The 203182-nt window shown below is 46.3% G+C and overlaps 2 protein-coding genes and 1 pseudogene across 7 annotated transcripts; 1 reads left to right on the plus strand and 2 right to left on the minus strand.

Annotated features, from left to right (window-relative positions):
- Positions 1-4053: 4053 nt before the first annotated feature.
- Positions 4054-37218, minus strand: SLC15A4 (solute carrier family 15 member 4). 2 transcript variants are annotated; one of them, XM_030821673.1, is made up of 8 exons: positions 36633-37218; positions 25744-26039; positions 21027-21195; positions 20476-20553; positions 19868-20036; positions 11983-12138; positions 10395-10553; positions 4054-5193 (listed from the first exon to the last, which is right to left on the minus strand). In XM_030821673.1, the coding sequence occupies exons 1-8, from the start codon at positions 37170-37172 to the stop codon at positions 5033-5035; spliced, it is 1728 nt and encodes a 575-aa protein (XP_030677533.1). In that variant the 5' UTR covers positions 37173-37218; the 3' UTR covers positions 4054-5032. The 2 variants fall into 2 exon arrangements, with proteins under 2 accessions (XP_030677533.1, XP_030677534.1); XM_030821674.1 differs by lacking the exon at positions 4054-5193 and adding an exon at positions 9651-10170 and having other exon boundaries at positions 36633-37217.
- A 27012-nt stretch (positions 37219-64230) lies between these two features.
- Positions 64231-201333, plus strand: GLT1D1 (glycosyltransferase 1 domain containing 1). Of its 5 annotated transcripts, none has more exons than XR_004032093.1 (13): positions 64231-64461; positions 88013-88161; positions 100673-100778; positions 111367-111418; positions 125273-125309; positions 127774-127830; positions 139165-139260; positions 139932-139981; positions 157689-157732; positions 159663-159783; positions 169852-169950; positions 195248-195544; positions 201314-201333. XR_004032093.1 is itself a non-coding variant. In XM_030821677.1 (13 exons), the coding sequence occupies exons 1-13, from the start codon at positions 64394-64396 to the stop codon at positions 195407-195409; spliced, it is 1089 nt and encodes a 362-aa protein (XP_030677537.1). In that variant the 5' UTR covers positions 64231-64393; the 3' UTR covers positions 195410-197289. The 5 variants fall into 5 exon arrangements, 4 of the variants coding, with proteins under 4 accessions (XP_030677537.1, XP_004089543.1, XP_030677536.1 ...); XM_030821677.1 differs by lacking the exon at positions 201314-201333 and adding an exon at positions 119694-119741 and having other exon boundaries at positions 195248-197289; XM_004089495.3 differs by lacking the exon at positions 201314-201333 and having other exon boundaries at positions 195248-197289.
- LOC100589452 lies at positions 156620-157569 on the minus strand (annotated as a pseudogene).
- Positions 201334-203182: the final 1849 nt, after the last annotated feature.

Genomic DNA, 203182 nt, shown 5'->3' on the forward strand with positions numbered 1-203182 from the left:
GCTGAGGTGGGCAGATCGCCTGAGGTCAGGAGTTTCAGACCAGCCTGACCAACATGATGAAACCCCGTCTCTACTAAAAATGCAAAAACTAGCTGAGCATGGTGGCGGGCACCTGTAATCCCAGCTACTAGGGAGGCTGAGGCAGGAGACTCGCTTGAACCCGGGAGGCGGAGGTTGCACTGAGCCAAGATCGTGCCACTGCACTCCAGCCTGGGCGACAGAGTGAGACTCCAACTCAAAAAAGAAAAAAAATAGTCACTTTACTCCGATGCCAGACTTTCAGGAAGAAGCCTATTTTCACTTCTCCATTCTTAAAAGTGGAAACCTCCCTTGCCCTGCATTCCTCTTTCCTGTGAGTCCCTTGAGGGCGTCTCCTCTCTCCTCCAGCTGTCTGCAACCTGTCAGGACCTCACACAGAGCTCAGCTTGCTGGCAGGAGCCTGTGACACATGGTCCACCCCGTCCTCTGGAAACACTCCCTTCACTTGGCTTCCAAGACACCTCCTTAGCCTGGGAACCTCAGGTCCCTACTCCATCAACAACCAGGCCCTCACCGAGCTCACCCAAACTCAGGCGACAGGTATCTACCCGCAGGTGACTCCAAATGCATCCTTCCCAACCCCAATCACTGCAATCAGACGTGCAGAGCCGCTTTTGGACATCTGTCTGGAGAAGCCCTTTAGGCTTGAAAGAAGGGATTCGTGATTGACTCGAGAGTTCCAGAAAAGGATTAATATACCAATACGGTTTTTTTTTATTTATTTATTTTTTTGAGACGGAGTCTCCCTCTGTCACCTAGGCTGGAGTGCAGTGGTGCAATCTGGGTTCACTGCCATCTGCACCTCCCGGGTTCAAGTGATTTTCCTGCCTCAGCCTCCTGAGTAGCTGGGGTTACAGGCATGCACCACCACGCCAGGCTAAGTTTTTGTATTTTTAATAGAGATGGGGTTTCACCATGTTGCCCAGGCTGGTCCCAAACTCCTGACCTCAAGCAATCCGCCCTGACAGCAGCTCTGATTAAGCAACAGGGAGATGTTAGGGACGGGTAAGGGGAGTTATGCAATGGACCTGCCCAACTTCAACTCCCACCATCAAAGCCCTAGAGGTCAAGGAGCTCATCCTGCGTTTCTGGGAAATGCCGTGCTACCTGCCGGCCTCTTCAACTCCCTATGCGTTCTGTGGCTGAATTCCGATGTCACTAGAGACACAGCCCAGCACAGAGACCAGAACACAGGTTTCTGTGCCGTCCTCACCACTGGGAGGCTGTGACCAGGCCTAGTCCCTGAACATCTGGGGGCGTCTGCTCATCTCGTCTCGAGACACGTCTCTCACGATGCATTGGTTTGGGATTAGGTCAAACAGAGAAAAAACAAGGTCCTTGGCACTGGGCTGGCTTCCTCTCCAAGCAGCCCTATGACAACCTGAGCATGCTCAGCTCATTTGGAAACCAGCAAATGCTGAGTTTTCTTGTTACTATCCAGCGTTCCATCATTCGGCTGCTTTTCCTTTCACCCTTTACATTCTGTACTTTTCATTTGCTTAATAGATTCTAGTCCAACAAATCACTTTGCAGGCATTATCTCCTTTAAAAGGCCCTATTTCCAAAAGAACAACATGTGAGAATGAACATTTTAAAATATTTGCTCAAGTGACTTCATTGTTTGGGAATCCCCGTTAACGTATGTGGCCCGTGTTAATAATGGTGTGTAGCACTCTGTGGCACACAGCAGTTTCACGTTATTGAAGCATTCCGCTCCTGCTTGATGTGCTTTTTTTTCCAGGTGATGGGATTTTGCACCAAGTGAAATAATTGGTAATATTGAGGATCATCCATTTTTTATTACCTAGAATTCAGAAGTGATCAGGACGGGCCTGGTGTGACTCTGAGATGCTGGGCTGTTGGGAAGTGTGATGTGATGTGGTACTGTGCGCTCTCCAATCCTCCAGGAAGCAGCATCTCGGCCCCCGGGGGTGGGGGGCATGAGGCCAGCCCCAGGGGCCCTGCACTTGTACAGCCTGTCCACAAATTCAGGCAGGACATGTGGCCATAGTCTCACCCTGGGATCACTGACCACAGCGATGGGTCCCTGTCAGTCTTAAAAACTTTTTCTCCCCATCTGCCTGTGACACCGTGGAGAAATGAAAAGCTCTGTCCTGCCCAGCTTCCCCGAAAAGAAAGTTGGGGTGAGCATCTTCACATGGAGTGAGAAGACATTTGCTTCATGAGGCCAACAAAAGCCAGTTACACACACACCAAAGTCTTCAGGCCAGACACATGTTTTGTGCTTATTTATTCAATCACTGCTTCACACTGTAGGGTGAACCTGATCAACGACTATCTAAATTCAGATGAAAATGTAAAAAGTTGTCTGATAAAAAAACAGCCTTTACTCTCACAGAACACTTCTGACGCAGGATGGGAAGCGGCTTTCCTTCCCCACGTCACACGATGCTCCGGCAGACACCAAGCATCCTATAACATCCTGGCATGTGCCCTGCCACCACCCACCCGGAGGCAGCATCAGGATCCCAGGGCTGAGGGCTCAGGCCCACAAGGCTGCCCCCCACGGCAGATGCCAGGCGCAAGTAGTGGGCCGTCACCTACGCTTCTGACCAACTACAAAGCAGGAACTCCCTGTCCAGGTTCAGCTGATTCGCCAGAGAGGCTCTGAGCTCGGGAAACGCTTTACTCACGTGTGCCCGTTTATTATCAAGGCTGTGACAAGGGCACAGAGGAACAGCAGGTGGAGGTGTGCAGGGTGAGGTGTGTGGGAAGGGGACCGGGAAGCTCCCATGCCCGCCGGGTGTGCCACCCTCGAGGAACCCCCATGAGTTCAGCAACCAGGAAGTTCTCAGAACCACAGGCCTCTGGGGTTTTATGGAGGCTTCATTACGTAGTCATGACTGATGACACCACTGGCCACTGGTGATCGACTCCACCTTCTACCCCCACCCCCACCATTTCCTGGAGGTGGGGGAGCGGGAGGGCTGAACGTCCCCCCACTCCAATCACCAGACTGGCTCCCCGAGCAAGCACACCCCCCCTCCTGAGGCTGTCCAGGAGCCACCACAGATGGCCTCATTAGAACAAAAGATGCTCCCATCACCCAGGAAATTACAAAGGCCTTAGCAGCTCTAGGTCAGGAGCTGAGGTCAAGGGGTCAAAGAGCAAATAGGAAAATGTGGGCTTCTCCTAGTGCCCTATCTACAGGGGTTGCAGGAGTTCTGTCCCAGGGATTTAGGGCCCAGATCAAATCCGTTTCTTATCTCATCACAATATCACAGGCTGGTACCCTGATGACTCTGTCAACCCTCCAACTGACTTTCTGGAGAGAATTTCCCTTGTAACATTGAGGGTGCACCTAGCTCGGAGTGGGGGCTGGCGGGACAGACGGAGCGGACGGATGTGGTTGCTCACTCACTGTTCACACAGTCCGGGGCATCAAGGGCACAACACACAGGAGGAAGGATCCAAGAGCTCTCCCGATGCCACCTGCCTTTCCCCTTTCGTGCAAAGGCCTTATGAAGAAAATCTGTCTGACACCATGGGTTATTTTTACATGTGATATATCCTGAAGACATGAGTTCTGTCTCCGGAAAGTGGTATCCTTCGTAGCACAAGGCTTTTCGAAACCTGCTCCGCTTTTTTTTTAACCTGGGCTCACACCTCCAGCCCCTCTGAGATCCAGTGATACCATGAGTGTCATCTGTCTTCACTCTATTCTACCTCCACTGGTTGAAATTTCCTTGTATTTTTCTGTAGTTTTTCTGTACTTTGTATTACACAACAAACAACAACGTGAGGGTTTTTTGGTTTGTTTTTTGTCTTCTCCAAATGCTGAAACTACCCTTCCATGCAGAGGAGGCTGCAGAACCAGGAGACGCGCCAGATCATCGGAGGGCTGTGCAGGAGCGCACTTCCCCACCCTCCCCTCAGTTCCCGACTCGGGAAGCTCTGCGCCTTCTACACAACACCGTGTGCGTACGCCACACCAACAGCGACTGAGGACAAACCACGCAAAGAACCGGCTCATGGATTTCGAATTTGAGATGCTTTTTATAATAAAGTTATGCCAAAAATACAGCAACAAATACAGAAAAAGTATTAACAAACATAGAAGCCCCAGAAACATGTACAGTAACGATACAAAAATGTGACTGGTCAAACAGCTCAAGTTCACATTTAACACTTTCAATTATTTTTAATTACACTATTTCTGTTCAAAAGAATGTTTTCCTTCCATACAACCATGGTCGGTCTTTAGTCTCAATCGTACCAAAATAAAGCTATATGTAAGCACTGACTAGGTAAGGTGTGAAACACCCCGTGAGTTGCTCTGTGGCTTGACGTGGGACACATGGTCTCAAATGACTCTTATGCATGCCTTGCCTTAAGAAAGAAAAGTAATGTTGATGGTTTAAAAAGTAAGTACTTTTTGAAGCAGCAGATGAAATGTGTTTACTACCAGCCTAAATCAAAGAACATGGCAAGAGCAAGATTGTTCTCAGGAAGGAAACCATAAATATGGCATTTATGTAAAATCCTTGCAGCATCTGACCATGCTTTTATCTTTAAAAAAAAAAAAAATCCTCACTTTCCTAAATATAAGTAACAGTTTATTAATTTTTTTTTACAGTGAGATATGGCTATGGGAAGCGGGTGATACTATTTGTTTAAGAAACTGGGATGCCAACTAACATGTGTAGTTCCCCAAGACTTTGCAATCTCCATTTGTGGGTTTTTGTAAAAAAGGGAACCCAGCTAGAGGATTCACAGAGACCTTGAATGACAAGCGACATACTCGAAATCTGCAGCTCTCCTCCCGGAGGGCCCAGCGTGCCAGGAGACACGCCGCAGTAAGGCACTTACCTAGCTCCTTTGGATAGAGGGGAAGAAGAAATCAATCCAGGCAACATGCAAGTTTCAGTGAAGTCAGACATTTTATGGGAATTTAAAGTCTTGCCTGTTCTCAGTGCATCCCGGTCAGTTACTGACATGTCAGCCTCAGAAACCGCACATGGCCTCAGGAAGGTCAGGCCCTCCCGCTGGTGGGCACGCCATTGGCTCTTGATCGCTGATGGTCTCGATGATAGTCATATTTCACAGAAACAATGAGGAAAAGCAGGAGGGTAGCTCCTTGAATAGCAGCCAGAAGAAAAAAGTAATAGTTCAAATAGCAGCCGTTAATATTACCTGGAGAAAACAAAAGGAAAGCGGCAGGTAAGCTGCACTGCTACAGGTATTTTTTCAAGACTTTACTATTTAATCTGGTTCCCACTAAGGTTTAACTGGAGTCATAAAAAAAGAAACAAATGGTGTCTCTGTAGTCCAAAATGCACACGTATCTTGCTTTCAAAACCACTGGAGAAGCTCCCTGAAGTTAGATACATCTCCAGCAGGGGCTCTGGAGGTGGGATCTCTGCAGTCCCCCACCTGCCCCTAGCAGCCCATCCCTCTCTTCTGTAAGGTAAAAGGAGGAGGTTCCCTGAGAAAACTAGAAAAGGTAGCTCCCCAGTACTCAGGAAAATCCCTGCGTGGCCTGCAGACACACATGCGGTGGTGAAGGGGACAGTGTCGACGCAGAGTGTGCCTGAGGCCGCACGACAAGGCTGCAAATCAGGAGCAAGGGGAAACCTGCCAACCCAGCCTCCTGTGACTGCTATTCCCCCCACACCAGAACATCTGGGCAAAGTAAAAAATTACCTTCCTGTTTTCTTGCCACCAGAAACAAGTATTGGCCGGTCTGGTGTTATCTCCTTCCTGCCTTTTCTGAGGCAGTGTTCCTCCCCTCAACTACTTCAGGGGAACTTCCTCCATTCATAGTTATGATTGGCCTGGAACTGTACTGTTGAGGAAGGCAGACGCGAAGATAACGAAAGAGCACCTGACTATCTCCTTATTGAATTCTGAGGTGAACGTCTTTATAACTTGGCTATAGAACCTGTGCGCTTTTGGCCGGGTGCGGGGGCTCACGCTTGTAATCCCAGCACTTGGGAGGCCGAGGCGGGCGGATCACGAGGTCAGGAGATCGAGACCACGGTGAAACCCCGTCTCTACTAAAAGTACAAAAAAATTAGCCGGGCGTGGTGGCGGGCGCCTGTAGTCCCAGCTACTCGGAGAGGCTGAGGCAGGAGAATGGTGTGAACCTGGGAGGCGGAGCTTGCAGTGAGCCGAGATCGCGCCACTGCACTCCAGCCTGGGCGACAGAGCGAGACTCCGTCTCAAAAAAAAAAAAAAAACCCTGTGCACTTTTTAACTTTTTAGCATCACAGATTGCACTATGACACAGCCTGAACATCGCGAATTCTGGATTCACTGCATGGGTCACTGCGGGAAACAACACACCCAACACACCAGGGCCGACAGCTGGGCAATGTATCAAAGGAAGAGATGAGCTGGTTTTTGAATGTGTCTTAAACATGTTCAGGTTTTAGCATCCTCAAACTGACACAAGCAGATACCTCTGCATACTTTAATACAAAGAGTTAGCATACACTGAATACCCAACCCAGTTCCGGGCACTATGGAGGCATTTTACGTGCAACGTTTGCGTCCCAAGCAGGCTGGACAGCGCAGAGGCTAAGGTCATGGGCCATGCAGCTCAAGCGATAAGGCTTGAATCCGGCCTCTGAGATCTCTGTGCTCAGTTTCCTCATCTGTAAAATGGGGAAAGCACTGAGGAGCAGCATTTCAGAAAGGCACTCAAGAGGGAGCCGGGACGCGGTGAGGGTGCTAGCACCATGTGCCACGGGCATAATCCCCCTTTCACAGAGGTCTGGAACTGCCCACTCCGGAAACTGGCAGTCTCTCCACCGGAGAACAGAGTTTAGCCAGCACCGGCTAACATCACCACTCAATGTGCAGACATGGGAACGACGTGTGAGCAGAAAACAGCAGGACTTTAGCTCATCATGACTGATCATCCAGGCCAAGCCGAGTGTCGCCCTGTGCTCTCCACCACAGCTGCTCCTGCCACCATGGCCGTCCCTCTGTCTCCATACCATGTACATCACCTGCCACCGGCTGGAAAGCACTGCTGCACGTTTCTGCACAAGGTCGCAGGCACATGTGGCCGGCAACATCACGAGGGGAGGGAGTGCTTTGGAATCAAGTTGCTCCATTTTCTGCTCCTCTTCAAAAACACTTTCTCATTTGTTTATTTTAAAAAGTGAGACTTCCTTTCTTCTGAAGACCTTTTTAAAGCTGGGTTATTCTGGCACTTCCTTTTTCTATCTGAACATATATTGCATGTTCAACAGTGCATTTGTTAAATAAACACAATATAATACACGTCTGGGCCGGGTACAGTGGCTTATGACTATAATCCCAGCACTTTGGGAGGCCAAGGTGGGTGGATCAACTGAGGTCAGGAATTCAAAACCGGCCTGGCCAACATGATGAAACCCCGTCTCTACTAAAAATACAAAAAATTAGCTGGGCATGGTGGCTGGCGCCTGTAATCTCAGCTACTTGGGAGGCTGAGGCCAGAGAATCGTTGCTTGAACCCGGGAGGTGAGAGGTTGCAGTGAGCCAAGATCATGCCACTGCACTCCAGCCCGGGCAACAAACGTGAAACTCCATCTCAAAAAAAAAAAAACAAAAACAAAAACAAAAAAAGCCATACATCTGTATGGTAAGATCTCACACATTTTTAAAGAATGCTCATTTACGCCAATTAAAGAAGATAATTTCCTGTGTCTGATTTAGAAAGAGAGCTGCTAATACCCTGAATTCTACCAGACTAAAGCTTTATTTTTTACAACAGATGTTTTACACTATTCATTCAATCCTTATGACTTACCAGGCTCTGTCCTGGGCAGTCAGTGGAAATGCAAACCCCAGCTTCCTGAAGCCTGGCACTAGCTGTCACTGATGTCCCAACACTGGCATTTGATGCTACTGAGACGAGGTTGTCATCAAAACATCAATGACATCATTTTATGTGCCTATTTTGAAATACGAGTCTCCCCAAATGTACCAGTCACTGAAAACTTCCCGAGCTAAAGCTGGCAGGCCACGTGAACTGAAGGCTGAGGCCACATGAACTGAAGGCTGCGTGGCCCTGCGGGAGTGGAGGTGCGGTCCGAGCCCGCAGGCAGACACACCACGCCTCATCAGGGTCTGTCTCAGGGTGGCATTACACAGGGTATTTGGAAACGCCTAAGTCGCCTGGGAGAAAACCTCCCATGCATTCCTGGGCCTCTTCACAGACAGAAGGATATTTACACAGGAAGATGGCAAACACTAGGGTTTTGACATTTGACAAGACAAACTCTTGGGCCCCCGAGGAATGAGCGCACCTGCCCCCCAGGCTCAGAGGCAGGACAGGTATTCACAACAGCCCCACACTGCCAACATCCGGGCACCCACCGACAACAGCATGGATAAATGCCTCGTGACGGCTCGTACGAAGGAGCAGTACTCAGAAGTACAGGGGAGACGCTCACAGACAGAAGTGCTAAGTGAAAGGAGACAGCCACAGCCCAGCACAGGACAGGGGAGGGTAACCTGTGGGGGCCAACGCTGGAACAGTACAGGTTTACCTTCTGGGGGCGGCAGTAAACTAAGGAGAGAAGCAAGGAGGGCTTCCAAAAGTTCCTCCACTGAGATCCAGACTGCAAACACAGCAAGCTGTGCTTAAGACTAGGGTATGCACGTTCTCCCCAGCTTAAATAACACTAATAAAAGGAGCCTGCTGGGAGGTCGGTAAGAAAAAAACAATGTAACAAAACTCTGGGGACTCTCCCTTCACAGTGCTGTGACTTTACAGAAAGCTATTTCCTGTGTCAGTCACGAGATGCTGAGGCAGGGCCAGGGATAAGGGTGGCACAGACACCCCGGAACCTGGCCTGAGAGCTGCTGCTCCTTCCAAGGACACACAAATTCAGGGAGAACTCTCTCTGAGGAGCGGGCTTCCTGTGGATTTCCCATGTCACAGCCTTTATTTCTCCACCCAGGACGCCAAGGGCTGCTCGACAGATGAGCTCCAACTCTCCTTACTGGTGTGAACCAAGGAGGCTGCCATGCAGCCGGGGGGGCACAGCCTGGGGGCTGCTGGCAAACACGCCTCCTTCATGAAACACTTCCCATTCCTGAAAACAACAGATCCAGGGCCATCCCCAGCACACTCGCCCTGAGTGCACCAATGCAGGGCAAGTCCACAAACAACCTGTCAGACAGAAATGATGAATGAAAGGTCAACTCTGAGATGTGAAATTAAATTAAGAATGAGGATTAAATGACTAGAAAGCAACGAGAATGACCAGCCAATCCTTTATGACACATTTAAAGATAAAACAAAAACCAAGAACCAGAACCTTCGTCTTCAGAGCTATGGACTTCGGTCTTTCTTTGAAGGAGTCTGTCCCATGTACCACAAGAGGATCTTACTCCTCGGGCTGTTCATCTTCAGAAGGCGGGAATGAAACGCGAGCCCCAAATCCACTTGCCCTCCTCAGAGCAAGCAGCCCTGAGCTGGCCACGGAGGTGGCACCCACAGCCAGAAAACATCGGTGACAAGTGTCCAGGGCACATTGGCGGCTTGGAGTTCTGGGCCTTACATTAGGACTCCACAGGCCTATACTCATGGAAGGACTCTGGGAATTCTGCAATTTCTGCAGAAAAGTCCCTAAACGTTCATCAGATTCTCAAGGGGATTTGTAAGCTAAAAGTGGCTAAGTACTACCAGACCAGAGCAAATGCCACATGATTATACAAGAAAAAGTAACAAGGTTGTTTTTGCAGATAAAATATTTTTACAAAGGAAAAGAAAGAAGAAAGCTTCACTTGCTGGGTCCATTTAAAAGCATCGTAAACCTGGAGAAAACAAAACTCATCTTTTGTGAGTGGTTCTGTTCAACACTCAAGATGCCACCTACAGGTATTAATTGTAAAAACCCATTATGATTGATCATGAGTAATATGTTTATTTTTAAGTAAGTAACTTACTATCTATCTTGTCTTTTTCATATCAGAAAAGGTAGTTAAGAAAAGAAAACGGAAGTACGCCACCAGGTTAAAGAAAGGGAAGCTTGGGGTGCAGATTCAGCTGCCTCACGAAGACTGCGCTGGACGAGGGTGGAGAAGGTGCCTGTCCGTCAAGGACATCCCCATAAGGAGTGGTGGCTGCAGCAGCTGCTCGCCGGGCTGTGGCCAGGGCAGGCTTGGCCCCTGGGATGAGAAGAGAGACTTGCTTGTCTCTTGAAAACCGTTCATGATGTAAGGAAACAAAAGTGATGCAAGCAGCACAGAGCAGTGCTGTGGAAGGAGCGGCCGACAGGCAGCTCGGGCAGGCCATCCACGTGAAAACACCTCCGCTCACTCAGCCATCTCCTGAGTGCCCGCGCCTCCCCCTCACTGGCTATTTTCAAAAGGGACAGGATGCTGGCTCTTACCAAAGTCTGTGTGGCTGCTCATCCATCCGATGGCTTTGATAGACACCAGCGCCAGCAGTCCAGAACCCACGAACGACCCGACGCCAGAGAAGAAAAAGAACAAGCCCATTATGGCACTCTGCATGGACTTGGGGGCAGCTGAGTATGCAAATTCCAGGCCTGAGGAAAGAAAAGGGAGGGTCGTTTTTGTGAAAGGGGCACTTTAACACATGGGATCAATGCTTTCACCTAATATAGCAGAGGAAGCGTGGGGTCTCCTAGGGACTGAGTTCTGCAGACAGGCACCACCTCTTTTCTACTAGGAGGATGATGCTTACTAGCGATCAAGAAATCAGTGGCTACGGGCCAACTGTTCATTCTCCTAGCCATTAGGACAATTCCTAATAAATTCAATGAGCAGAAAGTTAAACTCCTTGCTCTCAAGCTTAAAAGTAAGGTCATTTGTTGGCTCTGAGACTTGTGTTCCTTAAAGAGATTAAAGAAAAAATTTTCCTATATTGTCAAGGAATGGGAGTTTGAAAACAAAGTACACACGCTAAACTGGGAAATCTACATAAGGATTCTATTTCAAAGGCAATATACTTTATCTTTTTTTTTGTTGAGACAGAGTTTTGCTCTTGTTGCCCAGGCTGGAGCGCAATGGCACGATCTTGGCTCACCGCAACTTCCGCCTCCCTGGTTGAAGCAATTCTCCTGCCTCAGCCCCCTGACTAGCTGGGATTACAGGTGCGTGCCACCATGCCTGGCTAATTTTTTGTATTTTTAGTAGAGACAGGGATTCACCATGTTGGCCAGGCTGGTCTCGAACTCCTGACCTCAGGTGATCCATCCGTGTCGGACTCCTAAAGTGCTGGGGTTACAGGTGTGAGCCACCGCGACAAGGGCAATATACTTCAAAACTATTTTGGCAGGCCCATCTATAAATTTAGATTTTTATAACTAGACACGGAGATTTGTAGTGTATTCTAAATAGAAGTCTATTCTGTTGTGATTTATTCCCTTTACAAATTCATTAGCCAATTCTGGATGAATTTTCTAAAGTGAAAACCACCACTGACGACTTCCCACACATCCATCCACCTCTGCATATCACTCATTTTCTCTTCTCTCTCACTCTCAGCAGCTGGACAGATCTGCCCAGAATACACTTGTTCAACCACTGCAGGACTCACTAATAGGAAAAGGGAGGCCTGTGAGAACATGTTTCTAAAAATTAGATCTGCTTCTTTACGTACATCTAAACGAAGCGCACTGAGAGCTGTGAGCTCAGCCCAGCCACCACGGCAGCATGGCTGAGGCCTCCGCTGGGAACTATCCCACCGCGAATGCTTTCTTCTTCTCTGTCCTGTGGCACTTATAGGGTAGTTAACAAATTGTCATGAAAATATTTTGCGATACTGTTTTTACATAAAGAAAGGAGAACCTCAGCACTGGTGTGTTTACCTAGCGATTCACATTCTAAACCACACACTGCCAAAAACTACAGAAGTGCTGCGCTATCCTTGTCTCAACATATTCCAACAGCACAGTCAGAACGCCAGAGCGCTCATGCTTGTACCTGGACACCTCCGGCACTAAAGGTCCTCACCTGCGATACTTGCAAATATCTCGCTGATCCCAATCAGCAGGTACTGCGGCACCTGCCACCACAGTGACAGATCGGCAGCATGGTAGACAACATTGCCGATGGTCTGATTAATGGTTTTCTCTTTAACAAGGTTCAGCCTTTTACTCTCCAAAATTCCTAGAATTCAAAAGTAGGTTAGTGTAATATTCATTTATTAACATTTACAGTTAATCTAAAAATCTGATGTTTGCCGCAAGACTTCGTAGTGAACGTGATTCTGATGCATGAAAGGACCAGGTCTAATCACAGCTTCCCCCAGGACTAATAGGCCCCCAGCCTTCAGCCTCCTAAGCAGGCTGAGTGGAGGTCATGGCATAGCACACCTACTTCACTTCAGCTTTTTACAGCATTTTATATAAAATCAGATGTTCAATATGTTTCATTTAATCCTCAAATATCTGGATTGCTCACCCATACCTCATTTGTCTCTTACAAAGGGGAGTAGGAGAAAGTTAAATAGTCCTACTATAGAATTAACAGTAGCGCTATTTTACCCAACAGCAGGTAATGCTGAGATGTTCTTCCAATCATAGTGATGGACCGAAGGTGATCTACTGATTTATTATTATAACAAATGACGATAATAATGACGATGATGATGTTGGTTTCCCTGCATAGGGTAGGCTTAATCTTTGCAACAAAGTAAGCTGACTTCACAAATCAACCTCTGCTTTCAGCAACACTGAGATCTCACTGCAGGTGCAGGCTAAGTTACTGGTCACCTATCAAGAGTAACAGAAAGACATGAGAAAAACAAGCAAGGGCAGCAGCTCCTACTCTACAGACAAAAATCAACCAACGGAAACAAAGTGTAAAAGCATCTATTTGCAGGTCCAAGTCCTTAGGTTAAAGATACCACCGAGTTTCATTTTATGAAGAATTCTTATTGCAAATTAGGTCACAGGCCTTAATATTTAAAGCGTATGTAAAGATATGTTTATTTTAAAACATGAGTATGACGAAAGGTCTGGTCAGAGGGCAATGGAATGAAAATATTAAAAATGTTCCTTCTAAAACCTGAGCATGAGAAAGGACCAGGATATGATTCACAGGGCGATGAGAAGACAAACTCTGGAATTTCCACCTCAAATCTCAACTGAAATGCCAAGCAAAGTGAAAACATTCTCCAGGATCAAGGTAGAGACAGACCTTCGAGCCAACCCACAGCTTACTTCCATCAGAAAACCTGCAGCCCCACCCTGGAAGAGTGTCAAGGGAAACCCAATCCTTCCACTCTGCCCTCCACGGGACAAACATAAACGCAGACCCAGGCAAGGACAGCAAACTATTTAGAGCCTTAGTTGCTCTGGAAAGGGCATCTGAGGGCATCTCAATCAGGCGAGGCTGGTAGTGACAATAGGGATTGTCCCCAAATGACAGCCTTCCTCCCCGACAGGGCAGCTGACAGCAATCACAGTGCTGCACCCCTAGCCCTGGCATCAGCGCCTTCAAACACCAAGAATGAACTGTGCGGCAATGGCTTCCCCTAGACACCCAAGGTCCCCAGCTCCCGCCTGCTGCCTGGGACCGTAGCTGACTACACTGGTTCCCACTCCTTGAATGGGAACAGAACCTATGCAACTCAAGCAGAAATCCAGGTCTATTTTGGAAATAAACACGAAAGGTGAGTAACACTTTTCTCCTTCACAGGAGAGGAGGAGAGCCTTAGGACGACACCAAAGTGTCTGCAGGGGGCGGGACAAGGGAAGGTTACTCATGCGGAGGACAATAAGTAGATTTTATAACCTGAATGGGAAAGATACTACTATTGCTACTGGCATAGTTCCACCAGAGAACTTGTCTTATTATTCAAGAAAACACGGACTCTGAAGACTAAGGATGAAAAAGGTAACAGAAATTAAGGGGACGTTGGCTTAAGAGAGAAACAAATGATGAGATCAAGAATTAGGAGAAGAGAAAATGAGAAAACAAATAAGCCTGATTATTGGTGAGGCTGTTAGCACAGAGATGAGCAGCGGCAGAGGCGCACGCACAGCCGACACTGCGGAAACCAGGATCGGGAGGGGTGCCCCAGTAACGAGGGATGCGGAGAGGCAGAGCCAATGGGGAAAGTGACCCTGCCTGGGAACAACTGAGAGCCCTGGAGAGGCTGGGACCGGCCGAAAAGCAGCAGGGTTCAGGCTGAGTGACAGTGACATGGCAAGGGGGCACCCAGTAAAAACACGCATGGGATGCGACGCTGGATAATCAACACCAAAGTCAGGATAAATGAGCCAAATCCTTCAGATAAAAGTCATCCAGTTTCATCAGTTTAAAAAACAAACAAAACTGAGTATTACGGTTAACACACAGAACTAAAGCACAATATAACCCAAAGACTGCAAATAAAGGAGAGGACAGGCCAGGATGTATCAGACAAACAATCATAAAGGGAAGAGGTGACAACAAAAATACCAAGAAGAGAGAAAAAGAATCAAAACCCAAAATAACCAATAGGTGCCATGTAGGAATTGTTCCTTGTGTGATGAGCCGCTTTTGTTGACGGATTCACAGACAGCACCTCATTTATTATTCACAGTAAGCCAGGGGGAGAAATAACGCAAGCTCATTTGAAGATGAGGAAAATGAGACTTGGAGACAAGTGGCAGAGCTGAGGCCAGGCTTCACACCCGGCTCTCAACGATGCCACACGCGCTACCTTCCAACTGAACGGCTGTTTCACTATGAATGACACACAAATCATGAACTTTAATGTGAATTAAAATATCATCCGGCTGCTAGAATCTCACAGGAATACACTTCTTTTTGTCCTTGTCAGAATAAGTAGACGAAATAAAAAATACAGCTTTATTTGGCATAAAGTTTACAAACTACAGACACAAATAGAAAGCGAGGCCCCAGACCGACTTCATGACAACAAATAACTCCTGAGGCCTACAACATGTCCGGGACGACACGATGAATCGGACAGACACAAAGATCCGGGTCCGCGTGGAGCTCCGTTCTGACAGGCTTATGTTTTAAGCCCTGTCTGTGCCTTCCCATTCACCACAGACCCACTGTGTTATTCTTGGACCACACACTCATCCACATGGCCTCAGGCCCACTGCCAGTATTGGAGTTTAGGACTCCTGCTGTAAAAGACCTAATTAATATCATTGGTAGTATTACAGTACATGAATCATCCTATTCACCTACAACAAAGAGAGTGATATTTGGCCATAAAGGAAGCCTTGAAATCCCCAATGCAGGAATTATAAAAGCCATAATCTCTCCTGACTCAACAGAATTTGCCATCATTAACAAAAGTATAAACAAAAACATCAATATTGTAAAACTTAAAAATTCTCTGAAATTAGTCTTAGATCAAAAAGAAGACCAAAACCGGTTTCAATATTCACAGAAAACAAGAAAGAGAACATTAAAACAAATCAAAGCACACAAGAACTGACCAAAGTAGTAATAACAAGCAAATTCATAGCATTATCTTTTCATTATTAAATAGAATGGAATAAGTAAAAGTGAATGAAAGCCAGGCCTAGTGGCTCACGCCTGTAATCCCAGCACTTTGGGAGGCCAAGGTGGGCAGATCACAAGGTCAGGAGTTCGAGACCAGCCTGGCCAATATGGTGAAACCCCATCTCTACTAAAAATCCAAAAATTAGCCGGGCATGGTGGCAGGTGCCTGTAATCCCAGCTACTGGGGAGGCTGAGGCAGGAGAATCACTTGCACCAGGGAGGCGGAGGTTGCAGTGAGCTGAGATCACGCCACTGCACTCCAGCCTGGGTAATGGGAGGGAGACTCTGTCTTGAAAATGAAAAAGTTATCAAATTTCCTCTCAGAGAGGTCATGGACTCAAGATGACTTCAAGCTAGGCAAATGCTTGGAACTCCTTGAGACCAGAAAGATAATTATTGTCCCCTTAAAATATTTTCCTGCCTACAAAGAAAAACAGAGTATACCAGCTCTTTTTAAGAAGCTATATTACCCCACCGAAATCTGCCAAAAACAACCATAGACCGAAGTCAATTCTAGATACAGATGAACACGCACTCAATGATACAGCAGCAGAGTCAGGTCAGATGATCAACATCAGCCTCTTTTAACAAACAGGGTTTGTTTTCTAAAACGCAGGAATAGTTAAATATCAGGAAGCTAATACAATGATATAAATAAAATACATGAGAAGCCAAAGGCAGCCGGGGGGGAGATGTAATTATCCTTGGATACCCCCCAAAAAAAATCCAACATTCATGCTGGCTAGATGTTTAATGTCATCACAAATATCTGCTTTAAAAGGCAATGATAAACTTTCAACTTAACTGTGAGCTACTAGTGGCAGTTCCATTAAAATCAAGGATGAGACTAACGTTGAATCAAAGAAAAAGAGAGAGATATAATTATTACAAAGACAGAAAAAGAAACTATATTATTTGAAGACAAAGAATGACCATTTGAAAATGGTTCACTGAAACTCACAGAATTTTATAAAATCCCATATATGAGGAACTGAAAATACATAAAGTAGTTAGGAATAAACCTAACATAAAAGGTAGAGAACCTAAAGAAATGTATAAAACTTTCCGAGGTTCCATAAATAAAATTATAGGAATTTTTTTTTTTTTCTTGAGACGGAGTCTCACTCTGTTGCCCAGGCTGGAGTGCAATGGCACGATCTCGGCTCACTGCAACCTCCGCCTCCCGAGTTCAAGTGATTCTCATACCTCAGCCTCCGAGTAGCTGGGATTAAAGGCATGTGCCACCAGGCATGGCTAATTTTAGTATTTTTAGTAGAGATGGGGTTTCACCATGTCGGCCAGGCTGGTCTCAAACTCCCAACCTCAGGTGATCTACTCACCTTGGTCTCCCAAGGGAAAATGTTTTAAATGGGAAAAAAATCCATAAGCTAAGAGATAAAAATTTGAAATCCTTAAATAATCGTGATCTATTATGTAACAACACAAAAAAAGAAAAACCTGGCCAGGTGCGGTGGCTCACACTTATAATCCCAGCACTTTGGGAGGCCGAGGCGGGCAGATCACGAGGTCAGGAGATCGAGACCACGGTGAAACCCTGTCTCTACTAAAAATACAAAAAATTAGCCGGGCGTGGTGGCGGGTGCCTGTAGTCCCAGCTACTCGGAGAGGCTGAGGCAGGACAATGGCGTGAACTCGGGAGGCGGAGCTTGCAGTGAGCCGAGATTGCACCACTGCACTCCAGCCTGGGCGACAGAGATTCTGTCTCAAAAAAAAAAAAAAAAGAAAAGAAAAAGAAAAAGAAAAACCTATTAGAAAAATGGGTACAACACAAATTGTACACAGAATATAACCGGTACAGTTATATTCTGTGGGGATCCAGGTAAACCATGACCCACCTAAGATGACAGAGTTTGATAAATTTTGGGAAAGAATCTTAAATGTCACTAATAACATATGTTAAAACAATAATATACCATCTTTCAACCCTTCGGCTAAGAAAAGATTAACAGAAAAAAATCATTTATTATGGGTGTAGATTTATTACGGGTGTAGATTTATTATGGGTGTAGGTGGTAAGCTATAAGCAAAATCAAGGTTCTTTCCCATTAAAATTTTGGTTTGCTATGATGGTTTCAAATCTCTACTCAAAGACCATTAACATCTCTAAATAATACTCACTAGAGCTGGGAATGAAACCGCATCAAACATGGGCAGGTGTTTTATTAAATTTAATAGATTGTACTCATGTCAAGTTATAAGACATATGTAACTCTTTCCAACTACTGGCAGGTAAAGCTTCTTTCCAACACTGGGTCACTTGAGAAAGAACGCCTCGTTCAGAACGCACACACGCTGGGAATTTTCCACTTCATGTCACCAATTCAGAGGCTCTGGAGCTGCTGCCATCACACTAGGTCAGAGCGCATGCCTCCCCACAGGCGCCAGCACTCAGTAAGAAGGCAAGCACTGTGCAGAGGCTGCCTGACTCCGGTCAGTACGTACTGGACTTCATGTACTGTGGATTTTGCTAGCGCTTTTTTTTTTTTTGAGACAGAGTCTTGCTCTGTCACCAGGCTGGAGTGCAGTGGCGCGATCTCGGCTCACTGCAACCTCCGCCTCCCGGTTCAAGCGACTCTTCTGCCTCAGCCTCCCGAGTAGGTGGGAATACAGGTGCCTGCCACCATGGCCAGCTAATTTTTGTATTTTTAGTACAGACAGGGTTTCACCACATTGGCCAGGCTGGTCTCAAACTCCTGACCTTGTGATCCACCTGTCTTGGCCTCCCAAAGTACTGGGATGACAGGTGTGAGCCCCTGCACCCGGCCTGCTAGCGCCTTTTAAAGACAGAACTGACGGAGTGCAATGGGGAAATCTCAACAGTGACTAGTCTGGCACTTGTATCCTGTACAAACACATATAGAAACCACCAGAATGACCTGCATGGCTCTCAAGGCAGCCCACAGAAGTGATTCAGCCATTTATGAAACTGAAAGAGAGGATGTTAGGAAAGGAGCCCAAACCAAGTATCTACTGGAAAAGCCTCCGGAAACCAAGGACGTCTCCTTTCCCGCAGGGAGGGAACGAGGACTCCCTTCCTTGGCATCAACCAGTGTGGTGACGGGGCACAGCGAAGGCACTCCAGCCCCGGAGGGAGAGAGAGATCTGAGGCCAAAGCTGAGCCTGCGCTTTGGGGAGGTAGGACAGACAGGCAGACACAGCCTCCAGTGCAAAGACTTCCTGCAGACAGCCCTTCTGCGTGCACACTCTGCTGAACTGCAGCCTGCAGCTAGAGCCCTGCAGCGATTCAGTTCTTCTCTGCCCATGCTTATTTCCCCATGTGCCACAGCTCTGGAAGAGAAGCTGAATTATAAAGAAGGCACAGCAAAAACTTCATTCAGACACGACCTCACTTTAATTATCTATTTGAACAAAAGAAAATGCAATAGTCTTCTAAAATGTCCCAGTCTCTAGAATAGAGATTTCTTAAGCCCAGGGACTAATTTCTTTAAATCTATTAAGTACTATATCAATACATTCAGTCTGGCAAAAGTAGATGAAGGCTGCTATGAAGGCAGCATTGTTTGAGAATATTAAATTCCATTTCAGCAGTGCTTAACACTGAATTCCTCCTAACAGCAGATAATACATAGTTGGTTCAAGAATATCAACTTTTCTTATTATGTAACTAAGCTGTTTTATCATTCAATAATTTTCAAATATTAATGAAGGGAGAACTCCAAAAGAATTGAGAAAGTCAGCAATACCCAGCTTTATCAGCAAAAGATAAACAACTCATTTCAGCACATAAAAATAATGAAAACAGAATGGAAACCCTCAAAAGGATAACTCTCCTCATCAGAGTCTAGAGACTTAGGCATTTGTTCTTACCAGGTTTATTTGTAGGGGGAGGAGATGCTGCCCATGAGCCTATAACAATCTAGAAACATTTTTGTCACCAGAAAAATGCACACAGAATTTTACATAAAAAATTCAAAGGACTCACAGGCACCCTGACACTTGTTACTAAACCTAAGGTTAGTAATCTGAAGGTGGAATTCTCATCCTTGAGAATGATATAGTACCTTTAATTTACAAAAATTCATCTATTCAGCATTCAATAGCCTAATTCTAAATCAGTAGGTAGAGAAAAACCTCCCTTTAACTCAGTCCAAACGTCACTTTTCAGAGCAACCCAATGGTTTTAGTACCAGAAGAAAAATGACGTATCCTTAGGAAAATAATCTTAAACTTTAGGATTAGTGCTGTAAAATAACTGACACACATCCTCTTTTACAGACGTGCACTTCCTGAACAACCTGGGGCATGACTGGGTGTGAACACTGTATTCTGAATCCACAACTGCTGCAGTGGGGCCTGAGGAGGAACGGAGCAGAATGCCTCTCACCTGCAGCAAAGGCCGAGCACATGACAAAGAACATGCCCACGGCGATCCTCTTCAGGGAGGATGGGAGCAGGCCGTGTCTTCTCAAAATGGGATCGACCAGTTTGTCCTTCAGAGGGATGAGCAGGAGGATGAGCACAGCATCAAACATGGTCAGCCAGGCTGCAGGGAGCTGCGGTGAAACACAGGAGGAGGCGTTTACTCCCCACAATGCAGGCCATCACCTGTCTTGAGAACCAGCGTCTCAATGGGAGAAACGCATGTAAAGAACAGTTCCTCTCCACAAGGTACAACCTCTTCAGTTTAGAGACAACGAAACAGGGAAAAGATTTCCTTCTAAATGAATCTGCATTTGCTTTTCTGTGTTTTGAGGGGAAAATAATCAGTTGAAAAATACTAAGTAATGTTGAACTGATGTTAGTCAACCTAAACTAGCAAATGATACAACCAATGAAAAAATATTCTCTAAAATAAGTAAAAACTCTATTTCAATAACAATGCTTTTGTGTTGGTGCCGTTAACATTTATAAAACATTTACAGTTGGTAGAAGGAATCCATTTATTACATAAGCCCAAAATGACAATTTTCAGATCATTACAATTGTTCTTACCGTGTGAGGAGTGGTTGTAATATTTGAAATTTCTGGAATCCTCAAATGAAGACTCTGTAAAACATACGTTGTCTGCATCTACGTATAAAAAACAGTATCATTATATGTGAACCAACTGTGCCCTCAAACACTCTAAGCATCCTGCCCCTCCCCTAAACTAGACTCTGAGATGCGACACAGCAGTGACTCCCAGAAACAGACAATGGCTCAAGTTTGCAAACAGACAGGTCAATGATTCGGTCATTGTAAAGTCCTCTGGAGATCAATTTTGAAAAAGAACGGCCAGTTATCCAAAGGAGAAATTACATTAACAAGAGGGGCCTGAAAAACCAGAAGCATACCTGTTCTCAGCTTCTTTTTCAGAGAGGCTTTAAACATAGTTAGAGCAGCCAAAATGACTCCATAACTAAAACCAAAAATTCCAAGATTCTGTAGACTCATGGAAAAAAAAAATCACCTAGTCCTAACTACTTTAGAAATGGCCAAAACAAGTGCTAGGGTAAGACTTCATAGGAAGATAAAGGAAATTAAACCTGTTTGTCACCACTCACTTGGAAATACACTGTCCAGTAAGGTATCAAAGCCAAGAAAACAGGGACAATCTTGACCAGAGCTTTCACATCTTCCACTTTCTCTTCTGTAAATGGCCCACCATGAGACATCTTACATGAATCAAACAGACTTTGTTTAGAAGATTGCTGAAAGACTCCAATGCCTTCACTTTGGGAAATAAAATGAAGGAATTAGTTTTCTTCCCCTCCCAGCAATCAATTATTTGGTCACAAATTAAGTTTGGAGGTAAGAAACCAGCTCACTGTATTGAATCTGCTTCAACTCATTCCATCACTTACTAACTGTACACACCCAACACAGCTACCTAAATTATTTCTAAATGTCACAGAATGTACTGAAACAGCTGACAAAGGGACTTTCTAGTCAAAGTGCAATTGGGCTACTGTAATTTTAGCGTGGCTGGAAGATCTGTGATGACAGTGTGAACCACAGCTGAGCTGAGCCCCAGCGTAGCTGCCAGCTCGGCAGTCTCCGAATGGGGAGAGTCTGCAGCTCCACCTGACACTGGGACGGACACTAGCTACGCCACTGGATAGCATATGAAAAAATGCACTGGACTGTGTGAATTTTTAATCAGCTAATTTATCAAACATCAAGACCTGACAGCCAATACCAATGCTGTTAATAAAATCCTGCTGGTTAAACTGAGTCACTGGCAGGACTGAGGCAGGCTTCTATTCTCGGAGGAAAGCTGTCAGCTCTTGGATTAAGGAAGAGCTGTGGGAGAGGGCAGTGCTGGTGGTGATGAGAGGACGATGTCCCTGGCTCTGTCCCCTGACAGTAGGAAACAGTGAGTGCCCAGTGCACCGCGTCCCATGTGCTCCCTCATTAACCATGTGGTGTTAAAACTCTTCAGGGCCCTATTGCACAGAGGAAGATGCCTGGGCACAGACAGTGAGAAGGGTGCCCGAGGTACAGCCAGGACTTGGACCCAGGCAGTCTTGGCTTTACAGCCTGAGGCCCTGACCCCTGCAGGACACCACTGCCCCTCCACTCCCTGCCACTGCCCTCACATCTGCTGGTCACAGCAGGAACATGGACCTGGCATTCCCAGCTCTTGTACTAACGAGTTTCACTTACTCGCTCTGGGCCTGCTTCATGATTTAGAAAATGAACAGGCCCCACTAGACAGCTCCACACTCTCTCCCAGCTCCAAAACACTCTAATGGGGAACGGGCACCAAGGATCTCAGGGGTAAAACAGGAAAACAAAGTGCACACTATTCTCTAAAGCCAGAAGTACCAGGAGAGAGTTAACTCCCATTAAGATTGTGTTTAACTGTGGGAAGCCAACAGAAATGGCACCTGTCAGCTTTCTAGTTTATTAACTCAGGTCCCATTTTACTATGGTGCTGGTATTTTAAATTCTTTCTCTTATAAAGTCAACATTTTAAGTCTGGACATTCAGAGTGGGGAAAAATGGAAGCGCTGAAAACTATAATTTAATATTTTAGCCAAATTTTGGACAAGAAAACTAAGTTCGATTCAACAAATACTGATCGAGTACCTGCTGTGGGCCCTGCATTGCTCTATCTGGGGGCTAAAGGAGAGGGCTCCTGTCCTTATGGACTTAGTCTAGTGGGGGAAAATAATCAGAAACAAAAACACCCAAAAGTGAAAATAAATTCCAAAGACATTATAAATACTTGCACTAGAAAACATTAACTTCTTCAAGTACTACTTCTTTTCAAAAAGGAAATGAAAAGTCCTTTTGTACCTAATACAGATACTATCAGTGGTTTACCACATCATATTAAATACGTTTCACTAAAAACATTTAAATAATAAATAACAAATCCATTTTCACACAAAGAATCATTCACACGGGTTACTGGTTATATTACTTTCGCTTTACATAATTAAAATATTTAAAAGCTGTGAAATCAGTATGCATCTGAAGCTTTACTGGGTTATACATATTGTTAGGTGCACTATTTTGCAACATACAAGGGTCCAACACGAAGCCACGGTCACAAGTGACACCTGAACACCCACAAGAGCCCTCTGCTCCTCCCTCAAAAGTTGACGAGCTCCAGTTTCAGGACGCCTGTGCCCGAGTCTCTGTGAAGGCCGCACGTACGTGTGTGTGTATTCTCCAGGGAGAGAGTCCACTGGTTCTCACAGATGCTCAAAGAAGTATGTATCTCAAAAAGCTGTAGAACAATTTCTACTCTGGTCTGATGAGTTGAACAAATACACCTTCATTTCTCATTTAATATCAAGCACTATATTATCTTCAAAACACAGATCAACCTGGATTGAAACTGAGATTGGGCCAGATGAAATTAAGTGTCACGACTGTAAAAATGCTGGGTATGTCATTCTTCCTCAGGCTTTGGAGGCCCCAACTTTTTTTTTTTTTTTTTTTGAGATGGAGTCTTACTCTGTCACCCAGGCTGGAGGGCAGTGGCGCGATCTCGGCTCACTGCAAGCTCCACCTCCCGAGTTCCCACCATTCTCCTGCCTCAGCCTCCCAAGTAGCTGGGACTACAGGCGCCCGCCACCACGCCCGGCTAATTTTTTGTATTTTTAGTAGAGACGAGGTTTCACCGTGTTAGCCAGGATGGTCTTGATCTCCTGACCTCATGATCTGCCCACCTGGGCCTCCCAAAGTGCTGGGATTATAGGTGTGAGCCACCGCACCAGGCCTGGAGGCCCAACTTTTTTAAGGCACTCTCGTCACAGTGGTCACCACTGACAGGGCCCTTATTGTGTGCCTGGCATCCTGCTGAGGGCCTTGCATACATCACTGTGCTCAGGCCCCACAGTGATCCCATGAGATGAATCCATCTCCGCTGTACAAAAAGGAAAGCTGGGTTTTGCAAGATCAGTAACCTACCCAAGGTTACAGAGCCCGTTCATACAAACGGCAGAATTTGAGAATTTTCAGACCATCAACTTTTCTGCAAGCTAGCCGTCGCTTCTTTTCCCTTATTTTTGCACAAGAAGACTTTCAAAGACAATCCTAAGAGGAAATCAGTTTCCTAAGTAAAAGTAACTCCAAACCCTCTCCACGCTGCCATTTGTGCGTTAAAACCCAAATATGTCCACAAAACAATGCTGTTCTCCTGCAGAAATGTCTATGGGCTACCACCCACACAGATACTAAAACTTTAAGGGCTGTTCCTGAAAAGGACTTCTAGGATCTGAAACACTGCTTTTGTCTAATCAAATATGGCCCTGGCAAAAGACTAGTGTCAGCTAAGATGGGGCTACCTAATTTTTTTTTTTTGAGACAGGGTCTCACTTTGTCACCCAGGCTAGAATGTAGTGGTGCAATCATGGCTCACTGCAGCCTTGACCTGACCTCCTGGGCTCAAGCGATCCTCCCACCTCAGCCTCCTGTACTTTAATTACTAAAAATTCTTCAGCGTGGTCCCACCATTTGTAGTTTTGAATTATGTGTCTGAATGCCACAATGACCCACTGGCATTTCCAATAGGTCATCTAGACTGGTGAGATCTGCCAAAACTCCACACAGGGACAGCTGGAGCAATCAGAGACATCAGGAGCAAAGAAGTAGACGCACAGGGCTATTTTGGTGTAGTTTCAATCTACCACGTGGAAGGAATATTAGACACATTCGCTATGGCTCCAAGCACAACAGTAAGACAAACACAGACAAGCCGCAAGCAGGCAGACGTGTGAGTGGGTCCGCAGAAGAATGTCCAGCAAACAGTGCCATGCCACAATAGGGTGCACGGCTCCCATTGTGCACTCCACCCAGCAGCCTCCAGGCATTTCTACGTTGATCAAAACATTCCATGAGGGGACTGACTACAAAAGGTCCCAGAGACTTCTCTGGAATGATGGAAATAATCTATGCCTTGACTGCACTGGTGGTTACACAACGTGAGTAAGTTTGTCATAATTCACAGACCTGTACAGATATGAGGGGTAAATTTTACTATCTGTAAATTATTCCTCAATAAAGAGTAACACAAACATTTCTGAGCTCTCTTCTTGGGCTTAGTTCTGGACTTTATTAACTGGCATCTAACATCACCAAACATGAGTCATAGTTGGCCAGTGACTTGGAGGGGTTCTGAGGACACAGGCCTTTCTGTTTTAACACCTCAGTTCATGGGACTTTGGTGCTAACACCGGGTAAGTCCCATGAGATCATCTGGTTACCCTCAGTGCATCTTGCCATTCTGCTACTGCACCTTCCTGGCAGAGTTACAGACCTGACCGCTGCATGATGGACCTGACCGCTGCATGATGGGGCCCACGCTGACCTTTAGGTAAGAGGCAGTGGCTTACTTTTTAAAGAGCAGAGACAGGTACTGACGGCATAAGCAACTGCTTAGCTTTTCATTCAAATGTATTTCAAAGCTTTTTAAAATAAAAAGAAACATGCATAAAGCATGTCTTCTGTCTCCTCGATGCCCTCCACAAATTTCTACCTTTATAATCTGGCACCAAAGGAGTTTCCGTCTACATTAGCAGTGAGAGAAAGTGTAATGTGGGGTTAAAGCATGAGCTCTGGAATCAGGCCACTGGCCTGTCTTTAAGATGGGATAATAAGACCGCACTCGTTTCCCTGGGGAAATGCAATGTTAAAGGAGAGAAGACATGTAAAGCACTCAACCCGGGCCCAGCACACAATAAGCACGCAACAAACCTCAGCTAGGATGTTAATAAAGAGATCGATAAAGTCCTTTCAAACAGCCCGAGATGAGAACTAAGTGCTTACCCATTACTCTGGCGCTCTCCACTTTGCTTCTGGGAACAGCAGGAATACGTCAGTATCTTGAACATGTCAGTGAAGGCACTGCCATCAGGAGGCTTGGTGATGAAAACGCTCTGGCCACAGAGGAAGACCACAAAAGCAAGGCCGACGCAGACAGTGGGGATCGCATAACCAGTGACAAAGCTGATGTTCTGCTGAATATAGGCAATGCCACCTAACGACAGGATCGCTCCCAGGTTAATGCTCCAATAAAACCAATTAAAAAATCTCCTAGTAGCTTCCGGACCTCGATCTTTAACCTAAAATAACAGGGAGGAAAGACACTTGAAGATATATGACAGTCTTCAAGGATGAAAAACATATACAGTCAAGTGGTTAAAATTACCGTTGTCATCACAACCTTTAAGAAGCGCAACACAATCAAAATGGTGTTTAGAGAAACATTCACGGATCTCGACAAAAACATACCCCACGCTTTTAATTACTACAGGTGCTGGGTAGGTTTCCCTTAATTACACTAAAGTCCAACTAATCCTAGAGACTTTTTCCGAGTATGTGGACCACTTGCTATAGAATTTTTCTAAGTACCTGAACCACTTGCCTTGGATTACCTGGAATGCTCTTTAAAAACAGAGTCGGCTGGGCATGGTGGCTCACGCCTATAATCCCAGCACTTTGGGAGGCCGAGGCGGGTGGATCACTTGACGTATGGAGTTCGAGACCAGCCTGGCCAACATGGTGAAACACCGTCTCTACTAAAAATACAAAAATTAGCCGGGCGTGGTGGCGGGCACCTGTAATCCCAGCTACTTGGGAGGCTGAGGCAGGAGAATCGCTTGAATCCAGGAGACGGAGGTTGCAGTGAGCCGAGATTGTGCTACCGCACCTGGGTGACAAGAGCGAAACTCCATCTCAAAAAAAAAAAAGCAAAAACAGAGTCACAGGACCCATGCTCCAGACCTACTGAATCATGGTCTTTGGGGCCCAGGCCCAGGAATCTGCATTTCAAGTAACTTCCCAGGTGACTTCTACTCACAGGTAAGTTTTAGAACCAATGTTACAAAGCTCCACGCCTTACTGAGCTACATGCAAGTACCATGAGGCACCCCGCAAATATGCTTAGGCCCCAAAGAGACTGCAGGTGACATTTGTTCAGTGAGGCCAAGCCACCACCCACACCAATTGTATCTGGTCTCCTGAGAATCAGAGATCTCAGTAAACTTGAAGCAAAGAGGAAATTACAGACTAAAGATAAAACCACATGCTATTTTTAGATTAGACAGGCTATCAGTGGAATCGGAGAAATTCTGATAAGGGTGGGATTTCCAAAAGGCTCAAAAATCACTGACTTCCTGGACTCAAACAAAAGCACTGAGGTAATCATGCAACGTGTAGGCTTACGGAGTTCACGAGGCTACCTCAATGGAGCCCAAGCGGTGGGAACAGGTCATTTGGGGGCAGACACACCAGAAGCCTTCTCTGCCCACCTGGATTTTTACCTCTAAATAAGACACTGTGCAAATGAACCCTGTACTAGACAGAGACATTTCTAGTGAGTTTCATTTCATAAATTTGTTTTTAACAAACTTATGAGAGGCTGATACTGGATCTCATAAAAAGACTCTCTTGCTGTCTTAAAAACTTCTATTCTACTGTATCACTCTTAAGTCACAGGTTATGAAAGTTAGAAAATTCTTATTCCAATAACAGATCTAGTTTCTGGATCCACAGAACAATCAGCTCTACTGAATAACAAATTCTCAATGGGGCCAAAACAACCAATTATGGCTGGGCATGGTGGCTCAGGTCTGGAATCCCAGCACTTCGGGAAGCCAGGGCAGGCAGACTGCTTGGGTCCAGGAGTTTGAGACCAGCCTGGGAACACAGAGAGACCCCCATCTCTACAAAAAATTACAAACATCAGCCAGGTGCAGTGGTGTGTGCCTACAGTCCCAGCTACTTGCGAGGCTGAGGTGGGAGGATCCCTTGAACTGGGGAGGAGGTGGCAGTGAGCTGTGATGGCACCACTGCACTCCTGCCTAAGCGACAGAGGCCCTGTCTCAAAAGAAAAAAAAAGATACGGTATGCAATAAGCACATGCATCTTTTTAGCAGTCATATATTTGATATGGTATTTTAAGCTCTATTTTTTAAAGATTAAATCAGGGGTATAAAATTTATAAAATTGTGTGCACCTCTCTAAAGGAAATAGAGCAAAAGAAAAAAAAAAAACTGTGTGCTCCTCAAAAAGAGATTTGTTTGAAGTCCAAAGATTAAGCATAGCTACTGTGGTGGCAGGTCATTTAGTTATATATAGTAACACCACTTCAAACTAAAAATCTAAGTTTAAAAGAAAATCACATGTTCTCAAGAGTTTAAACTCTTCTCCTATCTATGACAATACTGAACAGAGGTCCTAGACCAAATGCAGACATCTCTACCGAATAAAGAGTTTGAGATGAGAACTTTTTAGACATCTAAGACACTTCCTCACTAGGACACAATGCATTTAAATATTGCTCAACAGTGGACACCAATTCTCATGCTATACTAGACATGGACCAGGAAGAAAAATGAAAAATGTGAGCAGAGAAATGGTTACTGAGAAAACAAAACTAGAAGTGTAAAAGCAAAAAAAAAAAGTAATTTTTTGACAAGCATAAAAGAGGCCAGTAAACATAGTATCTAAACTTAATAGAGGCACAAATGATTTCATAACTGAAATGTACTTGGACCTTCCCATTACCCACAGTGACACTGCACACACCTTCCCACGGTCTCACTCGGACCTTCCCATTACCCACAGTGACACTGCACACACCTTCCCACGGTCTCACTCGGACCTTCCCATTACCCACAGTGACACTGCACACACCTTCCCACGGTCTCACTCGGACCTTCCCATTACCCACAGTGACACTGCACACACCTTCCCACGGTCTCACTCGGACCTTCCCATTACCCACAGTGACACTGCACACACCTTCCCACGGTCTCACTCGGACCTTCCCATTACCCACAGTGACACTGCACACACCTTCCCACGGTCTCACTCGGACCTTCCCATTACCCACAGTGACACTGCACACACCTTCCCACGGTCTCACTCGGACCTTCCCATTACCCACAGTGACACTGCACACACCTTCCCACGGTCTCACTCGGACCTTCCCATTACCCACACTGACACTGCACACACCTTCCCACGGTCTCACTCGGACCTTCCCATTACCCACACTGACACTGCACACACCTTCCCACGGTCTCACTCGGACCTTCCCATTACCCACAGTGACACTGCACACACCTTCCCACGGTCTCACTCGGACCTTCCCATTACCCACAGTGACACTGCACACACCTTCCCACGGTCTCACTCGGACCTTCCCATTACCCACAGTGACACTGCACACACCTTCCCACGGTCTCACTCGGACCTTCCCATTACCCACAGTGACACTGCACACACCTTCCCACGGTCTCACTCGGACCTTCCCATTACCCAGTGACACTGCACACCCCCCCCACCCCTTCCCATTACCCAGTGACACTGCACACACCTTCCCACGGTCTCACTCGGACCTTCCCATTACCCACAGTGACACTGCACACACCTTGCCACGGTCTCACTCGGACCTTCCATTACCCACAGTGACACTGCACACACCTTCCCACGGTCTCACTCGGACCTTCCCATTACCCACAGTGACACTGCACACACCTTCCCACGGTCTCACTCGGACCTTCCCATTACCCACAGTGACACTGCACACACCTTCCCACGGTCTCACTCGGACCTTCCCATTACCCACAGTGACACTGCACACACCTCCCCGTCCACCGACCTCCCATACCCACAGTGACACTGCACACACCTTCCCACGGTCTCACTCGGACCTTCCCATTACCCAGTGACACTGCACACACCTTCCCACGGTCTCACTCGGACCTTCCATACCCACAGTGACACTGCACACACCTTCCCACGGTCTCACTCGGACCTTCCCATTACCCACAGTGACACTGCACACACCTTCCCACGGTCTCACTCGGACCTTCCCATTACCCACAGTGACACTGCACACACCTTCCCACGGTCTCACTCGGACCTTCCCATTACCCACAGTGACACTGCACACACCTTCCCACGGTCTCACTCGGACCTTCCCATTACCCACAGTGACACTGCACACACCTTCCCACGGTCTCACTCGGACCTTCCCATTACCCACAGTGACACTGCACACACCTTCCCACGGTCTCACTCGGACCTTCCCATTACCCACAGTGACACTGCACACACCTTCCCACGGTCTCACTCGGACCTTCCCATTACCCACAGTGACACTGCACACACCTTCCCACGGTCTCACTCGGACCTTCCCATTACCCACAGTGACACTGCACACACCTTCCCACGGTCTCACTCGGACCTTCCCATTACCCACAGTGACACTGCACACACCTTCCCACGGTCTCACTCGGACCTTCCCATTACCCAGTGACACTGCACACACCTTCCCACGGTCTCACTCGGACCTTCCCATTACCCACAGTGACACTGCACACACCTTGCCACGGTCTCACTCGGACCTTCCCATTACCCACAGTGACACTGCACACACCTTCCCACGGTCTCACTCGGACCTTCCCATTACCCACAGTGACACTGCACACACCTTCCCACGGTCTCACTCGGACCTTCCCATTACCCACAGTGACACTGCACACACCTTCCCACGGTCTCACTCGGACCTTCCCATTACCCACAGTGACACTGCACACACCTTCCCACGGTCTCACTCGGACCTTCCCATTACCCACAGTGACACTGCACACACCTTCCCACGGTCTCACTCGGACCTTCCCATTACCCAGTGACACTGCACACACCTTCCCACGGTCTCACTCGGACCTTCCCATTACCCACAGTGACACTGCACACACCTTCCCACGGTCTCACTCGGACCTTCCCATTACCCACAGTGACACTGCACACACCTTCCCACGGTCTCACTCGGACCTTCTCATTACCCACAGTGACACTGCACACACCTTCCCACGGTCTCACTCGGACCTTCCCATTACCCACAGTGACACTGCACACACCTTCCCACGGTCTCACTCGGACCTTCTCATTACCCACAGTGACACTGCACACACCTTCCCACAGACTCAGACCTATGTCCCCTTCAGGTGAAGCATGAAAAAATCAGCATTTGATTAGTCTGGGAAAATCCTAACCTTAAAATGCCATTCATCCTCATTTCCTGTGTAATTGTGGTGGTCAATTTATTTCAACTCCAAGAGTAATCCATCAAAATTACTTTATGAACCAAAATTACTAAGCCCTAAATAACCACACAGCAGGCATTTCTGTACCAAGGGAAGCTGGCTGCTGTGAAGGGACATCACATGCTTCCCCGCCCTGGTGAAGAGGTCACGGCCTCCCTGCCCATCGTTTGCATGACATCACTGTGTGAGCAGCAGCCACATGCCCCACCAAGGGTAAACAAGGTTTTCACATGACTGGTCAAAAGATACCACCAAAATCAATTTGGAGATGAAAAGCTAAAAGAATAGAATTGTGTACAGCACACTAAACAGTTGGCTGACAGAAAAATTCCTTAAAATGGAGAGTGTCAGTTTTTCCTCTAGAAAAAAAAAAAATGCACCATTTGCTCTGTTTATCTGTAACATAAGATTTTCATCTTTCAGGTCACTATTTCAAATAATCCATCCGCCAAGAATGATTGTGACCTTTGAAAAAGGTGAAGCACGGCGGGGGAAGATACGGGGCTGACATGATTTACACGAACATACATCTCCGTTGGACTCACAGCTCACACATCCTCTTTCAGAAGCCAACTGGGCCTCCTTCTCAAAGCTATGCAGCCTCACCCCATCGTCTCTTCTATCAGAATGTTTCCCAGAGACTCTACCTGGGAGATGAAGAGGTAAGTGTAAAAGAACCATAAAAAGCACCTTAAAAATACAAATAGGTTTCCTCTAAATGAGAAGGACCAAACCAGGACAAATTAACCCTCGCCTGGGGCACAGCAGAGTGTACTTCAGGCCTGCACACCTCAGGGTCCCCAGCCAGGCCTCCTGCCATGAAACAGCCGCACCTGGAGAGGGACCTGCCACCTGGTCACGGGCAAGCACCCTGGCATAAGGGTACTTTTCCCCTCAAATGTTTTTTCACTATGATTCACATACCATAAAATTCACCCTTTAAAAGTGTACAATTCAGTAGTGTTTAGTATATTCAGAGATGTACAGCCATCACTGCCATCCAAGTCCACATTCTCATCACACCAACAGGAACTCCTGTTCCCTTTAAGTCACTCCCACGCCCCTCTCCTGGTCTCCTGGCCCCTGGCAACCCTTAATCTCCTCCCAGTCTCTGTGGCCTCGCCTCTTCCGGGCATTCCGCATCGATGGAATTGCACAACTGGGCCTTATATGTCTGGCTTCCTTCACTCAGCGGAATGTTTTCAAGGCTCATCAGTACTTAATTTCTTTTTTAATGGCTGAAAAATATTCCACTGTACAGATATACTACATTTAGTTCATACATTCATCAGTGAACATTTTCTTACCTTTCATTTAAAAAAATTCCAAATGTATAGAAAAGTTGAATCGCAAAATGCACACTTCTCTACCCTTCACTTGGAGCCTCAGCACTCTTTTTTCTAAACATAAAAAATACTGGCCGAGCGCGGTGGCTCACGCCTGTAATCCCAGAACTTTGGGAGGCCGAGGCGGGTGGATCACCTGAGGTCAGGAGTTCGAGACCAACCTGGTCAACATGGTGAAACCCCGTCTCTGTTAAAAATACAAAAATTAGCCAGGTCTGGTGGCTCACACCTGTAGTCCCAGCTACTCAGGAGGCTGAGGCACGAGAATAGCTTGAACCCAGAGGCAAAGGTTGCAGTGAGCCGAGATCGCACCACTGCACCCCAGCCTGGACAACAGAATGAGACTCGGTCTTAAAAAAAAGTACTTCTGGGTGATCTATTTACAAATACACTCCAGCAACCTATTCCGCCCCCAAACTTTCATCATGAATCTCCTGGAAATAAGGACATTCTTTTAACGGCAGTGAGATTACCACACCTAAGAAAGGCAACATTGGTCCATTATTAGCTAATGGGTGGTCTACAAATTATCGCAAGCATCCAAGAAGAACGGCCAGGAAAGCAGCCGGGATCCAGTCACTCAGCATGCGCTGCAGGGGGCGGCCAGGCCTCTCGAGTAGCCTTTCATCCACAAGGTCCCCTTTTCCCGTGACAGCGTTACATGGGAAGAGATCAGGCCGGCTATCTTGAGGAAGAAGCCACATCTCCTTTCAACATCCTCATTTAATTATGGATGAAAAAGCGCATATTCTGTCAGATTCATTTGAGATAACCGAGCACCATTTCCTCCTCATTTTAAGAAGTATCAATTACTCGCCTGTTATCTCCCGGAGAGCACCAGCTTTTAAGTCAGGCTGCCAGGGCCCCTAACCAGCTCCCCTAGGCACTTGCTGTGCAGCCTTGGGAGCCAGCCCTCTAGGCCTGTTCCCTGTATAACAGGCTTAAGTGCAGCACATACACCATCAACTGTTGCGAGGCTTAAATAAGATCACGTGGGAAAGGCACATGTAAGAGGCACAGTGGAAGCTTTCGAGTACACCTGTGTGGTGTGGCCAGGTCTTTAAAAGATAGAGGCTGACTGTACTACTGGCCCCGTTCTTTCAGGAGCCAATGGCGCCCCAAGGCCAAGAGCCTGGGCCTTGAGATCCAGCCCTGCAGAACCATTACGGAACGCACGCGCACTGGGCCCATCTTAGTGCAGAAGCTAAAAAAGAACCAGAGCTGGAATGAAGTCCAGCTTGACCACTCACTACCCATAGGCAGTAAGAAAGTGATCTGTTTTTGTGCCTGTTTCCTCATCAGTAAAATGGGCTCACATCTAAGACTCCTGTGAAGTTCGGATTTGGTCATGTATGTGCCACTGTACCAAAAACCCAGTTCCAATCCAGTACATTAGAAGACTATCATTTCTAACATCGTTCTAAGGTATCTCCTGACTGTAACGGATAGCCTCACACAGGCAGAGTGAAAGCTCACACTCAAAGGACAGGCTTTTGAATCCTGGCTCAGTCACATACAAGCTATGTAACTTTGGGCCAATGATTAAACCTCTCAAGCCTCAGTTTCCTCATCAGTAAAATGGGCACCGTACGTGTCATGTAGACTACCCAAGTAGTCTTGCAGACATGTAGACATGTAGCATACGTGTTAGTGGACTAACCAGATACTGTACTTAGCAAGCACTGGGCCTGGTGCACAGTAAGCTCTCAGTAAATGTTCCTAAAAAACAGGCACTCACAGATACTTGGGCAAAAGCATAAGTGCCGCCTTCCCTACTGCTCACATGCCATGGTTTCAATGTCTGACCCTCCAAACTTCCTGAAGAAATGTGATCCCCAGTGCTGTTTGTGGGGCCTAGTGTTTGAGTCATGGGGACGGATCCCTGTTTGAGTCATGGGGACGGATCCCTGAAGAAAGGCTTGGGGCTTGGCTGTCGCAGTTAGGAGTGAACTCTCCTATGAGAGAGGTCATTTACAAGCCTGGCACCTCCCTCCCCTCTCACTTCCTCTAGTGCATGTGATCTCTACACAGCTGGCTCCCCGTTCACAAGGCCCTCACCAGTGCAGATGCTGGCGCCCTGCTTCTTGTAGAGCCTGCAGAACCTTAAACCAAAAAAACATCTTTTCATTATAGATGACTGAGCCTCAGGTATTCCTACATAGCAACACAAACAGGGACTAGACAACCCGCCAGTACTTCCTGCCCATTCTACTTCCATAGCTGAACTCCATCCATCCACTTCACCCACCTCCACTGCCTCCACTCTAGTTGGGAGAGACTCCCACCTCATGTCCCTAATGTCACCACTTCCTACACAATCCATTTTCTACAACAAGCATCCGCACACTTCTGTGAAGGGGCAGGCAGTTTACATTTTGAGTTCTATGAGACATTTTCATAAAATTTTCACTCGTCACAAATTATCCTGTTTCCAACCACTTAAAAATGTAGGAACCGGATGGGCGCCATGACTCAAGCCTGTAATCCCAGCACTTTGGGAGGCCGAGGCAGGCAGATCATGAGGTCAAGAGATCAAGACCATCCTGGCCAACATGGTGAAACCCCATCTCTACTAGAAATACAAAAATTAGCTGGGCATGGTGACATGCACGTGTAGTCTCAACTACTCAGGAGGCCGAGGCAGGAGAATCGCTTGAACCCAGGAGGCGGAGGTTGCAGTGAGCTGAGATCGCGCCACTGCACTCCAACCTGGCGACAGAGTGAGACTCCGCCTCAGAAAAAAAAAAGAAAATATTAAGAACCATTCTTAGCTTGTGAATCCTCAGAAAACAAGAAGTAGACCTGACCTGCTACTCCAGCTGTAGTGCTTGCTCTGCACATGACATAAATAGTATCACTCCCTGCTAGAACCCAGTAAAGCTCAGGACTGTATCCCAAAGCTTTAACACTCCTCACATGATCCGGCCCCAGCCTTCCACCTCACTCCCCACTTTTTTTTATATTTTCTGAAATGATCTGAGTTTGCTATTGCTCTTAAAGGCGGCCTATTCTGCATATAATACTTGGTGGCCATGTCCTTTCCCCTCCTGAAGAGCTGCAGTGGTTCCTCCCTCACTTCTTGGCAGTTACAGTTGCAGGGGGCAGCTTGATGCTAACTTGACTCAAACTCATTTTCATCTGAGCTTTCCTACCCAACCTAGCCCAAAACTCCTTTAAAGCCACAAAGACGCAATGTGAGTGTTTTCCCACTTCTTTGTAAGGGAAGCTAAGGCAACAGCAGGGCCTTCCCCTTCCCTCAGCTTCCTGGCCCAGGGCCCTGCACCTGCGAATCCCCATGTCTGAAAGCTCCTCAAACAACTGCCCTTTCCTAGCCTTCTGGTCCGAACTTACACGGCCTAAACATAGAGAGGGTCCCTTTCATTTATTTATTTTTTTTATTTGGAGACAAGAGTCTCACTCTGTCGCTCAGGCTGGGAGTGCAGTGGCACGATCTCGGCTCATCACAACCTCTGCCTCCCGAGTGCAAGCAAGTCTCCTGCCTCAGCCTCCCGACTAGCTGAGATAACAGGTGCCCGCCACCACGCCCGGCTAATTTTTGTATTTTTAGCCAGGCTGGTCAGGCTGGTCTCGAACTCCTGTTGACCAAGCTGGTCTCCAACTCCTGACCTTAGGTGATCCACCCACCTCGGCCTCCCAAAGTGTTGGGATTACAGGCGTGAGCCACTGCGCTCAGCTTATTTTTTTTTATTTTTTTTTTTTTGAGGTGGGGTCTCACTCTGTTAACCAATCTAGAGTGCACTGGTGTGACCCTAGCTCACTGCAGCCTCCGAAACTCGTAAGCTCAAGGAATCCTCCTTTCTCTGCTAGGACTACAGGTGTGCGCCTCCACGGCCGGCAAATTTTTAAATTTTTGTAGAGATGAGGTCTCACTATGTCGCCCAACCTGGTCTCAAAGTCCTGGGCTCAAGCGATCCTCCCGCCTCGGCCTCCCAAAGTGCTGGGATTACAGGCGTGAGCTACCGCGCCCAGCCTCTCTTTTCTTTAAAGCCACTGCGGCCATCACTGTGTGTGTGTAGACCTCACCCTGCCCCAGGCAAACCCCCTCCAGCACCTATCACACCGGTCCCTCCGGTCTTGGCCCAGCTGCTGGCGGGATTCCTCTGCACCAGACAGAAGCCCCGCGGAGCAAGGGGCTCCCTCCGCGGTCAGAGGCAAGGACTGGGGCAGGGGAAGAGGCTGGGGCTGAGCAGGGGCTGGACAGGGACAGGGACAGCGCGAGGGCGCGGCTCACCTGGTCCGCGCCGAAGGGCGTGATGTTGGCCTTCACGGTGGCCACGCCCAGGCCCACCAGCACCAGCCCCGCGAAAGTGGCCGGTGCGCAGCAGCGGGCGGCGGCGTCGGGAACAGGCGCCGTGCAGTTGAGCAGGCGCGCGGAACCGCAGAGCGCGGCTCGCGTGGCGGGCGCGGCCAGCAGTGGGAAGGCCAGCATGCCCAGCAGGTAGAGCGCCAGGCTCAGCAGGATGGCGTGCGCCCGGCCCAGCCGCGCGTCGGCCAGCCAGCCTCCGAACGGCGAGCCCAGGTAGGTGAGGCCCATGAAGAGCAGCAGCGCCTCGCTGGCCTGCGCGCCCTCCCAGCAGAACGGCGCCCCGTTCAGGAATAGCACCAGGTTGGACGTGATGCCGTAGAAAGCGGCGCGCTCCAGCAGCTCCGTCAGCAGCACGGCCCCGCACGCCGCGCGCCGGCCCGCGAACGCCCCAGCCGCCGCCGCCGCCGCCCGCCGCGCGCCGAGCAGCGGCGCCCGCTCGCCCGCACCGCCCCCAGAGCCCTCCATGCGACGCCGCCAGCTGCCTCGACCCGCCGCCGGGTCACCTGTCCCAGAACCCGGGGGCCGCCGCCCTTCTCGCGAGACTTCCGGGCCTGGGCCGTCCCTATTGGGCGGGCTCGCCGCTGCTCAACGCCCCACTCGCGGGAACTTCCGGCCCCGCCCCGAACACAAGGCGAGGAAGTGGCTGGTATTCTGGGTCGCTGCGTGTCTTGGGGAGCTTGGGATTCCGCAGCTTGGCCGCCAAGAGCCTTTTTTTGCCTTTTTTTGCCTTTTTGAGACAGGGTTTCCCTCTCTCGCCTAGGCTGGAGTGCAGTCATGCGGTTACGCCTCACTGCAGCCTCAGCTTCCCAGGATCAAGCGTCCCTCCCACCTCAGCCTCCTGGGTAGCTGGGACCGCAGGCGCTCGCCACTGCCTGTGGCTAATTTTTAAACAGTTTTTTGAAATGGGGTCTCGCTTTGTTACTCAGGTTGGTCTCGAACTCCTGGCATCAAGCATTCCTCCCGTCTCAGCTTCCCAAAGTGTTGGAATTACGTGCATGAGCCACTGCATGCAGTCGGACTGAGGGAGTTTAAACAAAGAAGCCGGAGCCTGGCCCTCTTCCGGCTTCAGTGGGGCCCAGTAGGCAGCCAAAACTCACACTGAGACGGCGGCTGCTCTCCAGGCGGGTTTGCTCAGGCTGCCCCCGTGCTCCCTGCCCTGGGCTTCAGTCCTGGAGAGGACCCGGTTTCTCAACCCGGGCATTGTTGGCACTTTGAGCGACGGGACTGTCCTGTGCGTTGCACGACGTTCAACAGCAGCTTTGGCCTCTGCTATCCACTAGGGGCCAATTCCACCCCCTAGCACCTCAAATTAACAACCGAAAATGTCAAGACTTTGCCGAAGGACCCCTGGAGGCAAACACGCCCCCATTGAGACTCACTGGCTTAGAACAAGGCAAGCTCCAGCCTGTTTCAGGCTTTCCCAGAGACTGCCCCTACACCATTTATGGTTGCATGACTGGCTTCTTATCCTTCAACCTTCCACCAAAGTGTTGACTTCAGAGAAATATTTTTTTCACCAGCCCGTCCAAGGCCCGAGTATCCCATTCCATCATGTTACTCTTTCTCTTTCTTACCTGTTACATTTTTTAATTTATTCGTTTATCTCCCCAACCTGCATGTGTTCACAGGTGTAAGCTTCCTGATGGCAGGATTCTCTTGTGTTTTGTTCCTCACTATGCTCCCTGCCTCTGGGACAGCGCCTGGCACATAGTGGAGTGAAAGAGTGCCGCCCAAAAATGGCCCTCAGCATGGCTTCAGAAATTGAGACCCCGGCCTCGGATGATGGCTCACGCCTGTAATCCCAGTACTTTGGGAGGCCGAGGCGGGCAGATCACGAGGTCAAGAGATCGAGACCAGCCTGGCCAGCATGGTGAAACCCCGTCTCTACTAAAAATACAAAAATTAGCCGGGTGTGGTGGCACGCGCCTGTAATCCCAGCTACTCAGGAGGCTGAGGCAGGAAAATCGCTTGAACCAGGGAGGCAGAGGTTGCAGTGAGCCGAGATTGTGCCACTGCACTCCAGCCTGGTGACAGAGTGAGACTTCGTCTCAAAAAAAAGAAAAAAAAAAAAAAAAAGAAATTGAGACCCTGGCCTGGGATGATGGCTCACGCCTATAATCCCAGCACTTTGGGAGGCTGAGGCAAGAGGATCACTTGAGCCCGGGAGGTAGAGCCTGCATTCAGCAGTGAGGGCATCACTGCACTCCAGCCTGGGTGACAGAGTGAGACCCTGTCTCCAAAAAAAAAAAAAAAAAAGAAAGAAAGAAAGGAATCGGGATCCACAGCTGCTGCAATGATTCAATTAGTGTAAGACAGCCTCCTCTTCCTTCATCATTCCCTCCAGCTAAGATGAGGGTGGAGCCAGTAGCTGGGAAGTTGGCTTGCCAGTAGGTCATCTGGAGAAGTAATCCTGCCAGTAAGTCTTGAAGTTGCATGCATTCTCTTTTTGGAAAACTTTTTTAAATGTCCGACAGATAGACTGATGGTCAGCACAGTGCTGCCACACAGGAGGCAATATATATTTAATGAATGTCTAATGAGAGAATAATTGAGTGCCCGAATTGGACCTTTGCCACCTATCTGTTGATGCTTGTCATTTCCAGCCGTCAGCTCAAATATCACTTTCCTAACCCTGTCACACTAGATTAGCTCCCCGTTTTTATGGCCTTGGAACTCCCTATACTTTTTTCCCACAGCACCGGTTATAATTTATACTTATTTTGTGCAACTGTTGAATGCCTGTCTTTAAAGCTGGGATGGCCGGGATCTTTGTTTTAACCACTATTGTAGTTCTAGAGGCTAGCACAACACTTGCCAATGATAAATAGGTGTAGATTTAACTGGATGAGTGAATGACTGACCATTTGTTGAATGTAAATGATGCAAGTCACCTTATGTTCTCATATATGTGTGTGTATACACATATATACATATATGTACATATATGTATATATGTGTATATAAGTGTGTATATGTGTGTGTATACATGTGTATATGTGTGTGTCTATACATGTTCAAGGGCATATGTTAGTATTTTAACTTATTATTGGATACTAATATATGTCCTTGAACATGTAGATACGGACACACACACATACATGCCAATTTTTTTTTTTCTTTTTGAGATGGAGTTTCGCTCTTGTAACCCAGGCTGGAGTGCAGTGGCACGGTGGCTCATGCCTATAATCTCAGCACTTTGGGAGGCCGAGGCAGGCAGATCACTTGAGGTCAGGAGTTAAAGACCAGCCGGGCCAACATGGTGAAACCCCATCTCTACTAAAATTACAAAAATTAGCCAGGCGGTAGTGGTGCACACCTGTAATCCCAGCTACTCAAGAGGCTCAGGCAGGAGAATCTCTTGAGCCTGGGAGGTGGAGGTTGCAGTGAGCCAAGATCATGCCACTGCACTCCAGCCTGGGTGATAGAGCAAAACTGTCTCAAAATAAAAAATAACAAAAGAAAGCAATAGAACTCAGACTTCAATGAAAGGCTTATATCTAATTATGAGTCCAGTGCTGCTTCCACTTTGCAGTTGGTAGATGAGACAGAATCTTTGAGTATTTGTTCTAAGACTGATAGGTCTGACGCTCAGGCAAAGCCTAGAGTAAAATTAACATTAAACATGGAATGAAAGCAAAGCAAATTACTTGAATCATGTGATAACCCAGTGTCCAAACAGTGCTCAACACACTCTGCCATTTTTGGATGATAGTAAATTAATCCAGTTGCATTGCCTCATTTGAGAAAACTAAAGCTAAGTTAAAAAAAAAAAAAAAAAAAGTGAACCAAGACCACGTCTTGCAAGATCACATTTATATGCAATGGCCAGAATAGGCAATAGGCAAATCCATACAGACAATGCAAATTAGTACAGTTTCCCGGTACTGGGGGAGGGGAGGGGAAGATCTCTGTGAATGTACTAAAAAGCCACTGAATTCTACACTTTATATAAGTGAATTATATAGTATGCGAATATGTCTCAATAAAGCTGGTACCAAAAGAAAGTGAACTAATAGTTATAATTTGAAAGGTTTCACGTATAAATTTGGATGCCTTGCTATTTGGGGAAAATAAATGTGAGCTCTGGCAATGCTGGACTTGTGATTACCTGTTACATTAGTATGATTCCATCACTTTCAACCATGCCCCATAGTATTCAAGCCTTTATGTATTCCTCAGAGATCATGCCACAGGGCCTGTCCTGTGACCTGTTTTGACCAAGAGAATACATCAAAAGTGTTTCTAGGCCTGGTCTGGGCACAGGCTTAAAGTCTGACACCTTCCATTTTCATGACTGGGGTCTCCTGAGCCATCATATTAGAAGTCCACCTACCTTCCATCGTATGTTGAGGAGGAGTCTGCAACTATATGGAGAGGGGATTCTCAGCATTCCAGATGACCTGCCCACTGAATGCAGCCGCGTGAAGACCAGCAGAAGAACCGCCCAGCTGAGCCTCAGCCCAGATCACAGAATTGTAAACAAATAACATGGTTGTTCTTTTAAGCCACTAAATTCTGGAGCAGTTTATTGTGCAGCAACAGGTAATAGAAACACATTTGCTTCCCCCTGTAGCCACTATCTGCTGACACTGAGCAGCAGCCACTGTCTTTAGATGGCAGACACTTTCTAGCTTTCCTAAATCCTCCCCACTCACTATTGTCTTATTTTTCTTATCATGGAGAAAATTCTCCATATCTGCATAGTCCAGTGCAGGAGCCATTAGCTATGTGTGGCTATTGAAACGAGTTAAAATTAAATAAAATGAAAAATTCTGTTTCTCACTTACACTAGCCATATTTCAAGTGGTTTGTGACTAGTGGCTACCATATTGGACAGCATGGTCTATTTCAAACCATCACTGCAGTAACTTCTATCAGCAATCCCATTCTTTTTTTTTTTTTTTTTTTTTTTTTTTTTTTTTTTTTTTTTTTTTTGAGACGGGATGTTGCTCTGTTGCCCAGGCTGAAGTGTGATAGTGCCATCTTGGCTCACCATTACTTCCCCCTCCCAGGTTCAAGTGATTCTCCCACCTCAGCCTCCCAAGTAGCTGGGATTACAGGCACCTGCCATCATACCCGGCTAATTTTTATATTTTTTATAGAGATGGGGTTTTACCATGTTGGCCAGGCTGATGTTGAACTCCTGAAGTCAGGTGATCTGCCTGCCTTGGCTTCCCAAAGTGCTGGGATTACAGGCTAGAGCCACCATGCCCTGCCAGCAACACCATTCCTAAAATGTAATGGATATGATTGACTAATAAGCCAACATCCATACTCTTTCTTTTTCCAAACAATCCTGATTCTCTTCAGATATTTGTCTTCCTCAACCCACCCCTGCCCCCACTAGCTTCCCATGTAGCTCAGGAGAACCTGACTTCATCCTTGTTCTCAGATGGAACTAGCCCACACCAGTACTAGTCTCATGCCTCTTCATGGTGACTAGTTCAGGAACGCAGACTCTAACCTTTCAGGACACGAAATTTCCCTGGTGCCTGTGGTTACTGACCCAGGAGTGGACAAATGAGGCAAGTTGACCCAGTCAGACTAGAGGCAAGGCCACTCATTGGCTGACGGTGGGCGAGGCACATGCTCCCAAACTGGACATGAGTTAGGAAGCCTGCAGCTCTAATAGCTCCTGATGGCTGTTGACAACCGTGAGATGAACCAGCTTAGGATGAGACTGACTTGGGGGATGGCACAGGAGACTCAGGGAGAAGTGAGATAGTCTTAACGTTGTTTAAGCCACTGTGTTGGGTTTTCTGTTATTTGTATTACTTGTGGCCCCAAGCCACCTATCATAATCCTATCAAAAATGGAAAAAATAAAAGAACTGGGAGGCTAGGGCAGGAGAATCGCTTGAACCCAGGAGGCGGAGGTTGCAGTGAGCCAAGATCGCACCACTGCATTCAGCATGGGCGACAGGGCGAGACTCCGTCTCAAAAAATAAAAAATAATAATAATAAAAAAAATAAAAGAACAAGAGAGGCCAGCCTGATTTTTTTCTCATGCCTGACCCATGAGTTTTCTGCCTGGCTCCTGTAATAATTGGATTTACAGCCCCTGTACTGAGCCCCCCAGTGATGGTATAGCTAAAGAATTGATGTAACGTGATTCCTCCCACTTTATTGGATATGCTTGCAATATACTCCTGCCCCAAAAAGTGATCCTATGAGGCTCTCCTTTGCAGCTAAAATTAATAAATGACCTAACCCATACAGTAGGCATCTAAGGGATAGGTAACCGTGTCTTCCAAAATAACATTTTTGTCTATTGGCTCTTCACCTCAAGGGCCCTCTGGGAAAGGGGCAAGGACACTCTTTGCAAAGGTGCCTGTGGTGTGGACTAGACTTGGAAACACAGAGTTCTCCCTTCTCTGGCACCACCTTGTCTCCTGACCCTCACCCAGTGCGGAGCTCGAGTGGGTGTGATTTGAGGCAGTGAACTGAGAAACCATCAGAGACAGGACATTCAGGGGACTGCCTGACTCCTCTGGCTGTTTCATGACATACCTGCTGTAGTTTCACATCTCTGTTGAGTTGCTGACTCCTCACTGCGGGACAGTTGCCTCTCCTTACTCACAGTTTCAGCTTCTTCAAAACTTCGCGTTAGAAGCAGCCGTCATAGCCTTTCTGTGCCATCCGTACGTCACTCATTCACTGAACAAACAACTGCTGAACGCCTGCCCCGAGTCATGACAGCTCAGCCTCAGCTCAGCTCAGCCTCAGCACTCACGGCAAGTGCTTCAGCTTCTCCGATTTCCAAGTTCCCCAGGGAGGGACTCTGATAGCCCCCCCCGCCACCCATCTTCATGCATCAGGCCACAGCATAAGTCATTGGCCGTAGTGCAGCCACAGGCCATGCCATACATCTTTCGAATCTCCTTGGGTACAGAGAGTGGCCATAAATTCTATTTACTTCAAGGAGTCGCTGTTGCAACCATTCTTTCTGGCTACAAATAATCTTGATAGAAGCAGAAGGTATAAAAAGTGAAATCAATAAAAACACAGGCAACCAACGGAATAGAATCAGGTGTTAAATCCTTGATCCTAAACCAAAGCCACACTAATCTACTTTTAGTGTGAACTAATTCAGCTCCCAGAATGGCTTGCGTTTATTTTAACAGAGGATGTGAGAGTGTACGGTAAGGGAGCTGGTTTTGATTTGACTTGTTTCAGGCACTCATTTTATTTGACCGTTGCAAGTAGCAACGCCTCTTTCTTGGGTACTTTTCCATCTGTGTTTAAAAAACCCCCAGGACGAAGTGAGGAGCGCCACTGCCCGGCCACTGTGCAACCTTCCAAGTGTGAAGTGACAGCCTTCGTTGTAGAATGAATGAAGACACTGGCTCTGATTATATAACACCTTGGCAGCTATCTGAAGTCGTTGATGGTGGAGGTATTGGAATTATAGAAGAAAGCAAACTCACAAATTTGACTGAAGGCGATTTTGTGACTTCTTTCTATTGGCCCTGGCAAACCAAGGTTATTCTGGATGGAAATAGCCTTGAGAAGGAGATATATATATGAACGTATCTGATTTTTTTCCCCATATAATTCTTACTTTGTGCATTTGATATTCAGTTGTGTTTGTAATCACGGAAAAATAAAAGCATATATTTAAAAAAAAACCCCAAGACATTTACAAAAGTTGGGCTTCGCCAATAGAAGCAGGGAGGTGAAGAGAGAGTGAGAGAGTAAGTGAAAGAAAATGAACTTCTACTTCCTTCTATTACAAGAAGCGCAAGATGGTGTGACCACAACTAAGATCCTATTTTAACCACCACTTTCACAATTCCTTGTAAGCAACCTTAGCCTAAACTGTAATCATATAATTGTTCATTGGTAATTATAAGTGTTATTTGTTTTCTAGATGAGGCCTTACAGGAAACATCAAGGAAGATGAATACAAAGAACAAGAACAGAAGCACTAATACAAAATAACTGATTGTATGAAGTGAAATCAGCCAGGCACAGAGAGATACATACCATATGCTCTCACTCATATATAGAAGCTAAAAAAGTTGATCTCATACATGTTTCAAAATCCTACCTTATGCCCTATAATTATGAACAATTATTATGTCAATTAAAAATAATAATGAGGCCAGGCATGGTGGCTCACGCCTGTAATCCCAGCACTTTGGGAGGCCAAGGCCAGTAGATCACCTGAGGTCAGGAGTTCACGACCAGCCTGGACAACATGGTGAAACTCTGTCTCTACTAAAAATACAAAAATTTAGCCAGCCGTGGTGGCAGGTGCCCGTAATACCAGCTACTCTGGAGGCTGAGGCAGGAGAATATCTTAAACCCGGGAGGCTGAGGTTGCAGTAAGCCGAGATTGCACCATTGCACTCCAGCCTGGGCAACAAGAGTGAAACTCCATCTCAAAAATAATAATAATAATAATAATGAAAGCCTGCCTGGCACGGTGGTTCACGCCTGTAATCCCAGCACTTTGGAAGGCCAAGCTGGGCAGATCACTTGAGGTCAGGAGTTCCAGACCAGCCTGGCCAACGTGGTGAAATCCTGTCTCTACTAAAAATACAAAACTCAACCGGGCATGGTGGCAGGTTCTCGTAATCCCAGCTACTAAGTAGGCTGAGGCCAGAGAAATGCTTGAACCTGTGGAGGTTGCAGTGAGCTGAGATTATGCCACTGCACTACAGCCTGGGCAAGAGAGCGAGACTCCATCTCAAATAAATAAATAAATAATAAAAGCAAAAAAGAAAAATCTCAGTGTATGATAATAAATGGATCCCGTTGGGTGTGGTGGCTCATGCTTATAATCCCAACACTTTGGGAAGCTGAGGCAGGCAGATCACCTGAGGTCAGGAATTTGAGACCGGCTTGGCCAATATGGTGAAACCCCATCTCTACTAAAAATACAAAAATTAGCCTGGCATGGTAATGCAAGCCTGTAATCCCAGCTACTATTCAGGAGGCTGAGGTGAGAGAATCACTTGAACTTGGGAGGCAGAGGTTGCAGTGAGCCGAGATCGCGCCACTGCACTCTAGCGTGGGTGACAGAGCAAGACTCCGTCTCCAAATAAAAAAGATGGGGTCGGGTGTGGTGTCTCATGCCTGTAATCCCAGCATTTTGGGAGGCTGAGACGGGCAGATCACGAGGCCAGGAGATTGAGACCATCCTGGCTAACACGGTGAAACCCCATCAATACTAAAAATATTAAAAATTAGCCGGGCGTGGTGGTGGGCGCCTGTAGTCCCAGCTACTGGGGAGGCTGAGGCAGGAGAATGGCATGAACCCGGGAGGCCGAACTTGCAGTGAGCCGAAGTTGCACCACTGCATGCCAGCCTGGGCGACAGAGTGAGACTCCGTCTCAAAAAAAGAAAAAAAAAAAATCAGTAATTCATCAATTCATGGGGAAAGGATGGATTGTTAAAAAAATTATGTTGGAATGAATGTTGAAACATGGGGGAAAATAGGCTTCGTATTTTGTACCAACATAAATTCCAGATGGATTAAATATTAAAATTAAGAAACTAAAACTATAAAAGCACTAGGAGAAGATATTGGCAAATATATAATCGAGAGAAAACGGCTTCCTAAGCCTAACACTAAAGGCAGAAGGCATGCAGTAAAAATCAGTTTGACTACACAAAGATTTAAAACTTATGTGTATAAAAAATAATAATTGCTGTTGAGAGCACACAAACTGAGAAAAAAAATGGAAATACATAAGACAATGTTCTTTTTTTTGAGACAGAGTCTTGCCACCCATTCTATAAACTCTCTTTCAGCAGAACTTTTCATATCTCCATATTCCTGAGTCCTATTGATCCTATTATAAGTATGTATGGAATGACAGTCTTTCTATAATATGCCTTTATTTTATTTATTTAATTTTATTTTTGAGATGGAGTCTTGCTCTGTCACCCAGGCTGGAGTGCAGTGGCACAATTTCGGCTCGCTGCAACCTCTACCTCCTGGGTTCAAGTGATTCTCCTGCCTCAGCCTCCCAAAAGTTAATGTTCTTATTTTATAAAGAGTTATAAAGAATATTATGAAAGGATAAGCACCCAGCAAATAAAATTGGCCCGGTGAGTGGCCAGGCTCTTTAGAGGACAGCTGTTGTTGGGTCCTATTCAGCATCCATTCTCCCTTCTGGTGACCGCACCTTGATTTTCCTTAACTAATCAATGCTCCCTGTGATTTAGGTCAGGCGGTTTGACCCTCCAGTCCAACAGCGGGCAGCTGACCTACGTCTGTCCAATCAGCAGTATCCCACCTATTGAGCTGAAGCACTTGGTTCAGGTCGGGCACAGTGGCTCACGCTTGTAATCTCAGCACTTTCAGAGGCTGAAGCGGGCAGATCACCTGAGGTCAGGAGTTTGAGACCAGCGTGGCCAACATGGTAAAACCCCATCTCTACTAAAAATACAAAAATCAACCGGCCACGGTGGCACGCGCCTGTAATCCCAGCTACCTGAGAGACTGAGGTAGGAGAATCGCTTGAACGCTGGAGGCGGAGATTGCAGTGAGCCGAGTTCATGCCACTGCACTCCGGCCTGAGCAACAGAGTGAGATTCTGTCTCAAAAAATAAATGAATAAACAAAAATAAAGTACTTGGTTCAGAGATGGACAAGTGATCCTAGTTGGTCAAAGGTAATCCCAGAATTTACTCTGGAATGAGCAGGAAGAAGTGATTCTCTTTTCTGTTGAGTTTGAGGTTGTGGAGATATAAGCTTGGGGTTGCCAGAGGCCGTCTTGTGAAACCAGAGAACGAAGCATGCCAGAAGGAGATAGAGATGAGAGAAACACTTGTTTTCAAAAGACATTTTAAATCCCAGAATTTTGGAGGCTGAGGCAGGTAGATCACCTGAGGTCAGGAGTTGAAGACCAACCTAGCCAACGTGGTGAAACCCTGTCTCTACTAAAATACAAAAATTAGCCAGGCTAATTATGGCGTCTGCCTGTGGTCTCAACCACTTGGGAGGCTGAAGCAGGAGAATCGCTTGAACCCGGGAGGGAAAGGTTGCAGTGAGCTGAGATGGCGCCAGTGCACTCCAACCTGGACAACAGAGCAAAAGAAAAAGAAAAAAAGAAAAAGGACTGTTTATAGATCTTGGTTCTGATCATAGCTAAAAGTAGCCTTTTCTTTAAAATTAGACATTTTAATTGTGAGTCCATAAATTCTCCTTTTGGTTAAGCAAATGTGACATTCTGTCAATTGCAATAGAAAAAGTCCCAACCAGCCAGGTACAAAAATCAAATCAAAATGGATTAAAGACTTAAATCTAAGACCTAAAACTCTGAAGCTATGACAAGAAAACACTGGGGAGGGCCAGGGCACGGCAGCTTATGCCTGTAATCCCAACAGTTTGGGAGACTGAGGCAGCTCATCACCTAAGGTCGGGAGTTCAAGACCAGCCGGACCAACATGGAGAAACCTTGTCTCTACTAAAAATACAAAATTAGCTGGGCGTGGTGGCGCATGCCTGTAATCCCAGCTGCTTGGGAGGCTGAGGCAGGAGAATCGCTTGAACCCGGGAGGCGGAGGTTGTGGTGAGCCGAGATCACACCATTGCACTCCAGCCTGAGCAACAAGAGCAAAACTCCATCTCAAAAAAAAAAAAGAAAAGACGGGGAGGCCAGGCATGGTGGCTCATGCCTATAATCCCAGCACTTTGGGAGGCTGAGGTGGGCGAATCACTTGAGGTCAGAAGTTTGAGACCAGCCTGGCCAACATGGTGAAACCCCTTCTCTACTAATACAAAAATTAGCCAGCCATGGTGGTGGGTGCCTGTAGTCCCAGCTACTCCGGAGGCTTAGGCAGGAGAATCTTTTGAACCCTGGAGGCAGAGACTACAGTGAGCCAAGATCGCACCACTGCACTCCAACCTAGGGGACAGAGGAAGACTCTGTCTCAAAAACAAAACAAATACCAAAAGTGGGGGGAACCCTCCAGGACATTGGTCAGGGCAAGGATTTCTTGAGTAAAACTCCACCACAGGCAAAGGCAACCAAAGCAAAAATAGACACATGGGATCACATCAAATTAAAAGGCTTCTTCACAGGAAAGGAAACCATCAACAAAGTGAAGAGACAACCCACAGAATGGGAGAAAATATTTACAAACCACCCATCCGACAAGAGATTAATAACCAGAATATATAAACAACGCAAATGACTCAATAGGAAACATTCTAATAATCTCATTTTTAAAATGGGCAAAAGATCTGAATAGATACTTCTCAAGAGAAGACACACAAATGGCGAACAGGTTATGAAAAGGTGTCCAACATCATCAATCATCAGAGAACTGCAAATCAAAACTACAATGAGGCCGGGCGTGGTAGCTCATGCCTGTAATCCCGGCACTGTGGGAGGCCAATGCAGCCAGATCACTTGAGGTCAGGAGTTTGAGACCAGCCTGGCCAACGTGGCAAAACCCCATCTCTACTAAAAATACAAAAATTAGCTGGCCATGGTGGCAGGCGCCTGTAATTTTAGCTACTCAGGTGGCTGAGGTGGGAGGATCGATTGAACCTGGGAGACAGAGGTTGTAGTGAGCTGAGATCATGCCACTGCACTCCAGCCTGGGTGACAGAGTGAGACTCTGTCTCAAACAAAACAAAATTGCAATGAGATATCATCTCACCCTAGTTAAATGGCTTTCATCTTGGCCAGCGCAGTGGCTCACACCTGTAATCGCAGCACTTTGAGAGGCCGAGGTGGGTAGATCACGAGGTCAGGAGTTCGAGACCAGCCTGGCCAATTGTTGGGAACAAGTCCCCCAAAATCTGGCCATAAACTGGCCCCAAAACTGGCCATAAACAAAATCTCTGCAGCACTGTAACATGTTCATAATGGCCCTAACGCCCAAAACTGGCCATAAACAAAATCTCTGAAGCACTGTAACCTGTTCATAATGGCCCTAACGCCCACGCTGGAAGGTTGTGGGTTCACCAGAATGAGGGCAAGGAATACCTGGCCTGCCCAGGGCAGAAAACCGCTTAAAGGTATTCTTAAGCCACAAACAATAGCATGAGTGATCTGTGCCTTAAGGACATGCTCCCGCTGCAGTTAACTAGCCCAACCTATTCCTTTAATTTGGCCCATCCCTTCGTTTCCCATAAGGGATACTTTTAGTTAATTTAGTATCTATAGAAACAATGCTGATGACTGGCTTGCTGTTAATAAAAACGTGGGTAAATCTCTGTTTGGGGCTCTCAGCTCTGAAGGCTGTGAGACCCCTGATTTCCCACTTCACACTCTATATTTCTGTGTGTGTGTCTTTAGTTCCTCTAGTGCCGCTGGGTTAGGGTCTCCCCAGCTGAGCTGGTCTCAGCAGCCAATGTGGTGAAACTCCGTCTCTACTAAAAAAAATAAATAGGCCGGGCGCGGTGGCTCACGCTTGTAATCCCAGCACTTTGGGAGGCCGAGGCGGGCGGATCACGAGGTCAGGAGATCGAGACCACGGTGAAACCCCGTCTCTACTAAAAATACAAAAAAAATTAGCCGGGCGTGGTGGCGGGCGCCTGTAGTCCCAGCTACTCGGAGAGGCTGAGGCAGGAGAATGGCGTGAACCCGGGAGGCGGAGCTTGCAGTGAGCCGAGATCGTGCCACTGCACTCCAGCCTGGGCGACAGAGCGAGACTCCGTCTCAAAAATAAATAAATAAATAAATAAATAAATAAATAAATAAATAAATACAAAAATTAGCTGGGCGTGGTGGTGCACGCCTGTAGTCCCAGCTACTCAGGAGGCTGAGGCAGGAGAATCGCTTGAACCTGGGAGGTGGAGGTTGCGAGGTTTCAGTGAGCTGAGATCACACCATTGTATTCCAGCCTGGGTGACAGAGTGAGAATCCTTCTCGAAAAAAAAAACGTCTTTTATCCAAAAGTCAGGCAATAACAAATGCTGGTGAGAATGTAGAGGAAAAGAAACCCTTGTACGTCATTGGTGGGAATGTAGATTAGTACAGCCAGTGTGGAGAACAGTTTGGAGGTTCCTCCAAAAACTAAAAATAGAGCTATCATATAATCCAGCAATCCCACTGCTAGATATACAGCCAAATGAAAGACAATCAGTATATTGAAGAGATATTTGCACTCCCATATCTATTGCAGCACTGCTCACAATAGCCAAGATTTGGAATCAACCTAAGTGTCCATCAACAAATGAGTGTATAAAGATAATGTGGTACATATACACACTGGAGTACTAGCCAGCCATAAAAAGAATGATATCTTGTCATTCGCAACAACATGAATAGAACTGGAGGACATTCTATTAAGTGAAATGAGACCGACACAGAAAGATAAACTTTGCATGTTCTCACTCACTTGTGGGAGCTAAAAATTAAAACAATTGAACTCCTGGAGATAGACAGTAGAAAGATGGTTACCAAAGGCTGGGAAGGGTAGTAGGGGGAAAGGAAGGAATGGAGATGGTTAATGGGCACAAAAATATAGTTAGATAGAATGAATACGATCTAGTATTTGATTGCACAGCAGGGTGGCAGGCACCTGTAGACCTGGCTACTCAGGAGGCTGAGGCAGGAGAATTGCTTGAGCCTGGGAGACAGAGGTTGCAGTGAGCCAAGATTGTTCCACTGTACTCCAGTCTGGGGAACAGAGTGAGACTCCATCTCTCAAAAGAAAAATAATAATTAATTAAAAAATAAAAAAATAAAAGCAAAAAACAAAAATCTCAGTGTATGATAATAAAGAGATTTGGCTGGGCATGATGGCTTACACCTGTAATCCCAGCACTGTGGGAGGCCGAGACAGGTAGGTCACCTGAGGTCAGGAGTTTGAGACCAGCCTGGCCAACATGGTGAAACCCTGTCTCTACTAAAAATACAAAAATTAGCCGGGCGTGGTGGCAGGGGCATGCAATCCCGGCTACTCAGGAGGCTGTGGCAGGAGAATCACTTAAACCCAGGAGGCAGAAGTTGCAGTGAGCCGAGATCGAGCCACTATACTCCAGTCTGGGAGACAGAGTGAGACTCCGTCTCAAAAAAAGAAAAGAAATGAAAAGAAAAGAACTCATGAACAAATCTAGTATCTGATAGCACAGCAATAAACAACAATTTATTGTACATTTTAAAATAATTAAAAGAGTATAATTGGATTGTTAATAACACAAAGAAATGATAAATGCCTAAGGGGATGGAGACCCCATTTACCCTCATGTCATTACTACACATTGCTTGCCTGTGTCAAAATATCTCACGTGCCCCTTAAATATGTACACTTACTATGTACCATACAAGTTAAAAATAAAAAATTTAAAAATTTTTTTAAAAGTTCAAACCAATACAAGCATACACACTCACAGAAAACAATACAAATGCCTTTCATGAAAAAAAGACAAATTACACGAATAATTTTAAAATGCAAAAAGAGGAGACATGGTTTGTCACTCGACCTGAAAAATAGCCCATGTTGGCTATGTTCTGGGAAGTAAGTACGCTCATAAATGACCAATGGAAAGTAAATTGGTGCAGCTTTTCTGGAGGGCAATTAGTCACTTGCATCAAAAACATATTGGCTTACACTTTGAAGGTGCAATTCCACTTCCAGAAATTAAAGAATGTGTGCCCAGACTTACCAATAAAATGTTCATTACAATGTTGCATAAAAATCACAAAATGATGGTAAGTGGCAAAGACGTACAACAACAAGGCAGAGATCAAATCAGTTCTAGTGCATGCATGTACTGGAATGCTATGTCGTTATTCAAATGATACTGCAGATGTAGGATTATGAGTTGGAAAAGTATTCATGACATATTATTGTATTAGTTTTCTATTGCTGTGTAACAACCACTACTTTAGCAGCTTAAAACAACGCCCATTGATGAGTTCACAGGCTTCAAGAGGCTGGAAGTCTAGGCGTTGGCATGGCTGGCCTCTCTGTCCAGGGTCTCACAAAGCTGAAATGAAAGTGCTAGCCAGGCTGAGATCTCACTGGGAGGTCAGGGCTCTCTTTCGTGCTCATGTGGTTGTGGCAGAAGGTGGTTCCTCGAGGAGATGGGTTGAAGGGCCGTTTCCTTGCTGCCTGACGGCTGGGGGCTGCTCTCAGTTCCTGGAGCCGGCCTGCCTCCCTCATCACGCTGTCCTCTTCATCTTTGGAGGAGCAGTAGAGAATCTCCCTGACATCAAGTCCCTCTCACCCTTTGAATCTTTCTGACCTGAGGAAATGCTCAGTCCTTTCAAGGAGACAATTATTAAGTGAGGCTCATCCTGCATAATCTTCCTATTTTAAGGTCAACTCATTTGGGGATTCAAGTCTCATCTGCAAATTCTCTCCGTGCCAGCCCCTGGATTGACGTGTGATGGAACTGGGAGGAGGTATGTGTGCACACCATTGTTGGGAACTCTAGCAGGCCCTGTTAGAATTTTGCCCACCACAGTTATTAAGTAATAAACAGCATAATACCAAAAATATGTAGGGTGTTTCTATTTCTTGTAGCAAAAATGAAAAACACAAACAGAACAAGAACCAACAAGAATACTGTGTCCACACAGCAGAGCCAAGGAAACACTGTAGCGTTTCCACTGCCTGTATTACCTACTGTGTCCATACAGCAGAGCTGAAGAAGCACTGTAGCGTTTCCACTGCTTATATTACCTCTGGGAGGCATCGCACCTTCCTGTGTCTCCAGCTCTTCGTCTGTGAAATGGTAAGAACAGTCCCCACAGTTTAGGATTCAGGAGGACTCACTGAAGGACGCTGAACAGTTCTTAGAAAAATGTTAGGCTCCTGGTGCACACCCAGTAAAGCGGACTATTACAATGATTGTATGTCAAGTCAGGAAAAACTGGATGCCAAAATATTAATAGTAGTTATCTCAGGGAAACGAAATTTTGTGGGTTTTTTTTTTTAATGGAGTTTTGCTCTTGTTGCCCAGGCTAGAGTGCAATGGCATGATCTCGGCTCACTGCAGCCTCCGCCTCCCGGGTTCAAGCGATTCTCCTGCCTCAGCTTCCCGAGTAGCTGGGATTGCAGGCATGCACCGCCACATCCAGGTAATTTTGTATTTTTAGTAGAGATGGGGTTTCCCCATGTTGTTCAGGCTGGTCTAAAACTCCTAACCTCAGGTGATCCGCTCACCTCAGCCTCCCAAATTGCTGGGATTCCAGGCGTGAGACATTGCCCCCAACAGTGTGATTTTTACAATTGTTTTTTGCTTATCTGAATTTCTTAAACATGTCTTATTATTTAATAAAAAATAAGTTAAAATGTTAAAAGAATAAATGTGGGTCTCCACCCACAACAGGTTGCTACTGGAAGTGTTCAAATGCAGCCCATCATCCCCTGAGTAACCTCTGATCCTTATGACTGTGCCACGCGCTGTTAAGCTCATGGTCTCCTTTGCAGGGACGACCATCTTTGGGATGAGCAGCTTTGTGCTACAAAGTTAAGAATTGGGTCTGCACTGTCATCAGAACAGCAGTGGGAATTGAAACCCTGATTTCTTGCCAAAAGCTCAAAGGGAAGAAATCATTTATTTCTGGTTGGTTGACTTCATCATGTTCATTAAACAACCCTCGCAGGAACTAGACACTTCCAGAATAACAGATTTTTTTTTTTTTTTTTTTTTTTTTTTTTTTGCAGTTGGTCACTTTCAAGTGCTGTTAATAAAAGTCAGGAAAAGGAAACATAACTAGGGCAAAGAAACCACAATTCCACATGCACCTGCTTTATTCAAATGCAGATTTCTCTTTCCTCCCTCTCTTTTTCTTCCTGTCTCTCTATCTCTATCTCTCTCTCCATCTCTCACCCTCCCTCTCTTTTCCCCCTGTCTCTCTGTCCTTGTCTGTCTCCTATATCTCTGTCTCCCTCTCTCTCTCTCTTCTTACCCGTCTCTTGTCCCTGTCTCTGTCTCTCTGTATCTCTCTCTCTCTCTCTCTCTCTCACACACACACACACACAACATTCATAGTTTGCTGTACCATGGGGAGAAATGATGGTACAAAGACTAAAAACTCTGATAGAAACAGAGAAACAGGGTGCCTTTCTTATTAATGCTCTAAAGGAAAAAAAGGAGAGAAGTTGTGTTGATTTTTCTCACAGAGCCACTTCTAAAGTCAGTATGCCCTCCATGCTTTCTCTTGAAAATGCTATCATTTTTATACAGGGTAGATAATAAAGTTTTATTTTCCCTGGCGCTAGGAGCTAGAAAAATAGTCTGAGCAAACACTATGATCAAAGAAAAAAACAGATTTTGCTTTATATTTATTGTAAGACCCTTATGTCAGAAGCATCTGGAGAAATCTTGAGAGATGTCTACAACTTTTTCTGTTCTCCTGCTCTCCTCCTCGCTAATTATTTCTACATTATCCCATAATACGCATTGCCTTTGTATCCTTTTATGTTACCTACTGGAGAGAATCATAAAAGACTCCATCAAAAGAACTAATTAACTATGATATTGTTTATCATTTTTTTTCTTGTTTTACAAATGGGTAAACTGAAGCCATGAATGTGTAAAGTAATGGGTCCCAAAGGAGATGTGAGAATATCTTACCTTGTGGAACAGATGTATTCCAGAACAACCAAATATAAGTGAATTTCAGCTCAGCAAATCCCCTTGTAACACTGACTCCCATTAAAAAGTCAGAAATGGGCCAGGCGCAGTGGCACACACCTGTAATCCCAGCACTTTGAGAGGCCGAGGCGGGTGGATCACTTGAGGTCAGGACTTTGAGACCAGCCTGGCCAACATGGTAACACCTCATCTCTACTAAAAATACAAAAAATTAGCTGTGCATGGTGGCATGTGCCTGTAATCCCAGCTACTTGGGAGGCTGAGGCGGGAGAATCACTTGAACCTGGGAGGGGGAGGTTGCAGAGAGCCAAGATCGAGCCATTGCACTCCAGCCTGGGTGAGAGAGCGAGACGCCATCTCAAAAAAGTCAGAAATACATTCTTATAGGAGTAAAATCTTGTAGCAATGCACATTTAAAGATTTGATGAAACTCAACAAACATTGATTGACTGCCTTTACCCAGGCATGTCACTGTCCCAGGCAAGCAGAGGTTATAGGCACAAATGACTTGGCTGTCCAGGAGGTCACTATCCAGTTGAGGGGAAGGGGCTGACTGCTCCATGGCTAAATGCAGAATGGGATCAGGACAGGAGGCAGGGCCAAAGAGCCTCAGGGTTAGGGAAGGTGAAGAATAGTCCCAGATGAGGCGATTGGGGGCCTTCATCAATGCAGTCATCTGGCCAGGCGTGGTGGTTCACCCCTGTAATCCCACTTTGGGAGGCCAAGGAAGGCGGGCAGATCACTTGAGGCCAGGAGTTCGAGGCTAGCCTGGCCAGTATAGCGAAACCTCATCTCTACTAAAAATACAAAAATTAGCCGGGCGTGGTGGCGCGCACCTGTAGTCCCAGCTACTTGGGAGGCTGAGGCAGGAGAATTGCTTGAACCTAGGAGGTGCAGGTTGTAGTGAGCCAAAATTGCACCACTGCACTCCAGCCTGGGTGACTGAGTGAGACTTTATCTCAAAAAACAAACAACAACAACAACAAAATGCAGTCATCTTTGAAGAGGGATTTTGTGGTGGTCTGAAGGGTGGCCCCAAGAAAGAAATGTCCATATCGTAATCCCCAGAACCTGTAAATGGGATGTGCTCAGTCCATGTGTGCTGCTATAACAAAATACCATAGACTGGGTGATTTGCAAACAATGGAAATTTATTTCTCACAGTTCTAGAGGCTGGGAAGTTCAAGATCAAGGCACCAGCAGACCTGGGGGCAGGTGAGGCTGCTCTCTGCTTCCACAATGGTGCCTTGTTGCAGCATCTTCCAGAGGGGATGAACGCTGTGTCCTCCATAGCGGAGGAGGTAGAAGGAATGAACTCAGCCCTGAAGACCTTTGATAAGGCACTAATCATATCCATGAGGGCAGAGCCCTCACAGCCGAATCACCTCCTAAAGGCCCCACCTCTTAATGCTGTTGCATCAAGGATTCAGTTTCATCCTCAATTGTAGAGAGGACACCATCATTCAAACCACAACGGTAGCATTATGAGAAAAAGTAATTTTTGTTGTAACTAAAATAGGGATCTTAAGATGAGGAAATCAGCCTAGATTGTCCAGGGTGCCCTAAATCAAATGATAAGCTCCTTCATAATAAACTTACAGGAGGCTGGGCATGGTGGCTCACGCCTGTCATCCCAGTACTGTGAGAGGCTGAGGCAAGCAGATCACCTAAGGTTAGGAGTTTGAGACCAGCCTGGCCAACATGGTGAAACCTCATCTCTACTAAAAATACAAAAATTAGCCAGGTGTGGTGGTGCTCACTGGTAGTCCCAGCTACTTGGGGGGCTGAGGCACGAGAACTGCTTGAACCCTGGAGGTGGAGGTTGCTGTGAGCCGAGATCCCGCCACAGCATTCCAGCCTGGGTGACAGAGCGAGACACCGTCTCAAAAAAAAAAAAAAAAGAAAGAAAGAAACTTATAGGAGGAGATGCTCCAGCAGAGAAGGAGGCCATGTGACCCTGAAGGCAGAGACTGCAGTGATGGGGCCACAAGTCAGGAAGCACCAACAGGCTGGACCCCATGACTCACGCCTGTAACCACAGCACTTTGTGAGGCCAGAGCAGGAGGATTGCTTGAGGCCAGGAGTTTGGGACCAGCCTGTGCTACATAGGGAGACCCTGTCTCTAATTAAATTAAAAAAAAAAAAAAAAAAAAAGATGAAGAAAGAAAAAAGAAACAGTAGCCACCAGAAGCTGAAAGTGCAACTAACAGGATCTCCACTAGAGGCTCCAGAGGAAGGGCCCCTCTGCTGACACCGTGATCCCAGATGTCTGTCTTCCAGAGCCAGAGGAAGGGCCACTCTGTGACACCGTGAGCCCAGACGTCTGTCCTCCAGAGCTTCCAGAGGAAAGGCTTAGGCCACGGAGGAGTCCGTGGTTCTTTGTTATGCAGCCCCAGGAAGCCCTGAGCGAGGGAAAGGCCAGTCTGGAGGAGAAGGAGGCCATGCCTAGCGGTAGAGAACTACTTCCATTTTAGAAAACAAAAAAGTGGCCGGGCGCAGTGGCTCACGCCTGTAATCCCAGCACTTTGGGAGGCTAAGGCGGATGGATCACAAGGTCAGGAGATTGAGACCACCCTGGCTAACACGGTGAAACCCCGTCTCTACTAAAAATACAAAAAAATGGCCGGGCGTGGTGGCGGGCGCCTGTAGTCCCAGCTACTGGGGAGACTGAGGCAGGAGAATGGCATGAACCCGGGAGGTGGAGCTTGCAGTGAGCCGAGATGGTGCCACTGCACTCCAGCCTGGGCGACAGAGCGAGACTCTGTCTCAAAAAAAATAAAAAAAAAAAAAAAAAACAAAAAAGTATTCACCGTGTTTGTTCCTCAATCATGAGGAATTAACCGTCACCTATTGTGGTGAATTTTAGGTGTCAGCTTCACTGGGAGCATGGGGTGCTGTATTAGACCATTCTCACACTGCTTTAGAGAAATACCTGAGGCCAGGCATGGTGGCTCACACCTATCATCCCAGCACTTTGGGAAGCCAAGGCGGGTGGATCACCTGAGGTCAGGAGTTTGAGACCAGCCTGGCCAACATGGTGAAATCCTGTCTCTACTAAAAATACTAAAATTAGCTGGGCATGGTGGTGCATGCCTGTAATCCCAGCCACTCGGGAGGCTGAGGCAGGAGAATCACTTGTACCTGGGAGGCGGAGGCTGCAGTGAGCCAAGGTCACACCACTGCATTCCAGACTGTGTGACAAAACGAGACCTCATATCAAAGTACACAAACCAACCAACAAACACACAAAACAGAAATAGCTGAAAGCCGTGTGCCGTGGCTCACACCTGTAATCTCAGCATTTTGGGAGGCTGAGGTGGGCAGATCATCTGAGGTCAGGAGTTCGAGACCAGCCTGGCCAACACAGTGAAATCTGATCTCTACTAAAAATACAAAAATTAGCAGGGCATGGTGGCACATGCCTGTAATTCCAACTACTCAGGAAGCTGAGGCAAGAGAATCGCTTGAACCCAGGAGGTGGAGGTTGCAGTGAGCTGAGATTGTACCACTGCATTCCAGCCTGGGCATCTGAGTGAGATCTTGTCTCAAAAGGAAAAAAAAAAAAAAAAAAAAGAAAAGAAAAAGAAATACCTAAGACTGGTAGTTTTTAAAGAAAAGAGTTTGAATTGGCTTGCGGTTCTGCAGGCTGTACAGGAAGCACTGCAGCTTCTGCTTCTGGGGAGGCCTCAGGAACCCTCCAATCGTGGCAGAAGGCGGATGGGCAGTGAGGCGCCTCACATGGTGGGAGCAGGGGCAAGAGAGTGCGGCGAGTTCACACTTGTAAACGACCAGAGCTGGTGAGAACTCGCTTACTCTCACGAAGACAGAACCAAGGGGATGGCACTAAAGCATTCATGAGAAATCCACCCCCATGATCCAGCCACCTCCCACCAGGCCCCACCTCCAACACTGGGGGCTACAATTTCACATGAGATTTGGGTGAGGACACAGATCCAAACCCATATCAAGGGCCCACATTGGACATAGTTTCAGGGTGGACCTGGGCGGGTGTTTCCAGATGAGATTTGCGTCCCTGAACTGAGTTGAGCAAGTGCCCTCCCCAGTGTGGCTGGGCTTCATCCAATCTGTTGAAGGTCTAAGTAGAGTGAAAAAGGTGGAGGAGGCCGGGGGCGCGGTGGCTCATGCCTGTAATCCCAGCACTTGGGAGGCGAGGCTGGCCTGAGGATCACTTGAGGTCAGGAGTTCGAGACTGCCCCGGCCAAAATGACAGAAGCCCTGTCTCTACTAAAAATGCAAAAATTATCCAGGTATAGTGGTGTATGCCTGTTATCCCAGCTACTCAGGAGGCTGAGGCAAGAGAATTGCTTGAACCCAGGAGGCAGAGTTTGCAGTGAGCCGAGATCCCACCACTGCACTCCAGCCTGGGCGACAGAGTAAGACCCTGTCTCAAAAACAAAGGAGGAGGAAAGAGGAATTTGCCCCCCCTTCCCCACCCCCCTCCATTTTCCCCACTGCCTCACTGCTTGAGCTGGCCCATTTCATGTCATCTTCTCAGCCACCACCCCCATCATCCCCCTCCTCCCTCGAACTGGGATTTACACCATTGCTCAGGCCTTCAGATTGGAACCGAATTACATCACCAGCTTTCCTGGTTCTCCGTATGGCAGACAGCAGATCAGGGTACTTCTCAGCCTTCATGATGACATGAGCCGATGCCTCATAATAAATCTCCATTTACGAATATGAATCTCCCATTAGTTCTGTTTCCTCGGAGAACCCTGACTAATACAGGTATCTACTGGCATTTGGGGAAGAGCATTTTTTCTTTAGGCAGGGATGTCCTACACGTTGCAAGGTGTTAAAACTTCCGGGCCTAGTTGTGAAATATTGATGACATTCCTTAATCATTCTGACAACAAATTTCCTTTTCCATCCCCAAATTTCTAAAAGTCCTCTAGAGAGCAGTTCTGCATCTGGTTCAACCACTCACAAGCTGTAGAGAGACTAGAAAAGAGATAATCACAGTCACGCAATTTTTACCTGCAAGATTTTAAAAAGCAGAGTTTTTAAAGTTCTTCGTAGTGTCTTCTATTACTGAATTCCTTCCTTCCTACCTTCCTTCCTTCCTTCCTTCCTTCCTTCCTTCCTTCCTTCCTTCCTTCCTTCGTTCCTTCCTGCCTCCCTGACTTCCTCCCTCCCAGTCCCTCCTTCCTTCGCTTGTTCCTTTCTTTCTTCTCACTTTTATTACTTCTTTTGTATCACCAAGAATGAGTGTTGAATCCTACTGAATGTTCTTATTCCACCCACTGAGAGGGTCATATGTATTTCTGTTACTGGAAAGGGGTCCTATCCCAGACCCCAAGAGAAGGTTCTTGGATCTCACGCAAGAAAGAATTCAGGGCAAGTCCACAGAGTAAAGGGAAAGCAAGTTTATTAAGAAAGTAAAGGAATAAAGAATGGCTATTCCATAGACAGAGCAGCCCGAGGGCTGCTGGTTGCCCATTTTTATGGTGATTTCTTGATGATATGCTAAACAAGGGGTGGATTATTCATGCCTCCCCTGTTTAGACCATATAGGGTAACTTCCTGACATTGCCATGGCATTCGTAAACTGTCATGGCGCTAGTGAGGGTGTAGCAGTGAGGACAACCACAGGTCACTTTCATTGCCATCTTGGTTTGGGTGGGTTTTGGCCGGCTTCTTTACTGCAAACTGTTTTATCAGCAAGGTCTTTGTGACCTGTATCTTGTACTGACCTCCTATCTCATCCTATCACTTAGAATGCCTTAACCTCCTGGGATTGCAGCCCAGCGGGTCTCAGCCTCATTTTACCCAGCCCCTGTTCAAGAGGGAGTTGCTCTGATTCAAGAGCCTCTGCCATTTCCTCTTTTAATCTATTACTTTAGATTGCTATGGCAGAGGTGACTTACTGCAAACCTATTCTGCCACTTTAGTAACCACGATTGTCTTTAGGGGGCAGTGTACTCAGTTAATAGACTGCATGTCTCAGCCTCCTTGGATGCAAGAAATGGTCACGTGGCCAATATGATAAAGGCATAGGGCTGTTTGCATTTTTCGGAAGACCCTTAAATAAAATACACCATCTGGAGTGCACCACTTTTGCCTTTCCTTCCTTCCTGCTGCTTGGAATGTTGATGTGATGGGTGGAGCTGCAGCAGTCCTACTCCTTGTCAATTCCTTGATAAGGTGATCTTGACACTAGAAGCTAAACACTAGCATGACGGAGTAGACAGAGGAAAGTCTGGGTTCCTGGTGATGGTACAGCCACTATATTAGGCTTGGGCCACCTACTTCTGAACTTAATTTACATAAAAATAAACTTCGATTTTTTTCTAAACACAAGAATACAGATCGAGGTTATCAAGGAATTGAAGTGAGCCTTCAACCACTGTGTGAAACAGCGCATTCAGATTTCATCTAAAGTAGGCAGCTGCTTCCCAGCTTCAGTCAGCCACAGGATGGTGGCTTCATTTAATCAGATCTCTCATTTTTCAACAGATATCAGAAATTCCAACTTCTATATGAAAGCTCCCAATTAAAAAATGGCAGCTTGGCCAGGGATAGTGGCCACGCCTGTAATTCCGGTACTCTGGGAGGCCGAGGTGAGTTGCCTGCTTGAGCCCAGGAGCTCAAGACCAGCCTGGGCAACATAGTGAGACCCCACTTCTACAAAAAATACAAAAAATTGGCCCAGCGTGGTGGTGCACATCTGTGGTCCCAGCTACTTTTTTGGGAGGCTGAGATGGATCACCTGAGCCCAGGAGATGGAAGCTGCAGTGATCCATAATCACACCACAGCACCCCAGCCTGGATGACAGAGTGAGACCGTCTCAAAACAAACAAAAAATAATAGCTCAGCTTTTATAAAAAAACACGTTGCCGCCTAAATACATCTAAGGATGATATTGAGCCCACAGGGCTGCCAGTTCCACTCTCCTTAGGGAGGTTCCTTTCTGGGCTCATGCTGAAGTCACCTGTGTAAAATCAGAAATGTGTCTGTTCACATTTAGCTTTTAATATCCCATGGGCAAGGTGAAATACGGGAAGATCATGGGCAAGGGCTCCCCCTCTACTTCTGTACACCACACCAGACACCGCATTTTATTGCCTCTTCTTGGTGTGTAGCAAATATATCAGGAGTCCACTCAAAACTTATTTATTTATCTAACACTGAGTCTTGCTTCTTTATTGCCTAGGCTGGAGTGCAGTGGCATGATCGCGGCTCACTGCAACCTCCACCTCCTGGGTTCAAATGATTCTCATGCCTCAGCCTCCCAAGTACCTAGGACTACCGGCGTGTACCACCACGCCCATCTATTTTTCTATTTTTGGTAGAGACGGGGTTTTCCCATGTTGGCCAGAGTGGTCTTGAACTCCTGGCCTCAAGTGATCCACCCACCTCAGCCTCCCAAAGTGCTGGAATTATAGGAGTCAGCCGCTGCGCCCAGGGTCAAAACTCTTTTTCTAAAATTTTGTTAGAAGGGGGTTGTGGCAGCTCTGTGCAACTTGTCCCCTTTCCTGTTTCCCTGTGTAATTCTGTTGGAAAGTATTAAGTTCTTTAGCAGAATGATAATATTTTCGGATTGCTTTTGTCCTTAAAAAAGGATGTGGCCTGCCTGCCCGGTGCCTGGGAAGCTGAAATACCAGGAAGAAGAGCAAAATCCTGGGTTCTTTTTTGAGAGTGAGAGGAGGACAGGATTTTGATTGTTCTACAATGATATAAAACCCTTCCCTACTGCATGCCACACTGAGAGACAGAGTGGTGGATCTAACTGGGAGAAGGCCTGCGGAGCTGAATGTGCCCTCCAGGATGGACTTTTACGTCTTGATAAGCCTGGGGGTCACCAAGCTGCATAGTGAGGCTGGAGACCTGCCACTGATGGTGGTTATCACATGTCATGGCTTTCTTCATTCCCACTTTCCCTTTTTGAGGCTGGAAGGTATTTGGGGGATGACAGGAAATCAAGTTTGAAGGTAAATGAAAATATTGGGCACCCACTAGAATGTTCCACATCTGTAAATATGCATGCATCTTTGTAAACACTTAACAGCTGTTTTGGGGGGTGCTTGTTTAAATCCACAGATGGCATTTTGCCAGAGGCCTCCTTCAGTTCCCTATTTCTCTCACTCAGGGTATTCTAGTTTGGAGATCCAGACCAGGTGCAGCCCATGTACCCTGATGAACCCCAGGTTCCCCTCTCCAACATCTTTCTCACCCGACAGGTGCGGCCCTGAAATGGGTTTCTACTGTCTGCTCACACAGTCCCCATGTTCCCCTCCTCGGGTTAGTTTTAGGGTAGTCAGGCCTGGGAAGGAATTTGGGACTGATCATGCCACGTCCCCTGGAATGGGACTAGAAAGGAATCCTGGGCTTCATGGGGACCAAGGCACCACTCAGGTTGTCATGGAAAATCAGGCTGAGTGCCCCTCTCTGCAGCACCCTGTGGGACAGAACCCGAGGTCTCCGCTGGTCCCGGTGGGCACAGACCCGCGGCCATCTCGGTGCTCCCTGAAGTCCCTACTTCCCAATGAAGCCCATGGAAGCCATCGCTGGTTTCCACGGGAGCGGACCATGGCCACCCCTGCGCCTGTGCCCTGTGGGAAAGGACCAAGGCCACCCCTGGTCCTGGTCACTGTGGGAAGGGACTGTGGTCCCCGCTGGTCCTGGTCCCCTTGGGAGGGACTGTGGTCACCGCTGGTCCTGGTGCCCGTGGGAGGTACCGTGGTCACCGCTGGTCCTGTTCCCTGTGGAAGGGACCGTGGTCACTGCTGGTCCTGGTCCTCTTGGGAAGGACTGTGGTCACCGCTGGTTCTGGTCCCCGTGGGACGGACTGTGGGCACCGCTGGTCCTGGTCCCCGTGGAAGGGACTGTGGTCACCGCTCATCCTGGTCCAGGTGGGAGCGGACCGCGGCTACCCTGGTGATGGACCCCACGGGGCACACCCGCGCCACCCCGCACCCAGAGCTCGCGCCGCCCAAGGCCCCCGGATCCGGTCCCCCTCCCCGCCTGGCGCCGGAACCTGCGAGCTCGGGCGCGGCCTCGGGGAGGGGCGGGCGCGGCCTCGGGGAGGGGCGGACGGGACAGACCCAGCCACCCCGGCTCCCCCGCCGTCCGCGTCTGCGCCGGCCCCGGGGCCTGGTCGGCGGCAGCGGGGCCGGTCGACTGCCTGGGCTGCGGCGGCGGCATGCGGCTCCTGTTCCTGGCGGTGCTGCGGCCGCACACCGGCAACGCGGTCACGGCCCAGCGCGTTCGGTAGGTGCTGGGCGCCGGGGCCTGCGAAGCCGGGGCCGGGGTCCGGGGTCCGGGGGGCGGGGACGCGGGACCCGGGGACGCGGGGCGCTCAGCCAGGCTCCCTCCAGCCGCGCCGGGGCCGTCCCGAGCCGCGCGCACAAACGGATGGGCCGGTGCCGCCTGCCGGGCGCGCGGGGGTCGGTGCCTCCTGCGTGGCGCGCGTGTCCCCGGGTCTCCGTGCGGCCGGCGCGTTGGCCTCGCGCTCTCCGGAGGGGACTGAGCAGGTGAACAGGCCCGGAGTCGCTCGCGGAGGGGCCCGGGAAGGCCTCGCTGCGGAAGCAGGATGGGAGCAGGATCCGCAGGAATGCGCAGCGGGGTTCGCGGAGCTCCCGGCGGAGGCGCGTTTCCAGGCCGGGGACCGCGGTGCCAGCCCTGCCCTCGCGGATCGGGTCTCGGCTGTGTGCCGGCGTCCGGGGTCCTGTCCCCGAAGTCCCTTCCCCACCTCCCCTCCGTCCTCTCTGTTCTCGTCTTCCTGGCTGGTTAGCTCCTTCACACTCATCTTTTTCTGCCTTTGTCTTGTTTGCTCGTTGGTCTGTGTTCTGGTGGCTGGAACGCCAGCCCAGCGGGGGCCCGGAGAGGGGCTGCCGCGTTAATCCCGCCGCCTCCCGCCTGCACAGCGGGCGCTTGGCCTGTATTAGCCGGATAAACATATTCCTTGAGGCGAAGCCTGGGAAGTGCCAGGATTAGAGCCTGCAGCTTAACAGAAGCCGTGTGTGTGTGTGTGTGTGTGTGTGTGTGTGTGTGTGTGTGTGTAGAAAAACGGACTTGCTTCATGAAATTTCCCGATTTATTTCCCCTCTGTGGGCCTGTTTCCTCATCAATTTAGTTTTTTGAAATGGAGTCTCCTGGCGCCCAGGCTGGAGTGCAGTGGCGCGATCTGGGCTCATTGCAACCTCCGCCTCCCGGATTCAAGCATTCTCCTGCCTCAGCCTCCCAAGTAATTGGGATTACAGGTGCGCACCACCACGCCCAGCTGATTTTTGTATTTTTAATAGAGATGGGGTTTCACCACGTTGGCCAGGTTGGTCTCGAACTCCTGACCTCAGGTGATCCGCCTGCCTCGGCCTCCCACAGTGCTGGGTTTACAGGTATGAGCCACTGTGCCCGGCCTCCTCATCATTAAAATGAGCAATCGAGACTCCACCAACACTTTCATGTCCCTTTCCGCTAATGTCTCCTAAAGATCATAAGCAGAAATGACCAAGAGAGGATCCATCAGTTTTCTGAAATTTGCTGGAAAATTTACACTCAGGTTTCATGGTGCATGTTTCTATTAAGTAGGTCAGTGATGCTCCGCTTGGGTTTAGCAGTGAGGAGCCCTTTGTGTTCCTGGCTCTGCTGGATGGACCAGCATCCCAGTACGGGAGAGGAATGAAGGAAGTGATTTCACATAGGGATTGGTGCTATTAAGAAAGCAAAACTAGGAGGCTGAGGCAGGAGAATCGCTTGAACCTGGGAGGCAGTGGTTGCAGTGAGCCAACTGATCCGGGATCACTCCACTGCACTCCAGCCTGGGTGACAGAGCCAGACTCCATCTAAAAAAAAAAAAAAACCTAGGGCGGGCAGGCATGGGGGCTCAAGCATGTAATCCCAGCACTTTGGGAGGCTGAGATGGGAGGATTGCTTGAGCCCCGGAGTTAAAGACCAGCATGGGCAACATGGCAAAACCCTCATCTCTACAAAAAATAATTTAAAAACTAGCTGATGTGGTGAGTGCATGCCTGTGGTCCCAGCTACTCAGGAGGCTGAGGCAGGAGGATCGCTTGAGCCCAGGAAGTTGAGGCTGCAGTGAACTGACATTGCACTGCTGAACTCCAGCCTGGGTGGCAGATCAAAACTCTAAAAAATTAAACAAAACTGTTACCGGAAAGAGGTCCTGATCCAGAACCGTAGAGAGGGTTCTTGGATCTTGCACAAGAAAGAATTCAGGGCGAGTCCTTAAAGTGAAAGCAAGTTTATTAAGAAAGTAAAAAAATAAAAGAATGGCTACTCCATAGACAGAGCAGCCCCAAGGGCTGCTGGTTGCCTTTTTTTTTTTTTTTTTTGAGAAGAGCTTCACTCTTTCACCCAGGCTGGAGTGCAATGGCGGGGTCTCGGCTCACTGCAACCTCCTCCCCCGGGTTCCAGTGATTCTCCTGCCTTAGCCTCCGGAGTAGCTGGGATTACAGGCGCCTGCTACCACACCCAGCTGATTTTTGTATTTTTAATAGAGACAGGGTTTCACCATGTTGGCCAGGCTAGTCTCGAACTCCTGACCTCAGGTGATCCATTGGTCTTGGCCTCCCAAAGTGCTAGGATTACAGGCATGAGCAACTTCGCCTGGCCTTGGTTGCCCATTTTTATGGTTATTTCTTGATGATATGCTAAACAAGGAGTGGATTATTCACGCCTCCCCTTTCCAGACCATATAGGGTAACTTCCTGGCATTGCCATGCATTTGTAAACTGTCATGGCGCCGATGGGAGTGTAGCAGTGAGGACAGCCAGAGGTCGCTCTCGTTGCCATCTTGGTTTTGGTTGGTCTTGGCTGGCTTCTTTACTGCATCCTGTTTTTTAAGCAAGGTCTTTATCACCTTGTATCTTGTGTCAACCTCCTATCTCATTCTGTGACTTAGAATGCCTTAACCATCTGTGAATGCAGCCCAGTAGGTCTTAACCTCATTTTACCCAGCCCTTATTCAAGATTGAGTTACTCTGGTTCAAACGCCTCTGACAAAACTAGATAAAGTGATTGAGAGGCATGATGATGGCTGAGATGCTTTAGAGAATGTGGTCCAGGAGGCTGTCTCAGGAGGTGGCATTGAAGCTAAGACCGAAAAGAGGCCATCAGTGAGATCTGGAGGGATGGTCCCAGGAAGGAATAATAGCGAGAACATAGGCCCTGAGCTGTGTGAGAAGCAGAAAGGCAGCCAGGGTCACTGGACTGTAGAGAGTTTGGGGCCAGTGCTAGGAATTGAGTCAGAGAGAGAGGCCAAATCTGGCTTGTACATGTGGTGAGGAAAACATTTTGTGCTTAAGAAGTAATTACCACTAAAAAAAAATTAAAAAAAACCCCAAAAAACATGGTGAAACCCCGTCTCTACTAAAAATAAAAAAATTAGCCAGCTGTGGTGGCACAGACCTGTAATCCCAGCTTCTTGGGAGGCGGAGGCTCAAGAATCGCTTGAACCCACGAGGCGGAGGTTGCATGAGCCAAGATGGCGCCACTGCACAACAGCCTGGGAGACAGAGCGAGAGTCCGTTTCAAAAAAAGAAAAGAAAAACATAAACAATGTTGAGTGACCAAAGAACCTGAACGGGCACAGAGTTAAAAGCTTCAGGCAAAAAAAAAAATTACCTGTTATTTAATATTTTGCTCCTAACTTGAGCTGTAAACCGACGTCTTCCAAGGGCCCGAACTCACACTCACCCACAAGGTCATGTTACTTTTGTCCCAACTCGGAGGTGAGTTAATAGAAAAAATAACTGTGTTAGCTGCTCTCCTGAGATTCACTCCCCCATCATTCCGTCGATGGTGCACTTTTGAAATTGCCTGTCTTGCTAGGTGTTGGGGCTACGAAGGGGAAGGAGGCAGGCAGGGTTTATGCAGAAGGTTGACTTCAGCTAAACTGGAGTGGAGGGCCATTTAGTCACTTTGTTCTTTCTTTTCCTGGCTGTGCAGAAGCAGAATAAAGGCTGCTATTCATGCTTTGATGTTTATTCAGACCAGGCGTTTGTTGTCCTTCACCTCAGGAAGGATTGCTGGGGGAAGAAAAAGAAAAAAGCAGAAGTTGCTTGAAGACATCTTCCGCCTTGTGAAAGCTTAGGCTCCTTGAGGAAATGCTGCTGGTGTCCTGGACGGGCGGGGAGGGAGGTTCCCTTGGTGACTGACAGTCTCTGTGAGCTAATCAGCAGTGAGCAGTGAGGACTGGACGTTCTCCTCCAAAATCTCTGCCGAAGACCCCGGAGACCACCCTCAACTGACCCTGGACCCTTGGGGAGGGAGTTCCCCAAATGCATAAATCTGGAGTTCCCGTCAGCCTGGCAGAATAGGAGGTCAGAATTAGGTAAGACTGAATTTAAAGAAAAAAAGAAGTGGTTCTATTCTTGCACAAGTTGGTCATTGTAAATCAACACCCCATATATAAGTAATGGTGCTGAATCCTCATGAATGTATTGGCCTGGAAAGCACAGGATCTTTTGGGGACATATAGGTGGGGACTGATGCCAGATCAGAGGTCAGGGAAAGCCTTCTGGTGCCTTCCAAGCCCATTCCCTGCTGAAAAATGGCAAGGTCCAGACCAAGTTTGCTTTGTGGCTCAGTGTTCTTATTCACAATGAGGATGCCAATATGGGTTGTGAAAGGAATTAAATGAGTTAATACACTTTCAGCGTTTTTAAAGCAGTGTCTGGAACATAGTGAGGACTAAGCTCTGATTGTTTTTAATCTCGCCCAAATTCCTGTCTAAGGGGTCTGGGAAGTCATGCCCTACAAACCATAAATACCCATCAGACGGGTTTTATTTGGCACTATATATCGTGACTTACTTTCCAATCTGACTCTGTCATAACATTATGAGACAAGAAAAAAAATCAAAATATTTAACCCCAAAACATGCTTCTGTGCCATATCTTGAAATGGCCCTGCAGAGCCATCTTTTGTGGGAGGAAAATCTGCGTCTGTAAAGAATCTCTGCCGGGTGTGGTGGCTCATGCCTGTAATCACAGCACTTTGGGAGGCCAAGACAGGTGGATCACTTGAGGTCAGGCATTGGAGACCATCCTGGCCAACATGGTGAAACCCCGTCTCTACTAAAAATACAAAAATTAGCTGGGCATGGTGGCTCACACCTGTAATCCCAGCTACTTGGGTGGCTGAGGAAGGAGAATTGCTTGAACCCAGAAGGCAGAGGTTGCAGTGAGCTGAGATCACACCATTGCACTCCAGCCTGGGCAACAGAGGGAGACTCCATCTCAAAAAAAAAAAAAAAAAATTCTATTAGCATAGCTAGATCTTTTTCTTCCAGGCCCTCCCAATCCTGAAGAGATTAACTAAAAGTCTAGCACCTTTTAAAGATCTGAAGAGGAAAAATTTGTCATTTTATTGTTTCTAAGGGCAGCCACTGTAAGACTTCAAAGGAACGTTGGTCTCCACAGTCTTTTATCTTAACTTGAACATTACCTTTCTACGGATCCCAGGTCTTAAGACAAGCCTCAACCACTTGTCAGCCAGAAAATCTTTAAATTGACCTGTAGCTTGGAACTGCCCCTCCACCCCACAACCCCCCTTCTTTGAGTTGTCCTGCCTTTCTGAACCAAACCAATGTATTTCCTAAATATGTTTGATTAATGTCTCATGCCTCCCTAAAATGTGTAAAACCAAGCTGTACCTCGACCTCCTTGGGCACACATTCTCAGGACCTCCTGAGGGCTGTGTCATGGGCCATGGTCACTCATATTTGGCTCAGAATAAATCTCTTAATATTTTACAGAGTTTGACTCTTTTCATCGACAATAGTTGTGAGCTATTAATCAGCATAATGGGCCTTAGTTAGTAAGGTGGGAGAATGGAGGGGGAGGTATCTTAGGCAGAGGGTCAGCCAATGGGATGGGAAGAGACCATCTCCTCCAGAGCTGAGTCACGCAGCCTTCACAGCATAGAATCCTGTAGATCAGCGACTCTCCCTCCGGAAGAGCGTGGGGCACAGAGGATGTGCGAAGGAAGGGGAGCCATTTTGCCCCCAGGGTCATTGGGCAAGGTCTGGAGACGTATTTCGCTGGCACCACTAGTGTTGGGGGCTACTGGCATTGAGTGGGACGCTCCACACCCGGTAGTGCACAGGACAGCCCCTCCCTAAGAGTGACCCCGCTGGACATGTGAACAGGGCTTTGCTGATGAACCCTTCTCTAGGTGGGGTCAGCAGATGTGGCTGGAGAGGGAGACAGGGCCACGCAACACCTTCAGTTTTGTGCCAAAAACAGGATTGCACCATGAAAGGCCGTGAGATTTGTGTGTAATTGAAAATCATGTATGCATTTGGGTTAGGCACATTTAAGAAGTAAAAGGATCAGGCCTTGGCAGTTGAGTGTGGGGAGTGAAGGAGAGAAAAACCCGTGGTTTCCTTCATGATAGAGGGAAAATACTGGGGGAAAAACACAGGAAAATCTAAGGCTTCTGCTGTCTAGTAGTTTTTTAGAAGATGTAGGTGATAGAATGGAATAATGTGTTTCTTGGGCAAAAACTCTGGGGGATCAATAACTCGAGAATCGATGTTACATTGTCTGTGTGTCACGTTAAACATTCTTCAGTATAAAGCGTTCAGGGTGTGTAAGTTTCCTTTAAGCATAACCTGTGAGCTGCTAGTGAGTATTCTGAGTACCCTAATGTGACACCTACACTCTAGAGATATCTCCTAAGCACTGTAACATTAGCAACCCACATCAGAAGATTCGTTCATTAGCATAAAGCATTTCAGAAATTAGGCTGGGCGCGGTGGCTCATTTCTGTAATCCCAACACTTTGGGAGGCCGAGGTGGGCAGATCACCTGAGGTCAGGTGTTCAAGACCAGCCTGGCCAACATGGTGAAACCCTGTCTCTACTAAAAATACAAAAATTAGCCAGGCGTGTTGGCTGGCGCCTGTAGTCCCAGCTACTTGGGAAGCTGAGGCAGGAGAATCGCTTGAACCCAGGTGGCAGAGGTTGCAGTGAGCCGAGATTGCACCACTGCACTCCAGCCTGGGCAACAGAGTGAGACTCTGTCTCAACAAAAAGAAATTAGTGGTGTCTAAGATATGTGGTTCACTGGGAAGATGACACAGGCTTTTGACCAAGAAGTCAGGGAGCCCTCACCTGCTGGGCAGCCCTTGAGGTTGCCAGCTCTATTTGGTCTTGCGTCCCTGCCATAACCCTCTGTCATCTGGCTTAACTAGATTGGCTAGTGTGGCTGCCAGTATGGTCCAGTGTGGAATCTACCCTTCGGGCAGGGTGCTTGGAGAACACAGAGAGTTCTGCAACCCAGCAGAATAGACTGTTTTGTGTGTGTGGCTGAATCTGGAGTGAGAGTTCCTCTCATTGTAGGGCACACCTGGTGGTGAGGTTGGAAGGAAGAGGTCAGAAGGGTCCCTATCCCCCTCTGATCCCCTGAGAATGAACATTTGCCAGGAGAGCCAGGCCGTCCTCACGGAACTGGGGAAATTGGTCTAGGTCAGTTTCTAACGGTGAAGTTCAAAATTAAAAGCAGCTCTGGTAAGTGAAAAAATAGAATCTGACACCTCGAGAACCAAGTTCATGTCACCTGTGGAGGGGGATAAACTGCACAAGGAGTGGATGTAAAAAATATTCATGCCGAGAGTAAGTCGTGGAGTTGTTTCAAAGGGTGCCCCCTGTTATGCTAAAATAGGAGGCTAGTCCTCGGAAACACTGAAATCATCTAAAACCAGGGCGACAAACTGCTGCCTGCCCAGGGGTTAAACGCAGCCTTCCCGCCAGTTTTGTAAATAAAGTTTTGGTGGCCCCAGCTATACTATATATGCTTACGTGTTGTTCACGTTTCTGCTTTTGCTTCCCAGGGGCAGAATGGAGTAGTTAGAACAGAGGCCCTCTGACCCACAAACCCAAAGATATTTCCTCTCTGTCTGCTTCCAGGAAAGGCCTTCTGACCCGTGCTGTACATCATGATATCAGATATTCGCTAGATGACTGAGTTGCATGCCTAGTGTACTGTCTGCAGAGCTGCCAAGGGTACTGGGGAAATGCACGAAGATGATCGTGGAAAGAGAACAAAATAGAGCATTTGGGCTTCCTCGGCCCAGAGCCGGGAAGCCTGAGGGGCGGTTCAGTTCAGCCAGGAGTGTGTTGACATCAGAATGGTGGCAAATGTTGTCACATTCATAGCTGGACTTGGTGCACCAGGGTGGCGACTGTGTGTTTATTCTGTTTCTCCATCTGGAACGGAGAGTGCAAAGGTGTGTTTGTCAGAATGAGAAGCACTTTAGATAATGGGGGAGATTGGAGCACTAAAGGACACGGACCAGAAAGGAGAGAAAGTGAAGGAAGAAACACAAACATCCTTTGCATCCAAGGCAGTACTTTCCCTTCTAGGCCCGGCTACTTTCTGGCCGCGTCATTCTGAATTCTCTGTGATTGCCAAGCATTTGGGAAGAAAAAAAAAGTATGAGGAAAAGTTTTCAGGTTTTCTAGATTTTCTTTTGAGGAGTCAAAGGAAAGTGTGAATGCAGATGAAGTTCTGACAAGGAGGCTATTTTATGTTTTCCACCTTCTTTTGTTTTGTTTGTTTTTTAAAGATCTTGTTACCAATTTTTCCACATTCAAAGATAGCCATTGAGGCCGAGTGCGGTGGCTCACGCCTCTGATCCCAGCATTTTGGGAGGCTGAGGCAGGCAGATCACTTGAGGTCAGGAGTTTGAGACCAGCGTGGCTAATAACATGGTAAAACCCTGTCTCTACTAAAAATAAAAAAAATTAGCTGGGCATGGTGGTGCATGCGTGTAATCTCAGCTACTCAGGAGGCTGACGCAGGAGAATTGTTTGAGCCTGGGAAGCGGAGGCTGCAATGAGCCAAGATTGTGCCACTGCAGTCCAGCCTGGGTGACAGAGTGAGACTCTGTCTCAAAAAAAAAAAAACAAAAAAAACCCACAAAGATAGCCATTGAAAGTTGTTGCTGGGCGCTGTGGCTCACTCTTGTAATCCCAACACTTTGGGAGGCTGAGGCAGGCAGATTGCTTGAGCTCAGAAGTTTGAGACCAGCCTGGGCTACATGGTGAAACCTCATCTCTACAAAACATACAAAAATTAGCTGAGCATAGTGGTCCCAGCTACTCAGAAGGCTGAGGCAGGAGGATCACTTGAGCCCAGGGAAGTTGAGGCTGCGATGAGCCGTGATTGCACCACTGCATTCCAGCCTGGGCAGCAACAGAATGAGACCTTGTATCACACAAAAAAGAAAGTTGTTGATGTCTTCATTCAGCAGATATTTTTTGAGCGTCTCCCATGGGCACAGTGCAGTGTAGGTGCTACACAGAGAGCCGGCGTCATGCAGTCCCTGTCCTCAGGAGGCAGCCGCTCAACCACAGAGAGCTTCTGCGCATCAGCTCCACGCTAAGCATTGTCATTTGGAAGATAAACCTAGCATTCTAGCATGGAAGACAGACACAAGCATGTAATTACCCAAACATTTGTCTGATTGTGATACGATCAGTGCTATGGCGGAGAAGTGTAGGGTGATGACAGAGAGAGGACTCTGAATAGAGCCGACATAGCTCCAGAGGGCGTAGGGTCCAAGGAAGAGCTTCCCTTTCCCCCTCTGAAGGTTCACTGAAAACCAACTGACCAAAGACAGATTCATAGGAGACACAGCACACACCTGTGTTGGTCATAGTTTTACATGACATGGGAGCCTTCAGAATGAAGACCCAGAGACACGAGAGATTGGCCAGTTTATGCTTAGGTTCAGCAAGGTACAGACAGCCACATGGAAATAGGATGGGACGAATAGGGTCTGATCGAACACCGATAGACTGCCTGGGGAGGCCCAGCAAGGCGAGTCTGTCTGGATTCATCTTGGCCCCTCTGTGCAGCCTTCTTTCCTTCTGGTACAAGGCAGGCCCTCTCTGGAATGGCGGCTTTGTGACCTACAATCAAACAAGGTAGTTTGGATAATTTCTTTTTGTTTGTTTGTTTTTTGAGATGCAGTTTTGCTCTTGTTGCCCAGGCTGGAGTATAGTGGCACGATCTCGGCTCTCTGCAATCTCTGCCTCCTGGATTCAAGTGTTTCTCCTGCCTCAGCCTCCCAAGTAGCTGGGATTACAGGCATGCGCCACCACACCCAGCTAATTTGGTATTTTTTCGTTTAGTAAATAGAGACGGGGTTTCACCATGTTGGTCAGGCTGGTCTTGAACTCCTGACCTCAGGCGATTCACTCTCCTCGGCCTCCCAAAGTGCTGGGATTACAGGTGTGAGGCACAGCACCTGGCCTGGCATAAGTTCTTTATGGTCAGGTTTTACACAGGAAGGCAGGGGAAAGTTAGAGTAATAATTTTGGGTTTATGGCTGGCTTTGGGGAGAAGGAGTTCTGGTTTCCATGAACCGCCGTGGGGAAGAGGAATTGTAGTTTCTCTGGTTAACCTCTGGGGAAAATGAGGGGCCAGAGACAGGAGGGCTGGAGAGGGTCAGAAAGAGCTGCCGAGGCCTTCATTTTGGGGTTTTTTTCTGAGCCCCAACCAGGGTCTGGGAAGACTTCTTCAAAAAATAACATTTTATTTCCCATATAGTTTATTTTTATTTTTATTATTACTTTTTGAGACAGAGTCTCTGGCCCCCAGGCTGGAGTGCACTGGCACAATCTCGGCTCACTACAACCTCTGCCTCCCAGATTCAAGTGATTCTCCTGCCTCAGCCTCCCGAGTAGCTGGGATTACAGGCATGTGCCACCATGCCCAGCTCATTTTTTGTATTTTTAGTAGAGATGGGGTTTCACTGTGTTGATCAGGCTGGTCTCGAACTCATGACCTCGAATGATCTGCCCTCCTCGGCCTCCCAAAGTTCTGGGATTACAGGCGTGAGCCACCGCACCCGGCCCCATATAGTTTTCGAAAAAATTGAGATATAATTCACATACCATAAACTTCGCCCTTTTAAAGTATACACACCAGGGATTCTTAGTATATTCATAAAGTCACGCAACCGTCACTCCTATCTAATTTCCGAACATTTCCATCACTCTCAGAAGAAACCCGTATCCGTTAGCAGACACTCACCTTCCACTCCTTCCCCCGCCCCTGGGAAATGGTCGGCTTCCTTTGGTCTGTAGGAATAGGCCTATTCTGGACGTTTCGTAGGAATGGGATCATACACCATGTGGTCCCCTTTGCAGGTTGGCCCAAAGTGTCAGTCCTTCATTCCCATGTGGCTGAGGAATACCCCATCGGCCGGATGGACACTTTTGCTTGTCCACTCCTCAACTGGAGAATGGTTGGCCTTTGGGACATTTCCACTTTGGGGCTACCCTGAGTAGTCTGCTGTGAGCATTTGCGCATGGGAAGTAACTTTTTCAGCCGGGGCCACCAGGGTTAGCGAGGGGAGAGGCTGGGAAGTGCATTCTGGGCAGAGGGAACTGTATGTGTGGAGGACGCCTTGAGCCAGGAAGGAGCTTGTGAGACCCTGCAGAGGAGTTGGCTGAGGACCTGAGTGGGCAGCTAGGGGGTGGAATCCAGTCACTGTCACTGTCACCTTGTGAATTCTGGGTTTAAAGCTGTCAGGATTGAAGGATGAGGGATGGAGGTTGCTGCTTTAAGAACAAAGAAAGTGTATAGATCTGCCAGGTGTGGTGGCTCAGCTGAATCAGCATGGGAGGCGAGGTAGAGATCATGAGTAGATGAGACACCTGCAACAGGTGAAACCTGTCTACTAAAATACAAAATAGCCAGGTGTGGTCATGCCTGTAATCCAGCACTGGGGGAGGGAGAGGCGGGTGGGGAGTGGGGCAGGGGGGAGGGGGGGGGGGTCATGCTGTAATCCAGCACTTGGGAGGCAGAGGGGGGGATCATGAGGTCAGGAGATTGAGACCATCCTGGCTAACGTGGTGAAACCCCGTCTCTACTAAAAATACAAAAAAATTAGCCACACGTGGTGGCGGGCACCTGCAGTCCCAGCTACTCAGGAGGCTGAGGTAGGAGAATGGCGTGAACCCGGGAGGTGGAACTTGCAGTGAGCCGAGATCGTGCCACTGCACTCCAGTCTGGGCGACAGAGCAAGACTCCATCTCAAAAAAAAAAAAAAGTGTATAGATCTGAATACTATCTGGAAGGACCCTGTGATGCTATGGCAGTGGGGAGAGAAGAGCACTAGGGGGACTTCCAGGGGCCTGGCTTGTGCCGCTGTGTGCACGGTGGGCAGGTCCCTGCACATGGAATACTGGCTGATGCCACCTTGGCTGGGGCAGGAGAGTCTTAACATGCTGACTGTGAGGTGCCTGTCAGATGACACACTGTAAGTTTTTGTTGAATTAGGGCAGTTGGAACCCATGGGCACTCAGAGAGGCTTCCGGGCTGAAGATGAGAAGCTGAGTGTGGGATGAAGTTTGCTTAGTCCTGCACTAGGGGTGGGGCAAACTGGGATATAACATTATCAGAAAGGAGACAGGCTGGGAAGGCAGAGGGCCCCGGAAATCCAGAAAACTTAGGGAAGCCAAAGAAGAGGAATTTCCCAAGCAGGAGGGCTGGTTAGCGATGCTGGATGTTGCTAACAGGTCCATCTGCTCAAGACGTCAAAGGGGCAATGAGGGTTGGCACCTGAAGGTCCGTGGAGATCTTGTCTGATCTTGTTCTGCAGGAGTAGTGGCAGGTGGAAGCCCAGGAGTGGGCAGGCACCGGAGATGGAGATGGTGAATGTGTGCCACCCTTTCATTTCCAGAAGTCCTTTTGTGATGAGCAGGGGAGGAGAGAGTAGAGCCTGATTGGGCGAGGATGCTGGGTTGCTGGGGAAACCTTCTAAGGGGCTCAGGCATATTTGATGCTGCCTGAAGGTGAGTGGGAAGAGGAAACAGGGAGAAGCATGACTGTGGGGTGGTTAACTCCTGAGCTGTTGGGGAGGGGTGAGCTGGAGAAGGAGTGTGGCCTCTGCTGGGACCTCACGGAGAGGCCCAGAAGCCTGCAGGTGCCAGAGGGATGGGCATGGTGGGGGGCACTTGACGGTGTGCCTGTCTTGCAGCTGTGATTTTCTCTGTAGAGGAGGCAAGGCCATGAGCTGCTGGTGGCAGGACAGATAAGGACCTCAGAGGCCAGAGGAGAGGGAAGGTGTCACCACCCCAGCCCTCCCTGGGTCATTGCCAGAGTCTCTTAGCTTGTCCCTTTTCACTTTCAACACAGCAGTCAGACTGAGTCTGGTGAAATGCTCAGCCAGATTGCGTCTCTTCTCTGCTTCACATCCAACACACACCAAGGCTTCTGCCAGGACCTGCTATCCTCTGCGCTGTGGGCCCCTCAGTGACGTACCCTTCCCAGACCCCTGTGACCTCCCAAAGCCCAGCACGTCCCACGTCAGGCCCGTAGCACCTGCTTTTCTGATATTCTGATATAATACCCACTGATGTTATTTTTTGTTTATTTGAATTTATTTTTAAAATTTACATTGTTACTTTTAGTTTGACAACTAGTAATTGTATATATTTATGGGATACCATGTGATGTTTTGGACTATGAATACATTGTGGAATGATTATATCACGGTAACGAACATGTCTATCACCTTGAAGACAGTCAGTATTCCGTATCTGTGGGTTCCATGTCTGCAGTTCCAAGCAACTACAGATCAAAATGTTAAAAAATATATAGAAGTAAAACACAACACAGGCTGGGCCCGGTGGCTCACGCCTGTAATCCCAGCACTTTGGGAGGCCGAATTGGGCAGATCACCTGAGGTCAGGAGTTTGAGATCAGCCTGGCCAACATGGCAAAATCCATCTCTACTAAAAATACAAAAATTAGCCAGGCGTGGTGGCATGTGCCTATAATCCCAGCTACTCGGGAGGCGGAGGCAGGAGAATTGCTTGAACCCGGGAGACAGAGGTCGCAGTGGTGAGCCGAGATCACACCACTGCACTCCAGCCTAGGTGACAGGGCGAGACTCTGCCACAAAAACAACAACAACAACAGCAACAACAAACCCCAAAAACCAAAAACCCCCCAAAACCCCAAACAATACAGCAGAACAACCATTGACATAGCATTTCCATTGTATTAGGTATTATAAGTAATCTAGAGAGATGATTTAAAGTATACGGGAGGATGTGTGAAGGTGATATGCAAATGCTGTGCCATTTTATATCGGGGACTTAAGCACCCTTGGATTTTGTTATCCACAGATACCCAGGGGTGATTGTACCTTTTTTTTTTTTTTTTTTTTTTTTGAGGCTGAGTCTTCGCTCTGTCGCTCTGTCACCCAGACTGGAGTGCAGTGGCGCAATCTCGGCTCACTGCAAGCTCCGTCTCCTGGGTTCATGCCGTTCTCCTGCCTCAGCCTCCCGAGTAGCTGGGAATACAGGAATACAGGTGCCCGCCACCACGAGTGGCTAATTTTTTATATTTTTTAGTAGCGACCTGGTTTCACCGTGTTGGCTAGGATGGTCTCGATCTCCTGACCTCGTGATCTGCCCGCCTTGGCCTCCCAAAGTGCTGGGATTACAAGCGTGAGGCACCGCGCCCGGCAATTGTACTATTATTTTTTGTAGTGAAAACATTTAAAATCTTTTTTTAAGCAATTTTGAAATATAGAGTATGTTATTATTGACGATCGTCACCATGTTGTACAAGCTATTCCTCCTGCCGCCCCCACCAAGCCCCCAGCAGCCTCTGGGAACCACCATTCTGTTCTCTACTTCTGTGTGCTGGACTTTGTTAGCTCTTCATCTTTTCCCCCACAGTATCCATGTGGTTCGCTGCCTCATCACCTTCAGGCTTTTTTTTTTCTTTCTTGAGACCGAGTCTCTCTCTGTCACCCAGGCTGGAGTATAGTGGCACGATCTTAGCTCGTTGCAACCTCCACTTCCCCGGTTCAAGCAATTCTCCTGCCTCAGCCTCCTGTATAGCAGAAATTACAGGTGTGTGCTACCACACCTGGCTAATTCTTATATTTTTAGTAGAGACAGGGTTTCACCATGTTGGCCAGGCTGGTCTCGAACTCCTGACCTCAGGTTATCCACCCAATTCGTCCTCCCAAAGTGCTGGGATTACAGGCATGAGCCACTGCGCCAGCCACCTTCAGGTCACCTTCTTTAGCGGGACCTCCCCTGCCCACCCTTCTCAAATGGCAGCCCCTTCCACCACACACTCTCTCCCTGTCTCCCTGGGGCTGGTGGTTTTCCTCCCGAGCAAAATCCTGCCTCTGACATAGAGGAGATTTGGGATTTTCTGGCTCATTGACCTTTTCCCTGCTCTAGAAAGTTGGCCCTTGGGTGCAGTGGCTCACACCTGTAATCCCAGCATTTTGGGAGGCTGAGTCGGGCGGATCACCTGAGGTCAGGAGTTTGAGACCAGCCTGACCAACATGGTGAAACCCCATCTCTACTAAAAATACAAAATTAGCCGGGCGTGGTGGTGCATGCCTGTAATCCCAGCTACTCGGGAGGCTGACACAGGAGAAATGCTTGAACCCGGGAGGCAGAGGTTGAAGTGAGCCGAGATCGCACCATTGCACTCCAACCTGGGCAACAAGAGTGAAACTCCTTCTCAAAAAAAAAAAAAACAAAAAAGAAAAAAAAAGAAAAAAAAGAGAGTTGGCACCTGGAGGGCAGGGGTTTGTGCATGTTTTGTTCCTTACTGAACTCTTGGTGCCCCGACGGTGCTGGGCATACAGCAGGTGCACTCCGTCACTGAAAATGCATGAGAGGTGCCGACGCAGTAATGAGCAACTTGGGGTCCCATCTCACAGATCTCCACTTACTGTCTGCCTCGGGGTGTCCCCCAGCAGGCACCAGTGCCCGGGGCTGCCATGGAGAAAGCTGACCTGGAGACTCTCCAGGGCTGGCATTGTTCCAGATGCTCACACGCTTGCTACAGAAAGACTGGGGGACGGGAGTGGTTAAGGTGTTGACAAGAAAGTAATTGAAATGGCGGAGCATGGAATCTCCCCAGAACTGGGAGAAAAGCCTGGAGGGATGTGGGTCCGAGGGGGCAGAGGTCAAAGGTCTGGAATTCCGAGGAGGCCAAAGGACTCATACTGGAAGGATTGAGGGGATGAGAGACTGCGATGGATTGTGTATAAACTAACAATAAGGGCGCTAAGCTATTATTGTGGTGTGGCTTAGAGATCTTCAGCCTTGAGTAATTGAATTGAAAGCTAAGTTGAATTGAAAACCCAACTTAAATTGTCTTAGACAATAAAGGGAATGTACTGGCTTTTGCCATAAGAAGGCTGGAGGCAGGGCCTCCTTGGGGTGGTTTTCCAGTAGAAGACAGGGACAGGAGTCCACTTATCTCCATCTCCTGCATCCGTTTCCCTCTCCTGGCAGGATCTTCTCACCCAGCGTCTCCCGGGGCTCCCTGCAACCCAGGTCAGGCCCATGGAGAACCTCCGAGGTTGAATCTCTGAAAACACGACCCCAGGTCCCAGAATTGAACGTCTAGGGGTGGGTGTGTGGAGAGCCAGATGTTTTGATTGGCATGAGCCTGCAGGAGCACCCTTGGATCTGGAGGTGGGGCTTGTCCTCCTCAAATAAGTGCCAGGGAGGGTCGAGGTATTAGGAAGGGGCGTGTGGGAACCGACACTGTGGAGGCAACACCCCGCCCAAAAGCATCCCTTGTCCTTATAGAGAAGGGAAATGGGAAATGCAGGCCTCCGGGAACTTCTGAAGATGTAGAGGAGTAACAGGTGTTGTGGACCTTGAAGGAGGAGAAATACCATTAGGGAGGTTGGAATCGGGGAGATTCTCATAGATGTTGAAATGCCTGGCTTCTCTGGGTAGATTGGTGACCTTGAGCAATGAGTAGCTCCTCGATCGGCTGGGTACCGACTGCCAGAGCCAGTGGGGTCAGATCTCGCGCTCTCGCCTAGAAGCATAACGTGAGCCCCATGGGTCCTCTCAGATTTTCCAGTAGTCACATTAAACATAGCAAAAAGAAACAGATCAAATCAACTTTAATATTATATTCTCTTTCACTCAACATATCTAAACATGATTTTGATCTGTTTTGTTTTCTTTCTTTTTTTTTGAGATGGAGTCTCGCTCTGTTGCCCAGGCTGGAGTGCAACGGCATGATCTTAGCTCACTGCAACCACCGCCTGCCGGGTTCAAGTGATTCTCCTGCCTCAGGCTCCCGAGTAGCTGGGATTATAGGCATGTACCACCACGCCCAGCTAATTTTGTATTTTTAGTAGAGATGAGGTTTCTCCATGTTGATTAGGCTGGTCTCGACCTCGCGACCTTAGGTGATCCACCCGCCTCGGCCTCCCAAAGTGCTGGGAATACAGGCGTGAGCCACTGCACCCGGCCTCGTTTGTTTTATTTTTTTCTTTGACAGGGTCTCACTGGGTCGTCCAGGCTGGAGTGCAGTGGCACCGTCTTGACTCACTGCAGCCTCGTCTTCCAGGGCTAAAGCCATCCTCCCACCTCAGCTTCCCGAGTAGCTGGGACTACTACAGGCGTGAACCACCACGCCTGGCTACTTTTTGTATTTTTTGTAGAGACAGGGTCTTGCCATGTTGCCCGGGCTGGTCTCTAACTCCTGGGCTCAACCCATTCACCTGTCTTGGCCTCCTAAAGTGCTGGGATTATAGTTGTGAGTCACCATGCCCAGCCCCATCTATTCTGAAATAAATTATATATTTGAAATATTTATGATATAAATAGAATATTTATAAAACATATTTGAAATACACATTATAAATATGTGTATACATATAATTTATGTATTTATGTATAAGTAGTAATATATATTATACATGTGCATGTGTAACCGAGCTGCGTGTGTCTTTCACACTGAGTGCCTTTCTGTTTGGATTAGGCACAGTTTTACTGCTCAGCTGCCCCAGGTGGCTTTCTTTATCTTACTGGACTATAGGGGCCTGACCCTGCAGATGGGCGTCCCCTCCTGTTCGGTGCAGAGCTCATCCTGTCTTATGATTTCACCATCCTCACCTCCAGTTCATTGATTTCACCTGATCTCAATTGACATTTGAGTTCAAGACACTTCCTGATCTAGTCACTTTGCCTGTTAGGTGATTGAATTTTTGCATTCTTTTAAAAAAGAGTTCTTTTGTGTATTCTATTTTTTTTTTTTTTAGGCAAAGTTTTGCTCTGTCATGGCTTACTGCAACCTCTGCATCCCAGGTTTAAGCAATTCTCCTGCCTCAGCCTCCTGAATAGCTGGCATTACAGGCATGCACCACCATACCCGGCTACTTTTTGTATTTTTAGTAGAGACGGGGTTTCACCATGTTGGCCAGGCTGGTCTCAAACTCCTGACCTCATGTGATCCACCTGCCTCAGCCTGCTGGGATTACAGTCACTCCAGCCTGGGCGACAGAGTGAGACTTCATCTCAAAAAGTAAATTTGCACTCCAGCAAATATTTTTGAGACTCTGTCTCAAAAAAACAACAACAAAAAAACAAAGCCAAAACACAGAAATGACCAAACTCTACACTCAGGTAAAGAGTTTGGCTGCCGGCCGGGGGGCCACAGAGTGTCTGTGAATCTTGAGTCAGGGACGCACACGTAGGCTTCTTCTCTTTGTGGACCTGCCAAGTGCCCAAAATCTCTATGGGAGATGCTTTTGTTTTCAAGAAAGCCTTTTTAAATCAAACCAGAATTATTTGGGCTTAATAGGTGCTCAGTGAATTTATTAGTTGAATTATTACTTGACAGAAGGAGAGAGCATAGATCAATTTAAAGGTGTTGCAAGTCAACCAGAAACAAGGGTACAATTTTAGTTCATGAATAATTTAGATTAGACAAATTTATTTAGAATATTTATGAGATTGCAAAGTTAGTGTCAAAATGCCATTTAAAAATATGCTTAATAGGCTGGGCACGGCGGCACATGCATGTAATCTCAGCACTTTGGGAGGCTGAGGCAGGCGGATCACCTGAGGTTGGGAGTTCGAGACCAGCCTGCCAACATGGTGAAACTCCATCTCTACCAAAAATACAAAAATTAGCTGTGCATGGTGGCGCATGCCTGTAATCCCAGCTATTCTGGAGGCTGAGGCACAAGAATCGCTTGAACACGTGAGGCAGAGGTTGCAACGAGCTGAGATTATGCCACTGCACTCCAGCCTGGGCCACAGAGGAAGACCCTGTCTCAAAAACAATCAAACAAACAAAAACACCTCAATAAATCAGGAACTACTGATTGTCTCTATGTAACCACCTGCATTCCACGCACTCTGCTGTATCGATTCTGCATAAGTCATGAGTCCCTCAGGAATGGACTCTCCAAGTAGAATTCAGCCCCTTTTCCATCTATCAGTGTTGATTTTTTGGTTTCTTATTTCTTAGAGCTTTACAAAGAACACAAAATAGCAATTATTCACCCATGGTCAGAAGCATGTTGAATCCTTATTTTTGTGTGATGTATTTTATATTTTTTTAGGCTGAAGCGAGCTGATAGCTTGACTGCTGCAGGCATCTTTCCTGGTTCTGCTGGTCAGTTACCTTCAGCATTTCCAAAGGATGCTAGGTTTGGTGGGGACAGAAGGAATGTTACTGACCCACAATGACTGGATCAAAATTAACAGTGAAAATGGTAGGCTCAACATATACGATGCACTTCAGTAGGTTAAACCAACTTAACTCTCAAGACCCTAGTTATTCTTTATTTGCACAGTCATGTTGTGACACTTTATATTACGAAAAGGAAACAGAAGGAGAGAGAGAGGAAAATATCATCCACATATTAGTACAGTGTAGAATCTCACCGTATGCCCCAGGGTCAATGTGAGCCAGATGATTTCAACCTAATGTTTCTCTATGGCTCCCACAGTCCTAGCAACTTGGTCATTTTATGATCACAGTGTTTAAAGACTCTAGACCTCCCCCTACTTCCTCCTCCTCTCGTCTTTGTCCCCCTCTTCTTTGTTTTACTCATGATTTTGTGCAATATTGCCCCTAAATGCACACCAGTTAATTCACCTGGTGTTCAGCTGAATTAATAACTATTTCATTGCTGGAATTGAAAAAATAAAAGGCTAGGTTGGACTTGAACTTTGTTCTGGAGTACTGTCTGGATGATTTAAGAGATTTTCAAGGGTAATTTTTTTTTTTTTTTTTTTGAGTTGGAGTCTCGCTCTGTCTCCCGGGCTGGAGTGCAGTGGCGTGGTCTCGGCTCACGGCAAGCTCCACCTCCTGGGTTCAAGGAGGCTCTCCTGCCTCAGCCTCCCAAGTAGCTGGGATTACAAGCACGTGCCACCATGCCCAGATAATTTTTTTGTATTTTTAGTAGAGACAGGGTTTCACCATGTCGGTCAGGCTGATCTCGAACTCCTGATCCGCCTGCCTCAGCCTCCCAGCATGCTGGGATTACAGGCGTGAGCCACCGCGTCTGGCCGATTCAAGGGCAATTTTAAGTGTACTTCATTTTCATGTATGTGCTGATTTTGTAATCATTGCCCCAAGTAAGCTGTGACTCCATCTTCCATATAAATGCAGTGCAGAGGGGTTATAACAGAGATAGGCTCAAAACGAAATGGGAATTTTGAGAGACTGTGGTGTGTAGGAACTGGGGCTGTCAGGAGAGTTCTCTGGAAGGAGCTGGCACTAGCAAGTGTCATGTCAGTGGCGTGGAGACTCAAGAAGGGAGCGTGATGTGCCAGAGGTCCTGCCGTGGGAGGGTGGTTGGAGTGGAGTGCACTTCTGCCATGCAGGGTGAGCTGCGTCTGGGCTGAGGCATTTATCCCAGAGACACGCTCAGCCATTAGTTGATTCCCTAAGCAGGATAGAAATGGTCCCCATTCTCATGCCGCTGACAGTTGAGCTGAATACGGTGAGCTCTTTGCAGGTTTTAATCAGAAAAGAGACCTGGTCCCACTTGTTGTGTATCTACACGCACATGCACGCTCACACACACACACATACACACCTCGAACAATTTAAAAAGATAATATATGCATGTGGTAAAAACTATCCAACAATACAAAAGCTCGTGTGTCTCTTTCTTTCTTTCTCTTTCTCTTTCTCTGTCTCTCTCTGTTTCTTTCTTTCATTTTGAGACAGGGTCTCGCTCTGTTGAGACACAGGCTGAAGTGCAGTCACGTGATCATGGCTCACTGCAGCCTTGAATTCCTGGACTCATCGATCCTCCCATCTCAGCCTCCCAAACAGCTGGGATCACAGGTGCATGTCACCACACCCAGGTAATTTTTAAAATTTTTTGTAGAGACAGAGTTTCATCATGTTGTCTAGGCTGGTCTTGAACTCCTGAGCTCAAATGATCCTCCCACCTCTGCCTCCCAAAGTGCTGTGATTACAGGTGGGAGCCACTGCACCTGACCTGATTCTCCTCTTTGGGCACAATCATTGTTATCTCTTTTTAATGTATTCTTCTAGAGACATTCTATGCACACACAGTGTATATACCCAAAAGTATTCTTCACTTTGCTCTGTTTTCATTAATAGTGAATCTTGGAATTCATTCTTAATAATTCATAGTGATCTATTGCATTCTTTTGATGGCAAAAGAACATGATTAGGTCCATCTACCACAATATAACAAGGGCCCTGTGGATGCATGGTGAGGTAGTTTTTTAGTCTTTTTGCTACTTCACAACTGCAGCGCATATTCCTGGGTGCATGCTTTTGCACATATATCCAAGTCCATGTTTGGAATAAATTCCTAGAAGTGGAGTTATTTGGTCACAGGATTTGTGCATTTAAAATTTTCTAGCTGCTGTTGCATTGCCCACTAGAGAGGTTGTACCAATTTGCTCTCTCACAGATAATGTATGGGAGTGTTTATTTCAGGAGGCCGCAGGTCAACTTTTTAATCTTTACAGATTTTCTGGATTAAAAAGATGGCTGATGTTGAGCATCATTTTCTTTGTTCAAGAGCCCAGTTGTATTTCTTTTTCTATGGACTGCAATTTTGTGCCCATCTCTATTTTTCTTTTTCTCTTTTCTTTCCTTCCCTCCTTCCTTCCTTCCTTCCTTCCTTCCTTCCTTCCTTCCTTCCTCCCTCCCTCCCTCCCTCCCTTTCTCTCTCTCTCTCTCACTCCCTCTCTTTCTTTCTCTCCTTCCTTCTTCCTTTCCTTTCCTTTCCTTTCATTTCCTTTCCTTTCTTTTTTCTCTTCTCTTCTCTTCTCTTCTCTTCTCTTCTCTTCTCTTCTCTTCTCTTTCTCTCACTCTGTTGCCCAGGCTGGAGTGCAGTGGCACGATCTTGGCTCACTGCAACCTTTGCCTCCCGGGTTCAAGTGATTCTCGTGCCTCAGCCTCCCCAGTAGCTAGGATTACAGGTGCGCACCACCACACCTGGCTAATTTTTGTATTTTTAGTAGAGACAGGATTTCACCATGTTGGCCAGGCTGGTCTTGAACTCCTGACCTCAAGTGATCTGCTTGCCTCAGCCTCCCAGAGTGCTGGGATTACAGGCTTGAGCCACTGTGGCTGGCTTTTTTTTTTTTTTTTTTTTTGAGACAGGGTCTTGCTCTGTCACCCAGGCTGGAGTATAGTGGCAGAGTCACGGCTCACTCAGCCTCGACCTCATAGGCTCGAGCAGTCGTCCCATCTCAGCCTCCCAAGTAGCTGGGACTACAGGTATGTGCCACCGTGCCCAGTGCATTAAAAAATATGTTTTATAGAGATGGGGTTTCACCGTATTGACCAGGCTGGTCTCAAACTCCTGGGCTCAAGCGATCTGTCTGCCTTGACCTCTGAAAGTGCTGGGATTGCAGTCGTGAGCCACCTCACCCAGCCCTCATCGCCGTTTTCCTATTGTGTTGTTAGCCTTTCTTCTTTATTGATTTATGAATGCACTTTATATATTAAGCAGATTAACTTTTTTCTGTAGTAAGAGTCATAGATAGTTTTTTCCCCAGTTTCTCATTTGTCTTCTGATTTTGTTCATGTTGTTGTCACTATTGAAAAAATTTCTTTTTTGTTTATCAGGTATTTTATATTTATGTTACCAGGAACTGAAATTAAGGTGGAGAGAAAGAGAAGAGACATGTTTGAAAGACATAAAGATTGTGTGTGTGTGTGTGTGTGTAGCAGGTAGAATGGAAAGACCAGGAAGTATTTTTTGAAGCTATGATAATAGGTGACTTTTGAAGTCTTTTCAAAGAACTGAGCAACAGAGGCCCCAAAACAATCTTTAGATACCACAATTCAGGGACAGGAGAGAAAATGTGGAATTAAGGAAATAGAAAGGAGCTGTCTGGTATGGCAAATGCCACTGGAGGTGGCAGTGTGTGCCCCATGTCTGAAGGCTGTCAAGGCCTCCTGGGTCAACCTTCCTTCCAATGGTCTCGGTCCCAGCCACAGTCCTGGGTATCTGAGACTGGCAGATGAATGGTTAATGTCATTGATTCTAGGCCTTCTCTTGTATTTTAAGGCAGGGTGCTTACAAAGGGTGATTCAGTAAATAAGTCATCTTGTGGAATTCATTTAAAATATTAATCATAGTGGCTGAGCACAGTGGCTCATGCCTGTAATCTCAGCACTTTGGGAGGCCAAAGCAGGTGGATTAGCTGAGGTCAAAAGTTTGAGACCAGCTTGGCCAACATGGTGAAACCCCGTTTCTACTAAAAATACAAAAAATTAGCCAGGCGTGGTGGTGCACACGTGTAATCTCAGCTACTTGGGAGACTGAGGCAGGAGAATCGCTTGGAGACCCAGGAGGTGGAGGTTGCAGTGAGCTGAGACTGCACCATTGCACCCCAGCCTGGGCAGCAAGATTGAAACTCTGTCTCAACAACAACAACAACCAAAAAAAAAAAAAAAAAAAAAAAGTCTTAACTGTAGCAGCAACCTGTTACATATTAACATTTTCCCCTCATCTTCTCCTTTCTCTGTATTTTTTGATAAAGGGCCCATCTAGAGGCTGCAGGGCACGTGTGCGTTTTGAAAGATGCCTTTGACTTTAAAAGCCCATCTGAGATTGCGAACCTCATCTTGGCTGAGAACTTCGAGGCTGCCCTGGCTCTTCATCTCTATAGGGGAGGCAGGCTTTTGCAAGGTAATCCTCTTTCTCTTCAAAAGTAAAACACTAGAAATTCTGAAAACCAGAAGTGCCTGTAATGTGCAATAATACGGGAAACAGTGTCTCCTGTTTATCCAGTTCAGAAATGGGAGACATGCAATAATCTCTTTGGTTTGCTTTCTTAGTGCACAATTTTCTAAAATGTTATAACAGTCAAGAATGGATGTGTATTGAAACTGTTTTTATCGTATTAAAAGTATCATCCTTAATTTTTGTTTGTTTATTTATTTGTTTTTTGGGACAGGGTCTCACTCTCACCCAGGGTGGAGTGCAGTGATACAGTCTCGGCTCACTGCAACCTCCGCTTCCTGGGCTCAAGCAATCCTCCCACTTCAGCCTCCCAAATAGCTGGAACTATGGGTGCATGCCACCATGTCCCCTAATTTAAATTTTTTTTTTTTTTCAGGGATAGGGTTTCACCCTTGTTGCCCAGGCTGGTCTTGAACTCCTGGGCTCAAGCAATCCATCCTCCTCAGCCTCCCAAAGTGCTGGGATTGCAGGCATGAGCCTGGCCCTGAATTTTTTCAGTGCATATTTCGTCTTTCAAAATATATTTTTTTTGAAAGAATTCTTTTACAAATAGAGCACTTATGAAAAATGTTGTTCAACCTATCAATTTATGAGGAAACTACTAAGATGTTAAAACCAGTTTAAAGCACATTTGAGCAACTAGAGTTTAAATAAGCAATTTAATAAAGAATATCAGAGTAAATTCACGAGGTTAGTTGCAGAACTGATTAACATCCAAGAAGGCAATGGGCCCCAAGCTTTGGAAGTATCTTTTCTACTGGGCAGAAATGATTTACATCTCTACCTGACACAAAGCTACAAATGGCTTAATGTAACTTCACAGAGTATGAGCTTTCAATTAATAGTATATAGTGAAGTCAAACAACAATACACTCTCAGAAAATGAGTCTTTAGAGGACCCTTTTAATTATGGCTTCCTAGAACATTGCAAGAAAATGCATGTGGACCTTATTTATTCTTATTATTCTTGACCTTATTTTCAGGTTGTGGAAAATTTTTCTTAACACTCGCAAGACCCGTCTGACTTTACTTAGAGTATAGCAGCCACCAAATAAAGGCAAGACAGATATTTTTGTTATTGTCCGGCCTGAGTGACTTTCCTCAAACGTGAATTAAATGACATAGTAGTGGTATCATTTGTGCTGCACCATTTTAAGGGATAGTAATAGCATGTCATTGGAGGATCAAAATTTGCTCCAATTATCATCACATCAGGATTAAATTTTGGTCAGCAAAATGTGTCACACTTTCAAAAATTTTATAGGTTTCTTACTGAAGGTGATTTTTTCACTTTTCCACATTGTATCAAACCTTATTTAAACTCCAGCTCTTTTTCCTGCCTCCTGTTCCACAGGAATTTGAGCCCTCTATGAACACTCTTCATATACGGACACATCTTACTATGTGTTCTTTTTTATTTTTTCAGGTAATACATGAAAAATTGCCCTGGTGTAAAATGTAACTGAGTGGTATAGTATGAAAAGTAAGCCTGTCTCCCACCTCTTATCCCCGCCGTATTATTTCTCATTTCCAGAGGTAACCGCAGTTACCATTTTCTTGTGTATATTCTCCTAGAAGTATATGTACTGTATTGATTATCTATTATTACATAACAAATTACCCCCTGCCCCAACTTAGTTGCTTATCACAGTACATTTGTTATCTAATAGCTCCTGTGGGCATTCAAAAGCAGCTTAGCTGGGTGGTCTGTCTCAGGGTTTCCCATGAGGCTGCAGTCTCATCTGGTGGCTTGACTGGGGCTTGCTGATGTGCATCCATTATAGTGCACTCATAAGGCTGTTGGTGGGAGGTCTCAGTTCCTCACCACATGGTCCTCTCCATGGCCCTCTTGAGTGTCCTCATGATGTGATGGCCAGCTTCTCCCTGAGAGAACCATCAAAAGAAAAGCAAGTTGGAAGTTGCCTTATTTTTCATGACCCAGGCTCGGAAGTCAATACAATATGAATCCCACAATATCCTTCTGATTACACAGGTCAGCACTATTCAGTGTGAGAGGGCACTACACAGAGCGTGCACATGAGGAGATTCACGTACACCCATGCATGTATTTATATGTACCTCCTCCCCCACCTTAAACACACACACACAAATGGAAGCCCACTGCCGAATATATATTCAGCATCTTCCTTTTCACCACTCAGCCACACATCTGGGAACTTTCTCCCATAGCAGCACATACATAGATCTATCTCATCCATTATTCGGAGATGCCATCATTTAAAGTCTTCAATTAATAAATGTTTACGTTGTCTTTAATTTTTCTATTTCACCTATTAGAATGCTTGTCTCTGTACAGACATCATAGCATATGAACTTGGGAGAATATATCTGTATTTCCATATTTTTGCATCTGTGCCTGAACAATCTAAACGAACTCTTTTCTGTATATGCGGACAGTGTTTCTGAAAGTATTATTTCTAGAGAGTTATTTTCTGCTGAACAAGTATATGACTTCGAATTTTTTTTTCTTTTTTTTTTGACACAGGGTCTCACTCTGTTACCCAGGCTGGAGTGCAGTGATACAATCTCGGCTCGCTGCAACCTCCATTTCATGGGCTGAAATAACCCTCCCCCCTCAGCCTCCCGAGTACAGGCATGTGGGACTACAGACATGTGCCACCACGCCTGGCTATTTTTTTCGTATATTTTTAGAGACAAAGTCTTGCCATTTTGCCCAGGCTGGTCTTGAACTCCTGGACTCAAGCAATCCACCCACCTTGGCCTCCTAAAGTGCTGAGATTAAAGGCATGAGCCACTGCACCCAGCCTTGAATTCAGTTTTAAGTGTAGTGAAATACAGTCTGAACTTTGTCTCTGAATGTGAAAGAAGTGTAGAGTTTAACTTTCCTTATAGGCCAAGATGAAGTTCGGAACCCCTGATAGCTCAGTAGGAACCTTTGTAAGGTTGTCACTGATTGTTGCAACTCTTTTATGCAGTCACAAAGCCTCGGCCCTGAGTTTAGTGGTTCTGTTGACTGTGAGTTGTGTAGTTTTCTTTTTTTCTTCAACTTTTAAGTTCAGCAGTACATGTGCAGGATGTGCAGATTTGTTACACAGGTAGACGTGTGCCATGGTGGTTTGCTGTACGGATCATCCCATCACCTAGGTATTAAGACCAGAATCCATTAGCTATTCTTCCTGATGTTCTCCCTCCTCCCACCCCACCCCCAACAAGTTGTCAAGTTGTGTCATTTTCTGTAAAGTGATATTTATTATTTTTTTCTTTCTTTTTTTTGGGGGGGGGGTTGGGGGGCAGAGTCTCACTCTGTGGCCCAGGCTGGAGTGCAGTGGCATGATCTCAGCTCACTGCAGCCTCTGCCTAGCAGGCTTAAGCAATTCTCGTGCCTCAGCCTCCAGAATAGCTGGGATTACAGGTGCGTGCCACCATGCCCAGCTAATTTTTATATTTTTCGTAGAAATGGGCTTTCACTGTGTTGGCCAGGCTGGTCTCCATGTCCTGACTTAAAGTTATTTGCCCGCCTCGGCCTCCCAAAGTGCTGGGATTACAGGCGGGAGCCACCAAGTACGGCCGGCCCCTATTATTTCTTTATAAATGTTTTACACACATATGTGGAACATTTTATTCCCACAAGTGGGATTAGGTCTGTATATTTAACTCATATCTTAGCTACTTTTCCAAATCCACAAAGCTACATCTATCTTATTCTTTTTATTGGCTGTGAGGTATTCCACCGTGAGAATGCACCATACTTATTAAAAGTCTCTCTCTTGGTTTTTTGCTATTCCAAGCAAGGCTGAAGTATTTTCGATTACATTTCTTTACTCCATTGTATGTGGATGTTGGAAATATAAATTCCTAGGAAAGCCTGTGGGCCAAAGGGCTGTGTAACTTTTGTTTTGATTGACAGTGAGAAAATGCTATATGGAAAGGTTATTCCAGTTCATATTCTACTAACAGATGGGCAAGGACTTATTTCTCTTCTAGTCAGTTTGCTGGGTTTTTGTTTTTTCCTTCAAACTTACAGTTCTCAATTTTACCATGCTTGACCTCTGCTTCAAATAAACACAAAGTCATCTGAAGTTAGGTTTGCTTCTCCTAAGAGTTGAAGGAGGAGAGGAGCGAGCCCTCTGCAAAACCAAGCTGTTGCCCAGAGGAAAAAATTACATTGCTCAATCTAATAAATATCGAGAACTGAAGCCATGCTTACTTTTAGTAAATGTGGTTAAACTTTTACTTGTTCATTCCTGGTTGTTGTCCATATGGAAATTAAACAGTATTTATTCCTCAGGGTTATGTTTTTGAAGGTTAAAGTCTCTCTGTGTAGCATCATGTGTAAAAAGCACCAGAACCATTGTCAGTAAGAAGAGCTGTCCCTGTGCACCGTGAGGTTTTCACTTAACAAAGTATCTGGGGACCTTCTCTGCACCAGTTGCAGACACTGAGTTGCCCTACCCTGTCATTAACTGGCTGTGTGATACTTCATTCTGTGCATACACTACACATTTCGTAGCCTTCTATTGATTAAACTGTATTTAAAAATATATAGTACTTATTGATTTTTAAATTACTTATGGAGGTGATTTGGAAACTATGTAAAAATACAAAGAAGAAAATATGGCACCTGCAATTTTGCCACCCAGAAATGACCACTGTTTGTGTGTGTGTTTTTGGTTTTATTTATGTTTTTATTCAAAATTAAGTTTGCAAAAAAGATATACTTTTACAATTAAGCTTGCAACTTCTTTTAAAAAATATTTGTAGTCGGCTGGGCACGGTGGCTCATGCCTGTAATCCCAGCACTTTGGGAGGCCGAGGCGGGTGGATCACGAGGTCAGGAGATCGAGACCATCCTGGCTAACACGGTGAAACCCCGTCTCTACTTAAAATGCAAAAAATTAGCCAGGCGTGGTGGCGGGCGCCTGTAGTCCCAGCTACTCGGAGAGGCTGAGGCAGGAGAATGGCGTGAACCCGGGAGGCGGAGCTTGCAGTGAGCCGAGATCGCACCACTGCACTCCAGCCTGGGGGACAGAGCAAGACTCCGTCTCAAAAAAAAAAAAAACCAATATTTGTAGTCCAGGCGCGGTGCCTCACACCTGTAATCCCAGCACTTTCAAGGCCGAGGCAGGCAGATCACTTGAAGTCAAGATTTCAAGATTAGCCCGGCCAACATGGTGAAGCCCTGTCTCTACTAAAAATACAAAAAAAATTATCTGACCGTGGTGGCGAGTGCCTGTAATCCCAGCTACTTGGGAGACTGAGGCAGAAGAATCGCTTGAACCCGGGAGGTGAACATTGCAGTGAGCTGAGATCATGCCCCTGCACTCCAGTCTGGGCAGCAGAGTGAGACTCTGTATCGAAAAAACAAAAAACAAAAAAATACATATATATATTTATAGATATAGATACATAAAATAAATATATATTTATATATCTATATAAATATATATTTCTTATATATAATATATAAAAATATGTATTTTTTGTGGAGTATTTAGTATGAGCTAAGCGCTTTGATAAATGCTTTGGATGCAGAGATATTGCTGTATCTGACCCTTGCTCTGTAGTTGGCGTGTATATTTTAAAAATTGCAATCATATTATACTTATAATTTCGTAACCTATTTTACAATATGTTAGAAATAGATTGTATATATTTCCTCTGTTGTTGAATGTTCTTTTGCAGCAAGTTATGAATGGTCACGTCCTATTTCCATTTTCTCCCCTCAGTTTTAAACAATATCGTGATGAACAGCCTTCTGCATAAACCTTTGGAGCCCATTTCCTTTAGGATTTTCCAGAAATAACATTGCAGGATCAAAGGGTATATGCATTTTTAAAGCTTTTCATACATATTGCCAAGTTATAACTAGTCACATTTATGTAACTGTGTATATTAAATATTGCTAAGTAAAACCTTAACAGCTTGGACAAGTGGAAGTTTGCTTTTCTGTTTAAAATCAGTATTTGCTGAGCAAATAATTATATAAAATTGCTAAGTAGAATATGCAAATAATGGAAAATAGCACATTAACAACATTAATACACATTACAGATATATTGCAGATGTAATGCAATTTTTTTGTTTGTTTATTTGTTTGTTTTTTTGAGACAGAGTCTGGCTCTCGTCACCCAGGCTGGAGTACAATGGCAAGATCTTGGCTCACTGAACCTCCACCTCCCGGGTTCAAGCAATTCTCCTGTCTCAGCCTCCCGAGTAGCTGGGATTACAGGCGCCCGCCACCACGCCCTGCCAATTTTTGTATTTTTAGTAGAGATGAGATTTCACCATGTTGGCCAGGCTAGTCTTGAACTCCTGACCTCAGGTGACCCACCTACTTTGGCCTCCCAAAATGCTGGAATTACAGATGTGAGCCACCACACCCAGCCTGGAAATGTTTTAAAGAACAATATCAACTTTAATTCCTTAAGCTATGGACCAATTATTATATGAACATTAAAGTAACACATTATATTTGTTTCTCCCTCTTGGGCATGTCTGTAAAATATTTTTGACATGCATACCAATCCATCGTTTCAAGTGTATGAGAACAGAACTTTACAGGTGTCCTTAACTTAGATGGAATAGAACCTGTTCCCAGGTAGTATGCTTTCTGGACTCTTTCCTATATACCCTAAATGGCATACAAGGAAAAGCTTAATTTGATGCTGGCCAAGAGTGTGTTAATGAAGCTCCTTGTGTTTCTTTCTTTCTATTTATTTATTTATTTATTTATTTATGTTTTTATTTTTTGTTTTTTTGAGACAGAGTCACACTCTGTCGCCAGGCTGTAGTGCAGTGGTGGGATCTCGGCTCACCACAACCTCTGACTCCCCTGGTTCAAGCAATTCTCCTGCCTCAGCCTCTTGAGTAGCTGGGATTACAAGCACACGCCACCACGCCCAGCTAATTTTTGTATTTTTAGTGGAGACGGGATTTCACCATGTTGGCCAGGCTGATCTCGATCTCCTGACCTCATTATCCGCCCGCCTCGGCCTCCCAAAGTGCTGGGATCATAGGCGTGAGCCACCATGCCCAGCCGTGTTTGCTTTAGGCTTGAGCCTAATAAGGAAGCAGATAGGGGTAGGGTGGCTGATTGAGAAGCCAAGTGTAGGGCCGGGTGCGGTGGCTCATGCTTGTAATCCCAGCACTTTGGGAGGCTGAGGCAGGGGGATCACGAGGTCAGGAGTTCAAGACCAGCCTGGCCAACACGGTGAAACCCCGTCTCTACTAAAAATACAAAAATTAGCTGGGCGTGGTGGCGGATGCCTGTAATCCCAGCTACTCGGGAGCCTGAGGCAGGGGAATAGCTTGAACCCAGGAGACGGAGTGTACAGTGAGCCGAGATCACGCCACTGCACTCTAGCCTGGGCGACAGAGCTAGACTCCATCTCAAAAAAAAAAAAAGAAGAAGAAGAAGCCAAGTTTAGGAAGCTATGATTTTCTATTTTTCTCAGCAGATTACTGGGAGAGACAAACCTCTAGCACAAGCACTGATTTAAGAATAAGACCCTTACGTGGGTGGCTCTGAGTCAACCCACTTGGAAAATAGCTTGTGTACCACTCTTCATTCTCAGTGCATTTCAGCAAGTGCTGTTTGAGGACCTAACTTTGAGTGCCATCACATTAGAGCAAGGGGTGCAGATGTAAATAAGAGAATCTTCTAGTCTACAGATGAAACCCAAGACCTTATGATACATGGCATGACATAGAAGGGAAAGGATTTACTTCTGAGAGACCTGGAGAAGATTTCAGAAACAAGGGGATGACTGAATAGGGTTTTGAAGAGTGAATAAGAGTTTGCAAATATATCCTCTAAAATGAAAAATAGAACTACCGTAGGATCCAGCAATCCCACTTCTGGGTATATGTGCAAAGGAAATGAAATCAGTGCGTGGAAGAGATATCTGCAACCCCATGTTCACTGCAGCACTATTCAAAATAGCCAGGACAGGGAATCAACCTGTGCCCATTGATGGTAAATGGATACAGAAAATGGGGTATATATATGTAGTGGAAAACGAAGGATATTCTGTCGTTTGTAACAACATGGATGAGCCTGGAGGACATAATGCGAAATACAATAAACCAGGAACAGAAATACAAAAACCACATGGTTCTCACTTGTATGTGAAATCCAAATAGTCGAATTCATAGAAGCAGAGAGTAGTAGGATGGTTACCAGGCGCTCAGGATTGTGAGCGGATTAGGGAAACGTTGGTCTTTGAGCACAAAATTTCAGCTAGGAGGAATACATTCAAGATTTATTGCACAGCGTGGTGACTGTAGTAAATAACAATGTATTGTATACTTGAAAATTGCTAAGAGGGGGGCCAGGGCTGGTGGCTTATACCTGTGATCCCAGCACTTTGGAAGGCTGAGGCGGGTGGATCACTTGAGGTCATGAGTTCGAGAGCTGCCTGGCCAACAGAGTGAAACCCTGTCTCTGCTAAAAATACAAAAATTAGCTGGGCATAGTGGCGCTGCCTGTAATCCCAGCTACTTGGGAGGCTGAGGCAGGAACATCACTTGAACCTGGGATGTGGAGGCTGTGAGCCAAGATAGCAGCACTGCACTCTAGCCTGGGTGACCAAGTGAGACTCTGTCTCAAAAAATAGAAAAAAAATTGCTAAGAGAGTAGTAGGTTTGCAGTGTTCTCATCACCAAATAAATGATAAATATGTGAGGTAATACATATGCTAATTAGCTTGTTTTTTTTTTTTTTTTTTTTAAGAAATGGGGTCTTGCTGTGTTTCCCAGGCTGGTCTCAAACTCCTGGGCTGGAGCAGTCCTCCTGCCTTGGCCTCCCAAAGTGCTGAGATTACAGGTGTGAGCCACCATGCTTGGCCTAATTAGCTTGATTTAGCCATTCCACAATGTATACATATTTTAAAACATCATGTTGTATACCATATATGTGTACAATAATAAAAAGAGTTTGCAAAAATATTTTATCTACATCATGCTACATCATGTTATAGCAGAGGACTTCCAGAATTTTTCAATTGCAATCATGGGTGAATTTATAAGAGTCTTATTTTTTTGAGACAGAGTCTCGCTCTGTCACCCAGGCTGGAGTGCAGTGGCACAGTCTTGGCTCACTGCAACCTCTGCCTTTCAGGTTCAAGCGATTCTCCTGCCTCAGCCTCCTGAGTAGCTGGGATTAAAGGCGTGTGCTACCACACCCAGCTAATTTTTGTATTTTTAGTAGAGATGGGGTTTCACCATGTTAGCCAGGCTGGTCTCGAACTCCATACCTCAAGTGATCCACCCACTTTGGCCTTCCAAAGTGCTGGGATTACAGGTATGAGGCACCATGCCTGGCCCCTCTCTTAGCAATTTTCAAGTGTACAATACATTGTTATTTACTACAGTCACTGAGTAGCTTGGCCAAAGTCATGCCTGTTCTAGGTGGAGAAGCAGAATTCTAACCTGGGGCTGTCTGGAGTGAAAGTCCTGTGATTTCTCCAGATAGGTCAAATTAGCTTTGACATATATGAGTTATTGCTGCTGGTCTGATTGAGTAAGAAAGGGCTGTCATCTTAAGTACTAAATATGTTCACACCTTTTAAACAACCTCGTTGATAGCGCGTATCTTTTAGGTGTCTATTTTTCTGTCTTTGGGAATTTCACTGAAAATGACTTTCCCACTGTTTTACTTAGCCTCCTTTAGTAGCAGTTTTTATTGGGGGAATATCCCAGATATGGTTTGGCTGTGTCCCCATCCAAATCTCTTCTTGAATTATAGCTCCCACAATTCCCGTGTGTTGTGGGAAGGACCTGGTGGGAGGTAATTGAACCATGGAGGCGGGCCTTTCCCGTGCTATTCTGATGATAGTGAATAAGTCTCTTGTGATATGATGGTTTTATAAAGGGGAGTTTCCCTGCACACGCTGTTTTCTCTTGTCTGCCACCGTGTGAGATGTGCCTTTCACCTTTTGCCATGATTGGGAGGTGTCCTCAGCCACGTGGAACTGTGAGTCCATTAAACCTCTTTCTTTTGTAAATTGCCCAGACATATCCAATTGCCATGCCAGTTGCGTATGTCTTCATCAGCAGCTTGAAAATGGACTAATACAGTCCCTTTGTGGCAATAGGGTGTATCAGTTTCCCACTGCTGCTGTAATAATTTACCACAAACCCAGTGGCTTCAGACAACAGAAATTCATCACCTGACCTCCAGTTCTGGAGAATAATTGCTCCCAGAGATGTCCACATCCTACTTCCCAGGACCCCTGAGGCTGTGACAGGGGAGCCTGTTCTGGAGGTTGGAAAGCTGAAGCGGATCTCCTAGGCTGAAATTCAGGTGTCAGCAGCTGCGCTCCTTCCTGGAGGCTCTTGGGGAGAATCTGTTTTCTTGTCTTTTCCAGCCTTGAGGGGCACCCACATGTCTTGGCTCATGGCCCTTCATCTCCAGAGCCATCAGGTTGGTGAGGTCTTCCTCACTCTGAACTGGACTCTCTGGCCTCCCTCTTCCACTTGTAACGACCCCTGTGGTTATGTTGAGCCTGCCTGGATAGTCTACCGTAATGTCCCTCCCCTGTCCCAGCCTCATGGGTCCTGAGAATTAGGATCTGGACATCTCTAGGAGCAATTATTCTTCCTACCACAGATTCATGTCCTTACCGTATGAGAAAAATCTTCACTCTGTCCCAACATCTCCCAAAGCCTAAACCCATCACCCGTGGTGAACCATCTCTACTAGGCAGGAGTTTCTATGTCTCTCTGTATTTTTGGAAAAGTTCTTACAGGTCTATAGTAAGAAATTCAAACAATACAAAATGTTACAGAGTGAAAAGTAAGTCTCACTCCCAACCCAGATATATATATATATATATATATATATATTTTTTTTTTTTTTTTTTTTGAGGCAGAGTCTCACTCTATCACCCAGGCTGCAGTGCAGTGGCGTGATCTCAGCTCACTCCAACCTCTGCCTCCCGGGTTCAAATGATTCTCATGCCTCAGCCTTCGGAGTAAGTGGGATTACAGGTGTGCCCCACCACACCTGGCTAATTTTTGTATTTTTACAAAAATAGAGACAGAATTTCACCATGTTGCCCAGGCTGATCTCAAACTCCTGATCTCAGGTGATCTGCCCACCTTGGCCTTCCAAAGTGCTGGCATTACAGGTGTGAGCCACCACGCCTGGCCCATCCCAGATCTGTAGCCTTCCAGGTCTCTTTCCCAGAGGTGACAACAGTTATTATTTTGTGTAGTGTCACAGATGTTCTGTGCATATAGAAATGTGTGTTTATGGCTTTTGTTTTTGTGCAAGCATCTTTTGTTCACCAATATGCGTTTTCTGTTTTTTTGTTTTTTTTTTTTGCCAGTCTTTCTATGTGAGTACACACACACACACACACACACATGGCTCCAAGAAAAAGAGTTGGTCTTCACCAATGCACAAGTAAGTTGCTTCTCAAATTGTGCTACTTTTAGCAGCCTTGCTGGTATTATTATTGTTCAGCTTAATATCTAGAGGCTGAATTCACAGCAGTGGAATTCTAGGGTGAGAGTGACCTAGATAGAGAGAAAGAAGATGGGATCTGCTAATTTACATGACAAAAACAATTCAAAGGCCAGTAAAAGGAAAGATCAGTATCTTCTCCTTTAAATCTCTTGATAGAAATAGCTTGCTTGGGAAATCTAACTGGGTGAACTCCGGTTAGATCTGGTCGGTTGGGTGATTTGTAGGCCATAGTCTCTTTGAAATTTTTAGTTGACCTTTGGGAGTCCTTTCGGGGAGTCGCTTTTGATGAGCACGTCATTCAGCCTGAGACGGGCAGGGCTAATGCCCTGTCCTGCCCATCTGCGCTCATGGAATGTTCATCGAGGAAGCAGGGAGTGGACTCACACATTGCCTCCCATCCGCACAGGACCCATCACTCGGAATCTACATACTCCCTTTGCAAATTCTTTCCCACTTTATGCCCTCAGCACCTTGTGTTATTTTGGCCCTCATCCTAGTTGTGCCTGTCATAATGTATCATCCCTGCTGTACTGAACAGTTCTTGAGGATATCATCAAGGTTGTCTGTACCTCTCTCTCCCCTGTTTTCATCCCGAGCTAGCACGGTGCCTGTTGGTGTTGATGAACAATAGGACTCAGTTTGGAGAGCCCCTTTTTTTTGTCATGAATTTTGATGAGGCCAGATTAGCCCATTTCCTAGGAATGATAAGCTTGGCTTTGATAGATGATGGCTACCAATATTTTTTATTTGCTAAAGTTTAAAACGAATTAATTGAAAGATAGCCCTGACAACAGAGGTTGGGGCCTCCCGTGATTCCTCTTGGTGTTGTGTTTATCGTAGTGATACCTATTCTGCTATCCAGGAGAGGTGGATGCAGCTAAACATACAGCAACACACAGCTCCTGTGTTCCGGGAACTTCAGTGTTTAAGATCCTTGCTTGGGAATGGTTGGTGAAGGCTGTTTTTAGGGCTAAATTCTGCTTTGTGACTCTCATCGTTTTGCAGGCCACCGAATCCCTTTTGGAGTCATCTTTGGTGGAACGGATGTAAATGAAGATGCCAACCAGAGAGAAAAAAACGCAGCCATGGGCAGAGTTCTCGAGGAGGCCAGGTAACACCTGCGAGAATTTCACCCTTGCCAGACATTTAAACTGTGTGAATGGAATTAATTGAAACCAAAGACTGAGGGCACCAATTGTCCGGAAGGTTTACATCTTAGCACTTAAAACCAATTTCATGTAACCTTTTCTTTCATTTGGTACATTTTTATTTTGCCACAAATAGTCATTGCTAACAGGTTATTGCACTTAAGTCTTCAACTACAGTTAATAGTAGATAAGCCTCTTTAGAATGGTCTGCATGGAGCCAGGCATAGTGAGGCACGCCTGTGGTCCCAGCTGCTTGGGAGGCTGAGGCAGGAGGATCACTTGATGGTGAGGCACGCCTGTGGTCCCAGCTGCTTGGGAGGCTGAGGCAGGAGGATTGCTGGAGCCCAGGAGCCCAAGGCTGCAGTGTGCTGTGGTTGCAATCCAGCCTAGGTGGTAGAGCAAAGCCCTCTTCTCAAAAAAAAGGTGTTCTGGATGTAGAAAACACGGATCACAGGCAAACTCCAGCCTTAGCAGCGCACAAATTGGGATCTAGTTCGCATCAGGTTTGCCCAAGTAGACTGTCTTTGGCATGGGTCTTATCTATGTAGCTTTCTGAGCTATATATGCCATTTGCACGAAGGGCCACCAACAGGATTTCTAAACTGTGGCTCAGGCCTTTTGCTTGGGTGTGTCCCTCTAGCTGTCCCGGGGACCTGAGAGGTAGCTGCTGTGAGAAGTCCCACTCAGCTCTACATGCTCTGAGTGGGACTTCTCACAGGGGTCACTGTGATAATCCTGGGGGCTGCCCTGCACGTCTCTGATCCCGGATACTAATCATGGGCAGCAGCCTCCAGGTACCACAACTACCTTAGTATGTCTCCCTATAATTCTAATGCCCCCAGGGTGGGGGAAGTTATTATCCCCAGTTGAGAGTTCCTTCCAGCACTGTACTTCCCAACTTTTCCATGTCGATGTGGTGAAAGGAGGTTCATCGGAGGCTGTTGTTCTGGACTGGCCCCTGCACTGTGCCCCAGCAGACCAGCCCAAGACAGAAAGGAGTCACTTGTGCTGGGCGCTGTGTAATCAAACTGAACTTTGAAATGGGTCAGTCTTCTTTCTCTCTTCTCTCTTCTCTTCTCTTTTCCTGACAGAGTCTCATTCCGTTGCCCAGGCTGGAGTGCAATGGCGTGATCTTGGCTCACTGCAACCTCAGCCTCCCGGGTTCAAGGGATTCTTGTGCCTCAGGCTCCCGAGTAACTGGGATTACGGGCACCTGCCACCACAGTCGGCTAATTTTTGTATTTTTAGTAGAGATGGGGTTTCACCATTTTGCCAGGCTGGTCTCAAACTCCTGGCCTCAAGCGATCCACCTGCCTCGGCCTCCCAAAGTGCTGAGATTACGGGCATGAGACACCGTGTGCAGCCTGAAATGGGCCAGTTTTCTAAAAAGCAAGAAATTCTAGCCAACTTCAGTCAGCAGAATAGGGAAGTCTTCTCTGCTTTAACCCTGTAGGGAAAGTAACTCTGAAATGCCCCATCTGCTTTTTGTTTTCTGTGTCTGCTTTCTTCAGCCCGTGTCTGTCTGTAAAAAACGCCTCCTCTGCGCAGCTCATCAGAACACTCATTCTGTTTTGTGGAATGAGGTGCTGCCCAATTCTAGAATTGCTAATAAAAGCCCATTATAATCTTTGAACTAAATTTGTTGTCATTGTGTCTTTTGACAAGGCATACTTAGAAAATTATCATATTTGTATAGCAATTTAAAGTGGATTGAAAGGCTTGATTAAAAAAATCACTCCCATTTCTTTGTCTAACAAATACAATAATAAGAATTAAAATAATGATAAAAGCAGGCCAGGCACGGTGGCTCAGGCCTGTAATCCCAGCACTTTGGGAGGCTGAGGCAGGTGGATCACTTGAGGTCAGGAGTTCGAGACCAGCCTGGCCAACATGGTGAAACCCCATCTCTATTAAAAATACAAAAATTAGCCGGGTGTGGTGGTGGGCGCCTGTAATTCCGGCTACTTGGGAGGCTGAGGCAGGAGAATCACTTTAACCCAGGAGGTGGCCAGGTGTGGTGGCTGACACATGTAATCTCAGCACTTTGGGAGACTGAGGCAGGTGGATCACCTGAAGTCAGGAGTTTGAGACCAGCCTGGCCAACATGGTGAAACCCCATCTCTACTAAAAATACAAAAATTAGCCGGACATGGTGGCCTGTGCCTGTAGTTCCAGCTACTTGAGAGGCTGAGGCAGGAGAATTGCTTGAACTCGGGAGGCAGAGGTTGCAGTGAGCTGAGATCACGCCACTGCACTCCAGCCTGGGAGACAGAGCGTGACTCCATCTCAAAAACAAACAACAGCAGCAACAACAACAAAAGAACCTGGGAGGTGGTGGTTTCAGTGAGCCGAGATCTTGCCATTGCACTCTAGCCTGGGTGACAGAGCGAGACTGTCTCAAAAAAACAAAATTAATTAATTAAAAAAATAAAAAATAAAATAAAATAATGATAAAAGCAATACGAATCTTCCATGATCATACGAAAATTGTGAAAAAAAGCAGAAATTAAATCAAAAGAACTAACTATACATGCATACCCAAAACAAAGAACTTTTCCGATCAGTCATGAGGTGCTCAGTGGGCTTCCCCGGGGTTTGCCCGGACAGTCGATGGGGTTCTGTGCAGTTTGTCCTCCCACATGTTCACTGGCTGCTGGTGTTAGAAGAAAGCCTCACCTGTGTCTGGAATAACCCTGAAATCACAGTTAACAGTTGACCCAACAAGTACTGCCTAACTATCCCTTCAACCCTTTTAAATCTTTGAATCATTGTCAAAAACAATACAAAGCAAAACTGATCATTGATTTTATCCCAATAAATCACCAGCTATTAATTTTCTGTGGCTCACCTCATGGCTGGGAAGCTCTGGCCAGGGAATTTGGGACAATTCAAGTCTTTATGTAGCTGGATCACCCTATTCCATACTGGGGACAGCATTCAAAGTTCTGTCCGGAGCCTCAGATTCCTTGTTTGGTAATGTAGGTGTCAGTCTCGCTTCTGAAAACCAGGGTTACTGAGAGGTATCACTGCATTTAGGACCCTAGTCCTTCCTGAGGACCCCTGATCATATGTTGTGGCAATGCAAGTGTGGACCCAGAAAACCCGAGACAGGTCTCAGTTACTATTTAGAAAGTTTATTTTGCCAACGTTGAAGACACACACCCATGACCCAGCCTCAGGAGGTCCTGATGACACGTGCCCAAGGGGGTCAGGCACAGGTTGGTTTTCTACGTCTTAGGGAGATGTGAGACATCAATCAATATATGTAGGAGGTACACTGGTTCGGTCTGGAAAGGCAGGACAACTGGAAGCAAAGGCAGGAAGACTCGAAGCAGGGGGCGGTTTTCCAGGTCACTGGTAGGTGACAGACAAAAGGTTGTATTCTTTTGCATTTCTGATTGGCCTTTCCCAAGGAGGCAATCAGATATACATTTATCTCAGTGAGCAGAGGGGTGATTTTGAATAGAATGGGAGGGAGTTTTGCCCTTAGCAGTTCCCAGCTTGACTTTTCCCTTTAGCTTAGTGATTTGGGGGCCCGAGATATTTTCCTTTCACACCACCTTATCATAATAGAGAGCACACGTGTGCGTGTGCATGTGTGTGCGTGTGTGTGTTACAATAAAAAAAGGCATTAAAACATGCTGGGGTTACCTTAAAAGGGGATCTTTTATTACAGGTTTTCTTATTGTTGTTGTTCTTACACTCTGCAAATTCATTACCTTTAGATTCCTGTAGTTGGTAATGCACTGCCTTATGGAAGGAAAATAATTCTGTTTACTAGAAACAACATTGAATGAATCCATCTTACAGTATTATCATTAGTATTATTCATTGCGTTGTTATTAAAGCAAACACTGATTTCTATTTTGGGGGGTTATTGATCGAGGTTAGTGGTCAGGAAAGCTGCATGAAGCAGATTCTTTGTCCACTACAGGATAGCACACGTTTCTGTAAAAGAAAGTATTGAACTTGTCTAGCTTTATAATGAGTATTTCATTTTTAATCAAATGTTTTTAAATAGTTAAATTTTTCCTATAGGGTCTGTTTTTGAAGTTTTTTTAGTATTTAAATTTTTTTCTACATTATATAGTATTTGAATTTAGCTTCAGCTTTTTGGCTTATAAATATTATAATGTAATAAGTACTTGATAATTATCAATATCAAAACTAAACGAAGAGTATGTGAAACCTATGGAAATTGTTTGGTGAAGGATCATCCAGGTACATATTAGAAGAAAATATGCTTGGCCAGGCGTGGTGGCTCACGCCTGTAATCTCAGCACTTTGAGGCCGAGGTGGGTGGATTACTGCAGTCAGGAGTTTGAGACCAGCCTGGCCAACGTGGGGAAACTCCGTCTTCACTAAAAATACAAAAATTAGCTGGGCATGGTGACACATGCCTGTAATCCCAGCTACTCAAGAGGCTGAGGGAAGAGAATTGCTTGAACCTGGGAGGCAGAGGTTGTAGTGAGCTGAGATCTCGCCACTGCACTCCAGCCTGGGCGAAAGAGGGAGACTGTGTCTCAAAGAAGAAGAAGAACAAAGAAAGGAAGGAAGGAAGGAAGGAAAGAAAAGAAAATATTATTGTCAAGCAAATGAGCAAAAGAGTTTGTATAAAATGAAACACCTCAAAAATAGCCTCATAAATAGGAAATATATAGCACACTATAGGTTAAACGCGGTGAATTTGCTATTTTGTAGGCATAAAATGGCTGAATATTGGTAGTTTCGTAAGTTTTAAGCTATAGATATTTAAGCCCTAAAATATTTTTTACAAGAAAAATCACATGCGAAAGTGAGTGAATCTATTTCAAAATGGCAATGTTCAACTAAAAGTGCAAAAATGGTAGCTTTATATTTCTCATAAGAAATGTGTTTTTTTAAAATTTAATTTAATTTTATTATTTTTTTGGAGACAGAGTCTTGCTCTGTCGTCCAGGCTGGAGTGCAGTGGTGCGATCTCAGCTCACTGCAACCTTCACTCCTGGGTTCAAGCGATCCTGCCTCAGCCTCCTGAGTAGCTGGGACTACAGGTGCTCACCACCACGCCGGGCTAATTTTTGTATTTTTAGTGAAGATGGAGTTTCCCCATGTTGGCGAGGCTGGTCTCGAACTCCTGACCACAGTGATCCGCTTGCCTCGGCCTTCCAAAGTTTTGGGATTACAGGTGTGAGCCATCGCGCCCCACTGATTGTTCAATTCTTAAGTTTCTCAGTTTTGAAGGTTCCCGGCAAAGGAAGGTTTACACACTCTCCTGAAGGGCCCGTTGTCAGTCAATTGTTATTTAGCTACTTTTCTTTCTTTTTTATCTTATTTTCACAGGATAAAGTCTATTCCCCCAGATACAGTTTCTTTCCACCTCTTGTTAGTTTTCAGAGCAAATGGAGAGCTTCTCATAACTGAGGCCAGCAGAACAACCCGTGCTGGGCTCGAGCCTCCTTCCGCGTCACACTGTGTGGTACTTGGATTATGAAAGTGGGCCTTGGTGGGAAGTCCGGCGGAGCTCCTCCCCGTCCGTCTTTCCTTACTTCTCCCTTCAGTAGGGGACCTGTGATGGAATGTGCCTCCACTAGTGACAGGGTTGTAGAGGAGGCAGAAAGGAAACCTCGGGGCAGACACAGGCAGGGGAAGCGGGGCCTGCTGGAGGAAGAATCTGCCATTTCTGGGTCCTGCTGCAGGGAAGGAATCGTCCTTTCCTGATTCTCGTCTGCAGTGATTATTCCTGTGGTATTTGCCTGATGGTGATTTTTCCATTTGCACTGCATCTTGTTTATTAACTGGAATTCTACCTTACAGAAGACTTTCCCCTTTGATCCGTCTCGTGGGGGCCGGGCATGGTGGCTCAGGCCTGTAATCCCAGCATTTTGGGAGGCTGAGTTGGGTGGATCACTTGAGATCAGGAGTTCGAGACCAGCCTGGTCAACATGGTGAAACCTCATCTCTACTAAAAATACAGAAAAAAAAATTAGCCAGGCATGGTGGTGCATGCCTGTAATCCTAGCTACTCAGGAGGCTGAGGCAGGAGAGTTGCTTGAACCCAGGAGGTGGAGGTTACAGTGAGCTGAGATTGCACCACTGCACTCCAACCTGGGTGACAGAGCAAGACTCAATCTCAAAAAAAAAGAAAAAAGAAAAAGAAAATAATATATATGTATAAATAAAACATGGACTCATAGATATTTATTTTATTTTCCTTTACAGGTTATCTGTTACTATTTTTGTTTATTTGGTTGCTCAAATTGTCCCAGATTTGCCCACAGGAGATGCTTTGAGCTGATGCCTGTGTTCTTTTGACACGCTCTCATCATTCGTCATTTTCTGAGCACTTTTCTACTTTCTGGCATCATAAAATGTTCCTGATTCATCTCCTGTCTACCTTGTCCTACTTCTGGAAATGGTTATTTCTCAAAGGAGTCCTGGTTCCTTTATTATTTTTTTTGTCTTTTTAGAGAATATTATTTAGAAACTAAGATCTGTGCTTGCTGCTTACTCAGTGTCATTTCTTGTAAGCCCTCTTAGACAGAGCTTGGAAATAATGTATGTATATATGCACATATACAACTATATGTATTTTTATTTCATCACTAGAAATATGTTCTCATTATTTGACATTGGTATGAAGCTTAGGGTTTGTATTAGGCGTCTGAATGGAGGTATAAAGTAGGTAGAAGTTTGGGCAAGTTAGGGGAGGGGTCAGGAGTTTGTTGGTCAATATACAGATGCTATTTTTTTTTTTTTTGAGACGGAGTCTCGCTCTGTCACCCAGGCTGGAGTGATCTTGACTCACTGCAACCTCCGCCCCCCGGGGTTAAGCTATTCTCCTGCCTCAGCCTTTTGAGTAGCTGGGATTACAGGCATGCACCACCACGCTGAGCTAATTTTGTAATTTTTAGTAGAGACGGGGTTTCTGCATGTTGGTCAGGCTGGTCTCGAACTCCCGACCTCAGTTGATCCTCCCGCCTCGGCCTCCCAAAGTGCTGAGATTACAGTCGTGAGCCACTGCATCCGGCCTTACAGATGCTATTGAAAACTGGAAACTGGTGAGCTCACCAAAGGAGTAAGTGCAGATAGAGAAGAGAAGCCCAAGAACTGAGTCTTGGAGCAGCCCGTTTTTGAGAAATGAGGAATTAGTGAGACTGAGATTGAGTGGCCAGTTCGATGAAATGGAATGGTATGGCAGAAACCAATGAAGAAGCATTTCAAGGAGGAAGGAGAGAGCGTATGTGCCTGTTGCTATTGATAGGTCAAGTAAGATGAAGACTGAGGATGGGATCATTCAGCTTACCAACATGGAGGTCATTCGTGACCTTGAGCGCAATTTCAATGGTGCAGTCGGTGGAGCTGCCTGGAGTGGTTTAAATGAGAAGAGAGGCATTGGAGGTGTTGAGCCAAGGTAACCCTAGGGCTTTCTTTGTCAAGGAGAAAAGGGAAAAACGACAATAATTGAAGCAGGGACTGCGGGATTAAGAAAGTCGTTTTTAAGATCAGAGAAATAATAGCATTTTCATAATGAGTAGAGGAGAAAATAATGATGTGGGAGAAAGATAGGAGGATATATATTATCTACAGAAAGTCTTGAAAGATTGAAAGTCCTGACTTTATAAAATATTTTAAGAATTTTCTTTCTAACTAAAAAAAAATGGCTGTCCCAATGCAATGTAGAAATTTTGGAAAGTACTGAAGAATCCAGGGAAAAGCAGGTTACCTAATTTTTTTTTGTATTTTATGTGTACTTTAACTATGACTAGCTTTTTGGTAGGTGATCTTTTAATTACTTATATTTGTATGTCTATGACTATATTTTCATTGTTATTATTTTTGAAAATTTGGGCTGAATGACACATCCTTTTTGTTTGTTTGTTTGTTTGTTTGTTTTTTGTTTGTTTGTTTTTTGTTTTTTTGAGATGGAGTTTTGCTCTGTCACCAGGCTGGAGTGCAGTGGCACGATCTCGGCTCACTGCAACCTCCGCCTCCCAGGTTCAAGCGATACCCCTGTCTCAGCCTCCTGAGTAGCTGGGACTACAGGCATGCACCACCACGCCCAGCTACATTTTTGATAATTTTAAGGTTCCAAACATGGTTCTAATGGCTGCATAGAATTCTATCATAAATTCTGTAACCGATTCTTTGAGATTGGGCATTTATATCTTTATTATAAACAACACCACAGGGAACAATGTGTTTCTGTCTTTGTGTACTTGTCTGATTGTATTGATTGTGTCTTTAGGTTGAATTCCCAGAGGTAGAATTGCAAGGTCTAAAGCTACGAACATGTGAATATATTGATGCAGTTTCTCAAATTTCTCTTCAGAAAGAATATTTGCATTTTAATTCACCAAGTGGGTGTATGTTTTCATTTTCTCACCTTTGTCAACATTGGGCATTTTTATTTTTAAAACTGCCAATCTTATATGTGATGCAATTCTTTCCTATTGTTCTAATTAGATTTATTTTGTTATTAGAGAAATTTCACTTTTCCTCACATTAGATGGTCCCTTGTGTTTACTCTCACGTGAATGTCCCGTTTTTCCCATCCCTTTTCTCCCTTGGGATGTTTGGCGTCCTTGTTAATTTTGAAGAGCTCCTAAGTAAGGATATTGTTCCTCTTTTCTCCATGTCAATTGCACATGTTTCTTCCAAATTGTTATTTTTGTTTTAATTTGTGGTATTTCAGTAGTTTTTTAATTTTAATATAATCAAAGCTTTTTTATCTTTAGAATTAATTTCATAGCTTTTTTCTTTCTCCTTTTCATACCCTGCCTGTGGTACCCAATAATGGCGTAGCTTTTGATGCTCAGAAAACCTTTCCCAGGCTGAGGCCAGTTGCTCGTTCACTTATATCATTCCAGACTTCTCTTGTAGTCTTACCTTTTTTTACTTAGCTCCTGAACCACCTTTTCAGATATGTGATATAAGGTAGGAAACTAACTTTTTCCATGTGTTTAACCACTTCTCTGACTTTATGCTATGTCAAATTCTTTTTTTTTTTTTTTTTTTTTTTTGAGACGGAGTCTCGCTGTGTTGCCCAGGCTGGAGTGCAGTGGCACCATCTCGGCTCACTGCAAGCTCCGCCTCCGGGGTTCACGCCATTCTCCTCCCTCAGCCTCCTGAGTAGCTGGGACTACAGGCGCCCGCCACCACGCCCAGCTAATTTTTTGTATTTTTAGTAGAGACGGGGTTTCACCGTGTTAGCCAGGATGATCTCGATCTCCTGATCTTGTGATCCGCCTGCCTCAGCCTCCCAAAGTGCTGGGATTACAGGTGTGAGCCACCACGCCCGGCCTATGCTATGTCAAATTCTTAAATGTATTTGCGTCTGTTTCTGGCCTTGTATTTGGTTTTGACCTTTCTATCTTTTCTTCACTGCCAACACTGTTTTAATTGTTATATTTTTAATATGTTTTGATATCTGTTAATACATATCTCATCTTTGAATTCTTCTTCTTCTTCCTCTTCCTCTTCTTCTTCTTCCTCCTCTTCCTCCTCCTTCTTCTTCCTTCTTCCTTTCTTCTTTCTTCTTCCTCTGTCACCCAAGCTGGAGTGCAGTGGCACAATCATGGCTCACTGCAGCCTTGACATCCCAGGCTCAAGCGATCCTCTTGCCTCAGCCTCCTGAGTAGCTGGGACTGCACGTGTGCTCAACCGTGCCTGGCCAATTACAAAAACATTTCCTGTAGAGATGGGGTCTCCCTATGTTGCCCAGGCTGGTCTTGAATGCCTGGGCTCGAGTGATCTTCCTGCCTCAGCCTCCCAAAGTATTGGGATTACAAGTGTGAGCCACTGTGCCTGGCCTGAATTCTTTATCAAAATTTTCTGATTGTTTGTCACCCAATTATATGTATAGGTAAACTTTAAAATTATTTTGTCAAATTTCAATAGAAATCCACTTCTGGATTTTATTTGAATTATTGATTTTGTCACGTAATTTGGTAAAAATGGACGTTTTGATAGTGTTGGAGGCTTCCCATTGAAGAATGTGCTCCACATTTCCATGGAAAATATCTCTTAATCCCCCTGCACTTCATGGCAAGCATAATGTTTATAAATAGATTACCTTTGTTTTCTTAGTTTTGAGATCCCTTGTGCATTTCCTAAAGAAGCAATTGAAAGGAGGGAGATGATAACAGCACCCGTGTGTGCATTCAGTAAATGGTGATCGTGTCCCCATAGTCTTCCCTTGGCAGAGCTAGTGGAGTGGACAGGCTGCCCTTGAATGGTCAGGGTGGATTAACCAAGCAAGTTCCTTGCTTCTCTCCTGCATCTCGATTTCTTGCTTTTGATTTTATCCCCGCCTCTCTGAACTTGCGTGGAAGGAAGAGAAAAAATAGGAAGTTTTGGGCTTCATTTGGTTTACTTCTTGCATATACAACTTTTTTTTGATGTGAGTTGAGATTAAACCTAATGGCCAGTGACCACAAGTAATAAAGATTGATTGCATTTTAAATTTAGTGTCTCACCTTGTCTCTCATAGTTTGTTCCAAAGAGCTGCTTCATAGTTCTTTTAATTGAATTCTGGCCTAATTGTTTCTATTATTTTTGTTCATTTACTAGATTTGCTGTCGCTTTCACAGAGTCAATGAAGGAAATGGCACAAGCACAGTGGGTATGTGTTTATCTGGTGTTGTTATTTTGGTTGTGCTGATGAAATTTGCAGAATTCGAGAACTGAAAGGCAGCCTTACTGAGCTGACACAGAGTTCCCATGGACGGTGCCTGTCGTGTATTATGTTTCCCATAGATTGATTTTGTATGTGTAGATGCACCTAAAACGTCCCCGATATTTTTTGATGTTGTTATTGAATGACAAAAATAGCCCAGTAATGTGTTGTCTGTGTTTTGTTGTTGTTGTTGTTGTTTTGTTTTGTTTTGTTTTGAGATGGAGTCTCGCTCTGTCACCCAGGCTGGAGTGCAATGGCGCAATCTCAGCTCACTGCAACCTCCGCCTCCTGGGTTCAAGCAATTCTCCTGCCTCAGCCTCCTGAGTAGCTGGGATTACAGGTGCACACCACCACACCCAGCTAATTTTTTTGTATTTTTAGTAGAGATGGGATTTCACCATATTGGTCAGGCTGGTCTCGAACTACTGATCTCAAATGATCTGCCTGCCTCAGCCTCCCAAAGTGCTGGGATTACAGGCATGAGCCACCAAACCTGGCCCTGTTTCCTTTTTATGTTCTCAGATCGGCTGATTTATCAGCTGCACTATAAATGTTGCAGCAACCTTGTATACATGAGAGTAACAATCTCTTAGGTGACAGAGGTAGTTTCCTGGGTTGGACCATTTATTAGAAGAGCTTTAAGCAGTCAAGAGTTTGTAGATCCACAAGTTAGTTCATTTATTGACTCTGTATTCATGATGACTTAGAGGGCAGGTGTATGAGCTGGTGGGAGCCTAACTGAATTCCCAGTAAGGAGCTATGTGAATGTACCATGGAGCTGGTGCCTGCAAAACTAAAGAAAAAAGCCAAAGGTCAGTTTCCCTTTGGTGGGCAAGGCTGCTGTGTCTGGCAGTGGGAACTGCATTGAGCCTGCTCCACCAGCATTATTAGCGCTTGTGTTCCACCAGTTCATCTGCTGTGCACAGGGTGTACGCCCTGATCATTTGCAGGCATTATTCCTGTTGGCTGGGGGGATCAAGGAACAGGGCTTATGCCCTGATCATTTGCAGGCTCTGCCCATTCTTTATGGAATTGCAATTTGCAAAATGGTGGTACTTGGAAACTGCTGCATTGGCACAAGGGCAGAACCCAGTCATCTGTGGTCTCTTCCGAAAGCTCGGGATGCTAGACATACGTGAATGTGAAGTTGCACACGCCCTGACTGCCCATAGTCTTACCCTTTATATCAGACTTTTCCCAGGCAGAGCATGGAGGTTGTATTTCCTAGTGCAATTTAATGACTTGTCAATTTCAGTATTAGAAAACCCAACAGGCATCCTGGTTTCCAGTTTTACTGTAGTACCTAACTTTTTTTTTTTTTTTTTTGAGACAGAGTCTCACTCTGTCACCCAGGCTAGAGTGTAATGGTGCTATCTCAGCTCACTGCAACCTCTGCCCCCCAGGTTCAAGCGATTCTCTTGCCTCGGCCTCCTGAGTAGCTGGGACGGCAGGCATGTGCCACCACACCCGGCTACTTTTTGTATTTTTAGTAGAAACGTGGTTTCACCATGTTGGCCAGGCTGGTCTCAAACTCCTGACTTCAAGTGATCCACCCACCTCAGCCTCCCAAAGTGTTGGGGCTACAGGTGTGAGCCACTGCACCTGGCCTACCTGTTGGACTATCTATCTGCCTTCTTAAGGTAGTTTTCAAACCAGTGGTTACCAAAATGGGGTCCCTGGACCTCTGAGATTCCCCGGGACTCTTTCAGGGCCTCCACCAAGTCAAGCTTTTTCTACATAATAATGCAAAGCCTTTTCTTTTAGCTTTTCTCGTGGTTTAAAATGCAATGATGAGTAAAATGCAGCTGCCTTAATACTAATGAAGGCAGTGGCCCCATCTGTGCTAATATTCGCTGATTAGTCACCGCCACCCACTTAAGCCAGTTTCACTTAAAAATGTCCTTGATGAAGAAATACAAATTATTATCTTTTCAAATATTAACCTTTGAATACATGTTGTTATTGTTTTTTTAGTAGAGATGGGGTTTTGCCTTGTTGGTCAGGCTGGTCTTGAACTCCTGACCTCAAGTGATCTGCCTTCCTCGGCCTCCCAAAGTGCTAGGATTACAGGCATGAACCACCGCGCCTGACCTTTTCTCTCTCTCTCTCTCTCTTTGTTTTTTTTCTGAGATGGAGTCTTGCTCTGTCACCCGGGCTGGAGTGCAGTGGCGCGATCTCGGCTCACTGCAAGCTCTGCCTCCTGGGTTCAAGCGATTCTCCTACCTCAGCCTCCCAAGTAGCTGGGATTACAGGCGCCCACCACCACGCCCTGCTAATTTTTGTATTTTTAGTAGAGACGGGGTTTCACCATGTTGGCCAGGCTGGTCTCAAACTCCCGACCTTGTGATCCACCCACCTTGGCCTCCCAAAGTGATGGGATTACAGGCGTGAGCCACCATGCCTGGTCCTTTTTTTTTTTTTTTTTTTTTTTTTTGAGACAGGCTCTCACTCTGTTACCCAGGCTGGAGTGCAATGGTGCAGTCATGGCCCACTGGAACCTCGAACACCTGGCTCAAGCCCATCCTCCTGCCTCGGCCTCCCAGAGTGCTGAGATGACAGGCATGAGCCACTGGGTGTGGCCAAATTTGAATTTTCAAGTAAAAATTAGAATTTTGGAAAGCCAGCATGAGGTGGTCAGTTTCCCAGTATCTGAAGGCTTTCCTGATGAAATCGGTAGTTCTACCAACAAATCTTTTTTGGGTGTTGTATAATGAAATGTTTATTATTATTATTTTTTTAATGGAGACGGAATCTTGCTTTGTCACCCAGGTTGGAGTGCAGTGGCACAATCTTGGCTCACTGCAACCTCTGCCTCCTGGGTTCAAGCAATTCTCCTACCTCAGCCTCCTGAGTAGTTGGGATTACAGGTGCCCGCCACCACGCCCGGCTGATTGTTTTTTTGTATTTTAGTAGAGACAGAGTTTCACCATGTTGCCCAGGCTGGTCTCGAACTCCTGAGCTCCGGCAATCCACCTGTCCCGGCCTCCCAAAGTGCTAGGATTACAGGCCTGAGCCACTGCGCCCGGCCGAAATGTTTAAACATTTGAAAGATCTCCATGACTCAGTGAACCAGTATGTTTTAAATGACCAATATGTGACCTATAGAATCAAGTACAGGTGAAAGATCAGTTCATATTACCAGGTAGACCAATGGACTTTAATATAACCGAGTATGAAAAGTTTGACCAGGCGCAGTGGCTCATGCCTGTAATCCCAGCACTTTGTGGGGCCGAGGTGGGCGGATCACCTGAGGTCAGGAGTTCAAGACCAGCCTGACCAACATGGAGAAACCCCGACTCTACTAAAAATACAAAATTAGCCAGGCATGGTGGTGCATGCCTGTAATCCCAGCTACTTTCGGGAGGCTGAGGCAGGAGAATCGCTTGAACCCAGGAGGTGGAGGTTGCAGTGAGCTGAGATTGTACCATTGCACTCCAGCCTGGGCAACAAGAACAAAAATTCTGTCTCAAAAAAAAAAAGAAAAGTTCCCTGATGCAGCTAAACTTTAAGAAATTGCCACTTGCTGAGTTTGGGTGCAGTATCCAAGAATAATGCCTACAGTGATCTGAAAGGCTATTAAAATACTCTTTCTTTTCCTACTACCTGTCTGCAAGAGGCAGGATTTTCTTTATAGACCTCAACCAAAACAACATATTGCAACAAATTAAATGAAACGGCAAATGTGGGAACCCAACTGTGTTGGTTAAGACAGACATTAAAGAAATAATTGCCAGGCATGGTGGCTGACACCTGTAATCCCAGCACTTTGGGAGGCTGAGGCGGGCAGATCACCTGAGGTCAAGAGTTCAAGACCAGCCTGGCCAACATGACGAAACCCTCTCTCTACTGAAAATACAAAAAATTAGCTGGGCATGGTGCTGTGCACCTGTAGTCCCAGCTACTCAGGAGGTTGAGGCAAGAGAATTGCTTGAACCCAGGAGGCTGAGGTTGAAGTGAACAGAGATGGCGCCACTGCAAGAGTCCATCTCAAAAAAAAAAAAAAAAACAGAAAAGAAATGTTTTACCTGTGGAAGCGTGCTCCTTTTCCATGAATTCATTGCCCTTTTCTCCAACTTGTCAGCCTTCAATATCATCCTCCAGCATAAATCCTTCCTTGACCCTCCGGAATTGGCATAGATGAGTTCCCTTCCTCTGTCAGTTACCTTTTGCTGCTTAACAAACCAGTTGCCTTAAACACACAGGGTGGCCTCATTTCCATGCCTAGACCTTAGCTGGGATGGTGGGGACCCCCTGAGGCCTGTCTCCGTGGGGTCTGTCATCCTGTTTTAGGCTCAGCAGGAAGAGAGAACAGGCCTCAACTCACAAGCACATTCCAGGCCTCTGCCTGTGATACGCTTGCCTCCTTCCCATTGACCAAAGCAACTCAGCAGGTGGAGATACGGTCCCTACCTCATAGTGAGAGGATCTTCAATGCTGCCTTACAGGGGCACGGATGCAGGGAGGGGGAGAATTGATGGCCTCTGTAACCATCTGCCATGCTTTGTGCTTGTCTGTAATGAGTATAACATGTTTTACTTTCTTCCTCGTGCTTCTCAAGTGGTGAGCTTCTTGAGAAAGGGACGTGATATGGTCAGTCGTGCATCCCCGGAGAATAGTATACTGTCTCAGGCCCAGTGAATATCCGTTAAATTGATTGATTAGGAATGACTCTTCCTTTAGAACCTTTTGTTTTTTATTTATTTATTTATTTATTTGTTTGTTTGTTTGTTTATTTATTTTTTCGAGATGGAATCTTGCTCTGTCACCCAAGGTGAAGTACAGTGGCGCAATCTCAGCTCACTGCAACCTCCACCTCCCAAGTTCAAGCTATTCTTCTGCCTCAGCCTCCTGAGTAGCTGGGATTACAGGCACCTGCCATCATGCCCAGCTAGTTTTTGTATTTTTAGTAGAGACAGAGTTTCACCATGTTGGCCAGGCTGGTCTCGAACTCCTGACCATGTGATCCACCCGCCTTGGCCTCCCAAAGTGCTGGGATTACAGGCATGAGCCACTGTGCCCGGCCAGAACTTTTAATTAAAGAAATTTTCAGGCATACGTAGAAGTAGCAAGAATAGTAGAATGAGCCCTTTATGTGCCCCCGACCCAATTTATTCCTCAATTCTTATTTGCTCTACTTCCTCCTGAATACACACACACACCTACACTCACACACACACACACACAATGTTTTCTAGAATAATTTGAAAAATTACCAATATCATGCCATTTCACCTATAATTATGTGCCATTTTACCTGCAAATGTACTTTGATAAAGACTTTTTTAAAAAAACATAAACACCATGGTACAGGTAACTTTTGTATTGGCAGACCACAGTCAGTAAGGAAGAAATAAAGAGAGGTTTAAGAGTATTCATACAATCTAACATTTTTATCAATATGGTTTGGAAGAAATCAAGGAATAGAATTTGGAGGGGGAAAAGGAGAGGAACTGAATCATTTGGTTCTGGATGTATTGACTTAGCGACAAATATTGGACTCGGGTGAATATCCAGAATAGAGCTGAGAATGTAGGACTGTCCTCAGAGGAGGGCACAGTTGGGGACACAGCCATGTGAGTCACTGGTGTCCAGGTGATGGTTAAAGCATGAAAACAGTCTTTTTTTTTTTTTTAGACAGAGTCTTTCTCTGTTGCCCAGGCTGGAGTGCAGTAGTGCGATTTTGGCTCACTGCAACCTATGCCTCCCGGATTCAAGCGATTCTCCTGCCTCAGCTTCCTTAGTAGCTGGGATTACAGGTGCCTACCACCACACCCAGCTAATTTTTGTATTTTGAATAGAGATGGGGTTTCACCATGTTGGCCAGGCTGGTCTTGAACTCCCAACCTCAGGCGATCCACCTGCCTCAGCCTCCCAAAGTGCTGGGATTACAGGTGACTGCCACTATGCCTGGCTAATTTTTGTATTTTTAATAGAGACTGGGTTTCACCATGTTGGCCAGGCTGGTCTCGAACTCCTGACCTCAAGTGATCTGCCCACCTCATCCTCCCAAAAGGCTGGGATTACAGGCATGAGCCGCGCCTGGCCCATTTCCCACCCTAAACAAACACTCTGCTGTCAGGTATTATGCCACTTACGCCATTTCCCAGAAGCTAAGGGTGCAGGTCATGCCTCTCTTTGGTCAAGGCCGAATTTCCTAGTACACACTCACTATATTCCAAAATATTATCTCAACATGTCATCAATATGAAAGTTACTAATGACATCATATTTTACCTTTTTTTGTATGAAGTCTTTGAAATCTGGTGAGTATTTTACACTCACAGCACATCTTAACTCAAACCGGCTGCCTTACATGTGCCCTGGATCAGCCACGTGGCCACGTGTGGCGAGGGCTGTTGTGTGCCCAGGGCAGCTCTCTTTTGGGATTTCTGAAACTTACTCACACGATATCTGATCCTGGAGGACACATGAATGGACATATGCCCAGTGAGGGTTAGTTTGTAACTGGTGAGTGAACTTCAGCCCCCAGGGCTGCTCTTATGGAAACGCTGTCTTGGGAGCTGGGTTTATGATTGCCTACCTGTCTCTGGCTGACCCTTCACAAATTAGTTTGATTGGATTTCAATAAAGATGGTTTTATCTCTTTTAATTTGAAATGCCTTTGTTTATGCTCGTCATTATTTTTTAGTGTTGTTTATATCAGCCTTAATTTGACATGGTACCTACTTTGTAAAATATACAATCCTAGTGAGCTCCTCACCAGGTCAGCATGCTAAGCTGTTAATGCCTAGCGCACATGATTAACGTAGGTCATGTTTTGGGATGGCATTGCTATGTCGGTTTGTGATATTATAATATATCTTTTAAGTGTTTTTTTTTTTCTTTATTAAAGGGGTCTCACTCTGTTGCCCAGGCTGGATGGAGTGCAGTGGCATGATCATGGCTCACTGCAGCCTCAAACTCGTGGGCTCAAACAATCCTCTCCCCTCAGCCTCCCGAGTAGCTGGGACTACAGGCCCATGCCACCACACCTGGCTGAAATTTTTACTTTTTTTTTGTCATTGTTGTTGTTTTTTTTTTTTTTGAGACGGAGTCTTGCTCTGTCGCCCAGGCTGGAGTGCAGTGGTGCAATCTTGGCTCACTGCAAGCCCCACCTCCTGGGTTCACACCATTCTCCTGCCTCAGCCTCCCGAGTAGCTGGGACTACAGGCGCCCGCCACCATGCCCGGCTAATTTTTTGTATTTTTAGTAGAGATGGGGTTTCACCGTGTTAGCCAAGATGGTCTCGATCTCCTGACCTCATGATCCGCCTGCCTCGGCCTCCCAAAGTGCTGGGATTACAGGCGTGAGTCACCACGCCCGGCCCCCCTTTTTTTTTTTTTTTTTTTGTGGAGATGAGGTCTCACTGTGTTGCCCAGGCTGCTCTTGAACTCCTGGCCTCAAGTAGTTCTCCTGCTTCAACCTTCTAAAATGCTAGAATTACAGGCGTGAGCCTCTGTGCTGGCCAGTTTCTGATATTATAATATTGATTTGACATTTTCAAGAATTTGATTCACTTCACATTTCTGATCCTGATATATGCGTTGTGGAAAGTTTGAAAATATTTTATGTAGGATTTTGATTTCTTGCTACAATATGTAATAGATATTCAGGATGCAAACTTGAGTACTTCTAGTTCTAGTCCACGTTTAGAGCGCTTTGTCTAAATTCATCAGAATTTCGCCGGAAAATGTAAAAGTTTCACCAAAAAGAAAAAAACACCCATGAACAAATTAAATGTGTCTCTTAATGGACGCTTCTACCAGGAGAAGCAATGGTTATGGTTTAATATGTCTCCATTGGTCTCAAAACCCCTCATGCCTGTTTTCACACTCTTTTCCTAATAAGCATTCTTCTAAGAGGACATTATCTAAACTCAAATATTTGTTTATGAGCTATATTTAAAAAATCCTGTTTGAGTAAATATTGCTTGAAGCCATTATCATATTCAAACAAAAAAAAAGCACAGGGCCGTTCGTAATGGCCCGTCAATATGCTTTGCAAAGGCTGTTTTCAGGTGTTACCTTTCGAGTGAGGTTTTTCTCTTTTTTTTTCTGGAAACTTTGAGTCACCACCTTCTGGGGCCTAATTTATCTACTTTGCCCTGGCACTCGTTAAAGAAAAGTAACTTCTTGAAGTTGCTGTATTAGGCAAAACCTAAAGTGTAATTTTACTTTGTGTACATTTACTCATCAAAATTCTTTTGGAAATTAAAACACAGAAAGCAAGACAGATCTCATTGGCTGTCACAAGTGCAGTTCCCATACAGGTGAGCTCCACAAGTCAGTGCAGATGTTAGCGCTGGCCTAATCAGAATGAGCTGCGTGTCTACTTAACCCTAAAGTCTGCAGTAGAAGCATGTTGTCTTTTGAGCTACTTATTACTTCTCCCTCTTCCTGCATGGCCCCATTGCTTTATGTCTGATTATCTCGGAAAGTCATCTTGGCAGCAGCTGAAACTACACAGACCACACCTTTTATTAGAGTTCCCACCCTCCTGGAAACATAAAAATGCATTGAGCACGTGGGTTTCACCTCTAGACTACCTCGTTTCTGTGCCAACCCTCTCACCTCTGTAGGAGAAGCTCCAGGGATTGATCATGTCCCAGGAAGCTAATCATTTTTTTTTTTTTTTTTTTTTGAGACAGAGTCTCGCTTTGTTGCCCAGGCTGGAGCGCAGTGGTGCGATCTCGGCTCACTGCAAGCTCTGCCTGCTGGGTTCACGCCATTCTCCTGCCTCAGCCTCCCAAGTAGCTGGGACTACAGGTGCCCGCCACCACACCTGGCTAATTTTTTGTATATTTAGTAGAGACGGGGTTTAACCATGTTGGCCAGGCTGGTCTCGATCTCCTGATCTTGTGATCCACCTGCCTCGGCCTCCCAAAGTGCTGGGATTACAGGCGTGAGCCATCGCGCTTGGCCGCTAATCATTTTTAATAGCTTCTATGAAGGTGAGCCTTTATTGGAGATTTCTGGATGGAACTGCAAATGTTCTTTATGTCTGTGTGGGTGTTTTTTGTTTGTTTGTTTCCCCCCATGTGAGATCCTTGGGAACTGAGAAGTTTGAAAGGAACTCAGAAGTATGAAAACTCATCCATTCCAGAGCATAGATCTTGAGTTTACTTTTTCCATGACCCGGGGCTCAAATGTGTGGTACCATCACAAGTATTGTTTCTAATTCATGAAATTGCCAAGGCAGATCATGGTAGGGGAATCTTCTGAATGAAATGAATAATCATTCTGAGTTTACTCCATACATTTGTTTAAAAAAAAAAAATCTTCTCTGGAAATTTCCTGTTGATGTTCCTGTTTCTTGAGTTGCCCCACTAGATTGGGTGCCACACTCTCATCCTTTGATTTTGTGAAGGGTCACGGGTTGTTCTTTTAAATTTATTTAACTATTTATTTTTTAGACGAGTCTTGCTCTGTCCCCCATGCTGGAGTGCAGTGGCGCGATCTCAGCTCACTGCAGCCTCCGAAAGTGCTGGGATTACAGGTGTGAGTCCCCGCGCCCGGCCGGATTGGGTTAATTTCATCTCTATGCCTGCTCCGTATTGGACCTGACAGAATCCTGTCCCAGTCTAGTTTCAACGTTTCTTTCTCATCTCACCCATGTATATTTTTCTTTCTCTTTCTCTCCCTTTCTTTCTTTCTTTCTTTTTCTTTCTTTCTTTCTTTCTTTCTTTCTTTCTTTCTTTCTTTCTTTCTTTCTTTCTTTCTTTCTCTCTCTCTCTCTCTTTCTCTTTCTTTCTTTCTTTCTTTCTTTCTTTTTCTTTCCTTTCTTTCTCTCTCTTTCTTTCTCTTTCTTTTCTTCTTTTCTTTTTTCTCTTCTCTTCCCCCTCCCCTCCCCTCCCCTCCCCTCCCCTCCCCTCTCCTTTCCTCTCCTTTCCTTTTCTTTCCTTTCCTTTTTTTTTCTTATCTTTTTGTTCTCCTACCCAAGGGGGAAGACTGGCAGCTCAGCTAGGTGCTACTGGGCTCTGTATGGTGGCTGGCGTTTCTGTCGGACAGAGAGGACAGCAGGAAGGAAAATAAACACGATGGGCCGGGCGCGGAGGCGGGCGCCTGTAATCCCAGCACTTCAGGAGGCCGAGGCGGGCGGATCACGAGGTCAGGAGATCGAGACCATCTTGGCTACCACGGTGAAACCCCGTCTCTACTAAAAATACAAAAAATTAGCCGGGCACGGAGGTGGGAGCCTGTAGTCCCAGCTACTCGGAGAGGCTGAGGCAGGAGAATGGCGTGAACCCGGGAGGCGGAGCTTGCAGTGAGCCGAGATCGCGCCACTGCACTCCAGCCTGGGGGACAGAGCGAGACTCCGTCTCAAAAAAAACAAAAAATAAAAACAAAAAACACGATAGGTCCAAGCGTCATTCCACTGGGTTTTGATATTGGCTTCACAGCCAGTCTCCCATTTCTGACCTGTGCCATCCATCTATAATGAAGCAGGACACCAACGCTTCTTCCTCATGTTCCAGAATCCCAACTCTTGAAAACCTCTTTCTTTGTTGTTAAAATGTTGTGAAGTGTTAGTGTCTGGACATTTTTTTTCTATGAAAAATGATTAAAGTACTTCCTAGTAAGAAAAGAAAAGAAAAGAAAAGAAAAAAATTGTTCTTTGTGTGGTTCCATTGCAGGAGTTCAGTGGCAAGGCTGAATCTCCCCATAGCTCCCCTTCCTTTTGAATATTATTTTCTTTTTTTTATTCACGGTAATAGATTTCTAAGGGAAAAGAGTAGAGGGAGGAAAAAAGACACCGTGACCTTGAAAAGTGCCCAATTTCTATGTGTTTTGCGGCATAAATATATTTTTTAACTTTATATGTATGGGCCATCATTTCTTTTAAGCAGTTTGTAATCGTTTTACAAGTAGTTTTAACAAAGCCACAATCTGAAGTTGTATTATAATTTCAGAACAAAAACTATTATTTTTGTCATCTGTAGAGCATAAAATTGTGCATGTATTTTGAAAATAATCTATTGTGGTTTCCATTTGCAGAAAGTTTAATTTTAGAAGGTGAATCTCTGGCTTATATTTAGTCAAAGAATGGGAAGTTCTTTGGTTGATGTTATTCCAGCATGAAAAGGTATCAGTTAGCCCTTGGGTCTGTTAGAAGTCCATCTATTTATAGGTATCTATCCAATAAGATCCTGGCTTTTTATATCCAGTAATGAGCCAAAGAGGTAACAGTTGCTGATAGACACACCTCAGTGTTTGCCATTGTGTGCACTGATGAGCTAATCTGCAAGGCAGGCCGTACACAAGGACTTTGACTCGTGTTATTTCAAGGCAGATAGAACAATCATAAATATTCAACAAGGAAAGCTAATTTGTATTTGTTACACTTTCATATAGAAAATGTTTTTCAAAATCAATATAAGCCAATTGGCTTTTGCTAGATTTCTTTTATTGCAATGATTAAAAATAACTCAGGTCGAGACTTCCTTTATACTGCAACTTTATTTCCTCTGTTTGCCTGGATGAGATCTGAAAATACCATTTATGAAACGCTTTTCAAATGATTTGAGAAAAATGATGCTCAGAGATGTGGGAAGATCAGCAGATAAGTCCAGAAATCTTCACATTCAGTCAATTCCTTCTGCTGACAGAGCTGAGATACAAGTTTAACTTTTTTTTTTTTTTTTGGTGGAAAAAGGAGTTTCTTGACAGGAACATTTTCAGTTTATGTATTGCTAATTGCAGAGCATATTTCCAATGAAAATAGTGACAAAAACTATAAACTCTATGTTGCCTCACCTTATATTTATCTAGGACTATGCTGAATCTGTTATTGTCAAACACTTACATTAACTTAACTTATATTAAGTTAAATGCCATGGCGTTCTGTTGTGAGTGCTTTGCCATCCATCTTCAAGATGTTTCCAGGCGAGTGTTTTGGACACAGGCTTGTTTCAGGAAGAAGCACTCTGAGCCTCCACTACACTCCAGTAACAGCTCTTCCTGCTTTCCAGGGAAATTATAATTCAGCACAAGGAATAGTTTAGGGCTCTGAACTGCAATTTCTAATTTCAATGGTTGCCCTTAGCCTTTTTTTTTTTCATTAAAGTTAATGTCTTTTTTAACTGGTAGAGAAGAGGTCTTTGAAACTCTTAAAGGTTTACTATTTTAAAGGCATTTGGAATACCACGCGTATCTGCTTGCATGGTGAAGTGGGGAGGAGAGGCAAGACTTCTGGAGGCTTGAGGTGCTTCCCGTAGTTAAATACAAAATGCGATGCTAAGGACAAAACCAACGCCATGCCAAGTCTCGTGTGTACCCACCAACTTCTTTATTTTTTTTTTTATTTTTGAGGCAGAGTCTCACTCTGTCGCTTAGTCTGGAGTGCAGTGGCCCAATCTCGGCTCACTGCAACCTCTGCCTCCCGGGTTCAAGTGATTGTCCTGCCTCAGCCTCCCAAGTAGCTGGGATTACAGGCGCATGCCACCACGCCCGGCTAAGTTATGTATTTTCAGTAGAGACAGGGTTTTACCATGTTGCCCAGACTGGTTTTGACCTCCTGACCTCAAATGATTTGCCTGCCTCGGCCTCCCAAAATGCTGGGATTATATGGGTGAGCCACCGTGCCCGGCCGTGCCACCCACCTTCTGCCTGGATGCTGCCTCTGCCAAACCTTCCCAGGCTTGGGGAGGGCCAGTCTCCTTCTTCCTGTTGATTGTCTCGCCCTGGCAGGGCTGCTTCCCCTTTAGCTTGTGTCCCAAAATATAAAACTGACGTGGGGACAATGTCCAACGTGGACCAGCACACCCCATGCAGTGCCGAGGGCTCCCTGGTACCCTAAAGACCACCCTGTATCCCCACACCAACAAAGCACAGGGGTGTGACTTCTGTGACCTCCAGGGATCTAGCTAGTTCGGTCATTTCATGCATTGATCAGACTTAGGTCACATGAGAAAAAGACATCCATTTTTTGGACTCTTTCACCAAAATGACGGCCTATTTTGATCACTTGAGAGAAACCGTCCTTGGCATGGACTTGCTCCATCAGCCGTTTCAGAGAGGGTCTCACTCTGCTCCTGCCTCCGCCTTTCCATCTAAACGTCATCTTAAAAATATTCCTGCCACTGTTTCAAAATGAACTGGAGAAATGGATTCAATTTCTCTCTAGTAGTTTTGTGACATTCCGCCAGAAAACACGGCAAGGAATAGTAACTTGATATCTTGTTACAAATACCCAAATCCGTCATGCAAGGGCTGCCTTTTGCTTGGTGCCAGGGAGGTACCCTACCAGACGCTTTCCATCCGGCTGTCCTCCCTTGCCTGGACGGATCTGCCTCCTGGGACCTGTCTTTGGTTTCCCAACATATCGGCAGCTCCTCCTTCTCCTCCTGCTGCTTTCTTCATTTTTTCTGGGGGTGGTGGAAGTAGTCTTCCCCTCAGGGATGCATAAGCCATAACAAGCTTCCCCGAACCTCCACCTCCACGCAGGGGCAGGAGCTGCATCAGCTGGGCCGGCACTGGCATGCTGTCTGGCTGAACTTCAGTAATATCTCCACTAACATAGCAAGTGTAAAATTGCAACATTGCATCACGCCTCATTTAAGAGACTTTTTGTGTGCGCTTCTTACCTTATAGATGCGGTATTTTTAATGGCAAAACCTATTAAAAGCAGAAGTAATGCTTTGCTCTTACAGAGTAATAAGTCTATGAGCAGCTGTGCAGATGACTCTCAGTGATGTTTTCCAGGACGGCTTTTTTTGTTAACAACTTTCATTTTATTTCTAAAAAGCAGTTGTCATGCACTATCCAATGTACTTTTCTTTTCTTTCTCCCCCCCTTTCAAAAGCCACATGCTAAGGGTAAGATCTATGTCCAGAGTCAAGGTAAGAATTTTAAAATATTTATTTACTTATGTACAGGGGTAGAGAATGAATATATAAAAATAGATGTATATTTATATGTGATAAATATATAGATATATTTAAAAGAATAAGTTTGCGTCCTTAAGAGACACATATTGAGATGTTTATGAAGGAGATAATATGATTTCTCATATTTACTTAAAAATAATCAGTGAAATGGCTACTTTTTTTTTTCTTTTTTGAGACAAGGTCTGGCTCTGTCGCCTAGGCTGGAGTGCAATTGTGCGATACCGGCTTACTGCAACCTCTGCCTCCTGGGTTCAAGCGATTCTCTAGCCTCAGCCCCCCAAGTAGCTGGGACTACAGGCATGAGCCGCCATGCCCGGCTAATTTTTTTTGTATTCCTTGTAGAAATGGGGTTTCGCCACGTTGCCCAGGTTGGTCTTGAACTCCTGGGCTCAAGCAATCTGCCTGAGAATGGCTACATTGTTATGATTTTTCTAACGTTAGAATAAAAGATAAATAGGAGAAATTATAAAATAATGATTTAAAATACAGATCACTTAGCATTTTCTGCCAGTAGAAGTACGATATACTCCATCAGCAGTATGTTTGGAAAAACCAAACCAAACCAAATGCGGGACTTCTGTTTCAGCTGACTTGAGTTGGGGGACCTGGAACTCTTCTCCCTTCATCTTCCTCCTTCCCCCCTGCCCAATTCTACCCCTATGGTGGCATCTGAGGCCTTTCATCAAACCCTCTGAGGTTTAAACACAGTTTTTTGTTTTTGTTTTGAGATGGAGTCTTGCTCTGTCGCCCAGGCTGGAGTGCAGTGGTGTGATCTTGGTTCACGTCAACCTCCGCCTCCTGGGTTCAAGCAATTCTCCTGCCTCAGCCTCCCGAGTAGCTGGGATTACAGGTGCCCCCCACCACGCCCAGCTAATTTTTGTGTATTTCGTAGAGACACGGTTTTACCATGTTGCAGGCTGATCTTGAACTCCTGACCTCAGGTGATCTGTCCGCCTCGGCCTCCCAGATTGCTGGGATTCCAGGTGTGAGCCACCGTGCCCGGCCTCTCTAAACACAGTTTGTAAACCACCGTACTACACGATAGAAATAATGGAAAGCCTAGATCCAAGGAAGAACATGTAATTCGCCCCAAGCTCAGGTTAGAACGAGTGCGGAGGCTGAGGCCAGGTGTTCGCGCCTCCTGAGGACTGACTTCCACGGTGCTCAGGCGCACCTTAGTGAGGCCCGCGGTCCTGTTTTCACTGTGTCCTTGCTGCACTGGCTTCAGTGACATTTTTAGCTGGTGCAGCAGGAAAAACCTGGGCTCTGAGGCAGTGCGTAGGTTTGAACATAGCGTCTGCCACCTCGACCCTGCGCATTTTGAAGTCTGTTTAACCTCTTTGAACATCAGTGTCCAGCTGGATAAACTGGAGGAACCGGTCTGCTCAGTGGGCCTGTAAAGGTTGCAGTGGAGTATGGAAGCGCCTACATGCAGTCAGAGCCCGGGGCTGGCTTGAAGCGGGCACTTGTTCAATAGCCGTTGTCGTATCATTCAGTGTGAATAATGATCATGCAGGTGGATTTTGGAGGTGGTTAGACGACTTGATTTACTTACATTTTATAAAATTTCAAAATGTTTCTGTTACCAAGATAACGTGCTAGATGTTGCCTCTGAATTTCTAAATTGTAAAATAGTCTTTTTTTTTTTTTGTTAGCAAAAATTAAATGTAACTTCTCTCTCTGAGGAAGTAATAACCAACAGACCGTCAGGCATGAGTTGGTGAGGGTTGAGAGTGGGAATTTTACAGGGAGGTGTAATTTTCACATGGGGCTTAGTTGACAGTGTTTTTGAAACCTGTTACTTCCTGGCATTTTTAAGGAACTCATCGTTTGTCTAACCCAGTTTGGGCCTGTCATGGATCCTGGGGCTGAAAGGGGTGGGTCTTTTCTCATGTGGAATCTGTGGGCTCTTTTTAACCCTCCTGTGCTGAAGGCTTCAGGGGACTTCAGTGACGCACTCAGAGCATTGAGTGGTTTTATAAAAACCAGGTGCTACCGTTATTTAAACTTCAACACAAGTGGGCCGTGTGTGGTGGCTTACACCTGTAATTCCAGCACTTTGGGAGGCTGAGGCGGGTGGATCACTTGAAGTCAGGAGTTCAAGACCAGCCTGGCCAACATGGCGAAACCCTGTCTCTACTAAAAATACAAAAATTAGCCGGGTGTGGCAGCGGGCGCCTATAATCCCAGCTACTCGGGAGGCTGAGGCAGGAGAATCACTTCAAACCGGGAAGAGGAGGTTGCAGTGAGCAGAGATCGTGGCACTGCACTGCAGTCTGGGCGACAGAGCGAGACTCCGTCTCAAAATAATAATGATAATAGTAATAATAATAATAAGCCTCAACACAAAATAACTCATTGTATTTCAGCAGTCGCATCAAAGTGAACTTGCCCTTTTTCTGTTTCTTTGACCCAGGAATTGCAACAACACCAAACGCCGCTTTTAACTGGAATACCTTTCTTCAACGATCTGGTGAGACATGAGATCTTCTTAGAGGATTTTGATGAAGTGCATCTTGTCAGTTACTTTCAGGAGCTTGTGGCGTTCATGTGGTTTTGAAAAAGTGGTTGTCAGGGAGAACAAGGTTCATTTCCCTCTGTCTGCGACTTCATGAGTAGTTTTATCCTTTTGAGGAACAGCAGGGTTAGAAAGCCAGAGAGACGGGCTCTGGCCCTTTCTGATGCTGTTTTTAGCACCTGCTTTCCAAATTTTCAGTATCATTTCCTGTGACATTTGTTCTTTATAAGAATAACAACCTCATGTGTTCATTTTATTTTACTTTACTAATTATACACATAATTAAATTACCATTGTAGAAAAATGAGAAAATATCACAAACACATTTGTTTTTTCTTTTTGAGATAGAGTCTCGTTCTGTTGCCCAGGCTGGAGTGCAGTGGTGTGATCTAGACTCACTGCAGCCACTACCTCCCGGGTTCAAATGATTCTTCTTCCTCAGCCTCCTAAGTAGCTGGGACTACAGGCATGCACCACCATGCCCAGCTAATTTTTGTATTTTTAATAGAGACGGGGTTTTGCCATATTGGCCAGGCTGGTCTCGAACTCCTGATCAGGTGATCCATACACCTCGGCCTCCCAAAGTGCTGGGATTACAGGCATGAGCCACTGGGCCCAGCCAAAAAATGCACCAAAAAGTTAAATCACTTGAAATTTCATCACCAAAAAGGAACTGCTATTAATGTTTGATGTGATCTTTCTCAACAATTTACATGTAAATAATGATGTTTAAAAGACAAAATCAAGCTTCACTTACTACTCTAACCTGCCTTCTTTGCTCATTATGTCAGTAGAATAGAGTGAACTCATCCTTTTTTTAAAAAAATTCTGAAGTTTGTATGTAGTGAAATGCAGAGATCTCAAGTATAAAATTAGGCAAATGTTTGACAAATGTATATACCCATGTGACAAATACCCCAGTCAAGAGCGATAACATTTCCACCACTCAAGAAAGTTCTCTCATGCCCTCTTCCATATTTAATTTCTGTCTCTTTATAGGCAATTCCTAGTCTAATTTTTCTTATCTTAGATTAGTTTTACCTGTTCTTGAACTTCATCTAAGTGGAGTCATGCATTAAATAATTTTTTGTATCTGGCTTTCTTTGTTCAACTAATGTGTTTGAGATTTATCCCTATTGTGTGTATCTGTAGACCTTTTTTCTTAGTATTCTATTTTGGAATGGTGTATTTCATTCCATATATCACAAATTGTTTATCTCTTCTTCTATTGATGAACTTTTAACTTGTTTTCCATTTTTAACCATTACAAATACATTTACTATGAACATCCTTGTGCAAGGTTTTTTGGTGACCTACGTTTTCACTTCTCTTGGATAAATGCCTCTAAGTCAAATAGCTTGACTATATGATTAATGTTATAGAAAATATCCAAACAGTTCTCCAAGGTGTGCCATCTTACACTTCCACAGAAGCTGACAAGAGCTTCAGTCACTCCACATTCTTGCCCACCAGTAGAATAGACAGTCTTTTCAATTTTAGTTGTTCTAGGGAGATAATGAAATGGTGTCTCATTGTCATTCTTCTAAGTTTCATTTCCCTGATGATCAGTTTTGTTCAGCACCTTTTTATGTGTGCATTGGCCATTCATGTATCTTGTTTTGTGAGTGTCTAGCCAGTTGTGTGTGTGTCTTCTAATTATTGGTTTGTAGAATTTCCTTATATTCTAGGTACAAGCCTTTTGTCAGATAAATATATCGTTAATATTTTCTCCCATTCACTGGTTTATATTTTCATTTGCTTAACCATGTCTTTTGAAGAGCAGAAGAGGTTTAAATTTTATTGAAGTCTAGTTTATCAAACTTTTTCTTTGACGGTTAGTGCTTTTGAGTCCTGTCTACAAAATCTTTACCTACCCTAAGGTCACAAAGATGTTTTTCTTTCTTTTTTAAATGTCTTTAGAAGTTTAGTGCTGTAGTTCTTTCATTTAAGATTATAAATCTCTCTGAAATTACTGTTTGTGTGTTGTATGAGGTAGGGATCTTTTTTTTTTCTTAACAATATCCAGATGGTTCCGGCATCATTTATTGGAAATGTTTTTCTTTGCCCAGTGAATTGCTCTGGTGCCTTCGTTGAAAGTCAGTTTGCTGTATGTGGCGTTCCATTATCTATGCCTACCTTTATTCCAATATCATGCTGTTTTGTTGGTATAGGGTAATAGTAAGTCTAGAAACCAAGTAGTGTTAGTCAATAACTTTGTTTCAAAATTATTTTAACTATTCTAGGTTTTTTGCATATCAATTTAAATTTGGGGCTCAACTCGTCAATTTCTGTAAACTCCTATTACATTGAACCTCCACCTCCCAGGTTCAAGTGATTCTCCTGCCTTAGCCTCTCGAGTAGCTGGGATTACAGGCACGCCCCAACACACCTGGCTAATTTTCTGTATTTTTTGGAGAGAGGGGGGTTTCACCATGTTGGCCAGGCTGGTTTTGAACTCCTGAGCTCAAGTAAGCCATCTGCCTCAGCTTTCCAAAGTGCTGGGATTACAGGCATGAGCCACCTCGCCTAGCCTCCTGCTGCAAACTTCCAAGAAGAGACTGAAGATGCAAAATCAATTCTCTGCCCTCAGCAAACAGAAAGACACTCCAAGTCTGTTTTCATGCTAAAGACTTGAAACAAGAAGACATACATGCAGCCAAAAAACATATGAAAAAAGTTCATCATCCACTGATCATTAGAGAAATGCAAATCGAAACCACAATGAGATAACATCGCACATCAGTCAGAATGGCGATTATTAAGAGGCCAGAAAACAACAGATGCTGGCGAGCTTGTGGAGAAATAAGAACGCTTTTACCCTGTTAGTGGGAATGTAAATTAGTTCAACCATTTTGGAAGACAATGTGGCAATTCCACAAAGATACTATTTAACCCAGCAATCCCATTACTGGGTATATACCCAAAGGAATATAAATCATTGTTATAAAGATACATGCACATGTATGTTCACTGCAGCACTATTCACGATAGCAAAGACATGGAATCAACCCAAATGCCCATCAATGATAGACTGGATAAAGAAAATGTGGTACATAGACACCATGGAATACTACGCAGCCATAAAAAGGAACAAGATCATGTCCTTTGCAGGAACATGGATGAAGCTGGAAGCCATTATCCTCAGCAAACTAAGGCAGGAACAGAAAACCAAACACCGCATGTTCTCACTTATAAGTGGGAGCTGAACAATGAGAACACGTGGACACAGGGAGGGGAATAACACACAATGGGACCTGTCAGGGGAGGGTAGGGCTGGGGGCATCAGGAGAGCATCAGGAAAAATAGCTAATGCACGCTGGGCTTGATACCTAGGTGATGGGTTGACAGGTGTAGCAAACCACCATGGCACACGTTTACCTATTAACAAACCTGCACATCCTGCACATGTATCCTGGAACTTAAAACAAGATAAAATGAAACAAAAGACTCGAAACAAAGCCTCTACCACATACTCTATGTCAGTATTAGGTTCTGTTGAAAAGAAAAATTTCCAAGCATTTTATCAGAAATAATTTTCGTAGTATATTCATCAATCTCAGCCACACTAGCATGGCTGTTCTCAGTATTACAGATGAACCCATGCGACCTCAGCTGCTTTGTCATGTCAGTTACATGTACCATTATTCAGAACGAGTGGGCCCATTTTCAATTTCCTGTTGTAAGGTTAGTCTGTCTTTGATCTATCACAGGACGCAATGGTATTGTAACTAAGATTCATAATTTCCAGTAGGAGAATGATCTGTCGTCACATTCCACAGTCTCAGGGTTGACTGTTTCGTTGGTCTTGCTATTGAATGATTAAGGGAACAGCCAGGAGATTTTAAACACTCCTTAGAAAGCGTTTTCCTCTGGAGACCTACTTGGCTGCTGCTTAATCTTAATGTGTGCAATTAGAAGTTGTAAATGTATTCAGAATATATGGGCTTAGAGAGACTGGTTGTGGCTCTGGTAGCTGACAGTGGCAGATAATGGCTTAAGGGTAGATGTAGGATTAATCTGCGTCTCTGGGTTTTATGATCAGGCGTCTGCCCGCATTTGTGCCATCGTTTGTCTTTGTCATCTCTCAGGCTCTGGGGATGGGCCATCTCATCATCCTTACTATCTTCCCTTGGCCTCTGGAGCACTGGAAACTTGTGACTGTGATTTGTCCCTCCCACTTGGAGCTGCAGACAGTGAAAACAGAAGGTAGAGTGAAGTTGGTAAAGGCTATTAGTGATCAAATACCCTCTGCCTTCTCACCAACTATTAACCTTGAAATCAGGGGGAGTAGGTGGAAACGGCTTCATTTAACACTGCGTATAAACAGTTGAGTAATTGATTCGTCACCAGGGTGTGCAGTGTGCTTCTTAAATGTCTGATGTCCGCGTCACGATGCATTCTCCTCTTCCGGCATGTCACAGGTTTTCAGACCATACTCAATTCTATCTCTAAGCCCCAGCTAAAGAATCACTAAGTCTCCTTAATTTAAAACATCAAACCCCTCTTATGCTTACCATTATCTCACATGCAAACAGGTCAACTAAGAACAAACAAATAATAAAGCAGGTGAAATGTAGTAAATGGCATGGTTGTAATTTTTCACATAATATTGACAGTAGCTATTCTGATTGGAAGATAGATGTGTAGACATCAAATTAGTTACCTGGTCTTTGAGTTTTTCTGTGCATTTCCAGATATATTTTAAATGTGATGATTCCATGTTCTGTGAGTTTTGCCTTTAAATTTCAATAACCAACACATCTAAAGTCGTGATTCCTTTAAGGCTATCAATCCTAAAATGTATGAAATCTTAAATTTGACTGGGTAACTCCTTCCTGTTTTTCTGATTTCTGTTTTATTGTATTTCTAGTTTTATTGCTTATTTCTCTCTCTCTCTCTCTCTTCATCTCTATCTCTTTCTCTCTCTCTCTCTCTCTTCATCTCTATCTCTATCTCTCTGTCAACTCTATTTGTATTTCTATAATGGAAATTCAAAGTTGCCTAACTCAGATTGTAGCACTTTTCTTCCTCAGGCTAGTCCTAGGAAAACTCACTTGTTTGTCGTATGGAAAACTAGTGTTAGTAGAAGCCTTTATTCTTGCATAGCCCCCCCAATCAGCTTTTTCAGCTATAATTTAGTAAGTCTAATGTGTTCGATTGAAGTATTTTTTTTTTTTTGTAATAACAAGTGAAAAATAATGAAGAGTGTGGCCTGGCGCAGTGGCTCACGCCTGTAATCCCAGCACTTCGGGAGGCCAAGGCAGCAGATCACTTGAGGTCAGGAGTTCAAGACCAGCTTGACCAACATGGTGAAATCCTGTCTCTATTAAAAATACAAAAATTAGCCAGGTGTGGTGGTGCATGCCTGTAACCCCAGCTACTTGGGAGGCTGAGACAGGAGAATTGCTTGGACCTGGGAGGCAGAGGTTGCAGTGAGCTGAGATTGCGGTGTTGCACTCCAGCCTGGACGACAAGAGTGAAACTTTGTCTCAAAAAAAAAAAAAAAAAAAAGAAAAAGAAAGAAAGAAAAAAGAAAATAATAAAGACAGCTTCTAGAATAGAATACAGGGCATAGAGACTGCCTCAGCGTGGATTGGGCCTCTGTTCCTGAGCCCACTGGTGACTCATACTTGGGAGATTAAGCAACGTGGAGTGTAGCTGTTGGCAGCAATATGCCAGATCGTGAAAACAACACATTTTGTTTTGAAGATAAAAATACCGTTCTCCAGGAAATGGTTCTATCGGAAAGACATGTCAATGTGTGCATTTGTTAAGTGACAAGTTCAAATCTTGACTCATTGATAACCTAGATATTAGAGGAAAAGCAAAAGGAATAAAAATAAGTTTGGCATTAAAAGGAGGAGACGAAATTTACTAAAACAATTAGTCAGGTATGTGCCTTGTCTCTGAGCATCAGGAGGCCAACCTTATTTAACAGTTCTTTGTTAAAAGCTAAGAATTTATACCCCCTTAAAGCTGTCAGGGGCTTTAGGGAGCCTGAAGTGTAATTCATCAGAGTTGATGCTTACGTGTGATGAGCCTGAGCCCTTGAACACCTGATCAGGATTTTTCCTCTGTAATCTTTATTTTTGGTGAATGATATTTTAGTATGTAGAAAGTGCACCTAAGCTACTCAAATCCAAATGCTGTCTCTGCCTTTTAGTTTTTTTTTTTTTAACCTAGAGTAAGATAAGGCTATGGCCCTTTATTCTATCATTTTCTAATTTAGTTTCCTATATTCCCATTACACTTAATCTCCAAGCCAGGAAGAAGATGAGGGGAGAGGAAAGGAATATAGGATTCGCTCCATCTCCCTGCAGCATCTTGCAGGTCAAGGGTGTCATAATGAATTGAGTAAGTTAGGGACCAGCACTTTTAAACATTGAAGTGAAATCAAATAGAAAACATCGAAATGGCTTGCACGTAGTCAGCCTAAAGTATGTTTTTAATCATATATAAACTCTATGTCTATGTATGTGTATGTGTGTATTTATATATCTTGTGTGACTGAGTTGCAACATAATATGTTTATCTTACCGTGTGTCATAGTCAAAAAACTCTGAAAATCAATATTGTACCTTATGGATTATTCTCTTCTCAGGGCCATCTTTCCAAGGGATCCCAGGACAGGGGTAGTTGGAGGGCCACTTTTTTTACAGCCTGCGTGACCAAAATGCCAATGTGTCTTCAGAGCCTCGAGTTCTCAGTAGCTAAGTGTGTCAGTAAAGGAACAAAATAGGTTTCCAGCACTCATACTTCTCACATAGCAAAAATAAAGAATTAAACAGAGTCTCTTCACCTTGACGTCACCTGCGTTCTTCACACAGTGCTTTCAATACCATCTCTGGATGCCATCTTTGTAGATTGTTTGTTTGTTTGGTATTTATTTATTTATTTTTCCAATTTGGTAATACCGATTCTTGACTTTCTCCCTCTTTTTGGTACATTTGTGATTCTCCTTGTACCTTCCTTCTTTCCCTCTTCCTCCTGCTGTGCCTGTGAATAGATATTTCATACACATCAAGAATATGAGGGAAGTGATGTTGCTTCCTTCTCAGCGTGTCACATATGGATGTGTATAGCATCAGCTTGTCCCAATATTGGAGATCTTTTTCTGACTATGTAAACTCTGTGTGTGTGTGTGTGTGTGTGTGTGTGTGTGTGTGTGTGTATACACCAGCCATGTGTGCTGGGCTGAGGCTTCCTCCCTTAGTTAAGCAGGTATCCCCTGGTTTCTCCGTGTACTGTACAGGTATTATTTTCCTTTGTAATTAATAAGTAATTTTTGAGAGGGTGCTCTTAATCTCTATCCTCGTCAAACTTTCACTTGCAAATTTTAGCATTCATTAGTGGCTCTTGCCTAGTAATGTAGGCTTGGACTGTTTCTCTTACCTGACCTCACAATCTTGAGAAGTTTTCTCCATTTTTAACAATCATTTATTAAAATGAATAGCTTGATTCTTGACCTCATATCCAAATGCCTAACCTCAAATTCTCCTACCTCCAATTCAAATCTGCATGCAGCGTCTAGCTTAGGCCTTTGGTCAAACAAGGACGCACTAAGGTTTGCATTTCTACAGTTAGCTTCAGGATACTTAGAATATTAAGGAAAGGGCCAGGTGCGGTGGCTCCCGCCCGTAATCCCAGCGCTTTGGGAGGACCAGGCCAGTGGATCACCTGAGGTCAGGAGTTTGAGCCCAGCCTGGCCAACATGGTGAAACCTCATCTGTACCAAAAATACCAAAAAGAGCCGAGCATGGTGGCCTGTGCCTATAGTCTCAGCTACTCGGGGAGCTGAGGCAGGAGAATCGCTTGAACCCAGGAGGCAGAGGTTGCAGTGAGCCGAGAATGCACCACTGCACTCCAGCCTGGGCTACAGGCTGAGACTCCATCTCAAAAAAAAAAAAAAGGAGTATTAAGGAAATATTAAAAACTCAACATTTTCAACGAAAATTGACAATGCAGATTGTCAGTGGCTTATTCAGAGGCTGTGACAATTTTCCAAGGCTTTTCTAAGAGCGACATCTCGATCTTAACATTTCAGTAAGATTTTCTCCCGTTAGGTATTAATTTTTTGAAGCTTTTGTGACTGTGTTAAAGTGGTGTCGCCATAAGTCATTATATTCACACTAGTTGTATTCTTGTTCAAGATTTGGAATAGCATAGAGAAAATGAAAGTGTTTGAATTAAATAATGGATGAATGCCTGTGCTGGGAAAGAAAACCTTGAACCTGCATAATTTTATGGCCAATTATACAGGTTATAAATGCTGAAGTTTTAGGTCGGCTTGTGTTAAATATATTAGCAATTTCTATTGCATGCGTCATGTACTGAGCTGTAATAAGCCACCTCAGGATGCACCACCTGCTCCCATTTGTTCTGTGGTCGGGGGTATGGACCTTCTAATGCCTCCAAAGTCCTTTGCTAATAAGGCTCAGCTTTTTCCTGTATCTGCAGATGTCTTGGCCTGGATCCCTCACTTATCTTTTTCTTTTTTTTTTTTGAGACGGAGTCTCGCTCTGTCACCCAGGCTGGGAGTGCAGTGCACCATCTCTGCTTACTGCAACCTCTGCCTCCCGGGTTCGAGCGATTCTCCTGCCTCAGCCTCCCCAGTAGCTGGGATTACAGGTGCCTGCTACCACACCCGGCCAATTTTTGTATTTTTAGTAGAGACGGGGTTTCACCACGTTGGACAGGCTGGTATCGAACTCCTGACCTCCGGTGATCCGCCCTCCCGGCCTCCCACAATGTTGGGATTACAGGCATGAGCCACTGCGTCTGGCCAGGATCCCTCACTTTAGAGAGCAGATGCACTATAGGAATTTGGACTGTGAGCAAATGTGTCTAAATTTACGCCTCTTTTCCAGAAACTTTTATTACAAAATTAAACATATTTTCTTATTAAAAAAAAAGATGCACCAGCTGAAAGCAGCCACCCCTGCATTTCTCCTGCTGTTGGGGTTTAGCCCTGTGAGGGCTGCTTCATGTGTGTGCACTGGGCTCACTTGGACACTTACAGACGGCTCAACCCTTCACTGGGTCCTGCATGAGCTTATAACGTGTCCCAGGGCCTCACGCAGTCAGGAGTCTCCAGACTAAAGCCTCGTTCTTGGCCTGGAGCAGCGGCTCACGCCTGTAATTCTAACACTTTGGGAGGCCAAGGTGGGTGGATCACTTGAGGTCAGGAGTTCGAGACCAGCCTGGCCAACATGGTGAATCCCCATCTCTACTAAAAATACAAAAATTAGCTCAGCATGGGTGGTGTGTGCCTGTAATCCCGGCTACTTGGGAGGCTGAGGGATGAGAATCGCTTGAACCAAGGAGGTGGAGGTTGCATTGAGCCGAGATCATGCTGCTGCACTCCAGCATAGTTGACAGAGTGAGACTTGGTCTCAAAAAAAAAGAAAGAAAAAGCCTCTTTTTATTTATCTATTTATTTTTTGAGACATCTTGCTCTGTCGCCCAGACTAGAGTGCAGTGATCTTGGCTCACTGCAACCTCTGCCTCCCGGGTTCAAGTGATTCTCCTGTCTCAGCCTCCTGAATAGCTGGGATTATAGGCCCCTGCCACCCTGCCAAGTTAATTTTTGTATTTTTAGTAGAGATGGGCTTTCACCATCTTGGCCTGGCTGGTGTTGAACTCCTGACCTCTAGTGATCCTGGTGAACCACCATGCCCAGCCAAAAAGCCTCATTCTTAAGAATGAGAACAGAGGTCGTGGGGCCAGATTAGAGGGTACTGGTGTGAACGGGGCAGTGGGGAGAGTGGGAAGCACAAATCTTCCCCCACCCAGGCTTGGAAATCACATATGGCCGCTGCCACTGACTGCCATTGGAAGTCCCAGGCCAGCCCAGGGTCTTGGGGTACAGCGATCTGTTCCACTTCTGCTGGGAAGGGCTGCAAAGACTGTGGCCATCCACCACAAGTAGTCTTAGTGACAGCTTCCAACCTGGGAAACAATGCTGCTTCTTTCTTTTCTTCATAAATAAACTTTTTTTTTTTAACTTTTTCCGTATTTATTGAGGTATAATTGACAGAAATTATGTGTATGTGAGGTGTACAATTTGATGGTTTGATATCTGTATACATTTTCTTGTATATACCTATGGATATGTGTTTACTTATCTTTTCTTCAACTTTTATTTTAAGTTCTGGGTATATGTGCAGGATGTGCAGGTTTATTACACAGGTTAACAGTGTGCCATGGTGGTTTGCTGCACAGATTATCCAATCACTTAGGTGTTAAGCGCAAGCATCCATTAGCTATTCTTCCTGATGCTCTCCCTCCTGCCACCCCAACCCTCCGACAGGCCCCCGTGTGTCCTTCCCCCATGTGTCCATGTGCTCTCATCATTCAGCTCCCACTGATAAGTGAGTAACATTCGGTTTTTAGTTTTCTCTGCCTGCATTAGTTTGCTGAGGATAATGGCTTCCAACTCCATCCATGTCCCTGCAAAGGACATGATCTCGTTCCTTTTTATGGCTGCATAGTATTCCATGGTGTATATGTACCACATTTTCTTGATCCAGTCTATCACTGATGGGTGTTTGGGCTGATTCCAGGACATGCATTCATTTAGGTGTGTGGATCTCTCTATGCATATATGAATTCATGAGGACATTAATATATAAACCATTTTTCTAGTTTCATCAAGACATTATTCTTCCTATCTAGAATTGCATCTAAATCTTTTCTAGAAAGTTTGGCTCTCATTTCAGTCATAGTTGAGTCAGTTCCTCCTTGCCTTATCCTTTTTCTTTGCAGCAGAGGTGAAGTTGCATTTTACAGCCTGAGCTCAGCTCCATTTTTCCCACCAGAAATAATTAGTTTACAGCAAGGAAATTAATATAAAAGTAAAAGTAGGGGCGGGGCATGGTGGCTCACACCTGTAATCCCAGCACTTTGGGAGCCCAAGGCAGGCAGATCACCTGAGGTCGGGGTTTGAGACCAGCCTGGCCAACATGGTGAAACCCCATGTCTACTAAAAATACAAAAATTAGCCAGGCGTGGTGGTGCATGCCTATAATCCCAGCTACTCAGGAGGCTGAGGCAGGAGAATCGCTTGAACCCAGGAGGAGGAGGTTGCAGTGAGCCGAGCCGAGATTGCACCACTGCACTCGGCCTGGACAACAGAGCAAGACTCTGTCTCAAAATAATAATAATAATAAGAGTAGGAGGAGTTGGCCTCGAAGTCAGAGGCCTCCACTTCTGAATGCATCTGTGATGTCATTGCTGCTGCAGCATGCAGAGCCCTCCCCACTGAAAACATTCTGAACTCTTCTCTTACAGAGATTAACCAAAGTGCTGATAATTTGCACATATTTCTTCTGATATGTGGACTTCGACAAGTTAAGGATCCTCTCTATCTGGTGGACGCATTTTCAGGTGTGTTTGCTGGCTACCCACTGTTTATAGAATACCCACTGTTTATAGAAAACCTCCACTGTTTATAGAATTCCGTGTGGGCGCCCATCTCAGCATTTCTCTCTTCAGGCCCTGAGTTTTCTTTCCTCATTCTTTGCACATGAGCAGAGCTGTTTCTAGATTGCTACTTTGGAAAAGAACAGAAAGATAATGTATGGGATCAGCAGCTCTTTGGAGGAATTCCGTTTCGTTTTCCGCTGTCCTATGCCCTCAGGTTCCGAGAAAATCATAAAAATAGCAAATAATTATAGGACTAAAATAATTTTACCTGAAAATATTTCACACATGCTGATTTGTGTGATGCATTTGGAGTTTTGTTTCTTGTTTAAGGTAATCTGTATAGTCTTGGTATATTCCAAAGTCCACATTGAATTGGGGTGATATTGGAGTCTAGTCCTAGTTATCCAGTAAATTAGAAATCTGGACAATGGATAATACTGTAGAAATTCACTTAAAATCATAAAATGTCAAATACAGAAATTCTAAATATAATTTAAATTGACTAATATGAATGAAAGCCAAATGATATGAAATAATTTGTTATTGAGAAATTTATATTGAAGTTAGTTGTGCTTGCAGCTGTGACTTAAAACCATTTTAAGTGTTTTTTTGTCTTCTTTTTTCTTCCCAAGAATGGCATCAGGAGGAGCCCAATGTGTACCTGGTGATTGTGGGTCCTGAAGTAAGTTGATGTGCAGTAAACATTTATGTCATCTCTGTTTTCCTCTATATAGCTTTTATGTATTTTCTACAATTAGTTTACATTGCTCTTTTTTTATTTTTTTGAGACGGAGTCTTGCTCTGTCGCCCAGGCTGGAGTGCAGTGGAGTGATCTCGGCTCACTGCAACCTCCACCTCCCAGGTTCAAGCAATTCTCTTGCCTCAGCCTCCCGAGTAGCTGGGACTACAGGTGTCCACCACCACGCCCGGCTAACTTTTTGTATTTCTAGTAGAGACAGGGTTTCCCCATGTTAGCCAGGATGGTCTCAATCTCCTGACCTTGTGATCTGCCCACCTCAGCCTCCCAAAGTGCTGGGATTACAGGCATGAGCCACTGCGCCCGGCCTTCATTGCTCTTCTAACCAATGGAGTTTTCCTCTTTTTAAGTAAACGAAGTCAATTTGCCTCTTAAAAATGAAAACTAGACCAAGGTTAAAGATCATTACAACAACGAATCTTGACGACTAATTTATTGCTACAAAGGATAACTAATAACTTCTATGGAAACACAGAGGAGTCCGGCCGTGCGCACTGGCTCACGCCTGTAATCCCAGCAACTTCGGGAGGCTGAGGCGGGCGGATCACCTGAGGGCAGGAGTTGGAGACCAGCCTGGACAACATGGTAAAGCCCCTGTCTCTACTAAAAATACAAAATTTAGCCGGGCATGGTGGTGGGTGCCTGTAATCCCAGCTACTCAGGAAGCTGAGGCAGGAGAATAGCTTGAACCCAGGAGGTGGAAGCTGCAGTGAGCCGAGATCGCACCACTGCACTCCAGCCTGGCCAACAGAGCAAGACTCTGTCTCAAAAAAAAAAAAAAAAAAAAAAAGAAAAGAAAAAAAGAAATACATAGGAGTCCTATAAAAAGAAAATTAAAGTTATATAAAGTGAAAATTAGTCTAATTTTGTGCATAAGGCAAATATTATGTGTGATCCAAATTGTCTTTGAAATTTCCTTAAATTGCTCAGCAAACTTGGCGTGGTTCCTTCCACCCAGCATCAGATGGCAGGTGACACCTCTGGGAGCCTTGTTGTTTGGAAAATGAGTATCTGTAACTCTGAGAAACACGCTGGGATGGGAGACGTTCTTACCCGACCATGGTGGCTGTGACCGAGGGATGGAGCCCCTGGGAGCCACTTGTAGACGCCGCCTCCCATTCCATGGGGATTCCAGGATATTCACTCATCCCTCGCCAGATCAGGACCAAACACGTGCTGTGTTCCACGCCGGTCCTAAGAGAAGTACCAAGCGCTTAGGGTTCATAGAATCTGTGGCTGCACTGGTCATCTCATGAAAATGAGCTCGTCTTTACTCCAAGAGTTTGGAAAACAGAATACACCTAGTGTTTCCAGCCAGACAGGGTGGACCGCTGCCAGTGACAGCTCCGTGTCTTTGCGGGTTTTTTTTTTTCTTTTTTTTTGAGACAGAGTTTTGCTCCTGTCACCCAGGCTAGAGTACAATGGTGTGATCTCAGATCACTGCAACCTCTGCCTCCTGGGTTCAAGTGATTCTCCAGCCTCAATCTTCCTAGCAGCTGGGATTATAGGTGCCTGCCACCATACCTGGCTAATTTTTGTATTTTTGGTAGGGATAGGGTTTTACCATGTTGGCCAGGCTGGTCTCGAACTCCCGACCTCAGGTGATGCACCTGCCTCGACCTCCCAAAGTGCTGGGATTCCAGGCGTGAGCCACTGTACCCGGCCTCTTTGTGGGGTTCTTGTTCCAGGGTTGCTGCTATGGCCTGAGTGTGTGCATCCCTCCAGATTCCTATGTTGAAACCTGTTCCCCAGTGTGAGGGTATTAGGAGCTGGGGCCTTTGGGGGTGATTCAGGCATGAGGGCAGATTTGTGCCCATTAGGGAGGCCCCAGAGAGCTGCCAGAATTTTAGCATCAAACTAGAAGTTTTTCTTTCAATGTTCTTCAAACAGAAAAATGACAAGAAAGTTTTAAAAAGTAATAATAATAACCGTACCTCTATGGGACTTAACATGAATTAGCGCACTGGGAATTATCTTGTTACTACTACAATGCTAGCACTTAACATGTGTGTGTGTGCATGTGTATATGTGGGTGTATGCTAACAAACTGCCACATTTAAGCGTAATTTATCTTCCATATGGTATTCAATGTGGCCACACAGATTCTAGCCCTTGATGTTTTTGTTTGTTTTGAAACAGAATCTTGCTCTGTCACCCAGGCTGGAGTGCAGTGGCGCAATCTCGGCTCACTGCAACCTCGGCTTCCCGGGTTCAAGTGATTCTCGTGCCTCAGCCTCCCGAGGAGCTGGGATTACAGGTGCAGGCCACCATGCCTGGCTAATTTTTGTACTTTTAATTTTTATACCTTTAGTAGAGATGGGGTTTCACCTTGTTGGCCAGGCTGGTGTCAAACTACTGACCTCAGGTGATCCGCCCCTCTTGGCATTCCAAAGTGTTGGGATTGTAGGCGTGAGCCATCACACCTGGCCTAGCCTTCTAGATACTGTTGTTGCCTGCGCATGGCTCCAAGTCTGAGGCCTTCTCTCTGAGAGAGAAGGCCATGGGCAGGCAACAACAGTATCTAGAAGGCATTTAATAATGTGGCTTTCTTTTTCATTATTTTCATTCTGATGATCACATCCCATGTGTAGTGCTTGATATCGGCTTTCCAATTATGAACATTTCCTTTCAAAATAAATTGACTTCGCAGAAAGTATTAAATAAGCAGTGGTGCAGGTGGCATGCAGATATGACAAACGGTGCAAGTGCATGCGACTAGCCAAAGTTCGGGAAAGAGTTCTGTACAGCATTAGCGTGTGGGGTGGAAGCAATACTTAAAAAGAACCCCTGCTGGAGAAGATCATCCACAAACACTGAACTGATGATCATCTGGTCGCAATGTCTGGCTTTTTCTGGATCAGGAAGCTGGTATGGGGGGCAAACGCGGGGACACACAGATAGCACTAGGTATATGACAGAGCCCTCTTCCAGAGAAGTAAAGACTCGGGGCATGTGTGAGCCGATTGCAGAGGTGGGGGAAGAGAGAGCTGCTGGAACAAAAGACGCTGCCTGGATTGATCTGTCCTCTTTAACTCAGCTGCCTGCCGGTGAGGGAGCAGGTGCCGTTTGTTTCTTGATGGCTTCTTAAGTAATAGTCTTTTAGGACAGACGCCGTTGTTGCTGCGGTTGTTTTCATATGAAGCAATCAGAAACGTTTTTCACTTCCCGGAGGAAATATGTCTCTTCTACCACTTTTTTTTTTTTTTTTTTTTAATGAGACGGAGTCTTGCTCTGCCGCCCAGGCTGGAGTGCAATGGCGTGATCTTGGCTCACAGCAACCTCTGCCTCATGGGTTCAAGTGATTCTCCTGCCTCAGACTCCTTAGTAGCTGGGACTACAGGCACGTGCTACTATGCCTGGCTAATTTTTTGTATTTTTAGTAGAGACGGGGTTTCACCATGTTGGCCAGGATGGTCTCAATCTCCTGACCTCGTGATCCGCCTGCCTCGGCCTCCTAAAGTGCTGGGATTAAAGGCGTGAGCCACTGCACCTGGCCACTTTTTAAATTTTTTTTCTTTTTTTTTTTTTTTTTTTTTTTGAGATGGAGTCTCGCTCTGTCGCCCAGGCTGGAGTGCAGTGGCGCAATCTCGGCTCACTGCAAGCCCCGCCTCCCGGGTTCACGCCATTCTCCTGCCTCAGCCTCTCCGAGTAGCTGGGACTACAGGCGCCCGCCACCACGCCCGGCTAATTTTTTGTATTTTTAGTAGAGACGGGGTTTCACCGTGGTCTCGATCTCCTGACCTCATGATCCGCCTGCCTCGGCCTCTCAAAGTGCTGGGATTACAAGCGTGAGGCACTGCGCCCAGCCCAATTTTTTTTTTTTCTTGGGATGGAGTCTCACTCTCACCCAGGCTGGAGTGCAGTGATGCGATCTCGGCTCACTGCAACCTCCACCTCCTGGGTTCAAGCGACTCTCCTGCCTCAGACTCTTTAGTAGCTGGGACTACAGGCACATGCCACCACGCCTGGCTAATTTTTTGTATTTTTAGTAGAGATGCGGTTTCACCATGTTGGCCAGGCTGGTCTCGAACTCCTGACCTCTGGTTATCTGCCCGCCTTGGCCTCCCAAAGTGCTGGCATTACAGGTGTGAGCCACCACACCCGGCCCCCTTCTACCACTTCTTTATGGAACACAGCACCTCCCCCCTAACTTTTGTTTGCCTGCTTTCGAAAGCACAGTGAGTGTAAAAAGTGTTTGTCTTCCCTCCTAAAGTGGCTGTTAGGAATCTTGTCGCTGCAGGGCTGGGAGCTGACTCCGCAGGAGAAGCCACAAGTCCAGCAGCCTCCTCTTTTTATTTGAAGGGGTGAATGTGTGTGTGCTTTTCTTAAAAATAACGTCAGTGAAATGCCTTTATTTTTAAGTGCTGGGAACTAACTAAACACCGTGTTCATGTGAGGATATGTGCATGCGCACACACACACACACACACACACACAACGTTGGCCTTGTATGTCCTACAAAATGCATCTCTGTATTTTCTTTCCTAATTCTGGCAGGAGGTCATCGCGAAATGGTTTTGAGCAAGGATTGCCATGCCTTTGCCTGTTGAAGAGTTGACTGGAACTTGACATTCCAGGATTAGGGAACAGTCGGGGGCATGGGGCTGCCTGAAGGTGCTGCCGGCTCCTGGCGGTGATGGAAATCCCGGTCTGGGGAAGCTTTAGCTCCTCCATGATTTCCAGAGGCCCCCCTCTCAATTTCCAAGCTAGTCTAACACATCTGTAACATACCTGATGACAAGATACGTGGTAGGCAAGTACAGGTCCCAGGTGAGTCCCCTAGAGCTCACACCCCAACTAGATTGCCATCCCTGAAACCCCCATGTCCCCGTCTGGAGCTGCACGTCCAGCCCAGCACGTTAGTTGGCTTGGGTGGAGCAGAGAACACAAAGTAATGAGAGGAAAGTGTAGCTGGGAGAGGCAGCGCTGCAGCAGAGTGTCCCAGACCCTGGTGGGAAGGACTCCAGTGGTCTGAGAGTTTTTTAAATTCATTGTCATAAATTATTAAGAATTCTAAAGCACCTCTTTCACGAGGCACTTTGCTATCTATAATTAAAGCAGTCCTAGGCAATGGAAAAGTGCACCCTTTGGTTATGGATTTGTTGTTTAAGCAAACAGGTCATAAGCGCCAGGTTTGTGCCTGTTTACACGTAGCCCCGAGCTGTCCTGGGATTTGCTGAAACCGAGGCTTCCGCATCCAATCGTGGTTTACAGTGAGGCCGCGGGTCTTCAGCCTCAGGGGGCCTGTAGCAGAAGCGAAGGCTCTGGGCACGACCGTAGTTTAAGATCCCTGCCTTGTCGAAGGTCTTTCATATCTAAGGGGAAAAGCAACAGCCACCGCCACAAAACCTTGACGTCATCTCAGTGGATGAAAGAATTTGAGTGTCTACCTTTCTAAGGCCGCACTGAATCTAACAAATTACAAGCCCCTTCCAACAACTTACTTACTTCTTGATTCCCCCTGTCCCACAGAAACCTCACAGAACGGGGGCCTCTAGATTTCCCCCGTCCCACTGAAGCCTCACAGAGTGGGGGCCTCTGGGCAGGTGTTTCAGTGCCTGGTGCTGCAGATAGGCTGGTGTCTTCGCGTGTTGTTTGTTTTTTAACTGTAAGCAGGAAACCACTCCTCTCTGGGAGGGAGAGCTTTTTAGGAAGTGGGGGAGCCCTGTTTCCTAAAAGCCCTGTTTATCAGTGTCCGTGTGTCCATGCTTTACCAAGGCCAGTTTCCAGTTCCTCAGCCGACGTCACTGAACACACAGTGGGGAAGCGATGCAGGTAGACACAGGCGGCGCGCGTGCGCAGGCGGAGCCGATTCCCGCACGTTTTACGCGGGAACCCGCCACAGGCGCACACGCATGCGCACGTCAGAAACAAGCTCTATTAAATAATACACTTTATTTTACTTCATGCAGTTCATGCATTCTGATTTTTTAAAAACTGTCCCGGGCTGCCCTTTGTGATGATATGCTGTTCTACTCTACGCCATTTTGAGAAATGCTTGCTTTAATTTTACCCCAAAATTTGCTACCTAGGGTGTAGTTTGAAAAGTTGTGACTTAGGCGACCCCGTATGGAGGGTCTGTGTGTGGGTCTGTGGGAGTGTTGGACCCGCTAAAGATGTTCTCTGGTTAGGGCCAGTGCACTTGCTGCTTCCTTGGGGGTGAAATTCTCTCTCTGCAGACCTCAGTCTGGCTCAGATGCCACCCTCTCAGACACCCTTCCCCTGACCACTCAACTGAAACTCCCTCTCTTCCATCATCATTATAACATTTCCAAACATCGATTACTTTTCAGAGTCAAACATTCAATTTAATTACACTTGTGAATACAGAACTAGGAGGGGACTAAGGCGATTTCATGCTTGAAGTTGACTATTTCCTGCAGTGTGACTAGTGCACGTGCTGAAGATTGGGAGGTGGATCTGAGAAGTGGGCGAGAGGTCAAGTCTTTGGACACATTAAAATTCTTATTGGAAAGACTATGGCATACAACAGATTTGACACCCTGAATCTCACCACTATTTGTGACATCCAGCGGGAGTGCACTCTGCTTCAGCCCATGACTTTCTCTGTTAACTGCAAAGCTCAATGAATGAACACACCCTTTAGGTATCAGCTAGACACTTCGGAGGGCTGGAGCTTTTCCTAGGTCACGTTCAGTGCCTCTTAGTACAAAATCATATTGACTGACTTACTGTGTCTTCAAAGAGACAGTCTTTTTTTTTTTTTTTTTTTTTTTTTTTTTAGATGGAGTGTTGCTCTGTTGCCCAGGCTGGAGTGAAGTGGCACGATCTCGGCTCACTGCAGCCTCCACCCCCTGGGTTCAAACTATTCTCCTTCCAAGTAGCTGGGATTATAGGTACATGCCACCACACCTGGCTAATTTTTGTATTTTTAGTAGAGACGGGGTTTCGCCATGTTGGCCAGGCTGGTCTCAAACTCCTGACTTCAGGTGATCCACCACCCGCCTTGGCCTCCCAAAGTGTTAGGATTACAGGCATGAGCCACCACGCCCGGCCAGCTCAGTCTATTTTTAGGAGGCAATGGCAGCGCATCTACAGCAGCGTTTCCCTCTTGTCCATTTCTGTCCATGAAGCCCCAGTTCGCGGGAAGCCCCAATGAAGAAACCACACCAACTCAGTCCTGAGCCTCCACCCCAGGCATCAGAAACCACCTCTGGCCCAACGCCAGCCAAAAGCTATTGATTAGAAGAAGACAAGGTCTCACTAAGAGAATTCCTGGGCAGGCTGGCGAGCCAGCTTGGATTTAGGCAGAACCAAGACATTCCAGAGGCCAGGATGTCGCGTCAAGAAGCCCTTCATTCAAGGCTTCACACCTGAGAAAATGAGCCCCACCCATGCCTCAGTCTCTGTCATTCTGAGGTCCAGGAAGAGGGCACTGAATTGTCCCAGCCTGGGTCACAGCCCACCCTTTTGTGAGCCTGGAACAGGACCGGCTGGAGGTGCTTCAGGAAAGGCAAGTACAGGCGGGGTGCGGGCTATGTGGACTTTTGCACTGGCCATTTCTGGGCGCAGCCAGGAGGCAGTTGATAGTCAAAGCAGCTTTCTTTGAATATCATCTCTCTGCTTTTTAATTTGCATTTTCTACTGTACCAGCACTTTATGAAATAGTAGAGTAGCCGGGCGCGGTGGCTCACGTCTGTAATCCTTTTGGGAAGCTGAGGCGGGCAGATTGCTTGAGGTCAGGTGTTCGAGACCAGGCTGGCCAACATGGTGAAAACCCATCTCTACTAAAGTCACAAAATTCGCTGGGTGTGGTGGCACATGCCTGTAATCCCAGCTACTCAGGAGGCCGAGGCAAGGGAATCGCTTGAACCTGGGAGGCAGAGGTTGCAGTGAGCCAAGATTGTGCCATTGCACTCCAGCCTGGGTGACAGAGTGACTCTGTCTCAAAAAAAAAAAAAATAGTAGAGTAGAGATGTTCTTAGATCGCCTAAAATGTCGCTGAGGCTGCATATGTTGTATTTATATTTATTTGTTTATGTATGTATTTGTAGAGATGGGATCTCACTATGTTTCTCAGGCTGGTCTGGAAGTCCTGGCCTCAAGCAATCCTCCCACCTCAGTCTCCCAAGTCACTGGGACTTCAGGCTCGTGCCCCCATGCCTAGCACTGTTTTAGTTTTTAGATGCCATACACATGTTCATTTTTGTGGTAATTCTTAGCAATAACTATTTAAAAAGATGGGTCATAGTCCCGTATGAAATCCACGCAATCATTCAATGCTAACCGCTGGCAAGTTAGTTAACACCCCTAGACCACAACCACATGGCTGTGTAGTAGAGTGGTCACACACATGTTGTGGATTCTGGATCCAGCTACCTGGGTGCACAGGACTTAACTGCTCTGTCCCTCAGTTTCCCCATCTGTAAAATAGGGATGACGGAGCTAATACTACCTGCCTCACAGTTTGCAGCGGGGATTTGATGAGTGAACACTTGGATGGTGCCTGGAATAGTGCCTGGTTCCTAGGCAGCAGCCTGTGAGTGTTAAATAAAATATCTTTTCATGCTGATGTTTCCTTTCTGCTTTGACATGCTGAGATTCTGTTTTAGCTGCAGGATGGTTTGAGCGTGGCTTTGGTTTTCTATTAAAGCTTCTTTGATCTCTTAGCTCAACCATTTCAATGAAGCATATGGTCTCTGCTTGCAGGCGATCATATGTGGGTGCATTTTCTGGTGCTCTTTGATAAGGAGTGAGGTATGCACATTTGGTTTGAGCATGACAGCTTAATGACTTCCCACAATAACTTCTTATATCAGAGATTATTTCCCTTAAGCCTAGGAGTTGTAACAATATATTTTGCTAGAAAATAAATAAGCTTGGAAGGAGGAAATGAGAATTTTCATTGTGGCTTGCGATGCTTTTGCCCTTTAAAATTTCATGACATGTGCTTTCATTAAATAAAAATATCCCCCCCTTCTTTTTTTCTTTATCTCGCACTTTGTTCCACGTGGCTTCACTAAGAGATTTGAAAGTGAACTGATGTGGAAGGTAAATCCAGAAAAATTTAATGCAGTTTTTAGTTTCAACTTGAAAGTTGCTGTTATGCCTTAAGTTTTAGATGAAGTGTTTTTGTGGTCTAATAAAATTTGGTTTCTTTCCTTGATAAATTATTTTTCCCTAAATAGTTATTCATGAGAGCAGAGGCATGCTAATAAAATTAAAATAAGAGAAATTTCTAACTAAAAATACTCATAAAATGTGATTTTGAAAATTAGTATGTAGAGCCCCAAAAAGGCTTTCACTGGACTGTGTAGTTTTCTTTCTTTTTTTTTTTTTGAGACAGAGTCTCATTCTGTCACCCAGGCTAGAGTGCAGTGGCGCAATAATCTCGGCTCACTGCAACCTCTGCCTCCCAGGTTCATGCCATTCTCCTGCCTCAGCCTCCCAAGTAGCTGGGACTACAGGCACCTGCCACCATGCCCAGCTAATTTTTTATGTTTTTAGTAGAGACGGGTTTTTACCATGTTAGCCAGGATGGTCTCGATCTCCTGACCTTGTGATCCGCCCGCCTTGGCCTCCCAAAGTGCTGGGATTACAGGCGTGAGCCACTGCACCTGGCACTTTTTCATGATAAGATGTTAGGGTTAAAGGGTAATTCAGTTGTTTAGGATAATTCGAGCAAAAGGCTTCAGAAATGGGAAATGGAAAGGTGGGGTCAGCTGGAAATCATTCTTTTTGCAGATATTATGAGCATAGAACTGTATGCAGGGCCCTGTGCATGGCCTTGGGAGGGACATGGAGGTAGGAGGAGAAAGTGGGCAAGTATTAAAAGAGGTTGGCCCCTGTGGTAGGAGGTGTTACGATAGCGTGGGGTGGAGCTGTTACTTCTGGACAGGGTGATGGGAAAGTGTCTCAGAGAGGGGGCATTGCCTGCATCTCAGAGGATGAATAGGTTTTGGGGACACAGAGTGATATTCCTGGTAGAGAGAATGCAGGGACACAGATAGACACTGATACGGTTTGGCTGTGTCCCCACCCAAATCTCATCTTCAATTGCAATCCCATAATCTCCACATGTCCTGGGAGGTAATTTGATCATGGGGTGGTTACCCTCATGCTGTTCTTGTGATAGTAAGTTCTCGAGATCTGATGGTTTTATAAGGGGCTTTCCCCCTTCGCTCTGCACTTCTCCTTGCTGCTGCCATGTGGAGAAAGATGTGTTTGCTTCCCTTCCACCATGATTGTAAGTTTCCAGAGGCCTCCCCAGCCCATTGGAGCTGTGAGTCAATTAAACCTCTTTCCTTTGTAAATTATGCAGTCTTGGATATGTCTTTATTAACAGTGTGAGAACAGACTAATACGGACACGGATGGGGTGTAGTGGGTAAATTAATAAGTAGGTAGGTTTTCCATAATCGACATAAGCTTATGAACTATGTCTGAGGAAATACTTTGAACAGAAACCAGAGAGGCAGCAGAGCATAATTTTACAAATTCAGCCCCAGGAGTCAGCCTGAATGTGAATACTGGCTCAGCAACTTTCTAGCTGTGTGATCCTGGTTAAGTTATAGAACTCTCTGGGCTTCAGTGTGTTCATGCATAAAAGGCGGGTAATGATAACCAGGTTGTTGGAAGAAATAAGCTAATGCATGTAAAAGACTTAGCATACGTTCCACACAGAGTAGGTGGCCGAGAAGCATTAACCGTTAAGAGCAACGACAGCAGTAAATAAAACAATTGTGTATGGCTATGAATTTTTCTCTTGAATTAGATTTCTAGGAATTCTTTTACATTTTCTTATGCATCCAAATTGGCTGAAGGCTAACAGCAAATTTTCAGTGACTTAGTGACCTCAGAGATGTCAACGAGCTCAACGTTACCAATCCTTTGGGTTCAATCTCAGGCTTTCTGGTCATCTGAAGGAGTTGGGGTTTAATACACACGTGAAACATCTCCTCGCCAGAAGAAACGGAAATAAAGTTTCTAGAAAGCAGCATTATTTCAGTTAGTGTTATAAACTGTTGGGGTATCATCATATTCTTCAAACCAACTTGGTTTGTAACTCATAATGCCCACTGGTAAAGTGTAAATGAGAATAGAAATTGAATATGCCTTCACTCCCGGCTCATCAGGAGTAGCAGCTGGGAAGAAACTGCAGGCATAGCAGTAGCAAAATGTGTTTAGACCCTCTGCCTGTATCTTTGAATAAATGCTTAGAATTTTGTGTTACACTCGCATACATTTAGGAATTTTTTTCAGTATTTTAAAATTCTATTCATTGTCAATAAGACCAGGAGAGGCATGGGTGTTGGTTGTTTTGTTAAAGACTTTGCTGTTGGATGAGCCAGATATGATAACTGTATTCTGCGGCTTTGTCCTGAGTGGGCCGGAAGAGGTGAAACAGCACCCTGGGAAGGTTCTCTCAGCACCTCAGTAAGCAAACTTACCTGAGGCCAGGTCGTTGCACAAGACGAGATCATTGCACAAGACGAGGTTGCATAAGTTGATGTCGTGTCATGGCGAGGTTTCTGGTGGTGAGGAGTATGGCTACTGCCCCTGGGAATCCAGGGGTTCCTTTCAGGCAGTCAGGGAGCTTCTCTCTACCTCCCAGTTCTGGAGTTTTCAGAAGTGTGGCAGTGTCACTTAATCTCAGATGTGTACTTAATCTCAAAAGTACACATTTGAGGCCGGGTGCAGCAGCTCATACCTGTAATCCTAGCACTTTGGGAGGCCAAGGTGAGTGGATCACTTAAAGTCAGGAGTTCGAGACCTGCCTGGCCAATATGGCGAAACCCTGTCTCTGAAAAAAAAAAAAAAAAAAAAAAAAGTACACATTTGAGATTAAGCTCAGCCGGGCACAGTGGCTCATGCTTGTAATCCCAGCATTTTGGGAGGCTGAGGCAGGAGGATCACTTGAGCCCAGGAATTCGAGACCAGCTTGGGCCACATAGTGAGACCCTGTATTAGTTCTCCCACTGCTATAAGACTGGATATGAGACTGGATAATTTATAAAGAAAACAGGTTTAATTGGCTCAAGTTCCTCAGGCTGTGTAAGAAGCACAGCCAGGGAATGCCTCAGGAAACTTTCAATCACAGTGGAAGGCCAAGGGGAAGTAGGCGCGTCTTGCCTGTCTGGGTCAGGAGGAAAAGCGCGAGGCGGGAGGTGCCACACACATTTAAACAGCCAAATCTCCTGAGAACTCCATCACGAGCCAACACTGGGGGGTGGTGCTAAATTGTTAGAAACCACCCCATGATCCAGTCACCTCCTACCAGGCCTCACCTCCAACACTGGGGATTACAATTTAACAGGAGATTTGGGTGGGGACACAGATTCAAACAGTATCAGACCCCATTTTTAATATGTATATATATAAGATTAAGCTTATAGATTATTTTGTATTGGTGGTGCCGTCTGTATTGGTATTGTACTGGTATTTTGTATTGGTGGTGCCGTCTGTATTGGTATTGTACTGGTATTTTGTATTGGTGGTGCTGTCTGTAGCTCTCATTGCTATTTTCTTCTAGTATTTTTCTAATAAGAGTTTGACATTTGACTTTTTTCTTCTGCAACACGTATAGCAGTTACTGTGTCCCAGGCACAGTTCTAACAGCAACCAGAGAGGCAGCAGAGCATAGTTTTACAGATTCAGCCCCTGGGGTCGGCCTGAATGTGAATACAGGCTCAGCATTTCATGTCTTCTAAGTCATTTACTCCTCTGAGCAATCTCAAGGTGCTAGAGTTCTCACTGGACAGACGAGCAAACTGACACGCAGAGAGGTCTGTTAATGTGCATGAGGCCAGTTTGGTGCCTGGGTAGCCTTGACCCTGGCCCTCTGTATCTGGAGTCCCCTCAGTCTGGTGCTGCCTCTTTCTGGCCTCCACACATCCACTACGAGTTTGCTTAAAAACTTCTGGCCTGTCTTTGAGGAGCGATAAGTTTGAACACATTGCCATTAATTTTTGCATGAATTCAACAAGTGTGTTATTAGCCTTCAGGGATGCAACAGGATGGAACACAGTCCCTGCCCCAAAGCACCTCTTCCTTCCAGATGCGAAGTAGGAGTCAAGTTGGGACTGGAGGATGTTAGGTTGTGACTAATGAAAAGGCTGCCCCTGGCCTTTAAAAATTGAGGTGGAATTCACATGCCACGAAATTCACCATTTTAGAGTGCACAAGCCAGTGGGCTTTAGTCTATTCACAAAGTTGTGCAACCATCACACCTATCTCATTCCTGAATATTTTTTCTCACCCCAAGAGGATACCTTCTATCCACTAAGCAGTCACTTCCCATTTCCCCCTCACCCCAATAACCCCTAATTAGATCCTAAGCAACCCCTGGGTAACCGCTGATCTACTTTCTGTCTCTGTGATTTGCCTGCTCTGGCCATTTCATAGACGTGGAGTCATACACTCTGCGGTCTTTTCTGTCTGGTGTAACTCACGTGGCATCGTGTTTTCCAAGCTCACCCTTGTTGCGGCCTAAGTCGGCACTTCCTTGTCATGGCTGAGTGGCACTCCTTTGTATGGATAGGCACGTCACGTTTACTCATTCATCAGCTGATGATCAGGTCCTGGCCTTTCAAACTGTTTCTGAGAAGTCATCCTGTTAAAAAATATTTCGATATGGTCAGACCTTTTGTCATAGACTTACTAAGGATTCCAACCTATTCTGCCTGAATGATTTTATGACAAAATCCTTCTGCATCATTTAACCAACACTTCCACTGCAATATTCGGTTGTTGTCAAATTGTTCCATTTCTGGAAACGACTCTGTCTCAAGACCTTAAGTTGGCTGAAGGGTTCTCCCTCCCCACACTCGGATGCAACCATACAGGCTCCTAACCAGAGCCTATATATATTCTTCGGAACATTCTCTCTCTCCTTTCTCTCTTTCTCTCTCTCTTTTTTTTTTTTTGAGACAGAGTCTCACTCTGTTACCCAGGCTGGAGTGCAATGCAGTCATCTCGGCTTACTGCAACCTCTGCCCCCCAGATTCAAGCGATTCTTCCGCTTCAGCTTCCCAAGTAGCTGGGATTACAGGTGCTCACTCTACACCCACGCCCTGTCAATTTTTGTGTTTTTAGTAGAGACAGGCTATCACAACGCTGGCCAGCAGGCGGGTCTCGAACTCCTGATCACATGATCCCCACTCCTCAGCCTCCCAAAATGCTGGAATTACAGGTGTGAGCCACCAGCGTGAGCCACCGTGCCCGGTCTCTCTCTCTCTCTCTCTCTTTTTTTTTTTTTTTACTATTATCGTTTTTATTATTTAATAGCTGGGCTCATAGTACCATTTCCTACTTAATTTTTTCCCTGTCTGAATTGTTGAGTCTGGCTCTGCTGCCATTCGATGTAATTCCTGGAGACTTAGCCTCATTTCAGGCTTTTGCTAACGTGTGTCTTTTTTTTTTTTTTTTTTTCACTGTTTTAAGGTCATTTATGAGAACACAGTCATTCAGAAGCCATTGAGACATCAGGCAGCAGGAAGGAAGGTGGGGTGGAGCAGGCCCTGTGAAGGACCAAGGACAAAGTAATAGCCACAGTTACAAAATTTCATTTTATTCTGATAAAGACTAATGTATGCCTGATAACCTAGTGATAATCCACAAGTTTGGCAGTTCACAACATTTTTAGAAAGCACATATGATTAACATTTAAATAAGGCATTATAGAAAGTTTTATAAAGAATGAAGTGTTTACTGTAATTCTTTTAAGAAACTTTGGTTCATCTTGAAAGATCAATGAATTTTTAAAATATCAGAAGAAAAGGAAAATAAAATTTTTTCCCCAAAAATACATAAGAACTGCTTACTGGCACTTGTATTTTAAGTACCTGGGAAAAAAATGGAACAGATTTTTAAAGGCAATTAATAACAGCTTGTACGAGGGCTTGTTTCATTTGATTTGGCACCAAGTGAAGTTAAGAGTAAATACGCCGTGGAAGACGCCATCAGGTTTTTCGTCCACCTCTCACACTGCCCCACTTCTCCCAGACCACACAGCACATCAGCAGCCATCCTTGCTGCCCCACTCAGGAATCACTTTAGATTCCAATTTTGTTTGTTTGTTTGTTTTTTGTTTTTTTTTGAGACAGAGTCTCGCTCTGCCCCCCAGGCTGGAGTGCAGTGGCACGATTTAGGCTCACTGCAACCTCCACCTCCCGGGTTCAAGTGATTCCCCTGCCTCAGCCTCCTGATTAGCTGGGGCTACAGGCACGCGCCACCAAGCCCGAGTAATTTTTTGTATTTTAGTAGAGACTGGGTTTCACCATGTTGGCCAGGATAGTCTCGATCTCCTGACCTCATGATCCACCCGCCTCGGCCTCCCAAAGTGCTGGGATTATAGGCGTGAGCCACCGCGCCCGGCCTAGATTCCAATTTTTAAATGGCTTCTCAGATGACACCAACAGAGTTCTTTCCCTTTAAAATAAGTTGGCAGTGAATGCTAACAGTTATCGATTTCTTTGATCAGGAACAAAGAACTCCTTCAGGAAACTCACTTACTTTCGTGGTCCTTGTTAACCTATTGTGTAAAGTCTTTTTATTGGCACACCTGTCTACTAATTAGGATTGATTGCTATTTATGCCAAGGGAGCATTTCCTAGGCATGTCTCATCTATTTACTAACCACGAAGTGCGCTTACTTTATTTACATAGGGCCACAGGTTTTCTCTTTTCTCTCTCTTTTTTTTTTTTTTTTTTGGCAGGGAGTGGTGCTCTAACTCGTTATTTATCAGGGCAGATCATACATTTGGATCAAAAAGAGAAACCGGCAAGTAGATCCTAAAACACATTTCTTAACCTGAGTCATATCTGAAAACATACAGATTTTAATTACATTTTGTTGAAAATTCATTCAACTTTGGTGCTTGTCCAAGGACTTATATTGTCAATTTCTGACATAAATCATAACCCTCAGTACATACGTATTTTCAAAGGAAGCAAGTTATCTTAAAGTAATATTTTTCTATATGCTAATGGCTACGTTTTTGTAGCAAATTGAAAATTCTGAGTAAACTGAAAGTGTGCTTAACAACAAAATAAATACAGCATATATGGTTAGCATATACATTTCTTAGTAGCAGAGGATTTGTGTCTTACAACAAATCTGTAAACCCAGTTGCTTTCTTTCTGGCATTTTATATAGTATCTCACCATGTTCCACAACGATGGAGATGTCTTTTGTGGCATCGATCTGTGCAACATTTCTGATCACGTATTTTCCCCCAATGACATGTAACTTTTTTTAACTTTATGGGAAAATAAGGAAGCTTTATCAACCACTTATTAACTGAACAAAAAGTGAGATTACTACCAAATGCTCTTTTAATTTTGCTCCAACAGATGTTTTAAAAGTTCAGACATCACTGATGTTTTTGAGGATAGCTGCGTAAAATACACTAGATGATTTCAAAGGATGAATCTTAGTATCTGACTCATTTGGGTCATCCTTAGTATCTAGAATAAAATCAGTAGAAATAAAAAAGTCATATAATTTTCAAAGAATTCATACATACTGGAAGTCTTAGGAAAAGCAGCTTCTAAATGCAAGGACTATGCCCATCTTACTACTAATAGTTCCACACATTTCTCCTTATGGAGTAACTGAAGCTTCCTGGCTTGTTTGAGGAACTTTAGTTTGTAGGAAAGCATATCCACAGGGCCAAATCTTGTTGGTTTCTGTTCTGGAGAATGTTTCCAACACCACTTTTTTTCTGGTAATATTCCAGGACTGGCTTTGTTTGGCTTCATAAGCCTTTAGTCTCTTGATAACCATCTCTGGTTTATCATCCTCACACTGAATGAGAGGCTCCCCTGTCACAGCATCAACGCCCACAGTTTTGGGAGGGTTGAATTCAATGTTGTAGACTCGGCCACTGGCGGGATGAATCCAGTGAGCAGTAAGGCGTTGTTTAATGACCTCGAAGGACATATTCAGGTTAATCACTGTGTCGATCTGATCAGCTCTATCTAGGGCTTCTGCCTGTGGAAGTGTCCTTAGAAAACTATCCAACGGCTAGACTGGGTGAGATTTTACAGCTCCTGAAGGGCCAGCCAAGATGACATCATTTGGGATGAGTTTCCCTTGGTCAAGGAAAGCCTTGGCTAACACGTCAATTTCTCTCTCTCTCTCTCTCTCTCTCCATATATATATACATAGTTCTGTGGTACATGTGCACAATGTGCAGGTTTGTTACACAGGTATACATGTGCCATATTGATTTGCTGCACCCATCAACTCATCATTGACATTAGGTATTTCTCCTAACGCTCTCCCTCCTCCGGCCCCCGACCCCCAGCAGGCTCCAGTGTGTGATGTTCCCCTCCCTGTGTCCATGTGTTCTCATTGTTCCACTCCCACGTATGAGTGAGAACATGTAACATGCCAATTTCTGCGCCCTGCAGCGTGTTGTCCTGGGGCAGGTCCCCGCTGGAGAGGTGCTTTAGCTCGAAGCATTGGGTGATACGTGACGACACGGTGCCCTTGCCCGAGCCTGGGGCCCCCATGATCACCGCACGCAGCAGCCGCTAGGACACCCCCATGGCCACAGACCGAGGCCCACGCCGCGCTGGCACCAGGGCTTTGGCCTGGCCCGTGCTGGCCAGCTGGCAGCGCCACTAGCAGGCGGCAACCGCTGACATTTATCTTTGTCTCTTTTCAGGTCGATCCAGTGTTTACAAGGCAAGTGAAAGCCAAAGTGAAAAGGTAAGAGTTGGTGGAGACCAGTCATTTTGCAGAACGGAAAGCCTCAGTGGCCCCTGGGTTACCTGAACTTTCATTTATCCAGTCCCAGGCACTATTCCAAGCAGCTTCCAAGTGTTTCCTCATGCATCCTCCCGGTGAGCCCGTGGCATCCTAGGCACTATTATTTGCCCAGGGAAAGGCCAATAAAAATCACTTTGTGATTATAATTTTTAACGGATCACATCGGCCAAAATGGAAAGATTTAAACTCTCAAGGGTTTGAAAGAATGGAGGGGTATTGCCCTTTGTCACAGCCTGCCTGGAGAGCAATCTGTTGGTGTGTTGGTTATAAGTTGCATTTGTCGGCCAGGAGCCCAACAGCACAGGCTTGAACAGATTGAAGTTGCATTGCTCACATCAACAAGTCTGAGGGTGGTCAGTCAAGGAGCAAAATGGAGGCTTCCCTGAGACCCCAGGGATTTGTCTCCTGTCTCTGTCCTGCCTTCCTCAGCCTGTGGCTCCCATCCTGAAGGTGACATGGTGGCTATAGAGCTGTGTCGTCAGTCTGCGTTTTAAGTGGGGCAATGGGAATGAGCAGACCAGAAGGATGTAGGTCAGTCCCCTGTAAAGTGGTGTCCTCACAGCCCTGGGATTCCAGCCAGACTCATTGGCCACACCAACTGCAAAGGGCACTGACAAAGACTGGTTTTTCCCCATCTATAATCAGGGATCTTTAGATTGCTCCTAGGTCCGGATGCATGTGTGCAAAAGTATCACCTGCTCGGGGAAGGGAGGCCTGGCAGAGCCATGAGAGTGGTGGCCAGCGGTGGGGACGGGGAAGATCAAAGAAAGGCAAAGATTTACATTGTGTGGTGAAAAAAAATAGAACAAGGCAAAATGTCTATGACAAAATAGCTGTTAGTGCTATGTGCTGGGAACAGGGCTTTTGTGACGTTATTGTCTCTATTTAGTATTTCTATTTACATTCTTTTTGTTGTTGTTGTTGTTGAGACAGTTTCGCTCTGTTGCCCAGGCTGGAGTGCAGTGGCGCGATCTCGGCTCACTGCAAACTCCACCTCCTGGGTTCACACCATTCTCCTGCCTCAGCCTCCTGAGTAGCTGGGACTACAGGCACCCGCCACTGCGCCCGGCTAATCTTTTGTATTTTTAGTAGAGAGAGGGTTTCACTGTGGTCTCAATCTCCTGACCTCGTGATCACCCGCCTCAGCCTCCCAAAGTGCTGGGATTACAGGCGTAAGCCACTGTGCCCGGCCTCTTTTTTTTTTTTTTTTTTTTTTTGAGACCTAGTCTTGCTCTGTCACCCAGGCTGGAGTGCAATGGTGCGATCTCAGCTCACTGCAATCTCCGCCTCCTGGGTTCAAGCAATTCTCCTGCCTCAGCCTCCTGAGTAGCTGGGATTACAGGTGCACACGCCTGGCTAATATTTGTATTTTTAGTAGAGATGGGGTTTCGCCATGTTCGCCAGGCTGGTCTCAACCTTCTGATCTCAGGTGATCCACCCGCCTCGGCCTCCCAAAGTGCTGGGATAAAAGGTGTGAGCCACTGCACCTGGCCTATTTCTATTCTTATTTTCTCATTAGTATTTTAAAGAATTATTTGAAAAAAAGTTGAATTATTAGAAAAATGTTCTCTAAATCATGCAGAGAAACTGGTACAAACCTTTTCTCTGACTTTTCTAGTCCTTGAGAGCAGGTGTCTTTATTGAGCATATTGAAAACAAAAGCAGACTTAAGCAACTCCCTGCCTCCCTTGTCAGGGACATGAGCTGTAAGGATTTCCACCCCAGTATAGTTCTCCTGGCTGAACGCTTGCTCAACAATGCTTACTTGCTGATCTAGAGTATTACACCCAAATTGTCATCTCTCCTCCTCTCAGCTGCCGACCCATGAGATTCTTGGAATCAGAGCCACTCTTCCTGCTTTGTGTTTCAGGTCCCCTGGGGTACGACTGATTGGAGAGATGCCTCAAGAAGATCTGCACGCGGTGGTGAAGAATTGCTTCGTGGTGGTGAATAGCTCTGTCTCTGAAGGCATGTCAGCTGCAATTTTGGAGGTAATTATGTAACTCGAGTACTGAAAGTGGGAGTATGAAAATATCCATCACTCCTTCTCTTATTTATGGAGGTGACGTCTTTGTCAATAACATTCTGCAATTCTCAAAGCTAAAAAGGCCAAGCAGCATACCTGTTGGAGTTCAAAAGTACTTTTGAAGTTCTATCTGGAAGTTTAAAAATATCATTTCATTTCTCATTGCTATTTCTCCTTGCCAGCTACGATGTAAAATAAAACTGGGATAGCATTGCCTCTCTGACCCTCTAAATATCTCTGATAGGAAGGCAGCTAAGGTTACAAAAGATTGGGACAGGAAACAGGATGAAGGTATTTTTGCAGGAAGCCTCCTTTTACTTGATCTTTTCTCTTTCTTTTCCATATGTTCTGTAATTCCAGAATTTAAGGGAGGAGAAGAAAGGGCTGGACTGTGAAGGTGGCAGGAGACAGGGGCAGGGCGGTAATCATAGATGACGGGGTGGCGTGGCAGCCAGGGTGGATCTCATCTCTTCATCTAGCAGTCAGCTCTAGAAAATCACTTCATCTTTTTTGACAAAATGTGTCTATCCCAGCACCACTCTGCAATTCCCCACCAGCGTATCTGTGTTTTCAGGACCGAGGCTGGAGTGGGAAGGCCATGCTCGTGAAGCCTGGGCAGGCCCTGGCTGGGCTGTGTCCCCTCTTCTGTAAAAGATCCTGGCAATCCTCGCATCCCCTTTGCAATGGGACCACCTACAACATCTCTTCTCCTCCTTGAGAGGTTTTTGACTAGGGTATTTAACCATTATCTTTGGTGCTTGGTGTTAGGTCCTAGAGAGAATCACCAGCATGTGTCTCACAGAAAAAGATGTTCCTTCTCTTGTTTTGTTGTTAGTTCATTGCCTTGGGGGCTTCCGAAGAATGAACCCAGAAAAGGGCAGGCTGGGCTCGCTCACACCAACGCCAGCCTTTAGCACTGGGTTTTCCTCATGCGATTAAACACCCAGTACCGCATGCATGGTACCCCTGGTGGTCCTCAGCACACACACTGCACACGACAGACATGGCATAAACAAGCATTGATGGGCACATGATAAAGCCTGTTTTCCTGTTGAAAGGAAACATGTGGCCACTGCTTCCTGAGGTCTTTGATCCAGCTTTCATGTGTTCCTTCTGAATACGTGGATTTCTTATGTCAGTGTCTACTTAGGTTAATGCTGTTACTTTATCATAAGTCTTTGGGATATCCATGTATCCCCCTTGGATACTGGGTGTACTGAACTTACTGACAGAAGTTAAGATCTGCAAACCTTCGGGGTCCAGAGAGAACATGGCAAATAAACTAGGAAAAAAATCCTCTCCTTACATTTAAGAAATGACTGACGTTGTATGCATAATATTTGCTCTTAATTTGGCATCATTTATAAAAGAAAAAAAAACCCAAAGAAAAAAACACACAGGGAGATGGTAGAAGCTGTGTGTCCATGCCCATGAATCTGCTGTTAGGTGCTTTCAAAGCACAAAGTGTGAGTTTGTAACGTGATCGTCCTCAGCCAGATGTCAGCACCTCCGCTTAGGGGTTGTCGCTAGTATTAATCTCCACTGTCCTTTGAATCAGCTCCCAACCGCAGTCCTCGGAGCAATACATTTTATTCATCATGTTGGCTTTAAAAGTGTATATGCTTATGGTACCAGTATTTGAACTATTGTGAATTGCTCCTTTGTAGGTAAATATACATTTTTTTTTCAACTTCTTAAGGAAAGGTAGAATGAAATTCGGGAATAATTTTATAACCAGTACACACGGCACTTCACTGCGGATGAATCGCTGTCAAACCTCATTTACTTCAAAGCAAAGGCAGCTGTTAGCAATTCCGACTGCCTTAAAATGTTGATGTTGTGTTCCTTTTGAAAACTCCAAAATAACCTTTGGGTGAAGGGTTTTGAATGAAACTGATTTTAGAGGAGTGGTAAGGGTGCATTTCATTAGAATCAATTCAGATAGCCACAGTGTTTAATCATGGAATAAGTGCCTATCACTTTTGAAGGAAGTGACCTTTTGACCTTTCGGAATTAGCTGTATTTTCCCATGGAAGCGTAGAAACATCCCATTTGCAGAGACACGTTTCTTACTGATAAACTCCAAAAATCAAACTTTAGCTGGATGCGTGGGCAGCAGGGTGAACACTTCTACAACTAATCAGTTGTTTCCACTTTTGAGCTTTTTTACGGAGTTGAATCCTGCAGAGAATTACATTAAAAGTATATAAACAATTATTTGCTTATCCCAGCCATCATGATTAGGCTCTTTTCCCGGCCCTAGAACACACACACGCAAGCACACACACACATACATGCGCACACACACAGGCATACACACACACACGCTCACACACATGCACCTACACATGCATGCATGCACACACATGCACACATACAGGCACACACACACAGGCACACACACACGCTCACACACATGCACCTACAGAAGCATGCATGCACACACATGTACACATGCACACGCACGTACACATACGTGTACACACACACACACACTCTGCCTGACAGAGGAAGCCCATCTTCTAAAGCAGAGAGGAGCACCTGCAGGAAGGAGGTGATTCCTGGCCTCTTGGCTTCCAGACTCCAGCCCTAGTGATTGAAATAGGATGTGAGAGCATTCAAAGGCAGCTGCGACTCTGTGTCGCTTTAACCTCGACTAGTTTGTAAATGTGTGTGTGTTTGTGTTTGTAAGTGTGTGTGTGGATACGGCAGTGTGATGCCTTTCCCACCTTGAAAAGTGAAGGGCCTTTTGAGTTTTCATCATTAGGAAGATGCTACTGGCATGTATTTGGGATGGAGCAGCTGCAGGGAGGTGGGGTGCCGGTTCAAGGTGCCAGAATGTAGCTAATTCTGAAAGGTCAAAAGATCACTTCCTTCAAAAGTGATAGACACTTATTCCATGATTGAACACTTTGGCTATCTGAATTGATTCTAATCAATTCATTGCATCAGAGTTGTACCCAAATGCCGTTGGCACCCCCATTGAGAATCACTGTAACCCCAATTATGTAAGATCCGAATGTGCTGTGGGCATGTGTAGCCCAACTCCATTGCCACGTGACAAGCAACGCTTGTTTGACTTGACAGACGCTCAGTAAAGACCATTAAAATGCAAGCCAACCTCTCTGCAGGAAAATCTAGACATGGTGGTTTCCAGCCCCAGGTGTGCACCAGAATTACCTTGAAACTTAAAAAAACCATAAATACAGGTGATGGTGCCCACCCCTCACAGATCAACTTCGCTTGTTTTGGGGAGGGGCCTGGCTGCTGAGTGTCTTATGACTGTTCTGCAGGATGGAACAGAGGCACTGTCTCTGGAAACCTTTATCAGCTCTGCTGAAAATGGCATCCTAGCCACAAAGGCTTTTACAAAGAGTCTCATATGAAGTTTCCTTCTGCCTGATAAGAGCTTGGAGAGCTCATCTGGGGAAAATAAGAAATCAGGTGAGTTCTCATAGGAGCAGAGAGTAGAATGGTGTGTAGCAGAGACTGGGAGTGTGGGGAGTGGGGAGATGTTGGTTGAAGGACCTGAACTTCCAATTAGGAGGAATAAGTTCAAAAGATCTGTATTGCACATCATGGTGACTACAGTTAATAACAATATATTGTATCCTTGAAAATTGCTAAGAGTAGATCTTAAGTGTTCTCACCACACAAAACAAGTATGAAGTAATGCATATGTTAATTAGCTTGCTTTAGCCATCCCACGGGGTAGATGTATATGAAAACATCATGTTGTGGCCGGGCGCAGTGGCTCACATCTATAATCCCAGCACTTCGGGAGGCTGAGGCGGGTGGATCACCTGAGGTCAGGAGTTCGAGACCAGCCTGGCCAACATGATGAAACCCTGTCTCTACTAAAAATACAAAAATGAGCCGGGTGTGATGACGTGCACCTGTAATCCCAGCTACTAGGGTGGCAGAGGAAGGAGAATTGCTGGAACCTGGTAGGCGAAGGTTGCAGTGAGCTGAGATCACACCACTGTACTCCAGCCTGGGTGACAGAGCGAGACTCCATCTCAAACAAAACAAAACAAAACAAAACAAAAACACATCATGTTGTACACTGTAAATGTAGGCGATTTTTGCTTGTCAGTTTTTTTTTTTTTTTTTCTAATCAAGTGAGTTCAAACACAAAGGTGTCAGGTGCATCTTGGATCCTGACATTTCACTTAGTCCCAGAGTGGGGTCCCTGACACTGGCTCTGAACCGCTTTCCGTCCCAAGCCTGTGAGTCACGCACAGTGCCCCCCTGTGGACTCACAGGGCGTGTTCTGAGGTCGAGCACACCCACCTCTGTGCACTGTCCACCCAGGCACCGCCCGTCTCCGTCAGGCCCGGCTGCACAGCGTCACCATTGTCCAGGAGTTCTTCTCTCCTTAAGACGTTTCCTTTGTTAAAGGCACATTTTGTTGGTTTTCCGAGAGTTGACTTCAGAACTAGTTTTCTGTAAATGTGCAACCCTCAGATTCCACTGAAGTCTCTTCGCCCTCTGTTCATTTCACAACGTCGTGCGCGGGTTGCGTTGCGTCTTTTCTGCTGAACTGCGGTTTTCCTTGGAGGCAGGGCCGTGCCCACCACAGTGTGGAATCCTCCCCTACGTCTCCCCTGGCCGTGGACCATCAGATGGGATGAGTGTGTTCATGCCTTCTGTCATTCAGCAGAAATGTGTAGAGTGCCAGGTCTGTCAGGCCCTGGAGATGCCGCAGCGGGCAGATGCTAAAGGGCCTTGTTATCATGGAACCCATGTCCTTGCGAGGGACGGAAAGAAGGACGGGGAGACGGGCAGGAAGCAGGCAAATGGAAGAGTGAACAGAGAACTTGAGGAGGTAGTAAGTGCTGAGGAGGAAGCGCAGCAGCATGACACGACAGTGGGCGGTGGGGACGCGCTCAGGGAGGCTCCATGCTGTCATGGGCTGAACTGTGGCCCCTCCCCAAATGCCTGTGTTGAAGTCCTCACCCCGAGCGTCTCAGAATGGGAATGTATTTGGAGATAGAGGTAATCAAGTTAGAATGAGGTCCCTGGGCAGGGGTGTGGCCAAAAAGAGAAATTTCTTTCTTTCTTTTTTTTTTTTTGAGATGAAGTTTTGCTCTTGTTGCCCAGGCTGCAGGGCAATAGCCAATCTCGGCTCACCCCAACCTCCACCTCCCAGGTTCAAGTGATTCTCCTGCCTCAGCCTCCCAAGTAACTGGGATGACAGGCATGTGCCACCACGCCCAGCTAATTTTGTATTTTTTTTTAGTAAAGATGGGGTTTCTCCATGTTGGTCAGGCTGGTCTTGAACCCCCGACTTCAGGTGAGCCGCCTGCCTCGGCCTCCCAGAGTTCTGGGATTACAGGTGTGAGCCACCACGACCGGCGTTTTTTTTTGACGGACTCTTTCTGTCGCCCAGGCTGGAGTGCAGTGGCACGTTCTTGGCTCACTGCAGCTTCCGCCTCCCTGGTTCAAGTGATTCTTGTGCCTTAACCTCCCGAGTAGCTGGGACCACAGGTGTGCACCACCATGCCCAGCTAATTTTGTTTCTATTTTTAGTAGAGACGGGGTTTCACCATGTTAGCCTAGCTGGTCATGAACTCCTGGCCTCAAGTGATCCTCCCACCTCAGCCTCACACAGTGCTGGGATTACAGGCTCGAGACACCACGCCTGGCTGATGTTGAGCGTCTTTTTGTGTGCTTATTGCCCTATTTATACCTTCTCTGAAGAAGTATCTAGTCAAACTCCCGACCCACTTTTTCACTGTGTTCTCCTTTTATTTTTGAGTTGTAAGAGTTCTTTATATACTATAGATACAAATCTATCAGCCTATCAGATATTTATTTCCTAAATATTTCCTCCCATTCTGTAGATTGTCTTTTCACTTTCTTATTGGTTTCCATTGAAGCTCAAAAATTTTAAATTTTTATTATTTTATGTTTTGTAGAAAAAGGAACTCACAGTATTGCCCAGGCTGGCCTCAAACTCCTGGCCTCAAGCAATTTTCCTGCCTCAATCTCCCAAAGTGCTGGAATTATAGGCATGAGCCACTGCACCTGGTTGAAAGTTTTTAATTTTGAGGAAGTCCAGTCTTCCTATTTTCTTGTTGTTGCTTGTGTTTTTGATGCCATATCTAAGAAGGCTTTGCCTAACCCACAGTCTTAAAGACTTAACTTGTGTATTTCTCGCTAAGAATTTTATGGTTTTAATTTGTCCGTTATGTCTGTGATCCATTTTGAGTGAATTTTGTGTGTGTGGAGTGAGGAAGGGGCAAGATTCCAAATTCCTTCCTTCTTTGGCATGTGCACACTAACAATGACTAATATAGCTTTTTTTTTTTTTTTCTTCTCCGAAACAGAGTCTCACTCTGTTGCCCAGGCTGGAGTGCAGTGATGCAATCTCGGCTCACTGCAACCTCCGCCTCCCGGGTTCAAGCGATTCTCCTGCGTCAGCCTCCCAAGTAGCTGGTATTGCAGGCACATGCCACCACGCCTGGCTGATTTTTGTCTTTTTAGTAGAGACGGGGTTTCACCATGTTGGCCAGGCTGGTCTGGAACTCCTGGCCTCAGGTGATTTGCCTGCCTTGGCCTCCCAAAGTGCTGAGATTACAGCCATGAGCCACTGCACCCAGTCTAATATAGCTTTAATATAATTTTACTTTACGTTATCTTGAGGTCTGGTCCTAAGCTGACCTGTTGTTTTTTTTTTTTTTTTTTTTTTTTGAGACAGGAGTCTTGCTCTGTCGCCCAGGCTGGAGTGCAGTGGTGTGATCTCAGCTCACTGCAAACTCCGCCTCCCAGGTTCGCCATTCTCCTGCCTCAGCCTCCCGAGTAGCTGGGACTACAGGCGCCTGCCACCACGCCCGGCTAATTTTTTGTTTTTGTATTTTTAGTAGAGATGGGGTTTCACCACGTTAGCCAGGATGGTCTCGATCTGCTGACCTCGTGATCCACCCGCCTCGGCATCCCAAAGTGCTGGGATTACAAGCGTGAGCCACTGTGCCCAGCCTAATATAGCTTTAATATAATTTTAATTTGCTTTATCTCGAGGTCTGGTTCTAAGGTCACCTGTTTTTCACTTGGGATTTATGGGTGTAGAGTGCGTTCTCAAGACCTGGGACAGGTCACTATGCTCTATAAAACTTACTGAGTCAGGTAGGAAGCCCATCTGCTACTGTAATCTCATTTGCAGTTATAACAATGCCCAGAGACAGATGTAAATTCTGTAGTATTAACCATTTAATCTGGACAAGCACGGTGGCTCACACCTGTAATCCCAACAGTTTGGGAGGCCAAGGTGGACGGATTGCTTGATCCCAGGAGTTTCAGATGAGTGTGGAAAACATAGCAAGACCCATCGCTACAAAAAAGTTTTAAAAACATTAGCTGAGGATGGTGGCATGTGCCTGTAGTCCCAGCTACTAGAGAGGCTGAGGTGGGAGGATTGCTGGAGCCCAGGAGATGAACGCTGCAGTGAGCTGAGATTGAGCCACGGCATTCCAGCCTGGGCAACAGAGTGAGACCCTGTCCCCTCTTCCCCCCCAAAAAGGTTATTTAATCTTCCCCACTACCCTTTTGAAGGATATTTTATTATCTCTATTTTACCTCAGGGGAAACAAACAGCTGGGGGAGATTGAGATGTTGACCCAAGATGGTACGACTAGTATCTAGTAGAACCAGGCTTCACACCCAGGCAGGTCAGCTTCAGAGCTTTCCTTACAAATGTGATTATTTGTTTACTTTTAGAAAGTGTAAAATCTGTAGAAGAACTGAAAGAACAGTACAGCAAATACCTGTGTACCCTTCCCCCACGTTCATCCTCCTGCTTCCTCTCCCTCTCCCCCATCTCTCTCCATACACATACACTCTCTTTCTCTCTCTTTTCTTTTGCCAAATCATCTGAAAGAAGGTGGTTGATCACGGCACTGCTAATATTTCTCTCTGAAACTTTGCAGACAGGTGTCTTCTCCTGCACCTGAGAAGACATGAGCGTGCCTGAGAAAGTTCAGTGTTAGTTAAATTACGTCACTGGATGTGCACTCCATACATAATTCCCTCAATGTTGTATTTTTTTTTTTCAGGCAGGATCCACACACCATTCATGCATTGCATTTGGCTTTGTGTCTCTTTAGTGTCCCGCAACCCAGCTCCCCATAGCTCTTCATGACATTGAACCCTCTGAAGGGTCCTGGTCAGTTGTCCTTGAGAACATACCGATAGATTTGGCTGACGCGTTCCTCGGAGTTGGATTTACATCCCACTTCCAGCTGGGACTCCACGCAGGTGATGCGTACTTCCCACCACCTCAAACGGGAGATGCATCTGGTCAGCTCTTCTGGCTGTTGGTGACAGAAGGCTCCATTGTGAAGGCTCACCTGTCCCTCACCTCTCCTCTGCGATTGATAAGTCTTCTGTGGAGTGGTGCTTTGGGATTTGGGGACACAGATGCTCCTCGACTTATGATGGGGCTGCATCCCAATAAACCCATCACAAGTTGAAAATACTGTGAGTTGGCTAACACAGTGAAACCCGTCTTTACTAAAAGTACAAAAAATTAGCCTGGCGTGGTGGTGGGCACCTGTAGTCCCAGCTACTTGGGAGGCTGAGGCAGGAGAATGGTGTGAACCCGAGAGGCGGAGCTTGCAGTGAGCCAAGATCACGCCACTGCACTCCAGCCTGGGTGACAGAGCGAGACTCCGTCTCAAAAAAAAAAGAAAGAAAATACTGTGAGTTAAAAATGTGTTAAATACCCCTAACTCACCAAGTATCGTAGCTCAGCCCAGCTGACCTTGAATATGCTCAAAAGACTTGCTTTGCCTACAGTTGGGCAAAATCATCTAACACGAACCTATTTTATAATAAAGTGTTGAATATCTCATGGAAGATATTATTGGATACTGTACTGAAAGTGAAAAACAGAATGGTTGTATTGTTGCTGAAATATAGTTTTTACTGAACAGGTATTGCTTTTGCAGCACCACGAAGTCAAAAAATCCTAAGTTGAATCATTATAAGTCAGAGACCATGTGTATCCTGTTTCCCGATGACCTTTAACTTGATGGATTTGATCAGGATCCACTAGGATCCACTGTTCATCCCCGATTCTCACCTGAATCACTTATTACACTGGGAGTTACAAAGTGATGATTTTCTAATTCTGCTCTTCTATCTACACTTATTATACATGCAGATTCTTCTGCAGAGATGAGCTTTCCCTGTTCTTCCTCCTACCTTTCCTCCTCCTCCTCCTCCTCTTTCCTTTCATTTCCCTCTCATGACTAGGGAATCAGGTATTTTTGAAATTTAATGTGTTACCATCTGTTACAATCATTATTCTTCTTGAAGTTGCAAAATTGTCCCGCTGTGGTCAGTGGGGTCCCCTTGAAGTTGGCGTCTGTTTCCTTTCAACCTGACATCACTGAACTTAGAACATTGTAGAAAGAGAACCCGCAAAATGCCTCCATTCCGGGCAGGCGAGGCCAGGGCTGCACACCGTGCTGTCAGGTCATCTTCTTGTGGCACAGCTGCTAGTCGCTGCCAGGCTGTGGGGCATCAGGCACATATCTCCAGACCTTCGGAAGTGGAAAGTCGGCTTCGTGAATAGTTGGAGCGATAAATCATTTTCCTTTTACCTTTGTCTGCATGCCACAGAGCTGAGTTTGGTTTCGGTGGCATTCACACTCCCTTGCCTGTGCTGGAAGGAAGTGGCTCCTCAGGAAAAGTGAGGATGGTAATTACAAATGCATACTCCATGTGGTTGGTGAAGAGGTGTCAAATGAGCATTCGGAGAGAGGGGGTTCTTTGTGACACTGCAATGATTATGTCAGACAAACGATTACAGTATATAGTGTTTCAGAGCTTCCAAACATAGTAGTAAAACTCAGATGTATTTTGAAAACGTGCTGTTGAGATTGGGATATCGTTTTGGCAAGGCATATTTTTTGTGAGATGCCAGAGGTCCAGTTAACCCAAGAAGTTCTTCTGCCCCACCCTGGCTCACCTTGCTGCAGAGGTTCTTGAAATGACCGCCTTCTGCCCCTTTTTCTCCTGTCTCCTCCAGGCGATGGATTTAGAAGTTCCGGTGTTGGCCAGGAACATCCCCGGGAATGCTGCCGTGGTGAAGCATGAAGTCACAGGACTGCTGTTTTCCGATCCCCAGGTAAAGAAAAGTTCTTTCCCTCCATTCACTCACCTTGTCTGAATAGTTTTCCTCTGTGTTGAATGGAGAGACTCTTTCTGTTAGCGCTCAGCATTCCTGTCCTAGCCGGAGCCCTGCAGAGAGCATGCCGTCTTCTGTTATCACCTGGGCAGCTGCCTGGGTGTGCCACTAGCAGAAGCCTAGGGAACAGGAGTATTGAGTTCCATTCCTGAGTTTGTTGCCAAGTTGCTCTACGGGGCTGGGAAAGATAATCACCTCTGAGATGTTCGGATTTCTGATTTCTAAAATGCAAACTCTCAGACACAACCTTGTATTTATGGAACATCTGCTGGCTTTCAGAGGATGAGCACCTAGGTGACCACTTTTCATTCCTTGAAACAAATGCACAAAGTATGCAGGGTTCTTGTGTAAATACAGAAACACGTGTGAACGTCGGGAAATAGAAGAAAGGGCCACGTAGCTGTCCATCGGTCCAGCTGGTTATCTGGTGACTTCTAGGGCACACATGTGTGCCATCACCTCCCAGGAGCATGGAAAGGTGTTGCCCAGTGTGGGGGGCCACAGACGGTTCTGGGGATTCACCGGCCAGGGTTTGCCTGCATCCGACACCCTGAGTGCCTCCTGCAGAGAGTGGCCCTGGCTGAGTCTCCAAGCCCCATTTTCTCTTCCAGATAAGTGGAGCTTATCGTAATACTTGCCTCTTAGAGTCGTGACATGCGCTGAATGAGTTGATGGCAGAGCTTAGAGGTGCACATGACACATGCTCAGAGCTCAGTAAACACCGATACTATCAAAAGGGAAGGTGTTGGCTGGGTGCAGTGGTCCATGTGGCTCACGCCTGTAATTCCAGCACTTTGGGAGGCTGAGGTGGGAGGATCATTTGAGGTCAGGAGTTTGAGACCAGCCTGGGCAACATGGTGAAACCCCGTCTCTACTAAAAAGACAAAAAAAAAAAAAAAAGCTTGACATGGTACATGTCTGTAATTCCAGCTACTCGGGGGGCCGAGGCAGGATAATCACTTGAACCCCGGAGATGGAGGTTACAGTGAACCAAGATCGCACCACTGCACTGTGTCTGGGCAACAGAGTGAGACTCTGTCTCAAAAAAAAAAAAAAAAAAAGGAAGGCGTTGTCACTGCATATGCCTCTTGTTAGGCAGTAGTAAATAAAAATCTTTTCTTTTTTTTGAGACAGGGTCTCACTGTGTAGCCCAGGCTGCAGTGCAGTGGTGTGATCATGGCATTACTACAGCCTTGACCTCCTGGGCTCAAGAGATCCTCCCACCTCAGCCTCCTAAGTAGCTGGGACTACAGCCGTGCGCCACCACGCCTGGCTAATTTTGTTTATTTTTTTGTAGAGACAGGATCTCGCCTTTTTGCCCAGGCTGGTCTTGAACTCCTGGCCTCAAGCGATCCACCTGCTTGGCCTCCTGAAGTACTGGGATTACAGGCATGAGCACCACGTTCAGCAAAAATTAGCCGCTTAAAAAAATATTAGGTTCTACTCCTAACCATCTTTATTAAAGCACATATGGTATTCCGAAATCCAGAAGGTTATGCTTAAAAACTAAAAACTCAAATGCTTGAATATTCAGTTTTTAAGATTTCCAACAGCAGATGTTTAATTCAAGTTCAACTTTCCCTTTCTGTAGTGTGATGATGTGTCATGCTTTTCACTGCCAGCTTCTCGTAGAGTCGTAAACAAATTCCAGCACAAAAAAGATGAAAGCCAGCTTCACGGGGTGGTGGGGGGCGGGGGGATGGAGGGGTGGTGTGGTGGGGGTGGCAGTGGGGTGGGGGGCGGCAGCGGGGTGGGGAGGTGGCGGGGCAGCAGGGCGGTGGGGGTGGAGATCGTAAGTCGTGAGGTATCAGCAGGTCATGAATGAATGCACTGACCATCCCAGGAAGCGGAGGGAAATAGCAAAGTTGGGACCCAGGAGTTTATCTGTTATCATCTACAAAAGGCGTAGGTAGCACTAAAGGCTTCTCTTTTGCTAGTAATACCTAAAAGCCTAAATAATGTCAGGATAGGAAAAGTTTTCAGTAGTTACTTGTCGATTCTCCAAACAAAAGCTCATTGCTTTTTACCATGTTTTATATCTCTCAAAATCAATACCAGCCAAGCTTCAGGTCAGCGAATGTTAACATCCACTCTGGCAAAGTGTTCTGGATTTTTTTTTTCTATCTCCCAAAAGGCAACGTCTATTTACTTTATAGCTCAATTTCAGAGGACCAAAGAAAGCACTCCAACTTTATCAGTGAACGTCTGAATAGCAATCCCGTATAATTGGATCTATTAGGCTGAACAGAAGAATGAAAGCAGTTTGCCTCTTCCAATTTCATACAGCCTCTTGTAAGATATTCCTTTTAACGTTTGCAAATCACTATCGTGCCTCCGATGTATTCAGGTCATTTCTTCAAGTTACCGGCTTCCTGTGAGCCATCAGACACAACTCTGCGGCACTCATGGAGTCTAGTTGCAGACTTATTTTGATTCCAGCACGTTCATGTTCATTTCACAAAGGATGTTAAAAAAAAAATAGAACTCTTCTGGTTTTATGCTGGGGGAGGCTGCGATTCTTAATACAGGTTGAAAGAGTATGCTAGACGTGGATGTCACACCTGGTTTGGTTTGGTTTGGTTTGTTTTTCTTTACAGTCTCCTTCCAATTTTACCTAGCACGGGGTAGGAGCTGTTGCTTCAACAACAATATGCATTTTAAATAAGTCAGGGACTATGGTTCTATGAATCTTGACTAAGAAACTCAGATGAAAGGAACCACTAGTGGGTTGCCAACGTTGGCAAGATTAATTTTAAACATGAGGCTGGGCACGGTGGCTCGCGCCTGTAATCCCAGTACTTTGGGAAGCTGAGGTGGGTGGATCGCCAGAGGTTAGGAGTTGGAGACAAGCCTGGCAAACATGCAAAACCCTGTCTCTACTAAAAATATGAAAATTAGCCAGGTGTGGTGGCAGGTGCATGTAATCCTGGCTACTCGGGAGGCTGAGGCAGGAGAATCGCTTGAACTAGGAGGTGGAGAGAGCAGTGAGCCAAGATTGTGCCGAGATTGCTCCAATGCACTCCAGCCTGATGACAGAGCTGGGTGTCTCAAAAATAAATAAATAAATAAATAAGTATTTCAATCTGCGTTGGAACCAGCATTCCATTTTTTAAGAAGGAATGTCCATGTCAGAGCGTCAGCCTTAGTTATGTATGTATGTGGTGTATATATTACCATGTATGCTATTCAAATCAATGCTAAATGTGCAGTTAGTAGTTGTGCATTCACTTTTATTTTCTAATTGAGAATGTAAAGAAACCTGATATAAAAAGATGAAGTTCAACACATTAGATTGTATGTTTAATACCCCAGTTACCTATTTTTCAAAACAGAAAACTGATTTTACATACAGTAAAGGACGTGGATGACTGTTAAAGGGCATTCCCTATTCTTTTCATTTTGTGAATCTTTTATAAAACAGTATTAGTCAGGGTTCCCCAGAGAAACAGAACCGGTAGGAGATAGATATAAATATGTGAGGAGATTATAGCAATTGGCTGATATGATTATGGAAGCCAGGAAGTTCCATCATCTGTTGTCTGCAAGCTGGAGATGCAGGAAAGCCAGTGGTGCAATTCAGTCTGAGGCTAAAATCCCAAGAATCAGGGGTGTGAATCCAAAAGAAAGGAGGTCAGCCTATGGAAGAGACACCTGCACCCCCATATTTATCAAAGCACCATTCACAGTCACCAAGGTATGGAATCAACCTAAGTGTCCATCAACAGATGAATGCATGAGGAAAATGTGGTATATATGCCCAGTGGGGTACTATTTAGCCATAAAAAAGGAGTCATGTCATTTATGGCAACATGGTTGGAACTGGAGGTCGTTATATTAAGTGAAATAAGGCAGGCAAAGAAAGATGAATATCGCACATTCCTGGGGTCTGAAAGGCTGAGACTCAGGAGCTTAGATGTCTCTGTGCAGGAGAAGATGGATGTCCCAGCTCAAGAAGCAGGAAGATTCCCCTTTTTGTTCTATTCGGATTGGATGGTGCCGGCCCACATTGCTGAGGGTGCATCTTCCCTCTTCCGTTCACAGATTCAAATGCTAATCTCTTCCGGAAACAGCCTCACAGACCCACCCAGAAATAAGGCGTCACCAGCTATCTGGACATCCCTTAGCCCAGGCACACTGACACATAAAATTAGCCATCATAAAAACTAAACCAACAAAAGGAACAGAAATGTGACCTTTCTTTTCAAAACCATAACACACACTCTGTGGGTCAGGCAGTTTTTCTGGTAACCCGGACTCTGTCCCCCTCTCCCTTCCTGACACTTGTGTCCTACGGTGGCCTCGTGTGTGTGCCCCTGTCCCCCTCCTCCCTTCCCAGCACTTGTGTCCTATGGCGGCTCCATGTCTGTGCCCCTGTCCCCCTCCATCTCCCGCCACTTGTGTCCTACGGCAGCCCTGTGTGTGTGCCTCTGTCCCCCTCGGCCTCCTGGCACTTGTGTCCTACGGCGGCCCTGCGTATGTGCTCCAGTGAGGGGTTGCACACGTCATGCCTTCAAGGGTGGAGTGAGCTGCAGTGTATAGTGGGATTGGGGCAGTCAGTTGTTCTCCTAGCTGTCTGTTGCAGACCTGCAGGGCTAGCTCTGGTCTAGACACAATATCCAGAGCCTTTGAATGATATTCACATCTCGTCTAAGAAGGGACAGGACTAAGACATCAGCAATGGCTATAGCAGTGCATCGATTAGCCTGGGCAGCAGCAATGAGGTCTTTAGGGAAAGACTTCCCGGCAAACAAGTGTGGGCGAGGAATGAGTGGAGGGAGTAGAACACAGTGTGGCCTGTGCTGGGCAGGAGGTTCAAGCTCAGGTGTCTGGAGGGCACCCAGGTATGCAGGGGGTGAGGTGGCCTGGTCAGGTGCAACCCTAGGGACCTTGGGGTCAGACGTACAGCCCTTGCTGCTGTTGAAGAGTGGCTGAAAGTCGATTCTTATGTGGGTATTACTGATTTATAAATGTAGACAACTCAGATTCTAAAATGATTCTTTTTTTTTTTTTTTGAGATGGAGTCTCTCTCTGTCGCCCAGGCTGGAGTGCAGTGATGTGATCTCGGCTCGCTGCAACCTCTGCCTCCTGGGTTCAAGTGATTATTCTGTCTCAGCCTGGCGAGTAGCTGAGACTACAGGTGTGCGCCACCATGCCCTCTAAGTTTTGTATTTTTAGTAGAGACGGAGTTTCACCATATTGGCCAGGCTGGTCTCGAACTCCTGATCTTGTGATCTGCCCACCTTGGCCTCCCAAAGTGCTGGGATTACAGGCGTGAGCCACCGCGCCCAGCCAAAATGATTCTTTTAGACATGATGGGGACCTACTTACACATTCGTGGGGAGATTTGCTGCCAGCCTGTAACCTCTGCTCTGGATCAGGGATACCCCTTTCCGCTGACAGATGAGAACTGTAACTCAGCCGGAGCACACTGTGCACACTGACGACAGTGGGTTACCTGAGGAGGACACATCAAAGGTGACGTCTGGTCCCAGGGTCCAGGCTGCCTCTGGCCATCAGTGTCCTCCTCACTCCAGACAGAAGAGGTGTCAGCTGTCCCAGGAGGGCCTGCTGTGGGTTCGGGAGTGGAGTGGGGTTGATTCCAGGATCGTATGGGCCAGAAAACAGGAAGGACTTGATGTGATAAAACAACAGTGGGAGGCTGGGTGCAGTGGCTCACACCTGTAATCTCAGCACTTTGGGAGGCTGAGGCGGGTGGATCACTTGAGGTCAGGAGTTCAAGACCATCCTGAGTGACATGGTGAAACCCCGTCTCTACGAAAACACAAAAATTAGCCGAGCATAGTGATGGGCGCCTATAATCTCAGCTACGTGGGAGGCTGAGGCAGGACAATTGCTTAAACCCGGGGAGTGGAGGTTGCAGTGAGCCGAGATTACGCCATTACACTCCAGCCTGGGCGAGAGTGAGACTCCGTCTTGAAACAAAAACAAGACGATGTTTTTTTCTCTCTCTACACGAAAATTAACGTGTGCTGACTCCTATCACGCACAGGCATGTTAGGCAGAGAGCTTTTATGGAGTTCTTACTATGTGCCCGGCACTGAGCCAAGTCCTGAAGGTGAAGGAATGAAACAGAAAGGGTGAAAGGCCCTCAGGAATGCACAGTCGGCTGTGGGTGGTGCGCAGATGGCAGAACACAGCGGCAGGTAGCATGCCCTCTGCATCAGCGGCCCATCATGAGCAACACCTGTCTTAGTCTGTTCCGGATGCGGTAACAGAATACCATAGACTGGGGGCTTAAGCAACAAACATTTCTCTCTCATGGTCCTGGAGGCTGCAAGTCCAAGATGGGCACCTGATAGACAGCTCTTTTCTTCCTGTGTCCTCATGGTAGAAGGGCTGAGACAGCTCTCTGGGGTCCCTTTTATAAGGACCCTAATCTCGGCCAGTTGCGCTGGCTCATGCCTATAATCCCAGCACTTTGGGAGGCCAGATTGCTTGAGCCCAGGAGTTCAGGGCCAGCCTGGCCAACATGGAGAAACCCTGTCCCTACAAAAAAAGTAAAATATTATCTGGGGGTGGTGGCAGACGCCTGTAGTCCCAGCTACTCGAGAGGCTGAGATGGGAGGATCATTTGAGCCTGAGAGCTAGAGGCTGCAGGGGAGCCATGATGGCGTGGCTGCGCTCCAGCCTCGGTGACAGAGTGACCCTGTCTCAAAACAACACAGACACTAATCTTTGCATCCTCATGACCCAATCACCTCCCAAAGACCTCACCTCCTGCCGTCCCCTTTGGGGTGAGCAGTTCAGCGTATGAATTTTAGGAGACATAAACATTCACCCCACAGTATGACCCTTTGTCAAATGTTCACCCTGTGATGGACACGTTCCTGCTGCTTTACATGGATGGACTCCATGAACTCTCACAACAATGCCGTGGCGTCAACACCTTCATAATCACCGTGGGACCAGTGGGGAAACTGAGGCATGGAGAAGCTCGGTTAACTAGGTTGTAAGTGTCAGAGCCACACCTGGAGCCTCGTCACCCTGGCATGTTGTGTTATTAGTGTGAAGAGATTGCTAAGGACCAGTGGCGAGAAGCCTGCGGGTTTACCTGGGCAGGATGAGGTGTAATGAAGGAAGAGACGTTGAGCTGGACCTCAAAGGACGAGATTCCCCAGGCAGGGAAAGGCATTCACAGTAGAGGGAATCACCTGGGCAAAAGTTTAGGGGCATGAAAGTGTGCAATGCATTGGAAGAGTTAGGCGTAGTGCAGTATGGAAGGTGTGAGGGAAGGAATGGCCTAAATGAAAGGGAACTCAGATGTAAGGAGCATGGGACATAGGGGAGTGTGGTGAGCAGAGTTCTGAGATGCCCTGTGGCCTCTGCCTCCTGGTGTTCGGCTGTTATGGTAGGTTATGTGGCAAGAGGGATTTTGCAGATGTGATTAAGGTAACTAATCAGTTGACTTTGAGTTAATCAAAGATATGAACTATGTGGGCCTGACATCATCAGAGCCCTTTAAATTTAGATCTAGAGGTCAAGGACAGAAGAATTCAGAGATACTGGGACCTGTGGAGGGATCCACATGGCAAGGAACTTTGGGCAGCCTCTAGGAGCTGGGGGCGACCCCTGGTTGACAGCCAGTGGGAGAAAGATGGTCTGGGTCCTACACCCACAGAAACTGAATTCTGCCAACAACTGTGTGAGGTTCGAGGAAGACCCCAAGCTCCAGACAGGAGCCCAGCCCAGCCCAGCCCAGCCCAGCCCAGCCCAAACTTTGATCTCAGGCTTGTGGGATGCTGAGCTGAAAAGTCAGCTCCGCTATGTCTGTGCCTGGACTTTGACTTGCAGAAACCGTGAGATAATACATGGGTGTCATTCTAAGTCCCAAGTCTGTGGCTATTTGTTATGCAGCAATAGAAAACTAGTCCCAGAGACTGGGCATGGTGGCTCACACCTGTAATCCTAGCACTTTGGGAGGCTAAGGCAAGCAGATTGCTTGAGCTCAGGAGTTCAAGACCAGCCTGGGCAACATGGCAAAGTCCTGTCTCTGCTTAAAAAAAAAAAGAAAAAGAAAAAGAAAAAAAATTAGCCAGATGTGGTGGCTCGTGCCTGTAGTCCCAGCTACTGGGAGGCTGAGGTAGGAGGATCGCTTTAGCCTGGGTGATGGAAGTTGCCGTGAGCTGAGATCTTGCCACTGCACTCCAGCCTGGGTAACAGCAAGACCCTGTCTCAAAAATAAAGAAAAAGAGAACTAGCTCCAAGAAGAAGGCAAGAGAAGAGTTTCCAGTGACGCCAATGCAGCTGGCTGCAGAGGAGGAAAGAATGTGTTCACAGCGGCAGAGATGGGACCTCCAGAAAGAGGACTGTTTCAGGTAGTTAATGCATCGCGTTTGAGATGATGGAAGATCATTCAAGGGGATTCATAGGGTCTTACTGGAGAAAACCTTATGTTTCTCTTTCCCCCTGCAACCACTGCATCTTTGTGTATTCAATGAGCGGCTGGAAGTACGAGTCCCTGGTGCAATTGGAGAGAAGGAGACAGCAGAGTGCTCCTGGGAGCCAGGGCTGAGCTGAGAGGGCATGCATACCAGCCAGCATCCCTGCCTGAAATGCCCCAGGAGTGGCCGGCTGCACTTGGAAGAAAGTCCAAACTTTTTCTGATGGCCACCAAGCTGTCCCTGAGCTAACCCCTGCCTACCACTCTGCCTTTGGTGCTCTGCGGCCACATGGGTATCTCTGCTCCTCCCTCACAGGTAACTTGAGTCCCCAGCCTCTTTTCAGCACCCTTCCCTATCTTATTTCCTTCCTGGCGTGTGTCACGGTGCTACACTGCTTGCTCCCCACACCCTCCTCCCCAACCCCTCAGACTGTTAGATCCAGGAGAGCAGTTTCTCCAACTGTAAAATGGGGAAGTGAGGCCTCATCTGGGGGGTTTCATGCTCTTCTGCACGCAGCCCCAGCACTTGGGCAGCACGTGCCACTAAATGTGTGTTGATGGGTGAATGGTGAGCACAGGGTCCCAGGGTGGGGGTGGCAGCTGTTGGCACAAAGATGATGAGCATCTGGAGGGAAGTTTGCTTTAGGGAGCTTGTGAGGACAGCCTACTGAACTGAATAAAAAACCATTTTTTATTTATTTTTTAAATGACGATTAAACATATTCAGCCCTGGTAGGAACAGAGTAATCTCTATTTCTATATACCTCACTCCTGGAAAACTTCTATTTAAGCAGAGCTTTCCAAACCTACCAAAGATCGATTGTTTCATTACCACCACAATCCTGTTATTTCTCCTTTTAAGAAGTAGAAAAGGGTTGAGCTATTTTCCTAGGTATTTTATTGCTCTGTTTTATAGCTTCAAAATTAAAATCCATTTGACATTTAATAGAAACTGTGAATCTATACACTGTCCCAGGGTCAGACTTTTAAAGTGTAGCTCAAACCTATTTTGCTTGGAGGTTCTGTTTGTATGGTGCACTGCTATAGATAAACATAAGTTCTGGAATAATGACATTGACCAGAGCTGGCATTCATCCAGTGGGTATTCTGGGCTGGGCTCTGGCCATAGTGTTCTATGTGACTTGCATTTTCACTAAAGATAGCTTATTTTTCTTCAGACGCTAATGGCTTTAATAGTCAGTCAATGGTTTAATGTTTGGGAAATGTGAGGCCCGGTAGAAAACGTCAGCCTCCAAACTTTCGTTCAGGCAGGGCTGCGCTGAGATCTCAAGTTTTGCTCTTGGCAGCTGAGTGATCCTGGACGCCCCTCCTGTCCTCTGCTCGATGCTTCTTCGGGAGAGTGGAGATCATGACCTCTCTTTGGGGAACGGCTGAGGGAGGATGCATGCACTATTGCCTCTCCCTTCCCCTGGAAAAAAAACTGCAAATACTCAACCGCGTTCACGGCTTGCAGCGCTGCGCACTAGGGGAAGCCGTGGAATATGGAAAGCACTTATGTTTAAGTGCCGGGATCAGCCCACAGCAGGATTCCCACCTGGTGCAGAGCACTGAGAACCCAGGGAGAAATTCCTGTCTCACTCTCACTTCGAGTTATGTTCTACTTATGGATTTGGGGAGGCCACTGGCCAACGTTATGTAAAGTATTACTTCTCTCTTATTTTTAAAAAATGTTTTAACATAATACCTATAATTCTTGGAAGTTAAACGCATCCAGGATGTGTAAGCACCAGCCAGTGCGCAGCACACAGTAGGTCCTCAGCATGAAATCCGAGCTGCAGACCCTGCTGCGTTGATTGGATTTCCAGTTAAGCCCAGAGGAAACGCCGGACAAAGCATGTGTGAACAAAATTGGAGGTTAATGCAAAACTTATGTGGATTTGGCTTTTTTTTTTTTTTTTTTTTTTGAGACAGCGTCTTGCTCAGTCGCCCAGGCTGGAGTGCAGTGGTGCAAACTCAGCTCACTGCAAGCTCCGCCTCCCTGGTTCACGCCATTCTCCTGCCTCAGCCTCCCCAGCAGCTGGGACTACAGGTGCCCGCCACCACGCCCAGCTAATTTTTTTGTATTTTTAGTAGAGACGGGGTTTCACTGTGTTAACCAGGATGGTCTCGATCTCCTGACCTCGTGATCTGCCTGCTTCGGCCTCCCAAAGTGCTGGGATTACAGGCGTGAGCTACTGCGCCCGGCCACTTACATGGATTTGGAAGTAGTGTGACCTGGTTGCTTATTGTGCGATTCTGGGAAGCATTTGAGAGCAGAATAATAATACAAGCACACCAGGCTGGGCACAGTGGCTCACGCCTGTCATCCCAGCACTTTGAGAGGCTGGGTGGATCCCCTGAGGTCAGGAGTTCGAGGCCAACATGGCAAAACCCTGTCTCTACTAAAAATACAAAAAATTAGCTGAGCAGGGTCGCAGGCACCTATAATCCTAGCTACTCAGGAGGCTAAGGCATAAGAATCACTTGAACCCGGAGGGTGGAGGTTGCAGTGAGCCGAGATCATGCCACTGCACTCCAGCCTGGGTGACAGTTCGAGACATCGTCTCAATAATAATAATACTAGGACAACAGATGTAAACCTCGCCCGAGCAGCAGAGGGACAGCCTGCCTGGGGGCTGTGATGGGGTGCCTGGGTTGGTGTATTGTTAGGGACACAGATTCTCCAGTGAGCTAGAGAGGGTGGGTCCCTTGCATCTGGCCACTTGGGTGGGGTGAGGAGCTGGGTGAGAACTGGGTCTGACTGCAGAGCCTGAGCTCAGGCAGGGCCGGGAGCACAAATGGCCCTGCTCTCCCCCTTCCCTGCTGCTGCCCTGGCAGCTCCTCCTCACTCTGCCTCTTCTTTCCTGCTGTGCCCCCCTTTTTCTCTCCCTCTCCCTCTGTCTCATCATCTCCTTGTCTGTCTCTGTAGCTCCTCTCTCCCTCTGTCTTTTTCTGTCTCTCATGGTCACTCTGTCTCAGTCTCTGTAGCCCTCCTCCTCCTCTTTGTGTCTCTCTGTCTGTTTCTGTAGCTTTCCTCCCTCTCAGTCTGTTTCTCTCATTGTCTCTTCCTGTGTCTCTGTTTCTACCTGTATCTCAGTCTCTAGCTCTCTCTCACTCTCTCTCTCCCTCCCTCCCCTCCTCTCCTGTTTTACACCTAACCATTTTCTGAAGTGGTTCTTCTCACCCTGATTCTGTCTGTATTCTTGGGGAGAAGGGACGATTTCTGAGCCCCACCCTGGGTGTAGATGCCCCTGGATGCAGCCTGAGGCGGGAAGAGAAGCCCCTGGCTGACTGAGTAGCCCCTGGGGCAGGTATGCACCGAGCTGGGTGTGCACCGAGCTGAGCGTGCACCGAGCTGAGCGTGCACTGAGCTGCGGCGTGGCGAGCAGGGCCAGGACACGGGTGAGCCACAAGGTGGGGCTCACTGCTCAGGCACAGAGGCTGGGCCGTCACCAACGTGCAGAGGCACTCGGGGCTCCTCCTGGCCGCCTCACTCCTGACCAAGCAGGGAGCATCCTGCTTGCATCGCGTCTGGAATTCGCTGAAAATACAGAGAGGGAAGAGGCAGAGAGAGAAGAGCTTCCTTCCCTCTGTGAGCTTCCTTCCCTCAGTCCCCACCTCTGAGAACAGGAGGAGGCATCTCTGCGTCATCCTGACACTTGGCTCTCCACCATCTCCTGGGCCCTCGCGCGGGTGCACCTGTGGCTGTGCAAAGCCTGCTGGGCACAGGAGTGTGAGCCTGCAGTCTCCAGCAGGGGACTGTGATTAGGGGAGGGGCCAGGCATGGAGAGACCCTCCCCTCCCCCTGCCTCTGCCTGTGTGCGCTTCCTGGAGGCCTCCTGGTGATCTGTGTCAGCAATGACAAATGCAGTCCCCAGTCAGCGGGGTGCTTGCCTCGCATCAAAACAACGCTGCTGTAGGAATCAGCTCCGAAGGCCATTTCTGGGGTATCCTGGAATTCAGAAGGAAGAGGATGGTGACTTGTTGGCACTGGTAGAAGCCGGGCCAGGGTCTGTGGAGGACCCCCGTGGGCTGCAGGGGAAGGTGTGCCTGGAGCCTCAGCCCCTGCCTGTTGCAGGTGCGTGCACAAGCGGCTGGGCACACCGTCCTGGGTCCTGGGCTCCCAAGCCCACCGCGCCCTCTCCTGAGCCCCACTTCCCATCTGTCCCACTTCTCCTGAGCTCTGTCTGCAAACGCAGCTGCACCCCATCTCCCCTGCACTCCCGACCGAGGGGCTGCAGGGTCTTGCCTGGGCTGTTCTAGCAGCCTCCTCCTTCCAGCTCCCCCCACTCCCTCCCCGCAGCCACAGGCACCAAGTGAAAGTCCGCTTCTATCCACTGCAGCTGAGGACCCTGTGGTGGCTTCCCCATTGCACCTAGAAGAAAATGCCACTGCTGGCCCGGCTTCTGAGGCCTTGCATAGCTCGTGCTGCCTCCTCCTCATTCCAGGCTTCTCTGTCCAGCACCTGAGCTCTGCTCACCCTCTGTCTCTAACTGAGCTGCGCCCACAGCTGGCGCCTCCTCGACTGTTTCTTGGTTGAAATCACCTTGGAAGGACTTTTCGTGGCCACCCAGTGTGACTGGGGTTCCCACTTGGGTTTCCTCTGTCCTTGCACCTGTATCTGTGTACACTGCACTATTCGCCATCTATAAACACCAGTCCCCAGCCTGGAAGCTTCCCGAGGGCAGCAGTCAGGCATGTTCACTCATCAGCTGTCCCTCGCAGGGACCCTGATGTGGACTGGGTGCTCAGTGAGTACTGGAAGGGATGAATATGCCCCGGCGTACAGTACTGGAAGGGATGAATATGCCCCGGCGTACAGTACTGGAAGGGATGAATATGCCCCGGCGTACAGTACTGGAAGGGATGAATATGCCCCAGCATACAAGGCGCCACCCTCCCAGAGGGCATGTTTTGTTATTTTCATCTGATAGCGAGCGATGCAGCACGCCACACAGTTGTACTTTAAATGCTCTCTTTTCTTTTTCTTTTCAAAGTCGCAGATGACAGCAGTCATCCCGCCCAATCATTGGCACCTGTCAGATTTTGTCCCCATGCCTAGCAAGTAGTCGCTGACAGTTTCATGCCAATCACAGGTTCTGGTGCTGAGTGCCAAGCGGCAAAACGACAGGATCGCCTACTCCTGCCTGGGTGCTTAGATCCCATGTAAATGCCTTTGGCTTAGAAACTGTCTTTCTTTTGCCCTCCCTTCCTCCCTCCCTTTTTCCTTCCTTCCTTCGTCTACCTCCTTTCTTCCTCCCTCCTTTTCTTCATCTGTTCTTTGCTCTCATTTTCTTTGATTTCTCCTCCCTCCCTCCTTCCTTTCTCCCTTCTTCCCTCCTGACTTCCTTCTTCCCCTCCTCCCTTCCTCCCCTCCTCCCTCCCTTCCTCTCTCCCTCCCTTCCTCCCTCCATCCCTCCTTCTACCTCCCTCCCTCCTTCTCTCTACCTCCCTCCCTCCCTCTCTCCTTCTGTCCCTTTCTATCTCCTCTCCCTTCCTCTCTTTCTCCCTCTCTCCCTGTCTACCTCCCTCCCTTCCTCCCTTGCCTCCTCTCTCCCTCCCTTTCTCCCTTCCTTCTTCCCTCCTTTCCTCTCTCCCTCCTTTCCTCTCTCCCTCCCTCCCTAACTTCCTCCCTTCTTCCCTTTTTTGCTCCCTTTCTCCCTTCCTCCCTCCCTCCTCCCTTCCTCCCTTCTTTGCTCCCTTTCTCCCTTCCTCCCTCCCTCCTCCCTTCCTCCCTTCTTTGCTCCCTTTCTCCCTCTGTCCCTTCCTCCCTCCCTCCCTCCGCTCCTCTCTCCCTTCCTGTGTGCCACTGCCCTCGTGGTTCCGCATTAGTGAGCTCAACTTTCTTTTGGTTTTGCCGGGAGAATCCATTGTTTGCACTTTACACAGGAGCATGATCTCTGTGGTTTTCCCTGAATCTCTGTCGCACACGTCAAGGCTCCCTCTCAAGTGTCGCTACCACATGTCTGAATAAGCAAGCTGTCCCTTGGGATGTTGGACTGCAGCAGAACTGGGCTGCATGCGGAGCAAAGCCATGAGATGACCAGGGTGCCAACAGGAGGTGGCAGCTGCTCTAATGGACCCCATCACCTCAGGAGGGCAGCATTGGGAGACATTATTTCTTGCTCTTCTGGAGGCCAGAGCTGGTTGTTTTGGTCTGTGACCACCGCCCATGCGGTCACTCAGAGCCCAGGCTCCTTCCGTGGCCTGGCTCCAGCTCCACGTGTAGGTAGCTGCTGGGGAGACAGAAGACAGGGTCCACCATGGGAGGTATGTGTGACCTGGGCTGGAGGGAGCACACGCCCCTCTCCACTCATGCTCCCTTGGCTGGACCCTGGTCACATTGCGCCCGCTGCTAGGGGGGCTGGGAATTGCAGCCTGGGAAGAACCGGGGAGCAATCGTATGACTGGGTGCTCCTCCTTTCTCCCGAAAGACTGAGGCTAACGTGTTCTTGGAGAAAAAAAACACAGAAAACAAGACCCATCAGAAGGAAGATGGCTAGCATCTGTTGAATGCTTGCTCTGCAGATACAAATGTGGATTATCTTGTTTAACCTGCACAATGACAAATGTGCTGTTATCAGCCCCATTTCCTAGATGAGTAAACTAGGCACAGAGGAGTTAAATTCCTCAAGGCCCAGAACCTGGTAAAAGGTGCAGCTGAGGTTCATACTCTGCTTTCCAGCTTTATTAAGGTCTGATTGACAAATCTGAAGATTGTATACGTGTATGGTATACCACTTCGTGTTTTGCTATGTGCATCCATTGTTCAATGATGAAATCGAGCGAATTAACATTTCCATCCCCACACATACCTTTTTTTTTGTAATGAGAATATTTAAGATCCACTCACTTAGCAACTTTCAAGTATACTAGAGTCACCAGGCTGCCCCCATAGGTCTCCAGAATGTGACCCTCCTAACTGAAACTTTGGAACCATTGACCAATGTTTCCTTATTTCCTCTCCTGCAGCCCCCCAGCCCCTGGTAACCACCCTCCTACTCTCTTTCTATGAACTTGACTTTTTAAGAATCCACACATAGGTAAAATTATGAAGTATTTGTCTTTTCTATTTTGTTTGTTTGCTTGTTGGTTTTCTTTTTTGAGACAGAGTCTCACTCTGTTGCCCAGGCTGGAGTCCAGTGGCACCATATTGGCTCATTGTAACCTCCGCCTCCTGGGTTCAAGCAATTCTCCTGCCTCAGCCCCCCCAGTAGCTGGGATTACAGGCGTGTGCCACCACACCTGGCTAATTTTTTTTTTTTTTTTGTATTTTTGGTAGAGACAGGGTTTCACTATGTTGTCCAGGCTGGTCTCGAACTCCTGACCTCAAGTGATCCACCCACCTCGGCCTCCCAGAGTGTTGGGATGACAAGCGTGAGCTACTGCCCCAGCCTGCTTGTGTTTCTTTCCTCTCCCCCAGGCATAACCAGAACGAATGGCAGATTTACCGCCACACTTTAATGGGCTGCTCTTTCCCTCCAACTTCCTCCTGCTCTAACCCGCCAAGCCATCATACAAGCCCAGAGGAAAGTCTCCCAGGCCCTCTCTTCCCTCCCTTCCCTGCCTCTCACCTTCTTCTTTCCTTCAAGATGCCCACCTTCTCCCCACCAACCCCCAAAGCACACCAGAGCAGCAGAAGCACCTTTCAGCCAGCCAGGTGTGTGGAAATGGCTAGTGTTCTACTTGGCCCATCATCTGGAAAGTGAGCAAATGAGAAGCACAGAAAATATTCCTGAAGTTGTTTTTAGCTTCATCGGTGGCTCCCAGGTTTCCCCTGTCTCTCTCTCTCTGTGTGTGTGTGTGTGTGTGTGTGTGTGTGTGTGTGTGTGTGGAGTGGGTGCTTGGTGATCTGTGCTTCACACCACGTGCGGCAGTGGTCAGTGGCGTGTTAACCTCAGGCGGGTTCCTGGGTGACCTGGGCGCCCATCTCTTGATCTGTGTGTATGGAGGGGGAGAGGGCGCATAGGAATAGTCCAAATTCCTAGTTCCTTTTCTGCAATTTCAAAATCCAAAAAGCGCTTGGAAAACATGCGCTTGAAAAACCTGCCATCGGGACCCACCTGCCAGCTCTGTGCGTTTTTACTAGCAGGTACCTGGCTGATGGCCGGAGTCCTTGTTCACACGGACGTCTGTGGACCCACCCGGCTCACAGAGGGCGAGGGCTCTTGCTCCCTCCTACTTCAGCCACAGCAATGTCTTTGAGCCACACTAACCCTGCATCCTGCATTTCATGAGCCACAGAGCCCCGGGAATGGCAGGAATCAAACACAGGTTCTCCAGCAGTCAGTGACCCTGCTGTTAGTTACCCAGGTCTTGCACTGTTTTCCCTCCTCAAATAACAGCTGTCCTTTGACCAGCACAGTCGACCTCTGCTGTGCAAATGCCAGAAGGGAAAGAGGAGTTTTACTGTCTCACCACCCATAAGACCACTCTTTTTAGTGAGTTTGGTGCCAAAACTCCTGTCTGAACTGATGTGAAGTCACCTAGGGCTGTGTTTGTCGTGCGTCACGGGACTATTCATACATTTTGATTAAGAAACACTGATCTGTTGTTGACGGTCATGGCCTTAGACCTCGCTGGAGATGATATGTAATAGAAGGCTATAGCAGCTATTTACTAAAATCCCTCAGGTCGTGAATTCTGAAGCCTCATTCTGTGTACATTTTTGAGCACTGGATGCATGTTGGCTGCTGTTGTTAATTTCTGGCTGGGATCCTGACCTCCACTGGAGGCTCTTGGCCAGAGGCCGGCTCTCTCTTCGCTAAAGAAGTGTTGAAGAAAGAAGCATTTGCCCCTCATTGAGGCTGTCCTCCCCTCCACCAGCAGCGAAGATGAATCGGGTAGGAATTAGCTTTCTCACCTGCTGGCTCTCCTTTGCTTAGTGCCCCCCCTGCACCTGCACCTGCAAACCTCCTTCCGCATGCTACACACTCCCACGCTCCATCACTCCTGAGCACCCACCATGTCTGCGGGTGGCCTGTTAGATACACGCGCAGGCATTGTCCCGGCAAAGGGCCCGAGCACAGAGCCTCCCTGGCTCAGCGTGCCTACAGAGGGCCCACTGGCAGATTCACTGGGGGTCGGTCTTGGAATGGACGTCAGACTCAAGCATCGTGACTGGGGTGGCGGGGGAAGTCAAGCATCGTGAGTAGGGGTCAGAGTCCCCCACCCCACCACCTTGTCCTCTGGCCCTGTATTGAGCAGTTGCTATGCACAGGGCTCATTGACTGAGAGGTTATTTCTGACCCTACCCAGTTGGCTTGCTGAGTCTCCATCCGCAGTAGATTCCCATAGCTGTTTTTTTTTTTTTTTCTTTTCAGACAGGGTCTCACTCTGTCACCCAAGCTGGAGTGCAGTGGCGCTATCTCAGCTCACTGCAACCTCCAGCTCCCTGGTTCAAGCGATCAATCCTGCCTCAGCCTCTGGAGTAGCTGGGACTACAGGCGTGTGCCACCACGCCAGGCTAATTTTTGCGTTTTTTGGTAGAGACAGGGTTTCTCCATGTTAGCCAAGCTGGGCTCGAACTCCTGACCTCAAGTGATCCACCCGTCTCGGGCTCCCAAAGTGCTGAGATTACAGGTGTGAGCCACAGCTCCCGGCCCCCTAATGGCTGTTTTTGATACTTATTTTAAAGTGAGCCCCTAACGGTAACCATGATGTTCAGGGTGAAAGAACATCAGTTCTCCTATAAATCAGTGACTACTCTGTGTTTTAAGAGGTGGATGGAAGGTTCATGCTGAAGAGATTAGAGAAGAGCTTCATGTTCTTTTGCATGGTCTTGACGTTACCCGATGCAGGAGCCACTGGGAGAACGATCAGCATACGCTGGCAGTCGGGGTGATGACGTGGTCACATTGATGTGTCGTCAGCGGTGACAGTTTGACAGTTTGGATAGTGCCATAAAATGTGACCAGAGGGATGGTGTCGTGTACAAGAAAAGTACCACAGTCAGGTGCTTGTTTCTCTTCTAGGCATTGAAGTCTTGAAGGAGGAGCCTCACAACTTGCAGTTTTCAACAAAATAAATCTGTCCTATGATCAAATAATTTTTGGAAAATGAGGCAGGCACGGCAGGTTGCCTTAGACCCGTCAGGCTTCCTGCAATCCCCTGGGGGCGCTGTTGGGCACTGTTAGAAAACGCACATTCCTGAACCCCACCCTCCACCCACCCAATCAGTATCTCGGGGGCAGAGGGCGGGTATGTGGGGCGTGTGTGTTTCACGAGCTCCGTTAGAGAGTCTTACAGCAAGGTTTGAGAAGCAAAGCCACCGTCGAAGCCTTAATTAACTCGAAGGCTCCAACCAAAAAACCCCGAGGAAAACCCGAGATCTTTAATGACGGCAGCCTGTGCCAGTCTTGAGACACTTCCTCGTCGACGTCTCCCATCGATAAGCTGTCGTATTTGAAGCAGCGGGAGAGGAGCTTCGGGGCTGTTTAATTTAACACACCAAGCCAGAAATTCAAGAGTTTTCCTGTGATTGACTGTAGCTCATCTTGGAAAAATAAGTATATATCACTTACTGAAGGTTGTCAGAATGTAATGCTCTTTAAAACCGTAGCATTTTAAATCTGCCAGCCCCAGCATGCGTCCTGCTCAAGGCTTTCGCTTCTCGTGGAGTTTTTTTTTCCCTTCTGTTCTGTGGCTTTGAGGTGACATCATCATGAGAAGGATTGTATGAGGTTCTAATATTCATTTTATAAAATGGGTACTGGCTGGGCGCAGTGGCTCACGCCTGTAATCCCAGCACTTTGGGAGACCAATGAAGGTGGATCACTTGAGGCCGGGAGTTCAAGACCAGCCTAGCCAACATGGCAAAACTCTGTCTCTACTGAAAATACAAAAATTAGTCGGGCATGGTGGCACAAGCCTGTAATCCCAGCTGCTTGGGAGGCTGAGGCAGGTGAATCACTTGACCCCGGGAGGCAGAGGTTGCAGTGAGCCGAGATCGCGCCGCTGCACTCCAGCCTTGGCGACAGAGAGAGACTCCATCTCAAAAGCAAAACAAGAAAACAAAATGGGCACCACTTCTTTTCCTCTGGATCTTGGTGAAACCTCAGGGAGATGGAGCAGGTCAAAAGGATTCATTGGGAAATGCTCCACCAGCAGCTCCAGACTCCTCAGAAAGGAAGAAGCTCTGAGGATGGTCATCTACTAATTGATTAATTACTCTCTAAAGACAAAACCATGCTCTTTTGCATTATTGTTATTATTATTTAACATCACAAGTGCATTACCTGAGCCAGCGTTGGCACACCTGTGGCCCTGGACCTAGATCTGGTCTGTACATGTGTTTTGTTTACTTTGCTGTATTCTTAAAATATTGAATTACTTGTTATTTAACATGGAACACTTTTATATAAATATCCAGAATTTAGACCTCTCTTGGAAAAGAAAAGAAATGCAGCAACCAGCATAGGCCTGCATTTACTGTGGTGGCTGTGTGCATCTCCCACTTCACCTGCTGGGCCCCAGAAGGCATTTGCGTTTCCCACCGCTGATCAGGAACAGATGAGGCTTGTTTTGAACTCTCTTGAGAGATGGAATTTCTGTACTTGGCTTTGCTTTGAGTTTTTAGCGTCTGCCCTCTATAATGCCTTGTGAGTTCTTTTCTTTTTTCTTTTCTTTCTTTTTTTTTTTTGAGACAGAGTTTTGCTCTTGTCGCCCAGGCTGGAGTGCAACGAATGGCGCTATCTCAGCTCACTGCAACCTCTGCCTCTCAGGTTCAAGCGATCCTCCTACCTCAGCCTCCTGAGTAGCTGGGATTACTGGTGCCCGCCACCATGACTAGCTAATTTTTTTGTATTTTTAGTAGAGGCAGGGTTTAACCATGTTGGCCAGGTTGGTCTGGAACTCCTGACCTCAGGTCATCTGCCCACCTCAGCCTCGCAAAGTGCTGGGTTTACAGGCATGAGCCCCCGTGCCCGGCCTGTGAGTTATTTTCATAAATAATTTTCAAGAGTAGATCACTGCACGGCCAAGCGGAAGATCCTGAGTGGACACCCCCTCCTCCAGGGTTACAGCCTGTGTGTGTGGCTGTCAGCCAATCGGCTTTTCCGCAGCTCCTGGCTGAAACCTGTGTGAAACCTGCAGCACCTGGGCTGGAAGGATCCGTCTCAGGGACACTCAGGGCCGCAAGTCCTGCTGTGTAGCTCTTTAGTGCACTTGACGTGGTGTCCAATGTCAGATTCCAGAGCTGCAGCTGATGTCTGGTGTGGCATGTCAGGACGGGCACGGCTGTCCTCCCCCGTGTGAGTGTCTGGCCCTGCCTTCCTGTGTGCGGCGTCGTCCTGAGGTCGGTGGGGATTGCTGCCGTGGATCCGGGCTCCCCATGCGACCAGGGTGGCCTCAGAGGCTGGACGGGGCCGTCGTTCCTCATGTTCTCTTCTTAGAAGGAGGAAACCACTTTTTCCAGAAGACACTGACTGCTGATCTCTCCCTCCCATCTTGTTACGGGAAAGGGGTCCCGATCCAGACCCCAAGAGAGGGTTCTTGGATCTGTCGCAAGAAACAATTCAGGGCGAGTCCGTAAAGTGAAAGTGAGTTTATTAGGAAAGTGAAGGAATAAAGAATGGCTCCTCCGTAGACAGAGCACCCCGAGGGCTGCTGTTTGCCCATTTTTATGGTATTTCTTGATAATATGTTAAACAAGGGGTGGATTATTCACGCCTCCCCTGTTTAGACCATATAGGGCAATTTCCTGACGTTGCCATGGCATTTGTAAACTGTCATGGGGCTGGCGGGAGTGTAGCAGTGAGGACAACCGGAGGTCATGCTCATCGTCCTCTTGGTTTTGGTGGGTTTCCGCTGGCTTCTTTACTGCAAACTGTTTCATCAGCAAGGTCTTTGTGACCTGTGTCTTGTGCCGACCTCCTATCTCATCCTGTGACTTAGAATGCCTTCACTGTCTGGGAATGCAGCCCAGCAGGTCTCAGCCTTAGTTTACCCAGCTGCTATTCAAGATGGAGTTCCTATGGTTCAAACGCCTCTGACAATCTCAGTGGCCAGACTTGGGTCAAACGTTGGCAGGGGAGAACAGGATAACAGTGTTCATTCTCTACTGCATGTAACAAATCACACAAACTCAGCAGCTTGAAGCCACGCCCACCTGCCATCTGGCAGTTTCTGTGAGTCCAGGCTCTGGGCACAGCCCAGGTGGGTCCTCGGCTCGGGGCCTCACGTCCCACCAGTCCCTCTGGGTGGCTGGGCCACATTCTCATCTAGAGCACGGTTGGTGGCAGGGTTCAGTTTCTTGTGACTGTGGGACTAAGGCCCTTGTTCTCTCACTGGTTGTTGGCCAGGGGCCACCCTCAGCTCTTAGAAGCTGCCAGGACAGATGCCCCTGGATGTGTGATGGGGTTACATCTCAATAAACCCACTGGAAGCTGAAAATGCATTTAACAGCCTGGGCAACACAGTGAAACCCTGTCTCCAGAAAAAATACACAAATTAGCCAGATAAGGGGCATGTGCCTATATTTCCAGCTACTTGGGAGGCTGAGGGGGGAGGATCTCTTGAGCCCAGGAGGCTGAGGCTGCAGTGAGCTGTGACTGCACCACTCTACTCCAGCCTGGGTAACAGAGCGAGACTCTGTCTCAAAAATAAAAAAAAAAAAAAAAGAAGAGAAAATGCACTTAATACACCAAGCTCCGGAGCATCCCGGCTTAGCCCAGCCTACCTCCACAGTGCTCAGAACACTTGCACTAACCTATAGTCGGGCAAAGTCAACCAACACAAAGCCTGTATTATAGTACAGTTTTGCGTATCTCAATTTATCAACTACTGCACTGAGAGTAAAAATAGAATGATTGTATGGGTGCCTGAAGTACAGTTTCTACTGAATGCATCTCACTCGCACACCATTGGAAAACTGAAAAACCTTAAGCTGAACCATCATAAGTCGGGAATGTTTGTGGTTTCTTGCCCCGAGGCCTGGCAGCATGGGGTGTCCCCTGCTCCACTCTGCTGAGATGAAGTCCTGTGTGACACCACCCTGTCGAGGGAGCCACATCCCCCGACCTTTGCCTTATTCTGTTGGTTGGAGGCGAGTCCACCCACACTCACGTAACAGGCGGGGGTGCCTGGGGTCAGCCCAGGGTGTGTCTGCCACCCCACAACAGGCTCGGACAAATCAGGACCAACTTTTGGAAGTGGAGACAGGGTCTTCTTCCCAGACCATGTTGCAAAGGGGTAGAACTTCAGACATTCACAATTCTCTTGTTGAAGAGGAGGAGCTGAGTGCCTGGCGAGAGTGTCAGTTATGCATCACTGTGTAACTAAGAATCCCAAAAGTCAGTGCCTTACAAGTACCACCATTTGATTTGTTTGCAGTTTGCCGAGTCTGCAGTTTGAGCTGGGTTCGCGGGGTGGTGCTTCTGCTGGTTTGGGGAGTGGCCTGGGGCCGCTGGTCCAGCGAGAGTCTTCTGGCAGCTAGCCTGGAGCCGGATGGTCCGAGACGGCCTCACTCATGGTGCTGGTCACTGCTCAGTGCCCCTGTTCACGTGGCCTCCCTTCCCCCAGCAGGCTAGCCCAGGCTTCGCTTTACCTGGTGGTCTCCAGGGCCGGGGGCGGGGGGCGGGGCATGGAAGCTATAAGGGCTTTTGAAGCTTTGCGTGGAAGGCAGACAGCATCCCTTCTGATATATCCTGTCAGTCAAAGCAAATTACCCGACCAAGTCAGATTCATCGGGGGCGGGGTGGGGAATAGACCACACCCACTCAACGGGGAGAGTGGCAGTGTCATATCGCAAAGAGCCTTGTGTACAGGGACAGAGGGTGTGGCCACCTTTGCAAACCGTCTTCGCTGGTAAGCAAACGACAGAGTCTGTCCACATGGATTTCTCATGTCCACAGGCGCGTGTCCAGCAGATTCCCGATGCAGCCACATAGGAGCTTTTAGTCCAGAAGGAAAGAATCCCAGAGCCTCAGGGAGTGACTTATGATTCAAGAGAGATTTTTGCTTTTGCTAATGGTTTTCCTTTCCTTTCTTTCTGTCACTCATCCAGGGTTTTATTAAGCCAGCAGCCAAGATGTTGCCTACTCATAATCCCCCTCTCTCTTGCTTTATCTAAGTCTATGTTTTTCGTTCACTTTTCCACGCGGAGAGAAAAGAAGAGTGTGTTTTATCACAACCTGTTCCTAGAAACTCTGTCATTCAGGATTTGATTGCAAAAGGGCCATGCATTCTGGAGGAATAATAAGCAGAGCGGGGAAGGAGGGGGTTGGGTTTCCACCAAAGTCTCCACGTCAGATAAATCAAAGATACGACCAGCATCATAAAATAATATACCCAGCTATAAGCATCTCAAATGATTTTAATAAGAATGTTGTTCTGCCCTGAAACGGGAATAAACATATTATATTTTTATTAGAAAATGATCACCAATTTACTATAAAGTATAAACATAATCTATAAACATATAATTCTACTGTACCATAAATGTTGCTATTTATATTGCCAGCCATAAAAGGCATTCAACATTTAATTAACAATAATTTTGAGAATATGTTTATGTGCCTTTTAAACAGCAAAAGCACTGATATTGATCTTAGGCATTGCTGCCTTCTTGGAATGTACGTGGGCCGTGGGGGAATAACCATGGTAATGAGAGCTAAGTATGTGCCGGGCTTTGCTCAAAATTCTTTGTTTGCAGTGACTCATTTGCTATCCTCTCAACACCCTAGGAAAGAGGTATGTGATTACCTCTGATTGACAGTTGAGGAGCTGAGGCTCGGGGAGGGTAAGAAATTGACCCAGTGCCGCTCACATGAAGGGTAGGGTGTGAATTTAAACCCAGGCCTCCTGTGTCAAGAACTCTGCTGTTGACTTACATGCACGCATGGAGAGTAATGACTGGTCCCCTCCTCTCCCTGAATACCCTTTAACAGTGAAAATACTTATAATTTTTTTTCCAATCCTGAAGGGCTTTGATATTAAAACCAGGTCAGCAGGAGCATTCTTTCATTGCTGTGCCAAGGGTCTGCAAGCCTTCTTCAGTAATGAGCATAAACGGAAACACAGCCCGAAGCTGAGCTGCAGAAGGAAAGGCCAGAAAAGGAAAGGGCTGTTAAATCCCCCTCCCTCCTTTCTTCATGCTGGGAACCCCTGGGACTTGGCGTAAGGCTGGGTTTACCGATTAAGTACCCATCACTCCTCTACAGATGGGAAATGTGGTGCTCAGAGAGGCTCACTAGCTTGCCCAAGGCACACAGCAAAGGTAGGTCGTTCAGAAGACTTTGAACCCAGATCTGGCTCTGAAGCACTAGTGCTTTCCACTACAGCAGACACCGCCCATATTGTGAAGACAGGCTTGGCTCTGCACCCAGGGAAGAGGACAGAACAACACAGAGGAAAAGAAATGGGCTGGGGGTCATATTGTGTGGGGCTCAGACTCTGGGGTAAGACCTAGGTTCACATCTGAGGCTCCACTCATGAGAGGGAAGAAATTGTGGATCTGAGAGTCCTTGGGAAGACAGCTGGTCTTGTTGATCTAGAGAAGGGAGTTGGTGGCTCCAGCATTTTTCATGATGTTCATCCCAGCATATGTGTGCGTGTGTGCGTGCATGTGTGTGCATATGTGTGTGCACGTGTGTGCGTGTATGTACGTGTGTGTGTGCATGGGTGTGTGTGTGTGTGTGTGTCTGTGCATATATATTATTTCCTACTCAGTCTCAGTGTTTGCATTAACTCCCATCCCTCCTAAAAGTCACTCTCTCCAGGCCCAGGAGGCAGACAAGCGCAAGACCAGCAGCTAATGCAGACACAGGGTCTTGGGTACATTTGCAAAATCTCCCTTCATCAGTGATTTATGTCTACTTCTCCTTCCTTTTTTTGCAGGAGTTTGTTCATCTGGCAAAGAGACTGGTTAGTGACCCTGCATTAGAAAAGGAAATTGTAGTGAACGGAAGGGAATACGTGAGAATGTATCATTCATGGCAGGTGGAAAGAGACACCTACCAACAGCTCATCAGGAAGCTGGAAGGAAGCACTGAAGATTGAGGGCCCCGCCTCATCAGACGCCTGCTGTTGGACACACAGCTCTGGGTGGACACTCAGAGACAGAGTTCTGGGTCACGTGGGTCCAGTGCAGTTCAGATAAAACCAGCCTCAGCGGAATCCTAGAAAATGTTCATTGTGAGTCCCCAGAGCCACTGCGTTCGTCCCATGTCCTTCTGTGCGTTCAGATGCTGTCCCAGGCGTGTTCACCAGCCAGTCCTGAAGGTGCATGAGTGACTGGGTTGACTGGGACAGGGAAAGGGGAACTGGTTTTCAGGGAATTTGGGAGAGAACTTGATGACCTGCTTTAGGGCTTTGGCGTGGATGATAGAGGCTTATTTTCAAGCAGTCATGGTTCAGACTCCCTCCGCCTGCCTTCTGACCAGCCTCTCCTCATCATTGCCAGTTTGAAAGGCAAAAGTAAAACACAGACCTGTCAGCTGAGCCGAGTCCTAGCAGGATTTTTGTGATCTCAGGACTCTGACAGGCACGTGGGTGGCCCGAGGCTTCTCTGAACACTAGGAAGTGCTGTGAGTGAGCTCACGCCCGGCACATCTCACCTTTCAATGGTGGAATTGAAAGTTGTGCTTTTTAGAAAAGTGGCCAGGCTGCTCGTAGGCCCCGCCCACCTCTTGGCTGAATTTGAGTGGAAAACCAGGGAGGAGCAAGCCCATGCCACGCGTGGCCTGCAAAACGCTTGCGTGCAGGCCTCCTCCTGAGATGGAGGCCTGGGGCTTTGGGTCCAGGATGGGCCCTTCCCCTTCCCACATCAGAGACCCAGGGATGGGTGTTGGAAGGGTCACCAGCCTCCAACCCTTGGCAGGATGGAGCTCGGGTTTGCAGGGCTTTGCAGCCACACAGCGAGATCAGTCCGGGGCCAGCCCCACCATCATGGTAATGGTGGCCTCGCCCCATCCATGCCATCCATGCCATCCATGGCACATGAGGACGTGCAGTCTTCCTTGTCCTCTGCTAGTGGAATTTGCCTGGGAGAACCTCCACTGAATACTGAAATTGTTGCATGCCCGTGGATTCTTACAACAATGGGGAATGCGGTGTTTCTTCCCACCTCTTGTGGGTAAAAGCCGTCTGCTTTGAGGAGGCGAGAAGGCAAAGCCAGGGCAGGGCGTTGCTGTGGGAAGCGTTCGGTGAAAGCGGGTTTAGACGCTTAGGAGGCCGAGGGAGAAGATGCCACCAGCATTGTCCTTGCTTCAAGTTTTAGGATGTGTGAACTTTCTGCTTTCATGTTTTCAACCATCGTTTTTTTAATGGCACAACCTACATCTTGTTTTTAAAAGAAGTAGCCTCAAATTGAACTTCTTAAACTCTGATGCCCTGGGGATGAGAACAACTAGCTTGGATCTCATGCCGTGTAATTCGATGTTTCATTCCGCTGCCTCCATCATGTAGTAGAATCGCTTTCCAGAAAGGCAGTTAACTGGAAACAGCAGAGGCTGCCAGCAGTGAGAGAGCAGCTCAACAATGCCTCCCGTCGCCCCCTCTACCCCCCCACCCTTGTTTTTTCCCTCTGAGGGGCCCAAGGGTTATGGCTTTCATGTCTTGGTGTAGGGACAGAGGAGAGAGAGGCAGATCCTGGGCCCGGAGAGAATGGCCTCGTCTGAATCTGGAGTAATTAATGCCACCCAAAGAAAAGGCCCTGCCAGGTCCAGTGTTGTCTTAGATCTGATGATGCTGCTATTTACAAAACACTGATCGTCCGAAAGCTTGAATCTTTTCCTCCTTGAATGGCCCTGTAGATGCTTGACCTCCACCGTACCTCCACATCACTATTTATGTCTTTGTAGGAAAATGTGCACATGCCCCATGCACTATGGAGGAAGGGCGTGTTTTTAAATTAATAAAGTGTGTCACCATTAGCCATATGAAAATAGCCTCTATTTCTTCCCATGGTGAGCAGTGTTCTGTAAGGAGCAGGCCCCTTCCTCACCCGCCAGGCCCCGCGTCTTCAAAGGAAGTACAGACACTCAAGCATCTAGTTAAGAGGGGGTTAAAATGCAGCTACTATTTTAATGCCCAAGTATAGATGTAAAACCAGGGCTTTTCCATGAGGGTTCTACATGGTGTCAGTTTCACACGTGGTTCACTTTATGTTTAAACATTTATTTATTTTTATTATTATTTTTGAGACAGAGTCTCACTCTGTCACCCAGGCTGGAGTGCAGTGGTGCGAGCTCAGCTCACTGCAGCCTCTGCTTCCTGGGTTCAAGTGATTCTCCTGCCTCAGCCTCCTGAGTAGCTGGGATTACAGGCGACTGCCATCACACATGGCCTAAACATTTATTTATTTTTATTTGTATATGGTATTTGTATTTTTATTTGTATTTTTAGTAGAGATGGGGTTTCACCATGTTGGCCAGGCTGGTCTCGAACTCCTGACCTCAAGTGGCCCGCCCGCCTTGGCCTCCCAGAATGCTGAGATTACATGTGTGAGCCACCATGCCCAGCCTAAACATGTATTTATTTTTATTTGTATATATTCATGGGGCACACATGCATTTGTGCTCTGTTGATATATTGCACGGTGGTGAGGTCAGGGTCTTCGGGGCATCTATCACTGGGCAGTGCACATTGTGCCCGCCAAGCAACCTTCATCCTCCCCTCCTCCCTCTGAGCCCTCGAAGGCCCAGCATTCCACACTCTGCTTCCATGTGTACACATTATTTAGCTCCCACTTACAAGGCAAAATTTGCAATATTTGTCTTTCTGTTTCTAAGTTGTATCACTCAATATAATAATGACCTCCACTTCCATCCATGTTGCTGTAAAAGACGTGATTTTATTCCTTTTCATGGGTGAATACTATTCATTGTGTGTATATATTCCACATTTTTTTGGGTGGGAGACAGAGTTTTGCTCTTGTTGCCCATGCTGGAGTGCAATGGCACAATCTCGGCTCACCTCAATCTGCCTCCCGGCTTCAGGCGATTCTCCTGCCTCAGCCTCCCAAGTAGCTGGGACTACAGGCACGTGCCACCATGCCTGGCTAATTTTATATTTTTAGTACAGACGGGGTTTCTCCATGTTGGCCAGGATGGTCTCGAACTCCCGACCTCAGGTGGTCCACCCACCTCGACCTCCCAAAGTGTTGGGATTGCAGGCGTGAGCCACCGCGCCCGGCCCCCACATTTTCTTTATCGAGTCCTCCGTTGATGGACACTTAGGTTGATTCTGGATCTTTGCTATTGTGAATAGTGCTGCAATAAACACATAAGCACAGGTGTCTTTTGGATATAATGATTTCTTTTCCTTTGGGTAAAATGTTCAAACATTTCGTGTGTAGTTTTTAGTTTGCTGATGTACAGGTTTGAATGACTCAAAAATACATTTCAGGATAAAATTGAGATACTATAACCTTTACATATTGAGGGAAATACTTTCAATAAAAATAACACTAAGCCAGGTGTGGTGGCTCACGCTTGTAATCCCAGCACTTTGGGAGGCCGAGGCGGGCAGATCACTTGAGGCCAGGAGTTCAAGACCAGCCTAGCCAACATGGTTCAAAATGCTGTGTCTACTAAAAACACAAAAATTAGCCAGGCATGGTGGCACATGCCTGTAATCCCAGCTACTAGGGAGGCTGAGGCAGGAGAATTGCTTGAACCTGGGAGGCAGAGATTGCAGTGAGCCGAGATCATGCCACATCACTCCAGCCTGGGTGACAGAGCAAGACTGTCTCAAACAAAAAAACAAAGCACAAACTATATATACATATGTGTGTGTGTGTATATAAACACACATATATGTATATATACATATATATGTATTTGTATGTATACATGTATACACACTATAGATACACACAATATAAGATATGCATATATGTATGTATACACATTATGTATACATACATATATACACATATACATGTGTATATATATATCTAATAACTTACTGTCATGTAGCAGAGAGGCATTGCTGACACTCGGCTGAAGGTCCGAGTGATGAGTTGAGGCTTACAGCTTCTCCTTAAATACCACTCTTCAGCCCCTTCCCACACTCTCACAGTGAAGCAGTAAGACAGAGTACCTTTTCCACCTTCATAGGTTCATTGTGCATCTTAAAGTTTAAAAAACCAGACTGCATAGGCTCCCCTTGTCAATGGGATTGTGTGGGCCCAGCCGGACCCCTTGCCAGCCCCGCAGATCTGGAAAGTGTGGTAAAGACTGCACTCCCTGTGTACAGTTAAGGATGGAATTTTGAAAACATTTGAGCTTGCAGCAGGTGTCTTGGTGTCATGTGTTAATTGCCTTCCTCTTTTGGCCTCTGCAGTAGTACTTTGCGTGGAGCTACAGGACCTCTTCCCTTGAAGGGTCCTTGGTGGTTGAACTTGCCTTCTTTAGCATTTATCTGGAGCTTCTTATGAGACGGCAGAGCTAGCTCTGCTTATCCATTTTCTGATGAAGAAACATTTCTCTTTTCCTTCCTCCCCTCCCTCCCTCCCTCCTTTTTTTTTTGTTTCCTTGCATCTTCCCAGTCCCCACCCTCACTTCCCCTCTCTGATTCTAATTTCACTTTAAAGGGTCAGTCCGTGGTAGGAGCTGATGCGGGAATGGCGTGAATGAAGATCTCCCTACCTGGGATCAGCCGTACCTGGCAGGGCCACTTGAAACAGTGGCTCCCAGCCTTGTCTTTGGGAAATCTAGATGCTCAGGTAGCATCCCTGACCAAAGGCATCAGACTCTCAGGGGAGACCCAGGCCCGAAACACCCCAGTGACCCAGTGTGCAGCAGAAGCTGACAACTGCTGACTTACATCATCCATTCGAACAGGGACCAGAGTTTCATGGAAAACAAGGACAATCTCAGAAAAGATTGGATTGTGACTTCATACTGAAAAATGAAGCCCAAAATTATGAAAATAATTTGGATTATTTCTGTCTTATATAAGGTTAAATCTGTAATTCTCCAACATCCATTTCACCAGTTTCAGCAAATCCTGCATCTTTTACAACATTTGCAATTTTACTTTTCAATGTATTTACATCCTGTTAGTATTTTAAACATTTTACATACCTAAGAGTCAGTAAGAGGGACCAACTTGACACTGCTATGGAGTGGGAGGGTATCAGGATGACATGTGGTTAAAACAGACTTAAGATCCATAATAAACAGTGGCTTAAGAAAAAGAGGATGCATATTTTCTCTCTTTCAAGAGATTCACTGAGCAGGTATGGGGCAAAGAACCAGGCTCCTTCTATCCTGTTCTTCCATCCTCAGTTTGTGGCTGTCTCTACCTCATGGTGCAAGGTGGCCACCCATGCTCCAGCATCATGCCTGAATTCCAGGCTGCAGGAAAATGGAAGGCAGGAATGAAGACATCTCTCTCCTTCCTTTCAGGACAATCTCCACCTCCACTTACATCCCATGGCCACACCTAGCTGCAAGGGAGTCTTGGAAATGCAGGGTATTCTGAGCAGCCATGTGCCTGGTTGAAAAGCTGGGTCTATGACAAACAAGGGGAGAATACATATTTTAGGGGCAGCTTGAAGTTGCAGCTACTATTGAGATAAACTGGTTTTAGTGTCTGCAGCAGTTACAGGCATCCTACTTTTTATTAGTCACTAAATACCTTTTAATGCCAAGAAAACTGTTTTCCAGCAGGTTTTAATTTAGCATTTGAGTCCACTGTGACACAGCTCACTTTTCCTCCCCAAGATACTCATTTGTAAAATGAGTCCTCAGCCAATTGCTTCTATTGATTACTGCTTCAAACCCTGCAGCTCCTAAATTAAAAACTCAGAGTGAAAGAGTGCCTGGGTTTTCATCTGAATCTCCTAAGATGTCCCTCCGTGTTAGGTGAGACACAATCCTGGAAAACACAACACAATGAAATGTATCGACTATATATAATTTTGGCCCTTTTTTTTTTTTTTTTTTTTAAATACAGAGTCTCACTCTCTCACCCAGGCTGGAGTTCAATGGCATGATCTCAGCTCACTGCAACCTCCACCTCCTGAGTTTAAGTGATTCTCCTGCCTCAGCCTCCCGAGTAGCTGTGACTACAGGTGTGCACCACCATGATCAGCTAATTTTTGTGTATTTTTTGGTAGAGACAGGGTTTCACTGTGTTGGCCAAGCTGGCTTCGAACTCCTGACCTCAAATGATCCTCCTGCCTTGGCCTTCCAAATTGCTGGGATTACAGGTGTGAGCCACTGAACCTGGCCTAATTTTGGCCCTTGTAAATGTTTTTATGACTACCCTGAATGACCAAGTAAATTGTTGTTCCCGTTGGAGGGTCTTGGGAAATAGAAGTCTTTTCTGAAGGGATCCATGAGTCAGAGCTTGACTAAAACAAATCAAGAATTGACATTAAAAATGAGATAAAATGGAAGTCCATCTTGTGCAGAGTGTAGGTTCTAGAGGTAGCATTGAAACCCAAAATCTCGTATAGTCAACATTCTCCTTGAAAACTCCCCACACGCACGGCACGTCTGATCGCATATGTACAGCCCTGCATATCATATACTATGCACAGCCAAGATTTATAGCCCCTAAGCTCAATGAAAGAAAGTCAACCTCTGACTGACTCTCCAAGCCATTCTGTTCTGAGGTACAGAACTGAATCTCCAGCAGGAAATGTGGAAATATTCCCATTTTCCTGTGGGGTTTATTTTATCCTGTATGACAGTGTCTATATAACCATTCATTCATTCATTCTACAAATTTTTATTAGAATAATTGTTTCAGGCTGTGTTTTGGGGGCTGGGGTTACCTTCCAGGGGTGCTTCACAATTAGTATTAGAATGCATTCCCTTTTTTTTTTTTGAGATAGAGTCTTGCTCTGTCACCCAGGCTAGAGTGCAGTGGCATGATCTTGGCTTACTGCAACCTCTGCCTCCCAGATTTAAGTGATTCTCCTGCCTCAGCCTCCTGAGTAGCTGGGATTACAGGTGCCCACCACCACGCCAGCTAATTTTTGTATTTTTAGTAGAGATGGGGTTTCGCCATCTTGGCCAGGCTGGTCTCAAACTCCTGACCTTGTGATCCACCCGCCTTGGCCTCCCCAAGTGCTGGGATTACAGGTGTGAGCATTAATGCGTTCTCATGGAAAGCGTTCCATGATGTTAGAATCCTCTCTAATGAAGAAGGTAGGATCAAAAGTCACTGAGAACGTGACCTAAGGGCTATTCAGCCTCAACAATTTTTCAGGATAAAAACCACATCCAAGAGACTGCAAGTAATTTATAAGAGAATCTTTGTAGAGTAAAGGAATTTCTGGGAAAAATAAATACAAAAAAGGGGGAGGGGTTTATTAAAAGGAACGACTTCATCTGCCTCTGTGGCCACAATCTATTTTAAAGAGATTATTTTATAATTTACTTCTTCTTTCAGACTCATAAATAGTCCTTAAAAATTTAGGCTGAGAGAATTGTCCTCCTAAAATATAAGATCATTCTGCTAAATTACAAAAGCTTCAAAAGCTTTCTCCTTAGAAAAGAAGAAGAAAAAAAACAACCGTAGTCATGCCTTTTTCATTAGAGGTCTTTGAAATCACCCTAAGCACTTTGGAAAGCTTCAACTAGTAGAACAGTCATGCTTCATTGAAAACAGATTGTTGTCTTTAGCCTCTGTATTTTCATTTTACCATCTAATATAAAAATATGGTAGAAAGGTTAATAGCCAGATGTTTACAAGAATCCAGAGATCGGGGTGCCAAGCAGTATAATTCAGCGGTCCCCAAACTTTTTGGCAGCAGGGACCGGTTTCACGGAAGATAACTTTTCCATGGGCTGGGGTTGGGGGTGGATGTGGTTT

This window comes from Nomascus leucogenys, chromosome 10, assembly GCF_006542625.1.
Source record: "Nomascus leucogenys isolate Asia chromosome 10, Asia_NLE_v1, whole genome shotgun sequence".
Classification (NCBI taxonomy): Eukaryota; Metazoa; Chordata; class Mammalia; order Primates; family Hylobatidae; genus Nomascus; species Nomascus leucogenys.

Excerpts from the sequence above, each read along its gene's own strand:
- SLC15A4 (XM_030821673.1), bottom strand. The coding sequence starts at position 37,172 with ATGGAGGGCTCTGGGGGCGGTGCGGGCGAGCGGGCGCCGCTGCTCGGC. Across the intron at positions 26,040-36,632 it reads CGCCCTTCGGCGCGGACCAG|GTTAAAGATCGAGGTCCGGA; the intron begins GTGAGCCGCGCC and ends CTGTTATTTTAG. Across the intron at positions 20,554-21,026 it reads ACTGGACAGTGTATTTCCAA|ATGCAGACAACGTATGTTTT; the intron begins GTGAGTGGTGAC and ends TTTTATACGTAG.
- GLT1D1 (XM_030821677.1), top strand. The coding sequence starts at position 64,394 with ATGCGGCTCCTGTTCCTGGCGGTGCTGCGGCCGCACACCGGCAACGCG. Across the intron at positions 88,162-100,672 it reads GGGAGGCAGGCTTTTGCAAG|GCCACCGAATCCCTTTTGGA; the intron begins GTAATCCTCTTT and ends ATCGTTTTGCAG. Across the intron at positions 127,831-139,164 it reads TACCTTTCTTCAACGATCTG|AGATTAACCAAAGTGCTGAT; the intron begins GTGAGACATGAG and ends CTTCTCTTACAG.